Source organism: Epinephelus lanceolatus, chromosome 7 (genome assembly GCF_041903045.1).
Source record: "Epinephelus lanceolatus isolate andai-2023 chromosome 7, ASM4190304v1, whole genome shotgun sequence".
NCBI lineage: Eukaryota > Metazoa > Chordata > Actinopteri > Perciformes > Serranidae > Epinephelus > Epinephelus lanceolatus.
This window is the reverse complement of record NC_135740.1, coordinates 25,059,966-25,338,449: the sequence shown is the minus strand read 5'-3', so window position 1 is coordinate 25,338,449 and position 278,484 is coordinate 25,059,966. Positions and strand designations below refer to the sequence as shown.

The 278,484-nt window shown below is 41.6% G+C and overlaps 22 protein-coding genes and 12 non-coding genes across 43 annotated transcripts in view; 17 read left to right on the top strand and 17 right to left on the bottom strand.

Moving 5' to 3' along the window:
• selenoh (selenoprotein H) overlaps nucleotides 1–4,601 on the bottom strand; it is a 5,968-nt gene extending 1,367 nt beyond the window's left edge. For both annotated transcript variants that reach the window (XM_033632393.2, XM_033632394.2), the window contains exons 1-4: nucleotides 4,529–4,601; nucleotides 3,993–4,122; nucleotides 2,462–2,604; nucleotides 1,580–1,699 (exon numbers count right to left, since the gene is read on the bottom strand). In XM_033632393.2, coding sequence (XP_033488284.1) covers nucleotides 1,593–1,699; nucleotides 2,462–2,604; nucleotides 3,993–4,122; nucleotides 4,529–4,544 — 396 coding nt within the window. In that variant the 5' untranslated portion in view covers nucleotides 4,545–4,601 and the 3' untranslated portion in view covers nucleotides 1,580–1,592. The remainder of the gene's footprint in view (nucleotides 1–1,579; nucleotides 1,700–2,461; nucleotides 2,605–3,992; nucleotides 4,123–4,528) is intronic.
• An 11,999-nt stretch (nucleotides 4,602–16,600) lies between these two features.
• Nucleotides 16,601–23,471, bottom strand: rtn4rl2b (reticulon 4 receptor-like 2b). Its single transcript, XM_033632638.2, has 4 exons — nucleotides 23,309–23,471; nucleotides 21,651–21,877; nucleotides 21,304–21,534; nucleotides 16,601–19,341 (listed from the first exon to the last, which is right to left on the bottom strand). Exons 1-4 carry the CDS (start codon nucleotides 23,355–23,357, stop codon nucleotides 18,472–18,474), a joined length of 1,377 nt encoding a protein of 458 aa, XP_033488529.1. The 5' UTR covers nucleotides 23,358–23,471; the 3' UTR covers nucleotides 16,601–18,471.
• A 13,545-nt stretch (nucleotides 23,472–37,016) lies between these two features.
• Nucleotides 37,017–55,993, bottom strand: LOC117260844 (equilibrative nucleobase transporter 1-like). Its single transcript, XM_078169640.1, has 11 exons — nucleotides 55,807–55,993; nucleotides 55,471–55,600; nucleotides 54,506–54,552; nucleotides 54,308–54,384; nucleotides 49,403–49,495; nucleotides 49,126–49,265; nucleotides 47,690–47,802; nucleotides 47,410–47,553; nucleotides 39,881–39,948; nucleotides 39,654–39,761; nucleotides 37,017–37,034 (listed from the first exon to the last, which is right to left on the bottom strand). Exons 1-11 carry the CDS (start codon nucleotides 55,991–55,993, stop codon nucleotides 37,017–37,019), a joined length of 1,125 nt encoding a protein of 374 aa, XP_078025766.1.
• A 4,126-nt stretch (nucleotides 55,994–60,119) lies between these two features.
• Nucleotides 60,120–72,287, bottom strand: LOC117260843 (equilibrative nucleobase transporter 1-like). Its single transcript, XM_033632949.2, has 12 exons — nucleotides 71,936–72,287; nucleotides 70,406–70,535; nucleotides 66,956–67,002; nucleotides 66,760–66,836; nucleotides 64,896–64,988; nucleotides 64,674–64,813; nucleotides 63,731–63,834; nucleotides 63,478–63,621; nucleotides 63,096–63,203; nucleotides 61,937–62,123; nucleotides 60,955–61,078; nucleotides 60,120–60,828 (listed from the first exon to the last, which is right to left on the bottom strand). Exons 1-12 carry the CDS (start codon nucleotides 72,120–72,122, stop codon nucleotides 60,718–60,720), a joined length of 1,452 nt encoding a protein of 483 aa, XP_033488840.1. The 5' UTR covers nucleotides 72,123–72,287; the 3' UTR covers nucleotides 60,120–60,717.
• A 4,387-nt stretch (nucleotides 72,288–76,674) lies between these two features.
• Nucleotides 76,675–96,975, bottom strand: LOC117261469 (equilibrative nucleobase transporter 1-like). Its single transcript, XM_033633878.2, has 13 exons — nucleotides 96,843–96,975; nucleotides 88,560–88,866; nucleotides 88,296–88,425; nucleotides 86,256–86,302; nucleotides 86,053–86,129; nucleotides 83,784–83,876; nucleotides 83,564–83,703; nucleotides 80,702–80,811; nucleotides 80,449–80,592; nucleotides 80,182–80,289; nucleotides 79,675–79,861; nucleotides 79,299–79,422; nucleotides 76,675–78,251 (listed from the first exon to the last, which is right to left on the bottom strand). Exons 2-13 carry the CDS (start codon nucleotides 88,741–88,743, stop codon nucleotides 78,141–78,143), a joined length of 1,455 nt encoding a protein of 484 aa, XP_033489769.1. The 5' UTR covers nucleotides 88,744–88,866; nucleotides 96,843–96,975; the 3' UTR covers nucleotides 76,675–78,140.
• Nucleotides 96,976–98,585: 1,610 nt separating this feature from the next.
• LOC117260525 (uncharacterized) lies at nucleotides 98,586–114,857 on the bottom strand. Of its 2 annotated transcripts, none has more exons than XM_078169371.1 (5): nucleotides 114,778–114,857; nucleotides 114,640–114,695; nucleotides 114,278–114,559; nucleotides 98,734–99,386; nucleotides 98,586–98,651 (listed from the first exon to the last, which is right to left on the bottom strand). In XM_078169371.1, the coding sequence occupies exons 1-5, from the start codon at nucleotides 114,801–114,803 to the stop codon at nucleotides 98,640–98,642; spliced, it is 1,029 nt and encodes a 342-aa protein (XP_078025497.1). In that variant the 5' UTR covers nucleotides 114,804–114,857; the 3' UTR covers nucleotides 98,586–98,639. The 2 variants fall into 2 exon arrangements, with proteins under 2 accessions (XP_078025497.1, XP_033488375.2); XM_033632484.2 differs by lacking the exons at nucleotides 114,278–114,559; nucleotides 114,640–114,695; nucleotides 114,778–114,857 and adding exons at nucleotides 99,529–99,849; nucleotides 99,930–99,985; nucleotides 100,068–100,154.
• On the top strand, nucleotides 101,623–101,694 carry trnac-gca (transfer RNA cysteine (anticodon GCA)). The gene has a single exon. It is a non-coding gene; the product is annotated as a tRNA-Cys (tRNA).
• On the top strand, nucleotides 101,983–102,054 carry trnac-gca (transfer RNA cysteine (anticodon GCA)). Its single transcript has one exon. It is a non-coding gene; the product is annotated as a tRNA-Cys (tRNA).
• trnac-gca (transfer RNA cysteine (anticodon GCA)) lies at nucleotides 102,307–102,378 on the top strand. The gene has a single exon. It is a non-coding gene; the product is annotated as a tRNA-Cys (tRNA).
• Nucleotides 104,043–104,114, bottom strand: trnac-gca (transfer RNA cysteine (anticodon GCA)). Its single transcript has one exon. It is a non-coding gene; the product is annotated as a tRNA-Cys (tRNA).
• On the bottom strand, nucleotides 104,367–104,438 carry trnac-gca (transfer RNA cysteine (anticodon GCA)). Its single transcript has one exon. It is a non-coding gene; the product is annotated as a tRNA-Cys (tRNA).
• trnac-gca (transfer RNA cysteine (anticodon GCA)) lies at nucleotides 104,914–104,985 on the bottom strand. The gene has a single exon. It is a non-coding gene; the product is annotated as a tRNA-Cys (tRNA).
• On the bottom strand, nucleotides 107,208–107,280 carry trnac-gca (transfer RNA cysteine (anticodon GCA)). The gene has a single exon. It is a non-coding gene; the product is annotated as a tRNA-Cys (tRNA).
• LOC117260527 (uncharacterized) lies at nucleotides 108,303–109,888 on the top strand. Its single transcript, XM_033632487.2, has 5 exons — nucleotides 108,303–108,404; nucleotides 108,487–108,542; nucleotides 108,623–108,940; nucleotides 109,085–109,737; nucleotides 109,820–109,888. Exons 1-5 carry the CDS (start codon nucleotides 108,379–108,381, stop codon nucleotides 109,829–109,831), a joined length of 1,065 nt encoding a protein of 354 aa, XP_033488378.2. The 5' UTR covers nucleotides 108,303–108,378; the 3' UTR covers nucleotides 109,832–109,888.
• Nucleotides 111,128–111,199, bottom strand: trnac-gca (transfer RNA cysteine (anticodon GCA)). Its single transcript has one exon. It is a non-coding gene; the product is annotated as a tRNA-Cys (tRNA).
• On the bottom strand, nucleotides 111,488–111,559 carry trnac-gca (transfer RNA cysteine (anticodon GCA)). Its single transcript has one exon. It is a non-coding gene; the product is annotated as a tRNA-Cys (tRNA).
• LOC144463823 (uncharacterized) lies at nucleotides 113,344–114,159 on the bottom strand. Its single transcript, XM_078169372.1, has 2 exons — nucleotides 113,495–114,159; nucleotides 113,344–113,412 (listed from the first exon to the last, which is right to left on the bottom strand). The coding sequence occupies exons 1-2, from the start codon at nucleotides 113,828–113,830 to the stop codon at nucleotides 113,401–113,403; spliced, it is 348 nt and encodes a 115-aa protein (XP_078025498.1). The 5' UTR covers nucleotides 113,831–114,159; the 3' UTR covers nucleotides 113,344–113,400.
• Nucleotides 114,858–117,318: 2,461 nt separating the features above from the next.
• Nucleotides 117,319–117,390, top strand: trnaw-cca (transfer RNA tryptophan (anticodon CCA)). Its single transcript has one exon. It is a non-coding gene; the product is annotated as a tRNA-Trp (tRNA).
• Nucleotides 117,391–117,955: 565 nt separating this feature from the next.
• Nucleotides 117,956–118,027, top strand: trnaw-cca (transfer RNA tryptophan (anticodon CCA)). Its single transcript has one exon. It is a non-coding gene; the product is annotated as a tRNA-Trp (tRNA).
• Nucleotides 118,028–118,169: 142 nt separating this feature from the next.
• trnaw-cca (transfer RNA tryptophan (anticodon CCA)) lies at nucleotides 118,170–118,241 on the top strand. The gene has a single exon. It is a non-coding gene; the product is annotated as a tRNA-Trp (tRNA).
• A 2,288-nt stretch (nucleotides 118,242–120,529) lies between these two features.
• Nucleotides 120,530–127,621, top strand: smtnl1 (smoothelin-like 1). Its single transcript, XM_033632694.2, has 5 exons — nucleotides 120,530–120,870; nucleotides 124,261–124,934; nucleotides 125,033–125,147; nucleotides 125,302–125,453; nucleotides 127,000–127,621. The coding sequence occupies exons 1-5, from the start codon at nucleotides 120,787–120,789 to the stop codon at nucleotides 127,376–127,378; spliced, it is 1,404 nt and encodes a 467-aa protein (XP_033488585.1). The 5' UTR covers nucleotides 120,530–120,786; the 3' UTR covers nucleotides 127,379–127,621.
• Nucleotides 127,622–129,917: 2,296 nt separating this feature from the next.
• LOC117260557 (uncharacterized) lies at nucleotides 129,918–137,361 on the top strand. Its single transcript, XM_033632528.2, has 4 exons — nucleotides 129,918–130,306; nucleotides 132,755–132,855; nucleotides 132,943–133,018; nucleotides 134,152–137,361. Exons 1-4 carry the CDS (start codon nucleotides 130,012–130,014, stop codon nucleotides 134,949–134,951), a joined length of 1,272 nt encoding a protein of 423 aa, XP_033488419.1. The 5' UTR covers nucleotides 129,918–130,011; the 3' UTR covers nucleotides 134,952–137,361.
• Nucleotides 137,362–138,225: 864 nt separating this feature from the next.
• Nucleotides 138,226–162,448, top strand: LOC117260794 (catenin delta-1-like). Of its 7 annotated transcripts, none has more exons than XM_033632897.2 (21): nucleotides 138,226–138,372; nucleotides 143,567–143,690; nucleotides 145,552–145,715; nucleotides 148,316–148,384; nucleotides 148,486–148,605; nucleotides 148,797–149,056; nucleotides 150,075–150,356; nucleotides 150,492–150,732; nucleotides 150,846–151,068; nucleotides 152,170–152,362; nucleotides 152,478–152,595; nucleotides 152,700–152,853; nucleotides 153,088–153,105; nucleotides 153,447–153,515; nucleotides 154,584–154,711; nucleotides 154,944–155,094; nucleotides 155,298–155,490; nucleotides 156,022–156,218; nucleotides 156,859–156,900; nucleotides 157,005–157,072; nucleotides 160,659–162,448. In XM_033632897.2, the coding sequence occupies exons 3-21, from the start codon at nucleotides 145,557–145,559 to the stop codon at nucleotides 160,665–160,667; spliced, it is 2,694 nt and encodes an 897-aa protein (XP_033488788.1). In that variant the 5' UTR covers nucleotides 138,226–138,372; nucleotides 143,567–143,690; nucleotides 145,552–145,556; the 3' UTR covers nucleotides 160,668–162,448. The 7 variants fall into 7 exon arrangements, with proteins under 7 accessions (XP_033488788.1, XP_078025494.1, XP_078025496.1 ...); XM_078169368.1 differs by lacking the exon at nucleotides 160,659–162,448 and adding an exon at nucleotides 157,382–157,485; XM_078169370.1 differs by lacking the exon at nucleotides 153,088–153,105.
• An 8,257-nt stretch (nucleotides 162,449–170,705) lies between these two features.
• LOC117261374 (uncharacterized) lies at nucleotides 170,706–180,419 on the top strand. The gene is made up of 6 exons (XM_033633778.2): nucleotides 170,706–170,844; nucleotides 172,901–173,014; nucleotides 173,196–174,484; nucleotides 174,597–175,517; nucleotides 175,689–175,790; nucleotides 178,795–180,419. Exons 2-6 carry the CDS (start codon nucleotides 172,912–172,914, stop codon nucleotides 179,563–179,565), a joined length of 3,186 nt encoding a protein of 1,061 aa, XP_033489669.2. The 5' UTR covers nucleotides 170,706–170,844; nucleotides 172,901–172,911; the 3' UTR covers nucleotides 179,566–180,419.
• A 2,559-nt stretch (nucleotides 180,420–182,978) lies between these two features.
• LOC117261221 (beta-crystallin A1-like) lies at nucleotides 182,979–185,615 on the bottom strand. Its single transcript, XM_033633544.2, has 6 exons — nucleotides 185,522–185,615; nucleotides 185,036–185,118; nucleotides 184,800–184,918; nucleotides 184,154–184,295; nucleotides 183,917–184,059; nucleotides 182,979–183,669 (listed from the first exon to the last, which is right to left on the bottom strand). The coding sequence occupies exons 2-6, from the start codon at nucleotides 185,108–185,110 to the stop codon at nucleotides 183,522–183,524; spliced, it is 627 nt and encodes a 208-aa protein (XP_033489435.1). The 5' UTR covers nucleotides 185,111–185,118; nucleotides 185,522–185,615; the 3' UTR covers nucleotides 182,979–183,521.
• Nucleotides 185,616–187,046: 1,431 nt separating this feature from the next.
• Nucleotides 187,047–188,842, top strand: LOC117261219 (beta-crystallin B1). Its single transcript, XM_033633542.2, has 6 exons — nucleotides 187,047–187,135; nucleotides 187,327–187,424; nucleotides 187,508–187,626; nucleotides 187,713–187,845; nucleotides 187,943–188,085; nucleotides 188,172–188,842. The coding sequence occupies exons 2-6, from the start codon at nucleotides 187,332–187,334 to the stop codon at nucleotides 188,341–188,343; spliced, it is 660 nt and encodes a 219-aa protein (XP_033489433.1). The 5' UTR covers nucleotides 187,047–187,135; nucleotides 187,327–187,331; the 3' UTR covers nucleotides 188,344–188,842.
• Nucleotides 188,843–191,294: 2,452 nt separating this feature from the next.
• LOC117261218 (calcium-binding protein 2-like) lies at nucleotides 191,295–208,930 on the bottom strand. Its single transcript, XM_033633541.2, has 7 exons — nucleotides 208,438–208,930; nucleotides 207,051–207,311; nucleotides 194,247–194,277; nucleotides 193,992–194,126; nucleotides 193,733–193,842; nucleotides 191,765–191,912; nucleotides 191,295–191,684 (listed from the first exon to the last, which is right to left on the bottom strand). The coding sequence occupies exons 1-7, from the start codon at nucleotides 208,519–208,521 to the stop codon at nucleotides 191,659–191,661; spliced, it is 795 nt and encodes a 264-aa protein (XP_033489432.1). The 5' UTR covers nucleotides 208,522–208,930; the 3' UTR covers nucleotides 191,295–191,658.
• Nucleotides 208,931–214,853: 5,923 nt separating this feature from the next.
• LOC117261484 (nuclear factor 7, brain-like) lies at nucleotides 214,854–228,965 on the bottom strand. Its single transcript, XM_033633896.2, has 6 exons — nucleotides 228,306–228,965; nucleotides 226,981–227,076; nucleotides 224,062–224,295; nucleotides 223,814–223,836; nucleotides 220,151–220,266; nucleotides 214,854–218,104 (listed from the first exon to the last, which is right to left on the bottom strand). Exons 1-6 carry the CDS (start codon nucleotides 228,822–228,824, stop codon nucleotides 217,539–217,541), a joined length of 1,554 nt encoding a protein of 517 aa, XP_033489787.1. The 5' UTR covers nucleotides 228,825–228,965; the 3' UTR covers nucleotides 214,854–217,538.
• A 7,015-nt stretch (nucleotides 228,966–235,980) lies between these two features.
• On the top strand, nucleotides 235,981–239,169 carry LOC117261468 (endonuclease domain-containing 1 protein-like). Its single transcript, XM_033633873.2, has 2 exons — nucleotides 235,981–236,454; nucleotides 238,367–239,169. Exons 1-2 carry the CDS (start codon nucleotides 236,149–236,151, stop codon nucleotides 238,970–238,972), a joined length of 912 nt encoding a protein of 303 aa, XP_033489764.1. The 5' UTR covers nucleotides 235,981–236,148; the 3' UTR covers nucleotides 238,973–239,169.
• Nucleotides 239,170–242,119: 2,950 nt separating this feature from the next.
• On the top strand, nucleotides 242,120–244,836 carry LOC117260842 (endonuclease domain-containing 1 protein-like). The gene is made up of 3 exons (XM_033632948.2): nucleotides 242,120–242,246; nucleotides 242,322–242,661; nucleotides 243,186–244,836. Exons 2-3 carry the CDS (start codon nucleotides 242,356–242,358, stop codon nucleotides 243,789–243,791), a joined length of 912 nt encoding a protein of 303 aa, XP_033488839.2. The 5' UTR covers nucleotides 242,120–242,246; nucleotides 242,322–242,355; the 3' UTR covers nucleotides 243,792–244,836.
• Nucleotides 244,837–244,843: 7 nt separating this feature from the next.
• Nucleotides 244,844–250,407, bottom strand: LOC117260548 (uncharacterized). Its single transcript, XM_033632516.2, has 5 exons — nucleotides 250,195–250,407; nucleotides 249,460–249,788; nucleotides 247,967–248,277; nucleotides 246,522–246,633; nucleotides 244,844–246,405 (listed from the first exon to the last, which is right to left on the bottom strand). Exons 2-5 carry the CDS (start codon nucleotides 249,767–249,769, stop codon nucleotides 245,378–245,380), a joined length of 1,761 nt encoding a protein of 586 aa, XP_033488407.2. The 5' UTR covers nucleotides 249,770–249,788; nucleotides 250,195–250,407; the 3' UTR covers nucleotides 244,844–245,377.
• Nucleotides 250,408–250,666: 259 nt separating this feature from the next.
• mif (macrophage migration inhibitory factor) lies at nucleotides 250,667–252,620 on the top strand. Its single transcript, XM_033632805.2, has 3 exons — nucleotides 250,667–250,881; nucleotides 251,696–251,868; nucleotides 252,336–252,620. The coding sequence occupies exons 1-3, from the start codon at nucleotides 250,774–250,776 to the stop codon at nucleotides 252,400–252,402; spliced, it is 348 nt and encodes a 115-aa protein (XP_033488696.1). The 5' UTR covers nucleotides 250,667–250,773; the 3' UTR covers nucleotides 252,403–252,620.
• Nucleotides 252,621–257,444: 4,824 nt separating this feature from the next.
• On the top strand, nucleotides 257,445–264,671 carry LOC117260463 (uncharacterized). Of its 2 annotated transcripts, XM_033632407.2 has the most exons (5): nucleotides 257,445–257,666; nucleotides 258,356–258,765; nucleotides 259,054–259,181; nucleotides 260,229–260,289; nucleotides 262,163–264,671. In XM_033632407.2, the coding sequence occupies exons 2-5, from the start codon at nucleotides 258,450–258,452 to the stop codon at nucleotides 263,452–263,454; spliced, it is 1,797 nt and encodes a 598-aa protein (XP_033488298.2). In that variant the 5' UTR covers nucleotides 257,445–257,666; nucleotides 258,356–258,449; the 3' UTR covers nucleotides 263,455–264,671. The 2 variants fall into 2 exon arrangements, with proteins under 2 accessions (XP_033488298.2, XP_033488299.1); XM_033632408.2 differs by lacking the exon at nucleotides 260,229–260,289 and having other exon boundaries at nucleotides 262,163–262,370.
• A 193-nt stretch (nucleotides 264,672–264,864) lies between these two features.
• Nucleotides 264,865–268,292, top strand: LOC117260646 (uncharacterized). The gene is made up of 4 exons (XM_033632655.2): nucleotides 264,865–265,846; nucleotides 266,074–266,192; nucleotides 266,338–266,455; nucleotides 266,603–268,292. The coding sequence occupies exons 1-4, from the start codon at nucleotides 265,426–265,428 to the stop codon at nucleotides 267,595–267,597; spliced, it is 1,653 nt and encodes a 550-aa protein (XP_033488546.1). The 5' UTR covers nucleotides 264,865–265,425; the 3' UTR covers nucleotides 267,598–268,292.
• The last annotated feature ends 10,192 nt before the right edge of the window (nucleotides 268,293–278,484 follow it).

Sequence of the window (278,484 nt, the reverse complement as noted above, 5' to 3'; positions counted from 1 at the left end):
TATTTTCAGACCTGCTAATTTAATTTTACAGAGGGGTCCACACCACATAGCCTCCCACTGAAACGAAGAGGTCTGTTAGTGATGGTCTAACGGCTGAAGGTTGTGTCATAAGCTCGACTAACAAGCAGTTAACGTCTCCCCCAGGCTGGTGACTCATAAAATGCCAAGACATGAAAGAAAATCCAAGTTTAGGTTATGACGCATGGCCCTGGGGGAAAAAATGTAAATATAAATGCGAGTTGTAAAGTATCTTCAGAGATGCGAAATGCGAAAATGTGAGTAAATGTGTTTTGACTCTAAATGATTTTATGATAATGAAAAATGGGGTGCACATCGACAAAAACAATCCATTACATACATTTCAGTGTTCCAAGTATGCCACAAAACCTGAGTATAAACCAAGAAAACCACTCTGTAAAAGGGAAACTTCTGTATTTTAGAATCTAGACCTTATTTTCTCATGTTTTTGTGTTTAGGTGACTGAATGGAGACAGAACTTTTTGAAATTGGTCCTGTATTGACAGAGAGACTGTTGCAGCTGCGAAACAGGCTACGGGCAATTGTGCACCATCAATTTATGTTGACTTTAAGTGCTTGTTTTTGCCACGGTCCTGCTCATTATCATTATTATTAGTGTCTGAAAACATTATGGAAAAGAAGCTACAGAGAAATGAAACATTTTTCCTTGCATGTCCAGGCTGTCCATTACGTGTCATCAAGTCTCACTCAAAGAGAAGTCTCCTTCTGCAATGTCACAGACTTGTACACACGGTCGAAATCAACCAAACATTCAGCCATGACATTGAAAATCTTTTAGATTACACTAAGAGACACTTTCTGTATTACACATCAAATTCTTCCCGACACTCCTTTCTCAAACTCACACTAACCTTTCCACCATTGTTTTTCCTGAAAGTCGCTCTTGAGAGATTTCAGAGTGAGACTTGGTCACAAGAACAAACAGACCAGTAAGTATGGAAAACTGTTTCATTCCTCTGTAGAATCCTTTACATAATGTTGTCACACACACTTCTAACAACCTGATATCAGTGGCAAAAACAAGCACTTAAAGTTGACGTAAATTGACAGTGCACAATTGCCCACTGGGATCACACCGTGGCCTGTTTCACTGCTGTGGTCTCAATCAATACTGGACCAATGTTAAATACTGCTGTCTCAATGAATCACTTAGGCACAAAAACATGGGAAAATAGTGTCCAGATTGAAACATACAGAAGTTTCCCTTTAAACCTTACTATGAACTAGTGGAGAAAATGTCAAAGGATACAGATATTGGAACGGTTTCGTACCTTTTATAAACCTAAGTCAATTCTTGTCTACCATACACGCAGCTGAGAAAAAAAAAAATGTATCAGACTTTCCCTGTAATGAATCCCAATTTACCTCAGTTGAAAAGGAATGTGATATTACAAACATGTGAAACCCTTTTCCATTTAACCCGTTTCCATTTATTACAGCTGAAATAATTATTTAGGGTGATCATGCAGTCCTTGATTCATTTTGTATCTAGTGTTACACATATCGCAATGCTCTGTCTGACAGTTTCAAAATGACAAACCTTCACTGGGTGTCTACTCCGCCTTCAGAGCCTCCTGTAGAGCAGCGACTACGACATCAGGTTGAGGAAACTTCAGCTTACGAGGCGGACCCTTCTTAATTCCAGTCCACAGCGAGGTTTCTTTAGGGATGAGAAAGAAATGTACAAGAGATGCAAAGTAAGTAGTAGTATAAGAGTGTCATTTGTAGGAACAATATAGAAGATAAGCAATACTATAAATGTATTTTAAAGTCCTCTAGAGGGTGGCAGTACAATTAAATGCTCCAATGTGTTTATTCTGATACTCAAAAACTAAGCAGTCAAAAAGTGAAAAGCAACTGATGTACCAACCTCTGACCTTCAGAGCAAAATAATCATACATATTAACATATGTATGCATGCATCACGGCTGATTAGACATGGGCACGTCTCTTTCTTTGTGCAGGCTTAATTCTCTCGAGCAGCCAATCTGTGCTCTTGGTAAACACAGCCCCTTGCTGTCTGTTTGAAGATGAATTAATGAGGCCTCAGAGACAACCACTCTGAGAACAAGTACAAATTCTGGCAATATTTTTTTTAGCTAATACCTTGGATATACAGCTGATGTGAAACATTTTAAACTTTAAGATAAAATGAAATTTTGTGGTGTGACTTTACAAAATGGTTGCTTTATTTAATTCTGGTAATTTGTGAAGACTGCGTTCACATCACATGCCTGTACATAACTTTCCTGTTGAAATACACCATGTCCTTATTTGCCTTTCCGGACTCAGTGTCCTGTGGAAGAGCAACAGGCCTGGTAAACGTCCAAAAACTGAGATAGGGCTACTTGGCTGAGAATGATGACAGGGGACACCAAATGGCCAAGTTATTCTTGGACGTGCCATGATTCGTCCTCCTTACCTTTGCCTCCATCCAGCAGAATGATCTCGAAGCTGTTCCTGCGGGGGGCCTTGGGGTTGAGGACCACAGTCAGTTCAGGGTGGGCAGCCAGGAGGGCAGTTTTCACCTCCTGAGCGTTACGCCCATACACTCGTCAGCTCTTACTGCCAGAAATAAGAGATAAGAGATTAACCATCAGATGGACATCTGGTGGACACCCACAAGGAGCATGGCAGCATATGATGAAGCAATGATGTACATTTACTCAAGTACTGTCCTTAAATGCAAATTTGAGGTACTTTATTATAGTGTTATCATTTTATAACAACAACTTTTGTCTTAGTGAAGAACTAAAGATAGCAAAACAAATACAATAACTTAAAAAACAGGAGCACTAAACCACTGATATTGTGCATTAACTTTATTGCACAAACTTCATGGAGGAGTCCGTTTCAGTAGCATCAGTTGTTCTGCTGCTTCTTTTATTAAGTTATTACACTTGTTTGTAGCCTAATGTATAGCAGGATTGTGCAAAAAAGCAGTGGCTCCCATCCTTTTTGTCAAACAGCCCTTTCCGACAGGCTCAAGTACCCCTTCAATAGATAGGATGGGTTTTGGGGAAAACTGGGGTGGCTCAGTGGTTGCACAAGTGAGTCCATAAAAAACTTGGTAATCTTGATACTGCTTGACGATTTATTTTTCTAATTTTCACTACGTTTAGTCAAGCTTCCAAGTTACCAAAGGCTGCTGATGCATTAATCAGTGTATGTGTGCATCAATAAATATACAGGGTGTCTACAAGTATAATTAAGTTACATTTAAGTTTTTTAAGACCTGTTTAATATCACTTTAAATGAAATTTAAGACCAACCTTGCGACGGAAATACACACCAAAAGCGAAAATATACTATTTAAGTAAACACACTGATGTCAGTTCAAAATGAGCAGTAAAAATAACCCTGACAATAGTTTCTGTGCTTACTGCTCTGCACGTTCGATCCCACAGCCCTGATCCCCATTTTACCACATTTAAAACCTTCAACATACAGCACAGTTTGCTTCGTAAACATTTCCAGGCCCTGACTTTAAATCACCATGAGTTATTGTTATTCTTTAAAACTATTTGTCCTTACACTTGCACTTGCCCACTTTTCCATTGCTTGCAAGGTCCTAGTTAAATGATGCAGACTCATTGCGTGATCTAAGTGCGTGAGGGGGCAAAAAAAGGACATAGCGCGCATACAGGTGTTGAATTTATTAACTTTGTGAAAGTATGAATGTATTGCTTCTACATGTGAGTAAGTGCACTTTAAAGTTTAGTATCCAGGTCCTTACAGGCTTTATAATGTGATATCACTAATAGGTTACAAAATTGGCACCATCCCCTAGTCAAATGTTGCTTAAATATGCATGCGCCTGGTAGATTTGCTTCAGTCACCAGCCATTAAAAAATAATGGTAATCTATTGAGAGGTTGGTAGTGTTTGTACATTTACTAGCCATTTGGCCCCTGTGTTAAATGGTTAATTTTACACCTTGCATAAGTGACTCACCAGTGTTCAATGACCACCCTTTGGCCCTCCTGGCCGTTCTCCTCCTCTTCTCCTCCGTCCTTCTTCTCCTCCACAGATGGTTTCTCCTCCTCTGCCTGAACCTCCGCTTTGCGCTTCCTCCCTCGGCGACCTGAACACACGTGACGTTGCGTTTGTTTTCATGACATTGACTAAGTGGAGTGTTGTAGAAAAGCATGTCAGACTGGGGAGTGAGTCATTACTTTAACGTATTAGACACTAATGTGACTGAAATTAGAAACTGGTAACACTAGATAATAAATCTTCAAACATTAAATCCCCACAGTTTGGCTGCTTAGCTCCACCGTTAGCCATGAAGCTAGCTAACGTTGACTCCAGCAACCTGAAGCTCACAAGAGGAAGTCTAATCCCAACATGATAACCACTGTAACAAGTGCTACAACACGCTGTACCTGTGTGTAAACTGGAAACAAGATACAACATACCTCTATTATGTTGCTATGTAATAGAGTTTATCTGTTCACAGTGGAATTTACACTACAAATACACTCACTTACCTGCAGTAGACGCCATTGTTGTTACAAAAGTTTCGCGCCGCGCATGTCGACTGTACCACAATTTATGGCTGAAGGGGTGTGGGACCAAACCATTATTCCATTACTCTGAAACATTTTGTTCAAACTTGAGGTTTTTCGTGAAAATATATTCATTACGCGTATTAAAATACGTATATTAATAGTTGTAAATTCTGACTTAAAAATATTCATCATACATAGTGTATGAAGATAAGTATTCTGTTGAAAAATGAAACAAGCCTATTTTACGATGCCACCATTTTTAAAGTCCAGTGTGTAGGGGGATATATTCACAGAGATGGAATACAATACAAAAAAAATATGTTTTCTTTAGTGTATCACCTGAAAATAAGTGACGTTTCATTACTTCCTCTTCTTTGAGTTTTGATGTAGGGTGTTAAACCGGCTTTTAGGTGCATTGCCGCCACCTACTGGACTTGTGTGGAGTGAAGCCGTACATTGGCAGGAAAACAAATAAAAATAAAAAAGGTAATGAATGAAAAAATAACAACCAAATTATTTCTATTATTTCTGTTACTCTTAAGTAATCAATTACAAGCTGGGGTGCTTTCCTTGATGTCTCTTCCAACAGATTCCCCAATGTAATATCGTGTTTTTCTCCACTTAGTCCTTTTATGCACAACCCTCTTTCATCGTGCCTGTTAAAATCTTTTGGTCCATGTACCACGGTTTCCTGTTTATTACAGTGAATGCATCGTCCTGTAGGGGTGCTATCCAATGGCCAATTTAGAGTCACCAATTAACTTAACCTGCATGTCTTTGGACTGTGGGAGGAAGCTGGAGAACCGAGAGAAAACCCACTCTGATACATGCCAACTCCACACAGAAGGGCTTTGAACCCATGAGCCGTCTTGCTGTGAGGCCATAGCATTAACCACTGCATCACCATGTCACCCACTCATTTAATCCAGTATTCTATTCTCAGACAAGTAATGACCATCTCTTCTCTCAGGCGTCCACTCTGTATTCCACCAACACCTACATGTTTTGAATACTGTAAAGATGTGTTTTCCTTACCTTAGAATGGGCTGTTTGTATCTACATAGGGAGTGGGTTCTCATCCACGGAGATCGCCATGTTGCACCACTATGTCTCTACAATAGCCCAGAATGTACAAACCAAACACTGACTTTAGATGGGGCTATTCACTTTTGGCATCAGCCACCGTAGTTAGAAGTCCCTCCACAACAAGCAGCATCACATAAACTTTTTTTTTTAATGTGAAACTGCTTGTGTTGGAGAGGAGGAGACCTCTGTGGTAAAAAGTCCTGAAAGTCTGGATCTTAAGTCATCAGAGATAAGAGATGAACACACAGTAGCAGGTGCTAGGCTAAAGGCCAAACAGTGTAGAAGAAACACTGATTTGTAACGTGGAATGGCTTTATTAAGTGTTCTTGCTGGGGTGATTTACCTGGTCCATTTGTTTTGGATGGTAAAAACCTCCTGAATGTGTGGATCACAAATAAAGTAAGCACATATTCATTTATCAGAGAAAAATGTGAGCACACAGCAGGCACTGTGAGAGCGGCCCATCTGCAACCTGACAAACAGAGAAGAAACATTGAGTAGTAACATGAAACCGTGGTATTCAGTATTTAAAAAAAAATCAGTTTTAACCACCTGGTCCATTTGTTTTGGAGAGGAAGAGACCTCTGCGGATAATTCTCTCCAGGTACAAAGATATGGCCCTATCTGGTGCCAGTGTCTGGTTCGTCGTCCTGGGTCACAGTAGAAACATGGAGGAGCACCATGGCGGACCCGCTCCCAATGTAGATATATATGGCTCATTCTAAGGTAACAAAAACATGACAATTCTAATTTTTAGGTGATTTTACACTCAAGAAAACATATTATATTCTAATCCTGCAGGTATATCCCACTACATCCTACACGCTGGACCTTTAAATACTCAGTTATAGTGTTTGTTGTTAATGTTTCTTGCCTGACTTGAAGATCAGTTGTGTCACCTGCTCGCTTTTGGAGGACGTCAGTGGAAATAGCTTTGAGCTTATGTGTTTGTTTCAGTCTTCATCAGTTTTTATTGCATGTTTGTCTACATGTTTATCTACATATTTATCCATTTTCAGTCTAATTCAAACAAACTTTTGTGTGCTTCACCAGAGAATTTACTCCCGCTCCTACCTAGCGCAGAGGCAAATTTATAATCTGGCAAGCCAACAGAGTGTCTTTAATGGAAAATGATCCTATTTGGTGTTCAGCATGATGCATATAGATCACAATGGATTTGACAATGGCATGAAATGATGCAGACAATGTAAAGCAGCTTTACATAGCGAAGAGCCCACTGTTGATACACAGATGGTGTGTCGGGACCACTGACAGAAATATTAGTCAGACAGACTTTTTTGGTCTCACATTTGCGTCATCCCATTTAGCTAAAACCTAAACACTCTGAGATCAATACCCCCTTCTGGCTGTTTCAACTCAAGATCTATGCAATGTCCTGGGTAAACAGTGGGAAAGATTAATGCAGGTCCCAAGTGGTGTTCTCCTATGGTCTGTAGCTAACTGTTTGCATCACTTAATTCCCAAATGTAGCCATGTGAGAGACGGCAGGAAGACAGCATCCAAAACAAACAAGAGGAAAGTGAGAGAAAACCTTGCAGCACTCCAGACGGATGTGTTTGAGTACTCCAAAGTTAAGAGCAAATATGGTGCTACCGGAATAGCAATACAGAGTCCACGTGTCTCTCACAGTGGATGTGGCAGTCACATTTTTGGGCACTCATACAAATTGTCTAAAGGACGTCACAGGCTGCGTGTGTGCCAACAAACATGGGCTATACAACTCCCCAGAACGAGGCGGTGTGAGTGACTCACAAGTGCTCATTTAATAAATGTTCTTTTGTTCACAACAAACTCAAGACGCACACTTCATTCTTGCCTTGCAGTCACTTTTACTGTTGCTGTCTTTGCCATGCTATTAAATCTTCTCTGTGTGTCACCCTTTACAGACCAGACACAAAGACACATTAAATCTCCTCTGTGTCTTTGGATCCCAATCTGTCTCTGCAGTCTGTCGCAGTGTATTTTTAGCCGTGTGCGTAAACCTTCAGAGGGGCGGACAGACCGTGGGACAGATGTGCCCTGTCTTCACCCTGCTCTCCTCTTTTACTTCTGACTGACTCAGGACCGGATGCAGAGCTCCTGGTTGCCTCCTCGCTGCACAACGTGGAGCTGGTGATCATTGCTAACAAACAATCATACATCCACACAGATATTTCTGTGCGTACACTCAAGCAAGCAGAGGAACAACAACAGAAGGCAGATATTTCATTCATAAAATGAAGTCTTTTTGTTTGCCTCTCTCTCAGCTATGCATCATATTCTGATTCTTTAAGACACTGCAGCTGGTGAAGATATACTCTGATGTTTAATTGTTTGTTAGTCTTGTGCTTCCTTCTCTTTCAGTGGTTCTGTAGTAAATCTATTGAGCAATTTGTAACTTTACACTGTGAAAAAATGCAAGATGGTTTCACTTAAAACACATGTTCCCCTGCTGCCTTGAAAATTGGAGTTAACTGAACGAAACATGAGTAACTATGAGTTAATTAAATTTAATATATTAAGTTCAATCAACGACAATTGCAGTTACATTTTCTCAGTTTGAAGAGTAAATTAACACAGGCCTTTGCTGACAGTACACTTTTTCTTTGTACATAGTACATGATGCTGCTCATATCTTGTATGAAATCTTGTAATCTTGTATTTAAATCTCAAACCTTACATGCTGGGAAGTCTGATTTTAAGGATTCTCATGATTTCTGTAACCGCTTATCCTGTTGGGGGTTGCGGGGGACTGGAGCCGAGCCCAGCTGACACTTGGCGAGAGGCAGGGTATAGCCTGGTCAGGCCGCCAGACTATCACAGGGCTGACACATAGAGACAGACAACTATTCACACTCACATTCACACCAACGGACAATTTAGAGTCACCAATTAACCTGCAAGCCCAATTTTAATCAATAGAAATAATGTATTGTACAGTAGATTAATGATAAAAAATGTCTTGTTTCTAGTGAATCCTTGTCTGCTGCTCAGTGGTTCAGCCATGAGTAATTAAGTACATTTACTCAAGTATTGTGCAGTTTTGAGGTACATGTGCTTTTCTTGAGCATGTCCATTCTATGCTATTCACTACCTGTAATCCCCTACATTAATCTGACAGCTAGAATTACTGGTTATTTTTCAGATTTAGATTGGACATTAAAGGCACATTTAAAGCTTTTGTAACAGAGTGGTGCAAGAATGAGTCCCAAACCCTGGAAATGAATTGGTATTTTTGTACTCCTGGTTCCCTCACCTCAAAGTCAGTGGGGCTTTTTGTTGGATGCCAGAAATACGGTCTGTGGTTCACACAAGCTTAATTATTTTCATGTTCTATGACATGAAATATGTCAGCAAATGCCCCACTTGTGAGTTCTTTTTTTTCATTTGTTTGCCACAGAGCTTATTATCTGCAGTAATCCAAACTCCAATGGAAAAATCCCATCGGCTTCTTGTCAAGGGAACAATGGTGACGCTAACTTCCAAGCTGGCAAATAAACATCATCCCTGCACCACTCCATACAATGCATTGGTATAGATTTTACCAGTGGTTCCCAATCTTCTTCAGATGTCTATGAGCTGTTAGCAGTCCAACCAAAGAGACATTTCCTCTCTAACTTTCTAACTTAGTTTCACTGACATTTACAACATTCAAATTATCCAATACTTCACCAAAATCAGAGATTATAGAAAGAGTCTTTTTGTTGTTGTGTTTTTTTTTCTTTTTGTCTCTCATTAATCATTTCCCAGCCCCTCAGATTTATCTTGTGACACCATGGAGGAACTCTGACCCCCAGGTGGGACGCCCTGGACTAAATAATCTAACTTCAGATAATAAACTCCACCTAGAGTAGCTACATCAGGAAATGCTGCTTACATATTGATGCATTCGTATCAACAATTTTCAAGATTCAAGATAGCCTTTATTGTCATTGTACAGACACCTATACAATGAAATTGGGAGTGCCACAACTGAAGGTGCATTAGGAAAAAATATTAGAGCAAAAATAAAACAAGTGGAGACAACCCAAGACAAACAAGACAAATGAGACAAGAGCATACAGGTCATGTTATAATAAAAACAATAAGTGAAAAAAAAAAAAAATTGGCTACTTTCGTTCTTTTACTTGAGTAGGAGTATTTTTACATTGTTGTAAATTGTTGGGATGGCATGCAGCGGGGGGCAGTGGGTTAGAAAACAGTAGCAAAGACAGTGCCTTTGTGCATTGGGTGCCTGCTTTACCCACCGAGCTACTAAGTGCTCCACCTATGCACTATTTGGAGTTGCCAATTAACCTCACCTGCATGTCTTTGGAGGAAGCCGGAGTACCTGGAGAGAACATGCAAACTCCACACAGAACCGCCCACTGCACCGCCATGCTGCCATTTCAAAATCAGTTGCATGAAATTAAGCTGTATGACTAAAAGTACAGGCCATCTCTTTTTCTTCTCCTGAAGTGTTCATTCTGTTTTTGGGGGCATTTTGTAAATATTTTGGATGTTTCCTTCTGATGCCCTTTGTATTTCATCTGGTGACACACACAAGGGACAGGCTCATTATTACTCAGTGGGTGAACCCACAGCAAAGTCTCACTAGTGAGAATACTCAGTGTTTCCATGCAAAATGATTTATTTAGATAGTCAGGGGATCTCCTCGTCACTCTGTTTTCGTCCTCTTTTCTCCCTCTTCCTTTAGGTAAGTTATCAGCAGTGGGTTCGCTGCCCTGGTGGCTCATGTTTCCACATGCCGGACAATGGGAGCTGGTGAGTGCAACAGTGCTGCAAATGATGTTCGTCAATTATGGATGTCACGTTGACTGCAGCACTGTACTGTCGCACCGTCATCATATTCTCCCCTATAAGGTCAAGAAAAGACAATAATCTTATATCCTATTGTTTCAGAGCAGCCCTCAGAGGCAGTGAATGAATTCATCTCATCCCCTCAACGTCTCTCTCAGCCTCTTTGTTCCCTTTCCTTGCATTCTGACGTCAGGGTGTGAATCTCGGTTCATCCTCTGCAAATAAGAACATGTGTGAGGGTAAACCAACGTCAGTGAACACGCCAGTGACACGCAGGCGAACACGCCAACTCACACGAGCCAACAGGCACGCTTGGCCAAGACGAGCAGAAACCATGTGGGAGAGACTGTGTGACAGGCAGAGAAGGGAGAGAGAAGTGCTGGAGTGATAGGGGTTCAGACAAAGACTGAGTGACAGCATATGAAAGGCAAGCAAACACACAAAAGAGAAAGGCACAGGGAAGAAAAATAGGATGGAGAGTTGGGGGAGAATAAGTGGGCACAGTGTGTAATATGCGCACATCATCAAAGTCTGACAACTTCAGAGACGTTCTCTTTGCTAATGGCCTTGTTGTGTTCCTGCACCGGAAAAACAGCAAAGATGTCCCATGACCACCCAGGCAGCTGCTTCCAGGCATATAGGCCAAACGCCTACACTTCTGCCATAAAAGAGCAACTTGGAAATACAGGAAGAGTGAGCACATTGGTCACGATTCAAGTTTTTAATGTGCAGTTCTTGAGGTGGTTATCCCTGGCAGGATAAGACGTATCTGCACTTTTCTGTGAAATTATGACCCTTAGTAAATTGTCTTTCACAAACTATAACTTTAAAGTGTCATCTGATGTTTACAATGATTTTCTACCGAGCCATTAGTCATCATGTGAAATATTTATGATACCCTGAGGTGAACCTGGTCACTGCCTGCATGTTGTTCTTTCTTAAATGGTGTACGCCAATGTCCTTTGAAAATGTTGGACAACAGCAGTGATATTTTACATGTTTCCTCTCTCAAATAATGTGCATAAAGTCTAAACCCACTGATGTTTGAAGCAGAGCCATGCACGGGACTGATTTCCTATCCTACTCCTGCCCACTCCCGCTGGATTTCTGACCATTACCACCCACAGAGTGTTTTATCTACTCCCGCCCATTACCACAAAGTGCATCAGCTCCTGTTGGCACCTGCAAACATTCTGACCATACATGCTGGCACAGTAGATGATCATTAGATTTGGTCTTTTCCTGTTCCTGTGTAACAGCAGGGAAAGCACGTAATTTACTCTGGTATTAAGAAAGATATGCATATCTGTCGGCAATAACTAGCAGAATTATGCTCCAGTGCATAGTTACATTCATGGTTCCAGTTATTCTGGTTTCTCTGGGATTCAGTGTTATTTTTATTATCTGTAATATTCCCAAGAAAATCCTCCAAATGTCTGACTTGCCTTGCTTTTCTTCTTTTGTAATATCCTGCTTTAATCTTCTTTTCTGCCTCACCTGTTGATTTCTCCATCCTTCATGTTAATTAATCTCTCTGCAGCTATTTTTTGGACAACCGGAGATAAAACCTCGCTGCAAGATTTGTATTGGGTCCCCAGTCCCAATGCAGTCCTCTAGATTGAAGCCTTGACTGCCAGGAATTATGCTCTTACTTTATTAAATCCTAAAAGTTGCATAGTTGGAGTTAGATGAGGACACTGACACAACTCTCTCGTTTGGTAAATATGAAGCCACGGCCAGCAGCCGCTCTGCTTAGCTTAGCACAAAGTCTGGATACAGGATGAAAAAGCTAGCCGACTTCTGTCCAATGACAAACAATGTCTAATAATTTGCTTTTCAGGCGGCTGCTCGCTGTCGTCTGAGAGCTGTATGAGTGGTATCAATCTTCTCATCTCACTCAACGCCACATGCAGCTATCCCAAAATATCAACCTACTCCTTTAAAGCGCTAACACCTTGACGTCAAAGAAAAACACCACCCTTGAATTGTCTTACGCTATATTACGCCGGCACCCTACTGGCTCCTTCAACACCTCTGAGTTGTTTCTGTTAGTCATTTTCCACCTTTCCCTGGTTGCCAAGCACCAGTGCTCCAACTGTAAACTTGTTACAGTCCCTACTTTGGAATGAAAATAGATATAACTGTGAATAGTAGCAGTGGCATGTTGGGAACAAAGATAGTTGAGAAAAACAAGTTGGACTCCTTTGTCAAAACACAGACGGTGTTACATTCTTGTCTCTTTATGGAATTTGTCATCTTTTGCCTATGCTATCTTCATGAAGGTCAGACAGTGATCTCGATCAGGGGCATTTAGTTCATGGGCCACATTCAGCCCAATTTGATCTCAGGTGCACCAAACCACTGCATAAAAACTTTAAAATTAAAGCACCTCTGAATGTTTACCTTTCCTTTATTGTAAAGAAGGCCATGTCTGAAAACGTAAAGGAAAAATAAGTGCAATTTCAATAATATGTCTCAGTTTTTCCACACTCAATTAGTCTCTTTGTCATTACATGTGCATTTTTCCATATATTTCAATTCCTGTGTAGTAATCAAGCAGCAACCTCTGAGGCCAACATGGAAGTGTCAAAAACCGCGCTTCATCAAATGTTAAAATGCCCAACTTTACAGTAGACATAAACACGTTTAAAGCCTGGTACAAAAAACAGCTTGGTCTCTACAGCTAATTTCAACATTCCTGACAGCTGGACAAGGGGTGATTTTTTTTATTAAAGCCCGAAGTTACACATATTTAAGGGCGGGGACGCTTGAGTGACAGGCTGTCTGTGAGGCATCACTACCGGTTACTGTAGTCTGTGAGTCAGATCCACCCCTCGCTCCTCCGCAGTGACAGCCTGTCATCCAAATATGGTCACTTCTGGCTCCACAAAAACCAAGATGGTGACATCCGAAACCCCGAACTCGAGGCTTCACTGCACCACGTCATGGTAGCTACATCCAGTGGGAGTTATTGATGAAGCAGCACAAATTATTTACATATCTAAAGTTCTGGCAGTGCCTTATCAACAGTGTTCCACCTCTTTGTTTTGAGATAGAAGTCTGATATTGTTCTTCCAAAACATCCACTGCAACTGCAGTGATAAAATACTGAAATTATTGCACGGTACCCCATTTGTACGGAAGCCTAATGCATTCATTTGAGGGAAAAGTTCTGCTCTGTTTGTCTGAATTAACAGGATTATCTCAGAATTCACCCCTCTCTAAGCCCCTTTGGTATGGTCTGTCAACACCCACACTATCCAACTGCACCCCCTTAAGATATATCTTACTATCTTACTATATGCTGACAAAAACTCTGTCTGTCTGTGGGTGTGTCTGTTCCACGTTTTTCTCCTCAGGGTCATGGGAGGATGCGAATGAAGCAATATTACATCAATTGGCCAAAGAGGGGCACTATAGCAACCGATTGAAATTGCAAACTTTAGAGACATAAAACTTTGCACAGAGATGTCTCTCCTCATGAGGAACAAATTTGCCTCAAGAACCCATAACTTCCAGTTATATAGATTTTCCGCCATTTTGTATTTTTTGAAAAACACTTACAATCGATCTCTTCCTAGGAAGTTTGACCGATCTGCATGAAACTTGGGGAACATAATCTAGGGACCAATATCTAAAGTTCCCTCTTGGCAGACGTTGGAAAACTTCCTAAAACTGAGCTTCTATAAGGCAATGACTTTAACTATCTGCCTTTCAACGTGCTACTTCAACTACTAATGTACAGTTTTAGCCCACTAACTATCCCACTATTGGCAATGGTACTACTGTACTTTCAATAAAGCAATCGTACTATCAAATTCACAAAAACTCTCTGAATACATTGCTGTTCTTAATGGGTTCAGTTGACTATTTAATCTGCAGTTTCCTATGACCTGTATCCCAAACACACACCATGTGAAACTGTACATGGGCAACTGTGCACTCAATGGGTATGGACTAGTTATCATATACTTGGTAATAGCGTAAAAGTGATTTTTAGCAGAAAGATGTGTTTGAAGGATATATTGAGGAAGTCAGGCTCACTCAGCAGTGAAAACAGGTTATAAAGATAAAGATAGTTAGAAGCTAAAGCCGAACTTACAGATCACAGTGTAAAAGGGAACCACCACATCACGTGGCGATTAAGACAGAGGACAGAGAAATTATTTTACCAGCTATGTGCCATCAAAGACCGTGTTTGCAGATGAATAGTATTTGGCTTTCCCTGACTCTGCTCTTGTTTTTCTGAAAGATAATAATCTTGTTAATGTCCGGAGTGAATGCATCACACTTCTGTATGTTTTGTATCTGTAGGAACACACACACACACACACACACACAGCAACACACAACACTAGACAACAAAATGAAACCATGATTGTGAAGTTAATTCATTGCTATGTTAGCATCATTATTATTGTAAGCATATTAGTATGCTGTTAGAATTTAGCTCAAAGCTACCTAAATACAGCCTCAGATAATCGCTGGCATGTTTGTAGACTCGTTCAGTCTTCTTCGTTTAACAGCGAGGTCTTGTTGCTGCACAAATAGCAGAATTTACTGCTTGACTGGGAGACAACAAGGATTTTTAACATAGTTGCTTTTGTAGCCAGTCACAGTAACCCAACCTAACCTTTATGACACTGGTTTATAAAATTTCCATCAGTTGGTTTTTGAACAACAGTGACACACCCAGTATGTTGTCTCAGTGCAGTGCACCAGGTTTAACTTTATCTCATTTGTATTCAATTAAATTTGAGGAAATAAAAAGTTCTGAAAGAAGTGCTTTGAAGGACAATCATGTAGGTGGGTCTGATGATTTATCTGCTGTAAGCGATGACTGGAAGGGGTGAAGGAGCTTTCGTCACGAAGAAGAGGAAAATAAAGGAGAGAAAAGAGGAAGAACGAAAGTGAGGTGTGAAAGTGATGAATAATTTGTGAGCTGGAAGACAAAAAAGATTGGAGGGCCAGGCAACCAAACTTCTCTGAACTTTCTAATTTGTGCATGTGTGTGTATGTGTTAGTGTGTAGGCTATTTGCACATGAAAGTATATGTGCAACACATGCATGAGTGTATCTATGCATCACCATCATTATCACGGTGAGAGTTAATCTGTTGAGGGGGTGTGCTCATTCCGGGACACATCGACACATTTTCATCCTGGCGTGTGTCCCATTCAGCCCCATTCCTGAATCATACCTCATTGTTACCCCCCCATATCCACACATACACACATACACACGCACGCACACCACACCTCGACTTCTTATTCATCCATCTCTCTGTATAATATGGCCCAATATAGCTGCGTGATTGGGGCGAGGAGTGAACACAGTTGAGACTGTTGACCTTCTCCAAACACACTCACACTGTCACAAAGGATTTCTTACACTTCACACACTTACGTGAGCACACACGCACACACAGACACACTACTAATACTTCCTCTCTTTTCTAAGACGTATGACGTGAATCTCTTAAAAAACAAAGTCTCAGCTGTTGACTAAATTGGACTTCAAAGTTATCAGATTTCAAAATAAGGACTGCTCTGACGTATCTGATCACATTCATGCTTATGAGTCTCTTATTGTAGCATGCTGTGCTGCTGTGTGAAAGTGTAAAGCATTGCGTGTGTAAAAGCTCTACTCAGCAGGCTATCAATTCAAGATTTCATGAATGAACTGTTGCAATGCTACACTATCATCACTAAGTCAAGGTTTCTACTAACTAATATTATCTGTATACAGTGGTGGAAGAGGTATTTAGATCTTATGTAAAAGTAGCAATATTAAAATGTAGAAATACTCTGTTACAAGTAAAAATACAAAAGTATCAGCATCAAAATTTCCTCAAAGAGCCAAGAGTAAATGCTTTCATTATGCAGAATGGCTCATTTCAGAATCGTGTATTACTGGATCGATTTATGTTGATGTGTTCACCACCTTAATGTTGCAGCTGCTAAAGGTGGAGCTCATGTTTTTGTTGTGGAGTAGAAGTATAAAGTAGCACATGATCATGTGAATGTGTATGTCACTGTTGTACTTATATGCCACTTCTGTCTGTAAATACCGTGTTTGTGCTTATGTGCCAGCTCACTAACTTTTGCCCATTTTTTCTTTTCCCATGTGGCATCCTTGACGAACAAAGACGAAACCCCCACACACTTCTGTTGTATTGTTTGTTTATTTTTTTTAATAAAGCAAAACACTTTCCTAACACGTTTTCCCATTAAAAAATACAGAATCTAACAGCATCACAGTATCCTTCACACAGAAACTCACAGTCATGGTTCAGGGTGATTGGTAGGGGCGTACTAACATTCGGGGTTGACAAGAACCACCATGAATTACGCAGATCACAGTCAGGTTGGCATTGTGTTGAACAGATTTCTGAGTAAATACCCATCGTGTTGTCCAAAAACACACAGTGGAGTCAGAGAGGTTCTCTTATAAAGTACAGCTTTAATATGGGAGAGATGATTCTATGTATGCCAGGTCTGCATGGTCTGTTTGTACCATACAATACAGATATCATTTGAATGCAATGAAACTCTTTGATCTGTCAAACATCTTCAGAGTATCGTACCAAACACATGCTCACATGCATTTCTGAAACAATACAGTTTTTAACAGTTATGTGTCCTGCTTAATTCATCTGTGCATAAAGGACTTTTTCAGCTTTCAGTCTGATCTTTAAAGAAATACACACATCCTCATACACACACACACACAGTCCCCCGATAGAGACCAATTGCAGGTCAGAGTGTAATGTAACAGGAGCCTGCAGGACAGAGATCGGAGGCTTCAAACTACACAAAGGGCTGTGTAGGAATCAGCCCTGGAGTTGTTTTCGCCCTGTTCTGTGTCAGTTTGGACTAACAGAGAGACAAAGGCCGTATTTCAAGGGAAAATCAGGCACATACACACAGTCATTTGAAAAAGAGACCTAAACAAACTGGTCATCTCAGGACTTTGGTTATTAGTCTACAACAGTCCAATCCCACTCACACAACAAAAAGTGAGTCACACACACACACACACAAATCTGAATCTGAATTTCAAAGTTTTTAGGCTGTCTGACAGAGGAAAAGACAAGACCGGAAAACACAAGGGGTGAAAAAGGCCTTTCATTTACGATCTACACATCTCTTCTATCACCACAAGCTGTCCTTTACGAAGCAGCCCTAAAATGTAATGCAAAAATCTAGCTAGCCTGAAAATACAGAGCAGTTGAGGACACGTGTATGTACAGTGATGATGAGTGGTATGTACAAGTGTGGGTGGTGGTGGTTTGCTGGCATCTCTGGGATCACACAAGAGTTTGGATCTGAAGGAGAGAGTTGAGCTGCTCTTGGCTGCAGTTCTGACGGTCCTCTCCTCCTTCCCTGCCTTCAGATGAACATCTTAAGCTCACTCTGCTCACGCTGTATTGATTTTCTTTCCACTTCCTCCTCTAAGTCTTTCTTTTCTCTTCTTAATTCCCTGACTGTCATGATCTGTGTTGATCCATATCTTTCTTCTGCCATCATTAATCAAAACTTCTATTCATGATGAAATAAATAAATTAGTGAAGGACAATGGTGGTGAGTGGATGGTGAGCACTAGTTGACATAGAAAATAGCTGTCAAAGAGTCACAACGCCTGCGTTGTTCACAGCTGAGATATCAAAAAACATCTGGAGACACCACCAGCTAACTGTGTGTTGTGTCTCTATCACTTCCTCATGTTGTTGTAGGTTTCTGCCTTTGTACCGTCACTATCAGAGTCAGTCTTCGTGATCTGATCCCTGCACAAAGCCTGTACTAAGAAGCAGCAGCTACTTCAACACTGAAATCCTGTCCTGCTCTACATCAACTCAGCTGATCTCTGCTCTTTAAAACAGCTCCCTGCTGCCTCGCCTGTCTCCTGTGTCAGTGTAGCACCTCCTGCAAGTCGAGGAGGTAACTGAAAGGAATCAAGATCAAGGTATTTGTTGGAGTTCAAGAGAGCAGGGGGAGAAATCAGAGGGGGGAAAAGGAGGTGGAGGAGAGAAGAGTTCAGCCAAAAAGGAAATGGAGGGAGAATGTGACTAGCGAGAGGGAGAGGAAGTGGAGGAGAGACAGGGTGTTGGGTAAGGAGGAGGACGAGGAGTAGGCTGGGTTGTCATAGCCTTGGGCGCAATCCAGATCGAAGCAGCGGATGGAGGAGTCTTCGTTGCCGTAGTTTGTCCAGTATTCTTCTGGGTCCACCTTGGGCAGCGCCTTCTCATCTTCTGACATTTCATACTTGGAGATGGTTTCAGTGGCGGGTTTGGGGAGGTACTGAGGCTTTACGGCGGAAAAGGGGAAGGCCTTCACTGTCTCTGTGCTCTTCTGGTATGAGGCTTTGGATGAGGATGCGGGCTTGTGCTTGGAGAACCACCAGCGGGTCTTGGTGCTGAAGGTGGTCGTGGTGCTTCCTGCCAGAGAGCCGGGGTCAGGCAGAGGGCAGAGGGCGAAGTCCAACTCACGGAGGAATCTGAGGTCCTGGCCACGGCGCTGGGATGGGGAAGTGCACATGAGCTCGGAGGAGGAGATGCGGGCCTTGCGGAACCACTCCCACAGGGGACGAGCCTCACAGCCGCAGGACCAGGGGTTGCCGTTGAGGCGGAGGAACTGAATGCCTTGGGTATCCCTCATGGCCTGGCCTGGCAGCTCGGCCAGGGAGTTGTTGAACAGGTAGAGGATGGTCAGGCGGCCCAGGTCACGGAAAGCCCGACGGTTGACCTGCCTAATGCGGTTGTCGTGGATCAGGAGGCGGTCCAGGTTGACCAGGCCTCTGAACACATTCTCAGAGAGGGCACGGATGCGGTTTCCATGGAGGAAGAGATGAGTGAGGTTGACCAGATCTGAGAACAGGTCATCCTGCAGAAAGTGGAGCTGATTCTCCTGGAGAGAAGTCAAAATACAACAAGATTTAGCGCTGTGGGAAAGCACATGGAAAAAGTAAAGCTGTTTTGTTGTTCTAGTTGGCGAAAGTTGGCAGTGATTACTGTCAACTGAGATAGAAGCCAAAAACAACTCCCTCACTTCCTCTGAAGTTACCATATATGTACACTTAGGGGACGTTGGGTTTGAATGTAGCTTTACAGTGGTCAGAAGTGACCTCTATCGACTGGAACCACAATGAGTGTGGGAGAGATTTATTTCTTGGCGGGGACTTATTGTCTGATTGGAACAGAACTTAATATGATGGATTTAAGAACACTCACAGCTGCGATCTCACTGTCAGCTTCCAATAAAGCTGATAGCAACAACTCTGATAAAAAATAAAAGCTAATGTTCATAGTGCACTGAAATGAATGACAACAGTATTTTTTATTTTTTACTCTGTGTGCTTCAAAGCTATTTGGTTGTACAGTGTTGGGTTTTAAGGCCTGTGTAAAGCAAGGTAATTAACAGTAGGGGTCGCCAAAGCTTCTTAAGGGATTGTGGGCTCCTCTTGATTTTAAGGGGAGTGAGAAAACTTGAATATGTGAACCACTGGCTTAGAGTTTAGTTAAGCATTTTTTTATTGTCCTGTAAACATGATTTATTCCCTGTGCTTATTTTTTAGTAAAAGAGTATATTCATCTAACTGCAGGTGGAAATTCTAAGGTAAATTAATGGTGTTTTCCCTCTGTATTGTATTACGGCTGTAGCCATCTTGTTTTTTTGGAGCCAGAAGTGACCATATTTTGGCGACAGGCTGGCACTGTGGTGGAGCAAGGAGTGGATATGACTGAGAAGCTGGCAGGGACACTATCAACAAACAGCCTGTTGTTTAAAGTGGCCCGTGCTTAATTATGCCTAATGTTGAGCCTCAATAAAATATTAACAGGTGAGTTATATATAAATTCACCTGTACAGTTGTCAAGAAGGGGGAAATTAGATATAGAGACCAAAACTGTTCTTTGTAGTAGGCTGTTAACATGTTTATTTCTGCTGTGAAATTGGACATTTTAACATGGGGGTCTGTGTTTTGGAGCCAGCCTCTAACAACTGTTCAAAAATTTGCAGTTTTTGGCACGTCTGTGTTGAATTCATGTTGGGTTGCTGCTTGATTTAATCATGTATGTATGACATGATATTCTTTTATTCTATCCTTGTTCCTAGATTTATGTTTTATCATTTTGTTTCACATAATTTGCAGCTAAAACCAACTCAATATCAGTAAGGTGCAATATTTGTTATTTATTAGAAACTTATTCACAAAACAATCTCAGAATTTAGCTTAAGATCATTTTTGATCCCAAGAGTAAGCTACACAACTGAGGATTGTCATTCATTATGAGTACAGATACTGACACATTTTACTAGGATGATGCTTGTACTCGTGAAAAGTATATTACTGGATACTTGTTTCATATGACCCTAATTTATACTGTATGTTGTGTATGTGAATACAGGGTCGGACAGCTGCTCACAGTGCTATCACTGATCATCCTGTGTCATTAATCCTGTGCAGTTAATCTGAGAACAGTCTGTTGTGCTCAATTAATAATATGATGATAACAGATATTTCAATTTTGTTTTTCTGCTGTTGAATTGAATAGTGCTAATTGGACCTGCAGAGATGTGTTACTTTGGCTCTAGATCTTATCAGTGTTTAAATATTTACTTGCATATCATTCTCAGTTTGCATTTTTGTGACTACAGTATGTGCAACTCACTGAACCTCCTTAAAACAATCCTCTATCATGCACAGTATGAAAGCGTCTTTATGTGTGTGGGTGTGCAGCCTGCATGTTGGCAACGGATGCGTCCATAAATCAACTCCACAACACAAGTGTGTATTCCTGCACGCATCATGTGTACATACTCATGCATGACTATCAAATATGTATCTTAACATGTGTGTGCTCATTTTACCTGCAGGTAGAGGAACTGCAGGCTGTACAGCTTGTGGAAGAGGTCATGGGGGAGAGCGGCCAGCTTGCAGCGATGCATGTGCAGGCTCTGCAGCTTCTCCAATCCCCTGAAGGCTCCACCTTCCAGACGTTGCAGTGGGTTATCTCCCAGATCCAGCTCCTCCAGCACCCTGAGGTTACTGAAGGCCCCAGCTTCGATCCATGTGATGTTGTTGGCATACAGCCAAAGGACCTGCACAGAAAGAAGAAAAATATTGTGATGAGAAAGGGAAAATAAAAGACTATTAAGAATGTCTGCAAATATTGCAGTGAAATTCAACAGATGCACACACACACTGCCATTTTTACCTGTGTCTCAAAGCCAAAAGAATCTGCACGCAGCTCTGTGATGCGGTTGTTCTGCAGGAAAACACGTTGTGAGTCATATGGCACACCGGCCGGCACTATGGTAATGTTCTGCGACTGGCAGCTGACCGTCATGGGCGTGGGGTAACACACACACAGCTTGGGGCATGCTGACACCCCGCCTGGCTTCACCACCACCAGCCACAGAATCAGCCACAGAGTCAGTCCACCTGGAGAGAGAGAGACAGATGGGGTTAATTCTCATGAGAAGAAAGGAACATAATTGAAGGTCAGGTTAGGAGCAAAGCCTGCAAAGGACCATTGTTGCAGTGGTTAGTCCTGGATAGAGAGACAGACAAAGAAAGAGAGGTCGATTTCAGCTTTTGGCACCTGTCTTTCTTTGCTGTCTGTCTATCAAACCTGTCGCTGTTGTCAGTGATTCTTTTTAGCACTGCTGTGCTCTCAGCCATGACTTGTTGACTGGGTCCCAGAACTTTGAGGTTCATAAATAATTAACCAGATTACATTACAGAAATCATTCAGCCATTCATATCCACCCTATCACTTTACATAGGTCTCCATGGCTGTTGTGACACCAGTTACATAACTCTAGTTTTCAGCTGTTTAGAATATGAAATCACCAAAAGCCTACTATAAAGACCTTTAAGGGACAGAAAACGCGAATCACACGTGCCTACCGCATTAAATTAACCTGGTTTCCCACTTCTCAGGCTTCCAAAAGGTTGTTTCCGTTGAAAGGTTTGCCACGCAGAGGGCACGCGTAAAACCGGCAACCAGACCCGGATCAGTTTCGGTTCTTGTCAATAATGCAACAGCTTCTTGGCACAGCTCGGATAACGGTGCACAAAAGTGTCCACCGCGGGAAAAGTACATGCATGAAATAATGATGAAGTTCCCATTCATCTGTTGTGCGCAAGAATTTCCAGAGGATCACCTCTTGACCTCTTAACAAGTTGGACTATTAGCTGCGCTGGAAGCTGAGGGGGAACTGGAGAAGGGTCTTTTAAGTGGAATAAGACACCTTTTTAGAGTATTCCTACGTGTTATTTACTCTAAAGTCGACATGAGGTGAGGAATAAAGTTCAGAATCATGTGCGCATTAACCATATCTGCATCTCTCCATGCGTAAAGGAGATATGGAGAGACTGAATGATATATAAACTAACTTTGATCATGAGTTGTGAAGATGACGATATCAAATAAACTCACACTTAAATTAGATTTCCTGTGGAGATTTTACTGCCAAAGCTCATGCGTTAAAATGCCGCCAAAGTGCGCACTAGGTTTCCTTCACATGCTACATTCCTCTAAATTTCTATCATACATCATTGACAAAGAGCATTCAAACTTAAATGGGTGTTCAACATTGTGCAAATTACGATTTAAAATAGACCTACATGCAAAATGATTGTTCGTAAAATTCAGTTGTTTCCTGGCACATGAGGCTGCTGATACCCAGGATAACATGGAAACATCACTGTCATCTTATTACTCCTCAAATCACTTACATCTTAAGACATGGACACTGCTGAGTGACTAACTGCAAAAACTCAACCAGACTAAATCACAGAAATGCATTTGCAAAGTCAGAAACCTCAGAGCGCAATCAAAGTGCTGGTGCACAATGGAAATCAACTCACCCTTAAAGTTGCGGGCGCTGGAGCGCTTCACGATGCGACGAGTTTCCATCTCGAACCAAAGCCGAAAGCGAGTTAGCCTGCGCGGCGAGGAGGTGCCTGCTTGCTGCTATCTCTGCTGAGCTTCAGCTCTGGTGAACGAGTTGCTGCGGTTTCAAGCAGTGACATGCTGGAGTCCCGGGAAGCTCTTTATACGCGCGGCCGGGTCGTCGCCCACAGTCGTAGGCAGCGGAGGATCCTCTCTACGTCAGCCCGGGAGGAGGGGTGAGAGTCACCGGAGGAAGCGACAAGAAAGGCACTGATAGGACTGGTTATTGTCACTGTCTTCACTGTGAGTAAGATTGTTTGCCTACCTGATTATTATGCATTATGATGAGGTAATTAAAGGCACCATATTCAACAATACATTACAAAGGAAATGTCAGAACATGAGAAAAGAAGCCCACATTTTCATATCCTTTAAAAAATGAACCCTGAATTTACTTTTAGCCATTTGAGGAGAAAGCAAACTGCTTATGAAGAGGTGGGATGGAGGTTTTCGGTGACAACAAGCGAAGAATTTCTGGGATGATATGAATATTTTTTACTGCATAACTAACTGGTTAATTAGAGTGTTTGAGTGGTTCCACCGGCCCATGCGCTCACAAGGGGGTTGGAGGAGGACAGGAGGTGTTAAAACTCATTTGGCATTAAAGCCAAAAAATCATCTGCCTCATTTAGTGTAGGCCAGTTTGGAAAGAAGCCGAGAGACGCCTACAATTCAGAACAACAGATGAACATGAAAGGGAAACCCAGCGGTGGATCGAAATGATCCAACACAGCATATGGACGGTTACATTTGTGTGAGGAGGAGAGGTGACAAACGGTACCACTGACTGATACATCTCAGTGGGACAACACATACTGTACATCTAGCTGTCTCATAAACCAATACTGTTTATCACTGCTTATCAATGCATTTAGTTAAGAGATGAAAGCCAAGATGATATTACTGTAAATGCTGTAATGGGCAGACGTAACATGGGGTGATGGGATGGCAGCACAGTCACTCGAGGACATTTTGGCATTACCTTTCTGCAAACCAGGGACACACAGATGTAGATTAAGGAGGAGGGGCTAAGGATATATAGTCAATAAAACCATGGAAGTAGGATAGGACTTTTATTCTGACAACATTAAAAGGCATTTCACAATAAATTGATACAGAAAAGCACAAATTGGTGCAATAAAATTACAGGAAATTAAGTGTTTGATGCAGCAGACCACTGTTCAAGACCAACAAACAACAAAACCAGCTGTGTTTTAGTGGCCTGCCACTGTTTTTCCAGCAGCTTTGCAGCCACCAAACTTGGGTGGCCCAATTTAGTGACCAATTTCTGTGTTTTCTGCCAGAATTGTGCCACAAAAAGAGATGTTTTATTCTTTCACAAAGACATTGCTGCATTTCCAGTGGTGATCATGCCACCAAAAGCAGGTAAAGCCAAAACATGATGTTTTCCTAACCCCAACCAAGGGATTTTTGTGCCTTAAACTAACTACACATAAACCACAGCACTGTTGAGATGTAAAGAAACAGAAAGTTTTAATGTATCTGATACATAATAGCATACAAATTTTAATGTATCTGACAAATATTTTGGTGATTGGGCTGAACATGGATGGAGAAAGTGATACCGTCAACTTGGTTTAGAAAGGCACCATGCAGCATGTAGATGGAAGGTGGGACTGGACGCGGAGGTCTTCTGCTTGTGGAACAAACCACATGAAGGCGGGAGTGGGCTGGGGTTTACTCACAACCAAATCCTCCCCTCGTGACACAGGTCAAGGCCAGGTCCACCATGATGCACATCATCTGTTCCCAATTGGACACACGCTCACCAAAACCTGCTCCATGAAAGGTCAGATGCAATTCCAAGCTGTGAGCTGCACAGGGCATCTGGAGTCATATTGATTCTTGGCTGTGGTGCAGCAATTAGGGGAGACAACTCACCAGTCAGGCATAGTAGCCTCTACGGGGGTCTGTGGGACAGAGAAGGCCGGGCGTGTGTGTGTGGGTGCATGAAATGTATTCACACTGTTCTTGGCCCCAGGGCAACTGGGGGAGGCAGCCAGCTCACCAACCAAACTCCACGTTCAGGGAGGTTGTGGGAGTGTGTGTGTGTGTGTGTGTGTGTGTGTGTGTGTGCCTGCATGTGCCTGCGTGTGTGTGTGGGAGATTTTTGGTGCCCCTTTCATAACATTTATCAAGTATCCAGACTGTCACAGTGGACACGTGAGCGTACCTGTGTGTGTGTGTTTCTGATTTGAGACTTGCACACGTTATGTAAACCTTATACTGTGTGTTTGTGTAAGGTTTTAGCCAAGTGCGTAAGCAGAAAAAAAATGTATGTAACCACACACACACACACACACACACACACACACACAAACACACACACACACACACACAGACACATACACAAACACTCCCAGATCCCCTCTCTTACATCTTCTCACTAGCCTGCTGTGTCAAAGTGAATCATGGGGACACTGGCATTTGAACTGGTGTAAACACAGCATGTTCAAAAGATCTGTCCTGATCCTAAAAAAATGTGTCGCTGACTCCGTCTATAGCCCCCACTCACTCTTTCTCTCTCTCTCTCTCTCTCTCTCTCTCTCTCTCTCTGTCACACACACACACACTCTCTGTCACACACACACACACACACACACACACACACACACACTCTCACACAGCGCTGAAGACCTTGTGTGTGGATAGTACTGTATATGTGTTTCTGCTCACTGGGTACATCACGGTCAAGACGGGTTTTGGTGTTGTCTTGCCTCCTCAGAGAACCAGAATCATGAATCCCCCGTTAAGACATAGTCACGTGATACTGGACGCTTCTATTTCACCTGACATGTGACTGCATAGTAAAACAGTCTACGGTATCCTGAGACTTGGCAATTCATATTTGTCCTCTTTGGGGGACAGAACTAGTCATCCTTTATTTTGAGCACCATACATGAGTCTTCATGTACTTTACAAAGGACATCCTGGACTTTGTAGTGATGTAGCACACATGAGAGTGTGACCACCAGGACACGTCTTATTTTTTTTTTCAAAATGGGTGGAATTGCAAAAACATGTTTTATGACAGCAAAAAAGACAAGTTATCAAATTCACATAAAAATGTTTCTGTGCTTGTTTTTTATTTGTAAGAGTCTTAACTATATCATATTAAGATTTTAGCAGAGAATGTTAAATGCACTTGGTATATGCAAAAGGCCCCACCATCTCCACCGCCACCAAGACACACACTTTGTAATGGTTTTGCCTCTTTTTTGCTTATTTTTCAAGCAGCAACCTCCAGGGCTGAACAATAAAGCCATCACAAATGGCCACTTGGGGCTGACTCCAACAGCGTGTCAATCCCCATAGACCCTAATGTTAAAGTATCCAACTTTACAGCAGAATTAAACATGTTTACAGCCAGGTACAAAAAAAAACGTTTTAGTCTCTACAGCTAATTTCAACATTCATGACAACTGTGTGGGGGCTAGCTTTATTATAACTCACCTTTTTACATTTTATTAAGGCTTACTGTGCGTTCACACCAAACGCGATGGACGCGATGTCATCGCCCATAACGCGAGTAATGCGTCGCTTGATCACAAATGTCACCTTTTTGATCATCACTTCATCGCTTCAATCGCGATGACGCAACCCTCCTCCGGCAATTTCTTCACCTCCCGCTATTTTCTCGTCAACCATGGCTGAGTTAACTACCGTAGCTGCTCTTTATCTGTTGTGGACATCTGATTTGGATTGGAGACCCAAACGCCACCGTGTCTGGGTTCACAATATCCTCCAGAAACGCACACAGCTGGGTGAATATCATCACCTCCTGCAAGAGCTGCGTCTGGATGACGGTCGTTTCCAGCGGTACTTCAGGCTGACGCTGGCCCAGTTTGAGGACCTGTTGGCCCGTATCAGTAGGATCTCCCGCCTGGACACCAACTACAGGCACTCCATCCCAGCTGCAGAGTGCCTGTCCATCTGTCTCTGGTTAGTTGCTTATAATTTCTTTATGAAAATGAACGCTGACTGGATGTCGCGGCACAGCGTCACACAATGTCGCTTGAAAAGTTCAAATTTTTCAACTTCAAGCGACACGTGATGAGGCGATAAACGCTTCATCGCGTCGCTCTTATCGCCTGAAACGCATCGCCCGAAGCGACATCGTGTGTCATCGTGTCATTTACATTGATTTTGAATGGAAACTTGTGGCATCCATCGCGTTTGGTGTGAATGCACAGTTAGAGTTATGCATAATTAAGAGATAGATGCTTTGAGTGACAGGCTGTCTGTGAGGTGTCATGACAGTCTATGGGTCAGATCCATCTCTCGCTCCTCAACAGCTCCAATCTCTCATCGAAATCTGGTCACTTCTGGCTCCACAAAACTAAGATGGCGATGGCCAAAATGCCAAAATCAGTGGCTTCAACACAGGAGTCTACAAACCACTGCGTAATGTCACGGTAGTCACGTTCATTATTTTTTCCACTGTCTATGGTGTCTTTGTAGTGGTTATGCATCTTTTTGTGGTTTTGTGTTTCTGTGGTAATTTTGTGCCTTTATGTGGTTGTTTTGCATCTCTTTGTCATCTTTTTGTGTCTCTTTATGGTAATTTTGAATGTCTTCCTGGTCGGCTCACATTAATTTGAGTGACATTTTGCAGGTGAAGGCCAGGGGAGCCCCCTGACCCTTTGGGTTTTGGCCTGTACCTAGTAGGCCCATTCAGTAATCCATCCATGGTCAAGATACAGGGAAAACCCCAGAGCCTGGCAGCAGAGCAGATGGTGAAAGCTCAGAGGAGGACAAATCAGCTGAAAAAAGCCAGAAGAAGCCATCAAGACATCCAGCACCATTTTGGATCAGAATTGACACATAAATTAGGATTCTGAAGTTTTAGCCATTTAACATAGAGCTACGGAAGGGTAAACAGATTATTTTTCTTGTACACACACATGAGCACACACTCTATGTATAACCAATGAAAAGCATGCACAATATCTTTAATGTTACAGTTCTTAAAAGTCAGTTTTATAGTGTAAATGTACTAATTGAATGTATGTTTTGTGGAACAGATTGACCTGATGTCCATGAAAAGAAATATGTTGTAAAACATTAATTAATAGCAATTTTAAGAAAAATTCTTATTGTTCTGTTTCTTACAACCCAAAAATTTTAAATAGCTATGTAACATAATAATGATAAAAATTTGAACTTTTTGTCTTCCGGCTCCCAGGAGGTTCGATCTCAACATCAGCTACTAGTTAAATATCAAAGTTCTCCACATTCTTTGAAATCCAAGCTATGAAACACAATGTGAGGCTGATACGTGAAGTATGAATCAGACAAAATGTGGGTGTCATTGGGGACAGCAAAGGTCTGACAAGACTTTGTTAATGAGCTTATGAATCATTTGATATTTAGTTGGAGTGTCAGAAGAGAAGCCTCTGTGTGTAAAGTTCATATTTGCAAACAATTCAAATACACGCCTGTTGAGATTTTTAAAGGCCTTAAAATTGTAATTAAATGTGATGTGGGTGTTAGAATTCTAGTTTCTTGGATGTGAGAAATTAATTCAAACATTAATTTTCAGTAAAGTAGAGCAGCGTTGACTTCTGTTCTTCATCCTGAGACAGTTAGTCTTAAATCATATACCTGAAATCCTATTTCACTTAAGTTTTACAAACATGATAAGGTAAAGGTAAAAAAGTGAGATAAAAATACACTATAGGGACAAAAGTATGTGGACACCAAGACATCACATCCATAAGAGACTCACCTCAAAAAACTGCAGTTTTTGTCACTTCCATGTTAGCTTCATTTTTCAGCCATAGAGGTTGCCGCTTGAAGTTTGCCCCCTGTCATGATTCATCACCTTAATGTGGTAAAGGGGTTTGTGTGGTGCTGTGACCCTGGGAGCTGTATTATTGGGCACACTTGATTCTGGAACCAAAGTCCTATAAAGGAGCTAAACTCTCACCTTTTCCAGAGTTGCCCTTGAGAGGCACTGGGCAGGTGTGGGGATACTCATGAGCTCCCGGCTGAGCCCGGCTGTGTTGGAATTTTCCCCAGGGAATGAGAGGGTTGCCTCTAAGTGATTGCCAGTCACTGAGAGCAAGTCTCAGCAATTGTTTGTACCTATATACTGAACAGAAGCTTGGAGCACCCGGCCTTCTTGGAGTCTCTGGATGGTGTCTTGGAAGACAAACCATCTGGAGTCTCTATATTTCTGCTGGGCAACTCCAACACTCATGTGTGCAAAGAGAAACTTGGAGGGGGGCAACTGGGAGGAATGGCCTCATCTGAACCCAAGTGCTACTTTGTTATTGGACATCTGTGTTGGTCATGAAGTGGCCATAACAAAGACAATGTCTGAGCATAGGGTGGTTCATGAAAGCACTTGGTACCACAGCATCCTAGGCCAAAGGTCAAAGGCTGTATGCTCTATGACATGCTTAGGTAAAGGGCTGCCGGACAGACCTGATAAACCCAAATGTGTAGTGAGGATGTACTGGGAACATCTGGCCGAGGCCCCTGACAACGAGGTCTCCAACTTCCACCTCCATGAGGACATGGAATCAGAGTTGGAGTTGGAGAGTATTAAGTGGTTGGATTAGGATTTCCTCCAAGTCTGAGGCCATGGTTCTCTGCCAGGAAACAGTGGATTGCACCCACTGAATTGGAAGTGAGTTGTTGCCCCAAGGGAAGGAGTTCAAGTATCTCAGGATCTGTTTTTAGTGACGGTAAAATGGGGCGTGAGATTGGTAAGCAGTTTTGGTGTAGCGTCAGCAGTGATGTACTGTGCTGGACTGTTGTGGTGAAGAGAGTCTGAGCCAGAAGGCAAAGTTTTCAATTTACCAGTCAATCTACATTCTGCCCCTTACCTATACGGTTATAAGCCTCAGGCAGTGACCGAAAGAATGAGATCACAGATAGAGGCAACTGAAATAAGTTTTCTCTGTAGGGCTGGGCTCAGCCTTAGAGATACAATGAGGCATTTAGACATCCAGAGAGAGCTCGGAGTAGAGTTGCTGCACCCTCACATCAAAATGAGCCATCTAAGGTGGTTTGGGCATCTGATCAGGTTGCCTCCTGTACAGAGGTTTCCCAGGCCCTAGGGTAGATCCAGAACAGGCTGGAGTGATTATAAATCTCATCTGGCCTGGAAACACACTGGGATCCCCCAAGAGGAGCTGGGAAGCGTTGCTGAGGAGAGTGAGAGCTGGACATCCTTGCTTAGCCTGCTGCCGTCATGACCAGGCCTTGGATAAGATGGATGGATGGATGGATGGATGGATGGATGGATGGATGAACGGTGATAGGGTTAAGAGAAACTGAAAAGTCACCAAATTTATTCATCTTTAGCAGTTTAGTTGGCTTTTTTGAGTTGCAACACATAACTCAGAACATCAATAAGCTCCATGTACGTGTTGTTGCATTTCATTCATTCAGTGTCAGAGCCTAATTTGTTTTCCCACCAGCTCCCCACAGCAGATGGAAAACAGCACATTAAGGCTGATGAAGTGAGGCCATCACAGTTTTTCTCCTGTTGCTCCAGTCAAAGAGAACAGACATGAGTTAGTTGGCAGATTTCGCGTAAGCCTGTTGAATATATGTGTCATAAAGCCATCCACAGTCCCTGCAACAGATTCCGTCAGATTAAAAAAGCAAAACAACACATAACAAATCACCTCATTAACAGACTGGCTTATTTGTATCCTTCACTCCTCCCGCCTTCGTTCCTATTTCTGTCATACATTTGTTTATGCAATTCTGTATTTTTAAATTGCCAAGATAATGAGGTTTTGATCATCAATGACGCAGATGCCAGGGAGTAACCTGCGACCATGCACTTGTTCCCTGCGCACACACATGCACACACACGCACACACAGACACACACTTGATGCAACAGACTTTGTGCAGTTGCATCAAGTTTTTCTGGGCTCACTGCAATATCACACAGCAGGTGTGCAGAGAACTTGAGAGAGGCTGTTGTGGGGGTTGTTGTGTGTCCCTGTTATTTCAGGTTTAAACCCTGCCAGAGACGATTCTGCCCTGTGTGAAACCTCTCCAACACCATCAGGAACAACATGGCAACTCCTACCCAGACTGCTGTTAAGAGTCTCAGTATAGACTGGAGATGGAAGACTGTCCTTTGTAGTCATTGTGAATCCTGCAGGTTTGGACTTTAGTTATAGAATCAGATCTTTCATTAAAATAGTGTAACATTACAGTCCTGAAACATGGTCAGAACCAGAGATATTGTCATGCTTTTTATTCCATGCATAAATTCCATGGTGGATTTCCCTTTAATGAGAAGTCAGCCCACTTCCCTGTTATTGCCCTTGATCAGCTTTATTCTGTTTGGACAAATGCATCACTTTTTATTTAGTCCAGCACCACAGAGCATCATTCAGCTGCTGTCTCCCCACCAACTGTTTTTCCTCAAACTGTACCATGTGAAATAAGGCTACTAAAAACTTCTGCAAAGTGTTTTTCACAGGGTCACTTTGGCATTGAACTTCCATAAACTAATTAGTTAGTAAAATCTGTAGACTGCCACTTTAATTAGTCATTGTTTTGGTGATGATCTGCAAATGAATATACTTGAGGGCATCTTGTTTTTACAACTCCAAAGTGTCAAGGGTTTGTAACTTATATAAAATAGTTGTTTTAAAATAGTAACAGTTTCTGCTTCCAGCTTAGGTAGACATAAAATATGATATATAATAATGCTGCTTTAACTACAAAAAAGCATTTGACGATAAAACCTTGGCCAGTTGATATTGCATTTAATACACCAGTCAATCAACAATAAACATGGACTAAAGTAAAGTGGACGCTAGGAATAAAATGGGGGAATTCAGGGACGGCTCTTTAAATATCACTTTAATATTTATATTAATACATTTGAATATAGTTAAAGTCTGCAACTTACAGATCTATTCATGTTTAATTTCCTCTTAGTAGATTACAGTTGCATGTTCTATCTGAAGTAGGCAGCTGCCTGCAAGTACATGATGTTTCTCACAATGGTGGTAAGATGACACTTATTAAAGATTAACAAATAATATTTTTTTTTACTATGCTGCTAAAGTTTACATCAAAAGATGTACTGGTGTTGAAGATATTAGATGTTGAAGGGTTTGCATCTTTGAAGTTAGACTGAAAATACATTACCACCACTTCAGGCTTGGCATTTCAAGAATATGAAGAACAGAAAAAACAACCAACATCAATGTAAAATGCATATTTAAAACTTGAAAAATAGAATCCTTCATGACTTCAAATTTGTCTTCTGAACAATACGGACACACTGAACACCTTTGTATGTCGGACACAATAAATAAAGTGCAGAAAAAAGCAGCACCAAATGACACTCTGAAGTTGTAGAAGAGTGTAAAAAGATTTGGTTTATGCATCAGATCACTCGGTGTAAAGAAAATGAAGTATCCTGGAAATCTCACAAGAGGTAAAGTGTTATCTAGGACTGCAGCATGCTGCACACCAGAAGCCCTTAATTGATTAACAGTGTCACTGGTGATATTAAGGACATTTTAGGTGTGAGTCTCATTTGACAGACTGTAACGGGAGGCATTGATGGCTGGCTGGTAGGCGAGTCTTTGACAGTGCAGATAGACAGAGAGGGGATGGATGAAGATGAGCAGGCTGAGCAGCTACAGACAAGCTGCAGACACGTGAAGGGAGAGAGGAGGAAGCAGTGACAGGAGAATTCAAAGATAAAGATGGTGATAAAGGAAGGACCAGTTGTATCACTTATATACTATGTACACAGGAAGAGAGAAAGCACCGAGGCCTGCAAGTCTGCTTCCTGTTCGCTCTCTCCTACAAGCACACACAAATGAAAACTAAAACCTGTGCCTCCAAAGAGAGAAGGGGATGGTGGGTCCAGAACAGAGCACTCATCAGCATCTATTCACTGCACTGTTTGTAGGCTTTTATTACAACTAAATGCTTGAGATTAGACCTCACTGGCTCCCTGGGTAATGTGACACTATAACACTAATAAAGTGAATAACTCTATTAGATATTTTTGCACCACTTTCTAATACAGCATATATTATAAATGGTTTATTAAGAAACCATTTGAGTCAAGCAATGAAAATTCCCTTTGATTTATTTTGCTCCACTTCTAAACTGGATGGCTTATTACCAGTGTGGATGTGTTGTGAGTTTTTCACTTTATAATGAACCATCAGGTTTGCAGTAATTTAGAAACATGTTAGATGCTTCACAAAGGATTCATCTGCTGTAAAAATGAGTCATCACGTCTGATGTTGTAAGTATTAGTAACCTGTTAGTAAATGGTCCAGATGCTCTGCAGCCCTCTTGCATCAATTATGATTGCTGGGGGCTCTGTGAAGATAAGAGCGAGCTAAAAAAGACAAAGTTATGCAAGAGGGGAATATAAAATGGCTTACTGCTGTTCTGTAAAGTATTAATTAAAGATGTGAACCATGCAGAAATGATCACATACAAGTGATGAACCCCTCATAAAATAGGGGTTATTTGACACTGTGTGCTACTGTGGGGCAGCTGTGGTGCGTTTGTCCACTAATCAGAAGATCAGTTGATCCCTGTAGTCATGTGAAAGTATCCATGGGCAAGATACTGCACCACACATTGCTCCCAAAACACCCAGCAAATTCCTGGAGGGACTGAGCAATGCCCCTGAGTTGCTCATCCATTTGGTCAAACTACACTGAACAAAAATATAAATGCAACACTTTTGTTTTTGCTCCCATTTTTCATGGGCTGAACTCAAAGATCTAAAACTTTTTCGACATACACAAAAGACCATTTCCCTCAAATGTTGTTCACAAATCTGTGTAAATCTGTGTTAGTGAGCACTTCTTTGCCGAGATAATCCATCCCACCTCACAGGTGTGGCATATCAAGATGCTGATTAGACAGCATGATTATTGCACAGGTGTGTCTTAGGCTGGCCACAATAAAAGGCCACTCTGAAATGTGCAGTTTTGCTTTACTGGGGGAGTCTGGGGGGGTCAGAAAACCAGTCAGTATCTGGTGTGACCACCATTTGCCTCACGCAGTGCAACACATCTCCTTTGCATAGAGTTGATCAGGTTGTTGATTGTGGCCTGTGGAATGTTGGTCCACTCCTCTTCAATGGCTGTGCGAAGTTGCTGGATATTGGCAGGAACTAGAACACGCTGTCGTATACGCCGATCCAGAGCATCCCAAACATGCGCAATGGGTGACATGTCCGATGAGTATGCTGGCCATGCAAGAACTGGGATGTTTTCAACTTCCAGGAATTGTGTACAGATCCTTGCAACATGGGGCCATGCATTATCGTGCTGTAACATGAGGTGATGGTCGTGGATGAATGGCACAACAGTGGGCCTCAGGATCTCGTCACAGTATTTCTGTGCATTCAAAATGCCATCAATAAAATGCACCTGTGTTCGTTGTCCATAACATACGCCTGCCCATACCATAACCCCACCGCCACCATGGGCCACTCGATCCACAACATTGACATCAGCAAACCGCTCACCCACACGACGCCACACACGCTGTCTGCCATCTTCCCTGAACAGTGAAAACCGGGATTCATCCATGAAGAGAACACCTCTCCAACGTGCCAGACGCCATCGAATGTGAGCATTTGTCCACTCAAGTCGGTTACGACGACGAACTGCAGTCAGGTCGAGACCCAGATGAGGACGATGAGCATGCAGATGAGCTTCCCTGAGACGGTTTCTGACAGTTTGTGCAGAAATTCTTTGGTTATGCAAACCGATTGTTGCAGCAGCTGTCCGGGTGGCTGGTCTCAGACGATCTTGGAGGTGAACATGCTGGATGTGGAGGTCCTGGGCTGGTGTGGTTACACGTGGTCTGCGGTTGTGAGGCCGATTGGATGTACTGCCAAATTGTCTGAAACGCCTTTGGAGACGGCTTATGGTAGAGAAATGAACATTCAATTCACGGGCAACAGCTCTGGTGGACATTCCTGCAGTCAGCATGCCACTTGCACGCTCCCTCAAAACTTGCGACATCTGTGGCATTGTGCTGTGTAATAAAACTGAACATTTTAGAGTGGCCTTTTATTGTGGCCAGCCTAAGGCACACCTGTGCAATATTCATGCTGTCTAATCAGCATCCTGATATGCCACACCTGTGAGGTGGGATGGATTATCTCGGCAAAGGAGAAGTGCTCACTAACACAGATTTAGACAGATTTGTGAACAGTATTTGAGGGGAAATGGTCTTTTGTGTATGTAGAAAAAGTTTTAGATCTTTGAGTTCAGCCCATGAAAAATGGGAGCAAAAACAAAAGTGTTGCGTTTATATTTTTGTTCAGTGTAAATCCTCCACTGAGGCATAATGTTGTTGATTGGAACAACAGTCGCCAACATTAAAGGTGTTTAGGACTATCTCAACAGCTTTCTTTGCAGCCCTCACTTTCCTATCTATGGCCATCCTTCTTAGTGTAAATGAAGTACAGCTAGGGGAGGAAGTTACTACATACACATGCACACACATAAGGCCCTTTTACACTGCCTCTTCATCCTGTTATGTCAATTCACCATTCTGTATAAAAGGTACAATGAGGGAGGGGGGACAGAGTTGTCTCACCTCAAGGCAGCATCAGAGGTAATAAGACTGGCGAAACGACAACTGTAGCTACTGACACTCTGAGCAGAAGGCAACAGGAACAGCAAATGGTTGTTAAGTGCCATGTTATGTCACTGATTTTGTCTATAAAGCGCTGCTGACGCACGTTATATATCACACCAGAGCCCTACGCTGTTGTGTCACATGTCAAGCCCATCAAGCTTCTTTTGCTTCTGTGATATCAGCATGCTGTCTAAAAATGTGACACTGGACTGGCATGATGCTGCTGTTGTTTGGTTCTGTGTAAGGCAGAGACTTCTCTCTCTACAGCACAATCCCTGTGTAGGGCTATTCTCTACACTGCTGGCTCTGACTTGAGGTCGCCATCAGGCTACCCCAAGAACCACAACAGATCTGAAATTCTCTTCTGGAACTCTAGTGATTTGATGAATCTTGTTCATCAGTGTTGTTGTCAGTCAGCTGTCTGAACTCCCTTCTGAATGACTGATAGCTGGGCGGATCTCCTGAGAATGCTGAAACATCTCTCTGTGGGAAATATGTCACGTTTTACTGCTTGACTAGCACTTCCGTTATCCAATTTTGGCACTGCATTATTTCAGAAATGCCATGAGAAGTGAGTGCCTGCTGTAAATGGTCTACCATTGCTGTGGAACTGGCTACTCTATAAGGCAAAGCTCTGAGATGGAGGCTGCTTTTCTGCAGGTGCAGGAAAACCCACGTGTTTCTTATCAATAGTGCTGGGTATTGTTTAAAAGATTATGACACCAGTACCCTCGAAGTGATACTGATACCCACCCTTGGGTGCTCCGATGGGGTGAACAAAACTCCACCGCTGACCCAAAATAACCACAAGACACTTTTGAAACAAATACATGGGATTCATTAACACAAATCATGCAAACAAGAAAATAAAATCCCAGGCTGAGAGGCAGCAGGTCCAGCAGTCCCCACACCACAGGCTTCTGTCCTCTGCTGCTGGCACAGAAGCTCTTAAGCACCTCCTCCATGCCAGGTGCAATGCATCTCGTTAGGCAATGCAGCACACCTGTGCAGGAAAAGGGACAACAGCACAGAACACATACAGCCGTAACAGTACTTATTTTGGTTTTATTCATTAACATTCAGTGGTGTAAAATGCCACCAGACACCACCGGTGTGTAGTACAGCCATACTTTGGAACATATTTGTGGCATCTCAGCATGATGAACTGCCAACTCCTTCAAACACACTGACTTCACCACACCACAGACTGTATGTGATGTAGCTGCTGCGGTGGTGGACCGTGGACCAATTACATTTCGCAATAAATCAAACGCTTGCATTGACTGACTGCAAGCAAAGCCATAAAAATAGTCTTTTTTTTCTAGATCTGGGTACAAAAACAGTTGAATGAAGGGAATATTTGACTGGAGAATATGCCATATTACCTGGGTTATTTTGATTGGTACCTTAAAGGTATTGAGTACCGATATTCATCCCTACTCATCATCTACATATTTAACATAACAAGTGTCCCTTAACTCTGCCTGTCATTATCTTTTCTTTAGAAATGTAGCATATGCTCACAGCTCGTCACACTCTGTCTGCAGCTTCAAACCAGCAGAACTGCACTGGACACATTTGATGAGTGACCGAGCACAGAGCCAGTGTGGTTTTATTGGATGGATGAGACAGATGATCTCTGAGATGCTATCATCTACTTCATTGTCATCTTCATAAGATTTCCATCTCTCTCTTCTTTAGAGCATCTCATTATTTTTTTAATCTTGTTCTTTGTTGTTTCTTGAACAAAATCCTCAAAATCAACACATCTGGGCATGTACCAGTTACTGATCCTGATTTATAGATCTCCATCTTCAAGAAGAGGTGATGTTTCTGCATTAAGCTCTTTAAATTCTCCAAAAAACTTTCCAAACATAAATAATGCTTCTTCCTTTCATGGGGATTTTAATCTCCTTCCTATTCCGAGTGAGCAAAGCTAGCTTGCTTTCTCTCTCATCTTCATGCCTTCAGTTTCTTGTGACAACATTTGCCGTGGTCTTTGGCATCCTCTTCTGGCTGTCTGTTGAAACTACTATTATCCACAGTGGCACAGTCTCACACAAATAATGCACACAAACTTTGCTCTTTTCTGAAAAACAACAGCTTATCAGTATTCTACAATATTAACTAAGGCACTTCAAATAATGACCACTGCAGTTTAATAGCATGATAGTTTCTGGTTGGTTGGATGTTTTAAAAAAAAATTTTTTTTAGAAGACATTGTCACTTTTCACAGGAAAAACACAGGTGTAAATATTGAAATGAATGTTGGCTAAATTCCATTTACCTATTTTGATTTCAGGTTCTTGCATTTGTGAATGCTGGCACTCTCACTGGAAGTCTTGAATACAATGAAGCCCTCCTCAGTGTTATCGGTGACACCTGTGCTTATGACAGTCAAACTGTCCTCTGTGAAAAACGTGCTTGTCAAGTGTGCATAACTTTATTTTTTACAAGACAATCAATTTTTCTGCTTTAAAATCTGGTGGACATGATAATAAATTGAAAACTTGATGAAATGTGACTTGCATATGTGGTCGTAATCCAGAAATTTTTCATTTTAACAATAAAACCTTGTCCAGCTGATGTTGCATTAAATACACCTGTCAATCAAAAGTATTAAATCAACTGATAACATGGAGTCAGTAAACTGAACACTGGAGAAAAGGAGGAATTCAGGGCTTAGTCTTAAAATTGTGTTTTATTTTAATACAGTCAAGGTGTGCAACAAACAGATCCTTAAATTGTTTTCTTTATAGTCTTTTTTTTTTTTTTTTTAAATATCCTCTCACTAGATTACATTGCATTTTCCATTTTCTATACCATCTGATGTAGGCACAGTAGAAACTGATACATTAATCCAGCACAAATAAATAAACAAATAATAATTATCTTTAAAATTAAATTTTATTTGGTGCAGCACAATGAAGCGTTTGCATATTTAGAACACTACCACAACTTCAGACAGCTTCTCAGAAAAATACAATCAACCTAAACATACATTTATTGGTAAAAAATAAATAAATAAATAAAATAAATAAAAAAGGGAACATGTTTCCCTTGTTATATTTAACAACTGAATCCTCTATGACACAAAATTCTTGCATTGAACTACACAGACACACTGAATACACACTTTATATGTCAGATACAACAAAGACATAAAGGGAGATCATTTTACTGTTCATGTCTCCTATAAAAAGAGATAACTTTTGAGTTGCATACTGACATAAACATTATTGTAAAGTGGAGGGAAAAAAACAACATTTTGGACTCAAGTGCAGAAAAAAAGCAGCTTCAAATGGGATTTGATAACTGCATCAGATCACTGAGTGAAAAGAAAATGAGGTATCCTGGAAATCTCTCAAGAGGTAAATTGTTATACAACCACAGCATGCTGCACACCAGAAGCCCTCAATTATATAAACACATTCAATTTGTGGTGAATGCACTATGTCTATACCCGTAACCACACTTCACTGCAATCTGAAAAGCACTCGATGATGCATATGGCAACTAATACAGCCACAAAAACACCATTAATCAAACAAACAAGCTGAAGAGGTAAAAGTGTCACTGGTGATAATATGGACATTTTAAGTGTGAGTCTCATTTGACAGACGGAGGAGGCGTTGATGGCTTGTTGGGAGGCGAGACTTCGACAGTGCAGGTAGACAGAGAGGGGATGGATGAAGCCCAGGAGGCAGAGCAGCGTCAGACTGATGTTCACCTGCAGACACATGAAGGGAGAGAGGAGGAAACAGTAAGAGGAGAGTTCATAGATACAGATGGTGATAAAGGGAGAAGCACCAGAGTGAGATTTACAGTTGTATCACTTTGTTTACTCACATATAGAGGGTCTCCATCCAGAGGTCCATTCACCAGGGCAAAGCAGCCGTACTGCAGCAGAGTAAACACTGCAGACAGAGCCATGATCAGACCATACACCTTTCCAAAGTGGCACAACGGGAAACTACAGGAAGGAAGTGGCATATATTATGTTATTAGCAGATGTAAGAGCATTTTAACATGTTTCTTAATGTACAGTATTTATCAGTTTATGATCATGACATTTAGATTCATTGCTTTATAATCAGTGTTGCGCTGCTACAACAGTGTGGACAAGAGAGACAACAAAGAGACAAAATAGCAGCATGTAATTAACCCTCTGAGACCCAGATACTGTAGACCCATGTTTGTTTTTTGTTACAGTCAGCAGTATATGCTACATAGAAGTGGTGAAGTTTGAGATGCAGCTCAACACTGTGTGTCAAGTTTATTATTGTGTGTGTTAAGTTAATTATTACATGCAAAAAGTGCAGAGTTTGTGCCCTAAACTGTGTGGGACTAACATAAGTGGACATGTCTGTAAAGGGGAGACTCGTGGGTACCCACAGAAACCAATTTTATTCAGATAAGCAAATTAAACAAGGAATGACCAACCATTGTCTGATAAAGATTACAATACCGTGTTCTAAAATGATCGCCAGTAATAAAATAAAGTGCTGAGTGATAAACAGTGTCAAGCTATTTCAAGGTGGTAGAGGTAGCATGTATATAGATACTGGTACCATAGTCAAGTACTGACAGGAAAGAAGATATTAAAAGTTTGCTGTTTTTACTCTAAAAACATGATGTATTTCTACAAGAGACCCAGAGTTTGACCCTTAAAAGATAACTTCGGTATTTTTCAACCTGGGCCCTATTTCCCCATGTGTATGTGTGCGTATGAAAGATGCGTAGAGATAGCACTGGCGATCTGAACTGGTCAATGGCGAAAAAAAGCACTTTTAATGCGCAAACTTATATGGGACGCATTTGCCCCCATATCTACCTCGCGGCTGCCGGCTGCATCCGCCTCCCTCAATACTGAACCAATTTTAAAATGAGTTGTACCTATGAATCATACGCACACATACACATGGGGAAATAGGGCCCAGGTTGAAAAATACTGAAGTTATCCTTTAACTATTTTAGCTAGTTACTTTTGGGAGGACACTCTTTCAATTTCAGAACCATCCAAAGTGCAAATATTGAGGTCAATTTCTTTTAAAGAGAGGGATCTAGAAAATTACCCTTATTATTATTATCATTATTATTATTATTATTATTATTATTATTATTATTATTATTATTATTATTACCATTTATTTATTTATTAGTTTTAGCTCAATTTAAGACCATTTTTAGCTCTAGAAGTGAGCACTGGATTGAGTCATAGGCTATCTGCAAAACAGACAGCACTCCTACCAATGTAGAAGCAGATAAATAAAGCACAGTATCATCAGCATAAAAATAATTTTACAGCCATTATCTAAAAGGAATAATATAATTCTAAATAAATATTGATTTTATTGTAATTGAAACTGACCTACGTCCTGTGTTGAATTGACTCCTTTGGTGTTAATACACAGAGAGCTGAAGTAGCCCTCCGCCTTCAGGACAAAAAGAAGCGAAGCCCATCTGAACACAGCACCAGCAAAACACAGACACTCCAATAGACCCGTAATTAAGGTGAGGTCACGTCGCACCGTCAAGCTTTTCACAAATCCTGGCATGGTCCCAAACACACTCACACACAGACAGACAGTTCTCAAAAGTGGCTCCTGTCACTGCACCTGCCAAACAAAGAAAATAAAAACGTTAAAATTGTTACATTTTCATATAAAAAATGAACCTGACCTGCATCACACATTAAAAGCACTTAAATGGAAGATTTTAAAGTTGCACAGATAGGACATGAACTAAAAATATCTGAGCACAAATACGCTGCTTGTATCCAGGCTGTTAGTTCAGTCCTCCTCCAAAAGGGTAAACATAAATTCAAATGAGGTCAAAAAACTTCCTTATTTAACAACAGGGGAATGTGCAGACATGACTTTTTTATAACAAAGTAAATACCACAAAAAAGCCACAAAAAAGCTACAAAAACAAAAAGCAGTTGTGTAGTTGTAATATACTCACAGTTCAGCCTGTGAGGGCTAGTGGAACAGGGCTAGTGGGAGGGGCAGTGAATGGGTCAAGCAACCCTGGACTTTCACCCACGAGCCTGGTGTCTGCTTCCAATGTAGAGCCAAACCATGATATGTTTTTCTAAACCAAACCATGTGCTTTTGTGGACATTCCAATGTTGGTTGCAGTGTCCCAGAACATCAGCAGCAGACACAGAAAGATACCTAGTGCATAATATGTAGACAGGAAAGTCCACTGACAAAGCAGGAACATGTGATGACTTGAGATGAGAATGTGTTGGGCATTCAACTCGATGGTCTCTTGACATCTCTTCCAGGCTCTAAATACACAAAACCTGTTTTTCCTGGTTTTGACTTGAGGTCTTAATGCTGAGATTTTGTCTGATTGTGATTCAAACATCATATTATGATGGATGTCATTAATTTGGGCGGCACGGTGATGTAGTGGTTAGCACTGTCGCCTTACAGCAAGAGGGCTCCTGGTTTGATAACAGGAGGGAGCCCTTCTGTCCGCAGTTTGCATGTTCTCCCGTGTCAGTGTGGGTTTTCTCTGGGTACTCTGGCTTCCTCCAACAGTCCAAAGACATGCAGGTTGGGGATAGGTTTATTGGTGACTCTAAACTGACCATGAGTCTGAATGGCTGTCTATCTCTATGTGTTACAACCCTGCGATGATCTGGCGACCTGTCCAGGGTGTACCCTGCCTCTCATCTAATGTCAGCTGGGATAGGCTCCAGCCCCCCTGCGACCCTCAAGAGGATAAGCAGGTACGGAAAGTGAATGAATGAATGAATGTCAGTAATTTGGCAGTTTTTGTAAGGTTGTTTTGTAAACATACAGGAGAAAATGCTGCATTCTCTTCGCAGCCAGGGACGGCCAACCGCTAACCCACTGCCTGAAAAAGGTTACAGTAATATTGGAGCAAAGGTTAAAACAAGAGAGAACTGTTGATCCTGTCCACTGCAATCTGTAGGCACATAAAACATAGAAGGGGAGAGAGCCAACTTTGACAACACCATGGTCAAACAGGTGACAATTAAGCACAGGAAGACCTGAATAAAGAGTTGTAAAGAGTCCAGCTGTTATGCAGGCCCTTTATTGTCACCTGTGGAAAAAAAAAAACAGAACGGCATGGATCTAAAAGGCAAACTGTGATCAAATACAACTCTGTATGCAGTCCTTTCTGACCCACATTGTCAACAGTAGATGTATAAAGAGTTATTATATTTATAAATTATTTCATTTAACCTTTATTTACCCAGGGGAAATCCACTGAGACCAAGGTTTTGTTTGGTGCCCTGGTTACATATCATACATAGTAGTACATAGTACTAGGACAGTTTTTTTCATTCATACAACAAAACACCAACTATCAATAACAAATTATAGATAACCCACAGGTAACCCACAAAAGGCTGTATAATGGGTTAAAATACATAACTTTATAGTTCTACAGGTGTGGGCACTGGTAAAAATGAACTACAAAAAAATATATATTTTATTTTTTTAGAATAAAACAAATAAAAAAGATGTGACATATTTGACATCTAAATGACTATTATCAAGCTGCAGTTCCTTTTACTTTGAAAGTTAATGACATAAGTTGAACCTTTGACCCCATTGTCATATTTGTCACCAACATGGAGCCTGAGGATGAGGTAGCAGCCTATATTGAGTTCAAGACACCCAAGGAGGATCTAAGCATAATCACAGTGTACTGAGTTGTATTATCAGTATCAATATATTACCACTGTGTTATCAGTACATTACTACTGCATCATCAATATGTTATCACTGTGGGAATTTAAAAGAAAAAGTCAAGTAAGATCAAATATAATAGTACAATGAAGCCCCTATAGTAAAAGCAAGCCAGGAGAAGGAAGGGGAAGTTTGGAGCGCAGAGAGCAGGGTCCACTGGCAGGCTAATGGACACCATATGCAAGACCTGGGACATACACACACCCTGAGGCCAGTCTAAGCACCTGCAACATCCACACCAACTCAGACCTAGATGATCAGGATACATCAAAGAGGGGGAGATCAGGTACATTACTACAGTTAGTAATGTCCTAACTGTAATGGATAAACAGCAGTCCACAAGCACTGACCACCAGCCTTATGTTCAATTAAATCTTTTGAGCCAGTCTCGGAGGGGGAGTGAGAGCTGTGAGGCAGTGATAGGACAGGTTTTGCTGCAGTCTTCACAGTAAAAAAGTAACGCATCACTGCTTGTGGAAAGTAAGATTGTTGCTTGATCATTATTCATTATGATGAGGCACTATAACCCAGTATATTACATCCTAAATGTTGCCATTCTGTGTATCCTAAATTAACTTTAAATGTCCAGCATGAAGAACAGATAAACCAAACAACAAACAACCATCTGCATATTTGTTGTGGCCACTGTGGTTCTCCTACAGGTTTGGCACATGGCAGATGTTTCCATTGGTCACAATCTGCAACCTCACCACAAGATGCCACTGAATCCTACACACTAGACCATTAGGTTCTTTTCATTAAGAAAAAAACACAGTGCGGGAGGAAACTGGTTGTATCAGGTTTGGGGCAACAGCAAACAAAGAATTGTTGGAATACAGTTACTACTGTTTGTTATGGGTGCTTGTGTTTGTGTGGGTCCACCATGGCACATGTATACACACACACACACACACACACACACAGACACACACACACACACACACACAGAATTGGCACAGTTGCAAGTTTTTCTGAGCTTACTGCATTGTCACACAGCAGTGTGTTCCTGCTATTTCAGGTTAAACCCTGCCAGAGACAATTCTGCCCTGTGTGAAACCTCTCCACCACTATCAGGAACATCATGGCAACTCCTACCCAGACTGAGTCGTATGCACAGGAGACGACAGACTGTCCCCCTGAGGCTGCTGTGAGTCCTGCAGGTTGACATCAAATGAGGCAACTTATACAACTTTTTTATCCTATGCAGTAGCACTTCCTAAAACCCCTGTACAGACTTTGAGGTGTAAAATTGGTGGAATTACCCTTTGATGTTACATCATTTGATTATGTTTAGACTAATGCATGTCGTTTCATTAAGTTCAGGGATGTAGAGCTCCAGTCAGCTGCTGTCGTCACAAAAACAGTGCCCTGTTTCCCGAGAGTCTCTTTTCAATCAATCAGTTTTATTTGTAACTTTGATTTTCAAATCTTTTTCATCAATAACTTGATTTAAATGACTTTCAGATCCTATAATGACCTCAACCATTGCTTACAATAATCAATATTTGTCACAGGAAATCATAAAATGTGATTTTAAAGAGAAGTAAGTAAAGTAAAATGTAAACTTTGCATTTAAAAAAAAAATTGGAACTTGTGCAGCTAATGTTCAGTTAAACACATAAATCTGTTAAAAAAAAATACCCAATCAACTGAAAACATGGACTCAGTTAATTAAACACATTTAAAATCATTATTTATTTCAGTAGAGCTGGATAATTTTATGTCAAGGTAAATAACATACAGTTCAACTTAAGTTATATACAGTACAGGCCAAAAGTTTGGACACACCTTCTCATTCAATGTGTTTTCTTTATTTTCATGACTATTTACATTGTAGATTCTCACTGAAGGCATCAAAACTATGAATGAACACATGTGGAGTTATGTACTTAACAAAAAAAAGGTGAAATAACTGAAAACATGTTTTATATTCTAGTTTCTTCAAAATAGCCACCCTTTGCTCTGATTACTGCTTTGCACACTCTTGGCATTCTCTCCATGAGCTTCAAGAGGTAGTCACCTGAAATGGTTTCCACTTCACAGGTGTGCCTTATCAGGGTTAATTAGTGGAATTTCTTGCTTTATCAATGGGGTTGGGACCATCAGTTGTGTTGTGCAGAAGTCAATAATACACAGCCGACAGCCCTATTGGACAACTGTTAAAATTCATATTATGGCAAGAACCAATCAGCTAACTAAAGAAAAACGAGTGGCCATCATTACTTTAAGAAATGAAGGTCAGTCAGTCCGGAAAATTGCAAAAACTTTAAATGTGTCCCCAAGTGGAGTCGCAAAAACCATCAAGCGCTACAACCAAACTGGCACACATGAGGACCGACCCAGGAAAGGAAGACCAAGAGTCACCTCTGCTCCTGAGGATAAGTTCATCCGAGTCACCAGCCTCAGAAATGGCAAGTTAACAGCAGCTCAGATCAGAGACCAGATGAATGCCACACAGAGTTCTAGCAGCAGACCCATCTCTAGAACAACTGTTAAGAGGAGACTGCGCCAATCAGGCCTTCATGGTCAAATAGCTGCTAGGAAACCACTGCTAAGGAGAGGCAACAAGCAGAAGAGATTTGTTTGGGCCAAGAAACACAAGGAATGGACATTAGACCAGTGGAAATCTGTGCTTTGGTCTGATGAGTCCAAATTTGAGATCTTTGGTTCCAACTGCCATGTCTTTGTGAGATGCAGAAAAGGTGAACGGATGGATTCCACATGCCTGGTTCCCACTGTGAAGCATGGAGGAGGAGGTGTGATGGTGTGGGGGTGTTTTGCTGGTGACACTGTTGGGGATTTATTCAAAATTGAAGGCACACTGAACCAGCATGGCTACCACAGTATCCTGCAGCGACATGCCATCCCATCCCATCCGGTTGGCGTTTAGTTGGACGATCATTTATTTTTCAACAGGACAATGACCCCAAACACACCTCCAGGCTGTGTAAGGGCTATTTGACCAAGAAGGAGAGTGATGGAGTGCTGCGGCAGATGACCTGGCCTCCACAGTCACCGGACCTGAACCCAATCGAGATGGTTTGGGGTGAGCTGGACCGCAGAGTGAAGGCAAAGGGGCCAACAAGTGCTAAACACCTCTGGGAACTCCTTCAAGACTGTTGGAAAACCATTTCAGGTGACTACCTCTTGAAGCTCATGGAGAGAATGCCAAGAGTGTGCAAAGCAGTAATCAGAGCAAAGGGTGGCTATTTTGAAGAAACTAGAATATAAAACATGTTTTCAGTTATTTCACCTTTTTTTGTTAAGTACATAACTCCACATGTGTTCATTCATAGTTTTGATGCCTTCAGTGAGAATCTACAATGTAAATAGTCATGAAAATAAAGAAAACGCATTGAATGAGAAGGTGTGTCCAAACTTTTGGCCTGTACTGTATGTCTGTACTTCCATTTTCTCAACAACCACTGATCTGATCAACTTCACACTTGGCTATTGTATTGCTTAAGACCCAAGAAAGTGCAAAGTCAGGTGTAGCCTGTTCTGACCAGGCACGTTTTGAACAGGCACTGCACTAGTTGGTCCTAATTCAGCATACTGCAATGAAACTATGGAGCTGCAAATAAATACAGTAAGATACGAATTACTTTATTGTGTAAATGGCTCACAGGTGTGTTTGTGTGTGTTTACCCAGTGAAGGCTCTCCCTCCGTCAGCCTCTGCAGCGTTGGGTTGAATGTGCCAATGAAGAGGTAATGTCTGAGCTGCATCACCGACACCCAGAGCAGATGCCACGCAAAGAACCTGGACATGACACACTCACGGAAACTCTTCTCTGAGGCAAGGGGAGATCACAGAGACGGATGAAGAGGAGAGAACAAAGATGAAGAGAAATAGGATGTCTGATTATTTTATTTTATTTTGTTATGTTTTATTTTGTATTTATTCATGCCACAGTAAGGTGATCAAACCTTGTGTCACAGGGACGTCATTGTTGCGGGGCGTTTCCTCTGTCATCTTCAGTATGTTACCATTGGCTGCTGTCTGCTCTAAGCTCAGAGTCTTTGATTTACCACAGGTAATCCTGACAAAGGTCAAAGGTCACAGAGGGTCATCCACAGACTGAGGGCATTGTTTGAGTTGCTAATGTTTTTAAAGGAGCAGATGGGTTTGTTTTTTGACTCAGACCTTATATCCACACCCAAGACTTGTTATTCTTACTGTGGGAGTGCAATAATGTCATGGTCCGGCTGTGCCTCCCTCTCATTCCTGTTGTTTTCAGCTGTTTCCCCCTCCCTTGTGTTTCTTGTCAGTCCCCGTTTGTTTTCTGTATGTGTGTGTGTGTGTGTGTGTGTGTGTCTTTGGCTGGGCGTTTTCTCATCCCTCTACCTGGCTGCCTGATTATCAGGCTGTGATCACCTACTTGCCTGAGGCTCATCAACTCATCAAGCCCTGCAGTATAAAATCCCAGTTCTTCAGACCAGTTTTCGCTAGATCGTTCAGTTTGCCAGCTTGGTACATTCCATTCGTAATGGTCAAATTTAGGCTCTTGTTTAATTTGCTTTATTCACTTTTTTCACTCCTGCTGACTCCTGGTTTTGCCCGTGTCTCAGGCCTCATCCAGATACAGATCTCAGCCAGTCTGCCCGTTTGTCTTTCTGCGGCCTGCCCAGCTCACTCTGCCTGCCAGCTTCATCGTGGACACCTACCAAGATCACTATTCATTTTTGACAATAAAACACCCTTTGGAACTTTTTCATAACCTCTTGTCCACGTTCTGCTTTTTGGGTCCTAAGGTGTACAAATCCTAACAAATAATTTGTACTGTAAACCACACAGTTCATTGACAACGGTACAACTGTAGAGCGCTGCAATGCTAGGGTATAATCACAATACACTATGGGGGGTACTTGTAAAAGTCCACACATTAAAGTCTGTCATTACTCTTACTTTTATTGTTATAGATCAATAGACACACAATCCCTGACAATCTCATATTTGCTCCAGATGATTCAGGGAGAGAAGGAAAGTGAAGACAGGGTAGGCACAGGGGAGTGAAAATAGAAATCTTCTTAGAAACCACATCAGAATACATGACAAAATGTTGTGTACATCTACATTTAAAAGACAAAGCAGTTTGGGGATTTGTTCAGGTCTCAAAGTCTTGATCTTAAACTCTCTTAGATCCAGGATGTGTGCTCAAAGGTCCAGTGTGTAGGATGTAGGGGGATATCATGACAGAAATTGAATATAATATAATAAGTATGTGTAAGTATTTAATATACACTTTGTATCATTCACAATACATTTTCAGAGCATTTTCTTGCCAGATAATTGTTAACCCCCAGACTTTTAAAATAGGCAAGAGAGGTGTTGATGTGTGTGTGGTTTGTTGGGGGGTCTGTACCCGTATGTGTAGTCATCAGGCAGCGGATAGGGAATGTGGTCTCTGGGCAGCAGGAAGAAAGTCCTGAGCAGGTGAATGACGCTGCAGGCAGACAGGAAGAGGAAGGAAGAGCGGAAAGAGATGCCAGACTCATGTAACAGCTGCAGGAGAAGACATCAAGACAAGTGATGGTATAAATACATAGATTTCATATATATATATATATATATATATATATATATATATATACATTTTTAAATATATATATAAATAAAGGTAGTGTGTGAATGTTTCTCACCTTGATGACAAAAAAGAGTGCTGAGGAAGAGTCCACAGCCCCGTTGTAGAGAGTGATGATGGTGGAGCGATGTGAGCCGAAAAGGTTTCCTACCTTTAAGAGAGAATTTTGAATTTATTAAAACAATGTCTACATGTCTGCATTTTTGTCTGCATCTACTTTTCCATCATTCACTGTGAGATTTGTTCTTGATGATTTGAATTGCCTGTTTGAATAAGCTTGTGTTGTCTGAGAAAAGACCTGCAGCTAGAAAAAGTGCTCTGAGGGCAGACGCTCTCTCTTTTGCTTGTGTTTCTGTTAAGTGATAACCTGAGGGCAGACTTCAATGTTTTTTTGGCTGGACAGCAAAGCAGGGGCCAGTTAAGTCAAAGCCAGTCAAAGCAGTCAGTCAAGTTAGAGTTTCCCCACTGGCCATTGGTCTTTCAAAATGAAAAAGTGCAACAAGCTTTCTGCATTTTTGCCACCATGGCAAAAAAATTGCTCAAGAAATAAAACATCTAGCAATCTAGCAAACAAATTTGCCTCAAGGACCCATAACTTCCGTATTTATAGATTTTCCGCCATTTTGAATTTTTTGAAAAACACTTAAAGGGCCAGTGTGTAATATTTGGCATGGTTTATTGTGAATCTGAATCTGAATCTGAATCTTCTACCCATTAATATGTTTATACAAGTGTATAATCACTATAAAATAAAATTCGTTTGGTTTTCGTAGCCTTATAGCTATGCTTTTATATACAGTACAGGCCAAAAGTTTGGACACACCTTCTCATTCAATGCGTTTTCTTTATTTTCATGACTATTTACATTGTAGATTCTCACTGAAGGCATCAAAACTATGAATGAACACATGTGGAGTTATGTACTTAACAAAAAAAGGTGAAATAACTGAAAACATGTTTTATATTCTAGTTTCTTCAAAATAGCCACCCTTTGCTCTGATTACTGCTTTGCACACTCTTGGCATTCTCTCCATGAGCTTCAAGAGGTAGTCACCTGAAATGGTTTTCCAACAGTCTTGAAGGAGTTCCCAGAGGTGTTTAGCACTTGTTGGCCCCTTTGCCTTCACTCTGCGGTCCAGCTCACCCCAAACCATCTCGATTGGGTTCAGGTCCGGTGACTGTGGAGGCCAGGTCATCTGCCGCAGCACTCCATCACTCTCCTTCTTGGTCAAATAGCCCTTACACAGCCTGGAGGTGTGTTTGGGGTCATTGTCCTGTTGAAAAATAAATGATCGTCCAACTAAACGCAAACCGGATGGGATGGCATGTCGCTGCAGGATGCTGTGGTAGCCATGCTGGTTCAGTGTGCCTTCAATTTTGAATAAATCCCCAACAGTGTCACCAGCAAAACACCCCCACACCATCACACCTCCTCCTCCATGCTTTACAGTGGGAACCAGGCATGTGGAATCCATCCGTTCACCTTTTCTGCGTCTCACAAAGACACGGCGGTTGGAACCAAAGATCTCAAATTTGGACTCATCAGACCAAAGCACAGATTTCCACTGGTCTAATGTCCATTCCTTGTGTTTCTTGGCCCAAACAAATCTCTTCTGCTTGTTGCCTCTCCTTAGCAGTGGTTTCCTAGCAGCTATTTGACCATGAAGGCCTGATTGGCGCAGTCTCCTCTTAACAGTTGTTCTAGAGATGGGTCTGCTGCTAGAACTCTGTGTGGCATTCATCTGGTCTCTGATCTGAGCTGCTGTTAACTTGCCATTTCTGAGGCTGGTGACTCGGATGAGCTTATCCTCAGAAGCAGAGGTGATTCTTGGTCTTCCTTTCCTGGGTCGGTCCTCATGTGTGCCAGTTTGGTTGTAGCGCTTGATGGTTTTTGCGACTCCACTTGGGGACACATTTAAAGTTTTTGCAATTTTCCGGACTGACTGACCTTCATTTCTTAAAGTAATGATGGCCACTCGTTTTTCTTTAGTTAGCTGATTGGTTCTTGCCATAATATGAATTTTAACAGTTGTCCAATAGGGCTGTCGGCTGTGTATTAACCTGACTTCTGCACAACACAACTGATGGTCCCAAACCCATTGATAAAGCAAGAAATTCCACTAATTAACCCTGATAAGGCACACCTGTGAAGTGGAAACCATTTCAGGTGACTACCTCTTGAAGCTCATGGAGAGAATGCCAAGAGTGTGCAAAGCAGTAATCAGAGCAAAGGGTGGCTATTTTGAAGAAACTAGAATATAAAACATGTTTTCAGTTATTTCACCTTTTTTTGTTAAGTACATAACTCCACATGTGTTCATTCATAGTTTTGATGCCTTCAGTGAGAATCTACAATGTAAATAGTCATGAAAATAAAGAAAACGCATTGAATGAAAAGGTGTGTCCAAACTTTTGGCCTGTACTGTATATAGCAAGGGCCTTGCTTTAGAGAGGTCACCATCTTGCGCCGCCATGTATGTACGGCAGACCGAGCGAACAATCCAGCCAGCCAGAGAACGCCTTTCGCGTGTATAAATAAACCAACGAAGACAGCAGAAGGAAGGAAGAAGGAGGAGGAAACAGCAGAGAGTGTTAGTAGTTCGTTGATAGAGAGTAGTGAAAAGTTTTTTTAGTTATAAAGTTTGCGAATGGACCACACTTACCACGCAACAGGAGAGAATGAACCCGAACCGTCATCTGCGAGGAAAAGAAGATGCAACTTCACTCCTTGTGATGCACTCTCTGCGGCGCTTTTCCTCCTGGTGATTTATCTCCCCAACGATGGTAGCAGTAGCACTGAATCCCATTCTGTGCATTCAGCCTCTCTTCTCGTCCGCTCAGCATCAAACACATGGAGTTCCTCATCTGTATGCTCCGGCTCAAACAGGTATGGCTCTGGGTCTGTGTCTGCTACAAGAAACTCTTCAAAATCGTGTTCAAAGTCATCCATTGCAGCGACTATAGTCCGGAGATATCGCTAGGCTAAATAAACAGCTGAGCTCTGTTTACCGGCCACGTTGTCAGTCAGTGTGCGGGCTGGAGATTGAGCAGAGAGGGGAGGGGGGTCCCCACTCAGCATGGTAAACGAGTGTGTGTGTAAAGTTATGAAGTGTGTCTGTTACGCTAGAAGAGTCAGAGTTTGGGACGGAGTCTTTTACCTCCTGGAGTGTTACCGGAGTTTTTGGAGTGCTCAAATAAACGGGCCTTTTTCCCGAACGCTCCTCTGGTCTCCTGCTCATGAGGGATTCATTACAATATCGTAACATGGCTTAGATTTCTAAACATACATAAACATACAACTCGTCGCTAGATAGACCTACTCCTGAAAAACTTGTGCGCAAGGCTTTTTGTCCCTATGAGGCCACTGTCATTTACCCGACGGGAGGGGTGAGCGAGTAAGCCCTGCAATCTAGAATTTGGCCACTGATGTCACTGTTTTCAACCCATTTTACACACTGGCCCTTTAAAATCGATCTCTTCCTAGGAAGTTTGACCGATCTGCATGAAACTCGGTGAACATAATCTAGGGTCCAATATCTAAAGTTCCCTCTTGGTAAAAGTTGGAAAACTTACTAAAACTGAGCTTCAATAAGGCAATGAATATTGCTGAGGGCGTGGCTCATCACATAAAGGTGTATAACATCTCAAGGGTTTCACCCATCACCACACAACTTTGTAGGCGTATGACCACACATAATCTGAGGGGACCCCTCCATTATTGACCCGATCAAACAAAATGGGGGCGCTAGAGAGCTCATTTCTTATCTAGGCCTAACCACCATATTGATTTTTACTAAACTTGGTAGATATGTAGAACAGGACGCCTCAAGGTGACTGGAGAAATTTAACTCTAATTGACAACTGGGTGGCGCTATAACAAAAGAAAAATGCTTAAAAATGGCTAAAATGCGACCGATCGCTGTGGCTCCCCCTGTGGCCAAATGTTTTTTTGTTTTTTTTTTCTAATTTTTGGTATGACTAAGTCATATGCTGTACATAATCATGGAAACTGTCAGTGTGTCATTCTGTCAATGTGTCATTCTGTCTGTCCCACGTTTTTCTACTCACTGACGTGGTCAATCTATGTGAAACTGCACATAGGCATTGAGGATTGGCATAGGTAGAAGGTGACAAAGCTACCAATGGGTATGGACTAGTAAATCTGTATAAGTCTTTTAAAACGATTAAATCATGCAAAGCACATGACTTGGCCAAGCTCTCAAGGTATATGTACATCAAGTGGCAGATGTCTCCAAAGACAACCCCTCACTGCTCCAGTCTGTAGTCCCCACATGTTTCAAGAAGACTACCACTGTCCCTGTCCCCAGAGAGACCAAAGCCCTCTGCCTGAATTACAGCCACTCAGTAGCGTTCACCTTCACCATTATGAAGTGGTTTGAGCAGTTGGTCAAATCCTAAATCACCTTTTCCCTCCCTGACTCACTGGACCCACTATAATTTGAATACAGGCCAAACAGATCTACAGACAACACCATCACCTTAGCTGTTCACATTGTCTCTCGTACCTGGACCAGTAGAATGCATATATAGACAACAGCTTAGCATTCAACACTACTGTGCCCTCCAAGCTCGTAATCAAGCTCAAAAACCTAGGACTCACACTGTCTTCTGTGATTGGATCCTGAACTTCCAGAGGGGCAGACCTTAGGCTGTACAGAAAGGAACCACCACATCCTCCATCCTGACTCTAGGGCCCCCCAGACCCCTCGTCTACAATTATATATTATATTATTTTATACTGAGGATTTCCTGTTTTTCTCAGTTTGATATCATAGTAAATTTAGGGATTTTTGACTTTTGGTTGGACACAAAAAGTTGCAACTTTCACCATTTTCTGACATTTCATGGACAAAAAAATTGGATAATCGAGAAAATATCGGCAGATCAATCAAAACACACAATAATATTAAGTCTTTTCTAACCCAAACAGCTGCTTCAGTACCTGCACGTTTGTCATTATAAACAAGATGTCGCCCACTGCCAGGAGGGACAGAGCTGGGAACATCAGATTGGACAAAGCTGATGGGGAAAGAAAAATTAGCATTGATAGATGACAGTGACTGTTACTTCTTGGCAGTATTTCTTTAGACTATGAGGGTGCTGGGGAGCACAAAACAAAGAGAAAGAGAAATGTTACCACCTGGAGTCGAGAAGGCCACCATCAAGGTCCCTGTGGTGTAAAGAGATCTAGTGAGAAAAAGACGTTCCAGTGTTATCGTGTCATTTTATCAGCATTAGAGCGAGACAGGTGTTTCCAATGACAAGATTTTACATTGTGAAGAATTTGAGATGAGACAATTAATCTTTGGCTAAATGTAAATTAATACACTTTCAGCAATTCAAGGGAAACAGTGACATTTGATACAATGACATCGCAGGAAACTGACGCAACCGTGACCCAAACGCAGACAGTCGAGGCATCAGGTTACTGTCACAGGTGGCTTGAAAGGAAACACAAAATGCAACAACGACAAACTGGCAGAGGAACAAAGGATCAGTATTGGTAAAAACAGAGAGTGGATGATGAGGGTGGGCGGGGAAGATCCAGGCAACTGCAGAGCAAATGAGGTAAGTGGAAACAGGTGTGAAGATGGGTGAGGCAGCCCCGTGATGGGGAAAGGAGGGAAAGTCCAAGGGCATCTGGTAGATGGATGGAAAATGACGATGACGGGGCCTGGAGAGGAGGGACAAAGAGAGAGATTCCCCTCCTCCAGGGTTGGATGGGACATCCCACCAGGCTAGTCAGGAATATGGAGCAGGGTGGGTCTAGAGGACGGATTCCGAGGCAAGTGGCCTGAAAACCCGGGTAAAACGGGGACAGGGACCTCAAGCAGATGGCCTGGGGCAGAGCAGATAGATGGAAGCTCTCAGGAGGTCGTACAGATGGCAGGTCCGATGGACACAGCAGGTCTAAAGGACAACCTTAAAGTCAGCAATAGAAGCAGGACCGTTCTGGCGGTTGTCTAAGGCTAGAGGTTGAAAATATCAGCTGGCAATAGTCACACTAATGAACAATTCTAACTGCTTGGATGGCAAATACCAGATGTAATATTTTCAATCCACTGACCATTAACTCTTGAATAATTAAGGTGTTGTTGGACTCACATCCCAAAGAGCCGAGCCACTGTGGTACCAAACTGGTCAAAGAGGAAACCATTGGGTAGAGTCAGGAAATTGAACATAAAAGAGGCGATGGTGAAAACAAGAGAGAACTGCTCATCTTGTCCACTGCAATCTGTAGACACATAAAACACACAAGTTGATTATATGGTCAGAGCGGCCTGCATAATCATTATCAAAAACACCTCTTTATGCAGGCCCTTGCTGGCATTGAAGGTGACAATGAGGGTAAGACATGGCTGCATAATGAGTTGTAATTTTTTTAATATATCCTCCATTACTTTGAGTTCAAAGCAGTGGAGTTTAGGATGTCAAACTGACCTAAGACATTTGTTGCATTGACTCCTGTGGTGTTGACGCACAGAGAGCTGAAGTAGCCCTCCGTCTTCAGGACAAAAACCAGTGAAGCCCATCCAAACACAGCCCCGGCGAAAACTAGACACTCCACCAGACCGGTAGCAAAGGTGAGGCAGTGTTGCACCTTCAAATTGTTCACAAAACCCGGCATGGTCCCACACACACTCACACTTTCACAAATACAGTATTTTCACCTGCATGGACATATATGCATGCACACACAAAGGTCGCTTATGTGACTGCACCTGCCAAACAAAGGAATTAAAAAACTCTGATACATTTATAGAGAACTACAAATCAACCGTTCTGCCCCTTTAAAGCAGTTACATGTTCATATAAAAAGAACCTGACCTGCATAACATAGAAAGCACTTAAATGGAAAAAAAGCTGCACTAGCACGACATGAGCTAAAATATCTGTGCACAAAATTGTGCTGCTTGTGTCAAGGCTGGCAGTTCTGTCCCTAAACCCAAAAATGGACTTGAAATGAAGCTCCCATCTTAACAAAAGGGATCACTCACAATGTACAAACAAGACTTTTTAACAAAGTAACTTCCTGTGAAGACATAAAAAATGCACAGTTGTCAAATTATATTATTCTCCAGTACTCACAGTTATAGTCGGTCTCCCCAAATGTTCTCACGAACTGCTTGTCTCTACTTTTGATCCACTCTCATTCTTTATATTGGCCAGCTCTTCTTTCCTCTTCCTCACCAGTTCCCTCCCTCTTCTCCCTCCCCAAAGTTTTCTCTCTCTCAGTAATTCTCTCTTACGGAAGACGAGAACGGCCATGTATTATTCTTTTTTTGTGCACTGTTATCTCGTGATAACGACTTATTAATTCGTTATCTTGAGATAACAGTGCACAAAAAAAGAATAATACATGGCCTTTCTCGTCTTCCGTACTCTCTGCTGTGCATCACCATATTTTTATTTTCACTACAAGATGATCCCAGTGGAGGCCAGTGATATTTACACATAAATATAATAATACATTGAGACATATCAATCTAATAGAACATATTTACATATAAATATTAGATGTTCTATCAGATGACCCTGTGATTACATCACAGGGTCATCTGATATTTATATGTAAATAGGCTATCAGATGACCCTGTGATTACATCACAGGGTCATCTGATATTTATATGTAAATAGGCTATGCGATGACCCTGTGATTACAGGGAATGAAAAGGTCATGAAAAGACTATTGTTACGACTGTTGGCGTAATTTCTTTTGTTTGTGTGTGTTTTCCTGCATGTGTTCTCTGTGCGTGTTCTCTGTGTTCTGTATTTTCCGTATGCAAATAGGTGTGTGCCACAGCCCGGCGGTGATTGGTGAATTGGATCTGTGCTCGTTCCTGATTGGCTGCCGCCAAGGGCGTTCGGGTCGTTAAAGGACTAAGATGGCAGTTGCTTGGAGCTAGCAGGCAGACCTCACCTTCCTCCTCTCCCAACCGGCCACACATATTGTTGTGTTGTTGTAGTAAATCATTATTGTGTTAAAGACTGTTAAATCGTAGGGGTGGGCTGCCAGTTTTGTTAATAACACTTTTTCTCCTGTTTAGTTAGTTAGGGAGGTAAGCTTTTTGTCATTTGTTTTTTTTATTATTTGGTTCGGTTATTTACTTACTCCCTGGGCAGGATTGTTTTTGTTTGTTATTTTGGCCTTAGTCCACCCTGAAGTTACTATTTCAATTAATTCTGTTATTTAAATATTGTAAATAAATTCGCACTACTGATCGTTCCATACGTCTTTTTCATTGTGGCTACTTGGGACTTGGGGAAGATGGGGGCCTTTCATGTTGTGTCCCAGACACCCCTAGACTGGGCATAACACTATCTATCAAAGCTCAGCTTTGGGAAGGGAAGTGCTGCAGGACAAGATCAGGAGACTGAGAGAAAAAGAAAGAGAGAAGGTGATGAAGATGTGATAAGAATTAGCTTTATGTCCCTGTGCTGTTTAATACAAACAAAACTGATCTAATTCAAACAATGTCATTAACACAGAGATATAGTTTTAATTTGGTTATTACAGTGGAACTTGCTGACTTTAAGAGCAACACAAGCACTTAGCATAAATAATATAGTATTAATGTATAAATATTATGTGACACACATTTTGCTTATGTACTGTGTGAAACACATTTTTATTTTTCACTTCCAAAATGGTGCAGCCTCAAACAGGTGTTTCTTGCAGTTTTTTGGACTATGGTATTTCTAAAATCCTGCGTATGGCCATAAATGTAACAATACAAATGCTGTCATTGTAATGGTTATAAAAGTAAAAGTTAAGTTAAAATGCTGTTCAACACTAAAAAATACTTATGTGAACATGCTAAAAACAGTAAGCAAAAGAATGCTTTAATTCATGAGAGTACATGGTTAAAAACAAAACATTATTCATCAAAGGTAAAAACTGAGACAAATGAGTATAGAGTGATAAATTAAAAAAGGATCATCTGTGTTTAAAACATAAGTAATTCCTGATGCTATTTTGGTTACTATTGCTATTCTGATTGCTATTTTATATTGTTTGCTACAGTGATTCTTTTTCTTCAAGTTTATTTCTTTGAAAGTTGTTTCTCTAATTATTGACCAGGTTTTGATTGCTTGCGTCTGAGCTAAATTGTAGAGGGGAAGACGTTGCTTTCGTTTGTCCATTACAACACTGGACGTGACTGAAGTAACATCGTGTCTGTGTTTTTCCTTGTATTATTCCCCTTTACAGGGGTGTAACATCATCACTGACCCCTCTTGAATTTTATGATATAAAACACATAAGTAAATGAATAACATAATAGTTCCTCAGGCGATATTATTTTCTGGAAGAGTTTTGGTCATGTGTGATGAAGAAAAATAATTAATTTGAAAAATAAGAGTTTGAAATCACCAACATGAGCTGTCAACTGAGCTAGTGAAATACAAAATTCCTACTAGATAAGTTTTATTTGCAGTAACAGGGAGTGTCCAACAAAAGTTAATCTTAATTTAATCAAGGGGAAGCTTTTTGGATCCATGAACTGGATGCTTTAAAGCATCCTGGTCTTAATGAGGATATAGACTTCACATGTTTTATGCTATTTGTCATTGTTTAAGCTTTGCCATTTTTCACACAGCCTGTGGGTTAAGATAGGTGTATAGTATATCTAAATGTATTTTTTCTAGGTGTCTTACCTCGTGTAACTCTAATTTGAAAGCCCTGAGGAAGACCCTCAGTGGGCGAAAAATGCTGCCTCTTTTAATGCTTGGCTTGCCTTCCTGTTGATCTGAGTGTTAAACATTGTACAAGTATTGCACAACTGTTCAGAACAGGCTAAAAATGACTGTCCGTAAAAGCTTCAGACATCCAGAAATTCAACTGTTTTCCATAAACACACACACGACTGCTGATTCACAGAATGACATGGAAATATTTCTGTGATGTTTAAGTTTATAATTTGATTGTTTCTTGAGTCTTAAAACGTGCACACTGGTGGGTGACAGCTGCAGGCAGTGACCCGCTGGAGTCCTGGGAGCCTGTTTATACCCGAGGGCAGTCACCCACAGTCTTGGGCAGCAGAGGATCAGAGAGGATGGCTGTATAACAGCCAAAAAGTAGCATCAAGAAAGGCATTGATAGGATGGGTTTAATCAGTATTGCGTTTCCTTGAAGAGTAATGCATCACAGTCTGTCAAAATAAGACACTTAACACCGTCATTAAACACAATAGCATATATAACGTTATAAGAAATAGCCTACTTGGATGTCTTTCTTAACATGAGGGAAGTAGGCTATCATAAAGTTTGCCATTCTTTGTTTCCTGAATTTACTTTTAGTATTTTGATTAAGTAACTCGTATAGGCTACTTCAGCGCAGTGTTGGAGGAAGCCAACCGATTATGAAGACGTTGAATGCAGGTTTTTGGTGACAACAAAGCACAACTTCTGGGGAAAAGCAACAATTTAGGCATACTGCCTATACATATTAAATATCTACATGAAACCCTCCTTATCTAGAACTTGGACTACTATACCTTTTAATATTTTGACAATTACACCGTGCGCAGCTAATGTTGTACTAAATACATACAGTACATGGTATTGGTGAAGCAAACACTGGGAAAAAAACAACAGAGAATTCATGATCAAGCCATTAAATATAATTTCAATGTTTATTTGAATATAAAAAGCAAATGATAAAAAGCAATAATTCCCTTTACTCTACTACTATAGTTCATATCAAAAGATACATTCTATATATGTATATCTCTGTGTGTGTGTGTGTGTGTGTGTGTGTGTAAAGAACTATAGCAATATAAATATTTATATGAATACATTCAGTTTGTCGAAGTCCACAAAGCTATGGATGCTAGAGGCCAGGGATACTCAAGTTACTTTGCCCAGGGGCCACTTTTGCAAAATGACAGGAGGTCAGGGGCCAGTTAGTAAACAAATTTTTTTGACATCAATGTTTTCTGTCCTTGCTCATCTTTGCCAAGACACAAATCCAGTCGCAGCAGCCCTGCGCAAATCAGGTGTACGTGGGGGCATTTCTAGGATTTGAGAACAGCAAACAGCAAGGAGGTCTGAGGGATCCTTCACTGGAACTTTTTTATAAACAAGCTCTATTTTGATGTTTTCTATGCATTCTGACACCTTAATTACATTTAAAGTACAAAGAAAATTCGTAGTGTGAATCAATTTGCTATTGCAATTTGTCATTGGGATTTTCTATTGAGGGCTGGAGTTGGCTGTAAGTCGAGAATCACTGCAAAAGGCAATACAACAAAGCCACACAAGCACAGTTAATCATTCAATCAAGCTAAAGAAGTAACAGTGTCACTAGTGATATTAAAGGACATTTTAAGTGTGACTCTCATTTGACAGACTTTAAGAGGAAGCATTTATGGCTCTTTGGGAGGCGAGACTTCGACAGTGCAGGTAGACAGAAATGGGATGGATGAAGGCGAGCAGGATGAGCAGCGTCAGACCGATGTTAACCTGCAGACATATTAAGGGAAAGAGGAGGAAGCGGAAGTGAGTTCATTGAAAAAGAATGTGATAAAGTGAGAAGGACCAGAGTGAGATGTACAGTTGTATCAGTTACACAGTATGTTATATACTCACATATAGAGGGTCTCCATCCAGAGGCCCATTCACCAGGGCAAAGCAGCCGTACTGCAGCAGAGCAAACACTCCAGACAGAGCCATGATCACACCATACACCTTCCCAAAGTGGCACGACGGGAAACTACACACACACACACACACACACACACACACACACAAAGTGATGACATGGCAAAGCAAAGGAAGTGGTGAAAATGATAGAAATCGTTGAAAAGGAAGGAAGGTACGGTGTTTCTGTATGTACATGTGCTATGAATGGAACGAGAAAAGCTTTCAGTTCATGTTGGCAATGCCTTGGTGTTTTAGCGGAACTTAGGTGAATAACCCTAACCCTTTTAATTAACATGCATTTTCATTGGCTTAGTTTTTAACCATTAATTTTCGCTCCACCACTCATAGACCAGGTGCGCGCTATCGGGAGAGGCAAACCAGGAAAACGTTTGGGCCCCCAAAAAACAGTGGTAAAAGGTGCCCTCGATGGCCACTCATAATGGTCACAATTTGCACCAATAAAGGCACTACAGAGTGCACAGCAGTTGTCCCTAGTAGGGTCCTATCTAGCTGTCATATGACAGCTGGATACCATGAGTTAGGACAGTAAGCTAGCTACTTGTAACTGTCATACAAAAACTGATAGGTGTAAGCATTAGCACAATCCTTGCCTTAGGCCCCACATGGTCTATGATTGCCACTTTATTTTTTAACTCTGAATGACCTCTAGGTGTGAAATGTGAGCGTAAATAGTTGTCTGTCTCTATGTGTCAGCCCTGTGATTGCCTGGCTGCCTCTCCAGGGTGTACCCCACCTCTCACCCAATGTCAGAACTAGAAAACAAAGTTCTCTGTAACCCCTTACCATTATATATGTAAGTACTGTATGTGAAGTGTGCATTTATAAAAATGTGTCTCTGTGTGCTGCCCACCTCGGGAACAAGTGTGGTCCACAAAGACGTGTGTGCATGTGTGTGTTTGATACTCACGCCACACTGACGAAGGCTGCGTTGCCACCGAAGACGAAGGAGCGGTTGATTACCTGCAGGACAAAGGTGAAGTACTGAAGTGGCAGGTTTGGGATGGTGGCACAAACTGAGAACACCACACACTGCAGTGCTGTCAGGAAGAGAGAAAGCACCGAGGCCCGCAGGTCTGCTTCCTGTTCACTCTCTCCTACAAAAAGACACACACAAATTAAACACACTTGTTCTCTAGAGAGAGACAGTGATGGCAGGTCCACACAGACAGATCAGAGCACTCAACAGCATCTATTCACTGCACTGTTTGTAGGCTTTTATTATTATACTGAATGCTTGAGTTAAGATCTCAATGGCTCCCTGGGTAATTTATTTATATTTACTAATATCTATCATCACATTTAACATACATTTATTTTATTTTTATTCAAAGTGTAAAATCTCTTTAGGTAGTGTGCATAACAACAATAAAGCAAACTGTATTGGACATTTCTGCACTACTTTCTAAAAAGGCATATTTTACAACTAGTTTATAACAGTTAATAAACCATTTATTAAAGCTTTATTGGTCAGTAATAAGCTATCAATAAAGATCAAATTTGAACCAAGCTTTGAAACTTCTCTTGGGCTGTGGTTTATTTTTCTTCACCTGCAAACGGGATGGCTTAATGATAGAACGAAAGTGTGATGAGTTTCTCACTTTATAATGAACCATCAGGTCTGCAGTAATTGAAACAATGTTAAATCCTTCATTAAAGGGTTACCCCACTGCAATAATGAGTCATTAGGTCTGGTGTTGTAGCTGCAAAGATTTTTCATAACATACTTATAACTTATAAACCTCTCATAAAGTAAGCCTTTTTTGGCGCTGAGTACTTTTGGCATTTGGTCCCAAACAAAAATAATTATACCCATCATATATTTGTTTTCTTATACGCCTTTGTTTTGTATAATCATTGAAAGGAACATGAGGGTGCCATTCAGTACTTTTGGATTTCCACTACAGTTAGTAATGGGACTTTTTCCAGTTAATATTTATTGTCTTTTTAGACATGCAAGAGCCCACTGACATGCTGGGCCCCTGAGAGCACACCAGAGGCACACTGATAGTAGGTCTGCCATGGCTGCAGCCTGTTGGGTTCCTTACTTGCCCTCATTAGTATGTTACCTTCAGCACGAGGTTTGCCCTTGTGTCTGTCCATGATGAGGCCGTTCCAGGGAGCACACAGCACGCCACACAGCTGCGTTATTGCAAAGGCATTGCTGTACTGGCTCACTGCAGGGACACACAAGCAAAGACAAGATGGTCACAGACTAAGGAGTCAAACAACAGTTCAACAAGTCTGCCAGAATATGAGATGAAAGTACTTTCTATCATATACAGCAGCTTCTTGCTCATATTGTGAGCATTGTTGTATTGACATAATATGAGAGGTTTGCACACACTCTCTCCTGACATAATGTGTGTGTGTGTGTGTATGTGTGTGTGTGTGTGTGTGTGTGTCTGTGTGTGTGTGTGTGTGTGTGTGTGTGTGTGTGTGTGTGTTTACCCAGTGAGGGCTCTCCCCCCGTCAGCCGCTGCAGCATCGGATTGAGGGTGCCGATGAAGAGGTAATGTCTGAGCAGCATCACCGACAACCAAATCACATGCCACACAAAAAATCTGGACATCAAACACTCACGGAAACTCTTCTCTGACACAGAGATAGATGAATGAAAAGGACAGAAGAAAAATTAAGAAAAATAAACATATGATTTCTTTATTTTGTCATATCTTACCATGCCACAGTAAAGAGAACAAACCTTGTTTCACAGGGACGTCTTCAACTCCCTCTGTCGTTGTCTGTGTGTTACCATACGCTGTTATGTGCTCTAAGCTCAGAGTCCTTGATGTACCACAGGTTATCCTGACAAAAGGCAAAGGTCACAGTGGGTTAGCAACAGACTGAGGGCATTGTGGGAGTTCCTTGATAATGATCTACTTCACATATGAGATTTTCAGGTCATAATTCACTACAATCACATAGCAGGATATGAAGGATGTTTCCAAGGAATGTGGCACAATGATGTGACAACAAACTGTGATGGGAGGATTAACTGTGTTGTCATCAAATGTCATCACTTATTTGTTTGCTTTTCAAATTTTGCAAGTGAATTTATCATTAACCAAATTTTTATGGATGAGGAAAGCTCAGTATCCTTCCATGCTGCTCCTTGCCCCATGCAGATTATACACACCTGCCTCTTCATCCTGCAGTACATCTACTCCACCTCTTCACCCATTATTCGCCAGATCTTTCTTTCAGTCACAGTGATAGAAAACATTTCTGGCCTCTCTAGTGATTGTTTCCTTGTGTTATATTCCAGACTAATAGCTGTCTTTCTTTCCTGGGCTCCAGGAAATCAGGATCATCACCTTGCTGCCTGCCTGCTTGCCTGCTCTTCAACTCACTTACCTGCTGCTACCTCTGGCCATTCTCCCTCATTCATCCAGCTCCAGCCAGTCCAGCCATACCTCACCCACCTCTTGCCCTCTGCCTCAGCCAGCCACCTCCCTGCTCATTTCACCTGCATTCCTCACCACCTTTCTGGTAAATCCTCTTTCTTTATCTTACTCATGCGTTTGGGTTCACAAGGCACAATCAAAGGTAATTTACTTATATTTTTGAAATTCAATTTTTGATCTTGATGTATCCTCAAAGCAGGTGAGAAATGTTGATGTGTGTGGTTTGTTGTGGATATGTACCCGTATGTGTAGTCATCAGGCAGCGGGTAGGGAATATGGCCTCTGGGCAGCAGAAAGAAAGTCCTGAGCAGGTGAAAGATGCTGCAGGCAGACAGGAAGAGGAAGGAGGGGAGGAGAGAGACTCCAGCCTCATGTAGCAGCTGCAGGAGAAGACAACAAGATCATCATTGAGACATGATAAACATATTGCATATATGACAGCAGTGTGTGAATGTTTCTCACCTTGATGACAAGAAAGAGTGCCGCTGAAGAGTCGATGGCTCCATTGTAGAGGGTGATGACGGTGGAGCGACGTGAGCCGAACAGGTTTCCTACCTTTAGGAGAGAAACTTAAACTGATAGAATTGTTTTTGCCTCTGCTTTCCCATCATTTAATGTAATAATTGTTCTTGCTGAGCTGAATTGCCTGTTTAAACACAAGGATGTGGTTTTGGACAGTTCCCCAGAGAGTGTTTTGTCTCTTTTTCTCCACAATAAGCTCAGTTTAAGAAAAGCCCTGCAGCCAACAAAAGTGCATTAAAGGCCCACTGTGTAAAATGGGTTGAAAACCGTTGAAAACAGTGACATCAGTGGTCAAATTCTAGATTGCAGGGCTCACTTGCTCACCCCTCCCATCGGGTAAATGACGGTGGCCTCATAGGGACAAAAAAGCCTTGCGCAGACACAAGTTTTTCAGGAGTAGGTCTATCTAGCGACGAGGTGAATGTTTATTTAGAAATCTAAACCATGTTACGATATTGTAATGAATCCCTCACGAGCAGGAGACCAGAGGAGCGTTCGGGAAAAAGGCCCGTTTATTTAAGCACTCCAAAAACTCCGGTAACACTCCATGGGGTAAAAGACTCCGTCCCAAACTCTGACTCTTCTAGCGTAACACACACACTCCATACATACATACTCGTTTACGCTACCTAGCGGGCACCCCCTCCCCTCTCTGCTCCACCAATCTGCAGCCCGCACACTGACTGACAGCGCAGCCTGTAAACAGAGCTCAGCTGTTTATTTAGCCTAGCAATATCTCCGGACTATAGTAGCTGCAATGGACGACTTTGAACGTGATTTTGAAGAGTTTCTTGTAGCGGACACAGACCCAGAGCCATACCTGTTTGAGCCGGAGCATACAGATGAGGAACTTGGATGCTGAGCGGGCGAGAAGAGAGGCTGAATCCTCCTATTTTGCTGCACAGAATGGCATTCAGTGTTACTTCTACCATCGCTGGGGAGATATATCATCAGGAGGGAAAGCGCCGCAGAGAGTGCATCACAAGGAGTGAAGCTGTGTCTTCTTTTCCTCACAGATGACTACTCTCTATCGACGAACTACTAACACTCTCTGCTGTTTCCTCCTCCTTCTTCCTTCCTTCCGCTGTCTTCGTTGGTTTATTTATACACTCGAAACGCGTTCTCTGGCTGGCTGGATTGTCTGCTCGGTCTGCTGTATATACATGGTGGCGCAAGATGGTGACCTCTCTAAAGCAAGGCCCTTGCTATATATACATACATATATATATATATATATATAAAAGCATAATTATAAGGCTACGAAAACCAAACAAATTTTATTTTATAGCGATTATACACTTATATAAACATATTAATGGGTAGAATATTCAGATTCAGATTCAGATTTGACAATAAACCATGCCAAATATTACACACTGGCCCTTTAAGGAGAGACTCTGTCTTTTATATCCAGTGAACAGAATGATCATGAAGACCAAACCAGAGGACTGCATTGGGATTGAGATCTTGCGGGTCCAATGAATTAGTGGTTCTTGATCATTTGTCTTTTCTACTCAGCTCTGTTGACAGAGTGCACGCTCAAAACAAGATATATTACCAAACCAGAAATGATGAGACAGAAGCCTATAGTTTTTTTTTTACAGCTAGAAAATATCAAATTTGACAGTATGATAGGACATGATTCAAAGTTTACGGATTTGCTGCTTTTCTCTGGTTTTTCTCATGGTAAATTGAACAATTTGGGGTTTTGTACATTTTGACATTTCATAGATCAATCAACTGAATAATTAAAAAAATCAGATTCAACAGAATTGACAATAAGCTTTTAGATCTGCTTCAGTACCTGCATGTTGGTGATTAGAAAAATGATGCCACCTGCTGCGATGAGGGAGAGGGCTGGGAACATCAGGTTGGACAAAGCTGATGGGGTAAAAAATGAGCATTAACAAGTGAGTCACTGTTAGCTCTTGTCAGAATTCCTTTAGACAATAAGGTTCCCAAGAAAGCACAAAACAAAGAAAGGGAGAAATGTTTTTCACCTGCAGTTGAGAAGGCCACCATCAGGGTCCCCGCTGTGTAAAGAAATCTGGTAGAAAAAAGAAATTCCAGAGTTTTCATGTCAAACTTTTAAATGCAGCTTTTGCTGCTGTCTGAAGAACTTTGAGTTGACTTCCCTTTTCAGGACGTACCCTCATCTTCACTTGCAACGATTTGCCTTTTGTTTTCCCTCCACCCTCTTAAAAGGAAATTTCGGTTTATTTCAACCTGTCTCCTATCGTCCTAAATTTGTTTCAAGTGACTAGTGACATAAAAATAATAGTTAGCATGTTAGCCGTTAGCCTAGATACAGCCGGGGCGCATAGTAGCATCAGACCTGTTAAAACGTAAGTGAACGGGCATCCCTTCAAGTGCAAAGTTAGTCCACTAAACAAGCTTTTTTCCACAAAGACCACCTCATATCGTTAGGATAAATGTCAGAGAACATATAGAAAACAACATGTAAACGTGTTGTCTTACCTTACCGGTGTGGTGCCATGTTTGTTTACCATTTAGCTCTGCTTTCCAAAGCACGGCCGAAATATATCTCGCCAGCTATAGATAAAGCCCAGCTGGATACTAACGTTACTCCAGGTGGAGGTGTCTCGTCCTCGGTCACATCCAGACCTTGAAAATAAGGCTGCAACCGGTCCCATTCCTTGCAACAGAGACACTCCTCTTCTGTGGTCATTGGGGCACAGCATTCACAGGTACACCACCAATCTCCAGAGCTATGCAGCCTTGCAGCAGCCATTCCTCCTCTCTCGTCCTCTACCTGTTGCACCTCTCTCTCTCTCTCTCTCTCTCTCCTCCGTTCTTCAATTTCACGAAGCTCTTTGTCAGTGTATTCTGGCTCAAATAAATAAGGGCAGCCATCAAACTCTGCAAAATCAAATTCCTCCTCCACAAAGTCGAAGTCTGGCAAAAAGTCAGCCATTATTCTATAAATCTTTCATAAAATAAATGAATGAACTTTTCAGGCTACTGTCCAGTTCTGCCTTCCAGCTGTTGCTGTTTGTTCTCGCGATATTTTGGCCGCGCTTTGGAAAGCAGAGCTAAATGGTAAACAAACATGGCACCACACCGGTAAGGTAAGACAACACGTTTACATGTCGTTTTCTATATGTTCTCTGACATTTATCCTAACGATATGAGGCGGTCTTTGTGGAGAAAAAGCTTGTTTAGTGGACTAACTTTGCACTTGAACGTTGCCCGTTCACTTACGTTTTAACAGGTCTGAGGCTACTAATGTGCCCCGGCTGTATCTAGGCTAACGGCTAACACGCTAACTATTATTTTTATGTCACTAGTCACTTGAAACAAATTTAGGACGATAGGAGACAGGTTGAAATAAACCGAAATTTCCCTTTAATGGAAACATTTGTTCTCTTTTCCTGTTTGTTATTGTGGATTTAGACAAACGACTCTGCAAGGGTTCCCACCCACACAGGGATTATAGCCTGCAACTTCGTACCAGTCATTTAGAACTGAAGAAGCTTCTTGGATGAGAGGCGAAACGTCTTCAAGAAACGCAAGCAAGTCCAGTTGCCTACGATATTAGCACTTACGACAAACTCACTTACGTTTATATAGAATTGGATTATGAGGGATAAGAAGTGTCTCTTTGAATTCAGTCAGATTGACAGAGAAATTGTTATGAAGTTACTCATATCACAAACAGACTCCACTACCCCTGGCTGAGACAATCTGCATAGTAAAATTCTTAAACTTGTAGCCAAATGTGCCACCATACCAATATGTCATATTTTCAGTCAGTGCCTAACTAGTGAGGTACATCCAATTGCTTGAAAGGAAGCCAAAAACATTTCACGTCTGTAAGACAAAAACAATATAACGTACATCCTATTATTATAGTATTTTACCATTATTAAGCATATTAATTACAAAAAAAAAGAAAGTATTTAAGCAACAATCTACTGTCCATCTTTCAGCACGCATACAGAAAAGAACATTAAACGGGCATTGCACTTATGACCAATGAGTGGCTCATAAGCATGGATAAGATGAAATTAGTGGCCGCAATCATGTAGGATTTCAGCATGGCTTTCGATGTAAATGATCATACCTTGCTTATTAGCAGTGTAATGGTTTCACTCCAAATACAATCTCGTGGTCATGGCAGTCATTTAGGGCCTTTGTTACACTTCATCTTTACTAATGAGTTGCTGTTGTGTGTAAAAAACGACACCACCCTGTACAGTGCCGCCATATCCAAGCAAGCAGTAAGTTTAAATATGCAAATATTTCCCCAGACAAAGTCTATGTGATATGATACAGACGATGTTAGCCAACAACCCTCAACTAACTGGTAGCTGGTTCCACAAATATTGAAACAAGTTAACACAGTTAAACTTCTGGGGCGTAACTTGGACAGCTCATGATCCTGGTCTAAAAATATGAACAATATTTTCATAGAACTGGGGAGAGGAATCAGTCATCAATCATCAATGACTAGAAAATGTTCTGCTTTCGTCAGTCCCTCAGTAATCAAATCAATTCTAAATCTGCTCCTCTGGCACTAGGCTGCTCATACAGGACACGTGTCAGCTAAATGCATGCATATCTAGCTTGGCTGATGGTTGAAAAGAAAGTTTCTTTATGTTTTATTTTGTACTGCAGAGCATCATTTCTACCACAAACCTGTTCAGATTGGCTTACCAGATACACATGGCCTCTGAGCATGGTTACAGCACAAGAGGCGCAGCCTTTGGTCACATAATGCTCCTGGCACCAATAACAAATTTTGATAAATCTACCTTCATATACAAGTCAACAGCATTCTGGAATTTTCTGCCCAATGATATAATATCTACCATCAATGATGAAATAACTACAAACAAATATTTTGCCAAATACCAAGATAGGAACATAGTGCTATTTGTATGTATTTTATGTTCTTTGCTATTTGTTATTTTATATCCTCAAATTCTTTCATAACTGTATCTGTTTGTTCTGCTTTCCTCAGTGTCATCTTATTTCTGTAAGTGTCTTCCTCTCCCTGTTGTTATGTTTAATTGGTCTGCTATGTCAATGACTACTTCATCCTTTTTCATGTCTTTCATTCCGGTATATGTCTAGCATGCCAATTGTTATTATATCTTAAGTTGTCTAATTATTTCTAAGTCTGTACTGTATTTCAATGTGCAGGACCCCAGGAAAACTAGAGGCAAATTGATGTGCTTCTAATGTGGATCCTGGCATAAACAGTAAGTGTCAGGCTTTGGTATTTACACTGCATCTCCATTCATGTGTCTGTTGCTGTCTGGAGATCTTAGCTACCTTATGTAACAATGTTCGTCAAGTTATCCCTTCTAACTACTCGGCTGGTGGGCTTTCAGTCCTCTACCTAGTAACTGTGTTGATGAGAAATGGTAATATTTTCAATCCATGGACATTTAACTCTTGAGTAATTAAGGTGTTGTTGGACTCACATTCCAACAAGCCGAGTCACTGTGGTACCAAACCAGTCAAAGAGGAAACCATTGGGCAGCGTCAGGAAAGTGAACATACAAGAGGCGATGGTGAAAACAAGAGAGAACTGCTCATCCTGTCCATTGCAGTCTGTAGACACATAAAACAAAAAGAGAGAAAACACCTGGGCTGAGAACACAAACATGACAATGAAGAACAGAGAGTCCTGCATAAAGAGTTGTTACCAATAAAACAGCTCTTCATGCAGGACCATTATTGTCACCTGTAATAAAACAGCTGACCAATGTGGATCAAAGACACCTGCATAAAAAGTTGTAATCAAATACAACACTTCATTTAGGCCTCTGGCCTTAAGTTCATCTGTTACGTGTTTAAGCACAGAGAGTTTAAGCAAGAGAAGGCTGCATAGAGAGTAGTAATTAAAGTTAAGTTATTTATGTATTTATTTATTTAACCTTTATTTAGTCAGGGGAGAGCCACTGAGACTGAGGTCTCATTTTCGATGGTGCCCTGGTTCCCAGGGGTACAAAACAAAAGTTTCATCACAATGCAATAATATATTGAGTCTATGGACAACAATACAATACATGCTGATATCACAAAGTCTGTCACTATACGATATCAATTTGATTCAAGTCAGGGGTCTGTGATCGATATGAGACAGTATTAATAATTATCCCCGTTGTCTTTTTCTTGGCTGCTTGCCATTGGTTGTGTGGCGCTAAGCTGCAAGCACTGTTTGCATGTTTAGAAAGAGATGTGCCTGGGTGGAAATGCTGATACAGTCATGCCATGGGAATTTCAAAATAAGGGCACATCTCAAAGATGACAATATGTATTAATGTTTTCTCTTTGCATCAGTAATATTGGATCAGTGATCACTGAATCAATATTTTGATCCAGACTGATGAAGCATTACACACAGACTGGTTACAAATCATACATACAATAATTCTAAAATTACATAAAATATACAGAAGAAAACATCATAGATCAATAAATAATTAGATCATACATACAGTGTTTTAAAATAAAACAATACGAAAACACCAACTATCAATAATCAATTACAACATATCAATAATAATAATACAATCAAACATTAACAGATCTCAACATCAAATTAAATGGACAAATCTTCGAGCTTGTCCAAAGAGGCTAGGGCATTCATTTTAATGGTCTCTTGAATTACTTCTGTGAGGACATCCTGTCAATTTCAGAATCAACCAATGTGCAAATATTGAAGTCAATTTCCTTTAAATAGGAGCATCCAGAGAATTCCAATTATTTTTCTTAGCTCCATTTAAGACAAGTACAAGCTCCAGAGGTGAGCGCTGGATCGAGTTACAAGCTGTCTGCAAACAGATTACACTCTACCAGTGTAGAAGCAGATGAATAAAGCACAGTATCATCAGCATAAAATGCACTTTACAGCCATAATCAAAAGGAACAATGTTATACTATAATATAAATATATATGGTGAAAGGTGAGGGACCTAAAAATTCATCATGTTGTAATTAAAACTGACCTAAGTCATGCGTTGAATTGACTCCGGTTGTGTTGATGCACAGAGAGCTGAAGTAACCCTCTGCCTTCAGGACGAAAACAAGTGAAGCCCATCCAAACACAGCTCCAGTGAAAACCAGACACTCAAACAGACCCGTAACAAAGGTGAGACTGTGTCGCACAGTCAAGCTGTTTACAAATCGTGGCATGGTCCCAAACACACTCACACACAGGCAGACAATTCACAGAGATGGCTCCTGTCACTGCACCTGCCAATCAAAGGAAATGAGAATGAAAAATGTAATCCTGATATATCTATAGAGGACTACGCATAGGCGTTTCTAGCCCATTTTTGGGGGCACCCCTAAATTGAATCCCAGCACCCCTAAAATTTGAGAGATTTTTTTTTTATTTTATTTTTTTACTGTATGTCCTTTTTTAACAAGCTAGAAAAGTGTTAAAACCATACAGTACTTGGTTGAAACATAATATTTTAACAGCAAAAATACCCCCCCCCCCGCCTCAAAAATGGTTTGATCCACCCCATCCCTCCCACCTTTCCCCGACTGGCTTCTGAGCGCTCTATCTGCACAGAGCAATGCGCTGCCTTCCAGAGTGGGTGATACAGTATGCTATGCTATGCAGTAGTGGTGTAAGTAGTTTTGCTGCATTTAATCGTAGGTCACTGTTTATGTTGTTAGGTAGGAGTTAGCTGATGTTTTTTCTAGCTAGGAAACGTTACAGGTGGTCAGTACCACTGTCCTCTGTTTGAATTGGAATGAGAGAAGCTAGCTGTTGTGTCATGTGCATGTGTTAATATTAAAGCCAAGGTGCTACTGACTAGCTAACTGACTGGATGCCCATTAACATTATAACTGCTATTGTGTGTGACTACATGTTGACCCTCCTGCACCTTTAAAGCAGTTACCTTTTCATGTGAAAGGAACCTGACCTGCATCACACATCAAAAAGGACTTAAATGGAAAATCTTAAAGTTCAGCAGGCAAAACATGAACTAAAACATCTGTGCACAAAAAATGCTGCTTGTGTTGAGGCTGTTTGTTCAGTCCGCTTACAAAAAATGATGAGCTTCTGCATTGGACTGGCTTCTGAATTGGATGACAGAAAGTTGACCTACTGGTATTTCATAAAACTTCAATTGAAATGTGTAAACATGACTTTTAAACAAAGTAACCTCCTGTGAAGATACAATAAATGAATAAATAGCAGTTGTTTAACTGTAATACTCACAGTCCAGCCTCTGTTGGTCTCCCCAAATGTTTTCACGAGCCACACCTCTCTGCTCCTGCTCCATTCTCTTTCCTTATATAGGCCAGCTCCTCCCTCCTCACCTGTTCGCTCCCTCTCCTCCCTCCCTTTTTTTTATTTTTCCATCAATCTCTCTGCTGTGCAGCGAAGAAAGTCCCTCACCTCTTGCAGTGCTCGTAGCTGAAGAGGCTAACCCTCCCTACCAGCCTGGCAAGCCAAACCGCAGTGAAGCTGCCACTGAAGCTGTGACTCATACTCCAGATGGGGATGCTGAGAATGCAGGCTACACTGTTTTAGCCAAAAGGTTGTGTGACTTTCACAAGGAAAGTGCGGTGAGGAAATTGGGGGCCTTCTTCCACTTCCCGATTTTGTGCTCTTTCCTGTCGCTCCTAGTAGTAAGTTACTTAATACACTACTTTTGCATTGCTTTCACCAAAATCACCTCAGAGGAATGAATATTTTAAATGGATGAGGGTCATGTTGTTTCACAGCAGGTAATCAAAGCACAGAAGATCCAGTTTATTACCGTTTATTTCAAATCCAATGCTGCATGGGTCTGACCCATTCATGCATTCACATACAGTGGTTACCACTTCATGTTAAAATGAAAAAAATGATAAAGAACAATGAAATAACATTAACTTTTTTGATTTAACAAAGTCTTGGACACAGGGAGGGGCAGACAGAGGATCAGAGTCTGATAATTATGAGATATGGATCAATATTTGTGGGCCTAGATATGAAACTCGATAAACATGTTGAGTTAAGCAAAATGGCTTGCGAGTCAGTTGCTATGATGAACGCCAATGAAAACACCAGGGCTGGAAGAACCACCTGCCGGTTCCCAGTGCGTCTGTTCGCTACAGCAGCACCGGAGGAAAAAGCAAAAGCAAGTCAGTAGCACCTTGGCTTTAATATTAACACATGCACATGACACAACAGCTAGCTTCTCTCATTCCAATTCAAACAGAGGACAGTGGTACTGACCACCTGTAACATTTCCTAGCTAGAAAAAACATCAGCTAACTCCTACCTAACAACATAAACAGTGACCTACGATTAAATGCAGCAAAAATGGGGGGGTGGGGTGGGGGGGGGGTGGGGGTGGGACTGTATTTTTGCAAGGACATACAGTTAAAAAAATGATTAAAAAAAATCTCTCAAATTTTAGGGGTGCTGGGATTCAATTTCCATAAATGGGCTAGAAACGCTTATGTTGTACGTTGTTATGTTAATGGAAATACACACTGTATGAACATGATAACACACAGTGCAGCATGACGCAGATGTGCCGATCACCAGCATCCTTCTATGATGTAGTCTGTAGTGACATGACAAGTCACTATAACCTTTGGGGAAGGATGTTTTTTCTGGTAACACACTGGCAGAAGTGGAGTGATGTGAGTGAATAAAAAAACTAGGCAAGGAACATTACTGGCGACCTAAGGCACCCCCTGGCCCACATGTTTGATTTGCTTCCTTCAGGGCGACGATACTGCCTCCCTCTGTTTACAAAAAACAGAGCAAAATTCTCCTTTGTGCCTCAGGCTATTAAACTCCTTAACAGCCAGCACAGTTCTTGACCTAAGCCTCTCAGCTGGTCTGCAGAAGCTTAAAAACTATTTCTCCTCCTCCTATATCTGTACATGAGATGTGACTACTGTGCTCAATGTGTGATGAATGTTTGGTCACCGTTTGATGTATTGTTATTTATTTATATATTTCTGAAATGCCTTGTGTGACCTGCTGCAACCCAATTTCCCTACGGGGACAAATAAAGACTACTACTACTAAAAAGTTTATTTTGGGTCGTAATGCATTACATGACACTGTAAATGTAATAATGTTACCCAGTATTCTATTGGCAACGCGTTATATTACTTTGTTACTGCTAAAATGTGATATGTTACTGTAATGTGTTAAAGGTGCCTGCTGAGCTTGAGGTTTTGTCCACAGGGCTCCCAACAGACCAATATGGTGGTTTGTGGAGGCTTCACAGAGCCCCTTACTGGTGAATGAATTCGGCCAGTGCAACAAAGGGGATTGCTCTAGGATCAGTGGTTTATCACTAGCTGTTATTCACAGACCCATCTGCGCCAGGCTGGGGCTTATATGTTTAAAGGCTACTTGTGAGCGGTTCATCACCCCCAGCGGTGGAGGATCCTCTCTACTACAGCCTGGGTGGGGGAGTGAGAGCTGTGAGGCAGTGATACGACGGGTTTTGTTGCTGTCTTCACAGTGGTGTTCCCTAAAAAAGAAATGCATCACTGTCTGTGGAAACTAAGATTGTTGCTCGATTATTATATGATGAAGCAATTTGCAACCTCACCACTAGATGCCACTAAATCCTACACACTAGACCATTAAGTTCTTTTCATTAACCGCTGTGGCACGTGCATGCATCACACAGGCTGTTGTACAGGTTGTTGTGTTCCTGCTATTTCAGGTTAAACCCTCCCAGAGATGAATCTGCCTTGTGTGAAACCTCTGCACCACTGTCAGGAACAACATGGCAACTCCTACCCAGACTGAGTAGTATGAACAGGAGATAACAGACTGTCCCCTGAGGCTGCTGTGAGTCCTGCAGGTTGACATCAAGTGAGGCAACTTATGCAGTAGCACTGACCTCTAGACAGACTTTGAGGTCAGCCCATGTTAAATCCCTTGATGATGTTTGGGCTAATGCATGTCGTTTCATTTAGTTTAGGGATGTAGAGCTCCAGTAAGCTGCTATCATCACAAAAACAGTCTCTTTTTTTAATCAAACTGCATCATTCACGATAACTCCTCATTCACAGGACGATTTTTAAAGCAGTAAGAACGGAAACTTCGAAAATGTGTTTTCGAAGGATTGTTTTGCACTGAACTTCCACAGCATTGGGGGACGTCCTAGAGACAGACAGGTAAGATTCTGTGCAGCAGAGGCAGAGATATCCTGATTTTAGTTCCAAAATTTCCCATAATGCAACTCAGTAACATCTTTTGATGGAGCCTCTCTGTCTGGTACATGCCTGTAAATTTAATATGCCACAAGAAGAGTTTGTGATATTGGTTATTAGTTAATTTTTCCGACTTCAGAGAGCTACTTTCAGAGCCACAAAAGACATTGAGCTGATTCACAGTTCTCCTGCTAATGGGGAGTTCACTGATCTTGGTTTGTAAAAATCTGAGTGTCCCTTTAAATGTCACTTTTGGTGATGAAAGACCTCAATCTATATATATTTTTTGGGTTTGTAACTTGATTTTGGATCTTCTGCGAGTGAACGCAAAAATGTTTCTGCTTTAAAATGTAGTGGACATAAAATTTAAGTAATAATAACTTGATGAAAATGACTTTCGGATCCTTTAATGACCACAAACATAACTTACAATAAATTTTGCATTAATGGAAATTAGACCTTGTGCAGCTCACGCTGAATTAAATACACCAATCTGTCAAAAGTCAATCAACTGCAAACACGGAGTCTGTGAACACTCGGAACAAAAAAGGAATTCATGGTTTAGCCTTCAAAATTTATTGGTTTGATATTTGCATGTCATTATTAATAATTTCCGACACTATCTGAAGTGGGCAGTTCCCTGCAAGTGCACCATGTTTCTCACAATAGTTAAAAAAAAATAAAATATTTATTTGTTCAAGAATAAAGAGTAAAAAATAATAGTTCCCTTTACTATAATACTAAAGTTCATATCAAAAGATAAATTTAATTGCAGCACGACGACAAATTTGCATATTTAAAATTACATTTGAACAACATTACCACCACTTCAGGCGTGGCACTTCAGCAAAATGTATAGTCGACCTGAAAACATAAAACTTACTGGTAAACAGAAACATATTTCGCTTTTTTAATGGAAAACAGAATCCTACTGAACTACACAGACACACTGAACACCTGAGACTTCATATGTCAGAAACAACGAAACATAAAAGGAGCTCAGTCTCCTGCTTGTTTATGTTTGGCTCAACAGTGACATCAGTAGCTCAGAGCTACACTGAGAGGCCAGCAGATGGCAGAGCTGTGTCGCCTGCTCTATTTGATGTATCTGAGTGAACTCACATGCAGTCAGTGCAGAGACATCAGTGCCATGTTAGCAAGCAAACAGGACCTTTGTCCCGACAGACAGGCTGCCTGGGTTATCACTCACTGATTGATCCATTAAAACAACACAAACTGACATTTGTGATTCTGAGCCCCAATCGTCCCTTACACTATGACTACATTCAGCTTTTTCCTTCCACACATCCTTGATCCCATGCTCTATTTTCAAGGTAGACAAAAACATACAGTTAGAGAAAAATACTAATGAATACTGACAAAATGTCATAATACATGACACAATTTTTCAGCTTTGACAATACAGTTTGTTATCTTTTGGTACTGTGAAACCACCGTAAACATGATGTGATAGATGGCTAGTATGACACAGAATATATTTAAAAAAAAATGTCCAGAATTAAAATTAAAATATGAGCTTACATGAAAAAAGAAACATAAAACATGTCTCAGTAATCAGAAGCAGCAAGCACAAGGAATTTTAACTGTAAAAACAGACAAAGCTGTTAGCTGTTGAGGATTTGTTTCCAAAAAGCTCATCAGCACCATCAGGTGACACACTCAAACTGTAAAAGAGTGTAAAAAAAAAAGATCTAAAAGTGAAAGTAAAATGATATATCCTGGAAATCTTACAAGAGGTAAACCAGAAGCTCTTAATAAGTATGAATACATTCAGTTTGGCTGTGAACATGATCTGAGAATGTGGCAAATGCACCGAGATTGTACACAAAACCACACTTCACTGCAACCTGAAATGCCTTTACAAGCATGTGATGATACATATAACAACACAACACAGCCACACAAGCACAATTAATCAATCAAACAAGCCAAAGAGGTAATAGTGTCATTAAGTAATATTAAGGGCATTTTTAAGTGAGTCTCACATGACATGAGACTTTAAGAGGAGGCATTGATGGCTCGCTGGGATGCGAGTCTTCGACAGTGCAGGTAGACAGAAATGGGATGGATGAAGGCGAGCAGGCTGAGCAGCGTCAGACCAACGTTCACCTGCAGAAAGGAGAGAGGAGGAAACAGTGAGAGATAGATAGCCGTAGATATTCACAGCAGATCAGGGGAAAAAATGCATAATGGTGCATAAAAGGTGACAGCCTAGGCCACTATCAAGGATGTAGGTTTCATTATCACATTGAGGGGGAACACATGTATAGCGGGGGTTAAGTTTTATGCATCATTTTAATGTTGAAATGACTTTAATTATGTAAAGGAAAACACACAATTCATGTGCCATGTGACGATTCCAAATATAAAACAATAGTAAATTATAATGCAGTAAGTCTCTTATGCATTCTGTATTGCTTTTAAATATTTATTCTCAAGTAGATCAGCATTTCTTATTTACTGTTATCTCTGCTGCTCACATGTCAGCATGATTTACTTTTCATTTACTGATTCAGAGGTAGAGCTAGTCGTCCACCAATCACTAGCTCCTCTAGTCCGCATGTCAAAGTATCCTTGGGCAAGATACTGAACCCCAAATTGCTCACATTGCTGTTCTATCAGTGTGTGAGTGAGTGCATGTAATGGAGTAGCAGGTGGCACCATGACTGGTAGCCTCTGCCACTGGTGTGTGACTGTGTGTATGAATAAGTGAATGAGACATATAATGTAAAAGCGCTGTGAGTGGCCGGAAGACTAGAAAAGTAATATACATGTTTCCGTGCAGTCTATTTAAATGTGCATGTGGCACCTATGAGAATAGGTGCTCATTTTAATTTACAATCTGGTGGACTTCATTAGCTCGTATGTGTTGTCATGATTTAATAGAGAGAATAAAAACTCATGACGAATCTGTTTTAGAATCAGTATGCTAGGGGTTTTTGCTGGGATTTTTTTGGACAATGCCTATCTGTTTCTTCTATATTTACATTGCATTGTATTTTTTTTTACTGTGCGAACATTCTCAAAGCGTTATCATTTGTTACTAAACATTTCTTGGTGCAACAATTTTTCAGAAGGTTTTTAACAAATTGTGCTTTTATTAAAGGGATGGGGATGGGCCATCTCAAAAAGTGTAAATGACAACTCTGCACTCACGTATAAGGGGTCTCCCTCCAGAGGGCCTTTCACCAGGGCAAAGCAGGGATACTGCAGCAGAGAAAACACTGCAGACAGAGCCATGACCAGACCATACAGTTTCCCAAAGTGGCACGACGGGAAGCTACACACACACAAAGTGATGACATGGCAAAGAGAAGGAAGACATAGAATGTAGAAAACAGGAAATCAGCATTTTTAAGCCTTTAAAACATTCCTCAAAACTAAAAGTAACACTTCACTGTAACCCCACAGTGTGTAAACATATAATTCATAACACACTGTAATGTTGCTATGAGCAGATATGAGAATACTTAAGTGTAGTCAACAAAGAGATGTGTACATGTGTGTATTCGTGTGTGTGTTTGATACTCACGCCACACTGATGAAGGCTGCATTTCCGCCGTAGAGGAAGGAGCGGTTGATAACCTGCAGGATGAAGGTGAGGTACTGAAGCGGCAGGTACGGGGTGGAGGCACACACTGAGAACAACACACACTGCAGCGTCGTCAGGAAGAGAGAAAGCACTGAGGCCCGCAGGTCTGCTTCCTGTTCGCTCTCTCCTACAAACACACACACACACAAATGAAAAGAGAAAATGATGGCAAAAAGCACATCTGGAAATAAGTAGTTTTAAGTATTATGTTTCTTTTAAACAATTATGTTTCAATTAACTAAATATTTAAAGGAACATGTAGTTGGTGTTCAGTGCTTTTGTACAGTTAGTGATTGGACTTTTTTAGTTAATATTTATTGTCTCTTTAGATATGCATGAGCCCACTGACCCCGAGGCCCCGAGAACAAAGAGACACACTGACAGTAGGTCCTCCATGACTGCAGCCTGTTGGGTTCATTACTTGCCCTCATTAGTACTGTTTGTTACCTTCAGCACGAGGTTTGCCCTTGTGTCTGTCCATGATGAGGCCGTTCCAGGGAGCACACAGCACGCCACACAGCTGCGTTATAGCAAAGGCATTGGTGTACTGGCTCACTGCAGGGACACACAAGCAAAGACAAGATGGTCACAGACTAAACACTTTAACTAGTCAGCCAAATTATGAGATAAAAGTACTCTCTATTCAGGAGCTTCTTGCACTTATAATACTCCCACCTTTGCATAGACAGTAACATGATGTATGTGTGTGTTTACCCAGTGAGGGCTCTCCCTCCGTCAGCCGCTGCAGCATCGGGTTGAGGGTGCCGATGAAGAGGTAATGTCTGAGCTGCATTACAGACAACCAGAGCAGGTGCCACGCAAAGAACCTGGACATCAAACACTCACGGAAACTCTTCTCTGAGAGACGAGGGGACACCACAGACATAAATGAATGAACAAACACGATGTATGATAACTCTTTTGTTTGGTCTATGTATTAATCTATGGCACAGTTAAGTTCCCAAACCTTGTTTCACAGTGACATCCCTGAGGGGTGTTTCCTCCGTTATCTTCAGTGTGTTACTATTGGCTGCTGTCTGCTCTAAGCTCAGACTCCTTGATTTACCGCAGGTTATCCTGACAAAGGTCAAAAGTCACAGTGGGTTAGCGACAGACTGAGGGCATTGTGGGAGTTCTTTGATAACTATTTACTTAACTTCCTATAATAACACAGCAGGATATGAAGGGAATTTCTGAGGAATGTGGGTGGATGATGAGAACATAAACTGTGCAGGTAAGACTCAGAAAATCCTGTTTACACAAGAAACTTCAATTCATCAACTGGTTGTTTGTCTTTCAAAATTTGCAGCTGGATGTATTTATCATTACTGAATGAGGAGAGCTCAGTGTTTTCATCTTCTTTTTCTTCCTTTTACCAATTTTCACAGGAAAATATGCAGATTTGTTTAAAGGGTTGCAGTGATGTGAGATTTTTACAGTACAATAACCGTATTAGAAAATATAACGATTTCACGGTGTATGTTAATACACAATTAATATTTGAAGGTTTTTTGGTTGAGCAAACACTTTCTTATGATTGAAACTTGAATTATTTTTTTTCATGGGAGTATGTGTAAACAGGCAGTTGAGGAGGACAGGAAATGTACATGTGCAGGTGAGAGTTTCCATGTGGTTGCCTTGTATTCAAAAGATAGATAAGCAAATGTACAAGGTATGATGAATTATTTATTATTTTTTAGGTTTTTGTATTGTAGTGTTCCTTATGTATTTAAATCCAAAATTTCAATGGTTTAAATATATATGTTTTAGGTTAAAATGCTATTTCACAGGCACTTCTAAAACCTAAACCTTTTTTGATTAAAAAAGTCACACAGATGAAGCTCAACCTATGTTCAGTCAGGGAGACTTTCTTTGCGCTATATCCTTTCACAATTGTCTCTCTATCCCACTCCCACTGCTTCCCCCAATTAGCTGATTATGTGCATTCCCTCTCCCAGTCAGCCTGTCAAACTTTGCCACGATCTCCTTCAGCCAAACTTTAAATCTGTTCTGCTCTCTGCTCCTGTCAGCTGCCATTTCAGGCGGAATCATCGCACTCTCCTCCACCTCATTCATCTCTAGTCACCTTATCCAGAGCCCAAGACAAGCTCATCAAAAAGCCCACTCCTCTTCACATCCAGATCCTCAGCTCCCTCTTCATCCCATCTCATAACCACCATTACCACCACTAGCATCTGGACTCCACAGGAGGGGTTCCCTAATCTACTACGTCTTTACCATTCTCCTGGGGTCTAATCTCCAAAGACTTTTCACATTTCTTATCTTATGTGCACATGTAAATAAATATTCTTTTCTCTAAGAATGAGTCTCTCCTGATTGAATAATGGACATGCTCTGCTGTAGGAGTGCACCGTGTCCAAGTCCCTGCATTTGGGCTGAACAGAGTAAACAATGTAGGCAGCGGTAGTCCAGCATCTCTTGTGCGCTGTGTGGTAAAATCACAGTTTAGATTTTAAGTAGTCCTATTTTATGTGGCTGCCCCAATCTACAGGCACCAAACTCATTTGACAGAAGCAGTAATTCTACCTTGTAAAATATATATATATATACTGCCACTGCCTCTGATTGGTCACTTTGGGTGTTATTGTGTGACTTTTGGAACCAAATGAGTGTGGCGTCCACAGCAATAAAAGGGAGGGGAGAGCATCAGCACTGTAATCTGTGTCACTGCTTTTTGCTGACAGCTGTGCAGGAGTTTCAGCAGTGACCACAGATGGACCTGCCCTTTGAACTGTTTTTTTTGACTCAGACTTTACATCCACACCCAAAACTGCATTTCATAGCCCTTTAGCATTTCTATGTGACGCCAAGCTGAAACACATTCTAACAACTGGTTAATATAGTGCAACAGTCACTGTTCGGTTTTAAAAAAGGATCACACTTTGGATTTAAAAACAGACTTTTGTTACACAACGCAATGTGACGTAAATATGTCACAAGGCGGAAGTCTGTTGTAGGGTTTTTATATTGTATGTTTTATCTTTTTTTACTTTTTTACTACTAGTTTTATTTAAGTTATGCTTTTATTCTACATTGTTTGCTATGTTTTTATAGGTTTTTATTGCATGTTTTTATTGTGAAGGACTTTTACTTTGACTTCCGGCCTAGAGCCTGTGGGTAACCTCCAACGACAGCTGAACCTGTACCAAGCAGGTGGAGGTCCTGCGTCTGGAAAAGAAGCCCACCATTTTTATTATTCTTAGCCCCTTGATTTTTCATCAGACTTTTAACCTCCCTTGTCTTTTATTATATTTTTAACATTATTTTTAGTCCATTGTTTTAGACTGATGTCTGTGGGCCAATTTGGTGTTTTAACAACACTGACGTCATTTCACACATGACAAACTGTGGACTCCTGGACAAAGGTCAGGTTTTGCTTGACCCCTCTATCTCCCCTCCCTCCTGTCCTACACAGATTTTCTCACTCTTTTTACTGTGTCAGTTGGTCTCAGTGTCAACTACTGCCGTGGATGGGTTTGCATTGGATTTTGTTGAAAGCACGGTGCGTGGGGGGCATGACAAAGCCCTGGTATTTGAGGCTCTGGGAATGAGAACAGGCCAGTTTTTCTTGCTGTAAGAGTACAATGAGCTCTGTAAACTGCAAACATTTCTAGTAAAAAGCTCAAGTATGCCAAGTCTGCAGCTGCATTAAAATGGCATTTTAAAAACCTAATTTTTACTTGTATTTTGCACTATTGTTTTTTTCTCTTTTTTTATTTCAATGTTCTCGGTTTTTTTTGTCACTTGATGTATCCCTTAAACTTGTGTAAGTTGTTGATGATGTGTGTGGTTTGTTGTGGATATGTACCCGTATGTGTAGTCATCAGGCAGCGGGTAGGGAATGTGGTCTCTAGGCAGCAGGAAGAAAGTCCTGAGCAGGTGAATGAAGCTACAGACGGACAGGAAGAGGAAGGAAGAGCGGAGAGCGACGCCAGCCTCATGTAGCAGCTGCAGGAGTAGACATCAAGACAACATGAGCTGGTATAAATATACTTTATTTATGAGAACAATGTATGAATGTTTCTCACCTTGATGACAAGGAAGAGTGCCGATGAGGAGTCGAAGGCGCCATTGTAGAGAGTGATGATGGTGGAGCGACGTGAGCCGAACAGGTTTCCGACCTTCAGGGGAGAAATTTGAATTTATTAAAACAGATATTGCATTTGTTGATATGTCTGTGGGGCTTTCTTTCCTTTGTTTGCCTTTTATTTTTCTGTCATTTAACGTACAATTTGCTCTTGCTGAGTTGAAATGCCTGTTTGAACATTTGAACATGAGGATGTGGTTTTGAAACATTCCCTGAGAGGGCTTTGCCCCCCCCCCCCCCACATACATACGTTTATATACGTTAATGTTCATGAAATACCTTTTCCTTATACTGTCTGTGCTTAAACACCCTCATTCACCCTGTTTCTTCCTGCTTCACGCCTGTGAAAACTCAATAAATGCTTCTTAACTAAAATCTTCACAACTGGACATGCTCCAGCAGGAATCCAAACCAAAATCAGGGAGAAATAAACACCAGCAACCAACATTGCATGTATCCCAATGTTTATATGAAGCTTCATGTAGCAGAGTAGGCTACATACTGTCAACACTTGCACTTGGAGCAGACGACCATGTAAAGGAATCTGTCACATGCTGATGTCAGCTCATAGCCAAGGAAGAAAAAACATTGGACACAGAGTATTCAGACCAGTCTGAAGCCTGAGGATTTTGCTCACAGGGATTATTTTTTACATATGTTTATCTCATTATTTGAATCTTAAGCTAAGGTTGGCTGGTGACTTAAACTGCCATCAAATACTGTACGACACCTGCTACAGATCAGCCAGTAGGAGAATTCAATTGCAGTAACCTAGTTTCAACCATTATTGGGAAGGTAAAGTAAAGTTCCACTGATTGTCAGTCACCTGAATGTGTGAAATTTGTTCTCCGCATTTGACCCATCCCCTGAGGGAGCGGTGAGCAGCAGCAGCGGTGCCGCGCTCGGGAATCATGTGGTGATCTAACCCCCCAATTCCAACCCCTGATGCTGAGTGCCAAGCAGGGAGGCAATGAGTCCCATTTTTATAGTCTTTGGTATGACCCGGCCGGGGATTGAACCCACGACCTCCCAGTCTCAGGGCGGACACTCTACCACTAGGCCACTGAGCTGGCACTATGCATATATATCTAATACCATATGTAGAATCCAAATACTTTGCACAAATGTCAAGATTTGGACCTGACTCGCTCAGTAACAGTACTAAATACCCAAATACATTGGTCTATTGGTTTTCAGTTTTAAAAAAAAAGTGGTTTGGGGGTGTAGTTATTCTTAAACAATTCAAATTAAACCAGTTATTTCATAACTGCAACACTACGTCAAAATAACAGCATCATCGGCATCACAACAAACAACATAACACACAAAATCAGTTTCTTCACAGATGATATATTATTATTCTTGCAAAATACAAATAAATCACTCAATTAAGTTACTGAAGTCATGAATGCCTCCTCTAACCTTTCAGACTACAAATCAACTCTTTTATCACTGTGTCAGCATAGTTGGAACACAACACGCCTCAACCCTCCCTTTCCCGAACACTGTCAGAATTCTTCAGTCTCATTCATTCATTATCCGTAACCGCTCATCCTACTCAGGGTCACAGGAGGACTGGAGCCGATCCAAGCTGACACTGGACAAGAGACAGACAACCAATGAAGAATCCCCAATTAACCTAACCTACATGTCTTTGGACTGTGGGAGGAAGCCAGAGAACCCAGAGAAAACCCATGCTGACACAGGGAGAACATGCAAATTCCATACAGAGGGGCCCTAGCTGGCGTGCGGATTCAAACCCTGAGGCGACAGTGTGCAAGACTTGCACCACTGTGCTGCCCTATTCCATCTCTACTTCAAACAATAATTAAAAACAATAAAAAAATATTTACTATTTGAATATGTCAAGTTAAAGGCTGAGAAACTGTGATGGTCAGTTTTCACAATTTTTATAAAGTAATGAATTAAATAGAAAATAAGACATTAATTATTATTATTATTATAATTCTGGGCTATTGTAGAACAACATGGCAGACTCCGTCGAAGAGGACCCGCTCCATATGTAGATATAAACATCTCATTGTAAGGTAACAAATACGAAACGATTCAGGTGATTATATAAAATCATGAAAGAGTAGCTGTGAATATTATAAACCATTTCTGCCAACTGATGCCCCTTAGTCCTACACACTGGACCTTTAATTGAGATGCATCAAAATTTATAATAATCTGAACGACTGCTTCGGTACCTGCATGTTGGTCATTAGAAACAGGATGCCGCCCACTGCCAGGAAGGAGAGAGCAGGGAAGAGCATGTTTGACAAAGCTAAAGGGAAAAGAAAAAAACGGGGAAAATGAGCACCCACAGCAGTGAGAGTCTGCTGTAACATTTTTTGTCTTCTTTTTGGACTACGAGAGCACAAAACAATGAGACATGAGAAATGTTTTTCACCTGCACTCGAGAAGGCCACCAGCAAAGAACCCAGGGTGTAAAGACATCTGGTGGGAAAAAGAATTGGCAGTGATTTCATGTCATTTTATTGGCTCAGTGAGCTTTACAGTAACCAGGTACGACTGCTGCTGTTTGGTGAACACCAACTTCCTTTTCTTGGCACTTGATAAGCAAAACACATCTACCCTCAACTCCACTTGCTGTGTCTTGTCCAACTATTTGCATTCCTTGGCCTTTTATTTTCTCTCCACCCTCTTTTAGTGGAAACATATGTCCTTTGTACCAGTTCGTTGCTGTGGATTTAGATAGGCAGTAGGGAGGGCTTCAGACATTCCTCCATCCTCTGCTGATATATGATCCTGACCTCTCTATTTCTTAATCATTCTCTCACTTCATTTCTTTTCAGTTCCAGCACAATTTAATGCTTTGTTTGCTTTACTGCTCCCTTACTCATAAAACATTTTCCCCACATTCTGCATTGCTAAGTGTCCAGCCTTGGTGTGTGCACAGCATCTCCATTCATGTGTCTGCTGCTGTCTGGAGACCTCAAATACTTTACGTAAAATTCCTTAAGGGAGCTACTCTGAACTCTGTCTGCGCTCTTGCTTCGAGCTGTCCTACCTGTCCCTTTTACCACACAAGAGGGGAGGGAAATACCAGAGACAGACTGAAATTATATCAAACTGCCTCTATGCACTGTAGCGTTAGCTTTGCTACCACAGGCAGAGGGAGTTAGAGTCATGCAGGGTGAAGAAGAGGATAGAGGCCCCTCTGTCTTTAGTTAAAATGATAGGTGTAGTGAAAGTAGCAAGATGCAAAGACACTGTTATGTTTAGTTTTATGGCTGCGTCAAAAACTGGATAGTTTGGCAAAGAAACAGTCATTATTTAAAAAAAATTTATTGCACTTTTGTTGTTTTTGGTATGAAAACTCAATGCAAAGTCGATCTACTAAAAAAACTCTTTTGCTTTTTAGGTTTATTTAGTTTTCATTTTACAGATACATGAGTTATTATGTGGTAACCTTTTCAAAATCAGTGTCATACGTCAGAGCAAGAAGTGTAAAAACATACAAAAGTCTGAGAAGAACTGATTTAGAATAAATAAATGTAACACTGTGCTTTTTGTTCATCCAAATGCTAAATTCTGTCTCTTGTCTGCGCAGCTTAGAGACACAAAGACTTAGATTTCTTCTGCTCTGCAGTGCTACTTAAACATGCTCGAAGAATTTAAAAAAAATAAAAGTCTGGGGACTGCCACACTTCAGCCCAGTCGGAAATCTCAACACTAAGCTCCTTCCTGTACTCCCTCCACGACACCCTCTCATTATCTGCAGTGGAGCTCTGGTCACAAACACTTCCAGCAGCTCCTCCTTACTTTCACCATGTGCATAATTGCCACGGGGTAACAGGGGACATGTCATCCCAATCTACAAAGGACTAAAATTAGACCCCCCAAATATGATACATGTTCAAGCTCATGTGTTTAATTTTACATGTGGAGGCAGCACTCATTGTACTGCGCATAGTGGCGTACCACAAAAGAAGATACTCCACAAACCACAGGCATGTGTTTGTGTACATATGTGCATGCATGAACACACACAGCTACAGTATGTCCACCTGTGTCCAGCTACAAGCAGAAGAGGTGGGTTGTTAACTGCTACGTTACAAGCCACATGTTGGGAAACATGAGTGTTGAGATTAGATAAAAACAGAGGCGGAGCCAGACGTTGCAAACATTCAGGGTTCAGACCAAACCTAACGGTATCTGGGAACATGCTCTCCAAGGGAGATTTATTTCCCCATTTACTGCAGCTCTATTGTCTGACCCATTTGAGATAACAATGCCTAAAAATCTGTACATCATTTGGGAAAAAAAACACACTGATCAACAACCTCTTGTTGTTGTTCTCTTCTATTCAGTGCTTGTCATGACAATCCTCAGTGGGCTTTTTAGTCCTTCCTTTCTTATAAATAAGAATAAATAAGAAAGGAAATCCTTTTTAACTTAGGAGTAATTAAGGTGTTGTTGGACTCACATTCCAAAGAGCCGAGCCACTGTGGTACCAAACCGGTCAAAGAGGAAACCACTGGGCAGCGTCAGGAAGTTGTTCATAAACGAGGCGATGGTGAAAACAAGGGAGAACTGCTCATCCTGTCCGCTGCAATCTGTAGACACATAAAACACAAAGGAAGAGAGAAGTAAGGTTGTGAAATATGTAGGTGGATGCCTGCAAAAAGAGTTGTGACTAATTTTAGCAATCCAGGTGAATTCAAAGTGTAGCTGAGGATATCAAACTGACCTAAGACCTGTGTTGCATTGACTGTGGTGTTGACACACAGAGAGCTGAAGTAGTCCTCCTTCTTCAGGACAAAAACAAGCGAGGCCCATCCGAACACAGCTCCAGCAAAACACAGACACTCCACCAGACCCGTAGCAAAGGTGAGGCCGCGTCGCACCTTTGAGCTGCTCACAAACCCCGGCATGTTCCAACACACACACACACTCACACACAAGCAGATGATTTACAAACACTATATTTTCACCTGCATGGGAATACAAATGCACACACACACACATACACACACAGGTGGCTCCTGTCACTGCACCTGCAAAGAAAAGGAAAGAATATCTAGTAATTGTGATAGAATTTAAGATGGCTACGTGTTGACTGCTCTGCATCTTTAAAGCAATGACATTTTTGTATAAAAAGATCCTGACCTGCATGACTCATTAAAAGCACTTGAATGGAAAATCTTACAGATGCACAAGCTAGACATGAGTGGGAAACATCTGCACAAAATATGCTGCTTGTTTCCCAGACGTTAGTTCAGTCCTCTTCCCAAAAAAGACGGACTTCTGCATACATTCAGTCGCTGGATAACTTACCTTTCTTGAGATACTGTTCATAAAAAAACAAATTAAAATGTGTAAACATTTCTATTTAACAAAGTCACCTCAGCTGTTGTAGTTTCCAGTTTACTGCTCTGTCATACTCACAGTTCAGGCTCTGTTGGTCACCTAAAACGTTCTCACAAACCACTCCTCTCTGCTCTTGCTCCACTCTCTTTCTTTATATAGGCCAGCGCTTCCTTCCTCTTCCTCACCAGTTCCCTCCCTCTCCTCCCTCCCCAATGTTTTCTCTTTTTTCAATTAATCTCTCTGCTGGGCAGCAGAGAAAATCCCTCTCCGTGTGGTGCTACCGGCCACAGAAAATAAACACTCCCTGCATTCCCTGCAAGCCAAACAGCAGTGAAGCTGCCGCTGAAGCTGTGAGACATACTCCAGATGTTGGATGCTGTTTGCTGACAGCGCGGGCTAGACCAGTTTACCCAAAAGGTCATGTGACTTTTGGAGGAAAATAACTCAGTGAGTGCAGCGTGGAACCTGGCTGTCTGTGTCATAACTGGGTCTATATGTACAAAGCATCTTTGATTGGTCTTATCACTAATTAACAGACTCTAACAGCCGATGTGTCACAAACTCTTGGCAGTGTGTGGTTGCTGCCAGCTTCACTGTGTGTGTTTTGAGTTCTGCCAAGTGATAATGCAGTTTTAGCAGGGTTTGGAAGTAGGCTATATAAACTGGTACTGAATTAATTAGTTGGATCATTTTAATAACAGGATGAGGCCAGCAACTCCTATGTTGTGCAAAGAAACATTACTGTTTTTGTCAGTGGAGTCTGGTGGCTTTGAGATAACAACTTCAGTTCTCTGTGGGTCTGAAAGGGCTGTCTGACGGCAAGGTAAAGCTGAGAAAAAAATCTAAATATAGCACTCACGTAAACTGATATTGATTTTTTTTAGGAGGTCCTTTTTCAGGTGGCTAAAAACTGACCATATAAGGTAGCGTTTCATGTCACAGGGGTTTTCTACTTGGAAGGTATTGTGAACAAACATTGTGATTTGGTGTGTTAGGCCCAGATACTTTGCACAGTGTTTAAGCCTCATTCACTTCAATGCTGTTTTTCCTTCAGTGGGATCCAGCAGGTCAAAGGAAAGGTCGCTGGTAGCTAAAGGGGAAGAGATGTAAATCACTGCTGGAAGTCTTAACGAAAGCTACACCACCACTCATGAGACCTCACAATGTATGTTTTACCAGTATCATCCCCTGATCACAAGACACAGATATTTTTATTGAGTGTGCACACTCACACACTGTGTGACACGCAAACATGGTAGTACACACTTCCTAAAACCAATGACCCCACGTTATCAAAGGCATCAACCCCGCGCATGTGTGTGTATAGGTATAGATGAAGTGTGGAGATACTAACTCTCAAAGTCTTGAGCCGCATGACTTCTTTCTGATCACAATGCAGACACACTATATCTTAAAGGATAATGCTGGTTCACTGTTGTAAACAAATTTCATGAGAAGACCAAAACCAACATTGAAGTTTTAACATATCTGTTGGGTCACTGCCTTGATTCAGCTTATGTGCCATAGACCTCCATTACTGCCCCAAAAATACACAAAAACACATAAAAGCAGTGCTCTTACACTGCCTTACATATTGTTACGTTAAACCACACAAGCCCGTCAGGCTCAACTTTCAAACCAATATAGACGGCTTTTATGTGTCCTTTAAGTGTTCAGACTGATGGAAAGTTTAGCCAATTGATCACTGAGCAGTGTGGCATGGTTTGAAGCTCCAGAATATCAAATCAAGTTTATTTATATAGCATATTAAAAATGACCAGAAAAATATGAAATTTAAAACCTTATCATCTTAAGGACACTTAAATGAATAAACCAGCTCATATGGTGCAGCTGTATTAGAACTTGTCATATTGATCAGAGTCTGGCACAGACACTGCACACTGCCAGACTATTTCGGGGCCGTGGAAAAATAAGGCTGCATTCACACCAAATCAGACATAGCGGTGATTAGCTGCAGGGTTGTGCAGCCATGTGGGAGTGTCACTTAAATGGCCCACTTGTCAGGGAGTGGAGGTTGGAGACCAACAAAAAAAAAAGCCAATCACCACATCTTAGCGATTGAGTAAGTTTATTTATGTTGTCTCAAAAGATCTGTAGGATTCCATTTGATTATCATTACTGTAGTATCTTTACTGTCTCAACTGACACACTCAAAAAAAAGCAAGTACACTCCTTTGTATGATAGTAAACCCCAGCCGTTAATGAGTACCTCGTTATTTCTTTTACTCACTATAATATTTAACGATAGAAAGAGATTGTATTACATATTCCCGTGGACTGCTGGTGTCTTTTGGTCTGATTGCTGGTTACATAATTGGCCACTGCAGTGTGACATGGGGTTGCATTTCAAATTTCAACTTAATGCTGCGGGCATCCCCTGTGGCCCCATCACATCAGCACAAACACACCACCCACATTCAAGTGAATGGGAGCACTGGTGTTTTTGCTACAACACCTGTCATGTTTTGAATGTAGCCTAACTGGAATCTCTGCCTGAAAGCTAGTCCCCACATCCATTATTCGAAGCCGGGTCACAGAGGCAGCGGGCTGAGCTAAGTATTCCAGACGTCCCTCTCCCCAGCAACGCTTTCCAGCTCCTCCTGGGAGATGCCAAGGCGTTCCCTGGCCAGATGAGATATGTAATCCCTCCAGTGTGTTCTGGGTCTGCCCCCAGGGCTTCCTACCAGTTGGACGTGCCTGGAATACCTCTAACGGAAAGCGCCCAGGAGGCATCCTGATCAGATGCCCAAATTACCTCAACTGACCCCTTTCAACGCGAGGAGCCGCAGCTCTAGTCCAAGCTCCCTCCAGATGTCCGAGCTCCTTACCCTATCTCTGAGAAAACTCATTTTGGCTGTTTGTATCTGCGACCTCAGTCTTTCTGTTATTATCCATAGCTCATGACCATAGGTGAGGGTTGGGATGTAGATGGACCAGAAAATCAAAAGCTTTGCCTTCTGGCTACTAAGTGAGTGGATGCTTCACCCTGAGGTGGTGAGGCAGATCTGGACTGAGCTCGAAAGTGGAAGTGGGTGTGTGTGTTAACCAACGCAACACTTACAGTCAACTATGGTTCTCCCTGGCGCCACAACTTGCCCCGGGGGTGAACATGTTTGCACGTGTGCCATGGCCAAGAAAGCTACTTTACACCTCTGTGCCCCTCTGTCTCATCCCTGCCCTGTTGGAGAAAGTGAGTCAAGACTGAGGAGGGCTGAATTGTCTGTGAAGGGTGTGCAGACCATCCAGGCATTGAGAGTGGGGTTCACCACTGCCTGTTACAAGGCACAATGATTAGGGTTCCAATGTTGGTGCGAGGAAATGAGGCTAGACCCCCTCTCTGAAGGCCAAGGCAGCTTTGCTGCTTGTGTTGACCTCAGCTAAGAGAGTGTGTGAACTAACTGCCCTATCGGTGCACCAAAAACCGTCTTTGTTCCCAAGAACATAAGAAATTTGTTTAGGATGCTTTTTGTCCTCCACCCCACGAGGGGGATAAGGAGGCAAAAATGCCTCTCCCAAGCCTACAGGCAGGGATACTCCCACTATGGTGGATGTACACTCCACACAAGGTGTGACAGCGTCGACAGCCTTGTTTAGCAGGGTGAGTTACGAGCACATATGTACAGCAGCGTTGTGGTCTATACCCCGTCCGTTCATAGTTGGATTCAGTAAGGCTAGGCCCAATGTTATGTTGAGACAGGGCGTTCAGTCATTGAGCTCCACTCCCTGTACCCACAGAGTCCAATAGAGGGCAGAGCCTGAGTGAGATAGAACAAAGGTTACAATACTGTAACCCTAGTTCTTTTAGAATAGGTCAAGCCCTCTACCTAGGTGCCCTGTCGCTCCTACACCACTCACTAAAGACGGTGTAGGATGTCGGATGTGGGAATCTGCCTCCCTATATACTGTGTGGTCTGCGCATATTCCGATAGGCATGTCCTGATTGGCTGGCAACGTTTCTGCTTTTTTCAGTGTGTGAATGTGTGCTCGTGGTTAGATGAGTATTACCCAGGATTTATTCTTCACATGAACTTATCCCCACAACTCAATCTGTGGGAAAATAATGGACATAAAATACAATATGATTTAAAAATAAACAATGAATCTGAGTATTCCAGTGTGTTCCTAATGCTTAAAAATATGAAATAGACACCAAGTTTTCCAAAAGAGTTAAAAAAACAACAACTTTATTTTATGTAGACACCATCTTGGAAAATTATGGATCCTGATACATCCAATCATAAAAATAATCATAAATATGGTAAAAAAATAAATAAATAAATAAAAATAAAAAAACACAAAACAGACAAAGAGTTTGCATTTGTAGCTCATCTGGTTCAAGAGTTAGAGCCAAAACTGTTTTCGGGTGGGGGCCATATTGGATTCTGCGACCATGGTCATCAGAATGCCAGTCTGCGACGCCCTGATATCCAGATGTCTTCTACATATATTAGGCTATGTATGTACCAAATTTGGTGCTTTTAACCTCAGCTGAACAACTGTCTTCATTTTGTGAGCTATACCACCCCACTATTTAGAAATATTGAGAGATTAATCAAGGAAGCCTTGCAAAGTTCAGACCAATCGTATCAGGGAAATGCTACTTCTACTGAGTCTAATAAAACATTGGTGACTGTAAATGCACCTTCAGAACATTTATCACCATTGATGAACCCCACAATGAAGATTTTTTAGTTTTTAAACGGTTCTTTGCTTTAGGGATCATTAAAAAGTGCAGTAGTTTTCGCTTTACACTGTGCAGGCTACCATGAGGTGCATGTAGATCTCGGCAGGCAGGCACACCTCAGCACAACTGCAGCTGCAGAAAACAGCTTTGGTCTTTGGTGCCAATTGGATGCTCCAAAATCAAAACAAGGTCAGAGTAGGGCTGTCAAAGCAGTTTGACGTGCCTTACAACACTTTTGGTGCATGTTCAGCCATTTAAAACAATAGGTGCACTTCAAAACAAGTGCATCATACACTTTCAGTGCTTTTGAGTCCTAACTCGAGGCAATAAAGCTAATAAGAGTAATTTCCATTATGTGTGTTTTCCTTTTAAACAAAATTTTGACAAAAGGATGTGCTGCAAGACTGGGCCATAATTTCTGACAGTTGATATTGCACTTTAGTGCTGAGGCGAAGCTACAGTTGATGATATTACCACATATCAACAGGGCTTTTATTGCCCCAATGGGTCTGGGGACTTGGGAAATTGCACAATTTGCCTGTTGGTAATACAGCTTGGGGTTGAGGTCAAGGTTAGTGTACAGGTATTGGTTAGCCATGTAGCTGTAATGGCTACATATTATGTAGAGTGTGTGTCCTTGTTTGCATAACCAGCAGTCAAACACACACACACACACACACACACACACACACACACACATGCAATCAGGAAAACTGCAAACATCAGCAACTTCATGGACAGCTAATGGTCAGATGTCATCATCTATGATTTTATGTCTTTAGAAAATGATGCAAAAATAGAAACAAACCACGAGATTCTCTTTCTCCATCTCACTCACTACTTCTTCTTTGAAAAAAAAAAGGGGGGGGGGAATGACATGAGTGAACTGAAGTGAACTGAGTGAAGATCGTCTGGTGACAAAATTAAACACTTTCTTTAACACTATGGTTTTCCTAGTTCACTGTTTTGATATGCATATTTGCACTTTGTACTAATTCTTCTGAAGTTGACAAAATGTATGTCTGACTCAAGTTTGAGTTTAATTGAATTAATCTGCTGAATCCACACTCACACCAGCAAAATAATAAGAAATCAATCTGAAATCAATCTGATGATGGATGACAGCCTCAGAAAAATACTGAACGTCTGTCAGTGACAGTCAGTTCACTGCCGTTCCTTACAGACAGTAGAGTCTGTGAACCATTCATAGCACAGTCAGGCAGTGACACACTTTCTATACTCCAGTGTGTTGGGTTTTACCTGAAACAATGACTGTAAAATAGAAGTCTTAGTTTCAGCCTAACTCCTGTTTGAGATTGTTCACATCTATACTTGGTGAGCCATAAAGTATATAGACAAAACCACTTTAAACACATTCCCAATGACAATGCCGAGGACCCTAATCATAAAGACTCAGGTCGGCTGACCTAGGGCTTGTAACTGTTCCACACACTAATTTTAATCTCAGGGGTGACCGTGCCTTTGCGGTCGCAGCCTTTAGACTATGGAACAGCGTTCCCCCTCTGTCAGACTTGCCCCCTCCACCGACTCTTTTAAAGCCAGGCTTAAAAGGTTCCTTTTTACAAAAGCTTTTGAGTCCTCCTGATGTTTCCTTTGTGTTTATTTGCACCATGTGCTTTATAAATAAATTTGACTTGACTTGTTGTCAGAAACTCTTTGCTCTAGTGAATCTAGTGAATGTATCGATGTATGTCAACATAAAGGACGCATAGATGTATGAGGGCAATGACGGTTACAGCGTTCAAAAGGAGCATATCTGTTTTCGTAAGTAAAGGAAGTATAAATGAGCCTTAACCTGGTTGTCATGTCCTTATTGAGTCCTGAACTTGCACTGCTATTAGCTGGGGGCTACACACCACTACCCAAAGGTTGACGCTAGAAACATTCTGAACAAACCAATATAAGAAGAAGATTGAGGTAAGGGTAAGTTCTCTGCAGATACAGACACCACCACACGCTGCTATTGGGTCATAAGTGATGATTGACAGGACTTACTTCTATGTGAGTCTGTTCATGTTTTTTTATTAAAATCCTTCATTGCAAAGGTCCAGTATGTAGGATCTGGTGGCATCGAACGGTGAGGTTGCAGAACTAAAGCCCTTCCCACGTGCAAAGTCTGTAGACGCAAAAACACTGAAGCCCAACCTAGTGCCAGTGTTAACTTTGTCTGTTCTGGGCTACTGCAGAAAAGAAAAAGGACATACTCTGTATGTAGCTATAAATGGCTCGTTCTGAAGACATGAAAACACAACAATGCTTATATTCAGGTGATTATCAACTAATGAAAACGCAGTTATGAAGACTATTTACGATTTCTGCCAATAAATGCCCCTAAATCCTGCACACTGGAACTGTAATGGAACTGTTCTTTGTATTCTTTTTTCAGTAATATGCTAAATACTTTCCAGTTTTAGCCCCTCGGGCCTCTAAATATTATTCAAATGAAATGATCTCTCTTACTGAGCTGCTCAGAATTTACAGACACGCAACTTGTGAACAGAGTTCACAAGCAGATAGTTTTGAGTTCAGATGTTAAAAAAAGGTGGGAACTACTGTCCTTACTGAAGGGCCACTGACAAAAGAACTACACACAGTTCAGCTGTAGTTCATTTTACGTTACCAGGCTCTTTTTGCATGTTGTGTAAGGGTGAGCAATACAACCACTAGGCATTAAATTGAACCTGGGTGGGTAAAAAGCAATGCACCCAAACTCACAGCTTTCACCCCTCCTTTCTGACTTCATGCAGCAGATAATTATGTCATTTCTATGTGATGCAGTGTCATTGTAGTCCTGCTGTGGGCTCTATCTGACAGTAGCTTACTGTAATCCGCTGTAAGTAACTTAACAGTCGTGCATGAGCTCACACAGAAGAGAGCTTCTGATCTATTTTCAGTCTATAGCTGTCTGATGTGTTTCATGGCAGGATGTGCACTTACGTGATGTTATGCCCCCCTACAGTGATCGCATTGTCCATACCATCCACATATTGTTCGCTCCATAAGATGTGAGGACCCAACGGGGAGGATCTACATGCTGCGGCCGCTGCTGACAGGGGTGGGTGGGGTACACTGAGCCTGCTGCTGCTCCCATCTCTGCGCTCTGAATGCTTCCTCCAGGTCCAAATGCCCCTATATTCCCCTCTGCTGCTGGAAATATTTATATAAAATATATTTTATAATGGACCGATTTGTGTAAATTCTGAATGGTCTTACAATAAATTAAAGTTACAAATATATATATTCATGCTGTGTTGGACCCATCAATCACCGACAGTGTCAAAACTAATTGTCTTGAGAGAAGGTCTAAATTAAAGGTTACAGCTGTGCCACCTCATCATTTCTCAAGTCTGATAAACAATGTAAATGTAAAAACAATAAATGCAGCTAATTCATACAATGAAAGCATAAAAAAATGAATTCAGTATGAAGACGACGACACTGGAGCCGTTCAATGTGTTGGCGCCATCCTGTGACCAATTAATAACATTGCATGGCCTTGTCAAAGTGACAATTGTCAGTATTGTTTCTAATACATTAAAACATGATTGATAGTGAAATGTAATTACGAAAGTAAATGAGTGCAGTTACTCAAGTGCAGTACTTAAGTACAGATTTGAGGTACTTATTTATTTTACTGCACTGCCTTTATTTTACAGATTAGTTACAGGTTACTTTGCAGACTGATTTTCCAAACATTTCAGATCAATACAATAGTTCTGAACAAGTAAAATTTTATGAGTTCTATTTGTCATGCAATTTTTTGTAGCACTGCCACATTTTGTAAGCAAGTACAGTTGTTGGGTAACTTGGCTTTCAAGTAGTGCCTACAGAGTCCCTTTATTATTTTAATGTCTATAGGTGGATTCAGTCAGTTTTTTTTCCCCCCACTTTGAAGACAAATACAGGATTTGGCCTGTAGTATACAAACACCAGTGTAGTGGAGGACACAGGTATACCCAGGTCTTTTCCTGGCTGTTAACAGTATACTCATTAGAATATATGGAGGAGTCAACCCACTTCTCTGTAGCTGACCATCTACCTTGTAGTTCACCCACCTCAACTATCACACCATTGGATGCAAAGACTGACCAGTTTAAGGTATGGTCACACAGGTGAAAATTCACCTACCAGTGGCATATCAAACAACTTGATTGTCTTGCCTTGTTTTATCCAATATTGTATGATACTGGCCATGAATGATAAACTGCCCCACATGAGATGCTGCCTGGCATGGAACATTTAAAAGTCATGCATCAGCAAGCTAGCTTTCTTATGTCACAACTGGCATTGATCTTTTTTCCACATTTGCTCATGTGACATACCCTTTATTTTGAAAAGAACCAAGATGTAGACACTTCCACTTGTAATGTCTGTGAGCCACATGTTACTTTTTTCAGCTTTAGGGGAAAGGCAACCATTTCCTTGATCCTGTATGTTAAGCTACAGGACCAATTCACTACTCAGTTTAGTTGAACTTCAGACCAGATTCAGCATAGGTTGAGTAGTTAAATCTCTGTTGCCCCAATTGTCAAATTCTAGATTTAAGTTACCCGTTAATGGCTGTCAATAAGTGTAACCCATATTTTCCCAAAATTAAATGTGAGGTTAGGATGACATACATGTACCATTTAAAGTGCAAATTAAGGCATCAAGACTGATAATGCAATACAAAACTTTAGATAAATTTGAAATTCTTTAATTTAGAAAGCTTTGTTCACTGTAGGAATTGGCCACTTAGTATCCACCCTGAAACAGAGGAAAAGAGCAACATTAGCACAAGTTACAAAAATACCGAGTTAGCCATTTGTGCTAATACATTTCAACATACCTTGACCATGTTGTTGCCACCAGCTTGGCTGTGAGCTGGCTGCCTGAACCCTCCAGAAGGAGCAGATTGTGCACCACCTTGTCTGTAACCAGCCATCACAGGAGTCTTCACAGGCCTCTTCTCAATGGTCAGGGGGGCTGCAAAGGCAGTGAAGGTCTCGGTCTGTTCTGCAGGAGCAGGGTTTTGGGGTGTGTAGTATCTCTCATAGTGGGTGTCTTGCCAGTGGTCTCTCCCCTGCTCAAAGCTGCTGCTGGTGTGAGTGACTGTGCCCGGGGGATACTGGCCGGTCAGGAACATGTAGTCGTAGTAAGGATAAGGGAACCAGCTTCTCCCCATGTTAGACTCTGGCTGAGGCTGGCTGATGAAGCCCGAGTCTGGTTGAGGCTGGCTGATGAAGCCAGCTCCAGCAGACTCTTCAGATGCTGCAAAAGGTGGTGGAGGAGGAGGGGGCGGCATCCAGCCTTGTTCCTCAGTCTCCCTCTCAGAATTACCGTGCTCAAAGCTTTCCTCAAAATGGGACAACTCTCCGGCCTGGTACATGGATTCAGGTGGACTCACATTCTCAGGTTGACTAGAGGCAACAGCACGTGCGCTAGTGGACATTTCCTCATCTCCAGAGAGGAGACTGGGAGGTGCAACAGCCCAGTTCATGTCTGAGAACAGGAATGTTGAGAAGTATGAAGTCACACATTACACTTGTTAAGACATGGGTCAACACAAGTTTTGTCAGCAAAGAAAGCTTTAGAGTGCCCAATAAACTGATAGCAATTAGAACATTAAGCAGTAGATTCTTACCTCGTGGGCCAAGCTGAAAAGCAGCCCCTGGATGTCCAGAGTTAGCAGGGCTTAGCCTCATTGGATTGCCCCTGTACAATGGGAAAGCAGGTCCTGAAGAAGAACTAGAGCCAGCAGATGATGCTGGTCCTCTTTGAACAGCAGGCTGAGGGACACTGGGCCCTGGAGTAGCTTCATAAGATGTGGAGACGCCTGCAGAGGGAGCATAGCTATGCTCAACAGCTCCAGGTGAATACTGGCCAGAGGACACTCCATGATACGATTTATAATTAGGAGCAGCGTTTGAGTAACCGCCGCCATAGGAAGCACCGGGACCAGAGCCTGGGTACAAGAGAATACGAGTAAAATCAGAAGAGAACTCAACTGAAACATACAGAGTTTAACTGGAGTGGTTACTTAACCCTTCTTGACAGGAAGGCAGCATATGTCCACAATCAGCAGAGCAAAGAGGGAAGCCCTGAAACAATTTCAAAACAACACAAAAGCATCAACAACTGTTTCCCGGTAAGCAGTCAACTTACACCAAGCCAGCAACTTACCCTGAGAAGAACCGTGCAGTCATTATGGTGGAGGCTGACACTGGAGATCTCTTCAAATGTGCAGGCTTATAAGTGTTGCCAGAGATCAGCACTGACCAATCACAGCTTAACGAGTTAACCATGGACAGCTGCTGGTGAATGACTCTCAGCAGGTGGATCCAACCTAAGCAATTAGTCCAACAGGAGCCAGGTACAAAAAGCTGTTGGCTTCCCATAGTTGATGCTGAATGCAGCAATTAGTCATTTGTTGTTTGTTTGCTTATTTTCTTATAATTCAGAGGAATTTATGTCACTTTGTATAAATGTATTGCAGTTTGATTCAGCCTTTAATCCATCCAGGTTCAAGTTATTTGTTTTCATATGCACAACAATTACAGAGGAGCAGTTGTGAAAGAAAACCTTAGATCTCAGGCTCCTTTCATGCTCATTTAATTACATATTAAAAGAAAATCATGCAACTAAAAAAACCTAAACATGTCGAGCCTTGTCAGCCTGCGGAGGAAGACAAGCTGTTGTCTTGCAGTCTTGGTGATGGTGTCTTTGTGTTAAATCTAGCTCACATGATCACTGATGTAAACTCTGAGGAGCCTGAAGCTGCTGATACTTGCCACCACAGTCCTTTTGGTGGAGATGGCAGTGTGTCCCTCTCCCTGTTGCTTCCTGTAGTCCAGAGTCACTCCTTAATTATGCTGACATTGAGATAGAGGTTGTTGTCCGGGCACTAAGACGTCAGGGCTCTCACCTCCTTTGTGTTATTGGCAAACTTAATGACAATGTTGGAACTGTTGGTGGTCATGCATGGACAGGGAGTACACAGCCTGGGGTATGCCCATCAGGAAGCTCAGGGTCCCATCACAGAGAGCAGCACTGAGTCTCTGAGTGTGATGATGAGCTTGGAGGGCACACTTGTATTGAATGCTGAACTATAGTTAATGAACAGTAGTCTCACATATGTTCCTCTGGTCCAGGTGGGAGAGGGCTGTGTGCAAATCTCAACAATAGAGATGTACAGTAAGAATTCATCGGGGGAAAAAAGCCTGAAGTGGTCTCACTAATGGCTGGTCAAGGCTTGCTGCTGGATAAAAACTAGTATCTGTAATGACAGAACAAAAGTTTGCAAGTAATCAGTGTGATCCGCCGTCTTGCTATGACTGTTTACTTTTGTTGTGAATTGTGCAACGCACCCTCCATTGATAACACGTCCTTGATTACTACTCAAAACTGTGGGAAACACAGGCTGTTTTGCTAGATAGCACTAGGGTTCCAAGGGCCCTGAGCAGAACCAGTTCAAAAACCAGAGCTAATTTGGTAGAAAAGGAGTATTTTTGGACAGCACAGCATTGATCATAGATTAAGCATAGAGCTTCAACTGGGATGATTAAGAAGGCATGTGTATCTGGTGCCATCAGACTGTCTAACATATTGTATGTTTTAATCACAGAGTAGATGTTTAAGAGAAGATTTTGCTCAGTTTGATTGTTTGTATTCATATCAACAAATGATATACTGTGTATTAGACTCTATAGTACACAGTGAGTGACCAGTGTTCTTTTATGGGGGTATAGCTCAGTGGTAAAGCATTTGACTGCAGATCAAGAGGTCCCCAGTTCAAATCTGGGTGCCCCCTACATTAAGGCCAAATAGACAGCATTATCTTATTCTTGGTCCCTGTCACCCAACCATAGGCTGCCAACCTGCCCATGGATGACATCCACAGTAACCTACCTACATTAATTCAGGTTGGCCACAGCAGGTGTGCCCTATCAAAGATGAAAATTCACAGGCAGTAAGTTCTTAATATCGAAGAAAAGGCCCAAAACTTTTTTTTATCAAGCACCAACCTGGATTTTAACCATGGAGTTAAGGCCTGATCAGTGCTTTGCTGATAACAAGTCATATTTTTGACTTCATGTGTGGGGGTATAGCTCAGTGGTAGAGCATTTGACTGCAGATCAAGAGGTCCCCAGTTCAAATCTGGGTGCCCCCTACATCAATGCCAACTAGACCACATTATCTTATCCTGATCCCTGTCACCCAAGCATAGGCCCCAAGCCAAGCTGTCCCAGGCCCAGAGCAACACAGGATAGCTTCCTTCAACCTCAGCTCAGACAGTGGATATTTAATATTGAAGAGAAAGCCAGAAACCTTTTTCATGAGGCACCAACCTGGATTTTAATCATGTGGTGAAGGCCTAATTAGTGATTTGCTGATAAAAAGTCATATTGCAGGGTTCATGTGTGGGGGTATAGCTCAGTGGTAGAGCATTTGACTGCAGATCAAGAGGTCCCCAGTTCAAGTCTGGGTGCCCCCTACACAAATGCCAAATGGAGGGCATTGTCCTGTCCTTGCTCCAGTGACCAAAGCATAGCTATCAAAGATGGAAAGTCAAGCCTGCTGGAGGCAATTTTTTGCTAGGATGGCAAAGGCATGAGCTGCCCTACTCTCCCTCGGATTGGCTACTATTTGATACTATCCTCAGCTCAACAGCTTTACAGGCGATGAGTTTTTGATTTTGAAGAAAAGGCCAAAAACTTTTTTCATCGGGCACCAACTTGAATTTAATCATGTGGTGAAGGCCTAATCAGTGCTTTACTGATAACAAGTCATATTTTTGACTTCATGTGTGGGTGTGTAGAGGTCCCCAGTTCAATTCTAGGTGCCCCCTACATTAGGTAAGTGGATTGTCATTTAATTCAAGCATTTCTTCCACTTCCATTTAAGTATTTCCCAGTTGAGAAAATAAACGGACAGCAATAAATTTACTTGTAACACATGTGAAACTCGACTGCTGGCTGGCTCTCATAAAGAAATTACAACCCTTTAGTTTACCACCACCTTGTGAGTCTATAGAGGATACAAGCATTTCTTCTGATAAGGAGTGAACCACAATTAGTTGCACACTGTAGCTGATTATGTGTTTCTGTCTTTCAGCATCTCTAACTATTACACACTTGGTGCTTCTCAAGATCAAGAAAAGATCCGATCGATGGACTGCTGCAATGTCAATGATCCTTCAAATTCAAAGTCCCTCCTTCAGGGAATTTTCAAGGATGCACGTGTGTATCCTCAGCAGGCATGAAGTACCCACAATTCTTTGCACATGATATGCCTGAATTGAAGGTGGGGTCCCCTCAGTGATGGACACTTAGGCACTCACTAGCCACTTACAGCCTTGCCTATAGGCTCTCTAGAACCTGATTTGGAGGAGCCTGTCCCGCCAAGGAAGCATCCTTGACTTTGAGAAGCACTGTGTGTGTATTCATTTGCTGCTGCTTCCTCAACAACAAATATCAAATCATATCAAACAAAAATCAAATAAGGAAAATGGAACCCATTCACATCTTCACATCTGTTACAATTAAATTTATTGCTGTCCGTTTATATACTCACCTGGGGAATACTTACATGGAAGTGGAAGAAATGTGCTTGGATTAAATGTCAATACACTTTGCCAATGGGGACCTCTTGATCTGCAGTCAAATGCTCTACCACTGAGCTATACCCCACACATAAACACAAAAATAGGCTATAACTCGCTATCGGCAAAGCACTGATTAGGCCTTCACATGAGTAAAATCCAGGTTGGTGCCTGATGAAAAGAGTTTCTGGCCTTTTCTTCGGTATCAAAAATTCACTGCCTGTAAAGCTGTAGGTGAGCTGAGGATAGCGGAAGCTAGTCAGCGTTACTCTGCCTTACTCTGCCTTACTCTGCCACTGATTGGTTTAGCCTGACATTCTTACCCGAACCCAAACCAATGTCACTCCTCCAACCAACAAAGGCGTCAAATAGTAGCCAATCCGAGGGAGAGTAGGGCAGCTCATGCCTTTGCCATCCTAGCAAAAAAGTGCTTCCACTTCCGCCACTGGTGCATGTCAACCATGGCTTGTTTGCTTTGCATGGGATTGGAGTGGCATGGCAGGGGGCCCATGTTTGGGAGCAAGGATATGACCATGCTGTCCATTTGACATTTGTGCAGGGGGCACCCAGACTTGAACTGGGGACCTCTTGATCTGCAGTCAAATGCTCTACCACTGAGCTATACCCCCACACATGAACCCTGCAATATGACTTTTTATCAGCAAATCACTAATTAGGCCTTCACCACATGATTAAAATCCAGGTTGGTGCCTCATGAAAAAGGTTTCTGGCTTTCTCTTCAATATTAAATATCCACTGTCTGAGCTGAGGTTGAAGGAAGCTATCCTGTGTTGCTCTGAGCCTGGGACAGCTTGGCTTGGGGCCTATGCTTGGGTGACAGGGATCAGGATAAGATAATGTGGTCTAGTTGGCATTGATGTAGGGGGCACCCAGATTTGAACTGGGGACCTCTTGATCTGCAGTCAAATGCTCTACCACTGAGCTATACCCCCACACATGAAGTCAAAAATATGACTTGTTATCAGCAAAGCACTAATTAGGCCTTCACCACATGAGTAAAATCCAGGTTGGTGCCTGATGAGGAAAGTTTCTGGCCTTCTCTTCAGTATCAAAAATTCACTGCCTGTAAAGCTGTAGGTGAGCTGAGGATAGTGGAAGCTAGTCAGCGTTACTCTGCCTTACTCTGCCACTGACTGGTTTAGCCTGACATTCTTACCCAAACCCAAACCCAATGTCACTCCTCCAACCAACAAAGACAGCCAATCTGAGGGAGAGTGGGGCAGCTCATACCTTTGCCATCCTAGCAAAAAAGTGCTGCCAGCAGGCTTGAATTTCCATCTTTGATAGTTGTGCTTTGGTCACTGGTGCATGTCAACCATGGCCAGTTTTGCTTTGTATGGGATTGGAATGGTGTGACTGGGGGCCCATGTTTGGGAGCAAGGATATGACAATGCTGTCCATGTGTGTCGGGGGCACCCAGACTTGAAGTGGGAACCTCTTGATCTGCAGTCAAATGCTCTACCACTGAGCTATAACCCCACCCGTGAGCTTAAAAATATGACTTGTTATCAGCAAGTCATAAAATCCAGGTTGGTGCTTGATAAAAAATTTTTTTGGCCTTTTCTTCGACATTAAGGCTGCGGTCGGAAAGTCCCTCCTATCGTCTATTCCTAATCACTATTCGTTTTTGGGAAACGTCACGAGGTCAAGGAAAGAGGAGAATTCATAAGGACTTAGGAAAAGAGAACCGCGGAGCTGAGAAAATCCGACCGCACTTACGCTGGGCTACGTCATCATGCGACGGCGGATGTTATTGACGTGGGTCTGCTGTGGTGAAACTACAATGTTCTGAAGATGGACTACAAAATGCACACGATGAGAACGTATGGGGCGTACGTTCTCATCGTGTTGTTTCATGCAGGATATATAAACGTGGACAACACAGTGAAAGATATTGTTTAATTATTAAGGTCGAAATTGAATTAAAAAAAAATTAATATAGGCTACCAGCCACAAACTGAAACGAAATTGTCACACTGAGAATTTGCTCACACTCACCCATCTGAATCCCAAGTAGTAAAATGATTTAATGATATTACTAAAGGCTGGCAATACAACAACGCTCAAATGAATAAATGACTGATGCAAACTGAGCGTATGTTACGGTGCGTGTCCCCTCCGTCCATAGCTGTGTTCAACTTGTTTGTTTTATAACAGGATAAACTGATATTAAATGCATTATTTTGTTTTTCCGTGTGAATAAAAAAAAATAATGGAAATCCACGTACTTTTTTCCATTTTCTTCTTCAAATGGGCAATTGGAGGCGAGATTAGACCACAACCAGTAATTAACTTGTGTTTGGCCTTTATTGTTAAATCAATATTATGTGTCCCTACTGCATAGATAGACGGATAAATAATAAATAATAATAATAATATTAATAATAAAAGGGACGCTGCTGTGCCTCGTGCGTAAATGCGCACAGCGTCTCTCTTTATGGGGAAACGCGCTTATTGTTTCTGCTGCGGGGTGGGGTGCTCTGCTGCAGGTATTTAATAACCTCAGGCAGATATCTTTTAACGTTACAGTCTTTTGTATTTTTTGTTATGATCCTTCCACTGTAGCTCTGCAGGGAAACACTGTACAGGGGAATAAAAATTGGGAAGCAGTAACTTCATTGATTATTTAAATCTCCAGATACGCCAAGTATATGCGCATTTACACACGAGCAACGTTACTTCATTGATTATCTATCTATTTTTTTTAGATTCATTTTTATTTATATAGTGCCAAATCACAACAAAAGTCATCTCAGGGCACTTTACACATAGAGCAGGTCTAGATAATACTCTTGAATCTATCTATCTATCTATCTATCTATCTATCTATCTATCTATCTAAGCCATAAGCATAGCCGATGCCAATGTTTTAAGATGCAGTAGGGGCAGATAATATGGATATAACAATTTAGGCGAAAAACAAGTAGGTTTCTGGTTTTGGTTTAATTTCTATAGGCTATCAATTAGCCATTTGAAGACGAAAATGGGACAAGCACGTGGATTTCCGTTTTTTCTCATTCACACGAAAACTCGGAAAATTAAAATGATGCATTGTGTATTTGTTTATCCTGTTATAAAACAAGTTAAACAAAGCTGTGGACGGAGGGTACACCAATAGTACCGAAACGTTCATAGTTCGCATCTAAGTTTAACATAATGTTGAAAAAATATATATGAACAAGTTATGGCATGAGATGTATAATGCTTCATAAACAACGGTAACTTAGATGGTGATCTCCTTCCTTTCTCGGTCATGTTGATCTTTTTCTTTCCTAATCATTTGAGTTTGTGAATGGTGCGTAAATACTGCCGCCGCAATGACATGTGGGATGGAATTATCTCCTTTCCTATCGCTTAGGAAGGTCCGATGTATCCTATGCTAAAGGAGATCTGAAAGGAAGTATTGAACCTCCTTTCCTTAGTGTTTAGAGAATTCAAACAGCTCTTACCATGGCAGCTGCTAAAATACTTCCGGGTCATTTCACTCAGCTAGGAACCTTCCTAAGCAAAAAAGGCTTTCTGAATGCAGGGTAAGAACTCACTGCTTGTGAATTTTCATCTTTGATAGGGCACACCTGCTGTGGTCAACTCGAATTAATGTAGGTAGGTTACTGTGGATGTCATCCATGGGCAGGTTGGCAGCCTATGGTTGGGTGACAGGGACCAAGGATAAGATAATGCTGCTTGTTTGGCATTGATGTAGGGGGCACCCAGATTTGAACTGGGGGACCTCTTGATCTGCAGTCAAATGCTCTACCACTGAGCTATACCCCCTTAGTGGATAAGACAAGTCATTCTTATTTATCAGCTAGCATAAGTCCTAGAGTCTAACAAACAGCCAAAGACGTCAGCAAGTTTGAACCAGACCACCTGTTGGCTGGGTTCCTTCTTTGTTTGCATGTTCTTGCCATGTCATGTATGTTTGCCATACATACAGACATATTTGTCTGTATGTATGGATCAGCTCTGTGAAAGTCTGGTGACCTGTCCAGAATGTACCTCACTTCTCGCCCAGTGTCAGCTGGGATAGGCTCCAGCTCACCCTTGACCCTAGATAGGACAAGTGGTTATGCTAATAAATGTGACCTAAAACAGCTTTTCTCTCTTCCAGCTGAGCAAAAGCTTCCACTACATGATTGAGGTCGATGACCCTCTCAAAAGCACAAGTCCCTTCTTTGCATGTTCAGTATGTTCATATACTGATCTCATCATATATACAATCCAGTCACCCTAGTTAAGGACCAAATCTTGAATGTGGGGATCAAATGTGGTGCTTTAAATGAGCAAATAGTTCATTTAAATTCTATTCCACCGTAAAGGGGCACGTAGATTTGAGCTGGGGACCTCTTTATTTGCAGTCACATACTTTACTGCTGAGCTACATTCTCAAAAAACAAACAGTTGTCTTCACCAAGTTGCTGTGCAGGGAAAAGCTGCAGTATTCTAGTTTTTGCTGTTGCATGCTCACATGATCACTGTTCAATGAGCATTTAAGGAGCTTGAGATCTAAGGTTTTTATTGCTGTAATTGTTGTGCCTAATTGTTGTGTTTAATCTTTAATACATTCATCATGGCTGGATCCAACTGCAATACATTTCTACAAAGTGACAAAAATCCTTCTGAATTATAAGAAAATAAGCAAACAAAATAAAACATGACTAATTGCTGCATTCAGCATCAATTATGGGAAGCCAACAGCTTTTTGTACCTGGCTCCTGTTGGACTAATTGCTTAGGTTGGATCCACCTGCTGAGAGTCATTCACCAGCAGCTGTCCATGGTTAACTCGTTAAGCTGTGATTGGTCAGTGCTGATCTCTGGCAACACTTATAAGCCTGCACATTTGAAGAGATCTCCAGTGTCAGCCTCCACCATGATGACTGCACGGTTCCTCTCAGGGTAAGTTGCTGGCTTGGTGTAAGTTGACTGCTTACTGGGAAACAGTTGTTGATGCTTTTGTGTTGTTTTGAAATTGTTTCAGGGCTTCCCTCTTTGCTCTGCTGATTGTGGACATATGCTGCCTTCCTGTCAAGAAAGGTTAAGTAACCACTCCAGTTAAACTCTGTATGTTTCAGTTGAGTTCTCTTTTAACTTTACTCGTATTCTCTTGTACCCAGGCTCTGGTCCCGGTGCTTCCTATGGCGGCGGTTACTCAAACGCTGCTCCTAATTATAAATCGTATCATGGAGTGTCCGCTGGCCAGTATTCACCTGGAGCTGTTGGGCATAGCTATGCTCCCTCTGCAGGTGTCTCCACATCTTATGAAGCTGCTCCAGAGCCCAGTGTCTCTCAGCCTGCTGTTCAAAGAGGACCAGCATCATCTGGCTCTAGTTCTTCTTCAGGACCTGCTTTCCCATTGTACAGGGGCAATCCAATGAGGCTAAGCCCTGCTAACTCTGGACATCCAGGGGCTGCTTTTCAGCTTGGCCCACGAGGTAAGAATCTACTGCTTAATGTTCTAATTGCTATCAGTTTATTGGGCACTCTAAAGCTTTCTTTGCTGACAAAACTTGTGTTGACCCATGTCTTAACAAGTGTGTAATGTGTGACTTCATACTTCTCAACATTCCTGTTCTCAGACATGAACTGGGCTGTTGCACCTCCCAGTCTCCTCTCTGGAGATGAGGAAATGTCCACTAGCGCACGTGCTGTTGCCTCTAGTCAACCTGAGAATGTGAGTCCACCTGAATCCATGTACCAGGCCGGAGAGTTGTCCCATTTTGAGGAAAGCTTTGAGCACGGTAATTCTGAGAGGGAGACTGAGGAACAAGGCTGGATGCCGCCCCCTCCTCCTCCACCACCTTTTGCAGCATCTGAAGAGTCTGCTGGAGCTGGCTTCATCAGCCAGCCTCAACCAGACTCGGGCTTCATCAGCCAGCCTCAGCCAGAGTCTAACATGGGGAGAAGCTGGTTCCCTTATCCTTACTACGACTACATGTTCCTGACCGGCCAGTATCCCCCGGGCACAGTCACTCACACCAGCAGCAGCTTCGAGCAGGGGAGAGACCACTGGCAAGACACCCACTATGAGAGATACTACACACCCCAAAACCCTGCTCCTGCAGAACAGACCGAGACCTTCACTGCCTTTGCAGCCCCCCTGACCATTGAGAAGAGGCCTGTGAAGACTCCTGTGATGGCTGGTTACAGACAAGGTGGTGCACAGTCTGCTCCTTCTGGAGGGTTCAGGCAGCCAGCTCACAGCCAAGCTGGTGGCAACAACATGGTCAAGGTATGTTGAAATGTATTTGCACAAATGACTAACTCGGTATTTTTGTAACTTGTGCTAATGTTGCTCTTTTCCTGTGTTTCAGGGTGGATACTAAATGGCCGATCCCTACAGTGAACAAAGCTTTCTGAATTCAATAAAGAATTTAAATTCATCTGAGGTTGTCTTGTTTCATGGTATCTGTCAATACTTTTGCAAGTTTTTGCAATGTAAGGTGATTTGTATATTAAAAACTTGACTTAATTTGGGGATAATGTCAGTGCAAGATTTGTTAAACTTCAAGAACATGTGAGATGCTCAATGAGTTGGGATCCTATACTGAAACAATGAGTAGCTCTTTGTCCCCTGAGCCTAGTAGACCATGTACAGGTTTCAAGTATTGGTACTTTCTTACCTAGTGGACATTTTCCTGCTTTGGCATTTCACTAGCAAAAGCTGCTTTTTCATTCAGTATTACAAACAGGATATGCAGTTTACCGACACTTGAATCCTTTGGTAAACAAGCTTCTACTTCCAGTTACTGGGGTTGACCAGCTTTTGGACAGTGCTATCAATTGAGAATCTAGAGCATAGCTGTCTTTGGTAGGGCCTTAAGGATCCTAAATGTCAGGTGCCAACAGTAAGACTTGTAAGAGCAAACAGGACAGGTCCATTGTAGGTTTATACTGTTCTGTAGCTTCCCTGCAGTGGTCCTTATGTGCTCTCACCCAAGCTTTCAAACTAAGTTATTTTCCCAAGCCCTTCTAATGTTTTTCCTGGTGACTTGATGTGGGTCTCTGCAGTTACTGCATATAAACCACCTAGCCTGCCTATGCTTCTTGCATTATCAAAATGCACTATATTCCTCTAACCGCCTAACTAGCGCAGAAGCTGAGCAATGGACTGCTGTGGACGCCACAGTAGTTTGGATCCGAAAGTCACAAACTGAGCAAGAGTTTACTCATGTATTCTGCCAGGCAAAATTACTGTTTTCCTCCTGTCACCAGGAGTCTGGTGGCTTTGAAAAGAGGGATATAACGGCTTGAGTTCCCCAGTACCCTTACACAACCCTACTTCAAAAAATCAGAACTAACCCTTTCAGGTAAATCCTTATCAGCACTTGCCACTTTAACCTACATCACTGCTTTTTGCTAACGCCTGAGCAGGAGTTTCCATTTGAAAAAAGAATGCAGTGGACCCACCCTTCTGAATGGCTTTTAAAAAATCAACGTGTAAATGGAAAGTACAAAGAGAAAAAAATAACATCATTGTATAGGCCTATGTGATACCTTAGTTGCATCAATAGAATACAGTTAATATCCTTCATGCTCTAAAATTGCTTGGCAGACTTGGCTTTCCAATTTTGGGTGACAGGGATCAGGATAAGATAATGTGGTCTAGTTGGCATTGATGTAGGGGGCACCCAGATTTGAACTGGGGACCTCTTGATCTGCAGTCAAATGCTCTACCACTGAGCTATACCCCCACACATGAAGTCAAAAATATGACTTGTTATCAGCAAAGCACTGATCAGGCCTTAACTCCATGGTTAAAATCCAGGTTGGTGCTTGATAAAAAAAAGTTTTGGGCCTTTTCTTCGATATTAAGAACTTACTGCCTGTGAATTTTCATCTTTGATAGGGCACACCTGCTGTGGCCAACCTGAATTAATGTAGGTAGGTTACTGTGGATGTCATCCATGGGCAGGTTGGCAGCCTATGGTTGGGTGACAGGGACCAAGAATAAGATAATGCTGTCTATTTGGCATTGATGTAGGGGGCACCCAGATTTGAACTGGGGACCTCTTGATCTGCAGTCAAATGCTCTCCCACTGAGCTATACCCCCATGAAAGAACACTGGTCACTCACTGTGTACTATAGAGTCTAATATACAGTATATCATTTGTTGATATGAATACAAACAATCAAATTATTTTCTTCTCTTAAACATAAACATCTACTCTGTGATTAAAACATACAATATGTTAGACAGTCTGATGGCACCAGATACACATGCCTTCTTAATCATCCCAGTTGAAGCTCTATGCTTAACTGTATGATATGGCAACTTTCTTAGCTAGTTCTAACAAAGAGGAAGACACAGAGAAAGAGAGCTGCGCTCAATCTGTTGACAATGTTCTGTATGAATCTTTGACAATTACAGTAGAAACTCATGAGTCAGGGCATCGGTGACTTAGTGGATAGAGCAGGCGCCCCATGTACAAGGCAGTTGTCGCAGTGGGCTGTGTTCGACTTTGCTGCATGTCACTACCTCTCTCTCTCCCCCTTCACGCTTGTCTGTCCTATCAATTAAAGGCTAAAATGCCCCAAAAAATATCTTTTAAAAAAACAACTCGAGTCAGTTTAACAACCTGGTCTCTCAAAGGAAGTCAGAGAACACAATCGCTTGATCCTTACATGATTTAAACATGCAATTTTCTGATCAAGAGTCAGATGAGCTGCCATTATGCAACAAGCTTAAATGAGACATTAGTCTATTGATGCAACTAAGGTATCACATAGGCCTATACAATGATGTTATTTTTTTCTCTTTGTACTTCCCATTTACGCATTGATTTTTTAAAAGCCATTCAGAAGGGTGGGTCCACTGCATTCTTTTTTCAAATGGAAACTCCTGCTCAGGCGTTAGCAAAAAGCAGTGATGTAGGTTAAAGTGGCAAGTGCTGATAAGGATTTACCTGAAAGGGTTAGTTCTGATTTTTTGAAGTAGGGTTGTGTAAGGGTACTGGGGAACTCAAGCCGTTATATCCCTCTTTTCAAAGCCACCAGACTCCTGGTGACAGGAGGAAAACAAACAGTAATTTTGCCTGGCAGAATACATGAGTAAACTCTTGCTCAGTTTGTGACTTTCAGATCCAAACTACTGTGGCGTCCACAGCAGTCCATTGCTCAGCTTCTGCGCTAGTTAGGCGGTTAGAGGAATATAGTGCATTTTGATAATGCAAGAAGCATAGGCAGGCTAGGTGGTTTATATGCAGTAACATCATGCAGAGACCCACATCAAGTCACCAGGAAAAACATTAGAAGGGCTTGGGAAAATAACTTAGTTTGAAAGCTTGGGTGAGAGCACATAAGGACCACTGCAGGGAAGCTACAGAACAGTATAAACCTACAATGGACCTGTCCTGTTTGCTCTTACAAGTCTTACTGTTGGCACCTGACATTTAGGATCCTTAAGGCCCTACCAAAGACAGCTATGCTCTAGATTCTCAATTGATAGCACTGTCCAAAAGCTGGTCAACCCCAGTAACTGGAAGTAGAAGCTTGTTTACCAAAGGATTCAAGTGTCGGTAAACTGCATATCCTGTTTGTAATACTGAATGAAAAAGCAGCTTTTGCTAGTGAAATGCCAAAGCAGGAAAATGTCCACTAGGTAAGAAAGTACCAATACTTGAAACCTGTACATGGTCTACTAGGCTCAGGGGACAAAGAGCTACTCATTGTTTCAGTATAGGATCCCAACTCATTGAGCATCTCACATGTTCTTGAAGTTTAACAAATCTTGCACTGACATTATCCCCAAATTAAGTCAAGTTTTTAATATACAAATCACCTTACATTGCAAAAACTTGCAAAAGTATTGACAGATACCATCAAGACAACCTCAGATGAATTTAAATTCTTTATTGAATTCAGAAAGCTTTGTTCACTGTAGGGATCGGCCATTTAGTATCCACCCTGAAACACAGGAAAAGAGCAACATTAGCACAAGTTACAAAAATACCGAGTTAGCCATTTGTGCAAATACATTTCAACATACCTTGACCATGTTGTTGCCACCAGCTTGGCTGTGAGCTGGCTGCCTGAACCCTCCAGAAGGAGCAGACTGTGCACCACCTTGTCTGTAACCAGCCATCACAGGAGTCTTCACAGGCCTCTTCTCAATGGTCAGGGGGGCTGCAAAGGCAGTGAAGGTCTCGGTCTGTTCTGCAGGAGCAGGGTTTTGGGGTGTGTAGTATCTCTCATAGTGGGTGTCTTGCCAGTGGTCTCTCCCCTGCTCAAAGCTGCTGCTGGTGTGAGTGACTGTGCCTGGGGGATACTGGCCGGTCAGGAACATGTAGTCGTAGTAAGGATAAGGGAACCAGCTTCTCCCCATGTTAGACTCTGGCTGAGGCTGGCTGATGAAGCCCGAGTCTGGCTGATGAAGCCAGCTCCAGCAGACTCTTCAGATGCTGCAAAAGGTGGTGGAGGAGGAGGGGGCGGCATCCAGCCTTGTTCCTCAGTCTCCCTCTCAGAATTACCGTGCTCAAAGCTTTCCTCAAAATGGGACAACTCTCCGGCCTGGTACATGGATTCAGGTGGACTCACATTCTCAGGTTGACTAGAGGCAACAGCACGTGCGCTAGTGGACATTTCCTCATCTCCAGAGAGGAGACTGGGAGGTGCAACAGCCCAGTTCATGTTTGAGAACAGGAATGTTGAGAAGTATGAAGTCACACATTACACACTTGTTAAGACATGGGTCAACACAAGTTTTGTCAGCAAAGAAAGCTTTAGAGTGCCCAATAAACTGATAGCAATTAGAACATCAGTAGATTCTTACCTCGTGGGCCAAGCTGAAAAGCAGCCCCTGGATGTCCAGAGTTAGCAGGGCTTAGCCTCATTGGATTGCCCCTGGAGAATGATGCTGGTCCTCTTTGAACAGCAGGCTGAGGGACACTGGGCTCTGGAGCAGCTTCATAAGATGTGGAGACGCCTGCAGAGGGAGCATAGCTATGCCCAACAGCTCCAGGTGAATACTGGCCAGAGGACGCTCCTCGGTAGGAGTCATAATTAAGAGCAGCGTTTGAGTAACCGCTGCCATAGGAAGCACCGGGACCAGAGCCTGGGTACAAGAGAATACGAGTAAAATCAGAAGAGAACTCAACTGAAACATACAGAGTTTAACTGGAGTGGTTACTTAACCCTTCTTGACAGGAAGGCAGCATATGTCCACAATCAGCAGAGCAAAGAGGGAAGCCCTGAAACAATTTCAAAACAACACAAAAGCATCAACAACTGTTTCCCGGTAAGCAGTCAACTTACACCAAGCCAGCAACTTACCCTGTGAAGAACCATGCAGTCATCATGGTGGAGGCTGACACTGGAGAGCTCTTCAAATGTGCAGGCTTATAAGTGTTGCCAGAGATCAGCACTGACCAATCACAGCTTAACGAGTTAACCATGGACAGCTGCTGGTGAATGACTCTCAGCAGGTGGATCCAACCTAAGCAATTAGTCCAACAGGAGCCAGGTACAAAAAGCTGTTGGCTTCCCATAGTTGATGCTGAATGCAGCAATTAGTCATTTGTTGTTTGTTTGCTTATTTTCTTATAATTCAGAGGAATTTATGTCACTTTGTATAAATGTATTGCAGTTTGATTCAGCCTTTAATCCATCCAGGTTCAAGTTATTTGTTTTCATATGCACAACAATTACAGAGGAGCAGTTGTGAAAGAAAACCTTAGATCTCAGGCTCCTTTCATGCTCATTTAATTACATATTAAAAGAAAATCATGCAACTAAAAAAATCTAACCATGTCGAGCCTTGTCAGCCTGCGGAGGAAGACAAGCTGTTGTCTTGCAGTCTTGGTGATGGTGTCTTTGTGTTAAATCTAGCTCACATGATCACTGATGTAAACTCTGAAGAGCCTGAAGCTGCTGATACTCGCCACCACAGTCCTTTTGGTGGAGATGGCAGTGTGTCCCTCTCCCTGTTGCTTCCTGTAGTCCAGAGTCACTCCTTAATTATGCTGACATTGAGATAGAGGTTGTTGTCCGGGCACTAAGACGTCAGGGCTCTCGCCTCCTTTGTGTTATTGGCAAACTTAATGACAATGTTGGAACTGTTGGTGGTCATGCATGAACAGGGAGTACACAGCCTGGGGTATGCCCATCAGAAAGCTCAGGAAGCCCCGAAGCCCATCACAGAGGGCAGCACTGAGCCTCTGAGTGTGATGACGAGCTTGGAGGGAGCACTTGTATTGAATGCTGAACTATAGTGAATGAACAGTGGTCTCACATATGTTCCTCTGGTCCAGGTGGGAGAGGGCTGTGTGCAAATTGTAGAGCCACTTTACAGAGGTCAATTGGGCCTGCTAAGCACTTTTTAAATGTCACAGAGAGATGGAGAGGATGTTTTCATTCAGTTTGTCACACAAAAATACAGCAAAGTGTAAAATCAAACTGAGAGGTGAAAGAATCAGCTGTTCTGATTGTTAGACTCAAAAATGTTTGACACTGACATGATTTGAACATGCAGCCTTCTAATCTGGAGTCAGATTCGTGACCGTTGCAGTGGAAGGTCAGCTATTATAAGCTGTGATAGCACTTTTAAAGAGACGGAATGTAAATGCAAAGGCTATCACCACAGCAGGATCCAAGACCGAGCCAATGTGTTTTTTGCAGGCAAGATATTTCCTGCTTTGTTACTTTGATTTTGGTGGTGAAGAGTGTTGTTTAACAGCGTCGCCCCAAAATTAAGTTGAAATCTGAAGACTACAAATGCCAAAGTATATGATAAATATTATTCCGAAGGGCAAGTGCTCTGCCAATAAACTGTTCCCATCATGTTCCCATCCAGTTCCTGCACCTAATTTTGAACCACTCTGAACATTTCGTCCCAAAAATAAATTGCTTCTGGTCCTGAAAAGTTTGAACCAAGCTCAAACCAAGGTTTTACTCAACCTTAAGTGTAAACTGTGACTTCATCAGAGGGTGTTTAACATTCTACAGGCTGGAAAGACCGGATGGAGATGCAACAATAGAGATGTACAGTAAGAATTCATCGGGGGGAAAAAAGCCCGAAGTGGTCGCACTCATAGCTGGTCAAGGCTTTCTGCTGGATAAAAACTAATATCTGTAATGACAGAACAAAAGTTTGCAAGTAATCAATGTGATCCGCCGTCTTGCTATGACTGTTTACTTTTGTTGTGAATTGTGCAATGCACCCTCCATTGATAACACGTCCTTGATTACTGTTCAAAACTGTGGGAAAAACAGGCTGTTTTGCTAGATAGTACTAGGGTTCCAAGGGCCCTGAGCAGAACCAGTTCAAAAACAAGAGCTAATTTGGTAGAAAAGGGGTATTTTTGGACAGCACAGCATTGATCATAGATTAATATCCTTTTAATATCCTTCATGCTCTAAAAATTGCTTGGCAGACTTGGCTTTCCAATTAAAATGCCATCCCTATACAGTGCCATTACAGCTTATAAAACTGACCTTGTCGCACAGTTGAAGAGCATCTGACTCCATATCAGTGCTGTGTTCAAATTACATCAGGGTTAAACACCTACAAAACTCTTTTGAGTCAGTAGTGACCATATCTTGACAAGACACTGGAGGTGTGGGGGAGTGATGGGTGGATATGACACATAGACTGTGGCTATGCCTCGCAGACAGCCTGTCACCCAAGCGACCCCACCCTGATATATGCATAATTTAAAGTCTTCATAAGTTTTCAGGTTCTCTGTGTGCCTTGCTGTGTATTTATGTGACAAATATATTAAAAAAAAACATCCTCTCCAAACTCTATGGTGTATATAAAAGTGCTTAGCAGACCCAGTTGACCTCTATAAAATGCTGCTTCTGCTTCAGGAAATAGACCTTGTGGCGCAATGGTAGCGCGTCTGACTCCAGATCAGAAGGTTGTGTGTTCAAATCACATCAAGGTCAAAACAAGCAAGTGCTCCAACCAACCTTTGAATTAGATTTACAACAGGTTCTGTTTGATAAAAAAAAAAAATCTGATGATAGATCAGAATGTTATGTATCAATAAATAAAAAAACATATCAATAAATACTTAAATACATTAGAAATAAAAAAAAAATAAATAAATACATGATCAAATAAATATGTAAATAAATACAAAATTCATGAATGAAAATATAAATATTTCTCCTTCTGTCATTGATTATAGCATCTTTACTTGATCCTAGCTGAGGTTTCCAAATAATCAAAGAAATCACTGCTGACTTAGGTGTGTGATATAGCCTTATGTCTAATGTCTTTTTTTTAATCATCTTAAATCCTTGTTAATGTAGTGTGTCTTTGTCAGTTTAGGCATACCAGCACACCCAAAATATTAAATAGCACTCTCCACCACCATCACCAAAATACCATATTAGGAAATATCTTCTGTGTAAAAAAAATCTTGGCTCAGTCTTGAATTCTGCTGCAGTGATAGCCTTCAGACCTGTATGCCATCCATCTGAAGTGCTTCCACAGCTTGTAGTCTGAGACCCTGTGGCGCAATGGTAGTGTGTCTGATTCCAGATCAGAAGGCTGCGTGTTCAAATCACATCAGGGTCGCTCAACTTTGTGGCTACCTTTTCAATTAACAGATAGTTAAGACACTTCTTATTAAGATTAATAATCAGTAGAAATTATTATTTCAGGCTGATTTTGCTGCCCAGTTTACCTTTATAAAGCGCCACTTCTTCTTCTCAAAACAGACCTTGTGGCGCAACGGTAGCGCGTCTGACTCCAGATCAGAAGGCTGCGTGTTCAAATCACGTCAAGGTCAAACAGCTGTTAAACTCTGAATCCCCCCTTTGTGTTCACAGGTAGGCTCTTATGTCTATGTGTGTTGGTGGTGGTGGTGTGTGACTATGAGTCACTCATCAGGATATGGACATTAACTCTCCTGCTAGCTAGCCTTGTTGATGTTTTCAAATGTAAACATCAGTGAGCATCGAGGAAAAGATGGAGAAGATGGGCACCAGCTGAACGAGCATCCTGCTAGCCATTGTACAGGCCATTGTACAGGCTGGTGCTTTTCAACAATGATTAAGGACTGGTGTGACAGTGGGAATGCTCGGGAGAAGCAACCATTTAGCTGTCCTGTTGAGGTCAGGATGTGTGTACAGTTAAATCATTACACAACCAAAAACCATTACCAGAACCATCCGCAGACATGGACAATTACAAAGCAGCAGCCATCAATGTAAGAAGACGCAAAGACAGACTAAACTACAGTGCACAAGTTAAACGAGCTGATGGGTTCACATTTTACATTGTACCTTGAATAATTCCATGTGATGAATGAATGATGGATTGATTTATGTGACAAATTAAATGAAAAACCATCCTTTCTATGTTCTGTGGCATATAAGAAGTTTGGATCTTGAATAATCCCTCTAAAATACAATCACCACCTTAAAGTGATTCAAATCACATCAACAGTTGCATCTTCCTGCAGCTTTGTGATCAGTGTTTCACTGTGCATGGTGAGTTCATAATTATTAATGATTCATAAAGAACACTGACAACAAAGTGAGCTGATGTCTTTCATCTTTGTTTGAACTGTCTAAAAGTTTTAAACTGTGTGTTCTGCAATGTGAGACAGTGAAAAACAATGACCTCATACCAGGAAGCTGCCACTTTGATGCATCTAGTCCAAGAAGTAGAACACAACAGGAAGAGTGGTTCACCACAGTACATTATAAACCGAGGCATGCAAGTCAGCCTCTGATGTGGACATGCACACACACACACACACACACACACACACACACACACTGAGATAAGTGAGTAGAGTGACTGGTATGAGGCACTTCACTTAAAGTAAAGACAACAATTCGAGATGATCCCTGAACGATGGCAAAAAATAACGACAAGGGCAATCACATCATCATTTGACTCCACCCATGGACACACACACACATACATTGTATTGCCATCCATTACAATTGTCCTCATAAGCACGTACACGTAACTCTCTCAATATCTCCTTTGTTTTCCCTGTTCCCTTTAACAGTATCAAACATACAAAGAGCAACAGATGCATGGTTGTGCTTGAGCAGGAGGGAGTGGGACAGATACACAAGAAGGCGTTGACATATTTATAGCCCCCCAGGACTTAAGGGAGGTGGAGGAGAAGGATGTGGGGGGTAAGAGAAGATAATGACAGACAGAGTGGGAATAAAGATAGACATTTATTTTTAAATCCATCTGTTTTGTGTTGAATGAGGAGATACACTGTTTGGCTAGGATGCTTAGTTGAGAAGCTGGACTAGTCTTAGTTAACCATGTCACCTATCAACTTTGTATGTATGTGCCTCTTGAATGTTTCATGATATGAGCTACAGGACTGTAAAGAGGGAGGACAACAAAAGAGAGAGGAGAAAACCATTTGTGGAGAAGCTAGATAATGGTAGACAGGGGGAGTCAAATGGGAGAAGAAGGTGAAGGTCTCAGTTGATGCTGCACTGAAAATAAGGCAGACAGAGGGGACAGGTATTCACTGGATATCATGTAGGCTACTACTCTTACTTACCTTTAATGAAAAAGTTCATTTTCTTTGGTGTCTTTGGGGAGTTATGTGCTGAGCAAGAACTATCCTGGCACAGATTCAACAAGCTAGATATAACTGATCAGTTAGCGAGCTTTAAAGGTGCTGATAGGCAGATTTTGTTTATGCTAAGCTAAGCTAACCTTTTCCTGGTTGTAGCCTCATATTTACCAACAACATGAGAGTGGTATTGAGCTTCTTTTCTAACTCTTGGCAATAAAACGAAGAGGTGCAAATATATCCAAAAGAACATTTTATATTAAGAACAAAAAGGAAGTGTGTCTGTGAGCATGTTTAAAGGACTGTATGCGTGCACCCACGTGTTTAAGATGCGTGTGTGTACAGCCGCGGTTTCCACAGCAGACGCAGCTGTCTGGCCTGTTGGACTGTGCCTATGTCACTGTGACTCTATTTCGGGACCCCGTGTTGTTCCAAAGTTCAGATAAAGAAGCACAGGCATCCTCACAAAGCAGAGGGTGGAGGTGTCGGGTGAAGAGGGGTGAAGGCGGATATCCACAAACCAACACACACATCACAAACAGGGGGGGCAGTGCTGACAGAGAGGGGGAGACATGGGAGACAGGGAAGGAAAGTAGAGTGGCGAGAAGCAGAGAGTGAGACACTGAGCAGGCTGCCTGTGAGGAGGATTCACCTCTGACTGAATGAAAACTTTCTAGGGAAGGTAGAAGTGATCATTTGAGAGTCCTGGGGTGTTAGTTTTTAAGGAAAGTCTGATTTGACCTTTGATCCAGTGGATAAACAGACATTTCTGGATATCATGGATGGAGAATCGTCCAATAAGGAGACATCTGGGTCCACAGAGACGACCGCTCAGACTGACACCAACAACAACAACAATCAGGTCTGTGTTTTTTTTTTTTTTTAGCTTGATAAATTAAATTGCAGCGTAAACGCGTTTTACATTTGTAAAATCCTCAATGACCGGTGTGACTATGTGTTCCAGGAACAGTGAGTGTATTTGTGGCTGTGGCAGGTGTTGTGTTCGGACAGCAGGACAGTTGAAGTGGTTTGGGTTGAATTCTCTGTGCTACACCTGTTCATACTCCTGTAGAGCACACACAGAGACACACAAGTTCTGCAAAGTAATGCGCATGCACACACACTGTGAAGTTTCCTATTCCCTTTGATGAGTCACCGGTGCGAGGCCTGACCTGGTGTGACTTTTCCTGCAGTGACATTTTACCAGATATACAGTATGTCAAACATGATTACATTCATCTCTAAAGCCAAAATTTTCACCGACTGATGTAGTCATGACATCTTTTCATTCTAAAATGTATCAATGACACTCATGAAGACACTTAAGATCACACTCAAGAAACTATCTAAATGTCGAGAGCCAGAGGAGGTTTGCTCATTGATTAGTTCTGGCTCAAAACTTACCTTTGGGATAACGCTGATCTGTCAGGTTCAATTTAAAAACTACAAAAGGCATATTTACTATCTGAAAGTTCAACCTCTTAGTTGTATTCAGATAACTGAGATGCTCATCAAATCCCAGCGTAGAGCTTCAGGTCTCACATTACATTATGCTCTTTGGTTTGAGGACCACGTTATCCCTAGAGTGAAGTGTAGACACTAATTTTAGTACATCTTACATAATGTTAACTCACAATCATAAATCATGCTCTTAGTAGTTCGAACAAGACTGTCACCAGATTGATTAAAACTAGTCTGTGTTTGTTTGTTTGTTTGTTTGTTGTCAATGTTTTATTTATAACCATAGTGAAACAGAAGCAGGGTCAGGCTTCTAGTTGTGTATGTCCTTCAATTGATATTAATACATTTTGCCTTAGATTATTTACGTCAGTATTATGTGGGAATAGTAAATATCTCAAACTATTCAAGTGATAAACCATCATTAGTTGTTTACTGGACATGGCTGGACACTAAAACTCTTCATGAGCGTCCAGACTAATGAACAAAATCAACAGTAACCATATCCATTATAAATAAATGAAGTGAAACAGAGGTCATGCTCTGAGCGAATGGTCTTTTATATTGGTTTAGCTAATGGACGGATTATCAGACAATGGGCCCATGGGTGTTGATATGTAAAAGGCCTCCCACCTCTCTTGATAATGGTCATTTGTTGTCTCTTTGTACTCCCTTTTGAGTCTTTTTGTGGTCATGTTGCATCTCTTTGTAGTTATTTTGTGTCCCTTTGAGGTTGTTTTGAGTCTCTTTGTAGTCATTTTACCTCACTGTGTAGTTTTTTGCAACTCTTTGTAGCTGCTTGTGTCTCTTTGCAACTCGTTTTCCTCTCGTTGTGGTCGTATTGTGTCTCCTTGTGGTCACTTTGCATTTCTCTGGAGCCGTTTGATTGACTTTCCAACAACAAGTGTTAAAAACTTCGGACAGAGGCTATGGTCCAGGGGGCCTCCTGGCCCTTTGGGCGTGTGCCCACAGGCACATTTAACTAACTCCATACTCTCCTGTGGCCCAGTCAGGCTTATTTTAGATGATCTCCATGTGACACATTTATGAGTGGACAGGTGATGTAAAACCCCTCTTGGTCTAATGAGAATAAACTGTAAAAAAAAAAAATAAAAAAAAAATAAATAAAAATAATAATAATAATAATTGACAGATGTGTGATACATTGCCCTTCCAAACAAATAAACATGTTTTAGTCTCCCATTTGGATGATAACTTCAACAAGAAATATAACTGTGGCCAAGGGAGAGCATATTGGAAATGAAACATGAACATGACAAGCCAATACCCGCACACCAAGTAAAAATCTCGATATATTTTCTAGATATTTTGGCCCAATCCCATGAATACATAGATACTGAAGATAATCCATCAGCATTCACAAGTAGCTTGGAAAAAACAACTTTAAACCTTTAAACCGCATATCATGTCTTTCCTCAACAGATGATGCTGCTCATTTATCACAGATATGGTTTGATTTGTTATGATGCGTTATGATGAGTGTGGAATTTCAGTCATGTGGTACAAGCTAAATTTAAGGAAAATTTACAGTAATAAAAAAGGGATGGGTGAGGATGCAAGGGTGACATTCATGTAGCATATGTAACGTACGTTGGATCGCATACTTCCATTGACAGTGTCCCAGTGGTCCTCTAGCCCCTTATCGAAGTCTTTCAACAGGCAGGCTGCCCGTTCCATGTTTAGTAAGTCCAGGTATTCATTCAGCCAGGAGTCCCTTGAGAAGTGGCTGCTTCACACTCTTTACAGTTTAGAAGAATTAGTCTCCAAAATCATTGTCCATCGAAAAACTCTAACATAGGATGTATCACTTCTAATCAGAGTGTTTTAACAGATGGACAGTCGCAGAGCAAGTGGAATAAAGAACCTCAGTTGCCACAGTAATGCCTGCATAAATTTTGATGTTTGCCATCCATCTTGGATAATCTGGATAATCTTGGTAATATATGCTCTGCACAGAATTTTATATGGAAAAATCCTTAATCTCACATTTTAGAAGATCTCAAAGCCGAACCCCAAATTATGCACCACTGGGAAGCAGTCAGAAATGTATTTAGGTCATGCCTCCAAGACAGCTGGACAGAATATGCATTAGGGGCAGCTATAGACATTAAGTTATAGATATCTGAGACCACACCTCTTGCCAGGGTTGCCTTCTTTAGAAGCTGATCCTCTCTGGACATGAGACAGGAACTGTTCTTTCTTCACATTTCTTATTTAGAATAGAAAATAATTGGGCATATGTTAAGAAGTGAGAGTCCAAGAGGCCAAACTGATTTTTAACAGCCACAGATGTGTTAAATTTTACAGTTTATATGTAGCTGTTATTTCAATTTCATTTTGTGACAGTGCTGTGGCTACTGAGTGGTCAGGTTTAGGCACAAAATCACTTGGTCAAGGTTAGGATACCTCATATTTAGGCTTAAAATACCTAGTTTTGACACCACAAACATGGCTGCAAATGTCTTTATGTGTCATTAAAAATACCCAGCTGTCTGACTTAGGCATTACACCACCCACCATACCATCATCCTCCTTAATGAGAAACTAGGCTCATACACATGTAATATGAACTAAGTCACTCTAGAAATGTTAATATGATACGTGTGAAATGTACAAATGTGGTCTCTCTGTTTGCAGAAATGGATGATGCCAACATTTTATCATGGTGACAGGGCTGTGAATGCACAAACATGCATCAACCTGTTTATCAGACAGTATTTGTAGATGGATTTGTCATATCACTAAACTCTGTTTTACACTGTGTGTCCTCCAGACAGATGAGCCAGAGCTGGAAGAGAGTAAAGACCCAGGGAGAGAGCCTCCAGCAGAGGAGACACCAGAAGGTCAGGGAGCAACAAAGGAGGGGGAGAAGGAGGAGAAGATGAAGGAGGATTCAGTACCAGAGCAGGGAGGAGAAGAGGAGGCCAGCGCTGGAGACACAGACAAGGCCCAGACAACTCCATCAAAGCATGTTGAAGGTGACGCCACAGAAGCTGGACAAGATAAAGACAAAGCCTCTACTGATGTCAACCTGAAAGATACTGAACCAACAAGCAAAGAAAAAGATGGAGAGGGAGAGAAAAATGAAGACAAGAAAGGTGAGCAGGTGGAAGAGGTCAAGAGCTGTGAGACTGGGGGAGAAGGAGAGGATGTGACGGACAAAAACAAAGAGAAAAAGAAGAGTAAAACAGAGGAAAAGGCAGAAGAAGCAGAAAAAGATGTGAGTGAAAAGGCAGCAAAAGGGGCAGAGAAGAAAAAACAAATCGAGGAAGTGAATGTAGAAACAAAAGACAAAGGGAAGCCAGCAGAGGTGGAAAAGCAAGCAAAGCCCAAAAGAAAGAGTGGTCCTCCCTCCTCTGCTCTCTCACGACCGAAACAATCTGCACGCTCTATAAGGGCAGCCGCTAGAAATGACATCATTGCCAAATTCCAAAAAGGTGCACCAGAGTAAGTCATTGTATGACACCCAGTACCGCAAATAAGTTAAAGTAAATATAGTCTGATAAAGGTTTCATTAGAAATTGTACGATGTTGTGATGTTTTAGGACACCAATAGCCCGCAACTTCAAAATTCAGAAGTCGGCATCAGCTGGAGCTACAGGAGCTACTATCAAACAGAAGATTCTTCACTGGTGTCAAAACAAGACTCGCCGTTATGAGGTGAGTCCAACACAACAGTCTTCATCACCAAATTTGTTGTCTGGATTTGGGAAAGGAGAATTTACAAAACAATATAACTGAGCCTCGGTGTAGATGTGCTTTGCTCTGTCCGTCTTTTCACTGTCATGTACGTATGTGACCTTTGACCTTTTAGGGTGTCGAGATAGAAAACTTCTCATCATCCTGGAGTGACGGGATGGCATTCTGTGCTCTGATCCATCGTTACTTTCCTGATGCTTTTGACTTCAGCTCCCTGAATTCAAAGGAGAGGGAGAAAAACTTCACTCTGGCCTTCCAAACTGCAGAGTATGGAGTATTTCATTTTCTCCTCTATGTTTCTTCTCTCGGTTCAGTTCTGATCATTATTGTCCCACAAGAAGAAGTTTGTCTTGCAGCATAACAGCATAAAACATTAACACTATAGCAGCACATTCAGACGATTAAAGTTCTGGTACTATACACAAAATATATAATACAATAACAACATTAAGAATTAGGGAAGCACTACGCTCTGAGGGGAACCAACAGCAGTTTTTAGTGTATTAGAATTAAAGCAGCTATAATAAGTGTTTTTTTATCATAACACAACATATCCTTATACAACAGTTCTTATGATGTCCTATGAATTAGTGCCCCATGAATGACGTTATGTCCTTAATATAAAATTACATAATTGACATAAAGTTATGGAGGTTAGGTCTCCAGGGGAAAGTCCTATGTTTTGTGACCTATCCACCACCCCAACCTGCCTCCTTACAAACTCCTCAGGACCGCTTCCTTGTGCACTCCCATAAGCACATTGGTCAAATGCTCGCAGCCTTCCAAAATATGTCGATTATGCACAAATTAATGGCTCACGATTACATGGGATATGTACAAAGCTTTACAGGGCTTTATCCTGAGTTTCACCTCATTGTTGCTGTAGGTTGGAGCTGTCCAGGCCACAGCTTTACTACTTAAGTTCACTGTCACTGCTGTCACGGAGCAGTCAGGGGGAAAATATAGGTTGTACATTAATTGTTCAGCAATCTCAAAACCCATCAGTTATCAGTCTGATGACGTCAAGCATATTCAGGAGATCCAGTGAAGCAAGCACATATATGTGTCAAGACTTCATCTTCTGTGTGCATCTCATTCCAGCTAATCTATATAAAAAGTTATCTGCATATGATTGGTCAATACAACTTGGACTACAAATAGAAATCAGAAAAAACCTGCTCAGCACCGAACAGCAGACCGACACAATGAGCAACTGGCTGGTGAACATAGTGGAGAATTTAGGAGCTAAAGAGACAAATATTTCTCTCAGCAGTTGGTAGAGACCAAAGACAGCTAAAAGAGAGTGCATATTGGACTTACATTCACTAGATGGCCAGAAACATGACTCCAAATGAATGATAATGTTGCTCATAACTGTTGGATGTGTAAATAAGCAACGGCTTGCTACCATGTTTGCCATTTCAACATAAAGGGTGATGATATTTCAGTGTTCATAACTTGTCTCCGCTTCCCCCATGTTGCCAAAAATGTAGGTTTAATAGTGGTTATTGCACATAAGTGACACCTCAAACCTCTTGCACCTAGTTTTCTCAAACCTGTATCTGACTGGAGGGAAGGATGTCAAATTCCTTGGAGAGGATAGTTTAAATTGACTATTTTACTCACTACCTTGACAATGTTGCCCCATTTATTCCTGTTTTGCATATTTAAAATTACTGTACCAGTAAATCAGTAAGAAGGTCAGGACTCTCTCTAAACATCTAAGTAGTTACTCTATGTCACTGCTTTGTCTCACCTCAGTTCTCTCCTTTCCTCTGTCCCCTCATCACCTCCCACTCTCTCCCACTCTCAGGTCCCTGGCCGACTGCTACCCTCTGCTGGAAGTGAAGGACATGCTCATGATGGGCAACAACCCTGACCCCATGTGTGTGTTCACATACGTCCAGTCCCTCTGCCAAAGCCTCTCCAAAATAGAGAAAGAGAGGAAGGACAAAGAAACAGCGGAGAAAGACAAAAAAGTTGGTGATGAGGGAGAAGAGAAGGGAGATGCAGCAGGAGAGGCGTCACCGGAGAAGGATGAGGGAGAGTCTGCTGAGATTGAGATGACAGAGAGCCAAGAGGAGAAACAGGAAGATGTTGAAGAGGCAGAGGCAGCTGGTGAGGAAGAAAATGCACCAGACAGCTGTGAGACGGAGGGAGATGGAGGGATGTTAGTCAAGGCAGAGTCCTAGAAAAATACTGACGGAAAGAGACTGAAAAGACCAAAAGTATTGCTGATGGTTCCCTGAGTAGCTTAAGTCTTAGTCTGGTGTTGGATTGACTACAGGCAATGTGATGTTAGTTATCTTTATGTTTGTGTGTTTTTGTTGTTGCATATGTTTGTTTTGAGCACATAAAGAAGAAATATTCAGTTCCACCATTTGCTGTGTATTTATAGAAAAAATGAATTAAACAATGACCTTGTGAATTGGAAAGTAATTTGTGCAACAAGAAACTCTTTGAGTTGAAGGATGATTAAGGATTATTATGACAGCAGTATGGTTGATGGTGTGCATTCACAATGGCAATGGGTTGTCTTTTTGCCAAAGAGACAGTTTTTGTAATAATAATAATGATAATAACAATAATCATAGTTATAGCGCTTTACAAAAAAGTTATACTATGTTGGACAAGCGCAAAAGATGCTACATATGAAAAAGTAAAACAAGTTAAATAAAGCCAAATAGAATATAAGTATCAATAAAATAAAAGTTAAGAAGTGACTTACAGATAAATGTGAAATCAGGCCACAAACCCTGTAAAAGTACATTTATATTAGTAGTAGGTCTACACAAATTAGCCTATATTACACTTTAAAGAGAAGTCTAAAGCATTACAATTAAAGTAAAAGAAATCAAAGTTATGAGGTTATAATTTATTGTGTACACGAGATGTTTTGCCTGAAAATATTTTTATGAACGGACTTTAAGCCAATTAAGGTTTCTACTCTTTGTTGTATAGCCTACCAGTAATAAAACATTTGTTGTTTTATGTTGTTCAAGAGTGAATCAGAGGTCTATTAAGAACAGGATTGCCCCCCAATCAAAATAAATAGCAATGGATAACCAAAGACTGGCTGACAGGTCTTTTAAAATAAAGACTAACACACCCACAAAAAAAAATAAAAATACAGACAGAACACGATATTAATACCTCACTGAAAATCATTTTGAAACGTTTCTGATAAAAATAAATAAATAAATAAAAAAGTCTACACAAGTAAAACAAGCCTTTTTAATGTAGTTATCTCTGTATAGTTAGGCTACTGACTCTTTACCTCAAGGTGGAAGTAGTACTCAGGCCTTTTACTGAAATAAAAGTAGTAATACCACCGAGTAGAAATACTCTCTTATGAGTAAAATTCCTGCATTCAAATTTTAATATTAGCATCAAAATATACTTAAAGTACCAAAAGTCAAAGTACTGTCTATGCAGAATGGCCCATTTCACAATAATGGTAATAATACTATTATAATTATTAATGCATTGAAGTATTCATCACTTTTCTACTGCACCTTGTAAAGGTGGAGCTCATTTTACTTACTTTATATACTACTGGTCACCTTAACCTGTAATCATATATCATAATGTATTAGTTTAACAACATATATCTGCAAAGTTACTGAGTAAAGCTATCAAATAAATGTAGTGGAGTAAAAAGTACAATATTTGCCCCCAGTATTTAGTGGAGTAGAAGTATAAAGTAGCAAAAAAAGGAAATACTCAAGTAAAGTACAAGTACCTCACAATTATACTTAGGTACAGTCTATGGCGTAAGGTAGTGACAATGGACCCTACTGCACATCGTGCACATATCGTCTCCTCACATGATCAGAGACTTGACAATGGATGACATCAACATCCATATTACCCAGCAATCATCATTGCATATCTGTGCAACAAAAAATACCAAAGAAAGTAAGAAATTCAAAAATTATTAGTTTAACAATTATAAAGTTTATTTTTAGTTATAGGACAGTTTATTTATAGAACAGTTGATTTATAGTAATAGATTAAGGATATGGTTTTGTTAAAGATGTCGTTGACTATTAAAAAAAGAAAAAATAAATATGACAGAGATGAGTTTGCCTTTTTCGCAGACCCAGAACACACTGGAGGGACTACATATCCCATCTGGCCTGGGAATGCCTTGGGGTCCCCCAGGAGGGGCTGGAAAGCATTGCTGGGAAGAAGGGCATCTGGGGTGCTTTGCTTGGCCTGCTGCCCCTGCAATTTGGCCCCAGATAAGCAGATGAAAATGGATGGATGGATGGATGGATTGGACACATATCAAATGACATTGTTTTTAATTTAATGAGAGTTCTTCTTTGAACACAGGCATATTTTCAATGTGGCAATCACCCATAAGGGCCCATCCTCCACCCAATACATGGTCGGAGGGCCGTCTCTCTCCGTGGGCCCCCCACCTCACGGACCCCAGAGAAAACTCACTGTCTGCACTGTCTATATTTACGCCCCTGGGTACAGTACTTGAGTACCTAATTACTTTCCACCACTATTAATATCTATTCATTAGGCTATAGGTGAAATATAATTAGTTGTGCCTTTAATAATAATTGTTATTGCCAGTCGATATTACAGCCAAGGTTATTGATCAGGTTTTATTGTATATGAACACTGACCTTACAGAATAAGAGGCCGTGAACCAGGAAAACGTGAACTAAAGCTGCCCCTGCTTTATAGGGATTACGGTAACGAGCGTCATGCTACCGGAAAGGCCATTGTGTTGTTCCTTTTGTGAGCTAGCCCGGCGGTTGTGTAGCGCTGTTTTCCAGCATATTTCTCGGCGGCAGCAAAGAGAAACATGTCGACAAACATGCCGCCGGCCAATTTGAACCTGGAGTCGCAGCTTTTGTCCATAATGGACGTGCTGGTGAAAGCGGCGGTGACAGAAATCAGTCAGCTGTTCTCTGAGAGCTCGTCGTCTCTCCGCCTGCATTTAACCCAGAGCCTGAAGGAAAACGAAGCCCTGAGGATGAGGATGAAGGTGATGAGGAGTGAGCTCTTCTCCCTCAGGCTGCAGACCAGGAGCAACCGGCCGGCCAGCCGCTTCTCCCCGATCAGAGGGAATATCCCCAAACCACGGGCTAGATCACAAGGTAACGGAGTACTTTCACTTTAAAAAATACTTCATACTCGAGTAACAAGTAACGCCCCCCCCCCCCCCCCCCCCCCTCCTCCTGCAGAGCCACTTTTTAAAGACCCACAGAGTCCAACCAGTCGCTTTTATTTTAACAACAACGTGCTGTATAAGTTTCTTCAATGGTTCTCCTGCAATAACAAAAGGTCTATAAACTACTAATAAATCTCGGCTGCTCTTTATCTCGTCTCATCTCGTCTCACCACGGCTTGCCCTCGTGCCCAGAAGGTGATGTGTCTGTTCATGACATATGAGCTGGATCTGAGTCACTTCACATTACATGTTTATGACTAGTGTACTAAAGTTAGTTAGTATATGGGTAATTCAACATCTTATCAAACACTGACTGTGAAAACATCTTAAATTATAATCAAAGTTACAAGTGTGTATGAAGTGTGTGTACAGTTCTGTGTATGTGTTTCCATTACAATTAAAACTGCAACCCTAATTCATAAAAAAGTTGGGACACTGTATAAAACATCAATTAAAACAGGATAGAATGATTTGCAAATCTTTTTTGACCTATATTCAGTAAATACAGTATAAAGAGAAAATATTTAATGTAATTGTTTTCATCTTCATCACGTTATAAAAAAGTTGGGACAGTTTACCTCTGGGTTACATCACTATTTCTTTTAACAACACTCAGGAAGCATTCAGGAACTGAGAACACTAATTACTGAAGTTTTAAAAAGTGAAATTCTTTCCCATTCTTGCTGCTCAACAGTCTGCGGTCTCCTTTGTCGTATTTTGTGCTTCATAACGCACCACACATATTCAGTGGGAGACAGGTCTGGACTGGAGTCAGGCCAGTTTAGCACCTGCACTCTTTTACTACAAAGCCAAACAGTTTGAAATGTGGAGTCGTCAGACCAAAGCGCAACACAGATGAGCTTGGGCTCAGAGAAGTCAGTGGTATTTCTGGATGTTGTTGTTACATGGCTTTCACTTTGCATGGTAGAGTCTTGACTTGCATTTGTATATGCAGCAACAAACTGTTTTTACAGACAATGGTTTGCCTAACTGTTCCCAAGCCCATGTAGTGATATACTTTATATAATGATGTCGGTTTTTAAGGCAGGGGCAACTGAGGGATCAAAGGTCACAGACATGATGTGTTGGCTGTCAGCCTTACCCCTTAGATTTCCCTAGATTCTCTCAATCATTTGATGATATAGAGTGTAGATGATGAAATCCCCTAAATTCCTGCAATTGTAGATTAAGAAATGGACTCACAAAGTTTTTTGCAGAGTGGTGAACCTTGCACCATCCTTGCTTGTAAACTACTGAGCCTTTGGAGGATATCCTTCTATACCAGGCAATGATACTTAATTCTGTTAATAATTAACCTGTTCACCAGTGTAATGATCCACACAGGTGCTTTTTTTGTAGCATTCCCAGTGTTTTGTTGCCCCTGTCCCAGCGTATTAGGGACGTGTTGAAGGCATCAAATTCAGAATAAGTGTATTATTACAAAAACCAATAAAGTTTAACAGTTTGAGCATCAAAAATCTTGTTGTTGGATTGTATTCAACTGAATATGGGTCAAACGGATTTGCAAATCATTGCATTCTATGTTTATTTATGTTTGACGCAGCATCCCAAGTTTATTGGAAGTAGGGTTGTAATTTAACTCGTTATAAGAAGTAGCTGTCGATTAATTAATTCATTAAGCGATTGACAGAAAAACAGATATTTAGATTGAAATTGAATGGCAGTCTGTAGGCAAGGGCATACAATCAAATGTCATCAATAGCATCACCCTTTGACCAGTTATTAAGAACATAATGTTTTGGCTAATAAGTCATGAACCACGGGGTACAAAAGAAAAAAAAAACGTTTAATTCCTTGGATGCAAGCAGGTGCAGCAGCTGCAGTAATCGCGCATATGTTCTTCAGAAAATAGACATTCAGGTTACACAGGTCAAAGTATATAGTGTCATACTATATGCAGAATATTGTGGAGAGAGTGTGTGATGAGACTGAACCACGTTGTGTCACATTTGGCAGATGCTTTAGTCCTAAGTGATCCACAACAAATTGTTTTGGATACCCTTCAGGAGATGTCTTGATCAGCTGTCAGTCAAATAAAGCTCATCTTTGACTTCACCATGTCCAATTTATAGCATTACCGCTGCTAATTCTTCAAACTAAAGTGATTAACACAAGTTTACAGGCCCAGTTTTCAATGCAGTGCCTTCAATTTGAGTCAGTGCAACAGATTCGAAATTCAGACTGTAAATGAGCTGTTGGAAAATGTAGCTTTGTCATTTTGTTGTTTATGTGCATTTAATTCTCAATTCTGGTTTTGTTGACAGTGATAGTCCCCACCTCTTAAACTCTTCACCCCTCTTACCCTTATATCACTATCAGTGGTCCTGAAATTTTGTCTTTTTCTTTCCTCCAGTTGTCATTAAGCCACCAGTGGCTCAAAAGACAGTTGGGGAAGCTGCTTCGATTTCTCTACAACCGGAGAACAAGACTTCCTCCGCTGCCACTCAAGTGCAGGTGAATAAAATACAAGTACTTTGAGATACTGATAGTTTTGTTTGATATTTTGTTTGCTCATCATGCATATGTCTCTTTATTGGTTAGTGTGCAGATGGAGAGAGCCCAGATGTCATCCTGATCAAAGATGAGGACGACGTCGGAGGATGTGGGCCCGTTGTAGGTGAGCAGTCAACAGATGCGACAGCATGACTCACAGGCAGAAGCTAAATAGATTGGTCTTAGAGTTGATAGTTGCACAGATTAATAGTTGGTTTAGCCTTTTCGGGAGATTTGTTGACATAATTAACGAATGAGGAAACATAATAGCAGAAAATAGACTGTATGTGTGTGTCACAGCTGGAGGAAGATGTATCCTGCACCAGAAGTTTAATGGAAAGCATTTCCATTTTGAGGTCAAAACCTGCGCTCTCAACTATAAAACAAGAAACAATTTAATATTTGTTTAAGTCTAAACACTGCACACTGACAAGACAGATCATCAACACTTTTATAAATGACTAACATCCCAAATTACATCCCTGGTGTTGTTATTTTTATAGTTAAATATCTTATTAAACAAACTTTTTATGCATACTTCAGTGTGTTGAAACATATGTCAGGTTGGGTAAATGAGTAGGCTTTCAGGGTGATTTATTACATCACAGTGTGCAGTGAAACTAGATGAGTGGCATGATTCATCCATGACACATAACTGTTTAAAGTCCAGCACTGGCTGATTCCACAGTAGAGGAAGGGCAGTTTGACGTCTTTCAGTGACGTCTTCACTGTGCTCATTATTCTAATCTTAACTATGTGTGTTAGTTTTTGGGTATGCATCCTAAACTTGTAGGTAGTGTGTGCTCTGAGATCATGTTGTTGGGAGCGCTTATGAAGTGGCCTCACTCCAAGATGGGACAGGCTGCCTGGTTGGTGGTGCAAGGGTGCCTTATGAGGTGTGCACTGGGTATAAGTATAGCCTGTACAACTTCAATTCGAAAAAAGATGGGATGCTGTGTTAAGTTATTTTTTCGTTGCTCTATAGTTGTATATGGAAGGATGTATTGTTTTTAACGCAAGCCTATGTGATGGTAAAGGGTACCTTTGTCTTCTGTGACATGTTTTACTATTGTTTTTGCAGTGTATGATATGCCTGATAAATGAAATAAAACTTAGAGTCAATCACATCATGTAGATTGTCTTTTAGCTTCTTAATATAAATTATGCCCACAAATAATTTTGTGACTCAAGTCCCAGTCTAAAAGTTTCATATACAAACACTGATTCATAATATCATTGTGTGATTTATCTTTTTAGGTCAGGATGACTTTGGAAACCACAGTACGCAGGGTGGAGTTTCTACACAGACTCAGAATTTAGAGTCCTCCTGCCTGACAGGTGATAATGAGGACCTGAGAATCGTGAGTGTTCACGGACGAGGGGAAGGGCCTCTGCAGGATGAGAGCGACACCCTCTTCACTGCCTCTGAACTCCAGGCTTTTAGCTCTTTGTCTCCCGACCACAACGTCACCCATGACAGTCTCTTGAATTTCACCACTGGTGCCGGTGACAGAGCCCCGATGAGAGGGATGCAGGATAACAGAAACAGCCAGCTGGAAAGAAATCATTCCACCCAAATGGCTTCAGCAGCAGCAGCATTGAATCCTGCATTAAAAACACAAGTAGTAGGAGGTGATAATCAAGTGGGGCACCCGAGTCATGTCAGCCAGTTCACCCAGCCACAGAACGTCTTCCCACATGGCATCAACAAATCTCTGGACTGCAGCTTCTGCGGCGAGCGCTTCCTCAACCGTGAAGACCTGATTGTGCACAGGGCAAGTCACACCGGGGAGTCGCCTGCTCTTTGCACCTTTTGCGGCAAGTCGTTCGTCAACAAGACCACACTGAGCATCCACATGCGCATTCACACCGGGGAGAAGCCGTATGCTTGTACGCAGTGTGGGAAGCGCTTCACGCAGAACGGCAGCCTGAAGATCCACCTGAGGACTCACTCTGGGGAGAAGCCGTACACCTGCAATCAGTGCACCGCCAGCTTCAACAACCCCAGCAACCTGCGCAGGCACATGATCACACACAACTCTAATGGAGTGCTCTGACCATGAATGATACATAGATTTAAAAACTTAACATGGAATTTTACATTTCTTCAGCATGTTACTTTTACTGACACTTGTGTGTATTTGGGGAATATGTGTTTCCTGTGGCAGCATCTCATCTTCTGGTCCTTTTGTCTATATAGTTTAGCCACAGCGCAACTTGTCAGGTGTTAAAAGTACTTAATGAACTACACCTACACCAATGTATATTTTTTGACAACTTCTCAGTAAAATAAATGGACTGTTGAGGTTCAAATAAGGACACAAACAAGCATCACCTCTGTTAAGTATAAAAAGACTTGCATTCTTTTAGTTCTAGGAAAACCAGCAATAAGTAAACAAGCTTCAAAACTAAAATTCCTTTTTATTTATCTTTCCTGGCTAATGGGATTTTTTTACTGTTTGAAAAGCAGATGAACGTATGCCTTATTCATCATTCGAGGAAAATATACAGTACCTTAATTTAAAGCTGGGGTAGGCAGAAATCTTGAAATGGCAAAAAAAAGAAAGAAGCATAATTTGAAAATACACCCTCCGCTTGCAGCTCTCCCCTCTCTGTCCTAAGCCCCTACCACCAGACAACGATGGCCATATGCACGCACTTTATACAGTAACCCAGTGTTTCCCATACATTGATTTATTTAATTTATTAATTTTACTGTAACATTAAACACAGCGCTTTCTCACACCCCCTCCTTGCCCCACTCCCTCTCTGTTTATCAGACGACAAATGAGACAAGAATTAGCTAGCTAACGTTAGCCAGCCCAGCGTCCCTTCACCACGCAACTCACCACTGTAGACTGCTTCCTTGGGAGGAGAGTGGGCTGCAGCTTGGGAGATGAACCTTCAGTCGGCAGCTGTTGTGGCTCATATTCGGTCAGCACTTGCTGGATTTAGGTTGCTGCGGCCGCTAACTGGGGGTCTTTCTACAGAGCTGCTGCCCACTCTCCTCTTGGTTCTTGGTGGGTTGTAGCTGTTGGGAGTGAGGCAAAGGACACGCTGGGATTTCATGCTCTAGCTCAGTGGTCCCCAACTGGTCCGGCCATGGGGTCCAGATTTCTCCTCAGTCATGAGTTCAAGGTCCACACATTTTAATATATTCAGCGTCATACTTGCGTTTGGCCATGTCGTCGAGCTAGTTTGCTGTCTCTGTCAAGTAGTATCGGTTAATCACTCTACAGCAGGAAACAGCACGTCAAAATAAAAACTCTGTGCCAGAAATTCACTCTACTTTAAAATAAAGTGTGTTTTGTACAAACATGATACATTCACGAGTCACTTTTGGTCCATTCAGAATGGACCCATTTTTGGAGCGTTGGGAACAACTGCTCTAAACAACAATAACTACATAAACATGAACTTGAAGCTGCAGCCATAAGCATTTTGCTCCAGTCAGCAGAAGGGTAAACTTCAGCAACATTTTCTTTCTATCTCTGAAACCCTTTGCTTATATTGACACATTTTATTTAGTCAGTCAGTCTCTCTTTGAGATTTTATTTTTGAAAAGTCTGTCTTCTTTTTTGGGTTGCTTTGCAGTGTAGGCAGTTTTTGCAAATGCTGGAGTTGCAACTTTCTCTATAGGACTCTCTGCCATTGAGTCAGGCCTTCACCAAAGGGACGTGCATGCGCATTTGTAGAACAGCCAATAAGAAAGCCCTCTCTCTCTGAAATGATCTGTGATTGGCCAAAAGTCTCCAGTCAGCACTGTGCTAAAGTTTAGTGTTCTCACAGACCACACTTGAATTACAATATGCTCAAAGTTTATTATGAAGTTTTTGCCTAATGATGCCAAAATTAATCTGCCTACCCCTGCTTTAAGATAAATTTGACAAATGCTTAAATCTTCTTTACCCAGACATGACGAACTCTGTTATCACCTGTAGCTCAGTGTAATCATTCAGTGTATACATTACGCTCATTATTACAGACCCTCACAGTTGTTATCTTGACTTGTCTGACAGCAAGAACTCCTGTAAACTGTAGCAGGAGGAAACCATGTGGTGGTACATATTGCCTTAGTGCCCAACCCTTGCTACAATTAAATGTTGTATAAGTGCTAATCTTAAGTGTTTTCAACTGTTTTGAAAGTTTTTCAGATCACACAGTTGACAAAAATTCTCAGATACAATGGCTAAATTTTAGATGTGGATTTATAAATCTAAACATTAAAAATTATGAGAAAAATATGTGGCATACCTGGCATTTACCTGTCTTACATTTTCATATGTGCGTGTTTCATTTACAAGGCAAACTACCTCTGTTGTCTCTGTTGCCGCTCTCTTTTCCTCTCTTTTGTACTTCCTGATAGTTTCAGACTGGGCAATAATCAATTTAGTGTGGATTCTGTCTGTGGATTTGTAATCTGGATTTGCAAATATGAATAAATATAGAGGTTTTTTTTTAACAGTTTTCAATGTCGGACAAGTCTCTTATCATTTTACACCTCTAGGGTGCAGCATTGTTTTTGCTCCCAGTGATTATTGTGACTCAGGTTTACTCATACTGTAGCACCGTGGGGGGACTCTTAAGGAAACTGGGGGAAATTCCTTGCATTGTTCCTCTTTCCACCCTGCCCACACTAAAGTATTTTTTATCAAGATCCTACTTGTTTGGATTTGGTTTCACCCAAAGATCTGTAAAGGCATACATATGTTAGAGATACTAATATACAGAAGGAGTAAATGTATAGTATTTACTGTAATATCAAAGAGAGAACTTTAAGTTTGGCACTTCAGAAGTGCTTCTGTGTTGCAGTGATGCAGTCATCCCTAAATAGTCCAGTGGTGAGGCATGATTTATATAAATCAAGTGATTGCAGAGGCTGTTTGCCATCAATCTATTTACATGCGGAGGATGTGGTGGTCACTGGTAGTGGTTTGATGTGCCAATAGTTTTGTCGTGTTGGTGAGGAATGCTGTTGTTGTACTTCCCCAAGAAATGCAGCTTCCCCTCAGGCCATTGTTCTTGGGCAATCAATGAAATGACATCAGTGTGTGTATATGTGAGGGAGAGGGAGCGACAGACGGAAATAAATGGGAGGAGAGAGGAGGCGGTGGGTGGTAGCCTATTTATTCTGCAGCAGAATTTAAATCCCCCTACTCGTTTTATAATCATAGGCTCGCTCACTTCAGTCCCTGTGTGTTTTATTTATATTCCCAATCCAGCTGCTGGCTGCTGAGTACCTGTGCCAGTCTAGAAACTTCTGACAAACACCTGTATGAGAGAAGGAATTCTGCGTGCGCCATCTTTACGGTAAAGCCGCTTGTTGATCCCGCCCTCTCTGTGATAGAAAACTCGGTGATGTCGCTTCGTCTTTAACGAGCTTGACCCAGAACCCAGGAAAGGAGGGGAAAAGAGGGGAGAAAACACTAAAAAACGGAATAGTCTGAAAGGGGTCGGGACAGGCTTTCCACGAGCAAGGTGAGTTAATTCATAAATGTTACAATATGGCTCATACAGCGGGGGCCGCGGGTTTTTTTTCCTCAGATAGTGGGTGCACTGCAGCGTTGGCAAGGAGTGGTCACATCATCGACAGATCAGCAACACGACTCCCCAAGGCTAGCGTTAGCTGACGGTGCTAACGTTAAAAGTTCATACCGTGACCCCCGGGCCTGTTGTCTACCGTGCACACTGTTTTAACAGGTGAAAAAGAGTCGTTGATACCAACGGTTAAAACCGAGAACGCCGCCTAAATTAGCTTAAAATGCCGCTAAGCTAAACACGAGCTAACTTGCGGCTAATCTGTGTTTGCTATGCTAACGTTAGCCTGGCTGTTGGCACCGCTCTCGGTCGGCTATGTGGGTTATTGTGATGCTAACGTAGCAAGACAGCCAAACCAGGTCATGCGGGTGCTGAGCGAGCATTATGGCCAACTGGGCTGATTTGATCTCCAGCATTGTCATTTATCTGGGCAGTGGCGTTAGCACAAGCACCGAGTAACTCAGTGCTGAAATACGCGAGTCTTTGTTCGTGAGAGTCATTTTAAACCAGCGTCTTATTGTTACTGCCTCTGTGCTTTAGCTAACGCTGCCAGCTCTGCTCGTCGCTCCTGCCCTAGATTGCTGTATGACGTTAGCAAATCAATTCACGACAGTCTGTGGGGTTTTGTTAGATAAGGGAAATACTAGCTGGTGGCGGCTCCAGAGGGAAATGTTTGGGTATAAAAAGTCGGTAGCAGACAGTTTTATCAGCTTAGCAGATAAGTAGATTTTCACACTGCGACGGTTATCATTTGTAAGGAGCCCCGGAGAGGACAGTTTAGGTTATGGTAATGCAAACCCCGCAACTTGTTTGACAACGCATGTATACGTTGAGCCAGTTTTGTGTATTTGAGTCCGTCCAAAGAGTGGTTGTCTTCCAGTTGCAGTCTGTCACATGGGCTGGGAGTCAAAGTTTGTCCGCCTGTGAACCTGTTGGGTGGGTCCTGTGTGAACTTGTTGTGGTAGGAAAATGCCTGGGTGGGGATAACTGTCAGCTTGACTGTGAACAGATAAACTAGTTAGTTTTCCCCTTGTAAACATTGGTTTTATACAATTGCCCTCCCTGTGGGCCTTAGGACTATCTTGGTTTAAGTTTACACAGTATGGCTGTAGGTATCACTGGGTCAGGGCTTGTTTAATGTGCCTCAAGTGCCACCTCTAATAACACCGTGTGTGACTGTGAACAACACCCAGGTATCAGCCTTTCTTGTTCACTTGTCTCCTAGACAGTGTTTGATTGTTGATGCATGCTTCCAACGGCGACTGCAATTGTGTCTGCCCTCTTAAGGTGTGCAGGTTAATCCACAAAGGGCCTAACCTGTGTGTGTTTGTCTACGTGCTTGCGTGCATGTTAACATCATGTGTGTATGTGTTAGGCGGTAAGTGGATTAGCAGACTAAAGCTTCAATCCCATTACAAGCCACGCTCAGCTTAAACCAGTGCCGGTAGCATCACACTAACTTATCAGTTAATTGCAGTGTCCCTTACTTCGAGATACGTGAACACATGTGCTTTTTGACAGTGAGTGTGTTGTTTCAGTGGGAATTTTTGCCGCAGATGGCAGGTGTAGGCGCTTATTGCATTAACCAGAGTTTCATTAAGTCGACAAAGGCTGTATTGTTGGTTTCATGTGTGTATGATTGCAGATGTCTTCTGACGGAGTTGAGTGAGTCATGCTGACTGATGGCTGCAGAATCAGATGGAGATATGTGACTCGTGGTGTGTCAGGGCTCCATCAGATGTTTGAGGGGTGTGTGTATGTTGTTGACTTTAAGGCACTGTGCTTGACTTCTTGACCATTTGTTGGCCTTGTGTTTGGGAAAGCCAAACATAAATCCCCATCTGTGCACTTTTGTTCTTTCACCTTTTTACAGCTTTTTAAAAACATTGTGCTTGGCTGCTTACAGTAACCTTTACATGTCTTAATATACATGTTTAGTGAATAAGGGCTCAGAATCAGCATGTATGACAAAAATGCTTTCTTCCATTCTTAGTTTCTTTGTGATTTCTAATAATTTTATGTTTGCATTTTGCTGTTTTTCTTCTTCTTTTCTTGAAGTGGTTTACCTGGACATAATTTGTCATCTTAGAGAAAAACTAGGGTAGCAGCTAAAGATTATTGTCATTGTCGATCATTGTGCAGATTATATTCTTGATCAAATGTCAGGAAATAGTGAAACAACTTCCCAGAGCCCGAGGCAAAGCCTTGCTTGTTTTGTCTCAATAAACAGTCAAAAACTAAAGATAATCAATATAGGAGTAAGAAAAACAACATATATTAACATTTTAAAAAATTGGAACCAATTAATTGTGCCACTAGCTTTGACGTGTCAATCGACTTCATTGTTTTAGCGAGAATGAGGATTCGGTGGTTAAACTACAGGAACGAAACAAAGTGTTTTAATTTATCATTAAAAAGATGTGATGATGTGGCCACATAGGTTCACAATTATTGCTTCTGATAGGTCATGAAAGCAGAACAAAAAACAGCAGATGGAGAACAATATTAGCAAAACAGGAAGTTGTTAGTGGTCGTGTGATCAGCATATTGACCATTGGGGATTTTCACCACAAAAACTTCCTCCAACCATCAGGTGGTTTATTAAAGTGTCCATTCTATAGGCTCTCGCGGTTTTGTGTACCAGCAGTTCTGTTGAGGAAAATGGTTTTTGTTGAGCTCAGCTAGCCGCTGCATCCCTTTACTCATCTCTGATGTCGAATCCATAACATCCTGTTTCTCAGGAAGTGGGAAAGAGGGGAGGGGAGAGGCAATTGGACAGCACTGATTGTTTTCATTGTTCAACGAAACTCACCGCTGACTTTCAAGGCCAAAACTAACAGCTGTGAAAGGGAAAAACGGATGGAGAACAGAAGTCACGAGTGGGTTAAGGGCAATTTTAACTTGACCCCCTCTAGACACAGACAAACACAGATGCACTCGCACTCAAATATGTCCAATAATGTCCTCCTTGCTCTCCAGCTCTTCTCACACTTGCGTTCATGCTCTCGGTTTCACAAACTTCTTATTGTTTCACCAACCTCCCGGACTGACAGCTGCAAATTCCCTCCTCTGACTGTGGTTAAAACACAGACACACACACACAGAAACACACTTAGAATCACATTCCCAAGTACACTTGCCAAGAAATATCAATCACAGTTTATAATTTATCTTGTATGAATGACAGTTGCACTCATTAGTGAAACAGGATAGTATGTAGCATGTCAGTGATGATAATTTGCTCCGTTGGAGATAACATGAGGAGTGAGGCTGTGTTTACATGTGGCTTAAAATTATGGAATGATGCCAGATGAAAAGAGGGTAAGATAAACAGTTTGTGTTTGGGTTATTGCAATTATGAACTTGCCTTAAAATACTGCAACAGTACAGTAAACACACATCTCTAAAAGATTATTAGCCAGTGTCCTGTTAAGGTCGTTCTACAGTGGATGAGTGGGTGGGCTGCTGTGCTGAATTGGCAAGAGACAATGCTAGGAATGCAAGATTGGCTTTTATCTTTTATTCAGCACTCCTTTCCTTATCTCAACCCCCCCATCTTACGCTCCAGCTTACCCTCTTACTCTGTCTCTGAGTTTTTCACTGTCTGTTTTTCTCCTCGTTTTATTTGTTTGCAGTCCTGTTCATCTCCGTCTGTCTGTAGTGGGTAATACCAGCCCTGTCCTGGCTATGACCATATAAAGGCATGAGTGGTACAGGACAGCAGTGTGTGATTTGCTCAGGTGGGAGGTTATAGCTCTGGGGCGCCACAGCCATTAAGCAAAGGATAGTGTGTGTGTGTGTATGTGACATCATGTCTTCCTGTCAGCCAGCCTTATCCCGCATGCAAATCCTGCTTTTGGTTATGACAAATTCCTTTGTCTTGTGAAATGAGCCTCAGCCACTCCTTGTTTTCTCATCAGGACATCCCACTTTCCTCCCTTTTTTCCCACACTGGGCACACCCCGAACTGGAGCTTTTTTAAATAAGCCACAGGTCACATTCGTGTGTGTGAATGTGTGTTAGTCATTGGCAGACGTACAGGAATCGACGCAGCGGTTGCAGGCTTCATTTTACTAGTTAAAGGGTGTTGTAATAGTCTGTCTATCACACAGTCATATCACCATGTCTGTCTTTCTTTTTCTGTTTACACAATCTGATGCAGGTGAAACTCTGCGTCATTCGTCACCCTCTCTCAACTTGAAATCCTATCCTTGTTAACACCCTACCTGTTGTGCACAAAACACCTGCTGCCTGAAATATAAATGCAGGTCCATGTTTGTTGCCCAAATTGCTGTGGACTTACACTCCGGATTGTCAGAGGAGTATGTCTGTGCATGTTGGTGAGACACAGAGAGGCTTTGAGAAACTGAAATCGGGTCGCCCCTCCTCTACCTTGTCCAACCAGTTACACAGGTGTGCGTGCGCGTGTGTGTGGGTGGTAATGCCTGTGTTTATTCACCTTTCAAACCAGGGCCGAAGAGGAGCCGGGTAGCTGTAGCGGAGGGGTGTATCAACAGATAAGAGGATCCGAGTCTCCACTTGTTTGGCTCTGCCACAACAATGTCTTTCTCTCAGAGCACAGCCAAGATAACAAAGAGACGTAGGGGGAGGGATAAAGAGGCAGTTAAGTTGAAAGAACATGAGTAGCAGACTGACGGAGATAGGCCAGAGGTAGATGAAGACTGATTAGAGAGGAACGGCTGGAAGAAAAACTGAAAAAAGCCAGGTTAAGAAGGAGAAGAAAAGCATGAGCTGATATGAGAACATATGGTTCTTGAAGGATGTTACTATCTCTAAAGCCCTCTTTCTGTTTTTGCTGACAGTCAGTGTTCTGTGGCCCAGAAAGAGCTGCAGGTTGGTCAACTTCCCACAGCTTGCTGCCGTGCGCAGGCCAAATGTTGTGTAAATACAGGGTGTGTCGAAAGGCTGAAGCTACTGTATGTCTCTGTCTCTCGCTGTGTTTTTTTTTTTTCTGCTCGCAAAGCAAACACAACCCCGTTAACACACTCGTATGGTATTCTCACTATGTTGCTGTTTTTCAAACCGAGGTGCCTTCATTCTTCACTAAAATATTTCCCTCTCTTTCTGCTTATTATTTTCCTCTCTCCACCTCTCTGTCTTTCTCTTTCTGCAGTCCATTCCTCCCTGTTTCTGGGCTTGGTGGTTCGGTGACATTCTACCCATGAGCAACTAGAGCTCAACCTCTGACCTTGGTGTGATCTCTCACCTCTACTACCAAACCACGCCCACAGGTTAAGGTGTGTATCTCTGATTTTCTCTGAAATTGAGATTCTTTGAGAGTGTGTTTGTGTTTTATTCACAAAGACAAGTATGCAGCTCTCCTTGGATTGAATGTGGTGTGTTGTGATGTTAAGATCCCCCCAGAAAGTATGAAAGGTGCTTCTCTTCAGGTGATAGGCCGCATCCTAGGGCTGCTCGATTTAGCTCACAATTATTTATTTATTTACTTTTGAAAACATGCTTTAATTGAACTTAAAAAAACTCGCAGTTGGTTATTTTTTGGAAATAAAGTGTCTACATTGTCTAAAAAGTCACAAAATCTAGTGGTAAAGTCACCAAGTTAGCAACACTAATGCATTGCTGTGATGGACAGGGGTTGGCAGCATGGACTGGATTTATAACACAAGACAAAACAAAAGCATCATTTCGAAACGGAATGTGCCACAATAATCATTTTATCTCAGTTATCTTGTCATGATCTTTCAAAGCAAAAATCGAAATCGAAAATAAAACACCCAGCCTTATCTCATCCTCTTTGTTCTTACAGTTTGTTGTACACTGCAGATCTCTGTATCACCCTAAATTATGCTGCAGATGCAGCCTGTGCGGATAAAACAGTCATGACACCAGACTTTTGGGATTTAAAATCGGTGGTTTAAGTTTCAATTTGTGATGTATAAGTATGGAAAATCCAACTAAACATTTCCCCCATGACTTTGTAAACCACATTAATTGTATATCCATGAAATAAACATGTTTATGCAAGTGAGACAACCCATATTCTTCTCAAATGTGGAGAAACATGCAGTGTTTCCTTTAAAAGGAAGTTTGCTTGTAGTGTTCTGGCAATGCATCAGTGCTGTTTTGCTTTGCAAAGACTTCACACTGCAGAGGATTTATTTTCAAAAATCTTAATCTGCCTTCTGTATGTAAGAATGTTTTTTCTGATGTGGTGTCTGAGAGGGTGAAAAAGCCCAGAAAGTTATTCCATGCATGCCTTAAGTGGTAATAACTTCATTGATCTGCATGCAGGGGTTGGTGGTCTTGAACAATGTTATGTTGCAATAATCTCCACACCATCAGGATCAATATGTTGCAGTATTAATGCTTACTACAAAAACCCTGATGGTAAAGACTCTCCCCTCCATTATCACTACTATTCTCACGCAGTGTTTTGCTCATATTGTGTCTACTGTCAGACCTGAAATTTATAGTATTGTGTCATGTGAATTATGCCTTTAATGACACTAATGAAGTAGTTTAATATTCTGCTGCATTTTCTTTTTACGTAGCGCCATCCTAGAATGATTTCACAGTTGCACTTACAGTTAAAAGTGATGCATTCAGAACATTTCTTGTGATGCAGGTTTCTTCAGTGCTGACATTTTCCGGGTATTCCTAAAGGAGGCATGAAATTGGAGCAAGTCAGCCACTTTTAAAGTCTCTGTGTGGGGAAAAAAATAAAAACTTGAATGAATGAGTCATTATACCATGACAGGTTTTCAAAGGAATAGATGTTTTCCACAAGAATCCTGTGTAAGTTGGGGAAATTTTTTTTGTCTGAGTTTCAGACACAAACATGTCCTTACAGTTGCCACTGCTGTATAATCATTATTGAGTTCAAAGGAAGTGTTGTGCAATCCCAATGGTGTCAGTTTCAAGAGGGCATCTCAGTGTCAGTCACCAAAGCAAAGCAGGTGACTCAGAGAGGATAAGGTAACCCCTAGCCCACAAAAATCTGCGACCATCGGAACTTGCTTACTTTATATGGAGAGGTGTGTCTGTGTTTTTGTTAGACACCCTCCCCCTGTGCTGTAGTGTGAACGAGGCTGTATGGATGTGTGTAACGCCCCCCTCTCTCCCCTTGGGGCTGTGTAGTGTGTATGGAGCAGTGTGAGAGCGCAGCGGCTCTGCTGGAGTCGGTCAGGGAGCAGGAGGTGCAGTTTGAACAGCTGACCCGGGCGCTGGAGGAGGAGAGGAGGAGAGTGGGCCTCCCCGCAACGAGCCCCTCGGCCCTGGGTCGCCCCCTCCCTCACACACAGGTAAAGCTCCCCAACAAAAAACTCCCCATCCAGTGTCTCTCGTTGACATTCACTTGACGTCCAATCCATGGATCATGATTCTCTCCATCCATCCATCATTCATCCCTTCTCTGCCTCCGCCCGCCTCCTCTCCACCAGCGCTCGGCCAGTTTGTGTCCCTCTACGTTTCTTTGCATCATCATTGAAAGTCTTTCTTCACTGACTCTGTGTCTCTGAAGTCCTTCTGCCATTCGGCCTTCATCTGCAAACACATCAGTTCGCGCCTGCATGTAGATCCACAACTTTTAACATGCCTGAGATGGTCATCACACATTTTCTGCATGCCTTTACTGTCACTTACAGGATACACACTGACACACACATATACACCTTTTGTCAGCCCCCACTGTGGCATCTCAGTTATTTCCCTCTCTGTTCCAGCATGTCGTGGTACAGAGTGCGGTCATCTGTTATGCATGTCGCATACTCCTGCATCCATTGTGGTTTCTTATTCACCATGAAGAATTTTGTCTTTGTGTTTTCCTTATTTAAATCATTTATCAAGCCCCTTTTTGCATGCAATTATCTTTTTGTGTGTTGAACATCCATGGTATTGCAAGCCATTTGATGAAAATGTGTATTAAAATCACTGGTATCTGTTACGCCCTGTGCTACATTATATCAGCCTTGTGGCCTGTGTTAGGATTGGGCGATAAGATGATATACACATGCAGGCTGTGTTGTTGTGTCTACCATCAGATGTGCTGGCATGCCTTCAAAGTTGCATTCAGTTCACTTTAGTTATTGATTAATGTGCTGATTATTTTGGAAGTTTATTTTTTGTCACAGAGGATATAAGAAAAACACAAATGTTTAAATTTGAGCTGTCAGAACTGTTAAATTTTTGGCACTTTTGCTTCAAAAATAGTTTAAATGATCAACCAGTTGTCATAAAAGTAGCAGATTGATTTCCTGTCAGTAGACTTAATATCAACAGACAAACAGTTTCAACACCAGTTATTACCACATCAGCTGTCACTTTACTGTCTAAGGTATTTAATTTGCTGAGTGAACTAAGGACAGACATTCATAACTCATTATTTTATCCACAGTTTCTCAATTGATTCTCCATTAAATTTACTGTATTATGATTTAGATCTGTTTTGCAGGTAAAGGTCAGCTTCCCTGTCTTGGGGGTTTTAATGCTCTCAGGTTCCCATCAGAGCGTGTTTTGCAGGTTGCTGTGTCTTTTACTTAATTGTTGCTAGGCAACAACTGAATCACCTGTCCTGAACTGCTATTTTGCTGTGAAGTGAGCTCACAGTACTGTTCCTAAATATGAATAAAAAAATGGACAACATAGCTTTGATTGAGGGTGAGAGGCTCACTTGGCTTTTTAGTTTACAGCTGAGTTATTTTCTTGGACGTGGTCCCACTGTTGCCTTCTTGTCCCATTTTGTTGTCTCTACCAAATGACTTGACAATCAGATACCGGTAAACTTTGCTTAGGTGCCTGAAGGCAGCAGTAATTAACAACAGAGCCATTATCATTAAGACAAAAGGTCGTATTCTGTGTCGTAATCACAGGTTGACATTTAAGCATGTCTTCAAGCCTTTGGCATTGTACACTGACCGCATTTGAAATCTATTCCTCAATATTTTCCTTCCATTAGGGCTCGCTGACATGGATTAGACATTGTGTTTTGTCTCTTTGAATCCTTGAAGGTGACTTATTTGATAATGTGTATGGCAGCTGGAGGATGAAGGCTAAGAAGGCAAGAATCTTTGCTTTTGGCCTTGTGCGAACTGTGCATGTTTTATTTCTAAAAATAATCATGCTGATGAAGATTCTTGTGCTTTGCCAACCTCACAGTATGAGCATTTTTCCAGGACCGTGACAGGGTTGTTGGTAAATGAGGTGGTATTATAGGAAGGGCCAGCTGTAGAGGAAGCATGCCCTCCTTGTTGTAGAGCAACACTTGCACTTCCCCATTGCTTTTTAATAACAGCCCTGCCTCCTTGTGGACATTATATCAAGTGCAGTACGACATACTACTGGAAACTGAGTGGGAGTCAGTGTTTGATAAGGTTCATGACATTGTTTTTTCTTGTATTAGTCAGTAGTGTCAAAGAAATACTGAAACTGATAGTAACCCAGTGTGCTGAAACGGCTCCTGGGAAAGAGTTCCAGTATCTCAATTACACAGTGATTCAGCTTGAGAGTATTGCTGATAACTGAGGTGGTTATGTTGCTTAAAACCGAGTGTTACTCAGGGTTAGGTAGAAAGTGTCCAAGTTATACAGTGTGACAGTCATTGGTTATGTAACAGAATACAGCAGGAGGAAGTAGGGTGTGAGGATGAGTGGCTGCACTCCAAAATGTCCTCCCTCATGTCTGGCAGTGATTCACAGACCATAAACATGCAGGGACAGTTTGGTCAGCAGTGAATGTGCTTCAGCAGCAGTAATATCATCTGGGAGGTTGTAAGAAAGGAGACAGCACTGGTTACTGGGAATCATGCCTTCAGCCTCACTTTTATGTACTGATAAAGCAAAAGTGTATGACATTTAAAATTTCTACAATACAAATTTCACAGCTGGGTCTTTCTCTTTTATGTCAGAACGGGCGTTTAGGGGATGCAGACATAGAACGGCTGAAACTGACTGACTCATATATAAACGGCACACAGGTATGTTGTAGTTTATTAAGTAAATGTTATTTTTTCTTGTATTTATAGCAGTAAGTGTTAGTGATTTAAGAATATTAATGTGTGATGTGTCTGTGCTACAGTACAGAATGGTGGACCCTGCACACGGCGCTCTCGATGAGAGCTACACACCAGAGGACGACTCCCAGGAAGTGCACTCAGTCTTCTCTGATGAGGGAACCGCACGGCGGCCAGACAATGGCGTAAGTGATTATGACACATGTGATGTCATGAGACTTTTCTGCAAAGGCTTGTCTAAAGAATCAAGTTGACAGTTAAAATTTTAGTGGTACAGATGGATTCATTTAGCTACACATCCAAGGATCTTAAAACACTGCATTATTCTTTGCCATAATATATTTTAATACATCATTCCCATCTCGCTCTGCCTCAGATGAAGAAACCAATCTCGCGCACAGTCCTGCCTTCTGACTCGATGTCCATTGATGGGGGCTTGTCGGTGCCTGGTATGGGTGGCTATAGCGCCACACTGGACCGTCCTTACAGGCAGGCTGTACCAGCAGACTACCCCACGGCCACAGTGCCCAGAAACTACCACTATGGTCCTGTGGGCTATGATGACTACCGGGGTGGCCCACCATCGGAGGCATACACTAGCCTGAGCAGGGGCTCGCACATGGACGAACGCTACAGGTACAAGACCCCTTCACAAAGGAGTGCTGTGAATGTTTTCCTGTGATTGTTGTTAAAACTATCTGAATATGTTGTCTTTATGCCACTAGGCATATGACGGTAACAGAAATTTCGTATTAGATATCAATACCAGTGAAATTCCACAATTAGAAAAAAGGCAATATCCCATGTACTTAAACAGATACTCCTTTATTGAAAACATTTAATTTAAATTTTATTATTAATCACTGATGACCTTTCTCAAATGCGAAGTTCTAGTCTATGTGGGTTATGTGAGAAAAACAGAAACGTGCAGAGTTGACGCTCAGTGTCTTGTCAAACTGCTCGTGTTTGTATTACTGTGTTAATATGCAGTGGCCATTGAAAAGACAGGCAAAAAAAAAGGCAGAGCCTCCACTGCAGTCTCACTTGTACTTCCTTTGGCATTTAACGGCAGACTAGAACACTTGTAGGCGTTAATGCTGCCCTGTCGGGCTCTGAAGAATACAATCCCTATCATACTGGAAAATGGCGAGTACCGTCAGATTTTCAGCATTTGAGCTTAACTTGGTACCAATCCCCATAAGCCAAACTGTCACTGTAGTTTTTTGGGTTTTCATGAGTGGACACAAAAGCGTAATGCATCACATTTGTACATCTGTTGCACACAAACTGTTTTATGAGTTTATGAATACATGCTCCAACCATGTTTGGATCATTTACACCAGAGTTTGAGCCGCTACAGTTAAACCTCCGATCATTGTTGTTTAAACAAGATCTGTAACTACAACTGCAATTCTTACACAAAACAAAATAACACTAAACTCAAAGCACTGTATATTTGCTAAAGAGATTTATTGATGTTTCAGTTCCTTTCAACGTGGTCACAAGAATATTTCCTCCATAAAACATTGTGGACAGAGTGGTTTAACTTTGATGTCCTTCTTTTGTTTTTTCTTTTTATGGAAAAAGTTAATGTAATGGGATCTCATCTCACTTTAACAACTCTGTTCACTTCCCTCGTTCCCTTTTCCCCCAGGCCAGTTGACGGCTACAGGACCCTGGACTCTGGCTACCGGGCCCCAAGCCGTCAGCAGCTTGACCCATATGCAGCACAGCCCCAGGTGAGCCGGGGGATGAGGGCGTTGGGCTCAGCTTTGGAGATGCGATATGGCCAAGGCCACTACGCTCTGGAGGATGACCAGCGCAGTGTGGGATATGATGACTATGGCATGGGGCCTCCACCCATTCACCCTGGGGGCTACGGTACCATGCCACGCCTAGGGCCTGGCCCTGCTGGTATGGACAGACGAAGACTCAGGTAAAACAACACTGATAATGTATATCATCAATATGTCACAACGTTCCCTGCTGAGCTAATTTGAAACATTTAAATTTGGTTCTTGAACAACACCTAACAAATGTTTCTGTATTCATCTCCTTTGGCGACATGCAGGAGCTGTGAGGACACTTTGGATGGTGATGTCGGAGGAGTTGACCCTTATGCCTGGGGTGTTCCCATGACGATGGAGAGGGGGAGCATGGCTTCACTGGACAGCACACTGAGGAAGCCTCCTCCCTCTTCATGGAGACAGCCTGAGCTGCCAGAGGTCATCGCCATGTTGAACTACCGTCTGGACCCTGTCAAGACCAACGCTGCCGCCTTCCTCCAGCATCTCACATTCAAAAACGATAAGGTGAAACACTGGTCACAATAAAATGCAGAATTACAGTATTTAACGGATATTTATCTTTTTGTATTGTGGCGATTTGGCGATTCCTTCATGTGAGCTTGATTATTTGTGTCTAGGTGAAGTCGGAGGTGCGTCGCCTAAAGGGCATCCCAGCCTTGGTGTCAATGCTGGACCATCCCAGCAAGGAGGTGCACCACTCGGCCTGTGGAGCACTAAAGAACATTTCATACGGGCGAGACCAAGACAACAAGATCGCCATCAAGAACTGCGATGGAGTGCCTGCTCTGATCAGGTTACTGAGAAAAACCCACGACCAGGACCTTACCGACACTATCACAGGTATCAACATCATGTGATAATCACAGAGATCATTTGTGGGGAGTTTTTATGTGTTTGTGTATATATACACATATATAATTTTAATGGGGGAAATCGAGTACTGAATGCCTTGAAAATAGCCCCTTTTTTAACAAAGTGCTTGAAAAATCCTTATAAGTTCAAACAAACTGTGTAACTCTGTCTTGTACTTTTGTTCATCACGTCATTATAATTAATTGCACAGAATCATAAATCACTCTGCTCTTCTTTTTTCAAAATCTAATGTGTCACCAGCAGTGCGCTCTGCCTCTTCTTTCTTCCTCGCCTTGATGATGTCCCGCCTGTCATCGTAGTTCATTTTTACTTTGCTTTACTCTTAAACCCCCAGCAAAACCAGTAGGGCTATGTTGGCATGGTTAAACTTAACATGACTTAATTTAATGAGCCAGCTTTTTGCAACAAGTTGACAATTCTGTCTGATATCAGGCAGGTGCAGCAGGGTCTCTACTTTTTCTCACCATGTGCAGTCAGTAAGTAGGTGTAGGGCAGGCATGAGGACACTGCTCACCCAGTTGGAGTTCAGTTGTTGTGATTTTCTGTGGTTATTTGGATGCTTTCGCTCTGAAACTTCCTCTGGATTTAAACTTTTTGAAGTGCCAGAAAGTGGTCAATTATAGTGAAAGCACAATAGCTCTCATGCCATTCAGGTTTTGTGAGGATTTTATACAGTAATGCCTAAAAAGAGCGTGATAAGAATGAAAAGAGAGACATTGATCACATCATGTGTTTATGTTTTATAAATATATATAATGACATGAATTGTTTACTTTGAGTAAAGTCATTGAAAATGACAAAATAGTGCTTGAAAAAGTACTTGAAAGTCCTTGAATTGTATTTTATAATGTCTTTATGAATGTACCATTGCCATAAGCTCGTGTTTAGGTCATAACAACCGTCACATAACATGCTAATATGTTTAAGTATTGACAAAACAAAAGAGAAGAAGAAACACAAATTCAATAGATGAGACAAAAGGTCTCACTGAATGTATTTTGTTATTTAAAGGGCCAAACTGTCATTTTTATTGCAGTGATAGTAACAGTATTTATTATATTGTCCCAGGCACCTTGTGGAACCTTTCATCCCACGACTCCGTAAAGATGGAGATTGTGGACCACGCCCTGCATGCCCTAGCTGACGAGGTGGTCGTTCCCCGTTCTGGCTGGGAGCGAGGGAGCAACGGAGGAGAAGAGAGCTGCAAACCACGCCATCTGGAGTGGGAGACCGCCTTGACCAACACTGCTGGCTGCCTTAGGTACGCAGAGGGATTGATGGACTGAAAGCGGAGAAAGTCGGACAAGGAGAAAGAGAGACTATTTTGAGAAGGAAACATGCAATTATGTGCTTATATGTCTCCCTCTGTCTAACAGGAATGTGAGCTCAGAACGAAGCGAGGCCAGGCGAAAGCTGAGAGAATGCACAGGACTGGTGGATTCACTCATGTACATTGTTCAATCACAGATCAACCGCAAAGATGTGGATAACAAGGTACCTGTTTGCTTAAGTCACACTTAACCCCATGAAACCAAAGCACCTCTCTTACTTAGTCTCCAACTTTGATCATCTTAACCCTTTTTCTCCACCTGTTGCAGTTGGTGGAGAACTGTGTCTGCCTCCTGAGGAATCTGTCCTATCACGTTCACCGTGAAGTCCCCGGTTGCGAGCGCTATGTAGAGGCCACGCCCCTCAACCAGGGACCGCCCCCTGCCAACAAAGGTGGCTGCTTCGGCTCTCGAAAGGGCAAAGGTGAGTGTCAGACAGCTATTACAGCTTTGAGTTCCACTGTGTCCGTGCAATTCGCTGTTGAAAGATGGGCATCTGCTGGTGGCTTTGAGCTTGTTGGTGGTGGAAGCACCTGTCGCTGTTTTTCACACTCTACCACTGTTTCCCTCCTTTTCCTCTTCTCCTTCCTCTTACCTTTCCCCTTCCATCTTTCTTCCCACCCTCCTTCTCATCCTCCTCTCTCTCTGCTGTGTTTAGATGAGTGGTTTTCAAAAGGTAAGATTCTCCTCATTAGTGTTGGTGAACTTTTGAAAGTATTGACCACTCTGTCATTTCTCATTTAACTAACGCAGAACAGTACTTGGCTAAAGAAACAAGAATAATGCTGAATTTACATCAAGCTCATGAGCATGATCACCCGATGTCACGCAGACGATACTGCATGTTCACAGTGCCTGTTCCACTGGTTGCATGGTCGCATTTCACATAACGCTGTACCAGAATAGAGGACTGAGGATGTCTGACTGCTCATCTCAACCAGCTTCACATAATCCGTGTTACTTGTTCAGCTCAATCTTTCATGTTCTCTCTCCTTTTTATTTCATCTCTTGCTGCAGGAAAGAAGGATGGAGAGGACGGGTCTGCAGAGCAGATCGACATTCCAAAGAGGACAACACCTGCCAAAGGTATGCGTCTCTCTTTTCCCTTCATATCATTTATAATTGATCAGATAAATAATTGATCAGTCCCAAAAGTAGCTTAAATGCTAAGGTACAAATCACCTCATGCCCCATTTAGCACAGTTTGTAACTTTATTTGCTACTGCTAAACACAAACAAGATAAGATAAAAATAGAGTTCTGGACTAAGGACCTTTGTCACCAGATATCTACATTAACTTTTGTATTAGTCTGGGAAATGGATTTCTGGGAAGCCAGCTGAAAATGTTAATGTTTACTTAAATGATTTTTCCTGAATTTCGTGCCTAAAATATCAGCTAAGTTCCAAACTAGTGGATAATAGAAGGTTGTTTTTTTTTTATTATTATTAATTTTAAGCTTAAAAAGCTTTGAGGTGTTGAGGCTACAGTGTGTAAAATGTGTCCTAATTACAGGGATAAATGGTTCCGGTTAAGTTTGGACATTATCAAAATACGAGGTCAGCTAGTAGAAGTAGTTTTTGGTATCTGATTTATCTGTGTCCAGCTTAAATGTTGAAGTTTGTCAGACTCTGTAAATCTTAAGATGGACGACATGACAGCTTTTAAAAAGTGAAGCCAAAACATCTTGATGGCTCTCTGATGGCTGGCTGCATTTTAGGTCATAAACTCTTCCCCCTCCACGTCAGCAGATGAGATGTGGGCAAAACTAAATGATCAAAGCACACGTCAAATCAGTTTTCCCAAAGATTGTTGCTGTCTTTTTAGCTAGTTCTTGTCACGCATTTGTGTGTTCATGTGTTTGTTATTTGATGCTTTAAAAAGGGGGTGTGATGTCATGATTGACAGCTGTGTGTGTCAGCCAGTGTGTTCACAATCAAAGGTGCTGTGGGTGGAAGCTTGATACCACAGCTCCACTTCCTGATCACTATTGCGCAGACTCTGGCCCAAAATGACATCACCAGCGCAAGATGGCAGCACCCATTTCTGGGATATTTTGGCACTTCTATGCAGTGGGAACAAGCGGAGAGGCTTCGTCCATCTTTATATACAGTCTACAACTTAAACTAACACCCATCTCTCTCTGCCGAGTTCAGGTTACGAGCTGTTGTTCCAACCAGAGGTGGTCCGTGTTTACACATCACTGCTCAAAGAGAGCAAGAACCCCTCGGTGCTGGAGGCTGCCGCTGGTGCAATTCAGAACCTCTGTGCTGGCAGATGGACTGTAAGTACCATTTCTTAACAAACTTGAATACTGCTGTTTAAAAAAGGGGAAATTTTTAGTAGTTTTTCAGGTGTTGTCTAAATGAGAGTTTTGGGTTTGTTGAAGTAAATTTAATCTGATTCGTTAGTTGTGATAAAGTCCATGACACTGTCTCGTGAAGTTACTCTAATGAAAATGCTGTCAATGTAAAATAATATTCATTGCTCTCTCTCTCTCTTCGCTTGTTGTTCAGTATGGTCGGTATATCCGGGCTACAGTGCGTCTCGAGAAGGGTCTTCCCATGATGGCAGAGCTACTGGCTCATGGCAACGACCGTGTTGTTAGAGCAATGTCCGGAGCCTTGAGGAACCTCTCCATCGACAACCGTAACTGCCAACTGCTCGGTAAGGATGTTGTGTTATGCAATGAGATGAGCCACAAAATACTCTGTCATACCCTTCTCTCTTGCTGTATATTTACATTTCTTCTAAATGCAATATTTGATGCATCTTGGAAAGTGTGTGCAATTATTTGGACTTGGATTTTTAATGTTTGCATTTGTATCACTCAAGATCATTTTTCTTACCTCACTGTGTGTCTCCTGCAGGTTTGCATGCAGTGCCTCACCTTGTGGCCAACCTGCCTGGAGGCCAGAGTCAGTCTGGGCGAGCTCTATCAGAGGAGACAGTGGTTTCTGTACTGAGCACGCTGGCTGAGGTGCTAGGCAACAGTGTGGAGGCAGCAAAGACCCTCAGAGCCTCGCAGGGCATTGAGAGGCTGGTGCTCATCAACAAGGACGGGTAAGTGTGTTCTGTAAAGTGAGCTAAGAACACAGTTAAAGAAAGTGCTTTCAGTGTGCTTTCATAATTTAGAAGCTATGAATGCAGCTTGTAGCAAACAGTGTTGGATATGCGACAATGCTTTTTATTCTAGTAAGACAGATAAAACAGATACTTTGGCAGTTTATAATGAAGATATTCCTTCTGTTATGGAGCCACCCATAAATACATGCATGTAATATTTATGAAAACATTCTATTGAAGATTATTGAGGCTTTGTGAAAAAGCAAAGCTAAAATGTGAACATGTGTTTTTGCAACTATCCAACTCCTGTTCACTCAGAAGCAAGATTAATTTGCTTTAAATAATTAGTTAATCGCCTATTTTTGATAGTTGTAGATGTTAAATAGCTCTAAGTTTTTGAGAAGTCAAGGGTCTGACTGTTTGTGACGGGCCTAAACTGGCTTTCAAAGACAACTGTGCCAAAATATAAAGCAAAAACTACACCTCTGGTAAATGTGTGAACATACAGTATCTGTGTGTATCTTACAGCAAGCGCTCAGAGCGTGAGGTTCGGGGGGCCGGCCAGGTGCTGCAGCTCATCTGGGCCCACAAAGAGCTGCGCAAGCCTCTTGAGAAAGACGGCTGGAAGAAGACGGACTTCATGGTCAACCTCAACACCACCAACGGTCCGAGCACCCGAGCCAACGGCACCTATGAAGACAGCACCACACCACTGCTAGACAGAGGTCAGTGAACAAGAAACAATTTATAATTAAAGTTGGAGTGCGGGACTTTTATATGTAAATGCCTTGCCAAATGAGTTCACGCAGAGAGATGTGGTGTTGGGCGTCTGGGGCGACTTAACTGTGAAGGCGCACCAGAAATCATTTTACATCAACCGGTCAGAGCAGAAGGAGAGTAGACTAATTTATTTGCTTCTTTTTGTGTTGTCTTTTTCTGTTTGACACTGCTTTTTGTTTTGTTTTCTCAATACGTCATCTGCATATTTGTGATACTAATGTTTTCTTCTGACACTGCATGTTGACAGTTTGACATAAAGATATTTTTGTAAAACAGGAAGAGGGGAGAGATGATAGCAGTAGAGCAGTAAAGAGAAGTAGATTTGACGTTCAGAGGAAGGATTAATGTCAAAAAAAGACTTGGAACAGAGCGCTGTTTGGGGTGGGGAGATGTGTCGAGCTCACCTGCAGGCATAAGTCATAAGCACTTGTTGACAGTGTTTGTGCAATTACTGTCACAACCAGACAAAAGTCACGCACTCCAGCTTTAAAATTTTTACAACAGTGTTGAGAGATATTTAAAAAACTTAGAAAAAAAGCTTAGACTGTTTAATTTAACTTGTGATTGTGTTTTGCTTCATCTCAGGAGAGAAGAGGGACATGATTCCACTAAATGACCTTGGCCCGGGTTAGTACATTTATCATCACTGCTTTATATCAATACTATTTCATCAAAGTCATAATGAGATGTGGTCTGATTTAATCCTCATTGCTGTTGTCTCATTTTCTCAGAGGCCTACTCTACACTGGACCAGAGGGAGAGAAGACACACTCTGGACGAAACCACAGACACTTTACCGGTACTTTAAATCTTTCTCACGCTCATACCTGTAATGTCATGTTGGACTGCTCACTTAACGACACTAACCCCTAATCTCCTGCACCACTGTGAATATTTCCTGACTTAAATCTTTTCCTTTGGCAGCCTTTAAAACTTCACAATTACTGACATTTTTCTTTTCTCACACTCACATCTCTCCCTCTCCCTCTCTCTCTCTCTCTCTCTCTCTCTCTCTCTCTCTCTCTGTCTCTGTCTCTGTCTCTCTCTCTCTCTCTCTCTCTCTCTCTCTCTCTCTCTCTCTCTCTCTCTTTCTCTGGTTGTCTCTCAGCGAGGGGTGTATGGGGGCAGAAAGGGCTCCTTGCCCCTGTTGGACTCCTACGATGGTTAGCCCTCCCCCCCTCCCCTCTACCCCCCTCTGCATGTAACAGCATGGTATGTCCAACTCACCTCTTGTCCTGCATGGACTCAATGAGCACTGTTCCTTTGCCTTATATAACCTCAGACCCTGGTGGCGTACTAAAACACTTGAGTTCTGCTGTACTGATATTTAACTATACGATTCCCTGCTGTGATGTGTACATGCTGGTATAGTATGCTGCAAGGTGCTCCTCGTACGTTGTCGTCCATGCAGTCTGTCAGTGTAGAGATAAACCTAAAGCTGATAATCAAGACGTAAATCCTCAGAATAATAACTGTTGTATGTGCAGCAGTGTCGTCACAATACCAGAGCTTTGACTATAATCCCTGTGCTAATTTTAGTATAAAAATGATCATAATTTCTTCAACACAACATCGAATGCATAGTGTAGTCTGTAAGTAACACTACACTATGCATTTGATGTAGTGTTGTAAAACTAGTCCTTAAAACTTGTCTTAATGATCTTTGTAACTTTTGCCAAAGAGATTTTAACATGACACTTAGTGTGATCTTTGACCTCTCAAATAGTTGTGCGTGTCTTTTTATAGTGGCAAAAGCCAGAGTGGACTTACACTCACTTTAGGAATGTGTTGTAGTGTTTGATACTGTTGACATGTTGTGAAATGTTTGACTAACTTTTGGACTCATCCTGGATCCAAGTTTCAGCTGCTCTGTCCTTTGTCACCTGTTGCCAGTAGTCTAACATTTGCATTTCAGTGCACTCTTGTGGCTCTGCAGGGTATTACAGCCGCATATGTTCGATTTTGTTTTTTATGGCCTGCCTGCCATCAAGTTACTTTACAGTAGTCTGAGAATTATTGTTATGCAATAAAATAAACTTGTCAGAAGAATGATTAATTGAGATTTTGGGAAAATTAGTGAATGCAGATGCTTTTATTTGGAGAAGTAGCTCTGAAATAATAATCTATTATTGGTACTTGCACTAATTTTATTAACAACAAAATGTCACTTGGTCAGGAAGGTGGATCAGAAATCTACTTGCCTCAAATCCATTTTTATTTGCCCCCACATAAATTGTCTTACTTGTTAGCAAAAAAGACTCAAGTTAATTGTCATGAAAAATGACCCCGACATGACTGCTCTATCAGACATGCTGTAGAAGGAAATTTTACATTACTGAAAGCAAGGACAATACTGAGCTACTGTATGTATGAATGGACTTAATTCACTAGAATTCACACAAGAAAAAAACAGTGAAATTAAATTACGATGGTTACATTGTCACTATGTAAAGTCCGTTTTTTGGACCCCAGTAAGAATAGCTGATGCAGTGCTGTAGCTAATGGGGATCCTAATTCTATGGTAGATACAAGCAGCATTTCCTCTAGTTAATGCTGAAAGGCACAAGATTTTTGGACAGATATTAGTTAGGGCAGGGAATCACAAGAGGCTCCACGATATGATATTACAATGGTAATGTAGTGTGACAATTCTATTGCGATTCTAAAGGATTTGCGATACGCTGAGTATTTTGATAATGTATATATTGTGATTTATTACCTTTTTTAACTGCAAATAATGTCCCAAAAATTGGTCAACGTGTGTTCTATCTAATAAGATAAAGTTTTAAGGGTTAAGTTTTTCATTTCAATAATTTTTATTGCAGCAAAAATGTATCTAGTAGACTGAAAAGCAATTTGTTTTATTATTCAAATAGACTACCAAAGGATTTATTTGTATTTGCAACATTAAAAATCAATAATTGTTGTCATGTGCTGAAACAGTATTACCAGACAAAATATCACGCTACTATGCTGTATTGATTTTATTTCCCCCACCCCTAATATTAGTGCATATTTTAATTCAGCGTGTCAAAGGATACATGTGATTAAATTCAATAAGTGGTACAGTTTTTATCAAGCAAGGCTGTAATAGTAGCCTGCCTGTAATTTTAGTTACTGTCCATTAATGCCAGTGTGATTTACTAATGTCTTACAGGGAAATCTAATTAAATTTATGTCAGTCTCTTATTTTAAAGGTTACAATAAAATTCAATACCCGTTTCGAACTTTTTTTTTTTTTTAGACCAAGAATTTATTGGCATTCGTATGTATTTACACACATATTTTTGCTTACATCTGATTCTTCTTTGTTACACACAAGAAACCAAAGTTATACAAGAAATGTATAAACTAAACAGTTGAACCAATAACAGTTCAGCAAACAACTCAGTCTCGTTGGATTGTTTCTAATATTCCTCTGCACAAATCACAAATACACTCGGACACTTCTCCTAAGACAGCACACTTTAACAGTGTTTTACATTGGCAGATTTAAGTATGCACTTATGGGAGCCCATCTTGTTCTCAAAGTGCCCATCTTAAGATGAAGGTGTGCTGTTATCTTCTCCATTACATATACCTTCTCCACTCTCTCATGCCACTGAGGTATAGTAGGAGGAAGTGGTTTAAGCCATGATAGAGTTATCATCTTCCTGGCTACTAATAGTAGGACATGCAATAGATACAGCTTCCTTTTTTCCAGTCTTCCCTTAGGGACCCGATTCAAACTCTATTAAGTTTAATTTTAGATATTATTACACATGTTGTTCCTATGGTCTACGATGGTTCAGAAAATATTAGTTAACATGAACATCTCTCTCCCAAATCCAAAAACTAGAGTGCCAAAACTCAAATTTGTGATGTAATAGAGTATAAAGTCTAGAGCTGCTCCATGGACGATGAATTGTGAAAGATGGTATAGATGACACTGAGAGCACCCAGAGGAATGTTGTGAGTGTATTGGTACATTTCTGTTTCAGGACTGAGAACACTACAACAGATTAAAGCTCATTTGAGTATATGTAGTCTATGGATCCCCAAATTATTCTCCCTTTCATTGTCTGAGGAGCAGCTCCAGACTTTATACCCTATGACATCACAAGTTTGAGACTTCTCTGGTTTCTGGCTTTGACAGAGAGTAACTCATGCTTACAGATATTGATTGAGGCCATGGAAATGACATATTGAAGTTCTTACTTTAGGTGGTGTTCCCCTTTAACGTCTGGTTATTGTGACGGCACTACTGTGCAGTGTGCCATACTTATACCACATAGTGAGTCTCTGTGTTGCCTCCATGTTTACCATGCAGATTACCCACGTTTTGTGTTGTCGTGTTCACGTTTTGACTCGGTTTTAATCAACGTAATTTTGCTCTGTTCCTTCAGAAAAACTGATAGTGTGCATCACCCAGACTGGGCCATCCCTGCCCTACCACTGCTACTGAGGAGAGAAGATCCAGATGCACAGACTCTCTCCCCCTCCCGTCTCCCCTCCCCTCCCCTCCTCTCCTCTCCCTCTCTATCACCACACAGATGGGATTACAAGATGAGGGTTAGCATCCAAAGAAAGTGGCCATGTTGCAGGCAAAATGTTTCATGCAACACACACACTTACAGATACATACACACCTACTTTTTACAACTTCATTCAATTGTAGCAGCAGAAATATATTCAGTTTTTAAATTATAACTTTCCTGTAAAGGCAATCACCTTTGTTGACAATCATTTAATTCTGGTGTTGTCATCCTGCTTTGTTTTTTCTCTCTCTCTCTCTCTTCTTGCTATTGTCAACATTTTGGTAAATTTTTGTCATGCCAACGCCCGCATCCTAATGACGAATTTGTACGTAGACTTCTATGTAGGGTATATACTGTATATAAAAAGAAAATGGGGATGACTGCATTAGTTTTGGCTCATTAATTTAAATTGTCCCTTTACAGGGATCGTTGGGAGGTTCAGGACGGACCGACAGAGCGACAGCCACCATGTAGATTGAGAATGTTGTTTATATAGGAGTTATTTTCCTGTCTAGAGTTATTTTCTCTCAGTTGGGATGAGCACAGGTGTAGACAAGAAAAGGGCAGGTGTGTGTATATTTGTCATACAGGAAGCCTGTGGCCGTGAGTGTGTGGAAAATGGACCTCGGAGTGAGTGTGTTTGTGTGTGTGTGTGTGCACAGATCAGACCCCTAAGACCACACGTTGATTATTTCATCCGTTCATGTTGCTGTTTTTATAGTGTGCTCCTACTCCTGTGACAAAGCTTTGTTTTGTTTCGTTAGCTTTTACGGACCAATCGCCTCCTTTTGTGTTTCATACCGTTATTCGCTAACTTTTTTTTTTTTCCTTTCTCCTGAGTGAAAAATAAAAAAACTGAGCTGCTGTTTTTTACATTTTGATGTGGGTTTCACCAACGACATCAGTGCAGCAAATCAAATTTGGCACTGAACTATATTTATGAAGCTGGGAGCATCGTACACTACCAAACCACTAAAACATTTCCTGCTTCTGAAACCATTCTACAGTAAAACATTCACACTATAGAAACAGTCTATGCTTAATTTAGACATTAAAGAACACTTTAGGAGGGTCTCTTTGACATAATTATTGTCTATTCTTTAAGAAATCACTACTTGCTGTGTGTTTTTGCAATATAAACGCTCATGTTGGCAGTCTTGACGTGCCGATTTACTAAAAAGAAACACTTTAATATGTGAGGCTTCTTCACTCAGAGGAGACTCAGACAGATTTGGGAGAGATGCTGACTTTTTATTTAATTCGCTAGGTGGACATAAAGCACATTTTGGTCTGTGTTCCATTTATTTCTACCATTTTTGTTGTGTTTTTTCCACTTTGTGTCAGGTTTGTTTGTATTTTATTTCGGGTTTTGTATGTATGGGAGCGGTGGGTGAGAGCATTATGCAATTTGTTCAACTTTTTAGTCCCCAGTTTTACTCCTGAGTTGTTTTTAAGGCAAAAGAGACCAATCATCGTTGTTTTGTTCTTTTTTTGTTTTTTACTCTCCACACACAATATATTTGTAATGTTGCCTATCCATGTAAAATTATGATGTACCATTCATACCTGCCTTGGCTCTGAGAAGTTGCTTTTTTCAGTAAAGTATGTAACTGGTAATACTGTTGTTTTTATAAATAAAGATCTTTTCTTAGACAAGATTTGGTGACGTGTGATTGATGTGGCTGTGTGGTGAGGTGAGGAAGGACTGCTGTATCATGTAGATAAACACGTCTAATTAAAGAGAGGCAGTCTGTCCGCCGCGGTAATTTCATCCCTGCACTCTTGTTAAGGCAAATGGCAAGCACACAAACTCAACACTATGTCAGATACTCACTCTCTAACATCAATGTGCTCCATTTTGGATGCTCATAACTGTCAAGGCTCATCACGTGTGAAGTCATGCATGTCACCAGGCCTGTTCTTTAAACTCACTACAGACACGTTCATCTCCCAGTCTGAGACTCCAAACTGTGGTCGGGTTTTGTGTCCATGCCTGCGTAAAGCCGATTAACTTTCAAACACGACGTACAGCTCAGCATACTTAAAGACTGTTAAGTGTTGACGTTCTCAGCTTTGCTGTCGTCTCCAGTTACACATGCTGACAAGGAATAGCTGCTGCGTGTATGTATGTGCGTGTGTGTTGTTAGACTCCTGACATGTCCAAGGAACACATGAAGGTTGTACGAGGACGTGAAAGTGTCTCAGCATTTCCAGTATGCAACACGCCTGAAATTCATCCCACACAGATGGAGAAGCAGCTGCTGGATCACGAGGGCTCTAAGTGCATGTCAGAGTGTGAAAGTTTGATATTAGTCAGGTTTACGGTGTGTGTGTGTGTGTGTCAGACTATGACCCATACAAAGTCACACATTCTCTCTCAGACCATGTCCTGGGGGTTTAATTTTATACTTTTATACACCATTATGAACATTCACATGAAGGTATTGTAGAGGCCGATCCAGTAGATACACAACTCAAAACTACTAATTATTCTGCTGATATTTTCCCGAGTAATTAATAATTATTTTAGTCTATGGAATGTCAATAAATTGTGACAAAATATGGCTTTTGCCTTGCAGCGAGGTTTCGCATCTATATATGTATATTTATTTCCTCTATTTTAACCTTCTCTCTAATTTGGACATTCATCTTAAAGGGATGTTACTGATTATGTTTTTAAATCTGTCATGAATTGTTGCATTTCTGACTTGAATAATTAAATATGTGATCAAATAATTAGTGAACAAACTCAAAAATCTAACCAAGTGTTCAATACTTTCATTACTTGACACTTTAAAATATTTGATGTCGGGCTGTCACGATAAGGCCATGATAACCATATTCCATGATATCCATAGAGAAAATTTAAAATAATAATAATGCTTTTTATCTTGACCTTTGCTTATTGTGCATTTTGCCTCTTTTTTGGCAAATCCATTAGAGTGTAGGGACGTAGAGACAGTCTCTAATCATAACTCTACAGAAGGAGCATTTACACTTAATGGATACTGAAAAAGCAACCAGATGGCGTTGGTGGAGGGAGACAAAGTGAAAACAGAAAGAAACAAATGCTTCAAGAGTCACTGGGTTATTTATACGATATTATCATATGGTGTATTTAATTTTTTAGTGTCAATTTTATCTTTTAAGTACAAAATTCGTCAAAAATACAGTCTTTGTTTCTTTAGATAATGTTTCCTTGCTGAGCTGTGGCAGATGGATCAAAGAACCTTTCACTCATATTGGAATCATGTTAAGAAGGACTTTCTTCACATCTAGTATGAAACGGAGAAACAATTATAGTGACGAGTACCTCCTGAAATGTACATGTGGGCATGTGAGTATTGCTTTAAGTTAAAAATAAAGTGAACCTATCCTTTAAAGTGACAGTTCACCCCCAAAATCAAAAATACATATTTTTTCTCTCACCTGTAGTGCTTTTTATCAGTCTAGATTGTTTTGGTGTGAAATGCCAAGTGTTGGAGATAACAGCCATAGAGATGTCTGCCTTCTAGATGGCACTAGATGGCACTCAGCTTGTGGTGCTCAAAGTGCCAAAAAATACATTTGAAAAACTCAACAGCAATGTCTCTTTACAGAAATCATGACCCGGTTACTGAAACTAACCCACAGACCTTGTTGTGAGCAGTTTCATGTAGGAACTGTTTTCTATTTACCAAACTACACCCACCAGCTGTATCGCTGCACAGAAGGAAGTGTGCATCTACTCATGGATGAGAGGCTTTTGAAATCATGAGATGTAAACATAAATGGCATCCTTTATTATCTTGGGTAAGCTGGTCCTGATTTCTGGAAAGAGACATTGCTGTTGAGTTTTTCAAATGTATTTTTAAGTGCTTTGAGCACCACAAGCCGAGTGACATCTTGTTTTATTATATTGGAGAGACATCTTTACGGCCAATTTCTCCAACATTCGGCAACTCACACCAAAACAATTTAGATCAGTGGTTCCCAACTGGTGGGTCGCAGCCCAAAAGTGGGTTACTGACTCGCGAATGTGTCAAGTTTGTAAAAAACACACTTTATTTAGAAGTACAGTAAATTTCCGGCACAGAGCTTTTATTTTTAAGCGCATTTTCTGCTGTAGAGCGAGTTAATAATGGACAGCTACTTAACAGAGATGCTGAATATGATGCTGAATATATTAAAATACGTGGACCTTGAACTAATGACTGAGGAGAAATCTGGACCCCGCGGCTGGATCAGTTGGGAACCACTGATCTAGACTGATAAGTAGCACTGCAGGTATAAAGAAAAATATGTATTTTTGATTTTGGGTGAACTGTCCCTTTAAGGTTTGATACTCAGCTCTATAAAGTATAAAGTTTCCTTATAAAGTTTCCTTGCAGTGTGTAGACTGGTCTGAAACAGCATTTGGACCTTCATGTAGGGGGGCATATATATAGTGTATACCATATATACTAGGGTAATAAAAACTCCATAGCTACACCTGCCACAGTGGAGTATTATTAGAGCTGCAAAGAAACATAAATGGTTTTGTCCTCTAGCTGCTACACCCATGAATCTGAGTGACAAGTGTGTGCGTATGTCTGTGTTAGTCAGTGAATGTGTGTAATGTTTGTAACACACACACACCCTTCCTTAAATTTGAGACCACCAAACGCAGCAGATTCTCCCTCCCTCCCTGTGTCCTGTCATTCGGTGTCATATCTATTTAGGGCTCCCCCGCTGCTCCTCATTTCCTCTCGATTTCTCTCTCAAGCTCAAATAGAAGCAGCAACATTTAACTCCAGCACCCGAGATCTGAGGGGAAATCTGCCGGGACGATATGACCAAGGGAACATAACACATGTTCAAAGAGGAATGATTGTTGGGAGGAATTTAGCACTGGATTCATCACAGCGAGCCAGGGTCCACTTTTGGGACGCTGTTGGGAAACCACACCACTGGGAGATTATGTGAGGCCTAATGCTTCCTTCTTCATGATCCCTGAAGCTAATTTGTGGAGGGAAGTGAGCACAAACAAATCAGTTTAAGAGCAAAGGAGCTGCTCGGTCTTGACTTGTGACTCATGGGTTCACACACTGTCCCCAGTCCGTCCTCTTCGAACTCAGATGACGAGTCCCCCGATCGCACTCCGGTCCCGGATTCCTCTCGCCACACGTCCCACACTGGTAAGCAGAGCGGGCTCAGCGGCTTGGGCTACGGGGTCACTGTGGCCTGGCACCACCTCAGGCCCTTCATCCCCTTCTTCCTCATCAGCTTCATGGTCGTGGCCCTCGTCTACCTGATGCAGGCCATCATCTTCGGGGGACCCTTCAAAGACCCGCACTTCTTTGTCAAGTTCAACGAGCGTTGGCCCCGGCCCCCTCCAGACCAACAGGACTCTCCAGCACCTACCAAATTTTTCAGTCCGGTTCCGTCCTCGTCCTTTGAGCAATTCCTTGTTGAACTGCACGGAGAAAATGAGACAATGTGAACTGCATTTTCACCTTTATCTGACAGAGCAGACACAGAGTGGGAACATGGGGAGAGGGCGAGGTATGACACCAAGGCCCCAAGCCTGGATTCAATCCCAGGATGTTGCAGTAATGTGGCATGCGGTGTAACCACTCGCCTACCCAATGTGCTCCAACAATGCAAACTATTTGATTACAGAAACTGGAGGAAATGTTTCTTTTCTCTGTGGATATGAGCAACAAGGACTCACCAAGGATTTCACCAGCTCTCAGTGCTATTAAAAGCACGCAGACTGATACTGTGACTATGTTTATGAGTAATTTATTATTGGTTGTATATGATATGCTAACAGTCCTTTTATGTACAGTTATGTGATGGAGAATGTCGGGGAGTCATTAAGTACATTCAATCTCAGTAGCTTTTTCAGTATTTAACTAGTTTGGGTCATGTTGTTAATAACAAACTATATATTCATAGTATTCTTATGATGTTTTTTGCCGTACAGTATCGTACAGTGCTGCAGCTTATTGGCCACAATTATTGACAATCGCCTGTTTCTGATTTGCAGCCAAGATGTCTGTGATCAAATATTATGAAATTCCTTAGAAATTTAGCATTTTTCTGATTCCTCTCCAACAATTGCTCCTCTCTTTAAAACATCCTCAGGCTGCCTCGGAAATCAAACACACCTACATCATGTCAGTTGTAGCTCTGTGTGACAACATGAGATTCCAGATTCAGATTGTGATCATCTCCCATCATGTAGTTGGACTACTTTTTGAAACTAGTTTTACTTTGACAAGCTAACATGTTTTGAGAGTCGTTAGATGTAGTTCAGCTAGAGTTCATTGGGAAGTAGCTTTTAGTTTGGTAAACTTCAGTTTTAATGTAGCTTCCCCATCACTGGTTACCGGGTGAAATCATCTTCCAGCAATTTGCAGCTACATCAGGTGCTTCTCAGATCAAGGACAACAAACTTTAAACAGTCAAAGTGTTGCTTCATACTCCTTGTGAAACATGTAACACTGGGCCATGATTGTGTAACAACCTTTTCAATTCGACAGAGCTGCAGTTTGTCTCTGTAGTAACTTTTTTGGACAGGGATTTTGTGAACACTGAGGGTGCTTAAACTGCCATAAAAGTTGTGAAAAGAAATATTAATTATGGTTTTATTAGCATATGTTGCTGCCTGACACAGTAAAGCACCAGTTGCATCATATGTTTGGGCTGGATTTCTGTCTGTAGCAGTGGATGTTAACGCCTGAGTAAGCACTATTTTTCTGAAGATAATGTGAGGTTTCAGCAGTCTGAGCTTGACAAATCGAATTTCTTTTTAGTTGTAACTTCCCACATTGTGTTACAATCCCTCCACCAACTCTCAGCAAGCAATCCAAGAGGGAATAGGGTACAATAAAGACCATAACTTTGGAAGATAACAACTTAATTTGACTAATTCAGACTCATTTTTGCGTCAGATGAACTTCAGAGGTTTCACAAAGCAAAACCTGTGGCTTTGTCCCCTATAAGCTACCATAAAGACATGATTAGGTTGATGCACTATACTGCAGAAGCTACCTGTCATCTCTCACATGTACACATGCAGACTACAAATCATAAAACTCATTAAGATGCCTGCAGCACGGTACCATCCTATATGTTTACACTAATGCACAAACAGTGAGGCAGGGGTTGACAGGCAGACTGGTAGCTGAGTACAGGACAACATATAGCTGGATAAAAATAACACCTTGTTAATTTGTTTATTCGTGCTACACAGGGACAGTGTATCCAAGGTCGGTCATTAAAATTGTTTCCCCAAATAAGATCTCAGCTGGACTGTGGCAGAGATGGGTGGGAACAATTAACACAGGATGTTTTATTGTGTGACAGAGTATGAAGTGTTCTCAGCCACAGTAATGTGCCATTTATAGGGTTTCACCACACTGCACCATAGATACAAATGGATATACAGTTAAAAAGTCATTACAGAAAAAAACATTTTTATAATTTTAACATTTTTCTTAACTTTTGGTGAACAGCTGCTGGTAAATGGTGGTGTGACAGAAGCACAAGGAGAGAAGTCACCAAACCACCGAACTGTTACACAGAAATATATACCAAAACTTTGCTAACATTAGCCACTGTAAGTCATCCCAGACCAAATAAGGTTGTAGCAGCAAAGCCTGAGTATGTAGAGTGAAGCAAGCATGTGTTTTATTGCTTTCGAATTAAACATTTTCATTTTTCAAGAGAATGATGTGTTATTTCTTCCCTCAAATGTGTAATGTTTCACTTTAAGTCCACCATACTTCTGCAGTGAAGCCCCACAATTAATCCTGCCTGCATGTTTAAGCCTTGTTTTATTCAAACTGCATTTAATCTCTTTAAAGAGGTGATAGTTTAACATTTGTTTGTGGTGCTGTTAAATTGAGTATTTTCTAATATTCTGTGGAAATATCTCAAGAGTTTAACCTCCTGCGACTCTGCATCCTCATATGAGGACATCACATTTTGGGATTGCTGCACCTTATACTTCATGCTGCTTAACTTAGACCTGCTGTCCTCATTCATGGACACTTTTAAGTGCCATTTAGTGGTAGCAAGAACACAATACACTAATCCATCTCAGCCATCTCTGTCAATTCAGTTTACTGTTACAAAAATAGACAAGGTACCTGATTGACTGTTTTAGTTAAAAATTGTTTATTCATGCTTGATAATGTTTGTAGTTTGATATGATGTACAAACATGACCAATTTTAGCAACAGTACCAAGCCAAGATGCTGTTATTTAGGAAGTACTCATTTGGAGACACTGGGACTTGGGCATTTCATACAGGCCGATTAGATGTGACAGACTGTGCCTACACAAGAAAAAGACATTTCTGGCTTGGAGTATGGAGCAAGGAAAATTTATAGAGTTAGAGAAATGTTGCATTATTTGCAATTTTATTTTTGCACGGCCATGTTCAGGCATCAAAATGAACAGTTTTATTACTCTGACCCCCTCAGAGTTACACAATATTGAGCATATGTTGCATTGTTTCATGTTTTGTTTTTGTACAACAGTGTTGAGGCATTGAAATAAACTGTTTTATACTTTATTAGGCACTTGTGACTTTTAAGAATAAACCCATTGTCCTCATTTAAGGACATCGTTTTTTCAAAAGCTACTTACTGTTCAAAGTCAAAGCTTAATCTTTATACTTATCAGATCCTACTGATCTGAATAACTGAATAACTTGGAGAAATTAAAAATGCATACTAAACAATAGCTCGGGGCTCAGGAGGATAATATAATACAACTTAACAGCGATATAAACTATGTTGTAAAATAACAAAAGTATAAGCATCAAAATATACTGAAATGACTAAAACTAAACATTTTCATTATCCAGAATGACCCGATTAATGTGCACACTGAAATGTTGCAGCTGGTAAATGTGGGGCTTTAAGACTTTTTATACTGCTGGGTAGCTTAACCTGTAACAATATATCATAATGTATGTATTATCATCTTGTTGTATCATGTACTGTACATAAAAAGCTTTGATATATGATGATGGGGGATTTGTGTTGAGAGATTATTTTTTGAATTTTGAATGATTTAAAACAAAATGTTTTTCTCCCTTAAAGTAAAAATGTAAAGTTAGACCCTTTGGGGCAAGACACTCCTTTAGACAGGGGTTGAAAACCCCCAAGGACGTCCTTTTAGTTCAGTTATCTTCATGTAGTCATGTGTGACTTTATTTAATTCATAGCTACATATAGAAGTAGTACTGTATTGTAGTTTTGTATTGTATTGTAACTGGCAACCTTATCATCTTATTTCTTCCAACAGTGTGTTGGTTATGCATCATCATCATGTATGTGGTAAAATCATATCCAAATATATATTTTTTTAATATACAGTAAATTTACTTTTTTCTTAAAGGAGGGCATCTTCTCTATGTTACCCTACAATATTTGCCTCTGAATTGCAGTAGAGTAGAAGTATTAACTAGCATAAAATGGAAATACTTTAAGAATACAGCAAGTAGCTTTTTAAGAATTGTACATAGCACAGTACTTGAGTAAATGGATTTAGTTACCATCAAAAAAGTACATAATAATAGTAATATGAATACAAAAGTAATAGTAAGAAGAATAATGGTTTTTTTTTTCCTATAGCACTTGCATGAAAATAAAACAACAATAATAATAATACTTTTTTTTAAAATGTGAAGAGCTAAGACAAATAGTGTGTACAGAGGCAAATATAAAACAGAAAGAAATAAAACACAAAAGTACAAATCAGGTTTCAAAAAGGAACATTTCGAGGCTCATCTTTTTAAGGCGAAAGGGGAAGTAGGAGAAGTGACCTATCTTGTGGTTCAAGTTCTGTCTGTACTCTTTGACTGTACCTCGCTCTCCTGCCCCCTGGTGGCGGAGCGATACATGACGCCTTTGACGACCATGCTGACCCGAGGATGACCTCCAATAACGGACAGGGAAAAACAACAGAAAACAAACAATATACTGTGTGATAATCTCATTTATGCATATAAATATTTTAAAACCAACTCATAATATTTTTTTGACGTGGGACCGGATTTATCGGGAGCACTAAGACGGTGAGTGAAGCAGATGTTTGTCCCCCGCCCGCGTTTTTGTGTAACACCACCACAGCCAGCTGGAAGAAAGTAGTGCAAACTGCTCAGGTTGTCGTCAGAGGTTTAGTTGTAGTCCGTAATGTAATGTTCATGACATGTTAACTAACAGGAGGTGTGTTATGACTAGTTTACTCCTCCTTACTCTAACCCGGGAGGTCCGGTTGTGTTGAGCGCGGCTAACGTTAGCTTGCTGCTAGCTGTCTGCAGTGATGCTAACATGCAGGTGTGCAGATTAGCATTAAAGGAGACACTGCAGGTGAACACCGCATTATCTGTAACTAATACATAAGTTACCACCACGAAACTCAAGTGAAACAGGTGATGACTTATAGTAACACAATTATTTTTTTGTATAATAAGTTTTCTCGATGTTTATGTTAATATGTAGTATCTAATTAAGTATGCACTAATTTGCATACATTCCCACAAAGATCTGAATATTTGATTAGATCAGGTTCAAAGTTCCTGTTTTGCTCACATGTTAGAGTCAATTTCTGTCACTGAGGGGATTTATGATATCTCTTATTATCACTCCATAAACCAGACAATACTGTCAACAGCCTTATCATGTTTTAAATTTAGTTTATTTATTTATTTAGTACAATTAAAACACAAAAGGGCAAGAAAAATGAATAATGAAATACACTGCAGGGGGTTGTTATTAATAACGCAGAAGTACAGAAATATAAAGAACAATACATTAAATAATACAAGTAATAACAAACTACTAATTGCAAAATATGTTTGATTGAAAAAAAAAGCAGCAACAGTACTATCAATTTAAGAGCAGGAAGTGTGAGTATGTGTGTTTTAGGAATAAATTGTCACATAAATCAGACTGTGACTGATAATATGAACAAAAATTCTTCCGTTCAAACCCTTTGGAATACACATGGGAATAAAACTGGATAGCCTGGTGTATGTAAATGCTACTAAAACTGAGAATTTTGGCTTATAGTATGAGGAACTTATTTTAAGGGTAGAAATTTTAAGTAACAGATATCACCACTGAACTTCTTTAGCTGGTTACTTACATTAAGATAATTATTTTGTGTATTACAAGTTTAGATATACAAATCAGATATTATCTTTTTAAATGTGCCCTTTTGCATACATTTCCAATACAGAAATCTGAACTTAAATAAACACCTAAATCTGTATTTTGGACATTTCCTTTCCGCCAGTCTGAAAGGAGACATATTATGGAAGTAAATTAGCCCAAAACCTCTAAATTGTCCAGTGTATTAAAAAATTATGCTTTCACATGAGGTGTCTCACTAACTTCTCATGCACACATTCCTGATTTTAACAGATATTAAGACCAATAAATCTGTTAAAGAGAGTTTTAATGCAATTTGTAGTGAGCAAAAGGCTCTCTACAATGGGGTTTAGAAATAAACTGACATTCAAGGCTGTTAATACGTAGTCATTGTTGGATTTAATATGCAAAATGTAATACTATCAGTTAAACTGTTCTCTTTGAAACAGAAATTTAGGACACAAATAATTAATGACTGTCAAAATATAGCTACAGAACTAACTCAATAAATAACATAAGTACACAATCTAAATGTGTGATGTAAGTTTAATGTAACAGCTCCCTTCACTGTAACAACTGTTACGCTGCTTTACAGTACTTCAACTCCCCTGCTCAAAAAGTACATAATGTCTGATAAGTGGTGGTGATAATACACTGATTTGTCCAAATTCTGCTTTTACAGAGAGAGAAACATGTGCAAAACAGACAAAATCCCACTCATATTAGCCTGACTGAAGTCAAGTCTTTTCCCCAGTGGGTACCAGTATAAGTGTGTACGAAATCTTATTAAATCTGTTATGTGAGCTCTTGGTGTGCTGTGCCTTTTCATGAGCCTGATGAACATGAAGCAAAGTGTGTCACTAACACAAACACGTGTGTTTTATTGCAGTCACAGTCGTGTCAAAAGACATATTTGCACCAAATGCAAATCACCTTTATTAATCCACCCTCATTCTCCTCTCTGCTCCTCCTCTGAAGTGGATGGGGAGATGTGGTGCTACCAGAAACCGGGGTTTGAAGCCCTCGTCCTCGCTGAGCTGCAGAGACAGCAGCAGTGCAGCCAGTTCTGTGACACTCTGCTTAAAACAGAAGGTATAAAAACAGCTACAAATACACACACACCACACTGTCGCCATTCATTCATCGTCTTTTGCTGTGTGAGTCCATTTTATCAGTACACTGTGTAGGAGGTTTGTATACAGACAATTTGGAGTTCTAGTTTCATGTAGTTGTGGAAACCATCATCATTACTGACACTGTTTGTCTCCTCCAGGTATATCAGTGCCAGCACACAGCTGTATTCTCTCAGCCATCAGCCCTCACATCTCCTCCGCTCTGTCCTCCGCACCGCCACCCCCTGCAGGACAGAGCCACCTCTTGGAGTTTAATGCTCTCGGCACCTGCACCCTGCTCCACATGGTCAGGCTGTTATACTGTGGGGAGATGACAGGGGAGGGGGAGAAGGAGAAGCAAGATGCTATTTCTGCTGCAGCCAAGCTGGGCATCCACGGGCTGGTGGAGGTCGCAAAAGGTGATCTTAAGGACAGAAAAGAGGACGGGCAGCATGCGGAGGTAGGAGTGCAGACAGAGCCATTGATGCCTGAGGTGAATGAAGGGAGACGGGGCAGGTGGAGGAGAGAAGTGAGAGAGGGGAGCACGTTTCTGTGGAAAGAGACGCCATCAGAGGGTGAAATAGACATGTGGACTCAGACAGAGGAGCTGGAAGTAAACACAGCTCCCACCTCTCAACCAGCAGCCTTGGAAACCATAGATATGTCTGCTCTCCAGAGTTTAGGGACAACAAACTCCCAGCTCGTTCCCCCTAACATTCCCTACATCCCCATGTCCCTCGTCTACCCGCCAGATGAAAACCAAATGCACCAACCTTCCTCTGCTCTCATAGACTCTATACAAGTATCCACAGCAGCTGGACACACATCTGTCGCTGCTGTGGCACCACCGCCCAGCTTCATCTCCCCACCCCTTCCTTTACCCAGCCAGGTGGCCCCGTGTGCTGCTGACCCTCAGAGCTGGTGGGCGGCCCCCCAGGAAGCAGCCAGCACTGTCAGAGCAGCTGAAGAATGGGAGGATGAGCAGTTAGAGCAGTTTCAAGACAACATCCCTGGATACATCAGCTACTTCCTGAACCCGCCTGAGGAGGAGGGTCCCCCCAGGGGGCGAGCAGGGAGGAGGCAGGGAGCAGGGGCGGGAGGTGCAAGGAGAGCTGGGATGGGTGAGAGAAGAGCCGGGAGACCAAGAACGGGAGGGAGGGGTAGGGGAAGGTTAACGCAGATGGTGGATGTGCAGGAGGTGGGGGTGAGCAGGCTGCAGAAGATGTTCTTGCATAGGTGGGGGCTAAGGGCTTCCAAGACGGGTCAGGGCGGAGGAGCTGCGGGCAGGAAGTTATACCTGAAGACCAGAGAGCTTCTGAAGACCAACAAGAAGAGAAGAGGGCGCAGCAGTGTGTGGGAGTCCAGCCAGAGTGGAGACATGCCGCCGTACAGTGGGACAGGAGGAGGTAACACGCAGCGTAAAAGGAGCACAACGCAGCTGTTGAAGCAGGTGAGACTGCTGACAAAACACTGCCCTGTATTTAACATAATCCAAATTAAATACTTATACATCTGCACTCTGTATTGTAGCATAATTAATGTGCTTTTCTCCCCTGGTGCAGGAAGGCCCTCCTGTTGGCAGGGCTCAGAGGGCAAGGGCCAAACCAACAACCTCACAGCCTTTTCCATCGCCCGCCCTGCTGCCACCTAAAGCCTCTTACGTGCCTCCAGCCTCGTCTCTCCTCCACATCACCTCCCTCCCTCCTCCAGTTCCTGCTTGTCACGAGGAACACTTTGAACGTCTGTTGGAGGAAATGATGATGGGCCTCGATATTTTACCAAACAACAACGGTGCTCCACACTCTCAGCCTCTTCCAAACAGTAGCAGCAGTCATGCTTACGCCTCCTGTGGCAGTACTTTGGCCCAAAACAAACAACAAGGCCACTCCACTGCAAACTATGAGATGCCCGTTCTGCAGCATCAGGGAGAAGGAGCGCTGAGTGAGATACTTGATGACTTCCTCCAGTCCTTTGAGCAGCACATTGACAGCTGTGCTGCCAGGGAAGAGGTGGAGATGGGTAGTCGGAGCTGCACAGAGTCTAGCCAGCCTCATACTGTCCTGAGCAAAGACAGAAAAACCAAGACGCCTCACAACCATCATCTACAGAATAAACACACACCTGGTTCAGTCAGACACTCACAAATAACTGAACTGCAAAAGAGTGATGCAGCTGGAAGACAGCCGGGACATTCACAGCCACGCAAGGCTTCTGCTCCCAGTGCCACTCTATCCAAACATACTGAGGGATCACCGGGGAAAGTCAAAGCACCGGCCAGACGACGGAGGAGAAGAAAAAATGAGTATGCATTTGGGATTAAGGTGAAGGTGAGGAAGTCAGAGCCAAGAAGTAAAGCAAACGCGAAAACTGTTGATGACCAAGTAGACAAGCAGCTGCAGCAGATGCCTGTGGTGAAACTGGAGAGGAGTGTCTCGCTGCCAGCCAAAGTTGCACTGCAGGATGGCAGCTGTCTGGAAGTCAAGGTGACAGACTTTTCAAACTACTCCCACTAATGCTCCTGATGATGTCTGCTGTCATCATCGGTCGAGTCAAAGTCTGATAAGTGATATTAATATGAGGGCGAAATATGATTGTGTCACAGAATAAGACAGAAAATGTGTCAAATCGTTTGTCTGTACATATATATTTTACAGATTCCTGCCAAACTAAAGACGACGTCTGAAAAGGATCAGCCAGTCTCGTGGAGCACAAAGATTTACCCGATCAGGAGTAGGTTTAGAGAAGCGCGTATCATGGTGAGCATGGACCTTTTTTACAAGTTCGCAGACCTTGTGTACACGACTGTGTCTTCCTTACATCTGTCTGTCTATGCTACAGTTTTAGCCACATTAACAGTGAGGTACTCGAGATAACAATGGCTCAAACATGTCAACAGCTGCTGGATGGATTGACATGAAATTTTGTACAGACATTCATGGTCCCCAGAGAATGTATCCTGTCAGCTTTGGTGATTTCCCTTTCCTCTAACACCTCCAGCAAGCCAAAGTTATGTCTAAAAGCTTTGCACAGACATTTATTGCTCCCAGACAATGAAGCCTGCAAATTTTTTGCAACCTTTTATCGTTTCATGTGACATCATTGCCTGTTCAACTAATGTTATTCCCATCAGCCTGAGCTGTATCTTGAGCTTCGTGCTAATTAACAAATGTAGCCGGCTAACACGATAAACTAAGATGATGAAATGTGAAACAGTATACCTGCTAAACATCAGCATGTTAGCATTGTCATTGTGAGCATGTTAGCATGATGACATTAGGCCCGTTTCCACCGCAGGAACCACCCCTGAAGGACAGAGTTCCGGAACTTTTACAGGGGCTAAACCAGTCCCTGCCTCGGGGTACGTACTCAGAACGGCCCCGAAAGACTCCTGGCTGGGGCTTGGGGATTACTTGGTGCTGATTGGATATACTCAAGGAGAGATGTGACGACAACAGGAAGCAACAAAATAGCCGGCATTTTTAAAACTCAGCAGACGAGGGTTAGCTCGTTCATATAGCTTCCGCCGCCATGTAAAAAAAACCTCACTAAATGGCCCGTGAAAAAAATATCTTTTCCAGCGGATATCTTAGTTACAACATGATTGAGCTAGCAAAGCAGTTTTGTGTTGCTATGTGTGGTATTTATTCAGTTATGGGAAGTCATGATGTCTAGAAAGCATCAGCTGACAGGGACAGCTAAAAGCAGCAGCAAAGCTAACATCAGGACGTGATCTGTTAAAAGCCTCCCGTTGTTGGATACGACATGAAACTACTCCAGTTAGCTCAATCATGTTGTAACTAAGACATCCGCTGGAAAAAAAATTTTTTTCACGGGCCATTTAGTGAGTTATTACAGACACCGCTATCGGCTAACGGCGTCCCTACGTCGACCCAGTCAAAATGGTCGCGCAACGATTACGTCACATCCAGAGCCCGTAACTTTACAGGAACCTTCCTCGTACTCCGCTCTCTCAGTGGAGACACGGCGGTTGAGAGGGCCGAACGAGAGGACGTTCCTGTAGTAGTTCCTGCTCCCCAAATAGTACCAGGAACATCTTCAGTGGAAACGGGCCTACTAGCTTTAAACTTAAAGCACTGCTGGGCAGAAGTACAGCTTTGCAGAGATGCTAGCTTTCTTCTTGTAGTCTCTTAGAGGCAAATTCACAAAGGATTGCAGCCACTGCCAGACATCAGACAGAATTGTCCTCTGTTTTCAGTCTGACATTAATGGATTTCCATCGAGGGGGGAAGATTCTATTTTCTCTAACCACTAACTAACCACTCCTGAAGGCCAAACCACACCAACGGCGAACGCTGCATGCAAAAAAATCTGCCCCTATTATTTTTAAATGTACAACTCCACACCAGTGGCGGCTAGACGCATGTTGGTGCTCCTGGACACACTGACCCACAGCATTGGATGCCACTGTCCTGTTTCCAGCCTCACTGCTCCCATAATTGAATGCATTTTTCCCCCACCCGCTCTCTGCTTGTACGCACCAGCTCCCGTAGCAGCTCTACTTTGCCCCTGTGGCAGGTGGACTCTTCTCCTCACCATTCATGCATAAAGAGAACTCTGTTTCTCTTGCTGTCTCGTGTGTGACAAAGAATGGATGAGGAGAGACTCGTTGTTGAGGTCAAGAAATATCCCGAGCTAAACGACCCACAATCCCGTCATTATAAAGACCATGGCCAAAAAGATATTGCCTGGCGAGTCAGAGCTCTGGAGATCGACTCCTTAGATGAGAAATCACGTTTAATTAGGGGCTCTTCACATGTGATTTTAAGCTAACTCAGAGGTGGTAGAGGTACAGATCTTTCAGTAGAAGTAGTGATAACTTTGTTGTGGTTGCCTGTTAACAAGATTCAGTGTGACGCATTCAGTGTGTGTGAGAGGCGGCACTTGACGCACGTCACAGGACGTGATGCAGTGGCGCCCGTGTGTTTTCAGCTTCAGTCCCCCTGCGCTTACTGGTCATTTTTATTTTAACCTAGAAGCCGCCATTTCATGTCACAATGCCAAATGAATCAGTCAAGTCGAGCTTGTGGATTGGGCAGATTCAAAGGTCTGGACCCAGGCATTAATGGCCGCTGATAGCACCACAGACTGCACATCACGTTCAACCACTGTCTGCCCCGTCTCAGGGCCACAAAAGATATTGCGCTAATTATATTACAGCACAATCACACCCATAAAGTTTTGCAGCTGAGTGCAATTTGCCATTTTTTTCTGCACGTGATTGCCGTTATCTATGTGGCAAAGTATGAATGTTGCCTTTGCGCCAAAAACACAGGAGGGAGAACAATCGTGGACACGAGCTCCAGGTCCTGACCAACGAGGTGCAGAAGCATTTCTCAAAACGTAGCGCAAAGAATTTAAACTTCAGCCAGAAACTTTAGCTGGAGTTTAATTTCCCGGTCTGTCAGTGCTCATAACGTTTTAAAACGTACACCTTCATAGTGTAAAAGAAGCTCACATTATTTGAACTAGAAGACAAAAGAAAAGATACCTGTTTTGCTTTAGTTAACGCCAGCTCACTCACAATGTAAATAATTTCACATTAACTGCATGTGGCTTTTAGCGCTGATAATGGAGAATTACTATTTCTCTTTTTGTGGATGTTATGAGAATCACACAGTTTCTTTTTGTCTTATTTGTGTAGGTTTAGCGGCTGCAAAAGCCACTCAGTCCTTCTGTGAATTTGCCAGTTATTCTGTTGTATTTGTCTGTATAATTTAATAAGTTTAATTTACTTTACAGGACAGTATGCCCTTTCTTGAGCCACTTGTAGACAAACAGCCATCCTCAGCAGGCCCACCAAGCCACACAGGCGGGCCCAAGAAAAATGGACAGTTCTTCAGTTTATCAAATGATGTGAGCTCAGCACCACCAATTCAGCCACAGCCTGTGGAGCCCTGTGGCATGGATCAACAGCCAGAGAGAAATAAAGAGAGACATGAAGAAGAATTGACTGTCCAGCCACAGGAAGAGGCAGAGAGCCCGAGGGGAGTGAAGAGGAGAGCAGAGTCAGAAGAGGAGATGAGTGATAATTCTACTGTGACCAAGAGGGTTTGCTTTGAGCAAATGGCACAGCCGACGCCTGAAACACACACACTGAGCTCCTTCTCCACAGACATTGTCTGTGAAGTAGCAACCAGAGAATTGGGGGAGGTTTCCAGTGCAAGAGATGGTCTACGAAGAGAAAAAGGAGAGGCAGAACCAGTGTGGACTAAAATCAAACTCACAGAGCAAAGTTTGATGGATGAAGAGATGGAGAGCAGCGGTGTCACAGTGAAGCATTTTGCTCCACCCTCTTTACATTCAGAGAAGGAGGTGCGTCTGGGGTCGACAGGAAGCTGGGAAGAGGAGGACGACGAAGACATTGATGTCATTGGCGGTTCCAGCCCCGCCCTTGATCCAGTGATCATCAACTGGACTCAGTCTTCAGAAGGTGAGGAAGATGAGGACATTGATGTTGTTGGTGATGAGACAGACTACGAGTCATCGTCGGTCTTCATTACTGTTGATTAAGGTGAGCTTGTTGACAGGAAGTATCAGACTTAGATGCTCCTACATTTCCAGTTTTCTTTTATACTCGTATTCAGTTTTTGTTTTTTCCGACATTTCTCAGAAAACATTTCTGAATTGATTTCATCCAGCTGTAAGTAACAGTGACAGAGATCGAGACAAACATGGTTCAGTAGTAAACGTCTTCTGTTTTCATTTTGTTCACCTCAATGTGCAAACACACTGACAATCACGTGAGGGATTTTTGTTTTCCTATTCTACCAAAGTTTAGGAAAAGAAAAGTTGTGAGCAACATAATTTTGATTAGATAGAAAGGAATGAAAGAAAAGATGTGCAACATAATGCATAAACAAAATAACGGGACTGTGCAGTTAATATGCAGCTGTTGAGTTTCAGCTCTTGAGTTCAGTATTCAGACCTAGCCAGTGTCACACCGTCAAAGCTGACTGTGATCTTTTTTTGGATGTTGAAGATATTTAGCTGTTGATTTTATGGAGAGAGTTACAGATTTGTTACTACTAAGTCCAGTAATATGTGATTAAAAAATGTTCAGCATAGTTTGTTTTACCTGTCAAGTGTTGTGAACAACACTAACCGAAACTAACCAAACACTTTAGAAAAAGATTCAACACAAAAACAAAATCAGGTTTAAGTACCGTCAAAGTAATTAAGAGTGTTTTATTAGTTGTAAATGTGACTATGACTGTATAAGTTGTAAATATGATTGATAGTGTCAGCCTCTGTTGCGCCACAGTTTGTAAATGTTCCAGGAAAACTTGTGTCTTCCTTGTTTTACTCTCAGGTTATGTTTAACAGTGTCGAGGACTCTGGTTTCTACAATAAAAATTCTTCTCTAGTTCCTGCAGCAGCTCTGCTCTGTCACTCTGGATTTCATTTTAAGATGTACAAGGAAGTTAAAGTGGCAGTCTCAAAGGTTTCAGCCCTAATTGATTTGGCAAGACCTGTAGGTACTGGTGGTAGCAGCAGTTTAATGCCAGGGCCACACCGGACGCGGAAGCTGTGCGAATAGCCTCGAAGTGAAGCCAGTTTCCTTTCGGCACCCATGTTAACCGATTGTGTCATCCACACCGGCTGCGCTGCGCAGCTCCGTAGCCGGCACTGCAGCGATTGTTTCGGCGTCTGGTCTATTTTCTGCGTGAGCCGCGAGCAAATGCGTCAAGCCGGGAAGGAATATAGGCTATACATATTAGTCAGTGGTATCTAAACAGAGCGCGAGAGAGATGAACACACACACACACACACAAGAAAGAGAGAGGGCCGGCTATAGGGGGTGGGGGTTGGGGCACACACACGCAAACAGAAAGAGATACTCATGATGGAAAAACAGCCCCAAATGTGACGGAGACAACAGGTGGGAGCTGAAGCGCTTGTTGACCGGCGTGGAGAAATGCGCGTCTGATGTGAACGGGCTTGCGCGAGAATTTTGGTGCGCTGCGCTTCGCAGCACTTCGTTGGCAGTGTGGCCCTGGCATAATAGTTCAGGTCACAGAGATCTGTGGGCAGCGAAACAAACATTTTAATGAAGTCAGGCAATTACTGGTCTTTTTCTGTCATTCTGTGACCAACCGTGATCGGATGCCAGCTGATTGGCCGTTAAGCTCAGTGCATGAGAAGAGAAAATGGGAGTGAGGAAAGCAAACAAACAGCTAAAGTCAAGACGCTGTGATATCAAAACAAACTTGTTAAAAAATTTTAGCCATTGAGCTCTTTAGCAGAAACAGCTCGTAATTGTGTTATTGTTCACTGTCTCACAATTAATAGTCTTTATTCTTCCAACATCAGGTTATGTTAATGTGCTCACTTGCTATCTAGCGTCTTGAGTCCTAGTCTTCCAGTTTTCATTTTTCAATGATGAACACAGAGCATCACTGTCTGCTGGTATGGAGAGTTATTTCCTCTCACGCAGGCGCAGAACGTGCAGGTGGTATGAGTTTGGACAGCAGGGCACAGTGAGAGGAGTTAGTTTCCACACTGTGGCTCCTGACTGTTCCATCGCTCTCTGCATTTATGATGAACAATAGCCGTAAGTGCTAGGGCTGGCAATCACTAGAGGCTCCACTGTACAATATTATCACGATACTTTAAGTCACGGTACAATATTATTGCGATTTTAAACGTGTTGCGATATGCTGAGTATTGTATACTGTATACTGTAAATTACGTCCCCGGAGAAAAACTTTGTCAACATCTGTACTATCTAATAAAAGAAAGTAACGTTTGTTTTGTATTAGTAATATTGATATTTATATAATACAAAAAACTGATACTCGGCACTGTGTGACGATACGCAATTGCCATACAAAACTATTGCGATACTACGCTGTATCCATTTTTCCCCTACCCCTAGTATGTGCTAAGCTTAGTGAAAATCACATTGCATTTCCAGTAACTACTTCATAACAAAAGTCAGATCGTGTTTCGCCAGTTTAAACCTTTTAATGTGAAGGTGCAGCAGAAGGAACCTTCTATGTTTGTAGTAGTAACGTCAAACAGCATTTTTCTGTCAATGTTGCTCTTGACACTCGGTTCAGTATACTGCAAATATATGAATATTATAGTACTTTAATTAGTGGGCCATAGGCTCAGGCTCAGTCACCATTGTGTGACCTCATTTGGTGATAGTGAATAAAGAAGATTTAAATGAAAATCTGAGAGATTATTACTTTAAAGGTCCAGTGTGCCAGCTTTAGGGGCATCTATTCGCAGAAATGGTAGGCTTTATAATATCCATAACTATGTTTTCAGTAGTGCCTAATCACTGGGAAATAATAATGAGCTGTTTATATCTACATATGGAGCAGTGGAGTCCACCATGTTGTTCTACAGTGTATCGAATTTCTTTGTGCTGCTCATTGTCAAAATAGCAAATCATATTTTATTTGTGTTTTATTTAATTGCAGCATTTTACTAAATATTTTATTTTTTGTTTTTTGGCTATTTTTATGTTGTTTTTTTTTTTTTGTTTTTACATTCAGCTCTCTCAGCCATACTAAACAGTGTCATTAAAATACTGGATGTTTGTCCTGTTTCCTCCCCTGTCCTACCCCTTTTTCCATTAGTCCTCATCTTCCTTTACAGTATGCTGTTTGTCTAATTTAGCACTTTTAATTAGTTTGGCAATTATGCTTTTGAATACACATAAACATGTGGCTCCATTTTCAGGCTTGAACACATGGTACAAATACCAGTTACTCCTGCTACATACTTTTAAGTTTCAGAAGCGTCCATAGACATTCTGAATTCTAGTTTCTCTATTTAAGCCCACTGCAGCCACAACCACTGTTCTAGACAGTTTACAGGCACCTATCACACCTGCAGGTGGTGTGTTTCATGCTGCAAAGAGAGATGAAGCACACTTTATTCATCACATACAAACTTAATGAAACAAAACCACCTGAAGTGAAAATGAGTTTATTAGTTATCAACCTGTGGATCAACCTCCTACACACAACAACAAAACACATCTGAGCTGCACCACAGCACAAGTCGGCTGTACTGAGGAGACTGCCGGGGAGGTTTCCCGCTCACAGCGCCACGTTGGAGCTTCATCTCCCCCCTCTGTTTGGTTCCAGCTCGTTGAGGAGTCGCTCTGCTCATCGCCCAGCTCAGGTGAGGAGTGCAGCGCAGGTGTGTGTTTGTGTGTGAGTGTGTAGGGACCTCTAAACCAAATAAAAAGACACTGTGTGAGTGTCAGTTATGTCAGCGTGTGTGTGTGGTGGAGCGTGTGTTTCCCTGTGCTTTAACAGTGCGATATTGTCTCTTATCACACTCTGGCAGCGGCTGTAAATCAGTAGTGGTGTTGGGGCGGCTGTTGCGGCTCAAGTCAAGAGGAAGGAAAGGATTGAAGAGAGAAAGAAAGAAAGAGGGGGAAGGGGGTTTTGGGGATGAAGGGAGGGGGTGGAGGGGAGCTGCTGTCTCAGTCTCAGCCTGTCCTCCTCTCAGTGCTGGATACGCCTGATGGACTGGATCTGAGGGGTCTGACAGTGGGAGCCCCAGTTCCTCCAGTGCTGGTAGTCTCCACTGTGTCTCTCACACTCCATGATGTACTGCTGGCCCCTGTAGCCAGGGTACTGGTAGCACACAAAGCTGCATGAAGAGGGAACAAGGGTTAGCGGGACAAATTTAGTAACAAATTTAGTACACACTTGAAGCTTCCAGCTGGTGTGTCTATTACATATAATACAAGATAATGAGGGCCTGTGGTGACAGTGTGTTTGTCGAATTTGATAGAGCAGAAAGCCAGATTTGAAATGAATGTCCAGTAAATCATGTGGAAAGTGGAGTGTTTGCTGATAAATTGCATCTAATTCTTGCTGTCCACACAGAAACTTACGCGCCGCACTGCACGTGCATGGAGCCAACTTCAGGCATCATCCAGCCCATGGCCTGCAGAGAGGGGTAGTCGTCACAGATCTCCACGCTGCGGCCCATGAAGTTCTCCCTCTCAAAGATGACCATGCGACTGCTCTGGTGGGACTGCAGCGGGACAGAGAAACAAACAGTTGAATTTCGGACTCTTGAGGTTATCCGTTGCTTGTCACCTGAACACTAAGAGACAGGAAGTACTCACAGCGCAGTAGATGGGGCGCAGAGACATGAGGCGCTCCACATGGTAGGAGATGGAGCCGCTGTAAGCGTCCCAGTGGGGGTACTCTCCTCTCTCCAGGATGAACTGCTGGCCCTGGAAGTCGTGGTGCTCAAAACCCACCCAGCTTTTCAGAGAGAGAAGGAGAGATATGTCAACATCACTTTACTGTGTGTCCATCTGAAGTTGTGTGTTTCTGAAATCTAACTTAGTTTGGAAAAATTCTGACTATTTCACAGTGTGAGTAAATAGATTTTACATATATATATTTTAAGATATAAAAACCATAAAAACAATCATAAAAGAAATATAAAATAGTGACTGTAATGATAGAAAAAGGTGATAATAAGGACAATAAACGGATGCTCCAAACTGGATTTTGGAGAATTAACACATCTCTTTCTCTACCAGGCTCAAGAGCAACAAAACAAAAGCACACAGCTCACTTTGCAGAGTCAACAACTCAATTGTCTCAGTGCTTAAAGCTTCCCACATGACTCCTCTTTATCTCCTGTTGCTGTTTAAGGTGGGTGTATGATAATAACATTTCTTGATTCACCCCATCTGTATATTTCATTAATGTCTCATCTGTGTCTTGTTTTTAACCAGAGGAAAAGTCTGAGACACTTACGCTCCGCTCTCCACCCTGATGGAGCGGATGTTGTCCAGTCCGCAATCCTGGATGTTGCAGCACTCGGAGGTGAACTCCAGGCACTTGCCCTGGAAATGCTCCTGCTCGAACACAGTCACCTGAGGGAGACATGGAGAGTGAGGAACATCAAACAACAAGTAACGAGTTTGGCAATAAGGTCGCCTGTCCATCTTTACCAAGAATTTTATAATGTGTGAACAAATGAGTGTGTTTACCTTGAAGAAAGGAGCCATGCCCATTCCTGAGTTGACCAGCGGCTGCATCATTGGGGACCTTGTAGTTCTGTACATCTTTACTCCTGAGGTTCAGATGAGGACAGAGAAAAGAAAAGCAAGGTAAGATATGGATGTAGGAGGAAAAAATGTCCTTTGAAGACTGGTTTCGAGCATCAGTAATTCAATATTCTAGAGTATTTGGCCACTTTTTCTAAGTGTAAAACATGATGGTGCTCAATATCCATTTACAGACACACCACTGTGAATCATTCAGCTACAACACGTGAACTACAACATCTGGAGACCAGAGACCATTTACCTTGTAAAATGTTTTTAAAGTAATTGAAAATATAAAATATGAAATACTGATAACAGTTAAGGTGTTGAACAAGTGTTTCAGAAAGTGCTTTTGCTTTTCAGTGTCTGTGTTAGGCACCTGTCTGTCTGACCCTGAGCTGTGTTGAGAGCAGAGATATGCATCCTTACCTATTTGGCACTTTATTGGAAGAGCTCGAAAGTGGTACGCGCCTACCGCCTGCCTCGCGTAGAGCTTTGAGAGAACCTGGCGCTTCAGTTTTATACCGACGGTCGGGGAGCGCGCCTGCCGGAGCGCGTCCACGCCTCTGACTCGGTCCATGCGCAGCGTCCATTTGGCGCAGCGGTTCAGCGCCCAGCAGCGAGGCGCGCTCCCGCCGCTGGAAGGCTGTTGTCCGGCTCCAGGGGCCAGCTCAGCACATCCCATAGTGCTGCTGGTGCTCCGGAACAAAGGCGCTCCGGTATGTTCGGACCCCGGTCAGCAGTCCAGCGCGTGCCCAGGCACAAAGGGCCGGGATCGGGGTGGAGAATGTGGGGATTAACGGCGGAGCAGAGAGGCACCGCGGGAGGGGACACAGAAGGAGACAGCGGGATGGGTCTGCATGAGTGTACAGACAAGTTAGACAGCTACAAGTCTGATCTAAGTGCTGTTCACACATGGCATCTCATTGCACGCGCACCTTCGAGGGTGCAGGTACAACCATAGGCGTAAAGTTAAGGGGGGGCGCAGGAGACATGCCCCCCTTAATATTTAAAACATGTGCATTTGTCCCCCACAATAAAAAGATGAAAATAAACATTTTGAAAAATATATTTTACCATAAATTGATGCAGAAATGTCACAAATAGGTGCATAAAAAATTATGTAAATGCAGGAAATCAAGTGTTTAATGCTCCAAATGTTCTGCCAAAGGACCCCCAAACCCCCATTTCATATATGTCCCCCTCCAGTGTTGAAACCTACACCCTTGGGTCCACCTGTGTACACACAGATGTGCAGTTTAGCTGTAGCTCAGTGGTTTCCAAAGTCCTCAGGCACTCCCACAACACTGAATCCAACAGTTTCTGATGAAAGTTTCCCTGCAGTCACATCCCAGTTTATCCAATTATAAATGACGTCAAACCTCAGCCAAAATAAATCCTATGAAATGTGGGTCTGTGGTGTTACATCTATGTGTGGGGGTCTTCCAGATGGAAACACTCTGACTTCAAGTGAAGAGACATTTTATTCAGATTGATGTATTACACATGAATGTTACTCACTGTTATCATCTGGAAACATGAAGCCTGGAATATTTCTGTGACATTACGTTCTGCTTTAGCTGCCTTATATGAAAGCCAGAGGTTTGAAATCACACATTCATGTAGCCACAATCAAATAATTCATGTCACTGTGTGCAATAAAACGTGAGTATACTGATTTATACTTTGAATTAGTGGACTGGTGTGTTGACAGGACAATATAAGGCTGAATTATTATGATTCAGGGCACATTATTTACTTCTAAAGTTGCTCATCAACTTTTATTTCAGTATTTCTGTTAGTAACTAGTCCTCAGTCTGTTTCCCAGCTTCTGTCAGTCCTCCTCTGCCTCCGCCCATCCCCTCTGTCCGTCCCTCTCTGATGATGTGGGGTTTCTTTTGTCTCGCGCCTCTGACCTCAGCAGGTTTGTTTCTCTGCCCATAATCCCTCTCCTGTGGGCGCCAGCGTATAAAAGGGAGGGGCGCACTCCGAGCCGCACACACTCTGAGTGAGTCTCGTCGTAGGCATCGCACACACAGACAGGTAAGGTACACGCACATGCTGTGCAGCTGCAGGTGTGTTTGGAGAGACAAATCAGGGGGGAGAGGTGTACTTTTTCAGATTTAGCATTTATAATCTTTCCTTTCTATCTCGATACATTTACACCAATGAAAACAGCATAGATTTGTCACATCATCTCACTTAGTGTCTTTTTTTCCCTCTTGCTCTTGCAGCAATCATGTCCAGTGGAGATAAGTCCAAGACTTCTTCCCAGACCGATGGGAAGGCTGCTCAGAGCAAGAAGTCTGAGATGGGAATGATGTCCTACAAGGTGGGTGCCTCTCACATTGTGATATATTCAGTCTATCATATTACATATCACTGTTGTTGTACTGACTCATCTGTCCCCTCCAGATGTACGTGTTCGACCAGGAGAACTTCCAGGGTCGCATGATCGAGATCAGCAACGAGTGCATGAATGTGTGTGAGATGGGCATGGACCGCGTGCGCTCCCTGCGTGTTGAGTGTGGACCGTAAGTCTCACAAAAGGACACATAAACATGTACATTTAAAGCACTTGTCTTTGCATGGATACTTAATGACTTTGTCTCGTGTGCAGCTTCGTGGGCTTTGAGCAGATGAACTTCTGCGGTGAGATGTACATCCTGGAGAAGGGAGAGTATCCTCGCTGGGACTCCTGGAGCAACTGCCAGAAGAACGACTACCTGCTGTCCTTCAGGCCCGTCAGAATGGTATAAAAACTTGTTTAGATACTCTCAAACTTTCCCTTTCTCTTTTTCTTTAGACTGCCCCCTAAACTTGTGTCTGTCCCTGTTTTCTCTCTTCCAGGATCCCGAGAAGCACAAGATCTGCCTATACGAGGTCGGAGAGTTCAAGGGCCGTAAGATGGAGATCATGGATGATGACGTTCCCAGCCTGTTCTCCTACGGCTTCACCGACAGAGTGGGCAGCATCATTGTCAGCTGTGGAACGTGAGTATAAGTGATCGCAGGTGACAGAGCTCAGAGACTTAACAAAAGTCAATCCTGTACTGACATGTCTCCTCTTCTTTCTCCAGCTGGGTGGGATACCAGTTCCCTGGATACCGTGGCAGCCAGTACCTGCTGGAGAAGGGCGACTTCAGGCACTTCAACGAGTACGGTGCCCGTCATCCTCAGTTCCAGTCTGTGAGGCGTATCCGTGACATGCAGTGGCACCAACAGGGCTGCTACACCATGGCCAGCAAGTGAGGCTCAGGGAAGGAGAGAAAGAGAAAGAGCGGAAGTGAGGGAGAGGGGCGAAGGAAGAGGGAAAGGGGGAGAGACGTCTGAGGCCTTACCTCAGTACCTTAAACGGTCTATGATCTAAAGCAGTGAGGGGAAGGGTGAGGATCTAGATCTGTCCCTGATCAGAGAAGACACCTCAGTGGAAGGACCACCCTCCATTCCTCTCTGTTTCTACTTTTCTCTTTCTCCCCTATGGGCTGAGCTTTGCTTTCCCCCCTTTTCTCCCTTTTTTTAGTCCCTCACTTCATTCCCCTCCACAGTCCTCTGAGACACCGAAGAGGGAACACGACACCTCTTGCTGTTTTACACACTCGATTCTCGGCTCAGGGTATGATGCACCATGGGAAACTGAGTCCCTAGAGCCCCCTGTCCCCCGTCTTCTTGCCCCTGTGCATTGCACACCCTCTCTGCTGTACAGAATCCTGGCCAAGTTTTCAATAAAAAGGAAAATATTGATTTCAAAGATGTTGTTGTTGTTACTTATTACTGAAAAATCCCCCAAATGAAAATGTCAATGAACAAAACAGACAAATAAAGTAATAAGATGAATACAAACATTAAATGAATCCATTCTGATTTATCATTAATCAAGGCTCTGTATTTTGGATGCTAGCTACACACCAAATATCATGTGCTTGACTTTAAACTTTTTAAGGAAAATATTGTGTTCTTTGTGTGACGCCCATGTTCATAGTTTTCATTGTGAAGATATGGTTGCGAATAAACACTCCATTGTGCTCATGCTGAACGGTGTTTGGTAAGCTTTGCATAGTCAGCTATGAAAACCCTCCTATTCATACAATGTTTTGAAAAATGCAGCTTCTGGAAAAAGACAAAGTTGTCCAACAGGGCCATTTTAGACCTGTGATGCTGATCATGTGACATTGTGGAGCCTGCTGGATTGTGTATCGGCTTTGTGAGATAACAGGACACACCTACAGTTCTGCTGATACACAACCTTGTTTGTATTTTCCATTAAAAATGAGACACTCCATAGGCAGGTGACATAATACAGGTAAATAGGCCCATCTTTAGCAGCTCAGCAGCTTGTGAACCGTATAAATATGTAATATGATAGATAATTAGCTCAAATGGCTCAAATCCAAACACACCTAAGAGTATGCTGACAGCTTAAACAGGTGTACACTGGCTAACATGCCAAAAAATACTCATGGTGGATCCTCCAGCGTGACTTCTACATTTGCGTAGGGACTTCTACCTTCAGCGAGGTGTGTTTGACTCCTTTCTGCTGTTGGTGTCTTTTCATCTCTGCAGAGCCTCATTCTGCTCGACCTGTTTGAAAATCTTGAGGAGCTCAGTGAGAGGCTGAGTGGACAACCCGGTCTCACTCAGAAGTCTGCAAAATCTGATGCTTGGGCAGTGAATTGTGGCATCAGACTCTGACGAAAAAAGCTGTCCTTTAACGTTGGCGTGATACGCAGCCGGTTGGCGATGTCAGGGGGAAACATGGCAGGACAAGAACGAAAGTTAAGGCAGCTTAAGTCCGAGTAGGCTGGGTGGAAGGGTTGTGGATGAGCCCAACAAACACGACTTTCAACTGGGAGAGCTGTGTTTGTGTCCCACAAGATTATCAAGCCAAACCCTGTTCTTTTTTCCTAAACCCAACCTTGTGCATTTGTTGTTGGAGGAAAACAAACACCAATTTGTGGTGTTGTACTGACATGGTGTGTTTTTTTTTTTTAAAGAGACAGTTTGTAAACAGTATATTTCCTGTAAGAACGGAAGTGTATTTTGAAAGAAGACAATGCATGTAACAGGCAGAACTTGACACGGCATCCCAGAACGTCAACAACCAACGCACCCAGGGTACCTTTCACATTGTATCTAGACATGGAAGGTCCCTGACCAAATATTGATATGTGACGAGTGAGAATGTGTTGGACAAATGTCATCCTATCGTTGTGTGTTTTTTTTTTTTTGCTTCAATATGTGTGTTTGTGGCTGCAGCCACTGTGGAGTTTATATTGTTCATACAACTAGGCATCGTCTGCTTTGATGATGCACCTGCCTCGGTGTCCATTGCATTTTTTATTTGTAGACGGCCATTTTTTGTGTGATTGTTTTGTCCTCTTGTGGCCCAAAATGTGTGACAGCATTTGATTTATAAATCTCTAGAAATAGCCTTAAGTTAGGTTTGGCAAATGTAGAGTTTATTACCTGCTAAGAATTGTATCTTCTCCTTTTCTTCCAATCAAAACAGCACAAAAATACCAGCTGGCTCTTTTAATTTGTTGCTGGTCACTGAGGTTTGATTGTTCTCTTCCTCTTTTCTGGTTAGTTCTAGTGAGACTGCTCTGAGGAAGGCCGTTGCATTATTGATACTCAGGTTTATGTATGTAATATCTCTGGTTCTGCTCTTATCACTTTAAATCCTTGATTTTAAGTACCCATTGTACGTATGACAGTGTTATAAGAGTGCAATTATAAATCACCAGCAAACTCCTTTAACCCAAACTGAATTTTGATAAACAGCTCCTTATACTGATGCTGAATATTAATCATTGTTTGCAGAAATAAGGTAAACATTTTCAACTATTTTCTATCACAACTTTCAAGTTTACATTTGACTTAAGTGATGAAACCTTTTGTTTATATTAATGAGGAAAATATGATGTTTATGCATGCCTCCTGACTTGTTTGGATCAGTTGCTCCTCTTCATATTTTCCTACACACCGTGTTTACGTCAGCACAAACAGTCCATGTTCTTGTTGAATCCCCTTTTAAGCCAGGAAGCCTCTCTCTAAGTCTGGTCACAATACAACAAACCATCGGACCACCAGTGTGCTAAAAGCAGTTCATGCTATTAACTCCCTATTTATGGACTATGGTGTGGTGAAGTTTACCTGGATCACAATAATTTGCTCAACCCTCTGATTTTTGTACATTTCTTTAATTAAAAAAAAGATTTTTACAGTTTTACAAACAAGATTTTACACTCAAAGCTCAAACATTGATATATAAAAATACATCTAAAAACACAAAGTCATAAATGTTTCCAATGAAGCTTTTGATATGTTTTTACAGCTGTGAAAGTGCTTCATCGTGGAGTTAAGATGTGGATAGTCGTGTTAAATGTTGGCTTGATTTGTCAATTCAAAGCCTTTTATTCTTTTTTCTTCATTCAATAGAAAAATATAATTTTAGATGTGCGCTGTTACAAGCAGATGAAGCATGTTCACTACAGTGTAGTGTGTTCTCTAATTCAGCAGTTGCATAATGTCTGTCTGTCCATCTGACATGTGGGCAGCTGGGCCGGGTCAGCGGGACATCATTCGCACAAACTCTGAAAAGACAAGAGAGGAGTGAGAGGGAGGAAGATTGTTGTCTAAACGATCCCATTCATGCACAGAGAATTTCTCCCACCCTCAAAGTCCACCAGGCCGTCTCCGTTGAGGTCGACATCTCGCAGGATCTCGTTGATCTCTCTGTTGGTCACTTGTTCTCCCATCAGCTTCTTCATGGCTTCACGCAGCTCAGTTAAACTGATCTGACCGTCACCATTAGAGTCAAACTGGACACACAGAGAGAAACACACTAAGAGTCACTTCCCATCACATTTAAATGTAATCATACAAAAAGGACAAAAAAGTTTATCTTTGGCGCGTCGGTATAGTATAGTTTGTGTGTGTGTTAGTATATGTTCTGCTATCATACATTGGTGTTTGAGGATATTGTGTTTTGTACAATACTCATTGGACAGGTCATTGTGTTTAGGAGTCAGGCCTCTGCTCCTCAGAGTTGATGTCATCTAATTAGTGGCACCGACTGACTGATTCATCATACCTGGTAATAATCTGCCTGTGTCTACATCTGTTCTGTGAAGCACTCATGTCAGTAGCACTGATGATAGTCAAGGACTGAAATGTTTGCTGCTGTTTTTAATCACTTATTATTGTCATTATTATTTGCACTTTGAGCACCTTTCTTTTTGTGCACGAATGTTCTGAATAAATTGACTTTTTTTTTTTGCATTTTTTGTGGCTGTCCAGCCCAGTTGCATTGGTGTGCAAGCATCTCATCTGCTGTCCTTTCTTGGCACAAAAAATAAGACATTTTTAAATCCTTCACGTTGTGCCATGGCTCCCAAACTTTTTTTTTGTTGACATGACTATAAACTGTATAAAAGAAGTGGACACTGGTTTGTGGACTATCATTTTGAAGCCTAAAGTTCAACATTTTGGCAGTCACCATCTTGGTGTTTTTGGAGCCAGAAGTGACCATACGTGGACGAGACGGATAGGTCTGACTGAGAACCTTAGGACATCACTGTGATAGCAACTTGTTAATTACGAGGTAGCCACACCCTAGATCATGTCCTGCTTTACTGTCTATTTCACTCTAAATGGGACCATAAAATGAACATCACGCTGTACTGAAGAAGGCATCAAACTAGTGACTGAGACCATAATCTTCGTTTTGCAACCAGTGGAGTCGCCCCCTGCAGGCCATTAGAAAGACTGCAGGTTTAGGGCACTTCATCGGCTTCACTCTTCAGACCTGGGGTCTCATTTATAAACACTGCATATACACAAAATGAGGCCTGACACAGGCATATGCCACTTCCTGTGCAGAAGTTGAGATCTATAAAACAGACTTGATGGAAGAAACTTTGACCCATGCTTATGGACATTTTGGAAAGGGGACATTGGCAACACAGATGGTGAGGAGGAAGCCTGATTGTAGAAATTGCCAAATATTTTTTGCCGCATGCCATTTTTGTCGGCCATTTTTGGCTACGAACATTTTTAGTATGGATCCTGGAGGGTATGTCAATTTCTTAAATTCAGTCAATGGGCATGATTTTCTTTCAAAGCTGAAAAAATGTAATGGCCACACCACCATGCATAAGGGGTTTATCAACCAGTGACAACATGTGGAAACTACAGCACTACAGTTTATTGAATTAACATTATCAAAAGCATCTTCAGCTCCTCATGTTGTTTTGCTCTCTGAATGAATGTTGCTAGAGAGTCTTAACATATTTGCGAGCATCAGAGAACTCCACTTTCTTTAAACATTCACAAAATGTGAGTGATTTATCATTTTTTGGTGCTTTTGGTTTGTAAAATTTTTGAAAAGTAATATCTAGATGGCACTCATTATTTCCTACATGCTGCCAGTAGACCTTTTTTCACAGCAGACATTTTGGCTTGTCACAGCAGGGAAGGCACAGGTGGACGTGATCACGCTAACAGTGGCTTCATCTCAGCAACCTGTGCAGTGCAGCAACTACTGATGTTATGGGTTACACCTGTGTTCGTCTGTTTGATAAGTTAAAGGTGGCTCTGTACCCAAACAATCGGCTTTAAGTAACAGCACATGTATACTGACCTCTTTGAATGCATCCCGTAGTTCTTTGACTCCGATCATGTCCGCTGTCTCTGCGAGCATCTTGGGTCCCATCAGCTCCACAAAGTCCTCAAAGTCCACTTTACCCCCACCTGCAACACACAAGTTGTATAAAAACTGCCATGTCAGTCCATACTCTCTTATCTAATCTTTCCTTTCCTTTTTTGGTCAAAAATGGCTCTTTCGACGGTAAAGGTCGCTGACCCCTGTTCTAGATGTTTCATGCTGCTGTTGCACTCACAGATCTGCTGGCTCAGTTCAATGAGCTCCATCTCTGTCGGCATATATCCCATCGTCCTCATACACTCCCCCAGGTCTTTGTGACTGATGTAGCCTTTTTTGTTCCTATCAAACTCCACAAATGCCTCACGGAGCTCTGATCATTTAAAAGAGAAGAAAAAATCAGAAAACATGTTGATATTTATCAGTCAGCTGTTATATTAATAACCTGTGGAGCAGAACCACACTGAGGGTTGCTGTAGACAAATCATCTCACCGTCAATCTCCTCTGGTCTCAGCGCTCTGTCCTGTTGGAGGAAGTAGAGACACACATCAGCGTCTTATTTCTTCTCATGCTGAGAATATTTAGAGAGCTTATTGGGCATAGTACAAAGATGTAAACACAGTCTGATTTAAAGTGACATCTCTGCAGAAACACCCAGACGGCCACTGACCAGGGAAGAGATGACACACAAACACAAATGAGAACAATGATTAATGGAGTTTGGCTTGATACGGTCCCACTGTGAGGATGATATGAAATGTAATGTCCATTCACGTTGTGTCAAATCTGAGCCCATGTATGTATTATAGTCAGGATTTTATACTTAAACAGAATTTGCAAATGTAAAAGTGATTCAGTTGTTCAGTAAGCTGTATTAAACAGACAAACCCAGTGCATCTCCAAATGAAAAACAGAGTCTAAATCTATATGGATTAACTTGTACACTGCATTATGATACACAGTCTATATAACAATGTACCGTAAACCACAAGAGGTGACCGGCTCATTTGTTGTCAGGCAGCAAACATCTGGAGATTATGAGATTTGGGAGGTTTAGTTACCTTGGACACATGTCCACTGTTCAAACTCTCTTAACTGCACATATATATATCTACTGTCTTGTAACCTGCACTCAAGCTCGCACGCAAAGTACAAAATGGAAGCTGTGGTTCAATGTAGAGGATGTTAGGCTAAGAGCTTTAGAGAGAGAACAGTATGGGTCAAATCCTCCAGCATCATTTTATGTACTCTGGTTGCCCTCGCCCCCCTTTTAATCACACAACAAACTAAATGCACAATGCCTCCGATTTCAACCAAATTACAATATGAGCAGACAACAAGGGACTTTACAGTGGAGCACAAGTGTATCAGACAAATCCTATCAGCAAATGAGACAGAAATAATATAAAAACAAATAGTAAATATATAGTATTTAAACTAAATGTTGATACAGGGCCTTAAGGTAAAAAAAACATGCAAGAGCCACCTTAATTAAATGAAAATTACATTTTAACTGTTTTAACCCTGTGTCCCTGTATTGTTATATGCCAAATATGTTAATTTTATATTTATTATTTAAATTTTAGATTAAATAACGCTGCCTTTTTAATGCACTCTATCATGTATTGTATGTATGTATTCTGACGGACCTGTTGTTGCTGTTGTGATATGATATTGTCTTGTTTGTTTCAATAGTGCTATATGACTCAGTCTTGGCTAGGTCTCACATGTAAAAGAGATTTTAATGTTAAAGTGGCTACACAGATAAATGAAGGTTAAATATATGTTAAAAAATCTGTATCAGAGTATTTTCTCTCTCTGTAAAACCAGGGGCACGTTCAGTATCAAAACGGTGTGCACTGTTTTGCTATGGTTTCCAGATTAAATGACATGTTTCCTTGAAACATTGTGAAATGGTGTGCACAGGGCTTTGAGGTATGTTTTCTTTCATTTGTTTGATGTGTCAGAGTTGTTAAACTATCAGCAGCGTTGTGTATATAAATAAATGTCTAGTAGATCTTCACTTACATACCATTGTTATTTGTTTATATTTCCAACTTGTTTTGGCAATGTAACATGAGGGTCCAGTGCTGATAAAGCCCTTTGAATTGAACTTAATTTAACCCACAGAGTGTTTAGCAAACCACTATTATTTTGGGGAGTTTTTCCTTATCCGCTGCGAGGGTCATAAGGACAGAGGGATGTCGTATGCTGTAAAGCCCTGTGAGGCAAATTGTGATTTGTGATATTGGGCTTTATAAATAAAATTGATTGATTGATTGATATTATCATTTGAATAAACTTCTTGCTATGTTTCATCGGGGCTGAACGCAGCCCTGGTAAAGTGGATTCAAATGTTTGATGACTCATCCTGCACTCTGGGCTGTTTGCAAAAGTTAGTAAAATCAAATGAGATTTTGGGTGACTAGCTAGCCAAAATGGTCATGTAAAAGCGCACTGCACCACTTGTGGGTTGTAGTAGCTACTAGCTAACAGAGCAATATGGAGAGCGATAGACAGAGATGTGTGTGAATATTTGTAGGCAAAAACTTGTTTTCATTTCCAAAACATCATGGTGAAGGTCTAATTCATTCATCTCTCCCTTGTCCTCCTGATCTAATGGCGTGAGAGATGTGTGTGGAGTCAACAGTCCTCTGTAGCTCCGTATCGCATAAAACTCTAAGCCCACCTACTTTTTAGTAGAGAAGCCAAATATGGCCTAACTTCCATTTCGCTGGAACTTTAAGGTCCTCATAATTTCCATCTGCGTTTTATTGGTGCACACACTGTTACTAAAAAACTGTCATTAAAGGTCCAATGTGTAGGATTTAGTGGCATCTAGTGGTGAGGTTGCAGATTGCAACCAACTGAACCTGTTTAAATGTTATAAAGGTCTAAAGTTATGCATAATTAAGGGCAGGCCAAGGGCATGCCGCTCCAGTGTGTGATTTTAAACAGCATGCTAGCATTGTGAAATCAACACAATAGTATCACCCTCCAGTGTGACTTATATGAGTTTGCAGCGCAAATAACAATAGCATAAACATGGCAATAACAATTTAATTTACCATCTCTGTTACACTATTATTGGCCTGCTGCTCCCGTGACTCAGCCCCAGATAAGCCGATGAAAGGGATGGGTGGATGAATATCTGTAATATGACCAATCTTGTCCTTCAATCGGAGGGTAAGGAGCTCCTAGACCTTATTGTTTTCCCATATTGTGAACATTTTCGACTGCTATTCCTCTTCTCTGAGTAAAGTGCTAACTGTTAACAGCCAGATATCCCGTGGTGGATCACACGTATAACACATCGTCAAAACACTTCACTCATATCACCCCTGACCCCGTCCTGCCAGCTGTCCCATTTATTAAGACATTGTTTTGGTGCTGTTACATAGAGCCTTCAGGGGACCTTTTCTGCAGTCGCCCACTGTGCCTGGTTACAAAACTCAGCCTTGACTGTCACATCACCATGTGCCTCATCACATTTAAGAGTAAGCCCCACAAAGCCCATCAATGATTTTCCATGGAACCGAATAATCGACCCCTCTGAGCGCGTGCTTCCAGCAGATTTGATCATCTGACCCTGGACCTGTGATGGGATAGCACAGCTGGTGTGGTGGAGAGCAGGAGGGTTCAGACAGCCACGATACAGGGATGAAAATGAATCGACACGAGCGGAAAAAGCTGCACCGTGGGGAGGGGTTTGCGTGAGGACCACAGTGTGCTCTCTGTTACATACGAGTGTCTGTGAAAAGCCCTGTTTAAGGAAGATACAGGCCGGGCCCACGATGTTGTGCAGCATGTTGCAGTTCTTCACCAGCGTAGAGAAGGGCTCGTTGTACGGCGTATCCTCCGCGTCCTCATCCTCCTCTCCCTCCTGGCCCACTGCCCTTTCCTTACCCCCGAGGGGACCCTCTTTTACCCCCTTTAGAGGCAGACCAGGCTGTTATTCCAGCACTCCAACTGTCACACACACTGTCTGCATGACCGACTTCTTCACATATAAAACATAATCATTCAAGGAACAAGGTTAAGACCCACTGTTTTCTAGTCACGCACAGTAAGCCTGGATTACATAAGCTGCTTATTATTTAAAGGCAATCCACTCATACCAGCTATTATCTTTATTGTGAAAACCCATCTTGATTTCAATATTCTCCTTCTGTATTCATCCCTATGACACTTACTGAGGTAATACTGCTAACTGTCTGCTGTAATGACAGTCATCTTGTGTCAGTATGCAACACTGATACAGTAAGAAGTTAAATTGGAGTTTTCTTGCAGCTACCGTCAAAGGAAACATTTTATATTTGGTGATTTAAAACAGCCAGTGCCGCAATTTGCACAAATATTTTTTGCTGTTTCCTGCATGTAGGAAAAAAAACAGTTATTAAATTATCCAGGATTAGAAATCAATTAGAAAGAATGCTCCTTTAAGCTGTTATTATTTTGTTACATCTCCTTTTTCCCAAATATCAAGAAGGAACTGAGATGTTTTAGAATCAATCACATAAACTATAAATTAACACAGGTGCAGAATAAAAACTGTCAGCTGGCAAGCGCACGAGACAAAGTGCTCTTACCTTCTTCATTTTGTCTTTCGGTTTGGTGCAGTTGCCCATGACCCAACCTCGTCTGATCAACAGCTGCCCAAATGTTTCCTTCTCTCTCTCTGTCTCTGTCTCAGACAGTTATTTCTGATCTTATTTATCTGTTTTTTATGTCTTCTCTCCTTGGACGTCTCAGAGGTCCAGCTCAGAGACGAGCCCTGACCTCTCTGGGTGTCCCATGCTGGTTACCAGTCGTCACATCTGACACAGAAACTAATCCATGCATCTGCAATCCTGAATAACTCCATCCATCTCCATATGATCCACAGTCAGATGATGTCACCAGACAAAAAATCCAACTATCCCAAACTAAACTGAGCTCTCTACTGGAAGCAGCTCACTCATGTGTCTCCTAGCAGCAGCAGCAGTGGCGGCAGCATCGTTGTCTCTTTCTCTTCACACTGATCAACGCTTTTAATCCCCCCTCTCTCTCTCTCACTCTTTCCTTTTCAGCTCCTCTCCCTCTATCCCTCTCCCTCGCTCTCTTGTTCAGATGTTACACCAGCATTCAAATGACTTCATCTACAGTATGAAGAGTTTTAGAGGGAGAATTAAGAGGACATAAACAGAGAGAGGGAGATTAATCCCTTCCATCTGAGATTAAAGAGGAAGATAGGTTGATGAAAAGAGTACAGGAAGGAGTGAAGAGAAAAGAAGCAAAAAAAAGAGGGTATATTTGGGTTGAAATCTGAACCAAAACTGAATCCATACTTCTTAAACGATTAGAATAACTTTCAGCCGTTTTAGCCTTTAAGTGGAAAAATGAACACATTGTCAAAGATAGATTTCTAAAATACAACTATAATAGTGAATATAATCTCTTTTCTTTTTGATGATTGCTGGAGGGTGACCTTACAGATGTCCTTTGTGTTGCTTTATGTTATTCTGATGATTGTTTGCAAGACAAATTTTCATATGAACAAACAAAAAAATCTCATCTTTTAAAAACACTATTACATTTAACAGCAAAAATATAATGGTATAAAGCAAAAATCTATATAAAATGTGCATTTAAATCACAAACCTTTTAAAAATGGTGGCAGATGCTAATCATCAAGAGTTACCATAACGCAAAAGACTTTCCGTGCCGTCCATGGAAGTAAAGTAGGAAAAATCAATCACAATATGTATATTTTTAAAAACTAGAACAGAGGAGATTGATTTTCTTTGTGAATTATTAGGATCAATCAGGAGCTCGCCTGCTCCACTGAATGAGAAATGCAATCCTAAAATCAACTAGTCAAACAAATGCTTGTCAAAGTGAAAAAAGTCTTAGTTTCATGATTCCTGATGCCGTGATTTTTTTTTGTATTCTACATTAAGAATTAAAAGTTCAAATCATCAAATGAGCTGTGACTCTTCAGCAGATGACGGGTGATGAGACCCACAGTATCTGTCTCATTTGGCAGGAAGTATCGGCTCAGGGGGGCTTTGAGCTCTCGCCGCTGACCTCCTTATGTCCCAGAACTAGTTTGGCCAAGTTGCCTAAAATGATGACAGCGATATAATATCACAAGATGAGGTTATGAGCAATGCTAAGTGGTCAGCTGAGCTCATACAAAGCATCTGTCAACAAATCTCTCCAAAAGCAGATTTGGCATGCTGCTTACTACCAGTGCTCCCGTATGGAGAGCACAGCTTGTGTGTGTTTGTGTGTGTGTGTGTGGCACACAACAAAGTCAATTCTACCCCAATGGATATTAGATTTTAGCTTTGTATGCACAGTGGTACAGTGGTTAGCAATGTCACCTCACAGCACAATTTGAACCCAGGGTGGGTTAGACCCTCTGTGCGGAGTTTGCACGTTCATATTCTCCAGGTTCTCCGGCTTCCTCCCACAGTCCAAAGACATGCAGGTTAACTGGTGACTCTGAATTGTCCGTAGATGTGAATGTGAGTGTGAGTGTGAATGGTTGTCTGTCTCTATGTGTCAGCCCTGTGATAGTCTGACAACCTGTCCAGGGTGTACCCTGCCTCTTCCCCAGTGTCAGCTGGGATAGGCTCCAGCCCCCCGTGACCTATAATAGTACTACAATGTACACAATATAGAAGCAGTATGACAAGTAAAATGTATGTTTGCTGGGAAGTATCATTGATATTTATTAAATGTCTTCCAAAATGCCTTCAATGATTGACAAAATACTACTTTACTACACACCTGCATTAAAATTTCAGTCAGTCGAAATAAAAGTGTCTCTGTATAAAATCTGTGTCATTAAATGTCACTAAGTTTTTGATGACCCTAAAAAATGTATTATTTCTGTTTAAAATCAATGAATAATACAATAAAATGCATTTATTCTACTTTGTAAATTCAAAGGGGAAACATTTTTATTGCTGCAAATAAAAGCCCTGCACACTCACACAGGTGTTTCCACTCTGGCTGATTACAGCTTCTTGCAGGTGCAACAAAAGCAGTGTGATTGGGATGTTAATCAAGCACAGCCACTCTGGCCACACAGAGCTCTAATCAGGCAGGTGTAGCAAGAGCGTGCAGGATATTTAAAAAGAATACGGTGATGTGCTAATCAATCCTTTTGGATTATAATGTCAAATAACCTTTTTAAGATGAAACATAATGGTGACATTTCTTTGCCTGGGTCCACGCCTCTGTCTGGGTCTTGAACTCTGTCTGACTTCAGACATCTCTGCGTTTGGTCGATACTCTGTTGCAACAGTCAGCAGTCACCACTAGAGGTCGCCTCAGGACAGTCGGCTTATCTGCCAGCTGCTGCAGTGGAGACTTGAGACAGTAATAACACAAACCTCTGTTTCTGTTTTTAGCAGAACTTCCTGGCAGATTGTGCAGCTTAAGAGTAATGCCCACTGTAAATGAAAACTTTACCAAGAAATGTTCTTAAGTAGAAACAGACCGTTTGGCCCAAAAAAAAATCTAACTGAGGGTGATCTGCTCGGCACGCAGAGACAGATATGAGTTCTGTTGGGGGCTAAAATAAGATAACAGTATGTTTCAGTAAGAGATCAAAATAACATATGGTTCTGGTCTGATTGTGTGTTTTGGCGCTAGTGACACTGACGAGCCACTAAGCTGGTTTTCTGTCAATAAAGCAGATCAACAAGGTCCTTTAACTGTCTTAATGGATATCGTGTCTCATATGAAAACAAAAGAAATACATGGACGCCAGAGCACTTCTGTTGCTTCTTCTAGCTACAACTTTTCTATATTTACTGTGTAGCGTATTCTATATTTTCTTATTAGCCTTTTCTTGTGCTTCTTAATGTGTTTATCTTTTATCTGTATTTTTATTAGTGTTTTTGTCATCCTCTGTTATGTTTTGACTGTCTTATCTGGTTTTGTAAAGTGTCCTTGGGTGACTTGAAAGGCGCTTATGAATAAAATATATTATTATTATTATTATGGACTAATGCGAACAAACCCTGATCGCATATTTTAGCATCAAATAAATCCTATTGTGAACCTTTAAACTCCTCCAGAAAAGTGTGACTTTGAAAACTTGCATGCAAACTCACAGCAAAATCCATTTCATATATGTGAATATTTTCTATACAGTCGCATTTTCACCTTTGAGCTGTGCCCGCATGAGCATGTGTTATCATTTATTGTGTGAAACAGAAATGCTGTAGAAATGTACTGTAGAATGCTGCAGAAATGTACTATAATGCAGGTCCGCACATCTAAATTTCAAATTTGACATCTCAAATTTAAAGAAACGCATGAGGCCAAACTAAAAAAAGTTCATATTTGAAAACCTGCACCTGGTGACAAGTTTTAAAGATGCAAGCCATGTTTGTGGAACCATTATTTCATGTACATCTATAATTAGAATTTGCTTGGTGCATGTTTTTTTTCACAACCTCAGCGACTCTTTTACATTTAAGTTAAACTTTTAGTCCAACTACAAACAAAATACTCCACTCAATTAATCAGTCTGTCTGATCACAGAATACTCCAACTATAAACAACAACATTTCTATTAGTATTAATCCAATTAGTGAAATTCTAACTCTGAACAACACAAATGAGAATATGAAGTTACGTCATGCTGTGTGGGAAGGGGGCACCATCTTGTGAGGTACGTGCTCTGCCTGCTGTAGCTGTTGCTCCCTGCTTACCTCTTGTGTTTTGTTTGTTTAATCAGCTAATTGGGCCAAAAATAGGAGTGCTTCTGCAGTGCCAGCTTGTTAATGAGCAGATTTTGCACTGAGCCACTCCAAACTGTTCATGAGCTTCTAGGGTATGCTAACTTTTACACTCAAGCACACAGTTAAAAAACAAGTGCCAGTCTAGGTCTGTAATCCAGCCTCGAGCTGCCAGGTCATATTGTTTATCCTGATTCCTTTGTCCAGGCAAAACGTCATGAGATGGCACCCCTGTCCCAAAAATTTGACATGCCATGACATCAGCTTCACCTTCCTATGCAGCTATCAACCAAATTAACTTCATCCTTCAGTGAGTTCCTTCATGACTTAACAAACTGACACCAGCAGCTCCATGAATAACCCAACACACAACCAATACCATTAAGCCCAATTAATTACCAGGCTGATTCTCCCTTACTGATGGTTCCAGTTAGTCACACAAATGAGATGCTGTTGGTCCGTGTGTGTGTGTGTGTGTGTGTGTGTGTGCATGTGTGTGTGTTATTCACGTTACTGGGTTTCTGTTTTGATTACTTTTGAATCGCTTGTCACCAGGTATCAGCATTGAATGACCGTCACAGTAGCAGTTGTAGGTTAATTTTGGCATCACACACACACGTGACACTAAAACCATGCATTGTGTTAGTGTACTGTGTGTGTCGGTGTGTGTTGCAGTGTGACGGGCAGTACTCAGGTAATGTGACTCTGTCCTTTCTTTGGGACTCAGGGTACTCTTCTGCCTCTGTCATGAACTTGGGTGCGTGCGTGCGTGTGTGTGTGTGTGTGTGTGTGTGTGTGTGTGTGTGTGTGTGTGTGAGCAGGTATCATGTACTGATCTGGTGTCAGATGTGCATCAGCTGGTGTCCAGTAACGAGAGCTGCCGATCAGAGAAAGACTAGAAGAGAAAGAATAGTCGGAGCATGAAAGAAGTATTCAGATCTGTTACTCAAGTAAAAGTAGAAATAGAGAGATATGAAGAGATGTTGGTTCTGATGCGAGAGTATGTAAGAAGCATTTTAATGTTGTAGTTGGTCAGGGTGGGGTTCATATAACTTCTTTATATAATACTGAGCATTTTAATCATTAGAAATAATCATGTTTTATATGTTGAGGATTTTGGATTGAAAATATTGATCTTAAATATACTGCAATTTGTTTTTTGTTGACCACATAGTGATTGTATGTGAAAAAAATTCATTGGTTCTCGCCTGCAACCTGATCGAATGCTATCAGACCTGTTCAAACAAGGTGGATCTGAAGAGTCAAGTGTGGACTGGCTGGGAATGAACAGTGTTAACGTTGGTTGATTCAGGACATGAAGGAAAATGACTTGATTCATGACTCTCTTTTGAATCTTTGAGCTCGGGGGAAGGCATCAAGTATTTTCAGGTCAGCAGGCTCAAGTCCAAGTGAGGTCACAAGTCACTGGTGTTCAAGTCCAAGTACAGGTGCAAGTCTTCTTTTATAATATCAAGTCGAGTCTAAAGTAATCAAATTTATAACTCAAATGTGGCTCAAATCCAAGTCATGTGACTCAAGCCCACACGTCTGATTACAATTAATGTTACTGCAAATGTGTTCATTGTCAAATTAAATACTTTTTTCCTTTTTCCATGAGGTATCAAGTGTCATTTTTTTAACACCAGTACTATTTAGCAGTTTGAAATTCTAGTACGTTCACGACAACATCACCCAAAAGTTTACCAGCCAATAATCAAACAGCCTCAGTGACTGTACTTCTTTTAAAGCAGTCAGGTTTAAAACAGTTGTCTTGGTGAAGCCAAAATCACAGACCTGTCAGAGTGCTCCTGGTTTGGTTACGATGTGGCATGTATCTGTGTGTTGTGTGTTTTATGAAATATCACTTTAAGGAGCTGATGAGCCTCTTCAAGCTCCATCTGTTTGATTCGAGTCCAGTGTGTGTGGGCTGAGGGTGTCTCTGTCTGTGACCTGCTGCCTGGTAAGTTTCATCCCGCGATGCTCTGTCTGTCAAAGTGAGGTTCAGGGACCCTGAGGCACCCTCCAGTGAAAGACAAATCCTCTCTTCTCTTCAGACTTTGCCAACACTCTGCTCACTCCCACTCACTCAGCAGGTTTCTCTAATTTTGGCTGGCTTGCATCACCACTGACATCACTCATTTTTTCATTCTTATATCCATTTCCTGTTTCTAACCTCATCCACGCTCTTCATCACCCCCCCTTCAGAGTTTGCTGACGTGATCACAGGTGGACTCTTTCTTCATATTGGGGAAAATAAACCAGAGTGACTCACAAGCTGAGGTCAGAAACAGGAAACAAACAGAGCTTTGACTTAATCTCTTTTGATTTTATTTTCACACACACACGCACAAACACTCTACTTTCTTACACCACCATCCCACATGTCTGACTGTGGGGTGACAGATGCTGTAATGGCGCAGCCTACCGTGCCGTGTCTTGTGTCACTGCTTACCATGTGAGTGACGGGATGTGATACCGAGATAGGGTGTTCATCAGATCTCTGGTTGACTATGGCCGTATCTGTTACGGATTACTCTTTCGTAATGTTTCCCAAAGTAAAGGAGTTTAAATCCTCTCAAACACACGCTATCTCCATCCTTAGCTTTAGCCCTTGTGCTTTGCTGCCCAGCCATTTCCAGAAGGATTTGAGGTTAAACGAGAAGGCTGAATGGTTAATGTTTGTGTTGCAGCTTCAGAGCCAGCACTAAGTAATACCAGCAACTGTTTAGGGCCCCCGAGAATAGATCTTTTTTATAATGAACATGAGACAATAACCAAAAAAAAAAAAAAAAATCGAACTTTTAAAAAACTTTATAAACAAAAAACTAACATTTTGTGCCATTTTTGGCAGCAGATAGTGACAAACAAGCTCAGAGACGGGCGAAATGGACAGTTTAGGTCGGTTAAGTAGGTAATTTACTGTCTGCTACAAGATAAGCACACCCAAGATTATGTGGATTAAAAAAAACATACATTTTAATGTGAAGACACAAAGACACAAACTGGGATAAGTACTTTCACAAGCTGTTCTTCAACAGTTTGCCAACATGAGTTAAAATAAATTATAAGAAATAGCAGCAATGTACTTTAAACCCCACATGAAAGGTCACTTTAATACTTTAATAATGATCAATTAAAGACAAAAAAACATTTGATTACAATAAGACGTAACTGCTTGCCTGTAGTTCGCAAAACTAACTGTTGATTTACTGTTTTAGTTGTTATCAAAATTAATGCTAAACAATTAATTATGATTTGATCAAAATCGCAATACGGCCTACTGCAAACTTCAAATCACAGGAGGCACATTATATGTGTCAAAATATCATTTTAGACTAAATATTCTCATGGTGCAGAGATGTCCTGCCTTACAAATATTATTCGACAGACTAAAGAAAACATCTTTCTTTGGTACAGCTCAATTAAATAACACCCAAATCATTTTGATATGTCTTTCAATGAAAATGTGAACAAAGATTTATAAATTATCATTCCCTCAATATCACAAATCATATCCCAGTGGTAATATCCGTCAAAATAATTGCAATTAGATATTTTGTTTTAATAAAAATGTTACTTAATGGTACTTTTTTACCTGTTACTAGAAAATCTTGGGCAATTTAATGTTAATACTTCATTTAAACTGTGTTTCCTTGTACTTCTTTCTCATTCGATCTCGGTACCAGACTGTACAATATTAGTAGTTATTTGTAATAAATGTCTGTTCTTCACCATATGGTTGCCCTGTGCATCATATCTTTTTGATTGTGTCATATCCTTCATACATTTGGACTTATGGCCCATTAAAGTTCAATGTAAGATTTGTATTCAGGCAAAGATGGAGCCCTCTGTCTGTACTCTGCATACATTTTTGTCCATATTTGTGCACATTTTTTGAAAGCTAAGGGATGCGGACAAAATGGAGCAGCACCCCTGGAAATTTAATTTAATTTTAATTTTTATTTTAATTTTATATACTTTGTGGCAGTGTGACAAAGATCAAGCAAGATATGACTGTAGGATTTGACGAAGACACTTTAAAAATGACGGAATGGAACAAATGTGTAATGTAGTGAAAGAATGCAATGTTTTTAATGACATCACAGACCACCGCTGTCTACAACGTGGCCTGTTAAAAGGTACATTATTACAAACTCCTCCACCATCGGCATGTTTGTTGTTGTCAGAAATTTTTGCTTTCTTGCACCTCATGTGGATGTATCCAAGGCCCCCGATCCACAACCTGCCTGCGGCCCCTAAAAGTCTAGGGCCAGTCATGTGCAGCTTTATGTCCATTTGCCATGTGGAATCAACAAAATGGTGTGAGAGTGTGAGAGAGACGGCTATTTACAGAAAACTGGAGCACAGCCAGGCTTTAAATTTGAATTAGAGGCTTAGAGTTTCAATCAATCTGGTGGCGAGACATTCAATCAGCCGGAGAACTTGATGCAGCACATGAAACACACACACACACACACACACACACACACACAGAATGGCAAAGTGTCACAGATGACCTTCTGAGTCACACACACACACTGCAGCTGATGGCTCCTACCTGTCCAAACACAGAGTCAACGATGGGCAGCAGGTCAACGGGCTCCCCCTCCTCCTCTTTCTCCTTCTCTCTCCTGTGTGGTCCCTCCATCAGCTCCTCCAGCTCCTCGTCCAGCAACTCTCTGTCATCCTCAGCAGCCGCCGCTGAGGGGAACTGACTAGGTTTCTGGCGAGGAGTTGTAACAGTTTGGATGTCTGCAACACCACCGTCGTTGGTTCGCTTCTTCTGCTTCTCCAACTTCTTCTTGATGGCGGCCTGCACCTGAGGAGGGGATGGAGGAACTGTGTTAAGACTAATAAAATCTGTATTCAAACTCACACACACCAGGGTAACATCAATATCTGCAATGATTAGTCAATTTACTGATTATTTGATTGATTAATCTGCATCTATTTTGATAATCAGTTAATTGTTTAAGTCATTTTTCAAGCAAAAATGTAATTTTTTAGATTCTCAAATGTGAGGATTTTTCTGCTTTCCTTTGTTTTACATAAAAGTCAATTTAATATTTTGAGGTTTGGAAATGTACAAGACATGTGGTGGAGTCACTAGAATATTGTAACAGGCTTTTATTACTGTTAAGCTGTTTTCTAATGTATTGTAGACCAGTTAATTAATCAATCAGTTAAATAATCTACAGATTAATCAGTAATGGACACAAGTGTCAGTTGTAGCCTAAAACATCAGGACAGATGTACACACCTTATGTTTGACATATTTAGCAGTACACATTGATGCCAATATGGTGACAAATCGATCAAAATTCTTTATATAACCACTGTATTTGTCCTGGTGTCTTTTATTATGAAGCACTTTGTTACATCTGCTTCAGAAGATTTAATATAAGTGAAATTAACATACTTATTTACCTGTGAACATGCAGAATACACTGCACACTGTGTTATGTCACCAACACATCAATTTCTCATGAGATACACAACAAAAACGCATTTTTTTTTAGGTTGTAACAAAACTTTTAGATAACTAAATGGCTCTTTCGGAGAATTTTCTCAGCCAATAAAAACACATTTACAGTAATTTATTATTTAATTTACCTAAAAACTTAACATTTTACCAAATATGGACAGTCATCATTCATCAGTTACATCAATTACACTTCAATATCTTTCAGTTTCCATATCTTGGAGTTGAGTTTAGTGGAACACAATCATAACTCATGCAAATTCATTGAATGGAAATCTATTTTTGTGCATCCACTTGCATGTTTTCACACAGAAAAGCATCAGAAAATGTGCTTATAAAGAGAGCACAGCTTTCCAGAGAGGATTACACACATACATACTTTAAACCCACACACATGTACAGTATATATATATAAATATATATATATATATACACATATGTATAGACACCCATATTTACGCACCTGCTTTGCACTCCTCTCCTGTGGCGCGCTCATCGCTCCAGCACCGCCTACTGCGGCGGACGGCTCTCGAATGATCATGAACATCTCGGTGTCACAGGCTCACATACACACACTCTCTCTCCCTCCCTCACTCCTCCTCCCCCTCCCTCACCCTCTCTCTTGCCTCTTGCCTGCTCTCCTCTCCTCTAAAGTAGCCCTTGTTTTGTTTTATGTGTTAAATGTCCACACAAATTGAGCTAAAAAAGAATCAAATATTCAAAAATTGCTTTAAAAAAATCAGCTCTGTTGATGGGTTTTTTTCCTTGTTCCAGGTAAAAATAGAAAAGCAAGAGTAAATGAAGTGATTCAAGGAAAAATAATAACTCAGACGTTCTTCTACTTCCTCCTCTCCGTCCTTGTATTTCCTCCAGGTGCCTTCTCCTCAGTGTTTCACAGTGCTCCTGTCCATATCTCTCTTGTGGTGTGTTCAGGTGTGGAGGTTTTTATCTTCAGCCGTTGTCTTGGCTCTGGGATTGTGTTCCTGCCTCTGCCCCCGCTCCCTATCTCTCTGTGCTTTAGGTGACACTCTATACCTCCTGAACTTTACCTCTCTCTCACGTTATCTACCTGTAACACAACGACCTCTCTCTCTCCTCCTCTTCCTTCCCTTCTTCCACCTTTTCCCCTTCATCACAGGTAAACACTCCTCCTGTTGCCTGGGTGCCTTTGTCACAGCCGCCCTTCCCGTCATCAGTGTGTGTATGTATCTTTTATGCAATCCAGCTGTCAGTCAAAATCTAATGTTTTTCTGTCATGTATTTCTGGCCTCTTACACTCATCTTGTTCTGTCTTGTCTGTATTTTTCCTCCTCCCGTCCTTCTTCCTTGCCTCCTTCTTTCTTCCCCTCTAACAGTAATCCTCATTGCGCTACATGCTTCCTCCTATCCCCCCCTGTGTTTCTCAATCTATCCGCCCTCAATCCCCTGTCATATTTGGAGCCTTTGTTGTAACACAAATTGGATTCTTTTGGAGGTGCGCAGGTCAATATTCATTAAGTGACAGAGAGCGACAGACAGAGAGGGAGGGCTACAACAAACTCAGCAGCTACTACTGTATATGTGATTATGAAAGACTCTTTACTTGTTTAGCCTGTAACGCATCACCTCAGTGTTGTCCTGCATGCATAATCTCATCCGGCAAGCATGGCTGAGCACACACACATGCACACACAGGTGAACATATCACCACTGACCTCTATTTTTAGACATGAATGTTCACACAAGCATGTGAGCATATTATTGTGGTTTGTAGATTTTGTCTAACGCAGCTGATTCCACGAAAAGCTTAAAGCGATAGATCTGATTTTTTGAAGTGGGGTTGTATCAGGTGCTCATCCACTGTCAGTGTATTACATATGGTAGATGTCAGTCAACACACCCCCAGTTTAGAGAATCAGGCTTGAGTCTGACACCAAAGCTAAGCAATGACAGCAGCATCACGTATTTTTGCCATCTAAAAAACATCACTATCAGTTCAAGCATACACTATATTGAGAGTATTTTCATCACTTCACCTTTTCATCAGACAGCTCATTCTGACGGTAAAGCCATTAACAGCTTCAGTGTCTATGCTCTCGTCAAAGCCACCAGGTCTCCATTGACAAAAAGAGTAATTTAAGCTGGCTGGACACGGGAGCTGCTGGTCTCCTGCTGCTTTGATCAGTTAGTTAGTTTGTGTTACTGTGTGACTTTAGTGAATCCGAACTAATTCTTTTAAACACCTTAGTCAAACAAAAAGAGAAACAAAAAAACTGTTTGAGTCAGTGGTAGACCAGCAGCTCCTGCGTTCAGTGATGTAAAACCAGTGATGTCAGTCTGGCTTTGAAGAGAGTGATGTAACGGCTTCATTTTCCAGTTGGAAACACTTTCTGACATTTTTAGGTGGCTAAACAACACATTCTCACTCCAACCTTGGTCATGGACTTTTCACATCCACATACGACGTGCAAGGTACCCTGGGTGAGTTGGATGTTGACGTTCTGGGACACCGTGTCAAGTTCTGCCTGTTACACACATTGTCTTCTTTCAAAATACACTTCCGTTTTCACAGGAAATTTACCGTTTACATACAGTCTCTTTTAAAATAAAAGCAGTACGTCCATTGTTCCTTCAACAACAAAAACGTGGTTAGATTTAGGAAAAAAGAACAGGGTTTGGCTTTATGATCTTACGGGACACAGACACCACTCTCGCAGGTGAAAGTCGGTTTTGTTGGACCCATCCACCACCCCCCCCACCCGCCGCAGTTGCGCTTTTGCCACCTTAACTTTTGTCCTTGTCCTGCCGCGTTTCCCTCTGACATCGCCGGGCAGTCTATAATGGCAGCTAGCTGTGTATCATGCCAATGTTAAAGGACGCTTTTTCTCATTGGTTTCTGATGCCGCAAGTCACTGCCCAAGCACCGGATAATGACAACTTCGGAGTGAGACCGGGTTTGGCTAGATTACAATTTGTTGCTGACTCCTCCACAGCAGTAGATTGCATAGCTTCCATGTCAGACTCCAAACTGGGAGCGTGCTGACTGACACCTTCTATGTAATATACTGGCTATGGATAAGAAAGCCGTACAACCCCACTCAAACAAAAAACACATTTGCACAAATCCTCTAAGCTTTATATAGATGAAACCCATCATTTTGTTTTCCCTCCTTCCATTAAAAAAACAGAGATGTTGCCTGATGTTAAAGCGCTTTACTTTTCACTCTAATTTGCCCTTTACCTAAAATCTCTCCTGCTTTCTCTCCTGTTAACCTGCATTAAATATTTCAACCTGAAACAAACCCCGATAGTGTTTTTCTCCAGGCTTAGGGATAATGTATAGCTCGCCATCTCTTCAGTTTCTAATGAGGTTTCCATTAATAGCTTCAACCCCGTCTTTCAACCTCTTTGTCTCCCCTCAGCCCCTCTCGCCGTCCCTCTCCTCATCGATTATTGATGGAGCGAAGGGGCAAATTCTTGAGCGTGAGGCAGAAAAGAGATCCATTACAGCAAAAAAAAAAAAAAAAAAAAAAAGCTAAGTAACACTGTGCAGAGGGTTAAAAATAGGGGGTTGTATTTTGGGAGCAGATCAGTCATGTAAGAGAGGAAAGATGAAGGATGAATGAGCAAGAGATGAGGACTGGAATAAAACAGAATTTTTAAGGAGACAGTTAAAAAAAAAAACTTCCAGAGAGAACTTCTTTCATCTCAGACCTCTCTTTCACCTTGACCCTCACTGAAACTGATCAAAGACACGGCTGACTGACAGAGGGAGTGGCAGCAGAGCCGTAATGTAGAAGTGAAGGCTTGTGTTACTGCATGTTGATCGGCCTGCAATAATATCTAATTACAGATCAGGACAGTTAGAGGAGAGAGCTGGACATAACCCTGACAGGAATAGTCTTAAATCCAGCAGTCTATGGTTAATGTATTGGCAGATGACGCCCGGAGATAAAGCTGACATGGATAATAGATACATTTTATTTGGGTCAGACTAATTCTCATTATTTATTTGTTTGTAGTCACAGATTACCGCTCAGTTGGCATGCTCATTAACCTTGGTTAAATGGACGTTGAAGTAAAAGAAACACTGTGCGGATCTGTGACACAAAACTGAAACACAGCGAGGAGACAGGTAATCAAATGATTATCTTGAGAAAAAAGTATTTATAGACTCAACACATGATATCACGAGTCATACAGGATGTTGTTTAAACTTCTCTATTAATCCCTACATAATCAGGCTCCTCACATGCTCATTACCTTGTGGTTCCACGCAGAGTTTTGGGCGCAGTGGCAGGTGGAGCATAATGAGAAAATGTAATGTCTCCATGGTTTTCAGAGCCGCACAATGCTAACATTTTCTCTGGTGATTGGGTTGTCTATTGTGTTATAAGTTAAGCTTGTGTTTTGTGCTGTCTGTTGTGTATTTGTCGTTTCATTTAATTTATCTTTAACATGGACTGTATAAAATAATGGACATGGTGTCACCATTGGTTTGTGGACTCCCGTTTCGAGGCCTTGCGTTTGGTATTTCCAACACATTCTCACTCCGACCTCGTCACATATCAGCGTTTGGTCATGGACTTTCCACGTCCAGATATGACATGCAAGGTACCTTGGGTGCGCTGGTTGTTAGAGCTCTGGGACGCCATGTCAAGTTCTTCCTGTTACATGCATCGCCTTCTTTCTAAATACCACTTCTGTTTTCACAGGAAATTTGACGTTTACATACAGTCTCTTTCAAAATAAACGCACTATGTTGTCACAACATTGCAAATTGATGTTTTGATCTTTTTTTTACTTCAACAACAAATGGACGTGAAGAGGTTTAGGCAACTTATCCACCACTCCCCCTCCCCACTACACTCGACCTTTCCCCGCCTATATTTCCGTTCTTGTCCCGCTACGTTTCCCCCTTGAAGCTGCAAGGCACTGTTAAACTATGACGACAACTGGCCGCAGGTCATGCAGACGTGAAAGGATGCCTTTTTTGTTGGTGTCTGATGCTGTAAGTCACTGCAAAACTTCAGTGTGAGATCGGTTTGGTTTTTCGGCCGTCGTCATCTTGTTTTTTTGGAGCCAGTAGTGCCCACATTTGGATGAGAGTTTGGAGCTGTGGAGGAGTGAGGGGTGGATCTGACTCACAGACTTTGGACGCCTTGCAGACAGACTGTCACTCAAGCCTCCCCGCCCTTAAATATGCATAGACCTTAATAAAATGTAAATGTAGTGAGTTATATGAAAATTCTCCCCCTGAACAGTTGTCATGAATGTTAAAAATAGCTATAAAGACCAAAACTGTATTTTGTAACAGGCTGTAAACATGTTTATGTCTGCTGTAAAGTTGTGCATTTTATCATGGTGGTCTATGGAGATTGACTCTGTTATGGAGCCAGCCTCAAGTGGTCATTAGAGGAACTGCAGTTTTGGCACTTTGGTGTTGGCTTCATTTTTCAGCCCTGGGAGTTGCAGCTTCATTTTAAAAAACGGCACAAGAATTGCTAATTAGCTTATGCTATAACTGCCAGTGTGCGTAGCATCAGTTGATGCTACAAAACAAACATCAAAAAATTCTGCATCTGTAGTGTGAGGAGCTGTGTTGTGTTGTGTTCCATTGTATTGTAAAACGTGCTGAATCAGAACCCAGTTTTTGAGCCCTCATCAGCACTTTGCAGCAGGTCACTCAGGTGTCTCAACGCATCTTTTATTAATAAGTGTAGGCTACACCAGACCACCGGTCATCCTGAGACTTCTCCTTGGTGCCTCTCTCAGGGGTCTCATTCATAAACATTATGTACACACAATATGAGGTCTGAAAGAGGCAAACGTCACCTCCCATGGAAAAGTTGTAATCTATGAAAATAGAATTGATGGAAGAAACTTTGACACATGCTTACATTGTGCATGCATTTTGGAGATGGGAAAGTGGTAATGCAGATGGTGAGGTGGAAGCCTGATTGTAGAAATTGTTGAATATCTCTTGGTGTATGCCATTTTTGGCTTTTGTCTGTACGTATGTTTTTAGTATGGATCCTACGCACTGTTTTATATGAGACCCCAGATGATTTGGATCTGGATCTTTGTCTTGCTATGTTTTTTTTTTACAATCTACCTGTAATATTGCCACCCTGATTGTCCATATTGTAATTTTGCTGATATATTCTGCACACAAGACATCTACTGTCTGTCCATTCTGGTAGAGAGATCCCTCTTCAGTTGCTGTTCCTGAGGTTTCTTTCATGTTTTTCCCAGATTAAGTTGATTGATCAGACTTGTTAATCTCCTCTGACACAATTTTGACTTCTGTGACAAACCTCTTTGATTTGCCTTTCCTTCCAGCAGCCTGGTGGGTGGAGCTGGGTCTTCAGGAAGATTCAGCTCACCTGCACAGGCTGCAGGACTATATAAACTGGTAGCAGTCACTGAGTCTTTCTCTCCCTTGACTTCCACCGTGTCTGGTTTTGTCACATTTAGCATATCATTACACTCATTTCCATTTTAGTTATGCAAAGAAAATTTCTTTTAAGTTACAGCTCATGTGGCCTCCATTCCTCTGCCCAGCCTTGAGCCAAGCTGTGACATTTCTGATATTAGGCTAAATTAAAAAAAAAAAACAACAACTTTTTTTTAGATGAACTCCTCCCTATAAAAGATGCAAGTAGGCTACAGATGCCCCCCATATGGTTCATAAAAGCTCAAAGTAGCAGACTGATGCTGCATTCATAGTTAGTTTTGGGCGCCCTCTGGTGGAATCAAATGTACCACCAACTACTTCAGAGAGAAATGTAATCATACTGTTAAGATCAAATGTCAGATATCTAAACAGTTTTTTTGCTGATCGAAATTCCCAAAGACACTCACATTTTTTTTTTTAAATCACATTTTTACAGAGTTGCGTTGGACAAATAGTCTTTATTACTTGTATTAAATTTACTGGACACATCATTCCTTTCAATGCACATATCATTAGAATGACGTGACTGGATACATAACTATGAAACAGTAAAAAAATACAAGATAAATTGTAGATGTAGACATATAGATATACAGATTCATTATATTGCAATAAGATACTGCAGCAAAACAAGTTATTACCATTTTGAAACCTTTCTGCAGAGACAAAGTCACCCTGTGGTGTTTTCTTGTGATCACACAATTGCTGTTTACATTTAGTGTTACTCACCAAACATATTGCGTGTATCCTTAAGCTTTAACAAATGTGTTGAATGCATTTACTTTCACATAAAACATTTGCAAAGCCGATTGTTTTAATCCTGCATTGTTTACATCCATGTTTAGCCCACTAGCAGACACATAACTCCACAAAGAACCTTTAAGTCTGTGGCTGCATTAGCAATATGCATCACCCCTTTCCTCGTAAATGTAGAATCAATACAAAATCTTATAGGTTAAGGCTATTCTATATTCTCTTATTGACATTATTTGACATGTAAATCTTGGTCCCTAAATAGCATCAACTTTTGAACAAACAGCAGGACACATTTGTTTGGGACTACTTTCAGGCACGGATTAATACACATTTGGTGCTCTGGTGAAGGCTTACAGTGTCCGTGTTCATCGTAATAAAGGAACATGTAATCCAGAGCAACAATGTGGCTCATGACGTGTTTTTAATACAGTGCATTCACAAAGCATTCAGACCCCTTCACTTTATTCTTATTTTATGTTGCAGCCTTTAACTAAAATCATTTCATTAAATTTTACTGATTTAAAAACCCCATAATGACATAGTGAAAAAGAATTTTAGAAGTTTTAGCAAATTTATTTAAAAAAAAAACCCCGTGAAATATCACATTGACGGAAGTATTCAGACCCTTTGCTATGATGCTTTAAATTTTGCTCAGGTGCCACCCATTTCTCTTGAGTCCACCTGCGGTGAATCAAACTGATTGGACATGATGTGGAAAGGCACACACCTGTCTATATAAGGTCTCAGCTGACAACACACATCAGAGCAAAAACCAAACCATGAGGTCAAACAAACTCCTAAATGCACTGTGTATTTTCAGAAATACAATGGAGGTCTATGGCACATAAATATTAATATATATTCTTAAGTTACACCAATATGTGGACAATATGTGCTTGTATGATAAAACTATTGTTGGTTATGGCCTTTTCAAGGGATTTGTTGACAATGAGAAAAATAGTAGACTATCAACAGCCCTGTTCTTTAAAGTGTCATTTGTCTTTTACAAGGGTTGGGCAAATAAACAAATATTAGGGTTGCATGTGACTCAGAATGATGTCAGTGGAACTGGATTTGACTGTTGAATGCAAACATTTGACTATTTGCTCATTTTTTTTCCCATAGAGAGTTTGAACTGGTTCGGCAGGACATAAAGGCGATATGCAATGAATAAAGTTAACAAGCTAAGTTAGCCCTCTGAGCTAATGCGTGCTAACTACACTAAAGATGTATCAGGAATGTGCAACAACATTTTTGCAGACACTAAATATCAAATAAAAGCCTGTATTGTGTAAGTTAAGTTGCTGTGAGGTGGGAATTCACCACTTCTAAGCATAGGGCAGAATAAAACGTTATCTCAGAGCCTTACGGGACAAAGCCTCTCTTCCTCAAGGCAGCTCCTTCCGTCTCACTCAGACTCACTCTGGTTCTGAGTCTGCAGAACCAGAACCAGAAAAATCTCAGTTGACTAAGGAGACTTCCGGGGGTGACTTTGGTCATTTTATTTTGCATAGTTACAGGCCTGACTCTAAAAGAACAAATGAGAGTCACTGCTTAGCGCTAAAATGGGAGGCAGCAGGGGAAACTGGTGTCTACAGCCGGCATTTTATTTCAACCAAACCAGATAACACATTCTCACTCCCAGCTCGTCACATATTGACGTTTGGTTTGGTCATGGACTTTCCACATTCCACTTTTGTCTTTGACCTGCCGCGTTTTCCTCTGACACCGCTAGGCGCCATTAAACTATAACTGCGCCCGGCCGCAAATCATACCGATGTTAAAGGACACCTTTTTCGTTGGTTTCTGACGCCGCAAGTCACAGAGAGTATCTGGTTTCTGTCAATGAGTAGAGTGTGTTTTAAAATGCCTCACCAAGGCCCTTAAGCTAAGTTCAATGAAAGAGAGAAATTCAAATTCAGAAAGTGTATGTTTGAATATTTCCATTTAATATGGAAAAGATGTGTCAGAATATTTCCTTTCTTTGCATTTTGTGTATTTATTAAACTGAAAAAAGCAAAGAGCACTTGTGGAATGTAGTGAACTCACCACTTGGACACATCACCCACCTGAAAAACACGCACCTGTCTGCACAAATAAATCGGCCATCACAGGTTGTTGGGCTGCCGGTTAGAAATTTTAACATGTCGTCCAACCCCATCTTGTACAATAGTAGTTTTTTCTTCTTATTTCCTGTCTTACCACATTTCAAGGCATTACCTGCAAGTTCATCACCACCACGTCATTAATACAGCAAAGTCTTTTTGAGAAGGCAGATGTGTTTGTGCTCATGAGATGAGTCCATCCAAGTTCATTAGCTGCTGAATCTTCTGCAGTTTTATTCTAAGTCTGTCCTCTTATAAAAAGGACGTCTATCCCCAGTGTGGTGTTACTATGGTGAGCGGCTCCCGGTTTTGTCCATTGATAATCGGCCAGGGATTGAAGTATGGGAAAACCGGCTCTTTGAATGTCGCATTATAGAAGGTGAAGAGGTGACTCATGTTTCCTGCATCGTAAAACCCCACCTCACCACGACTATAGTCCAGGTAGACCCCCACCCTCCTGGGGGGTTTGGAGGGATATATCAAGCTCTCATCTGAGTCGGTGCAGGCTTCATACTCGCTGGTGCCATCTGCGTTGTCTCTCAGCACCAGGGTCCAAAAACCATCATCTGGACAGAGGCTGATCTCCTCCTTCCTGTTGACGGAGGCTGCGGCCACACCCAGACCCCACGCTGTCTTATAGCCCACCTCCACCTCCCAGTAGTGTCTGCCAGAGGAGAAGGCCTCAGAGCCCAGGACGATGTTGTAGAGGGTGAAACGCTCGGGGTTGTTGGGCAGGTTGGTCTGGATTCTTCCCACCTGGACGCTGGTGTGACATGGAGACACCCACAGGCAGGGGTAGGCTGTGTCTGGGTCGAGGGTCACCGCTGTGACAGCTGAGAGGAAAAAAAAAAAAGAGTTAGAAATGCAACAAAATACGTGTTTACAGTAAATGACCCGAGAAAGACTCTTTAACTGTGACCTTCAACAAGATACTGAATGCCAACCTGCGCAATTAGTGTAAGACGACCTTGATAAGAGCATCAGCTACATGGATACAAATAAAATATAAATGACACTGCGTCAAGATGTAACTCCATAGACTCATTAAATCCAGTGTTGCAGTCTACTATTACACAATCAACAACAATGTATGACATGTCACTGGAGAGGACCCAAGATCAGTCTCTGCACACCTGACTTTGACTCAGTGTCAGGCAGCGGTTCAGAAAGCAGGAACAGTCATGTGTAAGATTAATGTCATCTGACTCCTCCAGACGGAGCAGGTTGATACGAGACTGAACAGACAATGCAAAGCACAAAAATGTCTTTTGTAGATACAGCCAATTTTTTTTAAGGAAGCAGTTTAAAGTCTTCTGTGCCTCTGGAGGAGCTCTGAAGTCTGAGGCAATGTGGGATATGTGTCAGCTATCTTTTCAGTTTAGCCATAATCTTAGTCGTGAGTCAAATGTCATTGTTAGTGTTTATCACATTTAGTCATCCTGTTCTTTTGGTCAGGTTTTAGGTGACTAACAGTCTGGGTATTCTAGTCTTATCTTAGAGAGAAAAACATAACTATTTTAGTATAGTTTTAGTAGATAAAAATTCCTGACATTTTAGTCGGTTATAGTCATCACATTAGACTGAACATTTCAGTCAGTCCAGTCTAGTCAAGTCAAAACCTTCATTTTACTTATGTATTTCACAAAGGACTTTATCTTATCAGTATCTGACATAAAAACAGGCTGAATGATAAGGAATACAGTTTTACAGAACGTAGTCTGATGGTATCAATTAAAGGAATACATCGAAATAGCCGTGTTATCTTTGTTAACTTTAACTTAAGTAAGTAAGTTACTCTGAGTGCTCCCGACTGTGCTCATTGTGTGCTGTGGGTGTTGTCCTAATATGGCTCACACAGCACAGGACACAGAACTACTGAACTGAAAAACTAGAATTACTGCTTCGCGGTTGTATGCCTCTGTGAACCAGTCAGGTTGCACTTAAAGTTTACATCCGTCTGTGAAGACATAGAGGCTTCACACACATCTTCCCCCAGGCAGCACAGACGATCTATATAATCATCACAGTTTCAAGGTGGGCACCCAAGGTTAGTGTCACTTATTCAGTATCTGACCAAATGTCTCCCCTTCTGTCCTTGAGTTATGATGTTAAATAATGGCAAGAAAAGTGTTTCTGCAGAACATTATGATGTCACAGTGAAGCTGACCTTTGACCTTTTGCATATAAAATCTCATTACTTCATAATTTTATCCTATTAGACTTTTGTGTGAAGTTTTTTTCATAATTACCATATGAATTCTTGAGTTATGTCCAAAAACAAGTTTTGTGAGGTCACAGTGAACTTTGACTATGATCTAATCATTTCATCACTGAGTCAAAGTGGATGCTTGTGCCAAATTTGATTACATTCCCTCAAGGCATTTGTGAGATTTCGCCCTCACAAGGAAAGGACGGACCAACAGACAACCTGAAAACATAATGCCTCCCACCACGGCTGTCACCAGCATGGGGGCATGGAAAAAACTGTTTTGTCTTCTCTTTTTTGTTGATAAAATAAAGAGAGATTGTAGTAAAGATTTTTTTTTAACTACATTTTAGTCTCCTCTTTTTTTTAAAACAATATTGCATGTTGATATAGTCACAGTTAGTTCTGTCCTGTCAGAGTCTTGTCTTAGTCATGGAAAAAAAGGTCACTGACGAACATATTTAGTCATAGCTTTTGTCAACAAAATTTTCACTGGCCTTGAGACTGCATATTTTTGACAGAAACAGTGTTGGAATGGGATCTGGTATTTTTTTAGCCTCTGCTGCCTTAATTTCAATTGCTGTTGAAGCACATCAACATGGTGTGTGTGTGTGTGTGTGTGTGTGTGTGTGTGTGTGTGTGTGTGTGTTTATCCGTATGTAAGTCTACATACCTGGCTGGAAAACTGAGCTCATTTTCCTCCATGTCCTGTACTGCAGAGGTCCCAGGAACTCTCCTGACTGCAGATCCACACTCACCTCTGGGGGGCGCTCAAACAAGCTCTCAGCCCTGACGGACAGAAACAGAGAGAGATCATGAGAAATTAAATAATTCAAAGCAAAAGGCAGCATAAGAAGGAAGGAAAGCCTCTTCGCTAAAGAGCAACATTATTTTTGGCTGCTTTAATGGATACACCTTACAAGAAATGTAATGTCTATATCTGCCCATAGTCCTTCAACTGTCAAGTGCTGAGGTTTCTTGTTAATATGTTTAAGCACTTTTATTTTGTTTTACTTAGAAAAAAAAAGGAAGATTAAAAGGTGCAGTGTGAAGATTTTGGGGGATTTAGTAGCATCTAGCAGCAAGAATTTCAGATTGAAACCAGCTGAAATAAAGTTCATTGTTCAGGAGGTTCCAACCAGGAGCCCAATTATCTGCAGAGGTCTCCTCCTTTCCAAAACAAACAGACCCGGTTATTTAAACCGGTAAAAACACTTGATAAAACCGGTTCAGGTTGTCTTTGCAACACTGCTCGCCACAGAGGGGCTTCTAACTATGGTGGCATGAAAACTTGAATGGCCCTATGGAGAGCCAATGTTCTGGGCTACTGTAGAAACATGGCGGTGAACATGGTGATCTGTGTAGACGAGGACCAACTCTTTATGTACATATAAACGGCTCATTCCAAGGTAAGGACAATGCAATGATTCTTATTTTCAGGTGATTATACATTAAAGAAAACATACTTATCTCCCTAAATATTACACACTGGACCTTTAAGCCATTAAAAGCAGCGATTCTCCCAGTGGGCCCTAAAGTGAGCCTTGAAGTGCCATGTAGTGGGCCCCGGAGGATACTGCCAATTTGTTAGATTAAATATATTATATTTTTGTGGGTCAAATACAAAGCTAATGTTAATATACACAAGACATCAGATAAATAAAAAACGTCAAATTAAAATGCCTAACTTTAATGACCAGTTCCCTTTTATCATCACCACACCAATCACAACACATCATCACATACAGACAAACATGTTCTGCCACCATTGCCTCTAATGAAGTGACGCATAATGGATCCGCTTTTGAAAAGAAAAAGTGATGTGTGAGAAAACCATGTGCCAGTAAAAGCTCTAAAGCATTTGGTGATTAAACATGACCCTAAATGTGCTACATGTGGATTCATAATGGCGGGCAGTGACTGAAAGTGTGTTGAATGGGGTGAAATCCTGTCAAAATGAGGCGCTAAAACCATCAAAGCTTCAGACACACTTAAAGCACTCAAGATGTGTCAGCAAGCTAAAGAAATATGTCTTAAGAAAAAGGGAAGGCTGCAGGCAAAACAGAAACTCATCACAACATCAACAGATGACTGTGACGAGACACGTTTTACAGCCCAGATGATTTTTTCTCCTTTTTTGTCACGACTGGGAAGATGGTGCTTGGAAATGTTTCAACAACCAGAAGTGGGCCTGCTGTAAAAAAAGGTTGAGAACCCCTGATGTACCTCACTTTGACTACATTTACATTCTTAGCTCAGCCACGTATTTATGAGATATAAACAAGACACTAACAAATCCTTTTTCCCAGAGGTGGACCAAGTCATTGTAAGCTCATGCTGTTTGACTGATTCAAATACTGTGAATCTGGGGAAATAAGGCTGAATCCAAATGTCCACCCTCTGGACTAGCGGACTGAGCCCTCGTGGATTTCAGTCGTACATGCTGTGACGAGTCATCACGTTAAGTCTGCAAGGGCAGTTATATTTGGCATTACACTACACTACAGTAATTATTTTACATGTACATGAGTTTTGATTTTTTAGTCTGCTATTGGAAAAAAAACCTACCACGTCAAGTCCGTATTGCAATGAATTGTTTGCAATTAAATCAGTGAAGTCTGCATCCCAAGTGGACTCTCTGGAAGTCTGCAGAAAGTCCGCTTTAAGCCCCTTGTGTACTGGAGGAATTGTGGATTTGGACAGCCCTAAGCACTCCCAGACTTCCCGGGAACACGCCTACAAAGTCTGCGAGTCTGCAAGTGTGGTGAAGTCCAGACATCTAGATTCAGCCTAAGTGTCGACTTGCTGGGAATGAATTGCGTTAACGTTAGCTGACGCAGGAAATGAAGGGAAATGAAATGATTCATGGCTCACTTTTTAATCTTTGGCTCAGGGGAAAATATCAAGTATTTTCGAGTTAACAGGCTCAGTCTTGAGTCACTGGTGGTAAAGTCCAAGCACTGTTGCAATTCTTCTTTGATTTTGTCGAGTCTAAAGTCATCAAATTTATGACTCGTGTCTGACTTGAGTTCAAGTCACATGACTCAGGTCCACACCTCTGATTACTATTAACATCATCATAAATGTCTTGTACGTCTTGTTCATGCTCAGTGACTTAACTGATTTGTGGCACTGTTTTTAAATAATATACTTTCTTGGGGGGCCTTGGGAAAGGTATCAAATATTTTCAAGTCAAAAGGCTCAAGTTCAAGTCACGTGTCATTGGTTTTCAAGTCCAAATCAAGTGTCTAGTCTTTTTTGATTTTGTCAAATCGAGTCTTAAAGGGATAGTGCACCCAGAAATGAAAATTCAGCCATTATCTACTCACCCATATGCCGAGGGAGGCTCTAGTGAAGTTTCAGAGTCCTCACAACACTTGCGGAGATCTGAGGGGAGAGTGGGTAGCAGCACAACTGCAGACCTAATGGCTGACGGCGCCCCAGATTAAAACGTCCAAGAACACAAAACTGAAACCACAAAATATCTCCATACTGCTCGTCCGTAGTGATCCAAGTGTCCTGAAGCCCCGACATAAAAAGTTGTTTGGAAAAACGTCATTTAAACTCTGTTTTTAGCCTCACTGTAGCCTGTAGCTCTAACTGCCTCTCTGTACACTGCGCTGACGTGTGTGCGCTTGCGCGAGACCATGACACATGGGCACCGCCTTCATGCGTGTTCACGTGTTTACGCTGGTCTTGCACGCAAGAGCGTACACGTGAGCACGGTCCACAGAGAGGCAGTTAGAGCTGCAGGCTACAATGAGGCTAAAAACAGAGTTTAAATGACGTTTTTCCAAACAACTTTTTATGTCGGGGCTTCAGGACACTTGGATCACTACGGACGAGCAGTATGGAGATATTTTGTGGTTTCAATTATGTGTTCTTGGACGTTTTAATCTGGGGCGCCGTCAGCCTGCATTAGGTGTGCAGTTGTGCTGCTACCCACTCCCCCCTCGGATCTCCTCAAGTGATGTGAGGACTCTAAAACTTCACCTGAGCCTCCCTCGGCATATGGGTGAGTAGATAATGGCTGAATTTTCATTTTTGAGTGCACTATCCCTTTAAGTCATCAAATTTGTGACTTGAGTCTGAAGTTGTTTTGACTTTCTGCTTCCTCGTGTCCAGCAGTTGGTATGACTATGTGACAAAGATGGCACAATAAACCACAACCACGCCCCTACATCCTGTTTCAGCAAAACAATATGCCATCACCTTGTGACTTTTGACATTTGATTTGGGACAACAGTCACGTAAAGACAAAGACGGAGATAACCTAGAAATGAATGACTAACTTAATAAGAAATTTGTGCTGTGAAATGACCAAGATGATACTCACCCTCCGATGAAATCTTTGATTCCCTGAAACAGAGCAGATCAAAACAAACCTATGGTTACAACACACTTTAGTCTCTGCTGTAGCATGCAGATAATATCTCTGATGCTGCACTTCTACAATATAACAGTTATCTTTTGTATTTGTCAGCTCTGTTTTTTCATGCAGCTGATTTTTCCCACAGTCAAATTAGATACAGAAATGTGCTGTACAATGAGCATCATTCATTCCTCCTCAGTCCTCTCTCTTACCTTGAGCTGCTCTGGGTTTTCGTCCTCTCTCAGTTTGAGGCGAAGCTCGTCAGCCGTACTTTCCAGCTGGCTGATTTGCTCGGTGGTCTGAATGAGCGCCTCCTCCAGCTGGTTGAGCTTCTCCTCTTTCTGCTTCTGCAGTTTCTCCTTAATGCGCTCCTCCTCCTCCAGTAGGAACTCTCTCAGACGACCAAACTCTGAAGTGACCATCTCCTCCAGATCTCCTGCTTGCTCCTGAAACACAGGAACAACCCCCATCAGCATAAACATGGATGAGATTTTATGATGTGTCAGACTAGGCCAAAATAACTTACTTTTGGACCAAGAACATTAAAGAAGAAACTCCTCTACTCTTATTATTTTACAGGCCAAATCTTCACTGAATCATACAGGCTGTTCTGTTTGAGTGAAACTTTCAAATATGTTGCACTTCTGGAAAACAGAAAAATGAAGAATGTTGTAATTATAGTGCAAACAGGTAAAATATGTAGGACTAAGCCTTGTTGTTTGACTTTGAGGGACTGACACCAAACCTACATGTTCTTCTTGGGTTTTTATTTTCTGTTTTCATGTTAAGAAATAACCAGTGTTTCATTTTTGTTTTGTACATTTAGACAGATTTAGACAGGTAGTGCAATATCATTTTCTCAGTCATGTGCAACACTACTTCTTATCGTTATATCATATTCAAAATAACATTAATTATCAGGCACAGTCTGCTTTGTCCACCATTTTATTTCATTTTCAGTAACTAAGATAAGTACAAGTGCTTATCTTACTCCTATTGTTACATTATTGGGCACTGGTTTTGCTTTTGCCCCTTGAAAACACTTCTTATCTTGTATATTTGTACAATTCGACAGACATTTAATACTCTGTTGTTCTAAAACTGGGCCCAGTGAGTGACCCTGATGCGGGGAGCCCACTGGTTGTTCTGGTTGTTACTGGCTGTGAACGTTAAACTGTGGTTACTGTACTTAGTGCTGCATTCTCTGGCACAAGAGTGTCCTTCAGGATAAATACATTTCTATTGAACAAAATTGAATTAAATTTGTAACACCACTAGGCTGAACAAATAATATATGCAGGCCCTATGTGCATATAATCAGTGGCAGAATGTGAAGTACATGTACTCAAGTACTTCACTGAAATATTTCCAATTAATGACTCCTTATACTTCTCAACCACAACATTTCGGAGGGTTTTTTTTTTTTACAGCTTATACATTTAACAGCTTATCTAACAGCTTTAGTTACTAGTTACTTTACAAATTACAGTAAGCTTTAACCTATAAAACACATTATGATCCTATTAATATGATGGATTTTTACAGGTTAAACAAAAAAAATGAATTTGTTAAAATTATCTCCACTTCAACTAACCATAACAGTAAAATACACATGCATTAGTATTAATAATTAAATAAAATAAAATAAAATAAAATTAAATAAATTTAAATTAAATTAAATTAAATTTAAATATTGAACTCACTGGGGCTATTTTTCAGTGTTGAGTACTTTTACTTTGATATTTTGAGTTCATCTTCTGCTTAATAGTACATTTACTTATAAGAGTACTCAACTGATTGAGCATTGCAATCCTGTAACACTGTCCAACTCATGATTTTTTTTCTTCCTTAAAAAAGTATTAAAATGGACGCAGCACAACCAAAGATGTTGTCAAAAACTGATGCAAAAGTCACAGTGCAACCTAACTACTACTAGTTCAGTGACAGATTCAAGAGTGTTATGCTAGTGGCTAATGGAGCTAGGCTCAGATGAGAAGTCAGCTACATGGATCTGGTAATCTCACTTCTGTCTAACTCCACAACTCAGTAATTTTTTTTTTAAATGTTCAAACGTCTAGTCTTCTTGAGGACATTTTTCAAACTTTGCTCCTTCTGGAGCCACAAAAAAAAGTACATCTTTTATCACACATGCTGAAATATTAACCAAGAGCTGCAAACAGACTTTGATGTGTTGGTGGAGTTCCCCTTTAAGTAATATTGTCAATGTAACAGAGTGGGTGTTTTTTACACTGTTTTATAGGCAGTTTTAGTTAAGTAAAGGAAAGAAATACTTAATTCATTCTTAAAACAGGTAAACAGATGCAGACAGACAGGGAGGCAGGCGATGTAACAGGCACTTACAGACATGCAAACACACACAGGAAGAGAAATTTGCATGAAAAGACAGATTCTCACACTTCCTCTCAAACTTGATGACCCACATCCTGTCAAACCGACAGAGAAACGGAGAAGTGAAAATCTGTGCATGTGCACATAAACTGGGTCAAACAGAAACAGCAAGGCAGCGAGACACGCAGGAAAACATACATGCTGACACGCTCACACAGACAGGCAAAACAGAAACAGTGTGTAGTAACACAGAGCGGAGATATGTGTAGTTATCTGCCACAGCAGAAACACTCCAACTCAGTAAACAGGCTACGCTCATATCTCTGTGTGACACCCATATAAACAGAGAGACCTCATTATGAGGTGAGTGCTGCTGTGGCGGAAAAAGTAAACCAGCTTCAATTCAGCCAGCTGTTATCGCTGTCTGTGAGGGTGTGTGACATAGTTATTGTGTGTGTGTGTGAGTGTCTATGCCGCCTCTGAAAGAAGAGATTGTGAGAAAGGCAAACATGACATGACGTGCATGAATGTTTATAACCACTTGTTAAATTTCAGGAAGAACCCTCTGTATGCGCACACTGTGAGATCCATCACGTTCACACCAACAGCACTGAGTAACAGCCTGTTGTGTCACCACCAGTCATAACTAGGATGAGTCATCCGTCTGTCTGACAGGTGAAGGTGGAGGAATGCAGGTGGATGTTGCAGAATTTCTGGTTCCTGGAGATTTCCTGTGTTTCACAATGCTTCACACACAAACACAAACACACATCTCTCAGTACCTTAATGAGGAGGATCTTTTCATTGGTCTGCCTCTGGAAGAGCGTGGCCTCCTCTGTCTGCAGCTGAACCCGATCCAGAGCGACGGACAGCTTATCCTGCAGCAGAAATAGACAAATCACATGCTAAACGTCATCAAGAAGTGGTGTCGCTAAATGAAATTTTACCTAAAGTTCATTTGATTGGTGCCTCTGCTTTGAAAAACAACATCGTCTCTAATGGGAGTCATACGATGCCTTTCCTCAACTGACCGCTCTGACCCATAAACAAACTCAAACAAAATGGAAAATTCAACGCCTGTAAAACATGAGAGGGCTCTCGGAGAGTCTCCAAACAAACTGGTGATGGTCAGCCTCGGGGGTTAAAAGTGCAGGGGGAGTCATAAGAGCTCACACTGTTCTGCTGAATTCCTGTAAAACACAAAATATCCAGAGGCTGCCAGGGGCCAGCAGGGTGTCTGCCTTTTAAAAACAACTGCCACTTCCTCTGTGAAATTCCTGTTTGCTAGTGTAACAGCAATTTTGTGCATTTTTTAAACAAAATCCTAATTTATTTACTTTATTTAACCCCTATATAACCGGGTAGGTCCCCAAGGGAGTTACAACAAAGACAAGATTTGGCATTGAAAACAAAATATGACAATGTAAAAGGTAACACTGAAAAATACAAAAAAAAAAAAATGAAAAAAATTAAACAGAGGTTCTAAAATATTTTTTCTGGTTTTATTTTTGCATTCTGGTGTGTTTTTCAATGGCAGTCTTCTTCGTGTCACTTTTTTTTTAGTGTGAGAGTTTTTTTTATGATGACAGTTTTTTGCAAAAGTTTTTTTTTCTGAGTTTTACTTAAACTCAGAAAACTGTGGACCGTGCTCACTTACATTAAAAAGATGATCAAAAGACTGTCATTGAAAAACATCAGAATGCAAAAAATATGTATAAAAAAACACTTTAATGGCTAGTTTGGATTATGTTTCAGCGACAATGCTTCCCTTTCAATGTCAACTTTTATTTCAATGCCAAGACTTACTGTCACTGTTCTAGCTCCATAAATAGACTAGTATTGATTTGACATTTAGGAATGTTTCTCAAACTTGAGCTCTCTCCAAGAACAAAGGGGAGGAGTGTCACGTTGACATGAAGGAGAATGGCACTCCCTATAACTTTGATTCTAAGTTTAGATATCCACAATGACACTGATTACATAATGATGTCAAAGTAGCCACCACCAAGTGCTTTATCTCACAATGAGGTCTGTGTAATTGTGATATTTTGCCAGACATAAGGCTTAAGAAGGTTTATCTTAAAGGAACCAGCCAATAAGACAGTACCCTGTAGTTCTCAAAGGCCTCGTTAATGGGGATGACATTATGGGTCTTGTGGTCCCGGGACATGCCGCACACCAGGCAGATGGGCAGCTGGTCGTCCTCACAGTACAGCTTCAGCTTCTCCTCATGCTCCTCGCACATATCCATCCACAGGCGCGGCCAGAGCCCAATGGACGAGGCCACGCTGCTCATGCTGGACCCGGGCTCCCGCTCCTCCGGCTCCTCCAGCGGACCTTCCGGATACCACCCGCTTGTCCCCGCGGCTGTGTCCATGGCCCGGGCTCTGCGCACACTGTCCACGACGTTGCACAGAAGCGAGTTGGGTCGCAGTTTGCGGCCGCACGACTTTCGACACTTTGGGCAACTCGACAACTCGTCCGCCTTGGCTTCCCAGCACTGGATGATGCACACCTGGCAGAAGTGGTGTCCGCACTCGAGGATCACCGGGTCACGGAACAGCTCCAGACACACCGGGCAGGTGAGCTCCGACTGAAGCTCCTCAATCGCGTTGGCGTCCGCCATTCTCTGCTGCGAACATAGTCCTTTGAGAAACGTCTAATGGCAACACAGTGAAGAGTAGTCTGCTCCGTCCTTCACACTGTCAGAGGGAGTGGTCTGAGGCTGGCAGTAGAGCAGATGTTTTCACGGAAGAGACTGGAGGCGTGCAGCGACAGGCTCAGCGCTCAGGGAGCTGCTCCATTACAGGGCGTACGGACTCTATTAGTCCCGAGTCAAACTACTTTTATTACAAAGTGGGAGCGTCAGAGAAAAACTCTCAAACGTTACAAAGTTATGGTAATGATATTATCTCATATTTGATTACTGAGGAAATAAAAGTCAGCCTGCGTAACTTTATAATGGATTTTATGAATGAAGTTGTTTACTGCTGCTTTATGTAACAATACATTAAAGGGAGAGTTCACCTCAAATCACATTTAGTGCTATTCATTAACCCTTTCAAAGCTGGATAGACATTAGTTATCTCGTGCTGCATTCAAACACCTTTCACAAGAATTTCAACCTTTGAAACCTGAGAAAATTAATTGGTTTGATTTCTTTAAAAAAAATGTGCAAAACGCTACAAGGACAAAAAAGACAGGGTGGGGGGGGATTATTAGAAAATGATCTAAAAAAATGCTTGAAAAATGTTCTTAATAATATTATAATGATATATATTTTGATTATATAAGAGAAAAAACTCTCTCTCTCTCTCTCTCTCTCTCTATATATATATATATATATATACAGTACAGGCCAAAAGTTTGGACACACCTTCTCATTCAATGCGTTTTCTTTATTTTCATGACTATTTACATTGTAGATTCTCACTGAAGGCATCAAAACTATGAATGAACACATGTGGAGTTATGTACTTAACAAAAAAAGGTGAAATAACTGAAAACATGTTTTATATTCTAGTTTCTTCAAAATAGCCACCCTTTGCTCTGATTACTGCTTTGCACACTCTTGGCATTCTCTCCATGAGCTTCAAGAGGTAGTCACCTGAAATGGTTTTCCAACAGTCTTGAAGGAGTTCCCAGAGGTGTTTAGCACTTGTTGGCCCCTTTGCCTTCACTCTGCGGTCCAGCTCACCCCAAACCATCTCGATTGGGTTCAGGTCCGGTGACTGTGAAGGCCAGGTCATCTGCCGCAGCACTCCATCACTCTCCTTCTTGGTCAAATAGCCCTTACACAGCCTGGAGGTGTGTTTGGGGTCATTGTCCTGTTGAAAAATAAATGATCGTCCAACTAAACGCAAACCGGATGGGATGGCATGTCGCTGCAGGATGCTGTGGTAGCCATGCTGGTTCAGTGTGCCTTCAATTTTGAATAAATCCCCAACAGTGTCACCAGCAAAACACCCCCACACCATCACACCTCCTCCTCCATGCTTCACAGTGGGAACCAGGCATGTGGAATCCATCCATACACCTTTTCTGCGTCTCACAAAGACACGGCGGTTGGAACCAAAGATCTCAAATTTGGACTCATCAGACCAAAGCACAGATTTCCACTGGTCTAATGTCCATTCCTTGTGTTTCTTGGCCCAAACAAATCTCTTCTGCTTGTTGCCTCTCCTTAGCAGTGGTTTCCTAGCAGCTATTTGACCATGAAGGCCTGATTGGCACAGTCTCCTCTTAACAGTTGTTCTAGAGATGGGTCTGCAGCTAGAACTCTGTGTGGCATTCATCTGGTCTCTGATCTGAGCTGCTGTTAACTTGCGATTTCTGAGGCTGGTGACTCGGATGAACTTATCCTCAGAAGCAGAGGTGGCTCTTGGTCTTCCTTTCCTGGGTCGGTCCTCATGTGTGCCAGTTTCGTTGTAGCGCTTGATGGTTTTTGCGACTCCACTTGGGGACACATTTAAAGTTTTTGCAATTTTCCGGACTGACTGACCTTAATTTCTTAAAGTAATGATGGCCACTCGTTTTTCTTTAGTTAGCTGATTGGTTCTTGCCATAATATGAATTTTAACAGTTGTCCAATAGGGCTGTCGGCTGTGTATTAACCTGACTTCTGCACAACACAACTGATGGTCCCAACCCCATTGATAAAGCAAGAAATTCCACTAATTAACCCTGATAAGGCACACCTGTGAAGTGGAAACCATTTCAGGTGACTACCTCTTGAAGCTCATGGAGAGAATGCCAAGAGTGTGCAAAGCAGTAATCAGAGCAAAGGGTGGCTATTTTGAAGAAACTAGAATATAAAACATGTTTTCAGTTATTTCACCTTTTTTTGTTAAGTACATAACTCCACATGTGTTCATTCATAGTTTTGATGCCTTCAGTGAGAATCTACAATGTAAATAGTCATGAAAATAAAGAAAACGCATTGAATGAGAAGGTGTGTCCAAACTTTTGGCCTGTACTGTATATATGTATATATATATATATATATATATATATATATATAAACATAAATTTAGCATTGTTTGTTTTTGTTTTTGTTTTTTACTTTTTAAAAATATATATATTTTTCAATATTTTTTCTGTAACTTTCCCTAATTTCTTGCTAATTCTTGGATAATTTCTTGTAAAGTTGCTCATTGCCTTTTTCTTATGTTCTTGACTCAGGTCAATTTGCTCAGGTTTTTAAGGGTTAATCTACCTTAAAACTTCAAAAAACTTAAATCACTGAACTCAACGGGCTTATATTTGGGACAGGCATCTATATCCTCCTGAGACCCGAACTTCCCAGCTATTTGGGATCAGTGGGACCTGGTAAGTATAAAAACGAAACTTTGACAATGATAAAAAAAAACAGTCCCAGTGTCCTCAAACGAGTCGATAATAAAGTCCCAATGTCCTCAGACAAGTACTCCTAATAAACAGCGTCTTATCTTGTTGCTGTTACTAAAATTGGTCAAATTTGTTGTCATATCAAACTACAAACATTATTAATCATAAATAAATAAGTTTCAACCATAAAATGTGATCAGGTTTGGGACCTTGTCTACTTTTGTGTCAGGACTGACTGCAGACTGACTTGGCAGAGATGGCTGCCATCTTGTTTTTACATGGATTACTACATTGTGCAAATTATCCTTCCATTCACCGATGGAAACCTTGTTACAACTTTTGCTTCCTCTAGATAGTCAAGATTGATCGTCTTTTTAACACTCTGCCAGGGCCACTAGATGGGACAAAAAGTGTCCATGCACGAGGACAACAGGCCTAAATTAAACAGAATAAAATATAAGGTCAAGTAAACCCAAAATGTGATGTTCTCATATGAGGACACAGGGACTCTAGAGGGTGTGGGACAGGCTTTAATTCCATTTACACAAAACTGTTGCTCAGCAAAGATGGGAAATATTAGCTAATTGTTTATTTGAACCAGTATGAATATTACGTGTATAAAAATCAGGCTTCAGAAACACATTAATTATGTGTCATGTTGCAATACTTGTTTCATGGCACCTGGCCTACAGACACAACACCACTTTATCCTGTTAAAACAGCAGTTATAACTTGGATTAATTGTTATGAAAAACACTTTTGATTCTTTTGAATTGCAGGAAATCGAGGGATGGACACATATTCTGACTGTATGACTTTATTCCAAAAAAGTTGGGACACTGTGTAAAACATAAATAAAAACAGAGTGCAATGATTTGTAAATCCCTTTTGATCTATATTCAATTAAATACAGTCCAAAGACGAGATTTTTACTCCTCAAACTAACACATTTTGTTGTTTTATGTAAATCTACACTCATTATGGATTTGATGCCTTCAAGACATTTAAAAAAAGTTGGGACAGGAAGTTGGGTCTCTAATATTGACAATTAATCTGTGTACTAATGTGTCAAACATTATTTAATTAACAGTTTCAATTAAATAAAGGTCAAAGAAGATTTACAAATCATTGCATTCTGTTTTTATTACCATTTTACCTAGCGTCCCAACTTTTTTGTAAATGGGGTTATACCTGTCTTCTCTCTGAGAGTAAAGACAGTTGTTTGACAAACTGTTTAACAGCTTAGATTGGCTTGCACTGGCTGTCCAGCCTCTGTGTTCATGTATGAGCACATGATTAATTTTTTTTCTCCCTATATGTTTTAAATCCCTACAGTATTTAAAACTGTGGAAAACAGGGTTCAAATTCAAAAGCCGGTTGCAATAGAAGCTGCGAAATGGTCGTTCAGGCATCATTAACTTAAAACAGGTTGCACAAGCTAGTTCTTTACACAGATATTATAAGTGTAAATAGTTAAATATTTACTCATAACTACTTACTGCGGTGCAGCTAACTGTTCTCTAGCTGACCCAACTCACTCATTACTTGTGCTTCAGAGTGAAGCTGTAGTGTACAACTTTATTTCAACAGGTAAATGAGTCAAACACACCCTACAGCCGCTGAGTCAGTCAACACAAAACAAAGAAGAAGAGAAACAAGCTGACACAGAGTAAGTCAGCAAGTGGAGGGATGTATGACTATTATTGGGAGAGGTTAGAAGTATTGTCTTTTTTTTTTTTTTTTTTGCTGCATCTGAGGGAGGGTCTTTTATTAGAATTTCTGTCATACTCCATTTTCTCTTGCAAGCAAGATAATATAAAAAGAGATAGTTATCTAACAGGCAGCTTTTTTGTGCACCAGGGGTCATAAAAGTGTTTTCTACATGCAGACGTCAATCCTGTCTTTGTTTGAAGGGTTTATTTTTCCTATCACTATCAAACAGGTAGCTAAAGTCTTTGTTATGATAAACAGTCAAACATCTGATCTCATGTGCTTTCCGTGTGGTCAGCAGTTCTCCTGCGTGTGGAAACTGAAACTATGGTAATTCCAGGCCATCTACAGGTTACAACTCATCACCAGTGACAGTAAATATTATTGCTCATAGTTCAACTAGTTTCACTGACCTTACCATTAGGCCACAGCATTTGTGTCCCTGTCCCTGCTGCCAATTGTCATGTCCCTGAGTGCTCACTAGATGGCCTCAATAAACCTGCCACATCTCAAAGATCAAATTAAATATTCATACAGAGCTCAGTTTGTCCCTGGAGTTTCTCCTCTGGCAAGAAATACGACCAAATGTTCAGGTATTAATCACAACTTAAACGCCAAGGCAGTGTTTTATGCTATGAATTGGTAAAACTTTATTTGGATAGTCCACCTGCAGTAGTTGTAACATTTCAACAGCTTATTAGTTGATTCAGCTGGTTTGCTTTGTCTTCAGATGTTTAACTATACAGTATAACTGAGTTGAACTTGAGCTACTCACTTGTCCTATGCAGCGTAGGTTGAGCGAATAATTCAAGTTCAGCTAGAATTATACTGAGAATATGTGGATATGTCCATGAATTGTCACATATACTGTTAGATAATGTGATTAACATCTACAGAAGAAAGTTAAACAGTTTAAATTGTTAAATCTCAACTAATCCAAGTAATATTACAGCGATGAATTTATAAATGTGTGTGTCCAGGAAATCACCGTTCGTCCTGGCAGGGTGTATTAAAAGGAGCAACATTTCTGATTTCTAGCCGTAAGAGAACCTTTACAAATCACAAATGGAAATAAATATATCATTTTTCAGTGGGGAAGGGGATGTGTTCTTCCTGTGTCTTCCTTTCGAGTGAATATTTAATCTGAAAATGACAAAAAAAAGTGTGTTCATGAGCCCAGAGCATGATCTGACATGACATAAATACTTTTTTGTATTATTCCTTTTCACACTCTTATCCATACTCAAAATAAGACATAAAATCGTAGTATCAGTACTTTCGGTATAGTTTCACTCCACCCCTATGTACATTCTGGTCCCAAATCTACTTCTGGGCTTTTATTTGTAGTCAGACTCACCCACAGCAATGTCTGAAATGGTCCAATGAAAAAGCTCTCCCAAAATCTGCTTTACTCATATCCATGTATTTACATACTCATACTCACGATGGTGCTCTTTCTCCTAGTTAAGATCAATAAGTTTCTCATGCCCCCACCTGCAGCTATTGCAATTTTTTTATTGGCAATAGTTGTGTACAAAAAAAACCTGACTCAGGAGTTTTGAGGAGATTTCATGATCAAAATTGGCTACATTTTACTAGAGCAGCAATAAGTACAGTATTTGTTTTTTTTTTTTAAATAAATAATGGTGAATATTTTGAATAATTTCAATATCTGAATAAAATGTGGTCATCAATATCGCTTTTTTTTTTTTCTTTTAGGATAACCATGATTATTGCTGGCCTGCATGCCCCCACCCTATTGGCAGCCCTGTTTGCAGTAATCATCACTCTGGTTTCCCCCATTTTTACATCATTTCTACAATTTCTTAATACAATAAAAATATCATTTTTGGGCAAATTGGAGCAGAATGACTGAAACTGGGGATTTTCCCACAAACAGATAAAGCACATAACAAAATAAAGACAGTACAGACTTTTGGTAAAGTAAGTTAAGAAATAATGGAAGTACTATATGGAGCGTTTATGTTCTGGAAAATATTTCTGGTTCAATGAGGGAAGTTTTGATGACAGTAGAAACACAAGACCACACAGAAACTGGAGACAGAAAACGAAACTTGCTGACTTGCTCAGTGGAGTGTGTTGGTGAGATGATATCAATCAGCAGATTATTGCCAGTAAACATCCGAGGATGCATCAAAACAACTCCCAGAGGTAGTTTGGGATGTATAAATGCAAGAATAAAAGTATGTGTTAGCATCACAAGCAGCTCACTGCGATCCATACGGAGCTCTGCATCATGCAAGGTAGTCGTGGCTTTTCCACACTTCAAGATGTTTCATTATTTTAGACAAAATGTGAGAAAGCTGGGGACAGGCGCTCTGCAGGGAAATGCTGCAGCACCTCAAGAGGCCTGTAGTCCCTGCAGCTATAAAAATCTGGTCCTGGAGGGGATGTCTGCGAGACAACAACAACATCTACATCTACAACAGTGAGCAAGCAGAAACTGCACTGTCAGTTCCTGCAGCATTTAAATAGCATGTAGGATGGTAGATATGAGATATTCTAATCAAAATCAAATAAGGTCAGCGTTGAGGTTTAGCTCAAGTTTTAGAGCACGTCTTCTCTTTCCCCACCTTACTAACATGTGACTGAAGACTTGAAACAAAATGGCCTCCACCTCAGCTGACTAATGAAAAAAGGATAAGCAGACCCATTGTTTCCCAAAAGGCAGCCTGACTGCCTGTTAACAGGGGAAGTTTGATAGGGTTGGGGGGTGGTTTACTCTCACCCACAGGGTTCCTGCTGTCAGGGTATATAAGAGGAAACCTCGGTGACACTGAATGGACACAAAGGAAATATAGGTTTTATCTAACTCTGGAGCTTTGTCTGAGAGGAAGTCTGTCAACAAATGACCTGCTGCCCTTTTGTGCAAGATGTCTCAAAGGAAGATGCTGCAAACATCCACAGGAGCCCTGCTTCTTCTCCTCCCCTGGTTTGGTGGCCTGGTCCTTGGGGAGATCAGTGACGACTTCTCTCAGTGCCTCGACTTCTTCTATAATAGAACTCCACCGAGGGGCATCAATGCAACAGGATACCAGCCAATATGCCAGCGCTACAAAAACCAGTACCACTTTGCCAGTTTGTATCACCGTCAACAGCGTGTACCATTGTACTCTGCGTACATACTCGGCCCTGCAGATGGCAAACGACCCAGAAAGACTTGGATGTATGAACCACAGGTAAGTAAAACAGTGTGTGGTATCTAAGAGAGACCACTATCTTTAAAGCTGGAGTCTATTGAGCATTACTGTGTTTGATATAATGTGTTAAGATATGCTCAGACTATACACCCAGTTGCTGGTTTATTATATTATATTTAGTATTATTTTGTCCAACCCATTTATATCAATGGGAGTGGGTTAAATATCAGAAACACACCTCTGTATAATGCAACACAGGTCAACAGCACCACAAACGACATCATCTAAAATTATCCTAAAGTGTAATAAACACCTTGTGAAAAAAAGTTTTAACTTTATTGTTACAATCTTGATGAAAGAATGATTTATTGCTGGGCTGCTGTGTGGTAGGCTGCATTAGTTTTAAATAGATGTACCCAATAAACCAAGCGTACACCAGTGGCGTAATGTAGTTACGATGGGCCCCAGTGTATGCTATTATGCACGTATCATCTGGTCACATTATCAAACAGAGGCATGACACTGGACAATGTCAACACACATTTTAGAGCAATCATGATTTCATATCTGTATATCACATTTCTAAAGAAAATAAGAAATTATTCATTTAATTTAATAATTTTAATAGTATATTTATAGTTTATGTAGAATAAGCATATGATTTTTTTATAGATGGTACTGACTATTTTACCAAAAACAAACAAAAAAACAAGAGGGATGATGGGCTTGCCTTTTTCGAGGCCATATTCAGCAAAAGCATCATTTTAAATGAGAGTTCATCTTTTAACATAGGCATGTTTCCAAGGTGACAGTCTCTCTCATAAGGGCCCATTCTCTGCTCAACAAGTCACTGGGGGCTCACTCTCTCTAAGGTCCCCTGCACCTCACAGGCCCCAGTGCAAGCACACCGTCTGCACTGTCTATGTTTACGCCCCTAGTGTCCACTGATTATATAGATTAGAAGGAAAAAATAGCTCCAATAATGGCAGAGTAAAGAAAAGCTTGTTCTGGTTATGGTTTTTCTACAACAAAGCATCATTTCCTTTGTTCAGTGAATTACTGTACTGTAATTACTGTACTGTCTAAGTAACTAAATTTGTGTTTATGTTTTAAGGCAATAAGAGACGATGTGACAGAAGGTGTCGCTTTATCAGTAATTCCAGCATTAGAGACCATTTCACAGAGGCACCTTTTGCAGCCATATCATACGCACCAGGCACATCAGATTTAGCAGCAGGGGTTAACATCCCAAGTTGTCAATTACCAATGTCAGTCAGTGGTAGCAGTTTGTAATGGCAACTAAAGAGCGAGGTGGATGGGTCAAACAAACTCCACACTTCTACGGGAGCCCGCTGTTTGGTCCCCATGTGAATTTAGGCCAAACCATGACATGTTTTTTTCTTAACCTAACCACATGCTTTTGTTAAAAAGACTAAATTTAAGAAAATCAATTGAAAAATGAAGAATTTTGCCTATGTTGTAAGTTTATTTTGAAAAAGACTTCATGTTAAGAGTAGATAGTGTCAGTTTCTTGTGAAACCTTTGAAAAGACAGAATGTAACAAGTGTAAACTGACACGCTGTCTGAGTAACATTCACACTGTTTTCTAATAGTCTTGCATCTGTATGAGGTGTGTATAACTACCCTGCTTCAGCCTGAAATAAAGTTTTTACCATTACCCTAAAGTAGAAGCAGCCTATCTCAAAGTGCAAATACAAAAATGCTGTCATACATTTTTTTTCCTCTGGTCAGATAACTAGGAAAAGGGAGGCGGAAATTTCATTAGTTTCATTTCCATTTTTCTTTTTTAGACTTAATGAATAAGTCACACCCAAGTACACAGACTCACATTACTGTTCAACTCAAGCAGTATTAAGGGATCAATAAGCAGCAAAACACTCATTTGTAGCTTCTAAACGGTGACATGTCCTTCTCTGTCTTTGTCGTCAAGTTGCCGTTTTCCCGTGCCAGCCCAGAGATGCAACAGTTCCATTACCCTGTGGACCAGAACGTGATTGAGAGCCAGGCGGTGATCGACGACTACAAGAACTCCACGTTCACCAAAGGCCATCTCAACCCCAGCTTACACCAGAAGACAAAAGAGGACCGAGAGGCCACCTTCACCCTGACAAACATTGTCCCTCAGCAGAAAGGCTCCAACTCAGGCCCCTGGAGTGATCTGGAGAATGAGGTGTTGAGAAGATTCAAGGCCTTCTGCAACGGGTCTATGTATGTGATCACCGGAGCCATGCCTTATGAGTCTGAATACCACTGGATCAAAAACAGGGTGTCTGTTCCCGAGTACATGTGGTCTGCCTACTGCTGCCCATACTACAGAGCTGACCTTCATGAGTCTGTGAAGCCCCTTTTCCCCACATACGCTGCAGTGGGAAGAAATGACCGCAACAGTGGAGAGGAGATTGTGCCGGTTGATGTCAAGGCGAAGGCCTCGGTGAGGGGTTATGATGTGAGGCAGATGTCTTTAGAGACTCTGGAGGGCATCCTGACACAAAGGCTGGCCATGCCCATCAGTCTGTTTCATGGGCGGTGTCAGTAGCGAAGGTGAAAAGCTTAAGTTCCTTCTTGAAATCAAATATTAACTGCTATGGGTGTGCACTCAGTAATCACCATGTACAGCACATCTTTTCATGTTTAATTCCTTAATGAGTGTGTGATTAATCAGGACACAGATATGTTGCTGAAAACATTTTTTTTATAATTAGAGTTTTGTAAAATAAATAGTTTTCCCCTCTTGTCAGTGTCATCTTGTAACATGATTTTACCAATAAAACAAAATGGAAATGGTGAAGATGAGAGCCTTCTTAAGAAAAAGAACGTGTTTATTTAATTGTAAATAAACACTAAGTTTGTTCACTCAAATGCAAACACCTCCAAATAATGGTTGCACATTTCACATTTTGTTCATGCATAAAGTGAACAGCACAACGCAGTGCAGGACCTAGCACATTCGGCACCCTAGGCAAATGTCCCCCTGGTGCCACCTGGAGTGCTGAGTGTGTCTTTGTCTGGTTGTTTTTTTAATTAGTTAATTATTACACGTGTACGTTAACAACTACCCTACCTTGTATGGCTGGATCAACCTGTTGGGGAGCCCGAAGCAGAGCAAATGAATAGGCACCTGTTCCTCCTTGCCGGTTTATCCCTCTGTCTGTGCAATGTAAAGTTTTTCTGTGCTGGAAAACTAAGTGGTTCCAGGTTGGCTGTGTAATTTAGATAAATACATTCAGGAATATGTTACATTTAAGCAAAAAACTGAGAAAAAATCAGTTCTTGAATCTCAACTTGACACAAGGACCCTTTTCTAGACGAGGAGGGCCTCAAGCAGGACCCAGTTTAAATGACTTATCATGTCAGCTGATGTTTCAGTTGTGCATCGTCCCCAAAATAATTTGCAAAAAGTCGTGCAAAAAGGGGGAGACACGTCAAATAATTTTTTAAGCACTTGTGAGGGTGTTATGTCTTATCTTATATTTTATTTTGGCTTAGGGAGGGGCAAAAAAATTTAAATGGTTGTATTTTGTTTTTATTACATTGCAGATTTTTGAAGAAAACATGCTTTCCAAACCCACCCGCGCAGGATTGGAAGCTATGCTCTCTTTAAAAATCGCCAAAATTAAACCATTTATTGTAGCTGGAAACTGTAAATATTGAAATTATCATTAGATTTTCAAATTCCTGACAGTCCTTGGACACATCATATGTCAGAAAAAAAACATACCCAAATCTACGTCTCATTTAAAATTTGGCCAACAATAGACCATTTGCTCTATATAACCAGAATGCAAGTGAGTGAAAAATTTTCAACTTTAAATTTTTGTCTTCAACTTTTAACTTTCAAACGTCAAAGGGAAAGTTTTGAAAATCTAATGACTAATTTATGGTGGAGGGAAGGTCATGCATTTTCTGCCAGTCACTCAGGGATGCTCAAGGAAAAATATTTGTAGCTTCCTGGAGAGTCAAAATAAAACAATATAAAATTCCACCCCAGCCAACCCCTCCTCTGATAAGTAGAAAACAGTCCCTTGAGCTTAGATAAGCATAGCCCAGTTAGTCTGGCTCTGTCCAACGATATCAAAATCTGCCTACCAGCCTCTTTAAAACTAATTAATTAGCATGTAAGCCTATAATTAGCTTTTAATCTGTACAAATTTCCGTTTGTAAAAACGTAGCAGAGACTTGCTGGCATCTTTGCTGATTGCCTGTTAACCTCATGATGACAACAAGCCTCCACAAAGTTGCAGGCCAAAAAAATTGTGCACATAAAACCATGAGTTGTTGCGTTTACACTTCTGCTTTTGTATGAAATTTTTTTTTAAACAAAATTTATGAAACACATTTATGAGGCAGCTTTAGAGGTGCTATTAGGTGGACTTTGTTGCCTTTCAACAGAGCCAGGCTGGCTGTTTCCCCTCTGCTTCCAGTCTCTATGTTAAGCTAACCAGCTGCTGGCTGTAGCTTCATATTATAACAGAGAGGAGTGGTATTATGTTCTCCTGTACTGTTTCTTTGTTGTATTTAGTAAGAGCCTTATGATGATTTGGTGGCTTTTGGGTTTTGATTAGAAGAACAATTTGGTGTCCTTTTAGATGTTTTTGTGGCAATTTCAATGATGTTAATACAGTTTTGGTGGACACTTGTTGTGATGAGCACTTCACAGGCACTAATTTGACTGATTAAACATTCTGACACACATATTGACTTACCATGATTCCTCACTTCTCTGTGTTCCCTGCAAAAATCAAATATGCAATTAGAGGCAGTTACATTCTTAGACAGCCATATCAATTATAAAATGTCCCAATCATTTATCCTGTGCACACAGTGGGAGTATTTACTTGCCTCTACAGTCACTACTGTTTTGTTGGCAAGATGGATGGCAGTGGTGGTGATAGAGGTCAGTGTTGGGGTTTACATAGTTATGTGTAACTACTGTAGTTACATGTAAACAAAATACAGGTAACTGTAACCAGTTGCAGTTACTGAAAAAATATATGTAATTTAAATTACATCCATACATCCATCATCCGCTTATCCGCAGCTGGGTCGCAGGGGCAGCAGGCCGAGCAAAACACCCCTGACGTCCCTCTCCCTAGAAACGCTTTCCAGCTCCTCCTGGGGGACCCCGAGGCATTCCCAGGCCAGATGAGATATGTAATCCCTCCACTGTGTTCTGGGTCTGCCCCGGGGCCTCCTACCAATGGGACGTGCCTGAAACATCTCCAGCAAGAGGCGCCATGGAGGATACTGATCAGATGCCCGAACCACCTCAACTCACCCCTTTCGAAGTGAAGGAGCAGTAGCTCTACTCCGAGCTCCCTCTGGATGTCCTAGCTCCTTAACCTATCTCTAAGGCTGAGCCCAGCCACCCCACGAAGGAAACTCATTTCGGCTGCTTGTATCCGCGATACATTTCGGTCACTACCCAGAGCTCATGACCAGAGGTGAGGGTTGGGACATGGATGGACGAGTAAATCGAAAGCTTCGCCTTCCAAAGTATATCAGTAAAATGTTATGCAGAATATAACATTCATTCTGTTGATTTGCAAGTTATTGAAAAAGTTATCAAAATGATTATATTACTTGTTACATTTTTAAAAGTGGGTAACTAGTGTGACATCCCTGAAGCAAGTGAGGAAGTGAGTGATGAATTGTGACATTGTTCACATGGTGGTTTGTGGGCTGATGCTGACAGTGTCCTACCAACCTTAGAGGCTTTTTAACTGAAGAGCTGCCAAGAGGTTTCTGGTCTGTGTTTGAGCTACTCTGCAAATAAATACATCTTGCTATTCAGCTTGGAAGAAGAAACTGTAGTAAGTTTGGGTTTGAGAGGGTATCAGGAATAAAGTGTGTGTTCTCTGTGAACTAATAAGCATCTCTTTCTCCAGCACAGGTACGGTGGTTTCTGCTCTGTTGTGCAGGATGTCTCAAAGGAAGATGCTGCAATTATCAGCAGGAGCTGTGTTTCTGCTCCTATCCTGTTTTGGTGACATGGTCTTTGGAGAGATTGGCAACAGCTTCTCCAAGTGCCACCGTTTCTTTTATAAAGGAACTCCTCCGACAGGTATCAGTGCAGCAGGATACCAGCCAATATGCCAGCGCTACAAAAACCAGTACCACTTTGCCAGTTTGTATCACCGTCAGCATCGTGCACCTTTGTACTCTGCGTACATACTCAGTCCTGCAGATGGCAAACGGCCCATTTCATCATGGAAGTATGAACCACAGGTGAGAATAACACTGTGTGGGACTGTGTCAAGAGTGTTTAAGAGTTAAGTTTGTCTTCATAAATTGGAAATGGAAGATCTCACAGACACATGAAAATGCTTCATTTGCTTGTAGATCTAATGGGAATTTATTCTGGGGTTGTAAGACGATGATGGTAAATGTGAAAAAGAGTACTAGCACTTCCCATACTCAGAGTGTCATTGTGGTCGACGTATGACTTGCACAAATGTACTGTTTAACGTAACCTTCAAGCAGAAGTAGAGGCAGCCTATCTCAAAGTGTTAATACAAAAATGTTTTTACACCTTTTTTTTCTCCTCTTGTTAGATTACTTAGAAAGGAAGGTGGAAATTTCATTAGTTCTGTTTCCATTTTTCTTTTTTAGACTTAATGAATAAGTCACACCCAAGTACACAGACTCACATTACTGTTCAACTCAAGCAGTATTAAGGGATCAATAAGCAGCAAAACACTCATTTGTAGCTTCTAAACGGTGACATGTCCTTCTCTGTCTTTGTCATCAAGTTGGCATTTTCCCGTGCCAGCCCAGAGATGCAACAGTTCCATTACCCCGTGGACCAGAACGTGATTGAGAGCCAGGCGGTGCTTGACGACTACAAGAACTCCAAGTTCACCAAGGGCCATCTCAACCCCAGCTTACACCAGAAGACAAAAGAGGACCGAGAGGCCACCTTCACCCTGACAAACATTGTCCCTCAGCAGAAAGGCTCCAACTCAGGCCCCTGGAGTCATCTGGAGAATGAGGTGTTGAGAAAATTCAAGGCCTTCTGCAACGGGTCCATGTATGTGATCACCGGAGCCATGCCTTATGAGTCTGGGCCCCGCTGGATCAATAACAGGGTGTCTGTTCCCGAGTATATGTGGTCTGCCTACTGCTGCCCATCCTACAGATCTGACCTCCCTGAGTCTGTGAGGCTCTTTTTCCCCACATACGCTGTAGTGGGAAGAAATGACCGCAACAGTGGAGAGGAGATTGTGCCGGTTGATGTCAAGGCGAAGGCCTCAGTGAGGGGCTATGATGTGAGGCGGATGTCTTTAGAGACCCTGGAGGGCATTTTGCAAACAAGGCTGAAAATGCCAATCAGTCTGTTTAAAGGGCAGTGTGGGTGAGACGCTCTAGTTAACTTACCTGCACACAGTTCATCCATCATAGCCAGGGTTCTTCTGAGGTAGTGTCTACTCAGTGTCTTAAAGGGACACCAAAAATTCATACTTTCCCTCTTACTTGCAGTGCTATGTATCAGTCTGGACAGTTTTGGTGTCAGCTGCTGAATGTTGGAGATATCAGCCGTAGAGATGTCTGCCTTCTCTGGATTATAATGGAACTAGATGGCGCTCAGTTTGTGGTGCTCAAGGTGCCAAAAAAGAAAAAGCAATTTAAAATCGTAACAGCAATGTCTCTTTCCAGAAATCATGACCTGGTTACTCAAGATAATCCACAGACCTTGTTGTGAACAGTTTCATGTAGGAACTCTTTACTTTACCACACAACACCTGCCAACTGTATCACTACGCAGAAGGAAGCGTGCATCTACTCATGGACAAGAGGCTCGTGCTCACAATGGCTCCTCCTCAGCTGAGCTGTAACACTAGCTAGCTCAGTGTTGCTGGGTGAGCAAGCAGTAGATGCACGCTTTGTTCTACGCAGTGATAAAGTTGGTGGGTGTAGTTTGGTAACTGCTCATATCAAGGTCTAATGATTATCTTGCATAATCGGGTCATGGTTACACAATTTCCCCCTGAGGATCAATAAAGTATTTCTTACTCTGATTCTAATTCTGGAAAAAACATTGCTGTTGAGTTTTTCAAATATATTGTTTTGTCACTATAAGCTCCGCAAACTGAATGCCATTTAGTTCCATTATATTTGAGATGGCAGACATCTCTACTGCTGATATCTCCAACACTTTGCAGCTCACACCAAAACAACCTAGACTGATAAATAGAAGAAAATTTGTGTTTAATTTTGGGGTGAACTGTCCCTTTAGAATGACTCCCTCATGCTTTAGCTACTATATGAGTGTTTAATTATAATGTTGTCTTGTCTCATAATGGCTGGAAATTAATATTTCTGATGATTATGATCTTGCAAAATTCTTTTTCTTCCCTCTTTTATCAATGTCATGTTGTGATTTTAAACAATAAACCAACACTGAAATTGGTAATGAGCCTTCTGATGAATAGAAATATTTATTTCTTAATATGACCAAAACACAAACATACAAAATACCAAGTTGACAATTATATTGTATCAGCAAAAAACAAGGGCATCGGCTGCAACATGAGTGACTTATTGATATAAAGGCAAAAGAATGTACAATTTATTGATCATAAATAAGTACAAGCTTTGTACATACAAATGAGAACACTTCAAATTAATATGGCTGAAGAACATTTGAGATTGATTTTATTCCTCCCCTCACAGAGAAACACCATGTACAACTGTCTTCCTGTCAACTTTGGACATTTACCTTCTTTGTTTTTATTCAACAATAATCTTCCACACATGTACCTGTTCCTTGTCTTTAACTTAATTTAACTTCTTCATCCTGTCAAAGCATATAAGAAAGGCAACTCCAAAGTCACTGAAAATAAAATGAGCATCCTCCACTCACATTCATCCCCTGAATTCTGCCACATTCAATTAAAAACCTGCTTTTTCTTTCCAGTTCGATCAGAGATTTGAAGGATGTGCTCTAAAAACACTGGTGGTTTTTCAGTTGCTCCATGTCACTGAAGCCGCTTCCACAGTTGGAGCACTGGAGTGTCGCCTTTTCACTGTTGTGTATGAGTTGGTGTCTCTTCAAGTACTCCACGCGACTGAAACGCTTTCCACACGCATCACACCCGTATGGGCGTTCGCCTGTGTGAATCCGCTGGTGCCGTTCCAAATTGCCCAGGCGACTGAAGCTGCGTCCGCACTGAGGGCACCGGTGCGGCCTCTCGCCTGTGTGCACCAGGTGATGCCGTTCAAGTGAGCGCGAGTGCGTGAAGCGTTTCCCACAGATCTCGCAGCAGTGCGGCCGTTCAGCGGCACAGGCGCACTCGTGGTTCTTAAGAGCCCAGGCGTGGCTGAACGTGTTGCCGCAGTGGGCACAAGGGAAAAGACCATCCTCCTCGCTGCCCTGTAAATGAGAGCCTCCGAGTGGACAGGGGTGCTCCTCCAGCTCAGCCTCTGAGGTGAAGCCTCCTCCACACTGTGGGCAGAAGTGGAGCAGGTCCCCACCACCCTCCTCTTCCCCTCCACTCTCCCCGACACTCCCCGGAGCAGACAGGTGGGGTAGGTGCTCCGACTCTCCCTGCTCCACCACATCCTCTCCAGTCATGCCCGCAGCCGAGTCGCCCTCCCTCAACTTCTTCGACCAGCCTAACCTCAGCTCCACTCCGGCCCTCACTGTGTCCTTCAACCTGCCCTGTCCTATCTGCTCCTCTCTCTGCAGGGTGGGTGGCTCCAGCTCTTCGTCCTGCTCCATTCCATCAAGACCAATGTACTTGGGGGCCAGGCTGCTCTCGCTGCCTCGCACCACTACTGAGCCAGGACTGACAGGATGAGGCGCCGTCATGGCAGCCTTTTCACGCCCTCTTTCAGCCCTCAGTGCGGACTCCAGACCCCTCAGCTCATCCATGGTCATGCCCCCCTGCGACGGCTCTGATGAACCCACCTCCCAGTCCTCGTCCTCTCTATCCCCTGAATGAAGGGTTGGTGGATGATCTGACATATCTCCTGAGTAGAGACAAACAGAGGGGGAGGGAAAGTAATCAGTTACACTTTCTTTCTATTGGTCTCCAAACATTTCACTAACTTCCCCTCCTTCAATCAGTGTGTCCTGGGCTCATTACCTTCGCTTTGGGCTCTGGAGCCGGGGTGGAAGTTCTGGTTGGGCGGGTCCATCTTCAAAGCCTCCTTGATTAGTCGGAGAGAGGCAGGTTGATAGCCCTCTGTTTGTGCAAACTGCGTTGGGAACAAGAGAGAACATACTAACTTGAGTGAGTACCTCAAACCAGGTAGACTATGATATGTATTCCTTCATTTGTAAATGCCTTTTTCAAAATGGTTTGGTAATGTACATATAACACTCATCATAGCTATATGTTCTGACGCTACCATACAAAGTCATATTTACAACGCAACTGGGAAGAGACTGTTTCAAACTTGACGGCATAAACACTCTAAGAGCATGTGTCCACAGTTTTTTCTGAGAGCAAGAACGCAATCATCTTTTTTTTTTTAAATTGTTCCCAATGAGACGAGTGTATGCAGCCCCTCTAGGCGCTGCACCCAGCGTCTTTTTTCAGAGCAATTTTCCTTTTTTGTGCAGCCGCTCCGAGCACTTCTAGTTGAATATCTCTTAACTTTTCAGAAAGGCGCCGGTGTCGTCACTGTTGCTCCTTTTCCAGGGCTCGTCTCCCTGGTAACCAAAACAGAGGGAGGAGCTTGTTCCGGCTGTGTCTATCTGAGCTATATGATATGTCTGACAAAAACTGTCACAACAGAGACAGAACAGCCCTGTGATTCTGACCTGATTTTTAAAAATTAAGCTGTGGGATGAAGCACTCCCCAGCACCCTGCAGAAACACTATGTGGACACACGCCCTAAATTGGCCCTACTTAGACTGATTTATTAATATATTTTGTATCAAACATGTGAGACCGAAAAAGCTGAAAACAAAACAAAACCATTTGTATTTCCTGTTGGAATGTTTCGCTGTGTATGTAAATGACATCAGCTGACAGGAAGTAAACATGGACCCAAGCTGTTGCCTAGCAATGCAATTCCAGTGGCAAGGTCTATAAAGCTATATGATTGGTTATATTTATGTAAAGCCATTTTTATCAGCCATCAAAAGCACATTGTAATGACTTCACAGCAAGGCTAATAACACATTCTGCATGATCTGAATATTCAAATGCAAACGACAAGTGAGGAGTGGATCTGCGCTCTGCCACTTGGTCATGTGGTGAAATAGCAAACAGCTTTTCGCCTCTTCCAGTAGTATTTCCACCTAAAAGCTTGCCACACTTGAGATGTGGAGGGCCCTCCTCAACGGGCTCCTCTGGAAGCTAAATATCAAATCAATAGCGCTCCCTTCATCCACCACATCTCTGCAGTGATTTGATGGCCAAAAAACACAGGCACAACTCTCTCTGTGTTATCTCTCTTTATACTGTCTATGTTCTTTTGCGTTCAGTGTGAAGCTGCTGAGCAGTGCAGAGATGCTGTGCCACTTTCTCCTCCTACTCCTCCTCCTCCTCCTCCTCCTCTGAGAAAGCCCGTCTCCCTCACCTCCTCTTTGATGTTGGCCGTCTCCTCCCCCTCACCGCTGAGGCTGCCCTCCCCTTCCTCGTCCTCCACCATCCCTCCCTCATCCTCTTCATCTCCCGGGAACTGGATGAGGTACATCTCCCTGGCCTCCTTCCCCCCTCTTCCTCCTGCTCCTGCTACCATCCCCACAGCTCCTGCACTTCCTCCTCCTCCTCCTCCTCCTCCTCCTCCACCACCACCGCTGCCGCCACCTCCACCTCCACCTTCCTCCCACACACCTCCAGGCCAGCCTTTGCCATAGGCTGCTGCTGGGCCCTTCTTTGACTTGCCTCCTGTGGAGAAGAGAGGAAGACGAAGGAAGGGTGGGAGGGAGGTGAGAGAGGAAGGAGAAAGTGAGGAGGGAGTGCATGGGGAGACAGGAAGGAGAGAGAATGAAATATGAGGGGGAGAGAGATAAGTGGGAGGAGATGATTACAAGGCCAGGAGAGAGAGATGAAGGAGAGAAGAGGGTGGAGAAGTGGGAGATGAGGAGGAGGAGGGGTTGGAGAGACAGAGCGAAACAGGAGCAGAGAGGAGGTTTTGGGGGGAAGGGAGAGAGGAAAGGGAGCAGGGGGAGGAAGTGAGCATGATGAACGAGTATGGAGCGAGGGGGCGTAGAAGGACAGACAAGAGAGCGGGAAGGAGAGAGAAACACGTGAAAGGGAGGAGAAAAGCAAGAGCGGCAGAGACGACAGGGAGAAGTGGAGTTGGCGGGGGCCAAGGGGGAGAGGAGGAGGAGGAAGAGGAGAGGGAGGACATGTTGAAGGAGAAAGAGGAGGGGTGAGGATGAGAAGGTGAAAAGAGGAGAGAGAGAGAGACAGCAGGGAGAGGAGAAGTGGAAGTGGAGAGGGAGTATGTAATTATGGTGGCGGTGGAGAGGAGCGGGAGAGGAGTGGAGTGGAGGAGGAGGAGGTGAGGGAGGGGGAGTGTGTGTATGTGCATGTGTGTGTGTGCAACGTGATGAAGGAGAGAGCAGAGCAGGAGGAGGTGGGGGCAGGGAGAGAGGAAGGAGGCGAGGGCGTGAAGGAGAGAGGAGCGGGAAGGGGAGGAGGAAGAGTTGGAGAGAGAGAGACAGAGAGAAGTGAAGGAGGTGGGGGGGAGGGAGAGGAGCACGGCAGGAAGGGAGGGAGAGAGTGTGCCGAAGCACAGAGGAGTGGGAGGGACAGAATGCAGCGGAGAGAGAGAGAGAGAGGAGAGGGGGAGGTGAAGGACAGAGGGAGCGAACATGAAGAGGAGGCGGAGGAGGAAGGGAGGAGGGAGAGAGGAAGGAGGGAGGGAGAGATCAGCTCTTGCCAGATGGTTTCCAACAAAACAAGTGCGTCTTCACATAAGCCCTGACTGCACAGCAAGATCCCTGTTTCTCACATTAACACACACAATCACACTGAAGATTCAGATGTACAGCATTACATGTATGACACTAAGGGTGATGCATGCCTCCTTGTTTGGGAGGAAAAGCCATCCTCAATACTTACGGGCCACCTCAACTTTTCGTTTCTGCCGCCCTCCTCCTCCACCTCCCTCCTCCGCTGCCGCCAGCCCGGCGTTGCGGCGGTTGGCAGCCCAGCCCATCCCGTACTTGCGCTCGGTCCTCAGCTTGTTCTCGGTGAGCTTCAGCCGCTGTTTGAGAGCCTCGTTCTCCTTCCTGTTGAGGGACAGCTCCACCAGGTAGTCGTTCACCATGTCCTGGAAGAGTTTGGTGATCTCGCACACCGAGGCTCGGATCAGACTGTCCATGACAGCCGTCAGATGCGTCTCAAACGTGGACACCGATTCCTCCATCATCTTGGCCACAGGTTCGGACCTGATGGTGGATCAATAACAGTTTGTGTTGTCAAGGCAGCGTGTCATCACCATTAGCTCCCACTGAGAAAGTTTCACAGTGTCAATCTAATACACAGCCATAGCCACTTAATATATACAATACATGTCAGTTAGGAACATTAACTTTATTGGTTAGCTAGCAGCTACTGTTTATAATATAGTACAGCTGATACACACATGCACCTCTGCATCGTTTAATTAAAGACAACACAGCAGCTCTATTTGAATCATTTAACACTGAATACACAGCCTGCGTCAGGTTAGCTTGTTAGTAAACTTGTAATGACACCGACACACAATTACGTTGAGGAGAAGAGGAGCAGCAACCTCTCCTTCTGGAAAGTGATCGTGTTAGCAGCCTGGCTAATTTAGCTCTGTATACGCACCGTTTCTTGGATGAAATCTGGCGGGGTCGCTTGGACGTGAAACGGCGACAGACGGTGTGATTTCACGGATCGCAGATAGGCTCGCTCGATGATCACAGGCACGGAGACACGGTGACAAAGGAAAGCGCCATCCAACTTCTGCCCTCTCTCTCCCTGCCACTGCTTTCTCTCCCTCGCCTCCTCCTTCGGCACTGCTTAATGATGCTTGAGAACACTGCGCATGCCCAGTACCGTAATTACCCTACACTCGAGAACAGCCGCACCCTGGAAAGCACATATGCGCCCCAGATTTCCAAGACTGTAAATGTGGTGTTATTTGTGAGCAAGTGTGAACAAAATAAGGAAATAATAACACAAAAATACTTAGCTACTACTTGGCTGTCGTTCTGTTTAGCGTGTGTCAACGGAGGTGTCTTCCAGGACTGAAGGAGGCGCTGTGGTCTTTTTTTCCGCATGACTGCACGCATTAAAAAAGAGAAGAAGAAGTCTTCCGCCTGGGGCAGAGTCACAGCACCTGCAGCTTGGAGAGGCACCGTGTGTTCAACAAGGGGAGAAAGACGACTCTAAAAAGGAGCAATCATGCCGATGTTTATTGTGAACACCAACGTGGCCAAAAGTGATGTACCGACGGCTCTGTTGTCCGAGGCTACGGATGAGCTGGCCAAAGCCATGGGCAAACCTGCACAGGTAGGTAGGCCAGGGGCGCATTTGCAGACCCTGTACTAACCTGGGGTTCACAATGAAACAGGTTATCTGCCTTTATTTCTTCTGCATCAGCTTGATAGGTTTAACTTCTACATAGAGTGCAGTGCAACCAACACCTGCTATTCACATTTAACTGCAGTTAAAAGTAGAGATCACATGACCCTCTGCTGAATGAATAAGGCGAGCTTCTTGTGCAACTATGCAAACAAAATCCAGACTATTATTTGCAAAGTTGGTAGATGATTGATCTGCTGCGTAAGTTCACCAAACCCACAGTTTAATATTAAATCTTTTTGTCATGTCATGCAACTGTACTGGATACTACATCCTTCCAGAATGTTCATAACAAAAAAATATTTTGCCACCAAAATTTAAAGTTGGTATCAGTGATCTATGTCACTTCATCACAGTATAGGCCATGGTTTAACCAGTGCAACTAGCAAGATGTTCACAACAAGCTGATCTGGACTGCACACCTTTAAATATTTATATTAATATCTGTATTTAGTCAGGTGTAGCTGCCACTGAAGGTGTTTTCTGGGAAATAAATTAGTTAAAATATGTTACAGAGGTTCCACATTTCTCCACCAGAATGATATTAAAGAACATTTAGGTCATTATGTAGAGAAAATATTGTAAGTCAAACAGATATTTTGGTAACTTGTTTGAAATGTCTACAGAGTTGGGTTGCAGTGGGGGAATTTGGACTCATGACTTAACTATGTAATAAAATCCTTGCTACACCCTTCAAGCCGATGATGCTGAAACTGTCTCATTTTGTGTCTCTGTCTTCCAGTACATTGCCGTGCATATTAACGCTGACCAAATTATGCTGTTTGGAGGAAAGGGAGACCCCTGTGCTCTTTGCTCCCTCCACAGTATTGGCAAGATCAGCGGTGCTCACAACAAGCAATACTCCAAACTCCTGTGTGGACTGCTCAACAAACACCTGGGCATCTCTCCTGACAGGTATGAATAAACACAGCAACCAGATCCGTATGCTCCCAAACTCTGGAATGCACTTCCTGTCATGATACGATCATCCACTTGTGTATTCACTTTTTAAAAAAGTTTAAAAACCCTTTTTTAGGAGGTGATTTCTGTAAGGTAGAATATGTTAAGTGTCTGTATATGAATATATGTGTTTTGTGCATATGTGCATAAGCTTTTGCACAGAGCACATGTGTTTACAGTATGGGTGTATTTATGTACGTGCCTATTTGTGTGAATGCATGTACATATTTGTACACATATGTATATCTATTTGTTTTGTATTTCTATTTGTACTGCTATATAAATTGATTTACTATTATTACTGCACATAATTTGATGAGTAAAGTTAACATGGTGACCAAAACTTGCTGAGTTAAATACTCCTGTATCTCACATACCGTGCTCCAATCTGATTAACCTATTTCTCTTTGTGTTTATTTCAGGATTTACATTAACTTTGTAGACATGGATGCAGCCAATGTGGGCTGGAACAACACCATCTTTGGCTGAAATGGAGGTCGACACCCTGAAATAGAAGATCATTCCAGTTTACGTCATATTTTCCTATATGTACGAGCATAGTTAAGACTGACAAAAAAGACAGTAAAGACACCTGGTAATTCAATGGTTAATATACTGTATGACTGTCTCTAAAGCACTGAACCCTTTAGCTTTGCACTTATTTTTTTCCATTAAAATGCAATAAAGCAAACCCTGCAAATCATAAATGAAGCCCTGTTTCTTTGATTGTGTAGCCTGACAAAGACACAAGCTACACTTTATTTATCTACTTATTTTATTAGATGCAACCCTGGAAAAAAAAACAGTGAAATATAAGAGACCTTTTCACTGTAGACAAGTTGTTTAAATATGCAGACAACATGGCTTTAGTTGGTCTCTTACAGAAAACAGACCCAGCGGGTGAAGTTGCCGACCTGGCTCACACTAAGGCCCTTCAAACATGGTGTCACATCAGCAAGTTGGAAATAAATGTGGCCAAGACTAGAGAATTATTAGCACAAACAACTTCTGAAGACAGATCCATTTTCACCTGACGGCCAACACGTTGAAACTGCATAAAATTTTGAATACCTTAGTATGGTTCTGGACTCCACGTGAGCTTCTGTGGAAATACTGAGTATATTTTCAAGAGATGTTTACAGCTGCTATCTTCTTAGCAAACTCAGTGGCCTTGGTGTTAGTCAGCAGATTTTAGAATTAGTGTACAAAACTAGACCCAGGACACGCTGGAGGGATTACATATCTATTTGGCCTGGGAAAGCCTTAGGAGCTGGAAAACATTGCTGGAGAGAGGGATGTCTGGGGTGCTTTGCTTGGCCTGCTGCCCCCACAACCCAGCCCCAGATAAGCGGATGAAAATGGATGGATGGATAGATTAGTGTTTTAGACAATGTTTTAACTTTTCACCTCCCTGCTTCATATGGTCATCTTAACTGTACATTCAAGAATAAACTCTCTAGGATTGTGACAATGGCAAGTAAAATAGTTGACAAGCCTCAAAGGCCCTTGACCCATCTCTTAACAGAAAGGATGAGTACCTTGGCAGAGAGCAACCATCCTTTCAGCCAGTTCGAGCTCTTGAGCTCCAGGAGGCGCTATAGAGTCCCTCTGACAGCTAAAAGAGTATTTAAGAAGTCCTTCATCCCAAATGCAATCTGTATCCTTAACCCAACAAAGTGACAGATGAGTTTTAAACCACGGACAGACACTGGGCTGATTTAATGTGTTAAGTGTTTTGTAATGACCTTATGTTTGTTTTACTGACTATTTGTCTACTTTTTACAGTGTTGTCTTTTGTGTCTAGTAAGCCAGATACAAATTTCCACCCCTGGCAGACAATAAAGATGTATTAGCCTATATTCTACTCTACAGCACAATACCAGGACCCTGAAACTGAAGCAGCTGCATGGAATTCAGTCATTGTGTATTTCAGTATTTTCACCTGTGCTTTTCCTGCTGTGACATGTCAAAATGTCTCCCATGAAAACAATCTATTTAGCCTGTGGGATAAGTGTGGCACTGGTCATGACCTGTGACCTCTCTGAGCTTCTAAACTGTGTTAACTATTTAAAAAAAAATAAGCCAAAGGAAAAGATGAAATATCCTGAGACAGAGAAGCCTTCTTTGGGCTCTAAAATTCATGTGAGAAATATAACAACTTTTCTAGAACAGCTGTCATGTTTTTACAGTTTGTAATTGAGAGCCAAGAGAAGATGACAGCCCAATGAGTGGTGCTTTGAACCACTCAGCTGACGGAGAGATTCACAGACTGAACGAAAGTTGTCAACTATCTACTTTACAACTTAGTGTCTGTCTGAGCTGAAGGCCTGTCGACCTTTGCTTGATCACAATGAGCCAAGTGTGTGCTGATGTTGTGAAACTACTGTTTGCCTGTGTTTGTTGACATAGAGGGAGTTTTTTATTTTAATACTCAAATTCATAGTATTTGCATTGCTGATTTCTTGCTGTCTGGGGGGAAGCCAGAATTATATTTTGTCAGTGAACTGCACAAATACTGCAAAAATACAAATCACTAAGTATGCCTTTGATAAAAGAGAACATTTTACCCAGTCTTCTTTTGGGATATATATCCTATGTCTTCTTATTTTGTATTGTACAAGTTGTTTTGGCAGCTGGTATATGTGTATATATAGGTGCTGGTCATATAATTAGAATATCATGAAAAAGTTGATTTATTTCAGTAATTCCATTCAAAAAGTGAAACTTGTATAATGTATACATTCATTCCACACAGACTGATATATTTCAAGTGTTTATTTCTTTTAATTTTGATGATTATAACTGACAACTAATGAAAACCCCAAATTCAGTATCTCAGAAAATTAGAATATTGTGAAAAGGTGCAATATTGAAGACACCTGGTGCCACACTCTTATCAGCTAATTAACTCAAAACACCTGCAAAGGCCTTTAAATGGTCTCTCAGTCTAGTTCTGTAGGCTACACAATCATGGGGAAGACTGCTGACTTGACAGTTGTCCAAAAGATGACCATTGACACCTTGCACAAGGAGGGCAAGACACAAAAGGTCATTGCTAAAGAGGCTGGCTGTTCACAGAGCTCTGTGTCCAAGCACATTAATAGAGAGGCGAAGGGAAGGAAAAGATGTGGTAGAAAAAAGTGTACAAGCAATAGGGATAACCGCACCCTGGAGAGGATTGTGAAACAAAACCCATTCAAAAATGTGGGGGACATTCACAAAGAATGGACTGCAGCTGGAGTCAGTGCTTCAAGAACCACCACGCACCGACGTATGCAAGACATGGGTTTCGGCTGTCGCATTCCTTGTGTCAAGCCACTCTTGAACAAGAGACAGCATCAGAAGCGTCTTGCCTGGGCTAAAGACAAAAAGGACTGGACTGCTGCTGAGTGGTCCAAAGTTATGTTCTCTGATGAAAGTAAATTTTGCATTTCCTTTGGAAATCAAGGTCCCGGAGTCTGGAGGAAGAGATGAGAGGCACAGAATCCACGTTGCTTGAGGTCCAGTGTAAAATTTCCACAGTCAGTGATGGTTTGGGGTGCCATGTCATCTGCTGGTGTTGGTCCACTGTGTTTTCTGAGGTCCAAGGTCAATGCAGCCGTCTACCAGGAAGTTTTAGAGCACTTCATGCTTCCTGCTGCTGACCAACTTTATGGAGATGCAGATTTCATTTTCCAACAGGATTTGGCACCTGCACACAGTGCCAAAGCTACCAGTACCTGGTTTAAGGACCATGGTATCCCTGTTCTTGATTGGCCAGCAAACTCGCCTGACCTTAACCCCATAGAAAATCTATGGGGTATTGTGAAGAGGAAGATGCGACACGCCAGACCCAACAATGCAGAAGAGCTGAAGGCCACTATCAGAGCAACCTGGGCTCTCATACCACCTGAGCAGTGCCACAGACTGATCGACTCCATGCCATGCCGCATTGCTGCAGTAATTCAGGCAAAAGGAGCCCCAACTAAGTATTGAGTGCTGTACATGCTCATACTTTTCATGTTCATACTTTTCAGTTGGTCAACATTTCTAAAAATCCTTTTTTTGTATTGGTCTTCAGTAATATTCTAATTTTCTGAGATACTGAATTTGGGATTTTCATTAGTTGTCAGTTATAATCATCAAAATTAAAAGAAAAAAACATTTGAAATATATCAGTCTGTGTGTAATGAATGAATATAATATACAAGTTTCACTTTTTGAATGGAATTACTGAAATAAATCAACTTTTTGATGATATTCTAATTATATGACCAGCACCTGTATACAGTAGGTTATTAGCAGTCACTGTAGGGAATAACCAATATGACAATGTATCCTGATAAAAACTTTTAGTTTTTATAAGACAGTGAGCTGAATGTTCTGCACCACACTCTTGTGGTGTATAAAACAGAAAGAAAGCAATATTATGTTTGCAAATAGAAAAGTAAAAGGTTATATTATGATATATTGGACATTATCTGAGGAAATAAATACTGAATGGTGTAGGCTATGCAGGATTTCTACCTTTGGGCCTGAAGGGGGAGCAAATGTCATGTGTATTACTGTATGTCAGTTTATCTGATTCTTTGACATCATGCAAATGTATTGCTGATATCCAATGACAGATTAATACAGAACTATTTGTTTGTCATCACCAGGCCAAAGAAGGTTTGCCTTAAATTACATCAAGTTAGCCCAAATGACATGTCCATTGTGATGTGTCCACTTTGTCCCAGGTAATAATTTAGGGTATTTGGAATAATAAACAAGCTCCATGTCCATCAATTCACTGACACCATCGCAAAGTAGTAGTCTAACATTTGTTCTACGAAAGAAATCAAATGATATAAATACATTTATCCTCCCTCACTTGAGGTAATTGACCACATGGGTTTATTTGGTGTAACATATTCCAGCTGTCAAGGCAGGACACACGTTACTGTAACAAACAGTGAAATATTCAAAATTAAATACAAAGTTGGTAATATTCGACTGCATTTTGTTTTCATATGGGCTTACTTATAGCGTTTGACAACAAATTCCCACTGGAAGACTATAAAAACGTACTTAAAGTACCAAATTAATATTTTATACCGACGACTTCATGCGTCGTCTCGTTTCGTACCAGATTGGTTGCTATAGTAACCGCCTGACGCAGCATACAGGCACAGAGCAAATGCGCTTACGAAAATCTATCTTGAAAACCTGTATTCGTACATTTTTAATTGTTGCTAAATATTGATCGAAACAATAAATACGCGCGCGGTAACTAATGGTAACAACAACGTTAATGACGTCCTACTGATGTAACCTCTCCCTCGCGCTTGCAATTTTAATTCCTAGGATGGCGAAGGCATGAGCCTCCCTGCTCGCCCTCTGATTGGCTAGTGTTTGTTTCCTTCATTGATTTGATTGGTTAATTTCAGGCACGAAGAGTGAGATTGGTTTGGATTGAGTGAAGACTGTCAGTTAGGCCAATCAGAGGCAGAGTACGGCAGAGTAGGGCGGGTCTTGCCTTTGCCATCCTAGGAAGAATATCTCTTCACCGTCCGCCGCGCCTCCCTGGGGAATGGGAAGATGGCGTATGGACATCTTACCTTGTGAATGCTACACGTTGACTAACTAACAAGAACCAAATCAAGCCGGTTGCGCATTTAGATGTCGGATGTGAATGAGCCTGATTACTGTTTATGCAGCAACGTTAAAGTTTTAAGGTCCAGACGAAGTTAATCATCGTGGACAAAGTACCGGACTTCACCTTGTGTCCAGCGGTAAGTATTTCGCATAGTATGGCGGCCAGTTGCCCGCCATGTGTAGCTACTTAACATAAATGTTTAGCTTGTGGCGTAATTCAAAGTTTTTGTCTTTTCAACGCTAATGCGTGTTTAAAATAACGTCATATGGGCGTTGTAGGAACCGAACATGTCGCCTGCTGTTGTTTCGTCGAAAGCGGAATGCATGTAACGTTAACGTTACGCAGACGTTAGTCATAAATAACAGCTAACTTAACTGCAATGTTAAGACGTTAGGTGACAGGAATAATTGATGTATAATAATCTGGGTGTCATTGAAGTGAGCCAGCTTTACCTCATATTGTCGTAGGTTTTGCTGACTGCACGTTATACATGTTACAATGGCGTTAAATCGTGATCTTCCACTAGCATGGGACTGTTTATATCCAAACACAGTCTTATGTGTTGTGGCTGATGGATTACTCACTACGTGTGTCCTCTGCTGGTCAACACATTACGATACACAGTCATATTGCTTGAAACAATACCACCTCTACCTGGATACTGCTCGCTTAAATACCATAAGCCAGTTTGGTGGATTGATGGCAAGGGGGAGCACCCGTCATCGAGATGACAAGGGTTTAGAGCCCCTAGTCAGCAAACGCACATCCTGATAAAGTGACCACAGTTAAAGAATACATAACCTGATCTTTCATGTCTTTGTTTAGGGGGTGAAGTCATAGCAGGAAGTGAAAGGACCAGTACATACACAAGACTTTCCCAACCTCAACATCTGTAAGCTGCTGCCAGCCATCTTCAAAGATGTCTGACCATCTGATGAGAGGGTTCAGGGCCCAGCTGACCACGAGCATGGACTCAATCCTGAGGAGAGCCGTGTTTGAAATAATGATGATCTTTGAGAACACCCTACATGACCACAAAATGGAGATGGCACAGAAAGGACAAGAAATTGCTCAACTTAAGATAAAGTTACAGGCAGCAGAGATCAAGCTGACAGAATGTGAGCATGGAGGGGACACAGAAGCGAAGATGGATAAAACTCAGGTGATTGAAACTCAAAGAGAGCCGGTGGATGCACCTGGACAAACTCCTGATGTTCCTGAGATTGATTTTGAAGGTATTGTGTTGAAGTGAGGTTAATAACTTGATAAAATATGCTGCTTTCTACGATTAAAGATGTTATGTTATGCGTGACATGGAGAGCTACCAGTACAGAAAGACAGGCATTAAATACAGCATAAAGTACAGTAACCAATTTCAGTCACAAGTTCATATGAGGTTAACAAAGAGGAAGCTTTTTTAACTGTGCATGTAAATTTCTTTCTAAAGCATTCACTCAAATGAAACACAGTATTACAGGGCTCATCGTGACCATGTTTGTGTCTCTGTGTACGGGTTTATATAGTTCCTGATGACTGGTGCGCCCCCCTGGGCTGTGAGACCACAAACAAGCCAGAATCCAACCAGTGTCCCAGCGTAAGACTGCGCAAGCTGTCCATTCCTCTGTGGCCCATTCCAGATGTCAAGAAGGAGGTGTGTAGCTGAAAGGGGAATATGGATTGTGGTGGTACAACAGTGAAGCATTGTGACCTGAACAACCTGATAATTTGTTTTGTTTGGAGAGGCAGGCTAAACAGTTTTCAGCACACACTGTTGCTGTGTTGCTGTTCAGTGATGTTAATCACTTGCCCGTTCTGGTTACGTTATTTATCAATGAACTAAGTTAGCATTTGCCCTTTGTTTAGGTAACGTTAGATGCTGTATCTCTGTTGAGTTGGCCTACAGTAGTATGGAGCATAAATACTAGTAAGCCGCAATCCTCCTGGAGGTTTAAAAGAAACAGACAGGAATCTGCAATGTTTGTGAGAGACAGCAAATGTTCCAGCCTCTCAAGCTATTTACTAGGCAAACAACAATATGGAAATTTCATGTCATAACTGTCCTGTCCATAACTGATAGGACATACATCTTTTTTAGTCAACATCCTTTTTAATGAAAAACAAGCTATCTTAAAAACCAAGGCTTCTCAACTATTTGAAAAAGCATCATATTTTCCAATATGAATTATTCTTTTGCATTTTTTGAGGTTGGTGCATTTGCAGCCTGTTTTTGCAGAGTCCCTTTTATTGTTGCTTGCCCAGCAGTCTCTTTGGGTGCTGCTGGGCATGGTATTCATGATTATGCCAGTAGTGAAAATTCACCACAATTAACTTATTGTGGGTGTTTTTTATTGTGTTCAGTGATAAAATTGTATACCATCCCATCCCTAATATGCACTAGGGGACAGATATATTGGATATATCGAGCCTTTCAGGCTAGATTGTATTTTCCTCAGCTGTGCTGTACATAAAAGAGTTGCCACACCCACTTTTTTTAGAAGCTGTCAAAATGATTGAAAGTCATAACAAACATAAACAAAGTTCATGCCAAATCACTTTGTAACTTGTATTTGAAAACTGCTACATAAATCAAGTTATTATTAATTGCTGTTTATGCAGACACAGCTCTGTGTGTACCTTTTTTCTTCGCACTTTGCATTGTCGATTACTGAAGATATAACCAATAACATCTGTATTTTAGGTGGTTAACTATCACATTAAATCCCGCCAGCAAGCAAAGGGGCTCAGGAGGTCCAGGAGATGTGAGTTTCATTCATTCATTATCTTGCGCTCTAAATGATTTTTATAATTGTCAGAATGGGGATTGTAAATGCCTTTTACATCCAGGTTTCTATTCACTCATTTACATATTTGCATTCACAGATAGCTACTTATGATTTTCAAGGCTCCCCTTGTAAATAAGAATACTGTTTTTGTCAACTTGTGAGATAAAATCTAAAGCTAAATTAACTGTAATCCAAAATATAAAGGGTAGGTTCACCAAAATTACACAGAATGTCTCAAACTTACCTATTGTGGTTGTTTATCCATGCACATTGTTTTGGTTTTAGCATGTCCCTCTTTGAGATTACTGCCTCCACCCATAATGATTCAGAATTGAGTTTGTAGTGCTCACCGCAGTGAAAATTGAGTTTAAAATCTTTAGCAGCATCATTTCTTTCCAGATACCAATGCCCCCATTACTCTGGATAATCCACAGAACACACTGAAAGAGTTTTTGTAGAAACTATCTCCTCACTAGAAATTTGTTTTAGTCAGAACTTCTCAGTGTGGTCTTTGGATTATCCAGAGTACTCAGATACTTGCTTTTTACCAGTATCTGGAGTGGCAGACATTGTGTGTACCTGGAGGATTATAAAGTAAATGCAGTAGAGGTCAGGCTTGCTGACACCACATTATTTTCCTCAAGAACTTATTATATTGTGAAGGCTTAGATTATGGAATGTCAAATGGCAATAAGCTCTCTTAGTTTCACTTCCTGAGTTAACACCGCCACTATTCATTTCCTTAATAACATCTTGCAGAAGCTCAGCGCACATTTGTGAAGAAGTGTAAAATGAATGCTCAGAGGGAATGCAGGATACGTGGGTTAGCCATCATGCTCAAGTTATTTTAAAGTTCCCACTGTGACACTGAGTCTAAAGTTAAATGTTCTCTTTCAATGCAGTGAGCTTTACAAGTGGTGACAGAAAGCCCTGGGATGTGCATGGCCTCAATGAAAACAAAACTGTCACCATGGGTAGGCAGAAATCTGAAGGAAAAAAACACCCTCCTCCTGCAGCTCTCCCTTCTGTCATTTGCCCCTCCCTCCAGACAGCTAGGGGCATATGCACACTCTTCATATAGTAACTTAGTGTTTCCTATACATTGATTTATTTAATCCTATTTTTTGGAGAGCTGCGTGCAGCTCATTCACTCAACCCCTCCTTGCTCCGTGCTCTTTCTGTTTATCAGACCACAAATGAGACGAGAATTGGCTTGCTAGCCACCCCACGGTCTCTTTGCATCGCTCCTTGTGAAGGCAGCAGCTTGGGAGACAGATCTTTGGTTAGCAGCTGTAGTAGATCCATTTAGCCAGTGCAGACTCCCCAGGGCGGGGTATCATAGCAGGCTGCTGGCCAGTGGAAGCATCGGGTCTAACCTGTGTAATGGCAGCCACGGAAAGTTTGCTGATCCAGCAGGAGTCTGGGATGTCCAGTCCCCCGGAGCTGGGGTTTGCACTGGCTGGAATGGGGTTGCTACAGCTGCTGAATGTGGGTCGGTCTCTAGAGCTGCTGTTTGCTCTCCTCCCAGCAAGTGTGTCTGTAGTGGCACAGCGCAGGAGGACACAACATGATTTGAGGCTCACACAATCGTTAGTTAAATGAACTTGAGGCAGCAGCCGTGAGCGTTTAGCTTAAGTTAGCAGAAGGCTAAGTGATTGACAACATTTTCAAGTCTAGTTTTCTCTCAGACCACTTGAATTACAATATGCTCAAAATTTATGATGGGATTTTTGCCCAGACTAAAATGTCTGCCCAAGCTTTACATCTGTTTGTTTCTTAATAGACCGTTTTGTTATATTTACAGTTCAACAGTTCAATGTTTTAATTTTACTATGTTTTTCTTTCACAGGTTCCTCATTAAACAAGAAGCACAAACAGACTGAGGACAGAACCTTACCAGTGCATGACCAAGGAATTCCCCGTCGACCAATGAGAAATGACATAAACAAATTGCTCCGTGACATCAAGAAGGAATATATTGACCTAACAGGCAGCACTGGTCTGAGAAGACTTAGAAATTCAACAGGAAGGGAAAAGGAGCAAGAAAATACAACAAAGACCAAAAGAGAGGAAAGAAAACTTGCAGCAACTGAGTCTACAGAAAATGAGACAGTGAAAAATGTCAGTGTAAAGAAGTACACCTGCAAATTTTGCAAAAAGGTATTTGATACAGAGTTTGGCCGAAGTGTGCATGTACGATCACACAAGAGGTGCCGCGGTTGCAAAAAAGGCTTCCCTTTTCCAAGTGCTCTTAGGTTGCACAAAACAACTTGCCAAAAACTCAAGAAACTGTTAGAGGCTGAGGTCACTAATCCTCCAAAACCTGACTCCAGTGAAGAAAAACCAGCTGCACCCAGCAAGGAACAGGCGATCGTTAAAGGGAGCGCACCTTCCACCAGCAACCACAGTGAATCATCTATCCAGAAAGATGAGTCCACCAAAAAGCACCTTTGTGTACACTGCAACAAGACGTTTGATAAACCTTGGGCGCTGCAACAGCACATTCGTGTTCACACTGGTGAGAGGTCGTTCCCTTGCGGTATATGCCCAAAGAAATTCCGCGTCAAGCAGTCACGCAAAAAGCACATATTGACTGTGCACAAAAACCAAACAAAGTCCTGTGAGACTAATGAAAACCTTGAGTGGACCAAGCCTTTGGAGGATACTGAAGAAATCCAAGAGGATATGATGCCTCCAAGGAAAGACAAGAGTCCAGCAATCAAACATAACGGTGTTAAGAAAGATGGCGTTCCAGACATAAAGCCAAGATCAGAATGGCAGACAATGGGCACACGCTGCTCTGAGGGTTTCTTGTGCTCATTCTGTCATAAAGTCATGAAAAACAAATGCCGGTTGATTGAACACTTCCGCATCCACACAGGAGAGAAGCCCATGGCATGTGACAGCTGTCCCGCAACGTTTCGTTTTCGTGGACAACTAAGCATGCACAAGAAAAGGTGTCATACAGCTGTACTTAACAACCAGTGTGCCAAGTGTCAGAAGCAATTCTCCTCACTACTGAGGTACAACGGGCATGTGTCTAAATGTCACAGAGACAAGCCTAAATTCTGCAAGGTTTGTGGGAAATGTTTCTACACTAAAGGACGCCTCAGAAACCATATGGAGCAGGTGCATCCATGAGCCAGTGCACACTTTGCATCTCCTGTCTGTGGACATTGAAACTCTGGATGTTGTCATTTATGCTCTTACGGATTGTTGGCAGGGTTGTCCTGCATTTTACATGTTTAGCTTCTGTTGTTTTTTTATTTCTGAGATGTAAAAACAAGATAATTATATAAACCACATCAGTATTCTCCATCTCTGTTCAATATGAAAACAGTACCGTAAAACCAGTAATTAAAAATTTGGTGTCGTTCAATTATCACATTTTGATTTCATTCTGATGTAAGAGCCCAGATGTGAAACATCAGTGTCTCTGTCTGTGTATACAGAGGTCCAGTGTACTACCAAGTACCCTTTTTTACTGTCATCATTTATTAAGTTTTTGGCAAAACAGATCGAAATATTGTGAATATTTTCTCTAATGGTGTGAAAAAGACTTTCTACAGGGATGGCTAACAGATCAAAGCTCTCAGAGTACATGTTATTTTATACTGAGATAGTGAATTCTTTCAGGAAGTCAAATTTAAGAAACATTTTTTGAAAATGTATGTTTTTGGCTAATTCAGTGAAAACCTGACAAATTCAGGCCATATGAATGCAGTAATGCCTTAAAGCAGACCTGTTCTTTTATGTATTGGCCATAGTACTCTAATACACACTGCAAGAAACAAGATCTCTACCTGTTGAGTTGGACATATCAAATCCACCAACCCTGTTTTTGTGTTTACTGAAGGTAAATGTTCAGTTATCTGTATTTGTCTACTGTTTGCTTTAAGCACAGATTGTGCTGTTTGGTATAAAGTCTACAATTTTTTGCAGAATTTGAAACTGCAGTGTTCAAATAATATTTCACATCACCCCAGTGTGCGTTAATGATGTTCATGGCTGTTGAGTTAGACTTTTGGACTATTTGTTTGACAAAACGTTATTGGATTTATTCTGGATTTTTTTCCTGTTACTTTACCGATATCTGAAAATATTACACTGGGCAGGACTTTTTTTATTCAAATTTATGTTGTTATTTTGTCCTGAAACAAGCCAGGGCAAAAGTGAACATAGTTTATGTTGTCAGCTTTTCCAAAGTTTGTCCTATTTTGTATTGGTTGTATTCATTGATCCACAGGGACATGAAGGAATGTATTGTCTAACAAGCCCATCATTCTTGATTTTCTTTAATAAGTGTTGCTAGACTTAGATACTGTCAACATTTCCCCAATAAATTCCATATCTTTTAACATGTCTTGCATATTTTTTAGAGTAATATAAATGAGAGTTTTTCTTCAATTCAAGTAAAGTACATTTTACATGGATGAACCTGAAGCACCATCTCGTCATTGATCTGAATGTCTTTATTATGGATCTGCTTTGATTTGTTACAGTCTGCAGTACCTGAGCCCTTCAGCTGTCTTATCGCGAGATTTGCAACAATTCTCATATTACAGTTATCAACCTGCGAGCTGGACGACGAGTCGCCACATCTTTGAATGTGACTTAACGTTAAGTGTTTTCATGGATTTAATGTTAGTCAGGGAAGATATTTGGAGACCGACTGTAAGGGGACATTGTCGGCTTGTGTCTTTGGTCGTGTCCGTTCCATGTAGACAGTTAGCTTGGGGGCTAGCTAAGACGGGCTAGCACTGTCTACGCTCCGTTGGCTCCCTTGTTTACAGGTTAGCTTATGCTAATGTTAGCTAACATGTTGCACTACAACGCTGGCTGTTTATAACTTGTTTTATTATCGCAAGCTAGAAGTTTATTATGTTCTTATACGATGCTAGTTGGCTCTCGGGCTTTCGCAGTGCTTGTCACCATCACTGTCAGTAGCGTTAGCTCAAGATAAAGTCTTGACACCGGAGTCTTATTGACATATCGAAAAACGTAGCACAGCAGGCAACGTCATTTAATCACAAGGAGACCGCGCTATTAAAGCAATTTGCTGCGATATATGTCTCTTATAAATGGCGTAGCTGCTTAGCATGGCAGCATCTCATGGCAGTTAATAGATGTCAGGGCAGAGGAGTGTACAGTGGTAACCACATCGTCCCTCAGCTGTCTCTGGAGGCCAACTACAGTATAAAACAGCGGTGTCAATCAATCCTTGACGTTAAAACATCATCACTGAAACAAAGGACAATGGAGTCTGTGAGGAGTGCTTTCCACGCTCAGCTGGCCACCGTCATGGACTCTCTGCTGGCAGCTGCTGTGTGCGAGATCGCCAAGATCTTCGAGAGCAGCCTGTGTGAGCAGCAGGCGGAGCTAGCGCAGAAAACAGAGGAGATCTCCATCCTCCGTGGCAAGCTGGAGAAAGTGGAGAGGAGGCAGAAGGCGAAGGGTGGAGGAGGCGAGGATGGGGAGATGTCATCAGGGGACAGAGAGGGAGGCTTGAGGCAGCAGACCCTGACAGGATCAGGTAATACAGCCCACTTGGTATTACAACAACTCACTTTGGTCAGGAAAAAAAAGTAAAAGTGGACATGCACTATGTTCAGTCTGGCATAATATTGTATCCACATCTGCTTATCCCTCGCATGATTGCCTGGGGATCACCCCCATTTTGTATTAAGAGTCTTAGCCATCACTTTTACCACTGAACCTGCACCAGAGGCATCACTGATCACCTACACTTCTCTTGCACAGGCCTGAATATGGGAAAGGATGTGTCTTCTCATTCAGACCCAGTAGAAGGACTCAGCCAGAGCGTCGGCGGGCTGAAAGAAGAGGTCACAGGCCAGGATGGAGCATCAGTAAAACACGAGGTCAGACCTTGTCCTCTCTGATTCAAAAGTTGACTGTCCAAAAAAAGAACTGAAGTAATGAAGCTTTTATGATTTCTAAACAGCCAGCAAAAAATGACATTTGGCTTTTCTGCATTTCAAAGACCTGTTTACTTGTTCTCCACAGCGTGCTGGATCACGACCTACCCTGGGGTCAGTCGCTGTCCAAGTCCCTGAGGGAAGTGTTGCTGCTGCGGACCAGAGGCAGATAGATACTCTGTCTGCCACACAAGCCAAGGCCAAATGTAAGTAGTCACTATATTCTTCTCCCACTATGTAGCCTTTCTGATGCCAGAGCAAAATGAACTTGAATTCGTTTGAGTGTTAGTATATTTTATTTAAGGTGGTTACAAGTGCATCAATTGTCTTTTTCCCCCTTAAATTCTCCACAGTGTCTCATTGGGATCAGGGCAGTCGCAGTGCAGACCACAGATCCCTCCAGGATCAAGCCCCCACCCCTTTTCTCTCCATCTCTCAGAGCGGACGTTGCTCCCCCAGGCCTGACCCAAGCCTAGCTCAACCAGGTGAGTGGTTACCGGGGCTGGATGCTACCCGAGGTGGGGTGTCCGGTCTGGAGAACCTACAGGCAGATGGCACCAGCTGCTCTGGTCCAGCCAGCAGCAGCACTGGCACAGACGCGCCTTGCTTCCGACCGGGTTTTGGCTCTGATGAGACCAGCAATGAAGATGATGATAGCTCTTTCCCTTTCCTGGACCAGGAGCCTGAGAACCACAACTCCAATCAGAACTCGGTGCAGGGCCAAGGCGTGGGTCAGAGGGCATCTCGGCAGGTTCAGCCCCAAGCCTCCTCTGGTGAATCACCATGGAGACCCAGAGACGACAGGAGTGGGAGAGGCCCTATCAATCACACACGGCGGGTCGCAACTTTTGGCAACAGAGACCCTCTCCGACCGCAGTCCAATTCACAGTCGCTCACGCTAAGACACACAAACACTCTCAGCCACCCCCCAGCTTCTGGCGGAGGGAATGGACGACCTTACACCTGCCCATATTGCACCAAGTGTTTTACCTACCCCTCCCACCAGCGCAGACACCTTTTACGCCACACAGGAGTCAGACTGCATCCCTGTCAGTTCTGTGACAAGAGCTTCCTCACTCCTTCTGAGCTTACTGTGCACACTCGCACACACACAGGGGAACGGCCTTTTGGCTGCGCTCAGTGTGGAAAACGTTTTGCCCGCAGCGGGAACTTGAGAGCCCACCAGCGGGACGTTCACATGGGGAAGAGGCCCTTTGCTTGCACAGAATGTGGGAAGAGATTTGCTCACAGGGGGAACCTGAGGGTGCACAATCACAGAGTTCACCAAGGTGATCCCTACTACATGGATGATCAGCAGGAGCCGGACATAGGCCCTAATCCCATTTGAAAAGATTTTAAAAAATAATGGCTCTGCACTTTAATTTTGTTCGCAAAATAAACTTTAGGAACTTCGGGATAGCCTGTTGTGTCCCACCTAAACTTATTACCGAACAGTTAAAACAGTTTCAAAGTATTTAAGGTTTTTGTTTTGTTTGTTTTTTCACATTTGATGTGGGTTAACCATAAGATTGATCACCATCACATTTTATCATATGTAATTAATGATGTACATTGTCAAAGTACATTTTGTGTGTCTTAATTTTATTTTTAATTATGATTCAGTGTCAGAATTATGGGTCGCACTAAAAGGGAGAGCTTTGTATTAAACTATTGTGAATGACTGAATAAAAAATATTGGCTATTGTTAAGAAAGCAACTTTTCTCCAGAATGACACTATCTTCAGAGATCTGAGCATCTCTTCATTATTTGAAGCGAAAGAACTACAAAATAATGTTTTTTATAAAGCCAGTAAAGGAAGTTTAGTCTGTATTAGATGTAGACATGTGGCATGCGGAGGTAGGATAGCACGTCTCTTCCTCAAAAGTGCTTATGTACTGCCTATCTCTTCAAACTTTGATTTTGACTGTTGTAAAATGGAAACGTGTTATCGCAACAAGTACATAACTGTGTTGTTAAAGAAGACTTGTGCTTTAATTTTCCATCCTGTTTTTGCAAAGTGGAATTAAATTATATCCTCAAGTATAAAGTATTTGTTCTCCTCAGCCTCAAGCATTTATGCATTGTTCAGTACAGTCTGATATTGTTGCACCACTCTTTGCCGGACACCAGGGGGCAGTGTCCACATGCAAAAGATTCATAGGACTAGCTTTGGACATCATCATCACATAGATTTTTGATAAAAGTGTTGCTGTCAGCATGTTTAACTATGTGCCCTATATTTGCAGATCTTTTTCCCTGATGTATGCACTTGTGTCATCATGTCATCTCTCTCATGGTCATGCAAGCATGTGCTTAAAAGGCAAAATCAAAACGTGAGTATTGGAGTCCTTTGGTTTCATTGTGTTAACCTGCACAAAACCGAATTTCTTTTCCACAGTTTGGCTTGTACATAAGGATGTGTAAAAGCATGAGCAGTATAGCAAACACCCTTTAACAGCCACAAGACATTTTAAGCTCAGTTCAATTGTTTTATTTCATAAAATAAGACTTACATGCTCTCATTTATGTGGAGTCGTCAGTTCCTGCAATGGTTCCTTCTCTCCAAATCGGCCCTTAAAACATTTCTTCCCAATATGATTTTACTTTGAAGGCATACTATGGAAGAGTTGTTGCTTACTGTTTGCAAACATCTAGTATATTTGCGCTTTTTGGCAGCTTCTTGAATGTGTGCTGCTTACAGTCTTGCACCTGGGCTCTACTTTATTTATAAAGTCCTGACCTCACCTACAAGGTGTGTCCAAGAATGTCCATGTACAGATAGAGGGAAGGGGTTCGGCAGATAAATATACCACCACACACCTGTACTGGGTCATAAGTGATGCTGATGATTCAGGGGGATTGCTTCTGTATGAGTCTGCACATTGTTTTTTAGAAAAATCCTGCAAGTAATGGGAGACAGAATCCACTGTCTTTGCTGTAAGTGAAAAAATTACAAAGTTCAGCTGAGGCTTTTGTGAAGCTTCAACAGCCCGTGTTTAATAATGTGGGTATCCACCAGACTAGAATGGCTCTAGCATTAAATTTCATCTCAGTGTCACTGTCCCTTCACTGCAGCTCAGCAAGGAAACACAACACAAAGACAGATTTTTGTACTAATCAGAATGTAACTGGAAAATACCCACTCACTTTGATTGACTGCTGAAGCCTCATGTAAGCTTCAGCTGTATTTCTACACAGAAGGAAGGCTGTGTGTTTTTTTTTTTTCCAGTGCCCACTCACTCACACAAAGGCCTACATAAAAACGCAGCGAGCACGTGGGATGTGTGGAGGTTGATGAGACATTTGTCCCTGTCTCTCACTCACTCTCCCTTTCACACACGCTCTCGACTGCTGAGCGAGGCTTGGCCGAGCTGTATTCCCCAGGCTGCTGAGTCCTTGCTTTGCTCATTGAAAGATTGCATTCAGTGACCCCCCCCCCTTCAGTGACCTCTCCTCCCCCAAAGGTCACCTGTGTCTGTCTGTCCCTCTGGGTTTTACACACACAGTTATAAAAATTAAACAGTTTTAGGAGTGTGCATCCAAAGGCCAGCCCTACATTGGCTTTAGAGATGGGTACGTGTGTTGCTTGTAGAGTTTTATATTTATGCATTTATGGGTCAGATCAGGGCAGTGTGTGTGTGTGTGTGTGTGTGTGTGTGAGTGAACTACTGTTAATGTGAGAAGATTGAATCCCCACTGAGTAAAGCTGCAGGCTCTTAGACCATTTAAGTGAACATGTTGTGTAAGTACAGTATTTATGTGCAGATGAAAGCATTGGGTCAAATAAAAACCCAAATCTATATGCAGATTCATAGGCAGAGGTCACATGGACTTTGCAGTGTTTTCTGTTTGTATATTTGGTTATGTGTAATCTCCTTTCTGCTCTAAGCAGCTTTTCCCTGGGGGGGAGAGGCAACAAATGAACAGTTGACCAGGCTGAGAGCACTACACACTATGGGTGCTTTGATTTTGTGTGATAAAAGGTACATTGTGTATAGATATTTTACAAATACACCCACTCAAAACAATATTTTTGGTAATATACCCATGTTTTACAGTCTAGCCTGGGGTAAAAAGAGATGACTCAGGTCTGTTTGTTCCACAGTGATTTGATTTGGTATAAATCCAACCTCTCTGTTTGTTTCACAGTCGGCATGTAATAATAACTATATCCCTGTCAGGTAACCGTGTCCTTGGCAGTGTTTATTGCCACACCACAGTGTTATCGCTCTGTTCTGCAGCAGGGATCAGGCTATAATGTGCTCTTTACCTTTTATGTCTCCGTGTTTCAGTTGATTTTTCTTGCCCCCGAGGCTGCTGCTTTAATTTGCCGGAAAAGAAAAACACACTTTCAACCTCCTGCCATCTCCTTGCCCTCGGCCCAAAGAGTCATTCCATCACCATCCCATAATCCTCCAGGAGCAAAATTACTCCCCTGACACCTTACTGCACCCTCCTCCCCAAACATGTCACGTAGATGTTTAAAAAAAAAAGTGAGAGAGGGAGAGGAAATATTTACCCCTGCTCAGCTGGAGATGTATGTGAGGAATCAATCAGATTATACTTAGGGATATTGTGTGTGTTTTTGTGCCCCTCTCTGTCTTCATGTCCATTTTCCAGCATACTTTGTGTTTTCATGCATGTTATGGTTGTATTTGTGTGCACACTTAACTGCTTCTTTCTGTGTGCATGTGTGTGTGTGTGTGTGTGTGTCAGAGCTATAAGGGGTTTAGCATCGCCCCAAGGCTGCTCATAATCTACCCAGTCCCACCACCACTCCCCAGGGGTTGCGGCTACATACGGGTTGCCATTACTGTAGTGAAACCCCCCTTTAGGGATTACAGTGCTGTCTCCCGCTTAAGGCACTGCGTTGATCCATCGTCTGCTGACTGTATTTAAGCACTCGCTTAATGTGCTAATAGTGTTAGACTGGGGAGACGCCGCTGAGCCTTTAACTTTCATCTTCTGAAGCTCTTTGTCTGTTGGAAATGCTGATTTCATGGCCGCCGGCTTAAGTCCATTGGTGATCAGTCACAATCACGAAATATTAAATAAGGTTCTGGATGTAGATGTGATGTGATGAAGACGGATTTTTGTCAAAGGTGCTGATGGGATTGTGAAACAGTTGGAAAATGTTGGATGAACGTGCAGCCCAGTCGCCATGATAAAATGGTGGCATTGTACGTGACTGCATGGTTATGTTACATTTGTAAGTTTCATATGTATCACATCAACATTTCTAAAGTGGCATAGCTCAGATTACATGTATATAAGCTTAGTTTCTCATTAGGAAGAGGAGGGAATGATGAACGGTGTGACACCTAGGCAAGCAGCAGACCATTGTTCGAGACCAACAAACACAGCCAGGTATGTTTTTTACGAGCGGTCAGGACATTCCAAGCCAACTTAACTGGGTATTTTAGGCCAAAACATGATGTTTTCCCAACCCTCACCACATGGTTTTTGTGCCTAAATTTAGCCTGAAGTTAAAGAATTTATGCTTACTGTATATAAACATGCTCACCAGTGAAAGAGAGAGTAAAAGGCAACTCCAGACTTATTCTGATTTGGTGTTTCGCCTCGATATTTGTGAGGGTTTTTTTTGTGGATGCTGTCTCGTGGACACTTGCTGCTTATGGTCTGGCACTTGGTTGCTACCCTTTTTAAAAAAAAAAAAACAACTTCACTTGAGTGCTGTTGGGGGGAGACACACTGATAAACATCAGACCTACAGAAAATAAGAATAGATAGGCAGAGTCTCTGCAGATAAATACACCACCACACACTTCCAGTGGATCATGAGTGATGATTGAGAGGGGTTACTTCTGTATCGGGCGGGATCCTGCATAGTATACCTTTATCCACACAGCATTGTCACAACATAAGATTTAAAACTGAAACGTAAAGAAATGTAAAGTTTCAATATATCAGCTGCAGACAAAACACACACATATATCCATGGTGTAAAGAAATGTACAATGCCAATATTTACTGAGGAAAGTGAGCTGGAATGTGATGCATACAGTTGGGTGCAGGGACAGCTTTCTACTCAGGCAGTGTGCATTTTTCATCTGTGTGTGTGTGTGTGTGCTAGGCACTGAGGAAGAGTCACTGGGCCATGGTCACCGGGTTGAATATCCTCCAGGCAGTGGGGTTGGCTGTTTCTCTTCACATTTTGGGGGTCACAGAGCATGATGGAGGGGTGGAGTGGGAGTACATTATCTTCCTCCTTCAGAGTTCCTGGGTTTTCCAAGTGTGTGTGTGTGTATGTGTGTGTGTGTGTCTGCACGAATGAGTGTGTGTTCTCCATAGGCTGCTCTTGGGTTGCTAAGCAACCCTGTGTCTGCACGCTGGAGTGGGGGTGGGAAGGGAGAGAAGCACCAGGTCAACAGAGACAGACACTCACAAGCATTGCTGCGTCTGATTGGACACATCGGTGCTCCTGATGAATGATGCTCATCATTACCATGTTGACCAGCTGTAGGCCTGGATTGTGTTGGCGTCTCAACGTCCACTCCCTCCCTCTACAGAAGTCCATTGATTTGTATCAGAAGCTGTGCCTGAGATTCTACTTTTTATCCGCTCAGAACGAGACAGGGGATTTTGGGACTGTCCAGTGTTATATTTATTTTGGTTGGTCCAAGAATTACACTTCATTTCCTTATTACTTGCCTGCCTCAGCTGTGATGATGGGAAACAGTACCAGCCAAAAAATCAGATTCTCAAAGACTGGATGACACCTTGTTTCTGTGAATGGTCACAAGACTGATTTCTGTCATACATTTGGAGGACTTTATTTTAAAAACTTGGCGATCTACACAGGGCAATCCTGGGTACCTCTTGTGTATTATCCTGAGACAAAATGAATGTGGGTAAACTTGCCTGGGATCACCTTTTTTTGTTTATGACTATTATTAAAGGTAATAGTTAAACTTATTAGTCATAGTTGCCCCTGTGCACACATGAGTGTTTTATTTCTTATGTTCTAGGGAAACAGTTATGAGAAATCCTCTGCACATCTTTCTGTTTATGTGTTGGGTCAGAGCTAACTGATCTGTGAACTCAACATGAGTCATCAGTGATTCAAGAGATCAGCTGCAAATCTCCACTTTTCCCACATAATTTTTAGTCCTTTTTGTTATTATATCCCCTGTTTTCTCAGTATCTCCTCACATTTTCACCAGAAAATCAACACCCTAGCAATCTTGACAGTCCATCATGTCCTCAACTAAGACTGTTGTGTCTTAAAACATAACACAGTCTGTATAAACTTGGATATTGTAACACCAAATGCCCCACTATCTCCACTGAGGACACAATACAGCTCAGATCCACCCCAGCCGGGGCAACGGGTCCAACTGACGTTGGGGACGGTGGGTGGTCAAGCTCCACTGTCAACAGTGTCAGAAATTAGCAAGGGCCTTCCAGGATTGCATCTAAGGAATTTATAGTAATTTGGCTTTTTTAACAGTAAAAGTAACTGTAATGTGGTGAAACCTTAGTACTGCTATCAGTAGATTAATGGTTAAATCATCACATTTAAACTGGTTGAATTATAGGAAATCTGAGTGATATTTTGCAACCATAACTTTATGTAACCCATTATTTATTTCATTTATAGTGGTTTTTACTGAAGAGTGAAGACACTATCTTAGTTGGTTTTGCTTTTCATGTGCTTATTGTTAGAACATAATTACAATTTTTTGATGGCCCCCAAACATTTTGAAAATGCCCCCATTTTTTAGACCGTGGGGGCCAAAATTGCCCCCAAAATATTTTGTTAATTTCATACCCTGACTGTCACCAAGGTAACTGGACCAGTCCCAAGGCCAAGCCTTTACAGCTGAATGGCACGGTCGCTACTGGAGACAGACTGCAGGCTGCTGTCACATAGACTCAGGGTCAGGCATGGAAGGTTAACAAGGACAAGCTGGAGTGGATTTATTATACCTGGAAAAACCTGCCACATGCAGGGTTGATTGTGATAACTGTATTAAAGTGATTACTATCATGATGATGATGAGGATTTTACACTGTGAGAGTGAGGACAGTTGGGGAGTCTGGCTCATTATGTTTGTGTGAGCTCGTCTATAACTAGCTTTTTTTCTACCACAAAAACTGGATTTTAGGACATTGAAATATGAATGGATTTTTAAACTTGTTACAATCTCTGAACATCTGTTGATCACTTGAAAGAATGCTTCACCCACAAAAAAACATTTCTATATCAGTTAGTCATGTTGTGTTACTTTGTATTTGTGAAGAAAACTTTCTCACATGTGTTCATATAAAACAGTGAACATATTGATTCACTTATTGATTGGGGATCACGTTTAACAACGGCAAAACTATAGCCAATGAAAGCATCTGTTTACAAACTAACACATCTCCTTCAGTATAATTCAAGTGTCATTTTTCCAGCTGTATGCCAAGTACTTACCTTTTTAAACTGAACTAATACTGAACTTACCTATGTTCTCTTCAAAACCAGACTCCAAGTTTGTTTTTTTCAGTGAAAATGCATGTGTTTGGGAAATACTGAGCATAGGACTGGATAAAATAGACTTGAACTCTCTCTAGGAGAATTTTCATAGTTTGGCTAAAAATATATATGGGCAGCAAAGGGTTGTTTCACCCAAAACAAACCAGAATGAATTATCTGTCTCTGAGATTTCTGATGCTATGCCACTGAAATACAATGGAGTGAATTTTTGCTTGTAAAGAAAACATCGGTATTAATTTATTGTTTTGTTTTTTTTATTTCAAACTGAAAATGAATATACTTTTGGTTTGTACTCACTTTCTTCATGAATCCCCTTTTCCCCAGCAGCAGTAGCAGGTAGGTGTTTGCAGTAAACAAGTTTTTGACCTTGTACACTAGGTTACCTGCCAGCAGCAATTACAGAGAGACATACCTAACAGCTCACCAGCTGTTAGGTATGTCTCGTTTTTGCTTTTTGTTTTTATAGATAATTTTATGGCATTTTGCCTTTAGTTGACAGAACAGTTTAAGCATGAAGAGGGAGAGATAGAAAGGGGATGACATACAGCAACGGGCCGCGTGCTGGAATCGAACTCGCAGCCGCTGTGGCAGGGACCTAGCCTTTGTATGTTACATAGGACGCCACCCGGTGAGCAACTGGACACCCTAGCTGGTAATAAATTGAACTTTTAGCGAGCTACAGCAGATATTTGTCTTCTCATATGTTGGTGGAGGACAAGCCAGAGTTAAATGGTCGGTCAATATTGAACTTCACATAATTCGGCTAGAAGCACTGTGATAAGATAACCTTACCTCAGTTACCTTGGCAACTGTTAGCTAGCACGTTACACATATCGTTAGCAATGCTAACATGTGTCAAGGCTGGTTTGGAGCATGTTTGAGAGTATTTCTACCCTAAAATTGCTTAATGTAGGTTTACGTCTACCTATTAGTTGTTTGTATCGTTCATGTATTACAAACTGTCGCGTTATATCGATGAGTTTAAGTTTTCTGTCCTACCTCTAGCTAGCTTAAATGCTAATCAGTGATGTCACAGCAGGTGTTTTCCATCAACCGTCACAGGACATAAAAGATGGCGGTTCGTACAATTAAACCTGAAGAAACCTAAACACTTTAGATTTATTGATTATTTTATTTCCACCGCAATCAATTCATAATTACCAAGAGATAGAGTAAATAATGTAGTAGGCTCTGGACCTTATAATTTTAATGATTGTAACATTATATTGGGGATTTGTGTGTGGATTTTATGCTGGGTTATGTTCCTGTGTAACGTTACTTAATTATTTACTATTTGTGTAAATGGTGTAAGTGAAAACCCAAAATTTTAGGTGTATAATTTAAGATATTTTTGTTATTGATAAATCTGTACTTTTTCTTCAGTATCTTCAATCTTTTTTGTCTTAACAACTGTACAAAATGCAAACACTGCATACTGACATCAATATAAGATGGTGTAACAGAAAAGCAGAAAATCTTGTTTGAGAAGGTGGAACCAGCTAATAATCATAATAATAATAAACTTTATTTATATAGTACCTTTCATAAAACAAATGCTGCACAATGCGCTTTACAATAAGGGCAGTATAAGCACTGAGTGTTTCACATGAAAGCATTGACAGAATGAACACAAAACAGATTCATACAATCATAGAATTGTAAATCTATAAATCATAAAGTCAAGTAAGATTTTAAAAGAGTTGCAGCAGTGTGAGGCATAAAAAGAAAGTAAAAGCGTAAAAGAAAGTGTCAGACCTGTATCAGGACAATCAGAGCTAGTTAAAGTGAACAGACATGTTTGTAGTTTTCTTCTAAAAATATTAAGTGAACTGGCTGCTTTGATATCTATAGGTAGTGTGTCCCATATGTTTGGGGTGTAATTGACAAAGGCTGCTTCTTCTGGCTGTCGCTGAGAACCTCTATTAAGCCAGGAGCAGATGATTGCAGTGTTCTTGGAGGAAAATAGTTAACAAGGGAGTTAGCAATGTAGCTTGGTCCCTGTCCATTTAGGGCTTTGTATACCAGGAGGAGGACCTTATTCACGTCTAAATGTAACAGGAAAATGATGTTTTCATTACCTTGTTAATGTGGGTAATGTGGGACTTAATATTTGGCATCTGTGCCTTATATAGTACATAAATGCTTAATCGATTAACAGAATGATTGCTTATTAATTTGTTCTTGTGACGACGAACCTCTTCACTAACATAAATCTCAATTCATAATTGAATGAACAGCAAATTAAACAGAGGAAATTGCAAAAGAAACAACTTTAGATTTAATTTACTTTATGCAGCGCTTTAATGATGATTGCACATATGCAATATCCAAATGTGCCTTTGTAGCTTAGGCCCATCTAGATAGATGATAAAGCATGTCAAAGAGTACTGAAAACATTAGCATTATCTCTCACATCTCCCTCCTCGCTTTGGATTTGGCAAACGGGTCCCATCCTGATCTTACACTGATGGGACCTTCAGTAAGAGCTAAACACCAAACCTTATGGGTTTATAGATTTAACCAGAGGGGGATTTTGGTGGCATATGGTCGGGGTGAATAGGTAATGACTTGCAGGTAGAACATTAGCTATATTTGGGAGACAGTGGGTGGGCTTATGGGAGCTTTGTGGTTGATGTTAGGCTGGCGGGGGGCAGTTAGAAGGGCAGATACGGCAATGGAGCATTGCCCATCATTGGTAAGTCTTGGGTGGGGGAGGACGATGCTGGCAGTCTTGGAGTAAGTCAGATAAACAGCTCATCTTGTTCCCTGCTGTGGGGGGGTTTAAAGCCTGGTGGCAGACAGCCAGCACCAGTGATGGCACCAACTGTCACTGGCAGCCCCTCACTCTCTGCTGCCACGCTGACTGAAGCCTCTGTGTGTGAGTGTGTGTGTGTGTATGTGTTGGTATATGAATTGAAGTATTGCTCTTACAGTCAGTAGACATTTCTGGCCTCTTCTACTGGGGCTAGGTGATATGGGTGAAATACTTACCTTACTATTAATAAATACACTTTCTTATATTGATATTTATTTCAATATGGCAAATGAAGGCAGGCTTAAATAATCAAACTGATGTGCAAGTTAGGGGTGGGTGAATCCATACCTATAATGTTAATTCAGCTGAAAGAAAGTGTTTTTTTTTTTTTTTGAGAAGGCTATGGATACTGCCAATTACGGATTTACAGACGTGCTAGTTTTCTTAGTTCTCTCTGACAGTAAATAGTGAACATCTTTAAGTGTTGGTCATGCGACAAAAGCAATTAGAAGATGTCGACCTGGGCACAGGCATTTTCTCAAATAATAAATCAATAAATTAATTAAAACCAAACATGAAAACAATCCTTAATTACAACCCTACTGTCAATAATATTAAAAAAAACTAATCAAGTTTATATTTTTAGCACATCTCTTTCGTGGCAAATAATTTGGTGGTAACAAATATATTTTAGAAGTAGCCCATCTAAAATGCATTCACCAAATCAAGACACATTGCATTTACATACATAATAGTACATTATATGTACATTCCTTTTTTATATTAAAAAGTATTAGTATCAGTATAAGTGATTCTGGTAGTGGTGTTACTTCGTATCTGATCAAAACCAAATTTTGGGGCATTTCCCACCCCTAATTTTAAGCAATGAAATGTGCCCCCTTGTCCCACTGCTATGCATCACATTAGACCAAACTCATTTACTGATATGTGTAAAACAAAGACTTAGATTACTTAA

What these genes read in the sequence shown, in the direction of transcription:
- rtn4rl2b (XM_033632638.2), bottom strand. Translation starts at nt 23,357, where the DNA reads ATGGAAACTCGTCGCATCGTGAAGCGCTCCAGCGCCCGCAACTTTAAG. An exon ending in CAGCGCCCGCAACTTTAAGG is followed by an intron (nt 21,878 to 23,308) that starts GTGAGTTGATTT and finishes CTCTCTCTCCAG; the next exon opens with GTGGACTGACTCTGTGGCTG. An exon ending in TGCAGTTCCTCTACCTGCAG is followed by an intron (nt 19,342 to 21,303) that starts GTAAAATGAGCA and finishes ACTTCTCTCCAG; the next exon opens with GAGAATCAGCTCCACTTTCT.
- LOC117260844 (XM_078169640.1), bottom strand. Translation starts at nt 55,993, where the DNA reads ATGCCGGGTTTTGTGAACAATTTGAAGGTGCAACACTGCCTCACCTTT. An exon ending in GTGGCTCGGCTCTTTGGGAT is followed by an intron (nt 54,553 to 55,470) that starts GTGAGTCCAACA and finishes TTTTCTCACTAG; the next exon opens with ATCTCTTTACACCACAGGGA. An exon ending in TGGATGGAGACCCTCTATAT is followed by an intron (nt 39,762 to 39,880) that starts GTGAGTAAACAA and finishes ATGTGTCTGCAG; the next exon opens with GTGAACATCAGTCTGACGCT.
- LOC117260843 (XM_033632949.2), bottom strand. Translation starts at nt 72,122, where the DNA reads ATGCCACGATTTGTAAACAGCTTGACTGTGCGACACAGTCTCACCTTT. An exon ending in TTCTAATCACCAACATGCAG is followed by an intron (nt 64,989 to 66,759) that starts GTACTGAAGCAG and finishes TCTCTCCTAAAG; the next exon opens with GTAGGAAACCTGTTCGGCTC. An exon ending in AGACGTCCCTGTGAAACAAG is followed by an intron (nt 63,622 to 63,730) that starts GTTTGTTCTCTT and finishes TCTCTGTGTCAG; the next exon opens with AGAAGAGTTTCCGTGAGTGT.
- LOC117261469 (XM_033633878.2), bottom strand. Translation starts at nt 88,743, where the DNA reads ATGCCGGGGTTTGTGAGCAGCTCAAAGGTGCGACGCGGCCTCACCTTT. An exon ending in GGTGGCCTTCTCGAGTGCAG is followed by an intron (nt 86,130 to 86,255) that starts GTGAAAAACATT and finishes TTTTCCCTTTAG; the next exon opens with CTTTGTCAAACATGCTCTTC. An exon ending in CACTCTTCCTTGTCATCAAG is followed by an intron (nt 83,704 to 83,783) that starts GTGAGAAACATT and finishes CTACTCCTGCAG; the next exon opens with CTGCTACATGAGGCTGGCGT.
- LOC117260525 (XM_033632484.2), bottom strand. Translation starts at nt 100,090, where the DNA reads ATGACTGCACGGTTCTTCTCAGG. An exon ending in ACTGCACGGTTCTTCTCAGG is followed by an intron (nt 99,986 to 100,067) that starts GTAAGTTGCTGG and finishes AAATTGTTTCAG; the next exon opens with GGCTTCCCTCTTTGCTCTGC. An exon ending in CTGCCTTCCTGTCAAGAAGG is followed by an intron (nt 99,850 to 99,929) that starts GTTAAGTAACCA and finishes TCTTGTACCCAG; the next exon opens with GCTCTGGTCCCGGTGCTTCC.
- LOC117260527 (XM_033632487.2), top strand. Translation starts at nt 108,379, where the DNA reads ATGATGACTGCACGGTTCCTCTCAGG. An exon ending in ACTGCACGGTTCCTCTCAGG is followed by an intron (nt 108,405 to 108,486) that starts GTAAGTTGCTGG and finishes AAATTGTTTCAG; the next exon opens with GGCTTCCCTCTTTGCTCTGC. An exon ending in TTTTCAGCTTGGCCCACGAG is followed by an intron (nt 108,941 to 109,084) that starts GTAAGAATCTAC and finishes TCCTGTTCTCAG; the next exon opens with ACATGAACTGGGCTGTTGCA.
- LOC144463823 (XM_078169372.1), bottom strand. Translation starts at nt 113,830, where the DNA reads ATGGGGAGAAGCTGGTTCCCTTATCCTTACTACGACTACATGTTCCTG.
- smtnl1 (XM_033632694.2), top strand. Translation starts at nt 120,787, where the DNA reads ATGGATGGAGAATCGTCCAATAAGGAGACATCTGGGTCCACAGAGACG. An exon ending in TTCCAAAAAGGTGCACCAGA is followed by an intron (nt 124,935 to 125,032) that starts GTAAGTCATTGT and finishes GTGATGTTTTAG; the next exon opens with GACACCAATAGCCCGCAACT. An exon ending in CTGGCCTTCCAAACTGCAGA is followed by an intron (nt 125,454 to 126,999) that starts GTATGGAGTATT and finishes TCCCACTCTCAG; the next exon opens with GTCCCTGGCCGACTGCTACC.
- LOC117260557 (XM_033632528.2), top strand. Translation starts at nt 130,012, where the DNA reads ATGTCGACAAACATGCCGCCGGCCAATTTGAACCTGGAGTCGCAGCTT. An exon ending in CCGCTGCCACTCAAGTGCAG is followed by an intron (nt 132,856 to 132,942) that starts GTGAATAAAATA and finishes TTTATTGGTTAG; the next exon opens with TGTGCAGATGGAGAGAGCCC. An exon ending in AGGATGTGGGCCCGTTGTAG is followed by an intron (nt 133,019 to 134,151) that starts GTGAGCAGTCAA and finishes TTATCTTTTTAG; the next exon opens with GTCAGGATGACTTTGGAAAC.
- LOC117260794 (XM_078169368.1), top strand. Translation starts at nt 145,557, where the DNA reads ATGGAGCAGTGTGAGAGCGCAGCGGCTCTGCTGGAGTCGGTCAGGGAG. An exon ending in CATATATAAACGGCACACAG is followed by an intron (nt 148,385 to 148,485) that starts GTATGTTGTAGT and finishes TCTGTGCTACAG; the next exon opens with TACAGAATGGTGGACCCTGC. An exon ending in ACTAAATGACCTTGGCCCGG is followed by an intron (nt 156,901 to 157,004) that starts GTTAGTACATTT and finishes TCATTTTCTCAG; the next exon opens with AGGCCTACTCTACACTGGAC.
- LOC117261374 (XM_033633778.2), top strand. Translation starts at nt 172,912, where the DNA reads ATGTGGTGCTACCAGAAACCGGGGTTTGAAGCCCTCGTCCTCGCTGAG. An exon ending in CAACGCAGCTGTTGAAGCAG is followed by an intron (nt 174,485 to 174,596) that starts GTGAGACTGCTG and finishes CCCCTGGTGCAG; the next exon opens with GAAGGCCCTCCTGTTGGCAG. An exon ending in TTAGAGAAGCGCGTATCATG is followed by an intron (nt 175,791 to 178,794) that starts GTGAGCATGGAC and finishes TTTACTTTACAG; the next exon opens with GACAGTATGCCCTTTCTTGA.
- LOC117261221 (XM_033633544.2), bottom strand. Translation starts at nt 185,110, where the DNA reads ATGTACAGAACTACAAGGTCCCCAATGATGCAGCCGCTGGTCAACTCA. An exon ending in GCATGGCTCCTTTCTTCAAG is followed by an intron (nt 184,919 to 185,035) that starts GTAAACACACTC and finishes TGTCTCCCTCAG; the next exon opens with GTGACTGTGTTCGAGCAGGA. An exon ending in ATGCACGTGCAGTGCGGCGC is followed by an intron (nt 183,670 to 183,916) that starts GTAAGTTTCTGT and finishes CTCTTCATGCAG; the next exon opens with CTTTGTGTGCTACCAGTACC.
- LOC117261219 (XM_033633542.2), top strand. Translation starts at nt 187,332, where the DNA reads ATGTCCAGTGGAGATAAGTCCAAGACTTCTTCCCAGACCGATGGGAAG. An exon ending in TGGGAATGATGTCCTACAAG is followed by an intron (nt 187,425 to 187,507) that starts GTGGGTGCCTCT and finishes TGTCCCCTCCAG; the next exon opens with ATGTACGTGTTCGACCAGGA. An exon ending in CCTTCAGGCCCGTCAGAATG is followed by an intron (nt 187,846 to 187,942) that starts GTATAAAAACTT and finishes TCTCTCTTCCAG; the next exon opens with GATCCCGAGAAGCACAAGAT.
- LOC117261218 (XM_033633541.2), bottom strand. Translation starts at nt 208,521, where the DNA reads ATGTTCATGATCATTCGAGAGCCGTCCGCCGCAGTAGGCGGTGCTGGA. An exon ending in TGAACTGAGCCAGCAGATCT is followed by an intron (nt 193,843 to 193,991) that starts GTGAGTGCAACA and finishes TGTGTGTTGCAG; the next exon opens with GTGGGGGTAAAGTGGACTTT. An exon ending in CGGCCTGGTGGACTTTGAGG is followed by an intron (nt 191,685 to 191,764) that starts GTGGGAGAAATT and finishes TTGTCTTTTCAG; the next exon opens with AGTTTGTGCGAATGATGTCC.
- LOC117261484 (XM_033633896.2), bottom strand. Translation starts at nt 228,824, where the DNA reads ATGGCGGACGCCAACGCGATTGAGGAGCTTCAGTCGGAGCTCACCTGC. An exon ending in AGGCCTTTGAGAACTACAGG is followed by an intron (nt 227,077 to 228,305) that starts GTACTGTCTTAT and finishes TTTCTGCTGCAG; the next exon opens with GATAAGCTGTCCGTCGCTCT. An exon ending in GAGCTCAGTTTTCCAGCCAG is followed by an intron (nt 218,105 to 220,150) that starts GTATGTAGACTT and finishes TTTTCCTCTCAG; the next exon opens with CTGTCACAGCGGTGACCCTC.
- LOC117261468 (XM_033633873.2), top strand. Translation starts at nt 236,149, where the DNA reads ATGTCTCAAAGGAAGATGCTGCAAACATCCACAGGAGCCCTGCTTCTT. An exon ending in CTTGGATGTATGAACCACAG is followed by an intron (nt 236,455 to 238,366) that starts GTAAGTAAAACA and finishes TTTGTCGTCAAG; the next exon opens with TTGCCGTTTTCCCGTGCCAG.
- LOC117260842 (XM_033632948.2), top strand. Translation starts at nt 242,356, where the DNA reads ATGTCTCAAAGGAAGATGCTGCAATTATCAGCAGGAGCTGTGTTTCTG. An exon ending in CATGGAAGTATGAACCACAG is followed by an intron (nt 242,662 to 243,185) that starts GTGAGAATAACA and finishes TTTGTCATCAAG; the next exon opens with TTGGCATTTTCCCGTGCCAG.
- LOC117260548 (XM_033632516.2), bottom strand. Translation starts at nt 249,769, where the DNA reads ATGATGGAGGAATCGGTGTCCACGTTTGAGACGCATCTGACGGCTGTC. An exon ending in CGGCCAACATCAAAGAGGAG is followed by an intron (nt 246,634 to 247,966) that starts GTGAGGGAGACG and finishes TTCCCAACGCAG; the next exon opens with TTTGCACAAACAGAGGGCTA. An exon ending in CTCCAGAGCCCAAAGCGAAG is followed by an intron (nt 246,406 to 246,521) that starts GTAATGAGCCCA and finishes GTCTCTACTCAG; the next exon opens with GAGATATGTCAGATCATCCA.
- mif (XM_033632805.2), top strand. Translation starts at nt 250,774, where the DNA reads ATGCCGATGTTTATTGTGAACACCAACGTGGCCAAAAGTGATGTACCG. An exon ending in CCATGGGCAAACCTGCACAG is followed by an intron (nt 250,882 to 251,695) that starts GTAGGTAGGCCA and finishes TCTGTCTTCCAG; the next exon opens with TACATTGCCGTGCATATTAA. An exon ending in CTGGGCATCTCTCCTGACAG is followed by an intron (nt 251,869 to 252,335) that starts GTATGAATAAAC and finishes TGTTTATTTCAG; the next exon opens with GATTTACATTAACTTTGTAG.
- LOC117260463 (XM_033632407.2), top strand. Translation starts at nt 258,450, where the DNA reads ATGTCTGACCATCTGATGAGAGGGTTCAGGGCCCAGCTGACCACGAGC. An exon ending in TCCTGAGATTGATTTTGAAG is followed by an intron (nt 258,766 to 259,053) that starts GTATTGTGTTGA and finishes GGGTTTATATAG; the next exon opens with TTCCTGATGACTGGTGCGCC. An exon ending in TTCCAGATGTCAAGAAGGAG is followed by an intron (nt 259,182 to 260,228) that starts GTGTGTAGCTGA and finishes TCTGTATTTTAG; the next exon opens with GTGGTTAACTATCACATTAA.
- LOC117260646 (XM_033632655.2), top strand. Translation starts at nt 265,426, where the DNA reads ATGGCAGTTAATAGATGTCAGGGCAGAGGAGTGTACAGTGGTAACCAC. An exon ending in GCAGACCCTGACAGGATCAG is followed by an intron (nt 265,847 to 266,073) that starts GTAATACAGCCC and finishes TCTCTTGCACAG; the next exon opens with GCCTGAATATGGGAAAGGAT. An exon ending in GAGCATCAGTAAAACACGAG is followed by an intron (nt 266,193 to 266,337) that starts GTCAGACCTTGT and finishes TGTTCTCCACAG; the next exon opens with CGTGCTGGATCACGACCTAC.